Here is a 288,358-nt window from a genome sequence, read left to right as displayed (position 1 = left end):
TGGCTGAAACATTCTTTTTATTAATTTTAACAATGTTTGATCTTATTTCTCAATGCTTGATTATACGAACTGCTTCAAAGTCTCTGGCAATTCCAACATCTGTGCCTTCTTAAGTTTGGACTCCGTTAATTATCTTTCTTCTTCAATGTTCAATTTTTCCTTACTCTTAAATGCTGAGTAAATTTGGATTTTATCCTGGACATCTGAATATTTTGTTATAAGATTCCAGTTCTTATATAAATCCTAAAAAGAATGTTGATTGTGTTTTAGGAAGCAATCACCTAGGTTAGGTTTCACCTGCAAGTTCTAATCGGCCTTCCATGAGCTACGATTACAGTATCAGTTAAAGTTTCAAAGTGTTGTGCTATCTAAATCTATCATACTTATATGCCAGAGTAGCCAGTCTGGGAACATGGTGATTATCTAGACTGTAACTCAGTTCTCAAAGTCTGTGGCATGCTCTTTAGGCCCAAATTCATACATGCTTAGCTGAGAAGTCAACCCAAAAATTCATATACAATCTTATGAGATTATTCTCTTAACCTCCTTTCTCTCTGCGATCTCTCCAATACTTTCTGGGTTTTGTGGCCTCTCTTAGTCCTCCAACCAGAAAGCCAGTATTTTTGTTTCCCTGCTCTGCCATGAACTTCCCACAATTGTGTCTGAATATAGGGCCAAGCGGTGTGGGAGCACAGAGAGAAAAAAACACAATCAATGGAGATACACTCCATATTCTTAGGACCCCAGGTGTTCTGATGAGAAAGGATTCCTTCTCTTAAAATTTCAGGCACCTGTCTGGTCACCACTCTTTTCATGGTGTTACCTAGAGATAGGGCATGGAAGAAAAGGGGGAAATCCCAAAGATGCCTTCACTTCCTCTGACCTGAAGAAGCCCTTTCCCTGCTCTTCAGACAAGAAAGAGGTCCTCCAGGTTTGAGGCTGCATTTGAGTCCAAATCAGGTGACATCAGAGAAAAACAAAAAAGAAACTCCCTTGGGGCACCTGGCTAGCTCAGTCTGTTGAGCTTGCAACTCTTGATCTCAGGATTGTGAGTTTGAGCCCCACGTTGGCTGTAGAGATTGCTTAAAAATAAAGTCTTTAAAGAAAGAAAAGAGAGAGAGAGAAACTCTGTCACCATCAGTTTGGTAGAACTTCAAAATTCTCTAGTCTTCTTTCCCAAACTACCTGCTACCATTTACTTTTCAGAGTCTTCAAATAGACGTTTCATGTGTCCTGTCCAGGATTTCTTGTTGCTTTTAGTGGCAGAGAAGGGTAGAGCGTGTTGTCTCCATATGCCATGGCACCAGAACTTTCAATTATTTACCAAACTGTTGTAAAGCATGTTGACATGCAAATGTATTACCTCCTAAATTTTAACATAAAGGAAAATACCAGTGTGTTCATTGGAGCTTTCAGATGACTTGGTTTTTATTGGGCCCTCAAAATAAAGGCCAGAGCCTTTTCTCTTAACTGAAGAGTATTCTGAAATTATATGGGCAGCTTTTAAAAAACGTAGAACTTGTTATTACTAACCTATGTAAATCTAGCTTTTCTTGATATGGTACAACCTAAATATACAAAAAAGAAATAGGGGCGCCTAGGTGGCTCAGTCAGCTGAGTGTCCAACTCTTGATTTTGGGTCAGGTAATAATGTCACAGTTCAGGGGATCAAGCCCTGTATAGGGCTCTGTGCTGACAGCCAAAGCCTGCTTGGGATTCTCTTTCCTCCTCTCTCTGCCCCTCCTCCCCTCTCAATAATAAATATATATATATTTTTTTAAGAACAAAGTGGATACTGAAACTGATCAAGACTGCAAGTGTCATCAATCACTAAGACTTACAGCTTTCTCTGTTCCTCAAATACTTGCCTGTTTTCATCGTTTAACTGTGTATCAAGTATTCAACTTGATTTTGCTACTAAAATACCTACCAATTTATCTGTTAAATATGTAGGTTTCTTAGGAGATTTTGACAGTAGGTTTCGGCTATTTAAAAACAACAACTTAGGAAGCCATGACCTTACAACACAATCTTGTCAGGCTGAGAGTGTCCATCTCCCACCTCACAAGGGCACATGGCCTCTCATACAAATGCAGACAGACACCCAGAGAGCCAAGATTTCTGCAAACAAAATACACTTTTACCAGTCACTAACGTGATCGCTGAAAATCACCCTCTCTGAACTGAAACCAAATAACTCTTAAGTGTTTTCCTGAGCTGTACTGAACCCATCATTCCTTTCTGCTAGGACCCTGGCTCAAAAGCATGCACCCCAGGGGGATTCTGGGTTCACTGGAATGACAATGTTGTAAACAAACTACCTTCAAACCTGGGTGAATACGTCTATAAAAGATTAATTGTGTGCTTCCTAGAGGAACTCCTAAGGTAGGAACTTGATAGAAACTACTAGGCAGTATGGTGAGAAGAAAAATTAAAAGAAAAATGACAGTCAAGTCACATTACCGAAAAATGACATGAGATGCGGGTGTTGTACTTGACACAGATGAAGGTCATGGAATTGGATTTCCTTAATGCATCTCTGTTCAGGTTGTTTCCTCATCTCTATCTAAATGCTCGGCCATGTGCTCTGGAAATGCTCTCCTGTGGATTTAGACTTGAAATATGCCCAGTAGCTCTCAGAAGGACAGGGTCAAATATCTGGGAGGTAAATGCAGCCTCTTTCTTCACGTGTCACATGGCCACGTCCCCTTTGCTAGAAAATAAACAGGTTGACTATCACTCTATTCACTGGTGTGAAGTATGGACACAGAGGGAGCATTTATCTTCCCAATCGACCTTTATCCAGGACGAAGCCCTGTTCTTGCCTTGCATCAAAGTCACCTACTTACACGTGCATTTCCTCAGGAGTCAGAGGCTTTTGCCTATTAGGGAAGAAGTGGGTTGACTGTGGAAAAGAAAGCTGGGAAGTTAACTTGCAGGCTACTCAGTTAGCATTTCCCGAAGACATATGCACATTCTTTGCTTTACTTCTCTCCTTCAGGAAGGCACATGATCTGCAATAGCATTAATGGGGGTTGCTCACAGGCAATACATTTTGAAAATAGACCCCTTTATATGCTACCCTTCAAGTTAACATTTGGTATTGATCAAACTGTCAGATAATAAAAATACTCTATATTTGGAGTGGAATCAAGCTGTTTACCACCTTCCTATTGTTCCCTATTAAAATGTCCTGTTTAGAGGTGCCTGGGAGGCTCAGTCAGTTGAGTGTCCAATTCTTGATTTCGGCTCAGGTCATGATCTCACAGTTCGTGAGATAGAGCCTCATGTCAGGCTCAGCGCTGACAGCGTGGAGCCTGCTTGAGATTTTCTCTATCCGACTCTCTCTCTCTCTCTTTCTCTGCCTCTCCCCTGCTCACACTGGCCCTCTCTCAAAATAAATACAAAAACTTTAAAAAAAAAAATCCTGTTTATTCCTCTAATAAACCTCTTCAAGGAACTCTGCAATAGTTTGGGCCCATAATTTATGGACCACTGACCTGAAATAACTTGGGTCAGAGAAAATCCACGTGGGCCTGGATGTAGGGAAAGGCTTGGGAATTGCTTGGATGAACAGCACTGCTGGGTGTTAGAGGCAGGGAATGAGGTCCTAGGAGCCTGAGTGGAAACAAGAGGAGTACCAACACCAGGGAATCTAAAACTTCAAGTAAGGCCCTATCAGCCTAACAGCCCCATCACAAGAGGATTCCTTTATGTCCAGGAATTCTGTCTCATGGATATTTCTACTGAACATTTGCCCAACAAAATTTGGCTCAACTATGAAATGGGAACTATGCTGAGTTCTTGGCACACATGAATGAAAAATTACAGACCTGCATTCAATAAGCTCATTCTTACAATATACAATTCGGCAAGTTCTGTGTTCAAGGCATGCAGGGGGTGCAATGGAGACACACAGAAGGGTGTTTTGCCCAAACAGAGATTTCAAAGAAGACTTTCCAGAGTGATGGCATGCTTGAATGGAGTCTGGAAGGGTGACTGTGTTGGTCAGGTGAAGAGTAGAGTAAGGGAATTCCTGATGTATGTATGGAGCTTTAGCATAACCTACGCTGGAAACCACAGATTCTTCATGCAAACTGAGCAAGTACTGTGAGGTTAGAATGCACAGGGTATTTATGGGAGGGTGACTATAAATAAGAATAAAAAAATAAACAAGGGCCAGATGTGAATACAGTGTGGTATTAAACCTATATCCAATGAATGGGGAATACTGAACATTTCCAAGCAGGAGAATGCCACGAGGAAGTGTGCCTTTCCGATAGGTCCACTCAGCGGCAGTGGCAGGGGCAGTGCTGTGTCAGAGAGGACTACCAGAGCTATCACAGTAATCCAGGCAAGGGGAGAGAATGGTGTGGACAAATGAGAAACGGTGGGGATGCAGAGCTAAAGTGAGATTCAGGAGTTTTAAAGGAGAAACGATTTGTCTGACTTTGCCACTGCTTGCTTTGGTGAGGTGGGAGAGAAAAATACATTATAATACAGGTATCATCAGGGTTGGGGACCTTGCTGGCAGGTGGAACCAGTTCCTGAGGTAGAGTACACTGAAGGAGAAGCCATTTGGGAGAAGGATTTTTTTACATTCATCCATTTTACTATGCAGTTCTGAAGATGACAAACATATATAGCCATGTAACTTCCTCCACTGTAAAGACATACAATATGTAAAGACACACAATATTCCTGTCACCTACAAAGTTCTCTCACCTTTCTTTGAAGTCATTCCCTTCCCTTTACCCCAGATTAGCAACCACTCATCTCATTTTTATCCTTTATAGTTTTTTCTTGCCTTTCCAGAATTTCACATAAATTGAATCATATACTATGTAGTCTTTTGTGTGGCCTTTTCCCATTTAACATAATGCTTTTGAGATTTATCCATCTCATTTGTGTCAGTAGTTTGCTTCTTAACATCACGGAGTCATATGCCATTGTATGTACTAAGTTGTTTATCCATTCACTGGCTGACGGGACACTTGGACAATTCCTAGTTTGTAGCTATTTTATGAATAAAGCTGCTACAAACATTCAAGTGCAAGTATTTATGGGCACATTTGTTTTCATTTCTCATTTCCCACAAGGAAAGACCAAAGATTTCTCAGTAGTATGGGAAGTACTGACATAGCCTTATAAGAAATTGCTAAACTTTTCCACCACACCTGTACCATTTTAATGGTCACCAGCAATGCAAGTGGTATTGTCATTTATCTGCATTTAAGTGATCCCAATAGGTATGAACTGGAGTCTCATTATGGCTTTTGTATGCATTTGACCGATGAATAATGATGTTGAACAACTTTTCGTGTGCATATAAGACCATATCTTCAGTCAAATGTCTATTCGAATTATTTTTCCATTTTTATTGGGTCATTTGTTTTATTAATGAGTTCTTTGTGTATTTTGAATACAAGTCCTTTATCACATAATTTGCAAATATTTTCACCTAGTCTGTGATTTGTCTTTTCATAATTCTAATGACACTTTCAAAAAGCACTTAATTTTGATGAAGTCCAATATCAAACTTTTTTTATAGTTAGAGCTTTTTGTGTCTTGGCTAAGAAATCATTGCCTTGTCCAAGGTTTCAAAATTTTAAATCCTACATTCTATTCTAGAAGTTTTAACGATTTAGGTTTTATATTTTAGGTCTATGATCCATTTTGAGTTTATTTCTGTATGTGGTATGAGGTATGGGTTCATTTATTTATCTATGTATACCAAATTTTTCCAGCACCATTTGTTGAGAAGTTAAGAGGCAACTTCTAAGGGGGAACAAGATGAGTTCTTTTTGGTCATGTCGATTTTAAGATGTTCTGGTCTATCTATCCACATGGTGACATGCAGTAGGAAACGAGTCTGAAACTAAGAAAGAGATGGATATGAAGATCTAGGAATCAAGTCTTTCTGGTATTTGAACTTACTGAACTTGGTCAACTCTGCAATTAAAATGGATCTGACCAGCCAAGCCAGAATCTAGAGATGCAGCTCAGAGGAAAAGGACACAACTTTTTTCTGGCAAAACAGAATCAAGTTAGCTGTAATGATTTGGAAAAGGATTTTAGCCCCTAAATCCTACTATCCATACCTTCTAGTGAAGAAGAAATGAGAGGCAGGGCAATAGGCTAAGAGGCCATAGCAAAAGACAAGGACAACTGTGAGGTGCTAAATTAGGCCAATGGTGATGTTTAAAAACAAACAAACAAACAAACAAATGGCACGCTAGTGCACCCAGGTAGCTCAGTAGGTTGAGCATCTCATTTCAGTTCAGATCATGATCTCACTGTTGTGAGCCCCACATGGGGCTCTCTGCTGTCAGTGCAGAACCCGCTACAGATCCTCTGTCCCTCTCTCTCTGCTCCTCCCCTACTCGTGCTTTCTCTCTCAAAAAATAAACATTTTTTTAAAAGCCTAAGTAATACATATTTCATGGAATGTAACTTTCATGGGTACATACAAGGGGATACAGACATACAAGAAAACTTGAAGCCTTCATGAAAAAGAAAAACTGCTAAGCTTATTCTGGTAAATTTCCCTGTAAATAAGTTTTATGTTATTTACAGGCTTAGAGTCTTCACCATAAATGTTTAAACTTGAACTTCTATTCTTTATGATAGCCTACGGTCTAAATATAAAGTCTGCACAAGTCTGTTGCTTCTTACAACAGCTAACACACTTGTGTACAAATGTTCCCAGACCTGTTTTACCTCTCTCCTCCAGTTCAGAATATTTCATCTCCTTACCTACAGGAATTGATTAGAAAGAAAGATGTGGCAAAAAATGTTGAAAGGTCCTGCACTGAGTCAATTGTATCATTTGCTGTGTTACCAAGAGATTGTTTACTTTGTAAAATGGCGATACTAATATCTACTATTAAGCAAGATAATATATGAATCCTGGATTCCAGTATGTACTCAAAAATGTCTTTTGAGCAGAACCGACATAATTAGAAAAACATTACTGTGTCAGAAGCATAAAGTGCATGGCACAGTGACATAGCACTGGGAGGAAAAGAAGAGAAAGCCTCCAGGTACCTTGCATTGCCTGCTCCAGATTCACCCTTCCCTCCCCTTTACTCTGCTGTCTGTCCTTGCAGGGTGACTTCTATGAATATACTAAAAGTCTCCTTTGACCTGGCTTCTGGAGGGCTCAGAGAGTAAAGAACTTCAGCAAAGGATCAAGGGAGGAGGAATTCAGTAGCTATTTATTCCCTGACCAGCTCCCTCTCAGTGAGGACAACTTGGGTTGGTGCTGCATTCAGAATACGGCTTCTTAGCTTTTTTACATCCCTTGGTCCTCCTGGGTTATCTGGTGAGGTGTAGACATCTTTCCAAATTAATAGCTTTAAATGCATAAAACACATAAGACTATACAGGAAGCCAATCATGTTGAAACACAGGTATATGTATTTCATTATATATATATTGTGAGTTTATGTATACATACATATACAGTTATGTATTTGTAATATGGCAATACAATACATATACTTCTTTCTTATATTACATAACAAGATAGTATAATATAGGCAAGTTGAAGTTAAACTTATTTTTCAAAAGACAGGTCATTGTAAGGTCTCCCATTGTTAAGCATGTAAAATAACATTAAACCCTGGGGTGATCATTGACTGGCAACATACACACATAAAGTTGGACAACCAAATAATTTTGACTTTTTGTTTCAATGATTCCAAATGTTAAAAATTCTTGTTCACAAAGATGCGATGTTACAAGCAGAACTGAAGTTTCCATAGGTCACTTCATTAGATCAAGATGGGGTTCTCATAAGGAACATCAAACATTTTCAAGGCTGTTTTATTAAACTCCAATCGCAGGGAGTCCTTTGTCCTAAAACCAACATGTTCTTCTTTGGCTCACTCAGTCCACATCTTCAATATAGTTTATATCAGAGAAAGAGGGATTGTGAGTCCGTAATTCAACTTTAGTGCCATCAAGATAGAAATAAATTTTTAAAAAAACTTTTGAAGAGTCCCCAGGTGTTTTCTGTTTTATCTTTTCAGAAACTGACAGAATTTTGTATCTCACCTTCATCTTGGAAAAGCAACTCGTCTAGCAATTGAAAGTTTGTAAGGATGCTGGCCTCTACTTTTTTCTTCCCTATCAGTCGCTAAGTCAAGAAAAAAAAATTTTTTTTAATTTTTCAGTAGCATCCATAATGGTAGCTTCAAGTGCCTGAGTTGAAAGATTTATTATCTTATTCATATGGTTTAAAATATCTACAAGGTAGGCCAACTCATGAATAAACTGTTTCTTTCAGAAAGGTTCAAGAGTGGTGGGTTTTCTTTTTCTTTGTGAAAAGGTAAAATTCTGCCCTCAGTTTGTTAGCAGTGGCTAAAAGGTTCTCTGGCCAAAGGACCATTGTGTGGCAGGGAAGCTCCTCATACTCTACTCCTATTTCTTGATGAACCCTTTAAATACTATGATTCAGAGACTGTCTCCTGATAAAGTTGATGACTTTTGGCATTTATCAAATTCTCAGAATCGTTGACATAACGGAAACATAATGACAATTCATGTCCGTGTGAAAAGGAGTAAGTGACACAAATGTGAGGAGCTTCCAGTTTCACTACAGACCAAAAGCAGATGCATCATCAAGTCTTGTAGAAGCGCCATCTGTGCAGAGTCTGAAGCTTTTATTTCTAGGCAGAGTTTTGTTTGAGGAAAAAAAAAAAAAAACTTTTCTTATCATTTCCAAAATACGAAAGGGACTCAACAAAATAAGAATTTTTCAAATGCATCAGCATTCACACAGGGAGCAAAAGCAAGGATCTGGCTACAGTGAAAAATGTTGATCTCAGGGTTGTGAGTTCAAGCCCCACATTGGGCCCGTAGCATACTTAAAAAATATATACATTAAGAAAAATGTCTGTTTACATGCAGCCATACACTGAGGGGGATAGCAAAACTGCCAATTCTAAGTGACAGACTTCAGAATGGATTTTTTTAAAACAACTCTTCTAGATTCGATGTCACCATTTAAGAAGTGTTGCTATCAGCTTTCTCCTTCTGTTCCAGTCCACAAAGCAGCCCATTTTTGTCTAGTGTATATGGCTTTTCTCTCTTCTTTTACTTGGCAAATCCAAATCTGGAAATATCCCATACAGAATTAAAAATTCTCATTGAATCATCCATCCAGTTTTTCAAACCCTTAGAAAACTCTGAAGCCACCAAACTATTTCCCCAACTTTATCAACCAACAGTTGTAGACAGGGAATACTGAAGAGCATCACAGACATCTGGATTACCAAAGTGTACTCTTGCATAAACCTGAATATACGGGATGAGTGAAACCATGTTTCTTCTAGAAACATGTCCAAGAACCACCGTATTTTCAAAGTAGTGATGCAGATAACATTTCAAGGTATCTACAAACAACTGTACTGTATTATTAAAGATTGTGTGATGTCCATTCATGAAATGGCTAGCTAGTAGCTAGTACTACGAGCAATAACGCAGGTCATTAATTGCCATTCATAACTGAAATTTTAATTAGTTTAGATGTTTAATTCAGTTAGATGTTTGTGAAAATGGAGATATAAATTTTTTCCCATCCAAGTTCATGAACTTCCCGAAATCTATCCATATGCCAAGGTTAAGAACAAGTAACATGTGGGATGCCTGGGTGGCTCAGTCAGTCAGACATCTGGCTCTTAATTTTGGCTCAGGTCATGATCTCACGAGCCCTGCATCAGCCTCTTCACTGGGCATGGAACCTGCTTAAGATTCTCTCTGTCCCTCTGTCCCTCTCTCTGGTTCATTCTCTCTCTCTCTCTAACAAATAAATAAATAAAAGAACAAGTAACATGTAGGAGAAATGTCCCGAAGCTCCCTGTCTCACGAGAAGTAGGTAGGCTGGCTGGTGAAATTAGGTAAGTGAGTACAGAAAGAGAAGTAAGAGAACAAATCTCTCAGAATGGGTAAAGAATGTGAAGACACCTGTCCATTTAAATATCCACTAGAGACATCCACAGTGGAGGCAACTCCCAAAAATAAGGTACACAAGCTGACCGATCCAGTGGACATCAGGCAGTCCCTTTCCCCAGTCATCTGACACCTACCTGCTCAATGGGTACAATGCCGGCTAACCTACAAAGTGGCTATATCTGCAGGGATAAAGATTATGCACATTTTGAACAGTATGGACTTACTTTCATCAAGGCTGATCTAGTTACCTCCAGTACTGAGTGACCAGCATGCCATCCGTGGAGACCAATGCTGAGTGGCACCAGACCCTGAGTGGACAAGCCAGATACCTGGTAGCAAATTGCCTACATTAGATCCTTCTGATTATGAAGTGATCCATGCTCTATATTCACAGGATCAAACACATGTTTCAGGTATATGTTTGCCATTCTTCCCCAAACTCTGTCTGCTAAAGCCACTATTGAGAGACTTACAGAATACCTTATCCGAGACTACGATACCTCATACAATGCTCCTTCCAACCAGGGGACACATTTAATAACAAAGGAGAGTCAGGCATGCATTCACACTGAGGAATGAATTGTACCTACACTCAGATGCAGCTAGCTTGATGAAACAGTAGGAAAGCTTAAGGGTTTAGTTAAGGTCGAACTGGAGAATCACCTCATGAGGTTAGGCTACTTTTCCTGCAAGATGCAAAACACCCATTAAACCAGCCGCCTCTATATGGTTTCATCTTTCCCAGTCAGGATGCTGGGTTCAAGAAACTAATAGTAGAAATGTAAGTAGTTCCCTCAATTATTATTCCCAATAACTCACTTAGGGAATTTTTGCTTCCCATTCCCATAGCTTTGGGCTCAATAGGTTTTTAAGTGATGGTTCCAATAAACTGAAAGCTGAGATGACCCCTAACCTTTCTGGGCTTCTCATACCACTAAACAATAAGGAATTTAAAGGAGTTATTCCAATGGCTAATATAAATGTGCATGATCCCAATTGCTGGGTAGAAGAAAATGAACTGCTGATACTCAATAAAAACAAGTTAGGTTTGAAAACCAAAATAATTACTAGAATTCCTTGCAGTACTCCCTTGCCCAGTGGCCTTGATCAATGGGACACAATAAAACCAAGACCGTCAAGACTTCTGAGCTTACAGGAATAAACATTTCAGAATCCTCAGCAATAAAGAGAAAGAATCTCACCCAACCTATGGGTCTGGCAAAGGAAAGGAGAACGTGGAATTGGGGGTAAGAGAAAACAGCTGGGATTATCAACATGAGCCGCAAGATTAGCTACAGAATTAGGGACTATAATAACTATGTTTTATGTTTCTTAATTATTTATTTTCTCTCCAATTACACTAACATCAGTAGTGGTTAGTGGGCTAGGTTTCCCATATAAGTAAAATTGAATTGTTGGAATTTTTGCATTTGCTGTTTGGAGAATATGAACTTTTCACACAAAGAACAACAATGGAGTCTACAGGACAAAAGGGATGGACTGAGCTGAATATTTTCTATTTCTCCTTCAGATCCACTCTCCTTCCTTCTCTCCCTGCCCTATATCTGCCCAGAGGTTGATCCATTTGGATCTCAACAAATTCTCGTTGAGCAGCTAAAGGGGAACTTCAATAGGAGATCAGAGGAAGACAAGAGAGGGCACCCAGAATATTTATTTCATCAGCTGGGCCTGATTTTTGTCAAGATAGCCTTTTAAGTGAAATTCTGTCCTTCTGAGTTTGGATTCTGGTCATTTCTCTCTTTTCCCATCCCTTTGGATTTAGGGACACTGATAGGTCTAAACCTTGTCCATTCTTCTATGAATAGTATCTCTATTTTTTCTATTGGTAACTTTATTAAACACTCCTGGAATCACCCTAATGTGAGTACACTGTTTCCTTTTGGAGTCTTTTCTTATACAGAGATTCCCTGAGGGGATAAATGTCAAGTTGGATATTGCAGGATGTATGGAAGATTCCCAAGGCAAAGTGCATATAACAGAGAAAAGCATCTATTTCATCAACATTTCAGGACCCAGAGGACTGACAACCTAATATGTTCTAGAAACCACAAAGTTTGCTGTAGCATGATCTTGGCAGAAATGTGATGGAAAATAAATCTGGAAAATGCCCAGATCACAAAGATCCTCTTAAAAAGGAGACAGGAGGCCCAAAATCGATCACTTGTGCTAAGCCCACGTCACCTGAAACTTTATGCCTAACCTAACTGTGGTTTCAGCCTCTCCCAGGAATGGAATCTTAACCAGTCAGTCTGGATTCCTGGTCAACATTAGTGAGGTAATCCACTCAACAGACCCTTGCAGTCCCCTAAAGGTAGGTGACCTTGCCTGAAACAATCTACTCTTTGCTGGAGTAACTTCCTTGCCCTGCCTCCTCCTGCTTAAAAAGTCATCCACTTTGTACAGCAGCTCAGAGCTCTTTTCTATCTGGTAGATGGTACCCAATCATGATCAAGTCATCATTCTTTACACTTACTCAGGTGAATTTTTGTTTTTTTAACAAGCCTTAGTACCAAAGTATGGGATATCACCCTAGGAGTGGCAAGAAACAGAATCCAAAGCTGTTTACTGATTTTTGTCACTAGAATTTATTACCTTTCCCTTCTGAAAAATATTGCCTTATTGGAAATAAATCCACCTAACGATTTTTGCCTCCACTGGGTGAAAAAACAGTCACTTTAAAAAGGGCAATGACATCCTCTCTACATTGGGCTCAGAAATAACTCTCATCTTGTCAGATGCCAACATGGTACAGGGAATCACCTCAGCCCACTCCATTCTGCACCAAAAGAACAATTTCCTCTCTTTCATTTTCCTTTCTCCACTGAGCAGTTGAGCAGGCCCCTGAGAGAATCCCAACTCTCTCAATTTGGCAGGGTCTATGGACGTGTGTAGAATAGCATTTTTGCTTTGTTTAGAAACATCTGTGGGAAATCATGGGCATCAAGATGGCATATATGGCAAGAGCTGGGGCTTCTGATACAAAGCCCTTTCTTTGAGCTGAGTGGCAGCCCCTCTAATCCTCGGGGTTTCTCTGGTAAATTGTTGACTATCTCTAATACCAGCTTGCTTCAAAGTACTTAGCTGGCTTTTACGCAGTTCCTGGGCTGATGTGTCTTAAGTTCCCATTGTTCTTTCCATGCCAAGCATTTCTGGACCTTTGAATGTCACCAATATCCTTCAAAGTATAAGGACTGTTTAGGAGGCAGACTGTCCAAAATTGAATTAACTGAATAATCCCCTCCCTGGGTAAAATATTATTGTTTTTTGCAAATACATAAATGACTGTCTGCATTCCATTACCTTAGGCAAATCTACAGAATCCAAACCCTCCATATCACTCATGTTACTAATCAGCACGATCATTCTCTTTGAGATACTATGCCACAAGAATGGTGGGGCTTTCAGAGACATGGGAAGCCAAGGTTCTAATCTCTAATGCATCTTCAGCCTCCTCTGCTGCAGAGTGGGCTTCAGCACATTAACGGCCCTGCTTCTCAGCTGTCCAAGGACTTGATTTAATTACATTGCAAGTCTCTGTCTTCATTGGAAGTCTCCACACATGCTGTTTGCTCCATTATTATGGATTGCATTTCCTCTCTGCTGCAATGTCTCATTCTGCCCTTCCATGGGCTTTAGTGGCTAATAGACATTTGCATTAATTTTCATTTCTCCTGGTGCTTAATAAATATCCTCTTAGGCACACATCCTGGAAGTAGAAAAACCATTTAGCTCAACCACAAAGTTGAACTCCAGACCCCTCCTAGAACCAAAACTTGTCTTTCTATCGATATTGTCCACCCTACTTCTCACAGCATTTAAGGGATGACTCCAAGACCCAGCAGAGACCTTGCCCTTCTCTAGATTGCATATACATATCTGAGATTTTCTAGTAGCCATACCCTAGTGCATATTATAAAAGTGCCACATACAGACATATACAGACATGTGCATGCACATCCTTCATTAATAAAGTACATCACGGCATCCAGTGACCCAGGAATGGTTAAGTAAATGGTAATAGTCATTCAACAGAAGAAGGTACTGTCACTAATATGATGTGTGTAAAGACCAGATAAAAAATTGTGAGAAAATATTTACACTGTACTGTTAGTAAGAAATAAATGGTACATATAGCATTAGTACCATTATGTTTTAAAATACACATATTTATATCCCTATGCATAAGAAAAAGATAGGAAGCAGATATATCAAAATATTCATAATGGTCATTGTTAGGGCTGGAATGTCTTAGAAGAAATTTCTTTCATTTCAAAGAGAGAATATTCATTTTTTTAGGGCAGAAAATAACATAAATAAAAGAAAAAGCACATACATTTTCTCCTCATTGGAGATCCCAAATAACCAAGCTCAAATGAGTATAAAACACAGAAAAGAGATGTAAATTGGAACTGGATAGACAGGAAATTTAGGAGCAGTCTTAGGTCAGCAGGATTCCAAGAACTTTATTCAACCATTGGGTCTTTTTTGCAGACCCACTATGACTGTGTTAAAATTACGGGTGGAGGGAGCAGGAAGGTTGCTGACCTCACCATTATGTAGAGGAGAATGGTGGCAAGCCTGTGGAGAGCAGTCACTTGCACAGGCCAGGAGGGATGGACAGAATGGGACCAGAAACCAATCTGTATAACAGACATCCCCTCTCTGCTTGACTCTTGAGATTAAGAATACAAATTTAAGCACAAAAATGAACATTTAAATAAAATAAATCACCATAAATTACAAAGATAAGAAGTTGACAAATCTAATAATGTTTTTCTTACTTAACTGCTCTATATACCTCTATAAAGTTGTTTTTTTCCTACATGTTTCACAGCATACTCTGTCATTCCACTTCATGTAGCAATTATTTTATAATATTTCCTATCTAAAAATTAGAAAGATAATTCAGTCTTTCCTCTGGGTGGTTAATTGAAAACTTTTTTTTAAATTCTGAGATAATTTTAGACTCACAGAAGTGTTGCAAAAAGTAGTATAGAGTCCATCCAGCTTCCCCTAATGTTAACATTTTATGTAGCTATAGCACAATCATATGTGAAAAATTAACATTGACACAATCCTATGAACAAAACTACAGACTTCACTTGGATTTCACTAGTTTTTCCATTTAAGTCCTTAAATTCAATCCACACTGCATTTAGTTTTGTGTCCCCTTAGCCTCTTCCAGTCTGTGATAAGTTCCTTAGTCTCTCCTTGTCCTTCCTGATCTTGACCTTCTTCAACAACATTGGTCAGGTGTCTTGGAGAAGGTCCCTCAATTTGAATTTTCTGGTATTTTCTCATGATTAAACTGAGCTTATACATTACTGGAAAGAATTCCACAGTAGGGGGAGGCGCCTGGGTGGCTCAGTTGGTTAAGCATCCAACCCTTGATTTTGCCTCAGGTCATGATTTCATGGTTTGTGAGTTCGAGCCCCACATCGGGCTCTGCACTGACAATGTGGAGCCTGGTTGGGATTCTCTCTTTCTCCCTCTCTCTCTGCATGCTCTCTCTCTCTCAAAATAAGTTTGTGTTTCAAGTTAAAAAAAAAAAAAAAAAAAAAAAGAATTCCACAGAGAGGTGTGCCCCAGTGCATCAGGTCAGGTGAAAGTGATGGTGCAGGCTTTTTACTGCTGGCATTAACCCTGATCACTTGATACAGGTGGCATGTGCCAGGTGTCTCCACTGGAAAGTTACTGTTTCTCTTTTTGTATTTAGCAAATATTTAGAACGAGATATTTTAAGATTATGCAAAAATCCTGGTTCTCCTTAAACTTTCATCTTCTAATTTTATGATCCATTAGTGGAGCTTGCTTACAGAGATTATTATTGTGGTAACACCATGATTTCAAGGGTAATTTTCTATCTCTCACATACCTTCTACATTTATTAAGTGGAATTCTTTCACATGTTCCTTCTACCACATTTATTCATTTGTCAGCTATTTTTCACCTGGCTGTAGACTCATGGCTACTTCTTTTATTCTTGGAGTTATAATCCAATACTATCCTAATTGACTTTCTTGCTCAAATTCTTCTAGATTTAACCATTAAGAGTTATTTCAGATTGATTCCTATGTCCTTCAACATGCCCCCCTCCTTTTTAAGAAGTTCCTTACTTTTTTGCACCACAAGATGCTCCAGGATCATCTTGTCTTTTCTCTACATCGGCCCTGGAATCGGCTACTTATCCTTTTAATGGAGAGCAGTATTTAGAAAGCAAGATATGAGTATTAGGTATGCTGGTTGCCCCTGAGTTTCATTGCATCTCAGCACTCTCACGGGCAGAAGAAGAATGGTTTTGCATGTACATTAGCCCATGTATGCACACACATCCATATTTATTTTTGTATCTATCTGTATGTGTTACATACACTAAGAGCTCCTATTAATTCTCTGAGTCCAGTCCAGCACAACAAGACTCCTTCTACACTTTCCTCTTTCCTTAGTTGTAACTTGTTTCTCTCACAGTAAGAAACCTCCTCTATCTACAATACATTTTCTTACTTGCTCAAGTCTAATATACACAGAAAGCAGTTTCAGAATTGCTAACCCATATCTCTGGAGGAAAAGTGTGTGTGTGCACTACTTTTTATCTCTACCCTTAACTGTATAAGGTCAAAATACAAATTTCCAAAAGTACCTAAGTCAGATCCTTTCTTCTCCACCCTTTCAGTGTCACCTCTGTGGTTCTCAGAAAGAGCTATTGTGCCCCCAGGGCACATGTGGCAAATCTGCAAACTTAGGTTGTCACAACTGGGGAGGCAGTACTGACACACTGTGAATAGGGGCCAATGATGCTGCTAAACATACCACAATGCCCAGACTAGCTACAGATAAGAAGTACCTGGCCCTAAAGAAGTACCTGTGAATTCCAAAATGTATCTCTTTTTTGTATAGATTTTCTCCTTTTAATAGAACCTGAAACTGTTTATTGCACTTCTGACATCAGGAAGTGAAGAATTTGTATTGATTTCATCATGCATCTTTTCACTTTCATTTCAGAGTCTATTAATCTTCATCTGAATTTTCTCATAGTTCTTCAATAAATGAAGATGACAAAAGGAGGTATTCTTCACATAGGTCCAAATCAGGAATCTGTCAATTCTTACTTATTTTATGGATATGTTCCCAATGATCTTTGCAAACTGCAGTCAAACTGGCATTATTTCCAACAACTTTCCTTTAGCAGAATTCCAGAAATGTCCGTGGTCACTCCACACCACCTGAACACAAAGAGAAATGTGATGGAGAAGCAGCTAAATGGGAAGAAGCTGTGTTCTTAGCTGATTGTTGTCAAAATATCTTACTTTTGCAGACTTCACAAAAACATGTGAAGGCATTGCTTGGGCTTCTTTTATGATCTTGGATGAAATTTGAGATGAAGGACCCTAAAACCTCGAACTCTTCAAACAATTATTTTCTGCTCAGGGGCCAAAAGTGACTGCACAAAATCCAAGCCCTCGAGAACCTTGTGATTTAGGAAAGAAGGTAGATCTATGTTCAGAGGTGTCTCAAGACACAGTAACAACCAGAGATGTAGACCAAATCTCCTACAGCCCTGCTAACGCCCACCAGGAAAGTAAACATCCAGGAAGTCTTTGTTTCTGAGTAGCCACCCCTCTTCATCATCTGTCAGCCTCCTGACATTGACCCCTGGAGGCCAAGGCAAGGCTTGGCCCTTTCATTTTTACACAGGGGTAGGGAGTAGAGTAAGAGCTTGAAAAAGGAGAAAGCACATCAAAAATATCATCATCCTAAATACTGTGATTTGAAGTCATTTTTCACTGCCAAGAAAGAAAAAAAATAGTAGTCAAGCCTCTGAAGGCAATGTTTACTCTTCACGGGAGAGGACATATGGGAGAGCTTCTGACAAGACTGTCAAAAGTGTGTTCAGCAATTTAACTAGTAATAATAGTGAAAAACAACAAATAACGCTTTGAATTAATCCAGCATCTTTCATCTCCATATATCAAAGAGTGTTGCCAATGTCCCTGATAACAACATATCTGTGAAACACAGAGGTGGCAGGCAACCGTCATTCTTCAGTGACAGATGAAAGAACAGAGAAGCTAAGAAACTCTCCCCTAGTGATTCAGCCAAGGACCTGCGAGGGCAGATCAGCCTCTCTCCACATCAGCACCTTCCAGGGGCTGTTGGAGCACATACTCTAAGGGAATTGGGCTTAAGGACTGCCTGAATGTGAACAACACAGGGATAGAGACTCCGCTCTCCCAAAATGTGGTGACGAAATGCACCCACCAAGAGATTCCTGCATCTATGCAGGTGAATCAGCAGGATGCTTTTTAAAGGTCAGCTGACAGACCCTACTGGATATGCTCTAGGGAAAGTACCGCCTACTTTGGGGAGTTCATAATACATGGGGTGGAAAAAAGGAAAAATACACACATCCCCTCCAACCACAGGAAGATGCCTACAGGTTCCCCAAGTGCAAAAGCATAGGCCTCTATGCCTTTGTCCCTCTGTTCTCTGTGCTGTTCCCTCTTCGGTGCTTGTCCCCCTTCATGACACTACGGAAGTATCACCTACTGTGTTAAGTCTCACACACACACACACACACACACACACACACACACCTTTCCTTCCTTTTTATACTTTCCAGGCTCTATATAGATTTCTGTCTCAGGCCTTGTAGCTTCATTGCATATACTTGTTTACACATCTGTCTTAGCTACCAAACTCTCAGCTGTTTTGTCAGGGGGAACGTATTATAGTTTTCTCTGTTTGTCCAAAGCTCAGCACAGTGTCAAGCTCATACCAGATGTTCAGCAATTGTTTCCAGAAAGAGGGAGGTATGGAGGGAGGGAGGGAGGGAGGGAGGGAGGGAGGGAGGGAGGGAGGGAGTCAGAGAGGGAGGGAAAGAGGGAGAAGAACCGGTATCTACTGCACAGCTACCATCTGTATACCAGGCACTGTGCTAGGGCATCATATTCCTGTTCAGCATTTAGCAAGTGTTTCTCATCTGAGGGCTCGTGTCTTTTTTCAAGTTCAGAATCTTTTCATGTTTATCTTTTTGAAAGCTGCTTTCTCCAATTCCTTCAATTATCTATTTCTAGAAGCCCAGGTGTTGAAGAGTCTCAGTCCTCCATGTCCCTTCAGTTTTCTTTTCTGTTTTCTATCTCTTTATCTCTGCAACATATGGGATGAACTCCCCAGTGTTATATCCCAAATCACTGGTACTCTCTTGCACACATTGAGTCCAGAATTGATCTTGTCTCCTGAATGTATTTTTATTCTAGTTACTTGATTTTTCATTTCCAGGGTCTAATTAGTTCATCTTCATACACACCTGTTCTTCATTTCTACCTGCCTGATTCTGTTTCATAACATCTTGCTCTTTTTACATAGTATTCCTTTCTTTATACCATCTTTGATAATCTCAAACATACTCGTTTTAAAGTCATTTTCAGATTACTCTATTATACTTTCAATGGGAGTGAATTCTACTGATTGTTGAGCTGACTGGTGGTATTTCTCAGTATTAGTTTTTTTCATGTGCTTTGCAACTTTGGTTAGCAAATTCCCTCTCTCTCCTCTTACCCCTCCCTGTCTGGGAGTTGTTCAGTTTCCTTCCTAAAGACTCCTAGCCTAGACTCAGATCTGATCATGGCGACTCAGGTTTCTTATTTTGAGGTGATCTTGGGGGATATCACAGATCTCGTCACTGGATCAACAGTGGATAGGTGAGGTCCTATGGTATAGCTTCCTCTGCTCCTTCCCTTCACCTGGGAATTCAGCTCTAGAATATGCTGCATCTCCAAGCAGTAACTGAAAAGCTGGCAGTAAGCCCTTAGTTTCACCCAGTGAGCTAGGATCCAGTCCCCAATTATAAGCCCAGAACGTCTGGTCCTTATCATCTCATGGCCGCCATATTCCAAGCCCTATCTGCCCATTCCCAAGTCCAAGAGCCCAGCAAGTCTTTAACCTCAATTGCCATCTTCAACTGTGCTGTTTCTTATTGAATGTAACTATGTTGAAGTTATTTTTTAAATATTTCATCCAATATTGCAATGCATTTCAAATCAAGGGACTTTCAAAGCATGAACAAATCTTGACCTAAAGTCCCAGTCTGGGCATTTTCACAACATCAGTCTGCAAACAATGATCCCCAGATGCCCAGAGCGTACCCTGTTACCTGAAGGCTCAGAACTCCAGGCCTTGGTCCTGGGCCAGTGATAGGCAGGCCTGGGAACATGCATAGCCCTGCCTGTGAGCCAGCAGTGTCTGCAGATAGTCTCTAGCTCGCATGCCCGTGCAGTGCAGGGTGGAGCAAGCTCCAGAGTTCTCACGAGGGGACTAAGCTGCAGTTCCCTGTAAAGCAAGCACCTGCCATTTGAGCTCACACTGCCCAAGTCTGCCTAGAAGACTCGCCCTTTGGAACCTATTAACCTAGCCTTGTCTGGATTTATGTTTCAGAGCCTCACTAAAAACCAAACAAACAAATAAACCCGACTCCCACCTAATACTATCATTTCAGTCCCAAAGTATTCTCGGACCTCTCAGATGAAACCCACCCACGTTAAACTTGAATCTAATGTTCTCAGATTTGGTTCAGACTCCAGGTGCCTCTTAAGCACACACCACACTACTCCTGGCCTGGTCCCAGCTCCTAAGACATGAGCTCCTAAGACACAGCAAAAGCTCTCACCCCTACTAAGCACTGTGCTCCCCAATCACACTGTGTGTGTGTATGTTTCTGACGGGGTTCCCATGTGTCCAGGCAATGCTTCAACATCAGCTGGGTGTCCTACAATCCAACTCAATGCTGACACTACCTATCTGGAGATAACATCAGATTCCACCGGTTAAGGGCTCAGCCCCACAAGACTGAGCCCACACCCCAACTTCATATACCAACCACCAACCCAGACTGTCTTCTGTACTTCTAACAAACTGGCTACATATCAGAGGTTTCAGTGACCCCCCCTCCTTGGGTGCAATTCATTTGGTAGAGCAGCTCACATAACTCAGAGAACCATTTTACTTACTAGATTACTGGTTTACTAGAAAAGGATCTAACTCGGAACAGCCAGATGGAAGAGACGCACAGAGCAGTGTACGGGGAGCCTCTCCAGGCGTGCAGCTCTTACTCAGTCCCCGTGTGCTCACCAGCCCAGAAGCTCTCCAAACTCTGTCCTCTGGGGTTTTGAGGGAGGCCTCCTTACACAGGGCTGGCTGATTAAATCATTGGCCTACAGCTATTGAACTCAATCTCCAGCCTCTTGGCCCTAACCAGAGGTGGAGGATGGAACTGAAAGTTCCAACCCTCTAATCACATGGTTGGTTTCCGTGGCAACAAAGCCCCTTTCATAGGTGCTTTCCAGAAGTCATCTCATTGACATAACAAAAGACAACTTTATGGTTCTTACTTTGGAAACCGCAAGGATTTTAGATCTATGCCAGGAAAGGGGACAAAGACTAAATATATATTTCTTATTATAAATCATAATATCATACCCACACACCCAAGACTGAACAAGAGTCATGGCATTCATGCATATTCTCATGTAATTCTGTCACAGTTTGTAAAAAATATTGTTACCATTTTTATCTACCTTAACTGTAATAGTAATATTTATCGTCTGCTCACAATGTTGCCAGGATCTGTGCTAAGTACCTTCCCTGCCATACCCGAACTAATACTTAACAACAACTCTATCAAGTGGCTACTACTACCGTCTCCCCCTTTTATAGATATAGAAGTTGAGGCTCGGGTTAATTGACATCTCTAGGACCCGACAGATACTAAGTGCTAGAGCCAGGTTTTAAGCCCAGGTTCATCTCAGCTTAATGCCCATGCCCTTAGCTGAATGCTACAGTGCCAAATCCATCTTAACACTGACCTCACCCAACTTCTTTGCAGCATGTGACAATACCACGGGTTCTTTCCTTCCGGGAAGTGCCTCCTCTTCAGGCTTCCCAGAAACTGACCTGGAGGGAATTTCCTCTACCCTCTCTCTCTCACAGGTACTCCTTGTTCCACATGTGGTGTTCCCCAAACCCCCAGCTTCTTACATGTACCACAGACTCTTCCATTTCAACATTTCAATGTGTTCCATTGTGAACTCATTACTTACACACCCTGTCTCAATTCCTGGCAACACCATCCAGCCAGGCTCCCAAACCAGAAGCCAGAGTAAGCTCTCCCATCCCCTCAGCCCATCAATAGACAAGGGCAGCAGATTCCCTCTTCTGAGCACTCTGATGCTGTCCCACCTATACATCCCCATCACCCAAAGGCCTCTTCCAAGCCACACCCACTTTTCATCCTCATCAGTCATCTCTACCATCCACGCCCAAAGCCCTAAAGCCCTAGTCATCTCAATCGGCTGCCGCTTCCCACATGTCAAGGTCTTTAGTGACATCAGACCTTTGCCCCAGCTGTCCCCTCCTCCTAGGGCATGGTCATCCTTTGTCCACCCACTTTCTGTCCAAGCATCTCCAGCTCTGTGAAGCCATCCACAAAGCCTTTCTCTTGGGTTCTGAGAAAAGACAAGGTGCTTACTTCTCAGCTCACCCTGGACTCAACATCAGGACCTAGTACAACTTTTTATCTCAGTATCCTGCTCCAATACCACATTCTAGGCATCATCAACTCTCCCAGGGGCAAGTGAACACATGGAGTCCTTTCTGCCTTTGTGTCTCCAGCCCCAGCCCAGCTTCTAGCTTTCATCAGCAATTAACTGGCAATTGGCAACAGATACAAAAAAGCAGTTTCTCACCCCAACAGGGATGTGTAATGTTCAACTCTGTTTTTCCAAGGGACGTGATCAGAAGCCTGTGCACACCTAAGAGACATTTTGACAGAGGCGTCAACATATGAAGTCAGCAAAGAAGCTTAAATGAAAGAATTAAGAGAAACAGATTTCAGCCATAGCTCTATGCAGAAGGCTACAGTGCTAAAATCTGCATTTAATAGGGACCACATGGCATAAACGTGCCACCATGACTTACAGTGACACAGAATGAAGTCAGTGATGAATCTCTAGGTCTCTCAGGCACCTCACCCACCCTCACACGCCCACAGTGAGCCAGTTCCAAACTTTTGACTTATCAGCCCCTAACAAGCTGTTGAACTCTATCTCCTACTAGTTACCAGTCTATTCCTTGCCAGTTCAAATCCAAATGGTGAAATACTTCAGCTGGAAAGGGTAATCAAAACACAAGTACAAATGGCTAATAAATACATGAAAAAAATCAACTCCAGCAGTAATGCAAGAAGTACAAATCAAGACATGATACTATATTCCATCTGTCCAATTGGCAAAATTAAAAGCAACTCCTCCCTACTGGAGAGGGTGCTGGCTGCCTGCCAGCTGTGCCAGACGTGTGCGATGAAGTGAGCAGAACAAGAAGCCAGAAGAAATCTCTATAGCCTTCAGTGGTCTTCAAGAGTCAACTCACCTCTGTCCTTCAGCATTTCACTGTTAGCAGAGTCTCCTCGCGCATGAGGCAGGGAGCATGTGCTTGGGGAGGATTGGGGGAAAAGTGCAGGAAAATGACCCCTCGACACACACATACACAGTGTCTAAACATAAACACAGCCATGCTTTATCCAGCCTTGTCACAATGATATTTCAAGGAAGACATGGCTGAAACCTGCTGCTATTGGCTTACAATTTAGAAGTCGAGTCAAGATACTCAAATCTGTAGAAAACTGGCAAACAGAATCAGATGTTGTTGGAGAAGAAAAAGTGTCAGGTGTGTTCAGAAAAGAGAAGATTACTTCCAACTGGGCTACCAGGGTGGGTACAATTTTGGCAAAGATATAAGGAAAAAATGATTCTAGGGGCAGGGGAAAGATTAAGGTCGCAGATGATGACATTTAAATGTGTTAATTTATTCACTGAGGTCCTTTCCAGCCTTTACATTTTTCTAACCTGGTGCTTTCCCTCCTGTTAGCTGGGTGAGTTCCAGTGGCCCCAGGAAATGGATGGACACTTCAGTTACGTGCCAAGCACTGGCCTTACACCCTGCATAGGTGAACTCATTTAATCCTCAAAACACTTTAGAATGAACATCCTTGGGTCTGTTTTACAGGTGAGGAATCTGAGGCCCAAAGAAGAAGACTTAATTTGCCCAAGCTCACAAACCAAGTCAGAGGGAGAAATCAGACATGAACTGATGCCTGCCTGACTGACACTCATCCATAACCTCTTCTATACCACATTGCCTCACTTCGAGATCACTTCTTTCATTCAAAGTAAAACCCCCAAATTGATCTACACATTCAATGAAATCTGTATCAAAACCCCAGAAGGCCTCTTTGATGAAATTGACAAGCTGATCTTAAAATTCATATAATAATTCAAGGGACCCAGAAAAGCCAAAATAATCCTTAAAAAGAATAAAGTTAAAGGACTCATACTACAACTTCGAAAGTTACTACATCGCTACAGTAATCAAAACTGTGTGGCATAAAATGCTGGCATAAAGACACACACATAGATCAATGGAATACACCTGAGAGTCCTCAAATAAATCTGTACCTTTAATGGCAACTGATTTTTGACAAGAGTGTCAAGAAAATTCAATAGACTGGGAAAAAACAGTCTCTTCAACAAATGGTGCTGGGACAATGGGATACTCACATACAAAGAATGAAATTAGAACCTTATGCCATATATAAAAATTAACTCAAAACGTATCAGAGACCCAAATGTAAGAGCCAAAACTATAAAACTATTAGAAGAGAGGCACCTGGGTGGCTCAGTCGGTTAAGTGTCCAACTCTTCATTTTGGCTCAGGTCATGATCTCACAGTTTGTGAGATCAAGTCCTGCATCAGGCTCCGCACTGCCCCCCCTCTGCCCCTGCCCCACTTGCTCTCTCTCCTGCACACATGCACTGTATTTCTCTCTCTCAAAATAAATAAGTACAAAAATAAATAGATAAAACTCTAAGAAAAAAGAAACATAGGGGTGAATCGCTGTGACCCTGGATTAGACCATAGTTTCCTAGTACCTAAAGAACAAGCAACTACAAAAAACCAGATAAGTTAAGATTTTGTAAAAATAAAAAGTCTTTGTGCTTCAAAAGACATTGTCAAGAAAGTGAAAAGACAACTCACAGAATTTGAGAAATTATTTGCAAACCACGTATCTAATAAAGGTGTCATCACCAGAATATATAAAGAACTCTTATAATTCAACAAAGAAAGACAAAAACCTCAATTTGAAAATGGACAATGGCTTTGAACAGATATTTCTCCAAAGAACATATATAAATGGCCAATGTGCACATCAAAAGGTATTCAGCATTATGAGTCATTAGGGAAATGCAAGTTGAAACCACAATGAGACACTACTCCATACCCACCAGGATGGCTAAAATAAAAAATAGTAATAATAACAATAAGTACTAAAGAAGATAGGGAGAAACTGGAATGCTCAGACACTGCCAGCAGAAATGTAAGTGGTGGAGCTGCTTTGGAAAACAGTTCCTCAAAAATTTAAATATATAGTTTCCATGTGACCCAGCAATTCCACTCTCAGGTCCATATACCCAAGACAGTTGAAACCTGTGTTCACATAAAAATTTGCAAATGAATGCTCACAGAAACATTATTCATAATAGCCAGATCATAGAAACAGTGCAAATGTCCATTTAAACTAACATGGATAAACAAAAAGGTTATAATGGAGTATCATTCAGCCATAAAAAGGAATGAAATACCAACTCATGCTATAACATGGATGAGCCCTAGAAATATGATTTCAAGAAAGAAAAGCCAGTCACAAAAGATCACATATTGTATGATTCCACTTTCATGAAATTTCCAGAAGAGACAATTTTATAGATAGAAAGCAGGAGTGGGAATGAATGGAGAAAATAGAGAACGGCTACTAATGGTTACAGGGCTTCTTTTGGGGGTAATGAAAATATTATAAAAGTAATTGTGATGATGATTGCATAACTCTGTGAACCTATTACAAATATTGATTTGTATACTTTAAATGAGTGAATTATATGGTATGTGAGTTATAACTCAACAAAGCTATTTAAAAATAAATAGGTCAAGGGACGCCTGAGTGCCTCAGTCAGTTAAGCATCCAACTTCGGCCCAGGTCATGATCTCGCAGTTTGTGGACCCAAGTCCCACGTATGACTCTCTGCTGACAGCTCAGAGCCTAGAGCCTGCTTCAGATTCTGTGTCTCCCTCTCTCTCTGTCCCTTCCCTACTCGTGCTCTCTCTCTCCCAAAAATAAATAAGCATTAAAAAAAATTTATGGGACCTCATCAAAATAAAAAGCTTCTGCACAGCAAAGAAAACAATCGGCAAAAACTAAAAGGCAAACTGACGGAATGGGAGAAGATATTTGCACATGACATATCAGATTAAGGGTTAGTATCCAAAATCTATAAAGAACTTATCAAACTCAACACCCACAAAACAAACAATCCAGTGAAGAAATGGGCAAAAGACATGAATAGACACTTCTCCAAAGAAGACATCCAGATGGCCAAACGACACATGAAAAAATGCTCCACATCACTCATCATCAGGGAAATACAAATCAAAACCACAATGAGATACCAACTTACACCTGTCAGAATGGCTAACATGAACAACTCAGGCAACAACAGATGTTGGCGAGGATGCAGATAAAGAGGATCTCTATTGCATGCTGGTGGGAATACAAGCTGGGGCAGCCACATTGGAAAACAGTATGGGGGTTCCTCAAAAAATTAAAAATAGGTCAAAAAATTAAAAAGTAAAGTAGCACATGCTCATTGACAGAGGGAATGTGTGGGAAAGTATAACAAAGGACAAAAATGTCACTTGTGACGACCAGAGATAAACACTGCTAACATTTTGGCTTCTATCCTTCTGAAATTTATTTTCAACAGTTACTTTCATGATTGAAATTATAAGCACACACTATTTTATATGAATTCATTTCTTGCCTCAGAATAACCCCCCAGCGCCACAGTCCCTGGACACTTGGCCCACCCTTTGTCCCCACCTCCCACCATCCTCCCTCGAAACCTCTGCCCAGCCAACTCCAGAGGACCCTTGTCCTCACCTGGATGGTATTCTATGATTCGAATGCCCCTCCTCTGATTTGCTTGGCTGGAAAACCCCTACTTCTCCCCTCATCATCTGCCCAAATGCCTCCTCCTGCTCAGTGAAACTTCCCCAGAGGCCTCAGCAATGGCTTCTACTGACACTTCTCACCCTTTGCTCCTGTGAGAGGTTCTTACTCCTAAACTGGCTGCTCAGTTGCAAATTCAGTATTCAGCCCCCTTTAGGAGAAAAGGATTAGGGGGAAGGAGAACATTTCGGGTTAGGATATGGAGTAGGGAGGTTGAACCTTCTTTCTTCAAGTGCCTCAGCTTCCCCCCTGGAATCCCCTCAGGCAAACTGGCAGTCTTAGTCTATCCACAAAAAAAGAGTGGAGGTTGGCCTCCCTTTGCACCCACTGGATTTGCTGCCCTCACCCACGTCCCAACCCACCTGGGTGTTGTAGCCATTGGCTGACGGTCCCTCCTCTCACCCTGGCTTCTCCCTTTGCCTTTATCCTCTCTCTAGGGCAGATGCACACCACTGATCCCTGGTGAGGACTGATTTGGGGTGACGTAGGAGGAACCAGGGTCCCAGGCTTGGTAACCCCACTGATCTCTGAGGGTCCAGGAAAGGGGCCAGATCAGTTGGCCTGAGTTTCCTCATGTGTCTGCTAGACCACAAAAATTTGGGTACAGTACATTACAACTAACAAAAAGATCGATCTCTCTTGCAAGATGGACTTATTCTGAGATTGCAGAACTCAGGAAATGGAACCCATCTCCTTGTTATCAATGTAAAAACTGAGCTGAGCTATTTGTGATCTAAATCAAAATAGAACTGTGTCTGGCAAACTCATTTTTCTCAGGCCCCGGCAGCTCCCCAAGATACATTGTCTACTGATGGGGGTGGGGGGGATAGACAATGGCAACTGCCAGGAGCCATTGATCACTTGTTTTATGTGCAGAATGAATCCTTAATCACTGTCGCTTCAGAAAGAAAGGGGAAATTGAGATGGATTCTCAAGTGCCAAAGGCAGAGAGCTTGGTAATTGTAGCTCTTTCATTAAAACTTTGGAGCGTAATAAGTTAGCCAGTGGTTGTTCATCTCTGCCTTGGCGTCCACATCTTGGCTCATCGCTAAGGGGTGCAATGAAGAGTCCTAAGAGCCATGGGTAATCTCTCCTCAACGTGAGCTGAGGGCTCAAGAATCTCATCAAATGGAATCGGACATCTCAGTCCGGCATCTGAGGACCTACAAAATGGACCCAACTTACCTCTCCGACCCTATCACTTACTCCTCCCTGAGCCTTGGTTTCATAATTTGTAAATAGAAGCAAAACCCTACATTGCCTCATTAGCCTATGCTGTTTCATTCTTCTGATCCACTTCTTGCACTAGTTCTTTGTATTGGCCGGTGACATTTATTTATGTATTCATTCACTTTGCAAATACTCACTAACTGTTTATTGTGTGCTCATTGGTTAGCAAGAAGAGTCATGGTTTCTAACCACCCACCGCCTTGGGGCTTTTCACCTGGAGCATGCATTTTCAACAGGGGGCACTACTGCCCTTTAGTTCAAGGGGAGCAAAAAAATTCTTACTCTTCTAATACGTAAAACACAAATATTCATGCAGTATATAAACAGATACGCAGCATATTTTAAAATCTCATGAGGGAAGGGAGGAATGATTAGGGAAAAAATGTCTGAAAAGGATCCTGAGGGGAGCAATAATGAAAACAAAGTCTCTTGTCTACACCGGTTGAAAGTGACTTTCTGCCCTTTTTATCTACCTCAGGCTACACAACTCAGTACATGTCCCCTCCTCCAAAAAAAAAAACAAAAAAAACAACTCTGAAAAAAACCTATTTCTCTCTGCCCCTCCTCTTTGCTCCCATGACGAGCCCTACACAGCTAGTTCACAGCACGAGTCCCTGAGCTCCTGTCCAGGCTCTGCCTGACCCCTGGCTCTGTCTCCCACACTAGTCTGTAAGATGCTTGCAGGCAAGACTCTTGTCATTGTGTTTAACCCTGAGGGCCTAGCAGGTTAACTAACCCTTCTTTGCAGGTGTTCAATAAATATCAAATAAATGAATGATCAGCATGACATTGATCACTTTGTCATTCTAAGCATGGAGAGAAAAGGGGTTAAAGGAACCAACATTTATTGAGACCCTCCTGTATGCCACACACTATGACAGACCATGGTACAGTCTGCCTTACTTCCACTGTCACCACAGCCATGCAGGTAGCAGGGCAGAAACTGTTATCCATGGAGAAAGGAGGATCCATGCAGGGGTGTGCTGAAGGCAGGTTCTGTGGCTGAGCAGAGCCTATTCAGTTTTCAGCAAGTTTTCAAGCCAGGCATTAAAAACTATTGCTAGCTTGAAATCAGCTATCACAGGAGTATTTACACCATGGAAATGGGCAAACATTACAAATCAGAGCTTTTTTCTTCCCTGCTCTGAGACCTGGTTTACCAGCATATCACTGGCTCCATGCCCGGCAAGTGGCAGCCAGGAGAGGGGATAGAGTTTTTCCATTCAACCACACTGCCTCCCTACCAGTTGTGGGCACAGGGCTGGGGGGTAAAGGGAGATATCTACCTGTGCACATTAAGACTTCATCCAGGATCTCACCTGCTACCACTTTTCTTTCATGGAACTGCCTTTCCTTGCTCTTTGGTTAATTACTGTCTGGAAGTGAATAAAGAGGACCCCTGAAAATCACCCTCTTGGCACTTGGGAGTCACCTCTGCTTCCCAGGAGGCAGAGGTCAGGGAGGAGACTCCAGAAATCCTCCTCAGAATCAATACCCCAAGGCCAGAGGCCAACAGGCTCCCAGTTACCCTCACAGGGAGTCTTGCAGAAGCCTTTTCTAGATATGGCAACGATTTGTTTGCCCATCTCTCAAGAGTACAGGTTAGTTAGGGCAGGGACCAAGGGCTTTGCCCTCTGTATCCACCTGCAGCATGCAGCCCAGGCCCGGCACACATTTGGCACTCGGTAGATGTGCCTGTGGGAATAACACCCACCTGACCCAGATACAGCTCATCGGGGGACCCGTCCTGTTCCATACCCGGGTATGGCAGTGGATTTTCACAAACTGAGTCAACCTCGAAATTCTTTAAACAACTCTTCTAATTCCTTGACCCTTTTGCATTTCCCAGAAGACTCAAAAAAATTTCAAAATGCCCTGAGGGTGCTCTGGCTGTAAGTTTGAAATGCTAAATGTCTTATTAGACACAGGACTTTGGGTTTGACTCCTCTAGAATGCAGATCTGCTCACAGCAGCATCAGCAATAGCTGGAGTTTCGCCACATCACAGTATCATTAGCAACCAGACAGAGTTATTCTGCACATACCTTTTAATGTCGAGTCTCCGTTTTCTGACTGCTTGACAAGCCAGAGAGGATAAATAAAGGAGGCTCCTGGAGCATCTGGCTTTCTTTCACATTAGGTTCTGTGATGGGATCCCTGATTTAAGACCAGGATCCAACTGAGAGCTATACTCATGGCACAATAAATAATAGGGAAACATCAAGCCTGAAGTGGTGCAGTGTGTTAGTCCAGGACCATGCACTGTGACATTATTTATCATCAAGCAAATCCTTATTTTGGTTTCTAGAGAAGGCTATCATACAATTAATACTGAAAATGGAAAGAAAATGGCATTCAGGGAGGAAGTGTTTGTCCTTGTTGGGGAATAAGGGTCAACAGGTAAAAAAAAAAAAAAAAAAAAAAAAAAAAAAAAAATCAGTGGATGTGTTCAAAATAGTTACAGGAAACGGAGAACATTTTGTTTTTCTTGGCTGCTTTTGTCATGATTTCTCCCAAGCTCCTCTTGCAATTGACATTAGGAAAAAGGAGTAAAAAGGATTCCTTATCAACAGTGATTAAGTAGCCTAGATTTTTAACCATAATTCCAAAGTTCTGTGAGTCTTCGAAACAAAGATTATTCATTAAAGTACACTAAAACACAGTTTAATTCTGTCCATTTGTCAGACTTTTTTATATCCGTAAGTTCACAAATCAGAAAAAAATATTCCATGTTAACCCGGCAACCCAGATTTTTAGAAACTGTGTATCCTCAATATTGTTATTCTCCGTCCAGCCTCCTTTCCTTTTTTAAATCCGTATAATGACTTGTGGGGTACACAGAATCACAGATGCAGGGACTGGGGTGCAGAGAAGTTGAGTAAATTGCACAAAGTCACCCAGCCAGCAGGTGCTGGGCCTGGGCTTCAATCATGGGGACGCCGTCTCCCAATATGTGGTTTCTACTAGCCTCACCTCTACCCCACCCCCATCCCCTGAGTCCTTCCAGCCCCACTTCCTAAAAACACTAAGGCAGCCCCACAAAGGCGAGGCAAAACGGTGTCCTGCAGTTGTCCCTCTCCTCTTCCTCCCCTAGTAGTCTCCTCTCTCCCAGGGAAGCCTACAGTCTGTATTCCCCTGACTCTTTGCCCCCATCCCCTCCCCCGACAACCAAGGCTTGCCCTGAAGGATCAGCCATGGGCCTGGGTGGACAGAACAAACCCCAGGTGGAAAGCACAAGTGCAGCTAACGATGGAAGAAGCGCTCAGCTCATCCACCACACCCTCCAAAAAATCCCCACCAAGGATGAGAGTGACAAGGATTAGCATTTGTATTTTCCCAGCTATTCCTCACAAGGTCATACAGTTAAGTGGAGTGGCCCCCATTTTACAAATAAGGCAAATGAAGCTCACAAATGTAAAGTCCCGTGCCAAATTCACACAGTAAATGGCGGAGCCATGGCTCAAACCTGCATCCTGGAAGCCAAGATTTTTCCATAACAATGAGATAAAGTCCCAGTATGGGTAACGTGGGGTGCCCAGGGTCTGCTACTCTACGCCTGTGTGGTTGGAAAGACCACAGAGCATGGAGTCGAGGAGCCCGGGTGGGAATACGGGCTCAGGTTCCTCAACCTGTCTGGGCCTCGACGCCCTCATTTCTCAAGGGAAGAGGATAACAGGCGCCTGCTGGGGTTGCTGGGAGGCCCTGGGACAACATCCCGGCAGAGCACAGGGCGCACAGAGTGGGGGGGCTCACTCCGCGTGAGCCACCGCCCCGCTCGGGTCCCCTCCTCCTTCAGGGGTGTTGGCTCTGTTTCAAGCCGCAGCCGGTGAGAAAGCCTAGTGGAGGCGGCAGCAGACACACACCGGCCCCCCTACCTGCGCAAGGTTCCTTCAGAAGGGAGTCGTGTCCAGCTCTGATAAGGCGCTGATCTGGCGGGAAGATCACAGCCAGCAGCCATCTCTCCAACCGAGGAGAGAAAATGACGGGGCAGCCACGGTACTAAGGGGCTGGAGATGTAGCCAGCCGTCGCTTGGGGCCTAATTATCCGGCAGTCAAAGCCCTGGTGACATTTGAGATCCCTATCAACCCTGAAATACCCTCAGATGTCTTCTGAGTTTGAGTTATCTACCCAGGCATCCAAATTAAGCGAGACACGAGGGGGGCTACGGTGGCCTCTGGGGGTCATTTCTAGCAAGCGCCCAGTAATTCTCTGGCACCGAAAAAAGTCGCGGGCTGGGGCCTGCAATAGAGAAGTGCTATCAAGGAGGAGAGACCAGGAAACTTAAAACAGCATCCCAGAACACATCCAATTAAACCCCCTAAATTAACAGGTGAAGAAAGAGCGCCAGGAGAGGGTAGCGCCTGGTAATTAGCACGCAGCTAAAACGTGGCAGAAACGGTGCTTGAGCCCTCAGCCCAGCCTTTCTGCTAGGACTCCGCCTCTTAACCACATTGCCTCTAACCTTTAGCCCTTACATCCTGTCCTTGGCGGGGACCCGTCCCCCTCCACCGACCCTGGAGAGCCATTGCCAGATTTGCCGTTACCAAGATTCACTTTTACCCTATCATTCGCTATCTACCACTTCCAGCAACACTACTGGAAGAACACTCGGTAGAGAGTAAAATGTTTCCACCAGCATTCAGGGATCTCCTTTGGTGCGGCTTGATACAGCCTTTTTAGCCTTGTTCATCCTTCCTATTCTTTCATTCATTCAACAAATATTTATTGTGTCCTGAACAGAAGCAGGCACGGAAATAAAGTAATCAAGAGCAAAACTGTTTCTGTCCTTTAAAACTTCTGATTTACTGTAAGAAACATCCACATAAACAGAAAATTATACACAATGTACTGGGGGCAGACATTTGCTAGGAAATATAGGTACCCAGAGAAGGACTCCCATATGAAGCCAGTATGAAGAGGGAGGGTACATTTAGGAGAGTCTTCCAGAAGGAAAGATGCCTGAGTTGAATTTTAAAGTGGGCTATGGCCACTTAATGGGAAGGACCAGAGAAGCAGCAGGAGAAAGTAAACCCTCAGTGAGAAAATGGCATGGAATGTGAAGCCCCTGTGACATTCTTTTTTACCCCTTTACTTCTGGTGACTTGGAATTTAAAAAGTAAGTTTTTTAATAACTAATGTGAGGAACTTCAGGAAGTTCCAGGTCTCTGTGACGTCGAACAGAGTGAGACAGGTGGACACTATACCAGGCCAGTGGCAGGGCCGGGAGAGGGGCTTATAGATCACACCATGGAGGGCCATGTATATTATTCAAATGGGCTTGAACTTGATAGTACAGGTCAAGGATACTTTTTTTTTTAATTCTTTTAAATGTTTATTTTTGAGAGAGAGAGAGTGAGTGAGCAGGGAAGGGGCAGAGAGAGAGGCAGACACAGAATCCGAAGCAGGCTCCAGGCTCTGAGCTGTCCAGGCTCTGAGCTGTCAGCACAGAGCCCCATGGTGGGTTCACACCCACGAACCATGAGATCATGACCTGAGCGGAAGTCAGACGTTTAGCTGACTGAGCCACCCAGGCGCCCCAGGTCAAGGATTCTTGACGTCTGGCCTTTAGGGTCCAGTGCCCTCTCCCCTGAAGTTTAAAATTTATAAGTAAGCAACTTAAAAAATCTAGTAAGCAAAAAAGAAAAAAGATCTAGTAAGCAAAATTGTATGCATGAATTCAACTTTTATCACATTCTAAAAGGAATTCATGACCCCAGACATGCAAAGGATAACTGGGAGAAGGATTGAACCACGTTTGAAGTTTGTAAGCCAGAGAGGGCCTGTGTAAGATTTATTATATATGTGGATCCCACTGATGTGATGAGAATAGGGCCTTTGTCTTTTTCACTGCTGTGTCTCTAACACAGATCACCATGTTTTATACAGGATAAGCATTAAATAGGCAAAGAATGACAGCTGTGTGGAGTGGAGGATGGGCTTGAGGGGACAAGACCAGAGGCAAGGAATCAGTTAGGAGGCTGTTGGAGTAACTCTGTATGGGGGGTGGTTGTTGCTATAGAATAAAAGTGACATATTGAAAAATGTTTTGGAAATAAAATTAATAGGATTTGATGGTTTGCTGAACATGGGAGGTGAGAGGAAAAGAGAAGTTAAGGACAACTCCCACTTTTCTAAATGGCAGTGCCACGGACAGAAATGAAGGAACCAGGAAGCAGAGCATGCTAGGAGGGACTGGTGGTTACTTCTGTTGGGATGCAGCACAAGGGGCCTGAATGACATCCAAGGGAAGATGCTAAGTAGGCAGGGCGCATGACGCCGAAGTTTGGAGGTAGGATTTGAGCTGGAAACAGACACGTATGTGGGGATCAGGAATATAAAAGGATTGAAACCCTAAGAGTGAGCGACACCACCTGGGAGAGAATAGAGGGAGCAGGAGCAGGCCAAAGACAGAACTCTCAGGAAACCAGCATTTAGGAAGTATTCAGAGGGATCCAAACCTGCAAAACAAACGTTGAATTCCACAAAATCTAGGGAAGGGAGAATTTAATGGAAGAGGAAACGTCTAGCGCAGGCAGATGTGACTGAGAGTTCGGTAAGTTAAGGACCTACAGCTAGTCACTGATTTGACAATAAAGAGGTTATGGATGGCCTTAAGGGAGAGGATTTCATTGAAGTATGAGAAGTGAAAGTCACGTGGTACAGGATATGATGGACATTGAAGAAATAGGTGCATTAAAAGAATCCTGTCTTGGGACGCCTGGGTGGCTCGGTCAGTTAAGCGTCCAGCTCTTGATTTCAGCTCAGGTCATGATCTCACAGTTCATGAGATCGAGTCCCAGGCTGGGCTCTGCATTGACAACACGAAGACTGCTTGGGGTTCTCTGTTTACCTTCCTCCCTGCCCCTCCCCCGCTTGTGTGTGTGTGTGTGTGTGTGTGTGTGTGTGCATGTGCACTCTCAAAATAAATAAATAAACTTGAAAAAAATAGGGGAGTTTCAGAGAGGTGAAGTATTATAATGACTGTTAGGCAAACATCTTTCACAGCAACTTCATCACATTGTCCCCACCCCAGCCTGCCAGTCAACAGCAACACCCCCATCCCACCCCCATGGGTTGCACACGCCAGCTGCTGCCTCCTTAATGAGACTGCTGTCCATCCTTTCATTAGCTCCCAGGGGCAACGTCCTGAGCATCACAGCCAGCCCAACCCAGAGACGCTGCCTGTCACAAATCCATATTCGTATGGCCCCCACTTCCCACCCCACCCAACAGACTCCAGGCTGCCATGTTACTTTGTCCTTCTGGAGAGATAATGGCTTCCTCCAAGGGGCCTCCAGACACTAGGTGACCCGTTAAGATGGCAATGAGGATGGTTCCTTCTGAAGTTTTCAGGATTTCAAATAGGCCACCGAAATGATGGCCACCAATTCTCTTCCATTTTATGAAATATAAAGATGCATATACGGAACCGATTCCTAATTAATTAATGAAGTTTGCTTCTTTCAGAAACACCTCATAGAACGTGGGGCTGGGTGGGAGAAAGACAGTGAGGGGGCTCCCTAGTGTCAAGAGATTAGGGAATGCTGAGTTAAAACTTCAGCTAAAATGAACGTGTGTTATCTGAGAAAAGCAAACGCATTAAGCTATCATCATTTATTAACACTTGAGTGTGAATGAGCTGGTGAGATTAGCTGTCCAACAGTCAAAGATTCCAGTGGTACTAGGAAGAGAGAAGGAGGATGACAGGACACTGGGAGGAGCCGGGACAGTCCTACACACAGAACTGGAAAGAGGCATGGACCCAGGGTCCAGAGAATCTGGTGTAAAACATAATCACAGGCCACAGAACAGTGTGACATTCTCTTCTTCGTTTGCCTTTCACAGCCCAGGACAGTGAGTTCTAACTGTCCTGCAAAAGCCAGCACAACGTGGCAGAGCCTGACACCCCGGGTGGAAAGCCCAGCTCTGCCATTCAACTAGCTGTGTGATCTGGGGGACTTGTTTAACCTGTGAGTGTCTCCTCGTCCTAAATATGGAGATAATTATACTGCCAGCTTCCTAGGGCTGTGGTGAGGATTAGATGAGCTAAATCATGGAACTCTCTTAGAACATACTTGACACATGGTAAGATGTCAGCTGTTCTTTTATAAATGAGGATACGAGGCATAATGAAGTAAAGATCTTTGGCCAAGGTCATCAGCAACAAAGTAGCAAAGCCTAGATGAGGAGGCCTCATTTTCCCTGAAAACATAAATCATCTGGGAAACTGAGTTAGCATCACTCCGTCCGGGATTTCTGATTGGATGGGGCAGGGGGACTGTGCCGTAGGAGAGTAAGAATCCGTTTGGAATGGCGCTGCCCAGATGATTCTGATGTGGGGGATCTGCAGGCAACAGTTTGATGAACACTGACTTGCCCTTGGCACTGTCCAGGAGATCATGGGACAGACCGCTTGTTCCCAACCCCTTGACCAACAGCGTAGTGCTCCTGCTCCTGACTCACTGTGCATTTTTCTTTCTCTAGTTTCCAGGGGAAACGTACTGCACAACCAATGTCAGAGAGGGGGAGTTTTCTTCAAGACCAAGAGTTTTAAAACCAAGCTTCACTTCAGAGTGGATTTTACCACTGGGTTCTGTAATGGAAATGCTGACATAATCTTAATTATGAGAGAGAATTTCTCTCGGATGGAAATGCGGTGACCCAGAAGACTCCATTTGCAAGTCCTCCTGACCTGTAAGAGAAGATGCCTGGTGGAATATTTTGGGTAATATATTATGCATCTACTTATCCTATGATCCCCATCTGTGGGCTTAGCAAGGCAGTATTTTGAAGAAAGGAAGAAAAAAATATGAACACCAGGCTTGAGAACACTCGCCTGGATCAGAGACCAGGGTGAGCTTTCTACTCTGCAGTGTTTTGCATTTCATATGAAGTGAAATCTATTTCAGGTGTTGCTGAAAATGCAGGAGAAGTACCAGTGACGGGAGTCCTAGGAATTAAACTGGCCTCAGTTCAGAGACACAGAGTGGTCTCACACCATCGGTCCTGCATATTCATAATTCGCCAATGTGAAGAGGTCTTTGTTACCAAAAAAAAAAAAAAGAAAAGAAAGAAAGAAAGCAAAAAAGAAAGAAAATTAAAAGAAAGAAAGAGAAAGAAAAGAAAAAGTTCTTTGGGAAGGATCCTTTCATACAAATGAGGGGTTCCCATCACCCCAGCCCTGGGAAGCATGTGCGTGTTACCCTTATCTGCCCTCTAACATTTGACTTTGTGCTAGTGCTGCTCGTGGCTGCCTTGCTGAGATAGGGATGTCATGGGCTCTAGGTTGAATATATATTACTCTGAAAGCCAAGCTGCTTCCCCAGAGTCGGGCAGCATTCAAGTACTGGGCTCCTGTCTAGGATAACAGGGCAGATCCCTAAGCAGGACTGGGCAGCCACTGCAACTCTATTTCTCAACAGAAACCAAAGAAATGGAGCCTTCCTTGAGAGAGCCGAGTGACAGGGGAGTGTCTGGAGAGTGTCTGTTGTGGAGGCTGTAAGCCTCTGTCTATATTCATCTAAGTGGTACTGAGTCACCACAATATGTTGTTTGAATGTACAGTTCCATGTTGACAAACTTATATACTCATGTGACAACAAGCTAATCTGGACAGAGAATGTCCCTCCTGCCTCTTTCCAGTCCGTCTCTCCAGGGGCACCACCGTTCTGACATCTATTATCATAGATGAGCTTCAAGTGTCCAGGAACAACGATATTGATGGACTCATAAAGCATGTGCCCATTGTTGTTTGGCTTTTTCTCTTTTGCTTAACATAATGTTTTTGAGATTCAAGATGCCTTTGTGTGCCAGTGACTTGCTCCAGATCACTCTTTAAATGTTGGGAACTCACAGGGTGCCTGGATGGCTCAGTGAGTTAAGTGTCTGACTTTGGCTCAGGTCATGGGCTCATGGTTCATGGGTTCAAGCCCTGTGTTGGGATCTGTGCTGACAGCTCAGAGCCTGGAGCCTGCTTCAGATTCTGCGTCTCCCTCTCGCTCTGCCCCTCCCCTGCTCGTACTCTGTCTCTCTCTCAAAAAATAAACATTATGAATTTTTTTTAATGTTGGGAACTCACTCAATAGTCCCACCGCCCACAGAGGCATCCGTGTTCCTGAGCCAAGAGAGCCTCAGCTCTACAGGACGTCCAGGATCTATAGCAGCTCTTCTGGTCGTGGAGCTCAGGGAATCGGAGGAAGCCCTGGGGTTCTCACGTCTTCTTCATCCTTCCTTCCAGCTGCTCCATGGTTCTGATGTAGGGTGGAAGTTTCCCAGCAGCCCCTTCCAATTCCCCAAAAGTTCACCCTCTTGGCCAGTGTGCCGTGAGTGAGGTGGGCAGAAGAGTCTGGAGGCCCTGACAGTGAAAAGTTTCCTTAGCTGTGGTAAGAAGGAAGCAGTGGGGATGAGGAAGGGCATGTTTCCAAGGCCTCCAGAGTCTGTGCAAATTTATCCTTCCTCTCAAATTGCCTCCAAACTTCAGTAATAAGCACACTCGTAGTTCACTGATGAAATATATTCTTCCAAAGCAATTTTAAAATAATCGTGGTGTATGCTAAACCTTAAAAAAAAGAAAGAAAGAAAGAAAGAAAGAAGGAAGGAAAGAAAAAGAAAACCCTGCAGCCAAGTCATCCTAGACTGAGCCGCCACGACAGAATTTCATAATTAGGAAATGCAGTGTCATTTCTGAACATTATTGCACCTTTGAAAAACGGTATCAAACTGAGGACTGCATATTTGATACCCGATTGATTTCAGATTTCAAGTCAACTGCAGCAAACTAATGAGCTGCCTCCTTCGTGAACGGCTGACTCCGGCTCAGAGGGTCTGGGAGGGAAGGCATGGAGAGGTTCTGAGCCCCAGGGCCCTGAGTCCCCTGAAATAAAGCTGAGGGGCCACTGGGCTGGTGGGCATGGAGGACCCCCACTGCCTCTTGCATTAAAACTTTTGCCCAAGGGACTGTTTTTGAACTCAGGCTTTATTTCAAGTGCCCTTCAATTTTGCTCACCCACGCGGACACTGGGGATCAGGACGATCAAAGCCCTGGACTGAAGCAGGCTTGTGGTTCCCCCCAACGCTTCTCCACGGCTGGCCCCGACCCTGGAGCCGGGGCCGGGCCCTAGGAACATGTGCACCGTGTGATTTCACCAACCGCCAGCCCTTTGCCACCACCACCAAGTACTCTCACCTGCTCCCCGGTGTGCTCCAGGGTCCATTAGAATTTCATTCACAGAATCTTGCACCTGGAAAGGGATGGGCCTGTCGTTGTCAATATGGCCTTCAAAGCCAGAATGCGTCCGAGGCATTTCCGGCATGGGGCCCCTCAGGCCCTGCTGCTGGGGTTGCACTGCCCTGTGATGTCACCAACTCATAGAGTTGGAACTGTTAGACAGGGCTTCTTGCCCTACATCACAGATCAGCTTCCTGTAACTCTCACCCACCACAGCTCCTCAAACATCGGAGGACAGCTCTGAAGCCCATAGCACATGCGTTAGTACCAGGCCCACAGAGCCTCCCACTACCAGTGAGGCTCTCCGAGTCTCGGTGCTCTCCCTGAAGCCTTGGGTAGACCCCTGGGCCCAGCCCGCAGTCAGTGCCCAGCATCCCTCACCGCGTGGGTGGGTTCACTGAGACATGTGCCCTACACCATTTCCCGGGGCTTTTCTGAAGCCTGAAGCCCAGTTACCCACTGTGGGAGCTGGCTGGATAACACACCCTTTTCCTGGCTGCCTTTCCTTCCCTGTCTCCCTTCCTCGTTCTCCTTCCAGTGTTTTCCGTACTTCCCGAATAAAACTCATACCTCGCTCCTTGTCTCAGGTCTGTCTCCGGGGAAGTCAACTAAGGCAATGCGCTACTTGAGTTCTCTTCCCCGAGCCGAATATTCCTGGTGCCCTTCTCCTATTCCTCCTGCAACACCGTTTGCAGACCCATCACCACCTGGCCAGGTTCTCACTGGTCATCTGGTTTGCAAAGGTTTCTCCCATGAGGTGGTGGACATGGACCGGACAGGACATGATGCTCCCAGCACATCTACTCAATGTATTGCATGTCCTGAGGCTTCTCTTGATCTGTGCACTAGACTTCTCTTCTTGGCCTTAAAACTGCATTTGCTTTATCATGATATCGTATTCTTCGTGTATGCTCTCCTTGTTAGTAAAAACTCCTAGTCTTCTGATTTAAACTACTAGTGCACCAGACTTATTTTACTTTGGACTGGGTAAGCCTCCTCTGTGTCTTTATCCAAACATTTGATGTAACTGTGAGATAGGACAGGCTCAGAGATGTAGTTGCACCACATATTACTAGAGGCCTTAGGTTGGGAGCAATTTGTTAATCACATCCTGTTGGAACAGTTGACCAGCCCATGACACATATATCTACTTACTGTCATCAGATCCAAATTTTCTGTATTAGATCTACAGCTGTCAGGAGAGACTTTGCAAAGGCTCTACTGAAAGCCAGGCCCATGTCTAAAAGACTAGAATAAATCCCAGAATCCTTCACCAGGCTGTCTTGTCCCGTCTCCACATCCCTTCCCATGCCCCATGGTGCCATCCCACCCAGGCTAGGCCAACGTGAAAAACATTTCTCATCATTTTGGCTCCTAGGTTCTGACATGTTTCTACAGACGTTCTCTGGTAGGACAGTAACTGTTAACACAGGAGCTGCCCAAGACGCTGGAGGGCAGGGTCAGCAAACTTACTTGAAAGGGACAGAGAGTAAATATTTTAGGCATTGCAGGTCAGACAATCTCTATCACAACTACCTGACTCTGCTGTTCTCCTGCAAAAGCAGTCATGGAATATAAACAAAGGGCATGGCTGTATCCCAATAAAACTTTATCTTTGGGCACTGAAATTTGAATTTCATATCATTTTCACATGTCAAAAATATAATCCCCTTTTTTTGTTTGTCTTTTTTTTTTCTCAACTGCTTAAAAAATCCATTCTTAGCTCACCGAACATATAAAAACAGCTGGAGTGCCATATTCAGCCCATGGCCATAGTTTGCTGCCCTGCTGTAGAGAAAGAGAAAAAGCACAAGATCTACCAATGCTCTGAGTCCCATATATCCAGCAGTGGGATCTTGGGCAAACCCCTTACCCTCTGACTCTGCTCAGCTCCCAGAAGGGCTACTATAGGGAATGAGTGAAAGCAAGCCTGTGCTCAGGTTGCATATGCACAGAGGCGAGGTAGGTCTCAAACCTGACACCCCAGGCTGGCTGTCGCTCTGCAAACCCTTCATTTCTAAACGCTTAGACCACGGGCTTGTAATTTATTTTAGAAATTGACTAGCATTTTCTATCCAGTATGCTCCCTGGATGAAAGCTGAATACTAGCCTGCAACCCTCTGGTTCCCTCTGGCTCTCAGTGATCTCTCTCAAATCCTGACAGGAGTCCAACATCTCTAGAAAGTTGCAGCACCCTGAGCTGAACTGGTCTCAGCTTCCGTGCTTGTCCATTTAAAGATGCCTGGGTCTCTTCTTGTCTCCAGTCTCAGATCTCTCTTATACACTTAAGTTTTATCTGCCCCAGGTTGGAGATATTTCTGCTTGGCAAAGAGAGAAGGTAGGTGATCTGTACCCTGCTATACTCCTTGCCTCATCCGTCTGCTGCACACTAATTTTCAGTGTCTCCACCATGGTCTTTAGTTGGCTGTACAGCCATTTCCCACCTTAGCCTTCCTGGGATTCATCCTGCAGCATGACAGTGCTCTCATTTGCCCTTGGCCATATGCTCCCTATGATGGTTACTTATGTGTCAACTTGGCTAAGCTACAGGGCCCCATTGTTTGGTCCAATACCAGTCTTGATGTCACCAGGAAGGTATTCTTTTTAAGATGAAATTAACATTTAAATCAGTAGACTGAGTAAAGCAGATATGCTTCCATAATATATGTGGGCCTCATCTAATCAGTTGAAGGCCTTAAGGGTTCCCCAAAGTAGAAGGAATTCTCAAGACTGCAACATAGGAACCCAGTCTGAATTTCCAACTGCAGGCCCGCAGAATTTGGACTGAAGCTTGTGAAATCAACAACTCTTACCTGAACTTCCAATCTGCCAGCTTGCATTATGGATTCTGGACTTTCATGTGACCCAATTCCTTAAAAAAAAAATGTGTATGTGTGGTATGTGTGTGTGTGCGCGTGTGTGTGCGTGTTTGTGTGTATGTTCATTCCATTGGTTCTCTTTCTTTGGAGAAGGCACACTTCTCCCTTCTTTGGTGTGGGTATACTAATTCCTTTACAAGCTTTTCCACCTCTTTCTTGTGGGTCCCTTATGATGTTATAGGCAGAAGAGCATTGGGAGCCTCCTATCTTGTAACCAGTGTCATCTTTAAGGTTGTGGTGGGTAAGAGTCACCCCTCCACTCTCCGACAATTTTGGGGTTATGCGGGGATGATGTTACCCATTCTACCCTCAGCTTCTTTCCTCTTCTAGAAAGATTCCACAACTGGGATCACAGTCTTCCTGGGGCGTTGTCTTCTCCTACCTCAGATAGGAGGTAGATTCCTTTGGGTCCCAATTAACCAGTATTCCTCTTTGCTCTCTCTCCCTTTGGAGATGAAATTGTCAGTAAGGCAAGACAAGAAGTTATCCGTTTTTAGCTGCCTGAGACTCAGGCTGATGGCCAGATGGTTGAAGTCTTCCTTCACTCCTGGATCTTGCCTCCATGCCAGCTTTGTGTTAGGTCTTTAAAAAGTACTATCCACACACTCCTAAAATAGGACTCCTGTTGCCCTCTCCGCCAGCACCCTCCCTCCCTGTTGGGATTTGCACTCCAGTGAAAACTTAGTATACCCACATCCCCTTCTAAGATTTCCAGTTCTACTACTGTTAAACACATCATAAGATATTCCTTCCCATTAATACATTCCATTGCTGGGTCCCGGAATCAGAGAATCTCAGGGTGAGAAACGGGTTACCACTCACTAGAACTAGGACCACCTTTTCTATATAAATACACCATCAAGAGGTTTAAACACCTTCAGTGACTAAAGACTCACTTTCTGTCACCCTAGGTAGTCCATTCCACCTTTTCTTTGTTTTTTGTTTTTTGGGGTTTTTTGACAGCTTCATCTCTTCAGGGTGTGGCATTGGTGGCCCAGCCAGGGAAGCCTGCTGGAGGGTGGGCAGGGAGCTCACAACTACAACAATTAAGGCATATTTTCTAAAATGAGTGTTTTAAAACTGAAAAATGAACAGAGAAGAAAAGGATGGGAGGGCTTTTTGTATGCTAACTTCCCCCATAACAAAATTTTTTGGCCTGGTTTCTACCTGGCAACATCTATGACATCTTTGTTCTATGTTACATTTTTTTCCACTTGGTCACTCAATTTCCTGAGGTCCCACAAATGTTTCCAGGCCCTTTGCACCATTTATTTTTTTAATTGTTTTAAATGTGTATTTACGTTTTGAGAGAGAGAGAGAGAGCACAAGCGAGGGAAGGGGCATAGAGAGAGAGGGAGACACAGAATCCAAAGCAGGCTCCAGGCTCTGAGCTGTCAGCACATAGCCCAATGTAGAGCTTGAACCCATGAACCATGAGATCATGACCTGAGCTGAAGTCAGATGCTTAACTGATTGAGCCTCCCATTTAAATGGAAGAATATGGGCAAAGAATTTAGCAAGGATGGTATCATCATATAAAATCTAAGGAAGAGGGAGAAAACTGCAATGAATGAACAGATTTTACCAAATTGAAATTAAAACCTTCTTGGAAAAACAAAAACTATAGAAAAATAAGTAAGATACAATGCTCAAAATGTGCGTCTTATGCAAAAATATCTGTAATGCATTTGTAGAAAAATCACAAGCACTTTATAGAAGAACTAGGTAGAGGATATAACCAGAAGAGGAAATTTAAATGGCCAGTAAACAAACGAGAAGCTGCTCAGATTCTTGCCAAAAAGATGATCAACAAAAAGCATGTTCAACAAAATATCACATTGTACTCATAGGTGCATAGGCAAATGGTTTTTTTGAAAATGAAAACGTCCAGTAATGGCAAGGTTGTAGAGACATGGAGTTGGAAATATAAACTGGATTTTGGATTTTTCTGGATGTTAATTGTACAGTATTTATGAAGGTCACAATGTAGATGAGTTCTGGTCCAGACACCCCCACTTATATGACTATGATCAACAGAAAGATTTGTACACACATGTAAAATATGTAAAACATGTTTAATTGTTTTATAATAATATAATAGAATATAATTAACATAATATAATAATACTTGAAATAAGTAAATTACCAATAAAAGAGAGGTAGAAAAACTATGTTGGATTCATACACTGAATGTTACGCAGAAGTTAAAAGAACAAAGAAGATCAATAGCCAATGACCTGGAAGGAAGGTTGTCTATATATGCTAAAAACAATACAAAAACAGTTGCAGACCAAACGTACCTATTCATTCCACCTGTAAAAACACGTCTGCAAGATACGGACATAAATACGTCTGCGTCACCTGGAGAAAGTCAAGAAGGACGCACTCCAAAACTGTGTTCACGCTCGATGGCCCAAGAGAAGGCAGAAGTGTTCTCCTGTCTAACTTTATCCAATCGCAACTACCATCTCAGAACTGGGATTAGAGGACGGTTTAATTTTTTATGTTTTCCTATATTTATCAAATAAATGTTTAAAAAATGTCTTACTACAGCATCTAGCGCAAAGTAAGTGTTCAAAGAGAGTAACCACTATTTTGATAATTATTATGTAATGTGCGTGGTACATTTCCATTCTCAGGCACCATTCGTGTAGCCAGGTGTTGTTTTCCAAACATTCCTCTCTTCTCAGTTAGAAGCAGAGGTAAGTTTCCCATCTAAATCTGAAGACTCTTGGTCTCTGATTTAAGATGTTGTTTCCCCTACTTCCTCCTCCAGCATCCATATAGTTGGTATCACTTATTTTCCACGTGTCAGAAGAAATAGGAAATAATTGGTGAGATCAGTGACCTTGGTAGAGTCTTCATGCCATGTCAGAGACATCCTTTGTGAAGACAGCTGCTCTCCAGATGGGCTATGCCAACACTATCCAAGGCAGCTTTGAAGGCTTAGAACTCACCAGTTTGGGGTCTTGCTTTTGAGGTGTCAGTGGGCACTAAAGTGATCAACCCATCCCAGTTTGCCAAGGCTCTCTCCATGTTGACATTAAAAGTTCCATCTCTGGACATCCCTTCAGTCTCACGCAAGCTAGGGTAGTTAGTCATCCTTTTGGACAACTATTATGTCTGGGCTTTGCATTAAGCACTGGGGTTGCAGTCACTGCAGTCACATGAGGAGTGTTCTAAACACACCCAAGTACACAGATGAACAAGATATACTCCTGAACTGTCAGGTGCACTTACAGTGCTGATGAAGACAGAATGGGGAACAACCAACCTTGGCCTGTTGGGATTCATCTAGTGGAGGCATGGGCAGCATGCCCTGGGCGGGAAACCACAGAGAGACTAACTCTAACTCCTGAGACCTGGACCCAATGCTCCATGCTATGGAAGGATTCTCATGCTGGTGGCACAATTCCAGGTGTTCATATTCTCTTTCCCTGGTCTTCCCTATGCCATGTTCTTTCCCCTCCCAGGGTCCTCCTCGATGGCACCTCAGTGCTCATGGCAAATGGCTCTTCCAGTCAAACCAGCCACTATGTGGTGGTGGTGGGGGGTGGGGTGGTGGAAGAAAAACAAAGATCGGGCCCTGAGGGCTGCTGGAATAGTCCCAAATTTCTGGTCTCTCTGAACTAAATACCTTTCAGGGCTACCCTCTGAGTCAGCCATTCCATACCCTCTCTTCCCTGAGAGCAGAGTTAATTCATTTGTACTACTTCCCAGAACTCAAGATCAAGTTTCTTTAATAAGCACAGTCACAGCCACCACCCTTTCAGTCCTTGGAGAAAATCTTCCTGAAAGCTTCCCTCACCTCTTCCCCTATGTCTGCTGCCCTTCTCTCTGGCCTTCCTCATTAGCAGGGGTTCTCAATTCTGCTTTCTCATGGCAGTCACATGGGGAGTGTTCTAAACACACTCAATCCTGTTCCTTCTCTCCCACCAAACCAATTAAATGTGGATCTCAGGAAAGGGACCCAGTCATTGGTATGGTTTAAAAGCACCCTCCCCACTAAACAAAGGACTCTAATATTCAGCTAGGGCTGAACCCACTGGCCATGGGAAACCATCCCAAGTGTGGTACATATAATGATACAGAGTAATGGTTAAGCACCTTGGCCCCTCTTACCTATTAATTAGATTTTATTTTATTTTATTTTATTTTATTTTAGAGAGAGAAAGAGCAAGTGGGGAGGGGGAGGAGCAGCGAGAGAAAATCTTAAGCAGGCTCCACATTCAGCATGGAGCCCAACGTGGGGCTTGATCCCACAATGCTGCGGTCATGACTTGAGCGAAATTCAAGTCAGACACTTAACATATGAGCCACCCAGGCACTCCTAGATATCTTTGAATCAATTAAATAGAATTCTTTGATAAATTAATTTAGCAATATAATCTGGAGGTAGAAAAATATCACACATTTATGACATATAAATATGGAGACACATAAATCTACAGACAGACACAAACAGAGATGCAGATTTCGTTCTGAAGTTCTGGCAATGAATCAGGTAAACTAATACAAAGAGCACTGGTTACAAAAGAAGTTAGATCCCAGTTGTGTTTCTGGCAGAAGGAATAATTTAAGTTTCCCTGTTCAGTGGCTATAGCACAGTTAAGAGTTTTCATTCACCAAAGTTGCAAATCACCTTTCCCCTCTTTGTTTTCCTTCCATTGAGAGTTTCCTCCCTGAAATTCCATTTCAAAGAGGTGACTTAGATAAGAGTTTCTGGAGAAGACCAGGTAGAACACTTACATCTCAAAGGCATGGGAAAAGAATGCCAGTAGCTTCAAGAAGGGATTTTGTCTCCTAAGGTCAGAATTTTTACAATACTTACAAGCTTTTTGAGATAAATAGGGGAATTTCTGGACTGGCCAAAAAAATAAGTGGATTTTAAATTGTTTCTAGAGCTGTATTTCTTGTTTTGCAAAGATTTGTAAGATAATGCCAGTTGCTTTTAATTACTCAGAGTTAAGCTGCAGCCAAAATTACATCAAGGAGCTGATCTGCCTATCAAACCACATTATTTCTATGTTCTGGATTTATAGCTGTGCTTTGGAATCTCTTAGTAAATCCCTTCAAAAAGGTTTCAGAAGGTGCTCCTCCCTCCTGGCCCCAGGTACATTTAGTTTAGGAGAGAAGACCTAAAAAAATTTCTATCGGGCTCTGAAAATCAGCTTCCAATTTGGCCAACCTTTGACCACAGAGGTACTTAAAAAAAATCCTTTCAAACACCTTAGATTTCAGTCAAGACAAACAGTAAATATTCCTGGAAATACTAAATAACCTGCCGTGGATGTAATAGGCAAGCCCAAAGAGGGTGTAAAAGATACTACTCCTAGGATCCAGAGCCACTCCCAAAGATAACCAGAAGAAAGCAAGACTTTGACAATTCCCATGAGGGCTGGGAGGTAGGACCCCAGCCACACATGGAGTTCAACCCATATTTCTGTCTACACATAGACTGCCACAAATGGGGTGCAAACCACATTTCTGTCTGGCCATATTTTGGGGCTTCCAATCTGACCATTACAAAGCCAAATTATCAGGACACAAAACAAGACAAATGAGAAGGTAATGGCTGTCCCTGGGAAAGAAAGGATTAATAGCCAACAGGTCTGGATTTGGAAAGGAAGGAATCACAGGAAATTTTATTTTCTTGCCTTGAGTAGAAACTACAGGCAGAGATTATGGTAAGAACACTTACCCTTTCCTGGTTTGGGCCAGTTTTCCCAGGACCCCATCTGTAGGCTCTGTTATCTGCCAGAACATTTTCCCGTAATTTTAATTGTAGTTTCCCTTGGCTGTTTAAGGGAATAACACAGAGGTTTACCAGAAAATCCCTCAAGAGTCCCAGAGCACATCCTGGGAGTGCTTCTTCAAAGGTAAATACCAGGGATGTCTGTAAGGTCATTAACTTGGTAGACTTCTGTTTATGGTTGTGTAATCTGTTCAGAATGGAAAGACAATTCATACAGAGGATAACTGGAATGAGGACACAGGTAAAAGAGGAGAGAGAGAAGCAGTAGGAGTCATGTCAGCCTTGTAGTCTTTTGTTTTAGGTACCTCTTGTGTCTTTAATTTTTCATTAGCTTTTGCAATGAATCTTTCAGAAAGAGCTATTTTGAAATCTTGAAGCCTTTTGGAAGCTTGTGAATGCCAATTAAAATAGGTATCTTATTCTGTCTGTTTAACCCAGCAATCCTTGCTTTCAAGTGCATGTCTTAAAAGAATGATCTTGTCTGATTGGAACACTCCCCATAATGGTCACTGTATTTTAAGTTGTTTTTAGTTAAGATTTTGCCTTTTTGTCAATACTTTTAGTTTCTAGGACCACAGTTCTTGGACATAAAATAAGCAAGTATAACAGAAAATAGCACACTCAAGTCTTCAGGACTTAAGGATCACATTGCTTTCACTAGGCCCTGGGTACCTTGGAGCCAAATAATACCTAAGAGGGATGTGCCATTGGCTTGGGGATTGTGTGGTGTTTTACAGTTTACCTTGTATCATGGACACTTTCATGAGGTTGGTGGGTAGCCTAGTGTCATTCCAACCCAATTTGTGCAGGCAGAAGAGAGTGGGAGAAGGAAGTATTACCGGTAAAGAGTGAACTGGTTGTGGCAAGATCACTTTCCTCCAGGGAGCTTCAGGGGTGTCTCAGGAAGATTACCTCACTAGTGCAGACCAGGTAATTCCAGACTGACTGGTTTAAGATTCCTAGGGGGAGACTGAAACTGTAATTAAATGCAGTGTTAAGTCTCAGCTTGGTGACATGGGGCTTAGCATAAGTGACTCCATTTTTGGCCTATTCGCTCTCTCTCTCTCTTTAACATTCTTTAGTTCAAATGAGCATACATAATCAATTCCTGGCAGGTGGTCTTGAGGCAGGAGGAGTAAGAGGAGTCCACATGTCTTACAGAGGCAGCATCCAAACCAGGGGAAAGGGGAGAAAACTGAAGCCCAGCTTTGCTGATGTTGTAGATTTGGCTCAAAGATGTCATTCACACTGATTTGCTTTGCCACTTTTTTGGGTCACCTTACATCCCTGGATCTTTCATGCTTGAAGGTAACCATAGCATCACCCCTTCTGTAACCCAAGGCAGGAAAGATTATAGGAATTCATGCCTTTTTAAAGGAGAATTATCAGCAGGGCTATGGTGGTGGTGGCTTCCCATTCCTGGTTGGTTGAGGTCATTCTTGTGGACAAGCAGAAGAAACCAGAACTTGGCCTGCCAGACCTGGAGGCAGCAGGCCAGTTCTGAGCTCAGTTTAATTTTACCCACCACAAATCTTTTTCAATGTCGTCCAACACATTACAAGCATTTGATGAATATTAAACAGTAACAATAACAAATCATTGTCTTCAACCTGCAAGGCCTTCTTTCAGAATCAAAGTCACAGCTGGGCTGGGCACTTTTAGGAGGAAGTCCTACTTTTCTCCTTGTCCTCCAAGTGCTCCACCCAGGGTTAGAGAGACCCCAGACCGCAGTGAATAGGGACCACAGCCTCTGTCCACACTGAATGGGGTTCATGCCCTTGAAAAAAGGAGCCAGGGGTCTAGGGAAGAGACAGGAGGAAAACGATATAACAGTGGCCCCAGGGACTCCTGCTCATAACCAGAGCCTCTTATTCTCGCACTCAGTCTGCAAATCCCACCACCATCAGCAGAGTACCTCCTTCTGTCCAGCTTCTCATTTGCCCTGTTTTCCCCCTAATCCAGGAGAACCCTATTCTATTAGCAAAGTCAGCTGCTGTGGAGGGAGGAGCATGAAATGAGTGGATTTCATTTTTTTTCTTAATGGTTAACCTGAAAAAAGTCCTGTTTGGCTACCTATGGCAGGCAACAATTTTTGTCTTAGATCCCACCCCTCTGCGTGTAGATTTTCAAATCAAGAACCATCACCCATCACTAATGAAAGTACCTCTGCTCCGTATTTCTGTTTCTTCCTCTGTGTTCAGGAGGATAAAGGATAGAGGAAATAATCCAAGAAGGGGGGTTAAAAAACAAAAGTTTCAGAAGAGGCAGGAAGCGAGAGAAACCAATGTTCAGAGGATGAAAAATGGAAAACTTGTCACAAAGAAGCGGAGGGGGGAATAAAAGCCCAGTGCCCTAAGACATCCATTGTATGTAGTGAATTTGCTCCTCTCGTCTGCATCCAGAGTGGTCCTAGTTCTGAACAATCCTTGGCAGAGCTGAGAAAATTGTCACTAAGATCATGTTCTGTGTTCTGTGGTTTCCATGAGGAACTCTGGCGGAGAAGGACTGCATGAAAACATCAGAATAAGCAAATGAGGTCTCATCCACAGCAGACGATCTAGATCTTTCCCAGAAGTAGCAGCACCTGGCATGCCAAGGGCAGAAGCAAAGGTAACAATTAAGTAATTATCACCACTTTGATAGACATAACAATTTATGTTGTTTTACGTTTCCTCTGTTTCTCCACAAAACCAGAAGCTCCATGAGGCAAATAGCTTTGTTCACTAAAAGTTCCCCCCAGCACCCCAGGCAGTACTGGGAACCTAGGAAGTGCTCAGTATATGCTTGTCAATGGGGACACATGACGGCCTGGCATCAGCGGATGTGAGGAACACCCAGGATGGTTGGTATTGCTCAGCTGAGGCACCTGCCTGAATCCATCTTACAGATGCAAGAATGAGGCCAGATCTAAAGCCAGGCTGTCTCCCCCACTCAGCCTATGAGCATCTTGTGAATGGCAACATATCTTAGTCATGCTGCAAACCCCGAACCCTCCCGGATCTACTGTACTGTCCATGTCAGTGGGGACTGCAGGGGGACCAGCAGTTTGGGTGCTGGGGGCATGGGGGTGTGGGGAGGAGTGCAGGGAGAGGGGACACTGTAAGTGTCCTTGCCACAAGCTCAAATGGAGGTGGATGAGGGGGAATCATAGCAGCAAAACTGACACTAGGGCAAAGCTGCCCAAACAGCCTAGGATAAGAGGAATTTCCAGCCCCTTGGCCCTGCCATGGGGCTCAAATATTGTTCTTTATGCCAACTTCGAGGCACTGCAGAGAGAGCACTTTGGATTGAGGGTGGGAGGGGGTGGGAGGTTATGGTGTTAGCACCATGAAGCCTGTGTTGCCCCGTCGGCTGAACGGCAACCAGTACTGGAGACTGAGGAACCTGAGGGTTTGGGTGAAGGAAAGGGTGTCAGCAAAGGTGAGGCGCCCCACAGGGACCTCAGCGTGAGGGAGCACAGCACACGTGGAAGGCAGAGTGAGGAAGGAGGAAGTTTGGTGAGGTCAGAGCTTGAGGACTTCGAGCCTGACCTGGACCTGGCTCCTGGAAGGGCATGTGTTGGCCGTGTGACAAGGACAGACGGGCTGCGGACAGCCCAAGTGCTCCTCACCTGGGACAGACGGAGCCGGAGGCAGGCAGGGGGCACCCCAGGAATGCCTGGATGGGTACTGCAGACAGGCCAGTCCCAGAGCAGAAGCCTCTGTTCAAGGAGCACGGCCACCTGCACACAGCAGCTGGACTCGTGTTGATTCAGCCTAGTGATGGAGGCAACATTTTTTCTTCCTGTTTTATAGGTTTGAAAAGTGAGGCCCCACAAGGTGAAATAGCCTACTCAAGGTCACCTGCCTAGCAAAGAACCTGAGATCCCCAGCTTCACCCCTCCTATGGTATCTCTTCGCCCCTCTGGGGCCTGCTGTTGGGCCTTCTTGCTCTCATGCCCTCTCCCCATCGCTCTCCTAGAAGACGCTTACAAAGCAACCCCTTGAGTGGCACCGAGGTGTCACCGAGCTACCCACAATTCCACCACACCTGCCCATTAGCCACTGCGGGCCTGGTTTTAGGGCAGCCTGAAGCCCCCCAGTGGATCTCAGCTCACAGCCTTTTGGAGCCTCCCTGACAGGAGCTGCCCCCCTGCTCCTGAGAGCTTGGGGTCACTCATTCTTGATCCAGGGGACTCAAGGCTTGGGGACGAATGCACATGGCTCCTTCCCACACATCTTCAGGAATGAGGTTGGAAGAACCAGGGTGAAGCCACAACTCTAGAAAGACCAGACTAAAATATGTAGACACTACCTTGTCAGGGGTGCCTTGCCCCATGGGCACCATCATGGATGGAGCTGTGCCGTGATCACTGAGCCCTAAAAGGTGACACGGGGGCTCCATGACCTGGGGGATCCCTCAGAAACCAGAGCTTGGACTGTCTCTAAAGGTGATCTCCTGATGCCCTAGAATCCTCTTGACCAAAGAAGGGTCTTTCTTTGTTTCTGAGGGTCACAGTCTCCTTAAGGGACTTCAGTTTGTGTAAAGACCGGCAAGTGATGTCTCAGGAGGATGGTGACTCCCAGGCAGTCACCTCGATCAGAGTCCGGGCCACAGCAGGGGTCGCCCGTCTTCACCCCCCTGCCCCAATGGCCAGAGTGATGGCTCATCACTGAGCTCATTCCGTCACCACCTGCTTCTTCCCTGCTGGCCGCGATGACAGGCCTCCTCAGCTGCTCCCAGCTCCCAAAACAGAAACAGCCGGGTCCAGTTCATCCTCAGTCTCCATGTTAGCTGGTCCATAAGCACAGGAGAGATCTCAGCCTAACGAGGATCCTGGGGAACTTTAGTTCACAAGGAGAAAAGAAGAAGAGTAAGGGCTCTGTGTGTATTGTGTTCTTTCCACGTGCATGGTACGGAGCCCTTCTTACTCGTTCGTTTGCTCCTGACAACAACAGAGTGATGTGGGTCCTACCATTACCCACATACGAGGATGAGGAAACTGAGCGAACAACACACAGACAGGGAGCACCTGCGCCAGGATTCCCGCCCAGGCGGCAGCTCCAGACCCGCATTCTCAGCCACACGGCTCAGCCCTGCCTTTTCCCTACCAAAAAAAAAGGATGGATTCCCTGGGGTCTGTCTTTTTCTAAAAATAAGCTTGACTCTGACTCATTTTAATTTGCCTGGCACACAGTAGGTGTTCTGAGAATACCTGTAAAAGATTAATAAGTGAATGACATAAATATTGAAGCGAAACCAAATCCAGAAGGAGGAAAGAAGCTATTACACGCAGCCTCCGTCTTGAAACCTGAACGGCAATGCCTCCCCATTCCGAGGCATGTGTGTGTTATGTGTGCGTGTGTCTGATACACAAACACCCACCCGTGGGTCTCAAATTTGAGGAAAGGAATATTAATCACATGTACAGAAAAGTGTTAGAGGCTCCTGCATCCCTCAAGATGTGCTTGGAAACTTCCCACGTTGAAATTCAACATCGCTTCTGCCAGGCCGGCTAAGAAGACTAGAGCTAATGACACTAAAGCTCTGCTGTCTCCACACGGCGGCATCCAGGGCTTTGGCAGAAGTGCGGGAGGTGAAAGTTCACAGTTTCCATGTGGGCATCAGTAGGGTGGGTCAGGCTCCTGCCCAATCCTCCTACCATCGGCACCTAGTAGGGTCCGCATTGGCCCCACGGGAGCTCGCACCTGCATCATGATGCCCACAGTAGGCAAGCAGTAAACGCTCCCTCAAGTCTCTCCAGGCTTCCACCGTGTGTGGGTGGGAGGTGCCTGTACAACCCAGAATCCACATTTAAATGTCTCCTCACCGTTCCCCCAAAATACGGCCCCTCATGTCAGAAGCCTATGTCTCAATTTGAGGCTCAGAAAGGGGTTGTTGCCCATTGGAGGGTGCATCACCCCCCTCCCCAACTTATACAGCACGAAGCACCCCTTTAAGACATAACGAGTACATCCTGGGGACAATCTATAAAAGCAGAGCCCCAGGAAAGAAGGTTCCGAGACAGAGAAGGGGAACAGCAATAGTTTTGGAAGGCCCAACGGTGGGCTTCCGCAGGGCACAGCCCCCTCGGCCTCGGCCAGGTAACCGGGCCATGGGCTGCAGTAGACCTGGCCCTCCACACTACGAGCCTCTTCTACTGTCTCAGAACCCAGCATCCCCTCTCCTCACTACCTCCCATCGCTGACATTCTGGAAACAGAGCGCTTGCCGCTCCCTTTTTAAGGGGTTATAAACGTGAAGTGTATGTCACTCTGAACCCGCTCCGAGTTGCTCCATTTTGCTCATTTTGATGAGGGCTGCGTTTCCTGTCCAAAGGCGAGGAAGAAGCTTAAGGTCACCCCGCCACCCTGTGGCCACGGGGAGAACTGCATGCTTCAGGCGGGACAGCCGCCGTGCTCCAGAACAATGAGGTCTTAAGCCGGAGAGAATTTTTGAATCCATTACTGAGATGAGCACCTCCTAAAACGACTCTACGGTAGTTATGAATTAGACTGGAAATGGCCTGTTTTCATACAGTTAGCCACAAATGTTACTGGGGTAAAAGGGACCGATTCGTCTATTTCTGGATGCTTTGTTCCGCAGAACAGAACGGCTAGAAGCCACCTCCAGGGCTTGTCCAGTCCATCCCGCTGCCCTAAGAAAGGATGCCCTTCAACCAGTCCAGGAAAAATACGTGCTGCCATTTTCTGAAGAGTGTCTGGAGGGAATGTCTTAATTTCCTGATAATGCACACCCATGTGAAGCTCGCGGAGTCTGAAGGGTTTCCCTGGAGTCAAACCCAAATGAATTCTTAATACTGCCAAGACCCCCCCAAAATAGGAGCAATCCCTTTTGAATCACATGATGTGAGTTCAAGTCCCAGGGCCAGCGCTTACTCGTTCTGGACCTTGTTGTTCTCATCCGTGAGGTGGGAAGGAAAGGAGTCATGCCTTACGGTCGCGGAAGTATCCGATGGCACAGTAACCGCAAAAGTATGTTGTGAGGCACAAAGTACAGTGGAAATGCGGATCCTGGTTATTCTCAGCAGACGTTCCAAAGTGGCAGAAGTAATTTCAACAGGGGCAGGTCGCTCAAAATTAGGTCCTCAAACAACCTGGAGAAACAAAGAATGGGGCAGGCAGGACAGGGTTGGTAGACATTCATCATACCTTCCTGCTTACAGAGCATGCTGAGAGGGAGCCTACTTACAGCCCCAGGAAGCACTGACCTGTCCATTAGAATTTTAAGTCAGGCGTGATCCCCCTCACCCACACAATGCCAATGCAGGAGCGTGGCTGGCAGGGGGCAGGGAGACCCTGGGGGCTCGGTGATAGCCTGTGTCTTTCAGGGAAAACATCTGTTGTGGATTTTCTGGAGTTCTGGTTTCAAATATTCCAGTCTAGTGCTCCCATAAGCACATATGTGTTTGCAGGGGCCTGGCAATCGGGGTTCAGGAAGTAGAGTCCCCAGAGACCTGGGATCCAACATAATTCATCTCTGCCAGTGCCCTTTTGAAACAGAGAAGATCAAAAAAGAAAGCCTTCATTGGGGTTTCCGAAATCCCAGTCCTGAAGTATAAGGCTCTCACAGGTCCCCACCCTCTCCAGGGAGTCGAAGGATCACCTTTTGAGGGAACCCTGAACCCCAAACTGGATCCAGAATCCTCTGGAGTCTCTGCAGCAGGCCCCTGGGACCAGGATCAGAAAAGACCCCTACTTGGAGAGCCGGCACAGCTGGGGGCTCGGCGCCCTCTAGTGGAAATCGGGGAGAAGACAGTCTGGGGAGGCGCAAAGTGAAACCCAAGGAGGCAAACCAAATGAGTGTTTTCTCTCCGCCGCTGCACAATTGCCAGCTCACATCTGCTTCCACGTTGACCGTCGGGCGGACTCCGGTGCCTCCTACGAATCTGATCCAGGGAACGACCTTCAATTCATAACAAATCACAGAAACCTTGGAAATTTTTCTGAACAGCAGCTCTCTCCACCTCCAAGAAAAACAATGAAGTTGGGTTTTTGGGAAGCCTGAGTCCCTTGATGTGTTTCGCACATGCTTCTCTTGGTTCAGGGAACTTTCAAGTCTGGGCATCAAATCCACGCACAGCCCTTTCAAACAGGAGGTCTGAAAACCGAGACAAATAGTGGCTGTTCTTTTTAAATCGCCATCACTTCATTTGCAAAGCATTTTGGTCTTTTTATTAGTCCCTTTAAAGTATAAAATCCATTCTGCCGCGCACACGCGCGTGCAGGAACTAGATTCCAGTAATGCTTTGAGCAGATAGAGACGCTCTGCCCTACTCTGGGGGCATGTACGAGGGGCGCCTACATTTTCAGAGGAGTTAAAAAATGTCAGGAAAACAGAATTATTTAAGCACTAAATAAGAGTTATTAATATAGGGCCATCAATATACGTTTTGCACGGTTCATTTTTGTGTGATTTCAGGTATTGAGGCAATCTATTAAGTGTAATAACAGTATGTGAATATAGATATTTGGCAGGAATATTAGGCCAAAATTACAAAATCAAAGACCACCGGGATTTAATTATTATCGTTTACTTGGTCCCTGAGCACTGTGCATCCTGCAGACACTTTATGCATATAATCTTATGTAATCTCTCCAACACCTCCATGAAGCAGGTATTATGATTTCCGTGTTATTGTTAAGGAACTTAACAGAGCCTCTAAGTGACTGTGCTGGAAAAGGCTCTGCTCTCTCCTATCTGCTTTACTGCCTCCTGTGTACATGCTGTAAATGCTAGCGGGAATAACCTGCTTCTCAACTACCTTAAACCAGAGGATGCTGACTGGATGAAAAAAAAATGTAAGGCAAATAGGATTTCAAGTAAGAAAAGTCAAATGAAAGGAAATGCCTAAAAGGAAGGAGTTGTGGCACCTACAGCAAAAGGTCTTCATGGCCCTAAACAGTGTCTCTAATCCAAATTACACAAACACACCTGGAACCTTGGAAATCAAAATCAAACTGTGCACAAAACAGTGGTAAGTACTCCCAGGAAGACACAACATCCAAATTTACCGAAGGCACAGCTTCTGAATAACAGATTTGAAAGCACAAATAGACGCTCCTTGCAAAAAGAAGACTTTGGCTCTTCTTTGGAGCACTTACTAAAGCATTATAAATAATGTAAAAAAATAACTTAAAATGATTAATTAATCTTAAACTTCACCTCTCCTAAATTAAATGCCTCCAGTCTAAGGGCCTGGCTGCTTGGTCTGAAAGGAATTTAGTTAGCATTTATAACCTGTCATTGTAAATATCTTTTCAAGAGACACATATGATTATTTTAATTCAAGAAGCCAATTCAGCATTTATAAAAGGTAACTAAATCCGTCAGCATCCCCGTCCATTTTCTTTTTGCATTAATAAGACTGTGCTTTATAATTCAATTCTGAAGTGTGGAATTCAAGTGTGCTTAGATTAATAATAATTATGTACATATTAATATATAAGTTTACTTTATTGCAGAAGAATTAAAATAAGGAAACTTTATTCTAAAATTTAAGAGCAATGAAAATGATAAAGTTTAGTTAGACCTGATTGTTTCTTCCTTACCTCAGTGCCTCCCTAGGCACCTGCCTCCCCAAAGGGCCCAGACGGAGACTGGTTCTCTCTGTGTCCCCAGCTAGCACAGCGCTTTATACATGGTAGGTGCTAAGCGTTTCTTCAATTGGCCTGGGCTGACAAGTGAGTTGCAGGTTTGATCCCTAGAAAGGTTTCTAAATTTCACCAAGGACAAATGTACCTGCCATTCTTTAAAAGAATGCCAAGCTGAGGCTCCTACGTGGCTCAGTCAGTTGAGCATCCGACTTCAGCTCAGGTCGTGATCTTTGGTTCGTGAGTTCAAGCCCCCCATCAGGCTCACTGCTGTCAGCACAGACCCCACTTGAGATCCTCTGTCCCCCTCTCTCTCTGCCCCTTCCCTTCTTGCGCTCTCTCTCACTCTCTCAAAAATAAATGAACATGAAAAAAAAAAAAAAAAGAATGGGAAGCTTATTACAACTGGGGCTTTTTACTTACGGTTCAAACTACTCCACCCCCCTAAAGGACTAGAAGGGCTTTCAGAACCCACCTGTCCTGGTCCCAGTGAGGAGACAGGCTTCCAGAGGTGAGGGTAGTTCTGACACCCCCATGTAGGCCTTCCCACTACAAACCGGTGCTCCTCTCTTATCCTGTGAAGCGGGGCCTGGGGGTTGCCCACATCACAGAAAAGCAGCCTGTCAAGATAAGTGACAGTAGCTCTTCTCTGTCCACAATGGCCAACCAGCTGCCACATTCTCAGGGCAGGACAGGCACACCCAACAAGCAGCACAAAGGGCTTTGATTGTTGCCAGCACAGATGAGGTCAGAGTGTTTTCTCAGCAGCTGGGAATTAGGAAAGGGGGGAAGATTTTAAAAAAAAGGAATTTGGAAAAAAAGAAGGAAAAATCAAAAACTGGAATCCAATGCAGACGGTGGGGGATTCGTCTGAACTACTCCTTAACCACACGCTCCAACTTGGCCCTGCGTTGTACTGTATCTCCTGCTTAGATTATCAGCCCCATGAAGACAAGAGCCATTTTGGAAGTATGGTATTTCTCTGTGAAAAGACACTCCATGTATTTCTGACATGAGGAAAAAAATATATAGCAAGCTTCCTCGGAGAGAAAATGAGTGGAACATTGTCTTTCTCTAAGAAGCCGCATCATTTCTGTTTATCTTTTTGTCTTGCCAAAGATGTTAAATCAAAAACAAATGTTTCTAGAAGCAACTAACTGCCCAGAGCTCTGGTTTTCAAATGAATTAATCAAATCAGCTCTAAAATATGTTTGTTGCAAAGTGTGTGTTCCGCTTTATTAAGAGGGAGATTTCTATTTTAATTTTTTTAAATCTTTATTTATTTTTGAGAGAGAGAGAGAGAGCACAGGTGTGCCTGAGTTGGGGAGGGGCAGAGAGAATAAGACAGAGGATCCGAAGCAGGCTCTATGCTGACATCGAACCAACTCACCAAACATGAGCTCGGGATCTGAGCCGAAGTCAGACACTTAACTGACAGAGCCATCCAGGCGCCCCTAAGAGGGAGATTTCTTTTCTTTTTTTTTTTTTTTTTGTTAAAAAAAATTTTTTTTTAACGTTTATTTATTTTTGAGACAGAGACAGAGCATGAACAGGGGAGGAGCAGAGAGAGAGGGAGACACAGAATCTGAAACAGGCTCCAGGCTCCGAGCTGTCAGCACAGAGCCCGACGCGGGGCTCCAACCCACGGACCGTGAGATCATGACCTGAGCCGAAGTCGGACGCTTAACCGACCAAACCACCCAGGCGCCCCTAAGAGGGAGATTTCTGATCGAAATGTTTAATTAGTGGTTAAACAAGGTATGCATAAGGCTGGGCTGCCATAGGTAAACAGTAAACAAGTGCCATCAAAGGTCAACATCTCCTTAAATCCTAATCCGATTCCTGTCAAGGAATACTAGATCCAGAAACATCTCCTTACCCAGAAAACCCCATTTTGCTTAGATTGCTGAAGTAATTCAAGCCCAGCCTCTGCTCTATCAATGAAATAAAAAAGTTAGGTAGAGCTAATTAATAGTGTAAAGTGTCACTTAAATTACTCTCAAGCATTCTCAATTACCTTAGAAGCAGCAATTGACAATCATTTAGTATATGAGATATGAATCAACTTTATCTAATTCATTAAAGTGGGTCCCCCAGAGCCCTGGCCAGCCCATACTTTGATAGCCTAGTTTAACTTACAGAACCATTTGTACTTTGAAAGAAACAGAATTGACTCTCCTTAAAAATTCCCTTCCACAAAATAAATAGGTAAAGTTAAAAAAAAAAAAAAAAGGAGGGGGTGTTCCTGGGTGACTCAGTAGGTTAAGCATCTGACTCTTGACTTAGGCTCAGCTCATGATCTCAGTTTATGAGATCGAGCGGTGCTGGGAGCACAGAGCCTGCTCGGGATTCTCCCTCTTCCTCTCTCTTCCCCCCTGCCCCACTCGCGCGCACTCTCTCTCTCAAAATAAATAGGTAAACTTAAAAAAAAAGTTCCCTTCCACATAGTCTGAGTACATTTTTACTATACAGTATCTCTACCTTCAAGGAAAAGACACCTGCATTATATGTGGTAGTGTGGAGTCTGACTTCTTTTCATTGTTCTGTGCAGGCCCCTCGCCTCCCTAAGACTCCATTCCTGGCTCTGTAAGACAAGGGCTGTGGGTCCTAGCTTCCTTTGCACTCTGGGTTCATGCTTCCCCTTGTTGCAGCCACCATCATGTGCCAAAATCAAGCCCAACTGCTGTGTTGGGAGACCATCTAATCTCAAAAATCTCTAATGTCAAAATCTCAAAATGTCAAAAATTTTGGGGTGCCTGGATGGCTCCGTCAGTTAAGTGTCCAACTTCAGCTCAGGTCATGATCTCACAGTTTGTGAGTTCGAGCCCCACTCGGACTCTGTGCTGAGAGCTCAGAGCCTGGAACCTGCTTTAGATTCTGTGTCTCCCTCTCTCTCTGCCCACTCCCCCACTCATGCTGTGTCTCTCTCTTTCAAAAATAAACATTAAAAGTTTTTTTTTACAAATGTCAAAAATCTCTTGGGCAAATTAACACTCTAGAAGGAAAACATACCCGTGTTCCTGTCTGGGATTCTGATCCTAGGTGCCAGTGTTTTGGGAGTGTGAGGGAAGAAGGGGATGCTGGGGGATCTGCTTAATCAAATGTTAAAATTTCCTTAACTGCTCCCTGTTTTCAGTGTGACACCCCAAACTGCCCCCCACTGGGCCTGGTATCTCGAAATGCAGAAGCTCAATTTCCCCTGGGTACTAACTGTTGCTGCACTCATCACACCCTTGCACACGCCTCCTTCCTCCCACCTGTCTCCTTCAAAGTTAAGATAAGGGAGGTTAACAGGCTGTGGGGAGTTGGGGGAGATGTGGGGATCTAATTACTCATTTAAGACATTCAATGAATCCTCCTCTTTCCAGTTCTACCCAAAGCATGGCGTCCTTTATTTTCAAGGCTTTCCAGGGTTCCTCAGCATGATCCGCCCCCATCCCCACCAAATGCTCTAAGTGCCAGCTCTATCCAGTTTGCTAAGTCAAATACAAATTTGTGGACACCTCTCATCTGCTGCCCCCCCCCCCCCAGGGCCATACCTGTTTCATGGCTGTCATCTGGAGGGGGTGTGGGAAGAGAGCACATGCATGCGCAGGTTCCATCTGGCTTGGTTTACACAGACATCCTCAGGATGGGATTCATTCATTCGATTTGCCCCGGTCTCCTCTTTTCCCTCCTTGCCTTTTGCCAAGACCCACAGCTACTTCAACATCTGTCTTCTTCCTCACCGGGAGCCCCACTTGTGGGTCAACTCTTTCCATACAGAGTATTGTAGAGCTCTGGCCTTAGAGAAAGCCCTTGCTGCATTCTGGGTGCAGTTCATCTGGGGAGTTGGAGGGGTCAAATATTATGTCAGTTGAAATATTACCATGAGCATGAGGCCATGATCTTTTTCTCCTGCTTTCATTATGAAATGTTTTGTTTATATAAAATGTGAAAAATAATCTTATAAACACTCATGTACTACGTGGATTTAACAGACGTCAACATTTTGCCATTTTTGCTAGCAATCACTCTTTTACTGTTCATAAATCACTGTAGATATACAGTCATCCTGGTCCTATTCTTTTTCTCATTCTCCCTTCCCAGATATAATCAGTGTTCTACAGTTGGCATGTGTAATTTTCATGTGCCTTAAGTTTCTCTCAACTTGTTTTCACTCAACATTTTGCTTTTTAGCTTATATAGGTGCACACACACACAAAAACACTTTCATTTCTTACAGTTGCTATTTTCGTATTCTTTTTACAGGTTTTTTTTTTTTTAATCCACAACTGATAGACAGTTGTTTCCATATTTTTCTTTTTATTTAAAGTGTTGCAGCAAACATCCTTGTATATTTACTTATTTCCTCTTTGCTTGTTTGAGAGTTTCTCTAGGTCGGATGTCGACACTGGAATTGTTTTGTAAGCCTTTGTTCAGCTGTGTGGGTATTGCCAAATTGCTCTCTAAAGCGATTTTATATCGCATCAGCAATGTTTTACTGGGCCCACATTTCCACACCCTGTGAAGCATCGGATGTTCTCAAAGTTGGATTTTTTGTCAATCTGACATGGAAAATGGCAGGTCATTGTTTCGATTTGCATGTTCCCGGTTACTTTTCAGATTTCCTCTTCCGCGAATTGTTCATTGCCTTGGCCGATTTTTCTATCGGGTTGTCTTTTTTCTTCCTGAGATGAGGGAGTCCATCAAATATTATCATTAATAACCCTTGGTCAACTGTACTGGCTGCAAATATTCCCTCCTGGTCCATGGCTTATCACTTAGCTTTTCAATTTTTTTAAAGTTTATTTATTTTTGAGAGAGACAGAGAGAGACAGAGCGTGAGCAGGGGAGGGCAAAGAAAGGGAGACACAGAATCTGAAGGAAGCTCCAGGCTCTGAGCTGTCAGCACAGAACCCAATATGGGACTCAAACCCACAAACTGTGAGATCATGACCTGAGCTGAAGGCAGACACTTTACCAAGTAAGACACCCAGGCACTCCATTATCTTAATGGTCTTTTTCTTGCAGAAAATTCTAACTTATAAAGGATGACATATTCTCTTATTTTTCTTCCCTAAGTTTTATTTTTTAAAATATAATTTATTGTCAAATTTGCTTCCATACAACACCCAGTGCTCATCTCAGCAAGTTTTAAAGTCCTGCTTGTATTTAGGGCTTTAATATACCTGGTATTTATTTTAGTGTAATGTATGAAGAAGAAATCTAGTTTTATATTTCTCCATATGCATGAACCAATTTCCCAAGCACATTTATTGAATAGTCTATTCTTGATGACTGAAGTTTGTTTTTGTACTGAGGTGAAGTTCATATTAACAATGAACCATTTTAAAGTGGTTTAGTGAATTCACTAAATTCAGCGGCATCTAGTGCATTCACAATGTTGTGTGGCAACAACCTCTCTGTAGTTTTACATTTTCATCACTCCAGAAGAACATCCCATATTCTTCAAGTAATCACTCTCCATATTCTTTTTCCCTAGCCCCTAGCACCACTACATTGCTTTCTGTCTCTATGGATTTGCCTCTGGTATTTCATATACAAGGAACCACACAAAATGTGACCTTTTGTGTCTGGCTTCTTTCCCTTACCAGCATGCTATCAAGATTCATCCATTTTGTAGCATATTTCAATACTTCATTCTTTTTCACGGCTGAACAATATTGCATTGTATAGGTATGCCATAATTTATCCATTCATCCCTTGGTAGACATTTGTGTTGTTTCCACCATTTGGCCATTATGAGTAATGCTGCTGTGTTTGACTGAAATTTAATGCACCTTTGCAGATACAGGAGTTAGAATATGTAAAGCACTTACAATAGTGCCTGAAACTATATGGCAAAAATCATATGCTTTATTTACTCTCCTTAGTATTCTTATTATTACATATTACATGGGTCTGTAATTAGTCTTTTTTGTTATATCTACCTACGTATTACCTATGAGAATATGACGTTTTAATTAAAATTATGGGTTCTTTAATAAGCTTTAAAATTTGAAAGAAAAAAACACATCCTCTCTACTTGATCTTATTCTTCAAATTGACTTGCCAGTTCTTGGCCTTTCATTTTCCATGTGAATGCTTGGAACAGCCTTTTAAGCTACACACACACACACACACACACACACACACACAAAACCCAAAACAAAAAAACCCCACAATTAATGGAATGTTGATTAGAATCACACTGATTATATAGATAAGTTTGAACATTATTCTTTAATTAGCCTTATCATTCATGAGCATTGTATAACTTTTAAGAAAATTTAAGACTTATTTCAATAGGGTTTTATAATTTTCTCCATGTCTTGCAAAGTTCTGATGAATTTCTTACGCACCTTTGTTTCTATTTAAAGTGGTATTTTAAAGTTTACCTATTTCTTTATTTCCATTGCTTCTTATATTTTATTTCTTCTGAGCTCAACTTCCTTTCTTCTGAAGGTCATCCTTTAGTAATTTTTTTAAAAAGGACCTGAAAGTGAGAAATTCTTTTTCTTTGCTGAAGATGGTATTATTTAGTCCATACTCTTCAATGATAATAAAGCTAATTAAACACAACTAGGCAGCCAATTGGTTTTCTCTCAAAAATATGTAAATACCCTTTGTCTCCAGATGCTATTGAGAATTCTGTTGTCAGTCTAATTGTTGATCTCTTGTAATCTTTTTTTTTTTTTTTCTGTTTTTCTCTGTGTTTGCATGGCTATAGTTTCAATCCAGTGTATGTTAGGTTTGGATTTATTTTTATTTATCCTCCTCTGGGCTCACTTTGTTTCCTGCATCTATCGCATCTTATCTTTCATAAATTCTGGAACCTATCAACAATTTCTCTATTGTCTCCTTCTAGGACTTGGATTAGAAGTATGTTGGATTTTTCTTTCTATCCTCCATGTTGCCTATTTATATTTTCCATCTCTTTATTTCTATTGCATTCCAGGATATGAACTCAGTTCTATTTTCCAGTTCACCAATTCTTCAGCTATTTTTAATTTACTGTTGTGGCTGTTCATTGACTTTTTATTTCAATGGTATTTCTATCTCTAGAAGATCTATTTAGTTCTTATTCAAATTTGCCTCTTCTGTTTTTATAGCATCTCATTTTGAATCCTTTTAAAGTGTATCTATTTAACATTTTTTATTGGGTATTTCTTCTCCTAATTTCTTGGCAGTCTAATCCTGGCAGTAGCCTACTATCTTTCTGATATGGCAAATTAACCCATGCAAATTAACCCATATGGCTAACATTTATAATGCTTTACCCAAAGCAAGGTCTTCAGCAAAATTTCAAGTGACAGGGCTAGCCAGCAGGAGAATCTTCTGAGTGGGTGCCTGTCTTATTAGTGTATTTGGGTTGCTATAACAAAAATTCCATAAATTGGGTGGCTTATAAGCAACAGACATTTCTCACCGTTCTGGAGTCCGGTAAATTCAAGATCATGGTGCTAGTACATTGGGTGTCTGGGGAGAACCTATTTCTTCATAGACAAAACGGCGCCTTCTCTGTCCTTACGTGGTGGATGGGGATGAGGGCTCTCTCAGGGTCTCTTTTTTTAAATCAATTCTTTAAAAATTTTTTTAATTTAAGTAATCTCTTTACCCAGTGTGAGGCTCAAACTCACAACCCCAAGACCAAGAGTCGCATGCTCTTCTGAATGAGCCAGCCAGGCGTCTCAGGGTCTCTTTTATAGAGGCACTAATTTCCTTCCTGAGGGCCCTATCCTCATAACCTACTTACTTCCTAAAGACCCCACCCCCTAAGACCATCACTTCAGGGGTCAGAATGTTGGCACAGGAATTTTGGGGGACAGAAACGGTCAGTCCATGTAGTGCTATCTTACAGATGTTTGGTGTGGCATCGTGTGATCTATGACTGCATCAAATACAGCCTAGATCCTCAGACAACTAAAGGGCACTGCTAAGGGTGTGTCTCTGAGAAAGAAGAGCAGGACTCCATCTTCACAGCAATAGCCTGGCTCCAGACATGGCCATTCGCCTTCACAGGTCACGTAAGGCTCTCTTTTGGCACCCAGTTACCTGTACTTTCCGCATCCAGACTATTCTCACATACAAGTACTAGCAACAATATCTCGCCTACTTAAGTAGATTTTACTCTTTGTGGTTTAAAAAAAACCCCCAAACCTCACTGATTATTTAAAATATACATTTAATGTCTATGGGGATTTTGTAAGAAAGAGGCAATAAAATGTTCAAGTAACACAACTCCTGTCTCAAAAATAACAATTGTAAACTTAGTATTTTATCAATAACCAAATTCCTTAACAGTTAGAGAAAGCTAGTTCTGGTCCAAAGGTCTTGTTTTCAAACAAAGAAACTGAAGTTGAGAGAGGTAAAATAATCTTTTCAGGGTTATTCTGATTTTTAAAGTTATAGTACCATACAAATTCAATCTTGCTTTTTATTAAGAGCGATAAAAGGGATAATTCAACAATACTCTCGCATAAGTAAAAGTCATAAGATGAGGAACACCTGGGTGGCTCAGTTGGTTAAGTATCTGACTTCAGCTCAGGTCATGATCTCATGGTTTGTGAGTTCAAGCCCCTCATCGGGCTCTATGCTGACAGCACAGAGTCTGGAGCCTGCTTTGGATTCTGTGTCTCCTTTCTCTCTGCCCCTCCCCCGCTTGCACTCTGTCTCAAAAGTAAACATTAAAAAAAAGTTATGAGACGAATAAACTGTAATAATGGGGGAAAGTATTACAACAAGGGAGTAATTTTATTTTATGTAGGTAGTTAATAGGTTGGGATGCTTATTACTATTAGGAAATCAAAAGAAAATATATAATTGTGCAAGTTTCACTCTGCCTAGTTGGTTGCTTAACACTCATTCAGCTCAGTATACTGTTATCTGAGATGGGTACAGGTAAATCGTTTGTTGTATATAGGAGATCGCCATTGAGACTATGGAATGACATGAAGTTCTGTGTAATCAGGAATGGTAGAAAAAGATGAGAACTTGAAGGCTTACATGCTTTACTGAATGAATGGTAGGACATGTGGCCAGTCCTTAATTCCATTATGCAGTGCTCCCTTATATAGGCTTCCATATACAGAAAAAGAGTCATTCTTACTTTGATGGCCCCAAGTATTTGGGACTTAGTTCAACAGATGGAAGCCACAAGAAAACAGATTTATGCTGCATATAAGGACCTTCCAACTAGGGACTATTATAATTCTAGGAATTTAAGTACAACTAAAATAAAGGCCTCTAACTGAATGGCCTCCAAAAAAAAATGAGTGATATTAAAATTCATCAACTTTTATGCTTACATAAAAGTAAGCATTACTGGGGGCGCCTGGGTGGCTCAGTCGGTTAAGCGTCTGACTTCGGCTCAGGTCATGATCTCATGGTTCGTGGGTTTGAGCCCCGCCATCAGGCTCTGTGCTGACAGCTTAGAGTCTAGAGCCTACTTAGAATTCTGTGTCTCCCTCTCTCTCTGCTCCTCCCCCGCTCATGCTCTATCTCTCTCCTTCAAAAAAAAATTTTTTTAAATTAAAAACAACAGTAAGCATTATTGGTGCTTCTTAAAGAGCTGCATTATAATTCAACATTGATTGAGTCATTAATTTTAGGTAGAATGGGCAATATATTCTTATTCACCAGTCTAAGTCATGGGTAATCAGTCTTTATGGCCCTTACAAAACAGTGTTTTCAATACCACCCATTCACCATCTGGATTGTAATAATAGTCATGCAAGATTTCCACTCTATGCATTTGGGGTCAATCCAAAAGGAGCATTTTCTAGATCTCTAAGCTTTAACCATAGGAATCTTTAGCATGGGCAAGGAACTGTTTCCTGCAATGTATTTATGGTTAATAATTCCAGATGGATTAAAATGTCACAAAGACCTTACAACTATTTCAGAATTTCTCACGAGCATGGTTCCCTTAGCTTAGCTTAAAGAAACAAAAACTCTACTACTGCCATGACAGTTACTGATGTTCAAATAACCAGAGTCTACAAAATTTTTATTTAAAAAATAAAGAATTCTGTTAATCCTCTATTCATGCCACACACATACACCCTTTTTCTTAAAGTATTTTTGAAAGTGTGTGTGAATCAACCTGAATTGAATGAAATAGGGAAGATTGTATCAGAAGTGTCATAGTAGGTTAAGAATCTTTAACAGCACTCCTTGGGAAGGGAAATGGGCTCTGTTCAAGTGTGGCTTCTTAATTTAAACCATCAATAAGTGCTTGCCTAACTGATTTGCAGCAGCAGCCTCTGATGAAGCTAAAATGTTGTAGCTTCCATTCAAATTGCAATCTTCAAACACCTGCTCATTTGTTATGTTATTACTCTATAATATGACGTACTGTGCTTAAAAACATAATTTCCTCCTTGGTAAGGCCATCTGTTGTGATAAACTACGTATCTTGGGCATTTCTTTCTGCTTCAGATATCAGTAGAACTCTCTAATGGTTTGAATAGGGCAGAATAGCATGCATTTGATCTTTGTTCTGACTGTACATTAGAAAAGAGGCAAGTTTTATGTCCTATATCCAAAGTTTTTACTTCCTAATGTTTACACATCAAAAGCTATGTTTGCTAGCTAGTAAACTGCCACAATAATATTAGACCACATACAAGAATTCTCTAGGAAAAAATAAATTCAGACAAAGGGCCAACTTAGATTTTAAGTGTTACTATGGAAAATGCTTGTGTTACTACTGTTAGGCCTTAAACATAGATGAGGAGAAAATACATAGATAATCTTGGGATAAAGGTGTGAGGTTCTAAAAGAAACCTAAAAAGCTAACATTGGCCATGTTTATTCAAAATTGACACAGGCATCCGTGTTTCTAGGAAAAATGAAGAGGAAGAAGTAGAGATAAAAGAAGGAGAATGGTAGGTGCTGGAGCCTAATTTTAGCTCCTATCTCACCATAAGGTCGTGGGTAAATCATTTAGTGTCTCATTTCTATTCCACCTGTAGGATTCACTACATAGTATAATGTCAAGATTGATGGACTTGTTCTGTAAAGGGTCAGAGAGTAACTATTTTAGGTTTTGTCAGCCATACTGCCTCTGTCACAACTATCCAACTCTGTCACTGTAGAATGGGAACTGCCATAACCAAGACAAATGAATGCGTGTGGTTGTGTTCCAATAAAACTTTATTTGCAAGAACATACTGTTTGGCCCCTGGGTTGTAGTACACCAGATGTCAGTATAAAATCTACTTAATGAAGAGAGTTTGATAATAGAGAGGTACCATGAAAAGAAGTAAAATGATGTATAAAAAAAAGGGAAGAGGTATAAAGCTTAAACGATGGCCAAGGGGAAAAGTGGTTTGTCTGAGGGGAAAAAAAGAAAGGTGTAAAGTAAATGTTTTCTACAAAAACAAACCCAAAGACCAAGATCTGAAATCTATTTTTGATGAAAATTATCATGGAATTTAAACGACACCTGGGATGTTTTAAGCATTATAGTCAATCTCTAAGGAAGCCACTTGGTCATTCTTCAAGTTAAAAAACAAACAAAACACTGAAGAACTAAATCCTCTTTATGAAGTGTTTACTATTATCCTAGTGGATATTATCAAACTAGAGGATCATGTTAGCTTATTTCTTTACTATTTGAATTATTTTCCCACTAGAGCTCAATCCTAAAAACTATTCATCCACCGGATATTTAATTAATATACAAGGGGGACAGAAATCATGATGTGGTTCTAATCTGCATTTCTTCCTCCAGAGTTTTTATAAATCTTTATTTTTTAAAAAATATTTATTTATTTTGAGAGAGAGAGAGAGAGAGAGAGAAAATGCGCACGCACGTGAGCCACGGGTGGGGGTGGGGAGGTGGAGAGGGAGGGGCAGAGAGAGAGAAAAGAGACTGAAGCAGGGCTTTGGGCTGGATCTCAACACCATGAGATTATGACCTGAGCCGAAATAGAGAGTCCAACGTCTAACCAACTGAGCCACCCAGGTGCCCCTTCATAAATCTTTATGATGCACCACCCCATGGCAACATTTCAGTCTCCTGTATGTCAACATCGATTACTTTGAACATTGTATCAAAACAATTTTCTAGCGTAACTATAAAATGGAACAGTGGCATGGTCTGAAGTAGAAGAAAATTCAGTTGTTCCTCCTATGGTTTATTTCTAAAATTCAGAAAACAACTTTAATAAATAGATGATTTTGAGGGTATACAGATCTACATTGTCTTATCTGAAACTCTTTGGCCAGATGTGTTTCAGAATACAAAGGTTTTTAAATTTTAGAAAGACAATATGCTTCATATATCTCCAGTGAAATCTGGAGCCATACCCCATAATCAAATATATTAATTTTGCTACAGCCCAACTCATTTCTACCAAATATAATAAATGCCAAAATTAGTCTCCTGTCAGTTCAAGTTCAGAACTTTCTGTCAAATATCTTTACCTCGTATTTATGCAAACCTTTTTAGTTTCCAGAACTTTTTAAAAATTTGGTAAGGGATGGTGGGTCTGTTGTATATAAAAACCAACCAAACAAAAAGCCTTTCTAAGGGTTTTTTCAGCTCAAAAAGATCCACAATGTTAAGTATTTGAATGATATAGCCTTGTAACTCAAAATACTTTCAAGCATGAATCCGAGAATAAGCCTAAATTCTTCCTATAGGCACAATTACCAAGGAAAATGTGCTCCCTCTCTGCTCCAGTGAGTTTCCATTTCTTTTCAGAACCAACACATACATGCATTAAACCCAATTTCATCACTATTAGTGGACATTCTGGCAGTCATTTACAACCAAAAGGACCTGTACCTCAAGGATAGATGATCTGTGATATGAATAATCTCCTAGTCTTTAAGAATCTTTGGTTTTCTCCTCAGTAGAAAGATGGTTCTTATAGCTCTGGTAGTAACTACAGCTCTCTATTTTAATTGGCACTGATATTTGTAGAACTCTTCTTTAATTGTTTCCAGTCTAGAGCATTAATTTTTAGTCCTGGCTGTGCCTTAGAAATGCATGTGGAACACTTAAAAATACAGATGGAGGCAGCACCAGATCAATACACTTAGAGGCCTAAAGGGCCAATTAAAAAAAAAAAAAGTGTCCTCTCGCATACATAATTGAAAATCATGAAACACATGTAAGTAAATTCACCCTAGATCAGATGTTCACATGAAGCTTTGGTCTACACATCTACGCACTTTTTTCTTTCTTATTCTGATGCCCCCGCTTTGCGACAGTACATAATCATGCACCTGTTCTTCCTATTGACTAATTCAGTACCTGGATAGCCTTCAGATTTGTAGTCTCTCCCAGGAAGGGAGTAGAAGGAGGGTAGAGGAGAAGAACAGACTTGGTAGGAGCCTCCCAGACTATCATGCAACCTAAGAAAGGTTCTGCAAGGCCACTGAAAAGTCTTCAAGCCAGTCAGCTATCAGAGGAATTCCTGTCTCCCAGGAATGGACCTGCCCTAGTACCCTTGCCTTGCACCGTCAGTAACTAATAGAAACCACAGAAGGCACAGCCCCAGTGCCAAAGCAGCCCAGGATTGCAAAGTGGAGGAGCTGGGCCCTCGTCAAATACATTCTCTGTATTCTCTGCCCCCACCCCCAATTGAAGACCTGTGCCAGAGATCTCCAGGGTGGTAAAGGGGCTCAGTACCTTTCAGCAAAGCCTTTCCCTAACTAGCATTTTTTAAGTGCTCCATAACTATTAATTTAACTTCTCCCTATGACAGGACTGGAAGAGGAAAAGGGAAAGTAGAAGTAAATGTTATTTGAACATTTAACACAAACCCACAAAGTTTCACCCTTGTAAACAACGCACCAAATGTTTTATTTCTTTCAGTTCCTACACAAGTAAATGACTCTGAAAGCATTTTTAAAAATACAAAAGACATCACACTTTACCAATGAATTATTTCGGTCTCAGGGGATTAAATCAAATTAAAATGTTACATATATTTGACAGTTTATTTCTATGCCAACTGAGATGGTGAATTTATAATATTTCTATGAATTCTTTTAGTTCAATGTTTTTTGTACATGCCATCAGTACAATATGATTTACTTAAATATTTAGGACACTGTCAATAGCTGTGATTCATATGAGACATATAATCAGATATCTCAAATTCCTGATTAAGTCTGCTTTAAAGACACAGAATATGAGCACATTTGCTGTGAAATTCTGTTTATAATGCTCCATTTAATAAATTGCAATTAACCACTGATGCAGAAATTCTGTTTAAGGCTGGAAGTTTTATACATGACACTTTCCTTCACAGAAAAAAAAAAAAAGATGTTGAAAAGGCAAAGACCACCATTCTATATCAGAGATCAAATATTTAGGGCATTAGTTATTATATCCTCTTTCTGGAGCCTACAGTAAACAATAACTAAAAAGATTTAAGGCTGGTCTTTAAAAACATAAAGATAGTAGAAACTTTACCACACATCAACAAAAACAGAGCAAACCAAGTATATCCACATCTTCATTCCATCATGAATTTAGTGATTTGAAATAAATGCCATATAAAAACCAGAAGCAAATGTAACGATTCATTCAAGGAAATTAAATACTTCTAAGCATTAAAAAAATTTTTTTTAATGTTTATTTATTTGTGTGTGTATGTCAGAGAGAGAGAGAGAGAGAGAGAGAGAGAGAGAGAGAGAGAGAGCGAAAGTGCAAGCAGGGGAGGGGCAGAGAGAGAGGGAGACACAGAATCTAAAGCAGGTTCCAGGCTCCAGCTTTCAGCACAGAGCCTGACGCGTGGCTTGAACGCATGAGCTGCAAGATCATCACCAGAGCCGAAGTCAGATGTTTCTAAGCATTTTTTAAAGAGCTTTTGTAGGCAGTATATCTCTGGTCAGCGTAAGTGAGGTGTGGAAACGACAAAAATATTACTGTGCCGAACAGACTCTCACAGGCTTGCTCCCTCAAAGGACACCCTGACCAGTTATTTTCTACAGTGTTCTTATATATGCCTTATTTTACTTATATACACAATTAACTTTTTCATTCTTCCTGTAAGTATTTAAAATACATTTCAAGGTATGCATTAAGTATTAATTTATGATGCCCTTAAAAATCTTTCAATTTATTAAAAAACAATCTCTAAGAATATAGAAATATTGAGCTTTTCATATTTCTGAGTCTTGAAAAACTTAAAGTACAATATTTTCATGCATCAGCAAGTTATAATTGTGCCATTTAAGTTCCTCTTGAAAGAGCATGTAAATAATTTCAAAAGTTTCATGAATGCTACGTTACAGAGACCGGACCACAGGTATTTTAAGATTTGATTTTCCATATGCATTTATACTGTAATGCAAGGAAGAAAAATAAGCATCAAAGGAAAACATGTTTTATTAGGAGAAAAATAACATGAAAAGAAAATAGGAAACATGTCATTTCTTCCTTCAGTGGCTTTTCTTCAGTCAATTACCTGGTTGCCCCAAAATATTATCTCAGTTCAATTATTGAATAAATTACCCCTAAATAAAATACCCAGTATCTTTCCAAAGGTTTGTCCAAAACCTCCTAAAGAACAATAGTCATTCTAAGCTCTTTTCTTATTCTTCAACAAGAACTTTAATTAAAAACAAGCCCAATGCCCTTTGTTTCACAATTTAAACATTAATGGAAATTTCATCCTGGGTTTAAAGTGATATTTCTTTGAGGGTCTGACTCATTTGAGTGGCAGTGCAGAAAAGTGAATTGCTGACAACACAGAGTTACAAAATTAGAGTCAAAAGTAAAGGGAAAAAAATGGAAAATCCAACACTATCCTGGAAAATAATTCTAAAACTACAGTATAGCTTGAAAAATTCTCTTTAGCAAGATAAAAAAGAGTGATTTATAGTCAAGACTGATGGTTGGTTTTTCTCCCAGTAGCAGCCCCCTGGGATCTGTGACTAAAATGGTGTCTGGGGCCTGAGAAGTTTCAGTGATGACTGCTTCATCAATTTTTGCTGGTGTCTCATTGACTGTGCATCACCAATGGCATTACATACTCTCTGTAAAATAAAATATTTGTTATGAATGGTAAAGACAAGTACGGGCTCATGTGAAGGAGAAAGGTCTAAAAGCAAGAACTGAAGCTCTCCACACAGGTCCAACAGCAGAGGATAAGAATACACAATCCAAACAGGCAATGCAAAATAAGATGCTTCTGCTCCATTAAGCCTGCAATATATTATTTTAAGCTTACATATCCATCCAGAGTTATAACTGGAAGATCTTTTGAGAGAAATAATGGGTATTATTATAACAGATTAAAAAAATCTTTCAGCTAAAAAATTAAGGGTCATTCTTTAAAATAAATTGTTTACCTCTGCTGTGGCGTTGTCCTGCAGATAAATGTCCCGGCAGCCATGACTGGCACTGTCTTTTTTGTGGAACAGACTCTGCTCCTGTTTCAAAAGAAACAATGACAGAAGAAAAATTATTCTGGGGAAGAAAAAAAAATCCTAACTTTTAATTGAATGCTTAAATGTAAACTCTATTTTGTAACAAATAGACTAATGAAATATACCTATTCAGGTATGATAAGTACTAAATCATTTTGGTACAAGGCTGGTGGTTCCATATGTGTGAGCTGTTAGAATTTATGAAATCGGATGACTACACAACTATCTGTATAAAATAATGACTTTCTACAGGCTATGATAAACAGCCTACAGAAACAGCACTTGATAACTCACCACATCTGACAAATCAAAAAATCCTTCCTTCATTCCCTTGGCTGATAGATAAAATTCTTATATAATGTAAAACACACTGAGTCAATTTTCACCACGGATGTGAAAGAAGAGTGATAACCCAGGAGCCTGTAATATATATGCAGAGTGACACAGTCTTTCCTAGTCTGAAAACTATGTTTCATACACCAAGAGGCTCTTTCGACTTTGACACTCTACAATGAGGTAAGGCTGAAAAACAAAACGGTACTGTTTCGCAATTTCTTTTATTTGTGAGCTTCTATGAAAAGAAAACATAAATTAAAGGATAAAAGTACCTACATCTCTAACTACTAAATTTTATGACAAATAGGTTTTCAGATGGTTTTAATAATAGAGATAACATCATTACTGCTTAGAAGAAAATACATACTCTAGTAGTTACCATTCTTAGAATGATAATTTGTGGTGTTTTTTTAAGGGGTGAAAATAAATTTACAATATATCATATATAATAAAAATTATACATTTCAAAGTGAATCAGAACTAAGCAAAAGGTGAGGGCATCAATTCTGCTAATTACTTGCTATGTAATTAAAAAGTTCTTTCTTGGAAAATGATGGGACAGAAGGACATGAAAGTATTATATACTTAAATTGTATTAGTATTTTGTAAGTGCCAACTATGATAAAACATGAGTGTTTCAGATAAAATATTTATAATAATCTAATTTATAAAAACCTAAAAAAGGGAATTTTTCCAGAAGCATCTAAGATTACAGCAAAATAGTTATTCATATGACATTAGAAAAAATATTCTATTTACTAATGCTTTATTCTGCCAAAAAGGAAGTATCAACGTCCTAATTCTTGCATTGAACAGCATTGATATTTCACTCAACACAATCAAGGACTGTCAAAAAAATACAGTACACAAATAAGTGATTATAACACATCTTTCCTTATACTTCACCATATTATTATAATAGTATCATCATCATCATCCTCACCATGATCCTTCAAACACTCTGTGTTGTTAACTGTAAAAGAGAGCCAGAAAGCACTGGTTTCCACTCACTTAACAAATTCTTGGCTCTGAACATGCAATTCATTTATTCTTACCTTGACTGAAATTTTTAGCAGGTTTCCATGGACACTTGGAGGAGACACAAAATCTTCAAATGGATACTGCCAGTCTATGGACATATGGCCTAGGATTTCAACTTCCTTTATACACAACACTCGCCTGTTTTGCAAAAGGAAACAAAACATGCAAGTGGTGATAAAGACAATTAGTCTAATATTTTGCTCTGCTGGATGGCAGACATGGAACTAGCTCAGTAAACAATATAACCTGGCACTTAAAAAAAAAAAAGGTACGCTTCCTATTAAAAAAAAGTCTAGGTGCGCCTGGGTGGCTCAGTTGGTTAAGCGGCCGACTTTGGCTCAGGTCACGATCTCGCGGTCCGTGAGTTCGAGCCCCGCGTCGGGCTCTGTGCTGATGGCTCAGAGCCTGGAGCCTGTTTCAAATTCTGTGTCTCCCTCTCTCTGACCCTCCCCCATTCATGCTCTGTCTCTCTCTGTCTCAAAAATAAAATAAATGTTAAAAGAAAAAAAAAAAGTCTAGGTAGGTAGCTGTCAAATAAAGAGCAAATACGGCCCCTACCAACCAACATAGCAGACATTCAAAAATTCCCCTTCTGCCAATCTTGCAAAATTCAGAAAAGTGTCATTTTTTAAAAACTGACCGAAATACTAAAATCATCTTTAAAACACATAAGGAACAGGCTGTACTCTCATCCAGGAAGCAATAAAGGCAGAAGCTCCTGAAAAGGTTTCACTTGGAAAATTATTAATTGCTCTTTACTGTCAATCATCTATGCCTTCCAGTCAAGAAAGAATGTGCAGGAAATGTCAGAAACCTCAAATGTCAGCAAAGTTTCACTTTAGGCCTATTGATAAATATCAGGTTTGAACACTTTAACACTAATGTACTGTATCACAGAGTGAGTATCCCATTTTACTCAATAGCAAAAAAAAAAAAAAAATTTATAAAAAGAAAAAGAAAAAAAGAAAAATCATAGAGTCCTTAAAGGCCATCTACATTGATTTCCCAGTGTGTGATTCAGATTAATTACTGATATAACCATACTTGATTCTAAAGTTTCCATTACAGAGAGCATGATTAGGAAAGCAGAGGAACAGTTAATTCTACAAATATTCAGGGTGCTGGAAAAACAAGAAAGATACGGTTTCTGCCTGAGAGGTACTCATAGGTTAGAAGACAAATAAACACGTAAATATATATCTCAGCACAGTTAGATGAGTGCAATAGCAGTGTGGAAAATTCTTCTGGAGCACAAGAGAGAGGGACTGATTATGTGGGTAAAGTATGTGGCGTAAAAGCTGATTTTTATTTTATTTTTTTTAATGTTTATTCATTTTTGAAAGACAGAAAGAGACAGAGTACAAGCAGGGGTGGGGTGGAGAGAGAAGGGCACACAGAATCTGAAGCAGGCTCCAGGCTCGGAGCTGTCAGCACAGAGCCCGATGTGGGGCTGGAACTCATGAACCACGAGATCATGACCTGAGCCAAAGTTGGACGTTCAACTGACTGAGCCACCCAGGCGCCCCTAAAAGCTGATTTTTGAAAGAAAGGAGTTCTCTACGTGGAAAAGGAAAATGATAGTCTAGACAAATGGAACAGATCACTGACATAAATAGCAGTACAAGAAAGGGAAGGTTTATTTGAGGAATGTTGAGGTCTGTAGCTGGATGGATATACACAGAGGTGAGAAAATTAGTGCCAGATCTTAAAGAATTTTTTGTGTTTAAAATTTTTTTTTCCATTTAAATAAATTTTAACTTTAACCTACAGGCAAGGGGAACTTTCATGATAAAGTTTCCTATTTTAGAGTCATGGATCTAGTGGCCAAGGGAGGAGAGAGGTGGGGTAGACAAAGGAAAAAGTTACTACAATACTCCCACCAGGAAACAGAATGTCAGTGAAGGCAGCAGCTGTGAGAAGGGAAGAGAGCAAGCTAGATTCCAGATGTTTAGAAGGTAAAGATGAATGAACTAGGTAACCAATGGAGGGTAGGAATGAAAATCAACCCCCAGCACTGTATTTTTCAGCAGAGGAACTACTGTGATCTGGGTCTGACTTGGGACTGTGTTGTGCTTTGTAGGAAGTTCAGCATCCGAAGTCCCAGCCTTGGTAGGGCCATCCGATCATTGTGACATCCTTCCACACCCCTTCATATTCCAAACAGTCTCTAGAAAGTGGATTACACTTCCCCCCACCTCCTGCCCCAGAAGAGAATCACAAGAGCTAAGTGTTACAGATAACTATTACAAATCACTGTGTCAAATGCAAATTCATCATTCCCACTGTCTTTAAACTCCTTCCTCTCTTGACCAGGCCAATAACATTACTGTTCTCCTGCCACTCTGAATCTCCTTCATTCTCTTCCTCTTGCTCCAACCCCCTCGGTACCTAAGCCCCAAACCAGAAGGTCATCTTTTATTCCCTTCTCTTCTATATTTAATCAGTCACCAAGCTCTGGTCTCTCAAGGCTGCTCCTTCTATCTGTCTTGATTCTTTTAGTTTAGACCTCACCACCTCCTATCAGGGTAACTGCCACAGTCTCTATGGTACACAGAATTCTAAGATGGTCCCCACGATTCTGCATAGTGTATGTGGGTTTATCGACTGGTATAACCCTCACAACTATTAATATGATGGATTTCTCCCCCAAGATTAGGTTTTATTATTAGGCACAGGTGATTTTAAGAAAAAGTTTGATCTGCGTGGGTGTGACCTGACCACAAGGTTCCTTTAAATCTGGGTCAGAGACTGAGAATCCAGAGTGCAGTTGCTGGGCTGAAGATGCAGAAAGCCACATGGCCAAAATGAGGGTAGGCTCTAGATGGTGATAGCAGGTGCCTAGCTGACAGAGATCTAGGAAACTGGGGTATTAGTCCTACAAGTACAGGGAAGTGAATCCTGCCAACAACATTAAATGAGCTTAGCAGTGGATCCTTTCCACTTCCTTCCTTCAGGAAGGAAGCCTTATGCCTTGATTTCGGCCTGTGAGACCCTGAGCAGAGAGCCCAGACATGCCATCGCTGACTCCAGACCCAGGGAAATTGTGAGATAGTAAATTTGTGTTGTTTTAAGGTGCTAATTCTATGGTAATTTTCTGTGCAACAATAGAAAACTAACCAGTCTCTAACTGGTCTCCCTGTCTCCATTCTGATCCTTCTCCAATTCAGCATTCAAACTGCTGCCAGAGATTCTTCTAAACTGCAAACTTCATCATATTAGTCCTTGTGTACAAGTCGCAATGGGAATTTAAAAAAGACATGTGTGTACAATGTGCATATACCTTTATGTGAAAAGCTGGGTCAATGAGCAATAAAATGTCTATACTTTTTAAAAAATTAATACTCTTCCATCACATTAATGATAAAATCTATACCCTTCAGATGTCATGAGCAGACACCTATGGCTTATTTCATCTCCCAGTGATTCCCTACAAACATCCTACAATCCAGCCATTTCACATGATCTTATTATTCCAAGTGCCATATTTTCATGTTTTATGCTTCTGATTGCCTGCTGTTTACCTATATGAAAAATCCATACTCCACAAGACACAGCTCAAGTACCTTCTCCCTAACACCTTCCCCATAACACCTTGGTTCTCACCTTACTGGACTGAGAGGTTTTCCTGTCTTCAGAGTCTCTGTTTATCACTTTATCTTAGCCTCTAGCATACTGTGAGATCACTGATGTTTAGGTCCCTCTTTTAGAGGACGAACGGACAGAGATACAACTTTTATCTGTGTCCCTATTTCTGTTAGACACTGCTAGTGTAATGGTCTGAATGTTTACATCCTCACCCAAATCATACATGGAATCCTAACTCCACTGTGATGGTATTTAGAGTTGGAGCCTTTGGGAGGTGATTAGGTCATGAGGGCGGAGCCCTCAGCACTGGTATCAGTGCCATTATAAAAGAGGCCTGAGAAAACACCCTCACCCCTTTTGCCATGTGAGGACATAGCAAGAAGACAGCCATCTATGAACCAGGAAGTGAGCCCTCACCACACACAGAATCTGCTGGCACCTTGATCTTGGACTTCCAGCCTCCAGAATGGAGTGAAATAAATGTTTGTAGTTTAAGTCACCTATCTATGGTATTTTTGTTAAAGCAGCCAACACAGACTAACACAGATGGTTAAAAAAAAAAATGTCTGTTTGGAGAACAATTTCCTAATGAAGATTACTAAAATAAAATACTAAGCTGGAATTAGGATTAATTAGTGGAGATATAGCCTAATAAATGTGGATCATGAGAGCTCATATTTTTTCCTAAAAACTGATAAGAAAAAAAATGACACCAAATTTTGGATGAATTTCAATATGAAAAAATTAAAAGCCCTTTATATTGGAAAACTAAAAAATAATCATGAAAATATTAATAATACATTGGGTAAAAAGGGATAATATTAATTTACAAAATGCTATTTCAATTCAGTAAGAAAAAAAACAAAAAATGAGAAAGGCTATGAAAAGAAAATATACATAGATGATGAATATATTAAAATGTTCATATTCATTAGCAATCAAACAAGTGCTAATTAAAACAAAGAATTATTTTCTGCCCATTAAGTTAGCAAAACCCAAAAAGTTTAAATGAGAACACTAGTCTTAAGAAAACACACAAAATAAACTGCATTCTCTTGTACTGTTAGTTGTATGTAAAAAAAAAAATCAATTACAACTGTTCTGACAAAACAACTTGGCAATAGACAGGGCCTCAAAAACCTTCACAATTTTTAAATCAGCAATCCCACTGATTATAACTTATCCTAAGAAAATAATTATAGACTTAGCTGCAAGAAGACTCAGCTGCAAAGATGTGCTTATAATAATACAGTATTCGGAAGGAAAAAACTGATTATCAAATAGTAAGGTAGCATTTGAAAAACTTATAGTATAGCCATAAATACAATATTGTATAGTCATTAAAAATCATGCTGTCAAAGAATATCTAATGGTTTGGGAAGATGATCATAATACATTGTTAGGTGAACAACCTAAGTTAGTTACATATACATAATATATTTTTTGTACATAGTTTTTACAAAATATGTATAATGTAAAAATGAGATATACCAGCTGGCTGGTGGGATTGCTGGTAAAGGCTATTTTTAGGGGCTATCATAATTTATGATTCAAACCAGGACATTTTTAAGAATGAAAGGAATAGCTACTAATAATTTCATTGGGACAAAAGTACAGACCAGTTCTGTTCTAGACAAACCATAATTACGGTTCCTTTATTTCCATCCTTTAAATTATTGTCTTTATCAGGGGTGGCCAAACTATGCTGTGAGCCAAATCAAGGTGAAGCTAAGTACCTGGGAAATAGTATAGCCCTTAAAGCCTAAATATTTGCTATCTGTCCCTTAAAGAAATTCTGTTGATTCCTGATCTGTATCAAATACAATGAATAAACATAACCCTAGCAATAGAAGAGTTATTTTTTAAAACACCAATTTTAGACAAAATGCCATTTTTAAGTAAGCATTAAAGGTAAAACAGATCAGCATAATGATAATTACTTCAATCAAAGAAATTCCTGCTAGAGTCTTCTAAAGCTACAAGGAGACTAAGTCACTGTACTGGTCAGGAATATTTTACTAACTGCCTCCCAAAAAGTTCTGTAAGCGACCAGATTTAAAATTATTATGATTTTTCATTTTACTTGAAGAAAAACCAAGTATATAATGTGCACAGTAATATTCCCAAAAAATGCCTAAATCAAACAAGTTTTAAAGTATTAAGTATTACCAGAAACAACCCCTCAAAAAACCCCTGATTTCCATTACCTAGTATTGAATTACATAAAAGATACACAATTTTAAAATGAATTAACACACTGCCATTGAAGCTAAGTACAATATATGATACAAACAAACATTGTTTTTGGCCTAATAAAATGGACACACTATAAAATTGTGGGCATAAAAAATAAGTGATTACTTGTCCAATCAGTAAAAAATGCTTTTTAGATTGTTCTGTGAATATTTTTACTTTATGGACAAACCATACAACTAGTTGACTCACTGAAAATCTCATGGTTTAAGTCAAAATCCTGTCATGTTAGTCTTACTTTCTCTCCTTCCCATTCAAATATATTTCGGTGTAATAAAGAATCTAATTCAGATTTCTGTCTACTGTAACTACCCTAGCTTGGTCCTATGAAATACACAACTAAGAAAGTTTTGAAGATTATTAATATATACTAGCCATTTTGGAGTAAGTGATGTAGGATAAATCTTAGGAAAATAAACGTACTGTAGTCCAAGTTCTTACATTTGGAAAAATTATCTACCACTCCCAAAATACTTAGAAAAAATTGGAAAAAAACACACAGAAGTAATACCATCCTTAAAAAAGGTGTTCTCATCATCTAAAATAAAACCTACTAAGAAAAAATGATTCATGAATTCAGCTTCCATAGCTGGATTTACAATTCACATGTAACATATGACTACTATACGTATGGAGTCCATTCTAGACTCCGTCTCTCAGTAGTGGTGTAACTGGGATACATGCTGACCCTCAGTTTCAACATCTCCAAAATGAGAGGGTTGGAATAGACAACCTCAAAGGACCCATCTAGAGTGTATCTTTGTGATTCAATGACAATGAACATCTTGTAATTTAAGTATAGTTCTCCAAACCCTCTGCCACGATAGTTTTCAAAATTCTTATCATCTATATAGTTTGCATTTGAAAAAATATCACTTGAAGTTAATACCTATTTGTAACCATGAGGATTGTCTTCTTGCTTCCAGCAATAGCACAGTGGCATCGATAAGTCTCTCCTTCTAACCTTTTAACATGATTCTGAAAAGAAAACAAGACTCAAGATTTGCGTAGTACATGCATCCAAATAGTATTTCCAATACTGTGTATTAGTTTATTATAGTGACAGTGCTAGTTAGGAAAAAGAATTATTAGAAACAAAAACACAATAGTGGCACATGAAACTAGAAAAATATTCATTGCACATTTATAAATTAACTTCCACTGTGCCTTAAATGACAAATCTGTATTAAATACTTACTAAGTGATCTTCTGATAAAATATACCTCATTCTGTGATAACTCAGCAGTTTAAAAATATCTACCAGAAATAATCACACATTTTCATTAACGGAATATAATATATGCAAATATAAAAGTGTGACATTAACATTACAGGGGTTCTTAACCTTGGGTCCAAGGAAGGACCTGGAAGGTCTATGAACCCTCTAAAATAGACTATAAAGTTTTGAAAATGTGGTTTTGCAACTTTTTTCAAAGGATGGTTCATATTTTTCATCAAATTTTTTCAAGTGGTCTGTGATCCTTCTCAAAGGTGAAGAATCACTGATTTACAGAGAGATAAATATACCACAATAATACAATTCCAAGAGAACTGATATTTAATGTTTTTGAATTATGTGGTCTTATAGATTAAACATGCATGAAAAGCCAATGTATACACCAAATTATATTCTTGATAAAAAAGAAAATATTATGTCAATATTAACACAAACATGAAGAATTTCTAAGATTTCAAATAGCTGGCACAATTTATTGCTAAAGACAATTAACAAGCATAAATAATTCAAGTATAAATAGCACATTAAAATACATTTATTTTCATTTCAACTATCTCCAAACTATTGTGATTTGAATTGGCACACATTAAAAACAGTTATTTTTTATAGTTAATGCTAATGAAATATCATTGACATTATCTATAATGCACGATTAAAGATCAGATGATATAATGTATATGAAACTACAGAACATAAACATACCTAATAAACAAGACCATAACATTTATAACCAAGAATACAACATCAATATTATTAAAAGGATAACCTAATAATAATCACAAGCAGAGAAAGCACATTTGTTATTATTTCAATGCTTAAATACACATTTTTAGAAAATCCTTGGTTCAGTTATTACTTGACAGTTATGAAAAGCCATGAACAAAGATGAATCCCCAAAGAAACAGGATCTCATCTTCAGAATGAGTCTCAGAGACAAGTGGAATTTAAGTCACTTGTTTCACATCCTGCCTGTGAGAATTAGCCAAAATCTTTCAATATTTATACCTTAAATTCTATAATAAAGAAAAATGGGAAATGAATATAACAATTCAATACACTTATTTTCAGCTTTGAAATTTAAATGTTAAAATATTTAGATTTGAGATGCAATGTAAAAGAAATACTACCCACTTCCCATTTTGTATGCACTTTCATTAGTTTATCAGGGTATTGTGCTTTGAACCAGTGAAAGCCTTTAAAGGGCAATGTATCACCACACTACACTACCAGAAACTATTTTAAGCACTACTAAAATCCACTACACTCTGAGATTCAGATTAAGATATTCAGTCACTGATGGCAGCAGGAGAATAGATTTACAATATTTAGCAAAAGCATTCAAGATTTTCAAGTAAATTCTAAGGAAATAATATATGAAAAAACAATATTTATAAGGATGTTTATCACAGAATTATTAGTGTTGGTAAAATAACAGAAGCATCTTTAATGCCAACAACTTGGAATGATCAAATACACACTAGAAGGTTACCTCAATAGATGGTAATGCAAGAATTAAGAGTGAAGCATTTCTATGAATATGGAAAAACGTAATTAAAATAAAAAAGCAACAGACATCATTTTGAATATCATATAGTCACAAGTATGTGAACCAAGTGAATATTAAATAAAAACTGGCCATATATATATATGTGTGTGTGTGTGTGCATATATATATGTAAATATACATACATATATATATACATACATATATATATATGCATGTGTGAACAGTATCTTAGGAGAATAAGGGTGAAGCAGAAAAGTATATCCTATGAAAACACAGTGTATGATTTAGTAATTTTGAAAGCTTAGTGAAAAATACAGAGCAATACTCAAGAGAAAAAGAAAATGGGGTAAATGAAGAGATACCCAAATAAATTATTTAGAATGTATCCATATTATAGTAAGAGGGCTAGGAGGGAATAATTTTACACTCCAGTGTTCTTTAATATTTACCCCGATAACAAGTTTTGTTATACTTGGTCCCTGAAGGACTGAAGTTTTCATTTCTTTTGTATATCCAGCACAGTCTAGATAATCAATAAATACTTCATACCTAAGTGATTACAGCAAGATAGGCAAGGGATCAAACAGCCTAAATTTAACTATCCATGCCTACCCCTGTCACCTATGGAAAAAATTAGCAAGTCCTCTCATTAATGTACAATCATTTTATTTTTCCCAGTAACTACAATAATATATTAAACTTTAAAATGTTGTCTGATATAACAAAAACTAATAAATCAGAGATATATTTAGCTAAAATAATAAAAGCTACTTGAATTTTGTGCTTCTAGACATGCAGTTGAAAAAAGGGAAATCACAAGGTTACTAACGTAAAGAACTAAACAAAAGGTAAACAATAAGAAAAAATGTAAACAAGTTATACAATTTCCCAAAAGACTCATAAAATTGCAATATATCCAAGAAAATTAAAAATCGTTACTTTTACCTAAGAAGGAAGGGTAATTATTAGTGATGATTTAAGACAGCATCTTGATTAGTTATTGTGCTTGGTTCTCAGAAATTGTACATGTGGTGACATTTTTGCCAACCCTCAATTATCTAGGCACAAGAAGAGTCTGTCAGCTACAGTTTTAGGCTGATCTTTGGGTGTGATTTTTTCTTCTTTAAAGTGCTTGTATTAAATAAGCATTCAATTACTTCTTTTGGTAATGACAATTTAAAAAATATATAATCCAACTGAACAGTTATACGTTAGCAGTTTCACTCTCTTCAAATGTGTGACACATTAAATGTAAGTTTATACTTTGGTTTCAATTTTGGGGAGAAGGATGAAAGCTGCTAGATAAGATGCTGTTAAGTCAAATCAAACATTTCTATCATTTATCATAAGAAATCAAACCGCAATTTACTTTGAAAATTAACTATGAGGGTACTAATTTCAAAATGATAGTTTATAATTATTTTGTTCTAAGATAACAAATCCTCTTTAAAAACTTAGAAGCTTAAAAAGGATTGGTTTTTTAAAACTAAAGATAGCTATAAATTCAAGGGACACATAAATAATTTGCCTAATTACACGTTCAACTTTTATTTATGTTAAGTAAAACTAATAATTGTGAAATAAGCATAATCAACAAGAAGATTCAAGTTTTGAAAAGTAAAAATGCCAAGGGCTGATATTTATGTAACATCATTATAAAATGATTGCTATTTGTCCAGCAAGAGTACTGAGAGGTTAAAAAAAAGAAAAAAAGAGATTAAGGGCACATGTTCTCAAAATTCATGTCTCAATGCTTCTTTGAGGTCTAAGAACAGACCAACAGCAACTTGTATTTCAATTATTAAAACATAAGCCCCAGTTAACAGCCCCATAAATTGAGTAAATTGGGGTGCTGTGTGAAACATAGTTAGGTCATTCCATCATCAGGACTCACAGATAGAAAGAACACACAACAGATTGGACATAAGAATTGTTCTTATTTTTCTGATTTACATGAAAGTACATGAATGCCATAAAGAAAGATAAAACTTTCAAAATGATAGTAAAATTGTCTGCCTCTGAACTCAATATAAGTTTTTCACCAACTAAAAAAAGAAGGGAGTTAATTTCCTACATCCTTTAATATTTCATATTAATCTCTTATTCCTGTACAGTATTACCAGGGATACCACCATTCTAATTTGTAGTTGAGCCAGTACAAGAAGTTGAGAGAGAGGTGAGAGTTGTAAAGAAAACTTAATTAAAATGAACAATCAATCTAAATAAATCAAAGACAGTCAATTAATACCACAGTTTGTTTTGATTTTTAAGGATGAAATCAAGTAGTAGCATAGGAAACATTTACTCCTGTATTTCCAGTTCTTGCTGTGTAGGCAGAAAAAGAAAGAAAATAAAGTTAGAAGCATGCAGGAAGATAAAATGTATCAACATACAATAAAAACCAAAGGCTAAGAACAATGGAGAGTCATTTTACTTTGAAGTCAAAGTAGGAAAACATTAATAAATTTTTTTTTGCGGGGTGGGGGAATCCAGTCAAGGGAGAAAAGCAATTTATGTATGTATATATTATTTAAAAGCAGTAAAGTTAAAATTAAAATAAAAACCAAAAAAAAAATCCACCTTAAAACATTTTTAAGGTTTAAAAAGATTATAATTATACATAATCTTTTTTCTTCTTTCCTCCAGCTTCTGTTTACCTGAATAAATCTAGATTTACAGAGTAGTCCAAATAAATTAATTTGGCTGGGAGAAAAGGAAGCAGTGGGATTCCTATAATTAGCTATAAAGCAGGAGACCAAAGTTAACAGTGTTAACTAAATGAGCTACCACACAAACAGTAATAAAGCCTAAGACTTCTTTTAACGCTTTGCTTTCTGCACAAAAAAGCTTTGTTCCTGTGCAGAAAAAAAAAATGACGTTATTCCCATTTAAAACATTATGCTAAAACAAAAAAAATAAACAACAAAATTCTACTCTACAAACCATGTTCCCTGTATAATCCTTACAAGAAGTTCATGAATCAGGAACTTTAAGAACCACCCATGGAATCCTCGTCCTAGAAATCTTTAATATTAAATTTTACCCATGACCATGAAGAACAGAATTTATACCTCAAATAAATCGTAGCCCTCGGATTCCTGTCTTTCATATGGGCGAATGATGCCATCCTCGTGGATGAAACGAGGGGGTCGGAGCCTGGACACTTCCTCAGTTGACTCTGCTGCCCTGTAAAGGCAGCAGAATAAGCACAAAAAATATGTGAGAATCTTTCAAAATAATACAAATATATATGTATATTAAATACTGTACCACATTCCATATTGTACCAATATTTGATAAAAACAGAGTGATTTTAAATAACCGGTCCATTATTATGCGACAAGTATTATAAACAAGTCTGTCCGACTCCAATTCCCCGCCCCCCAACCTTTTCTTAAAGAAAAGAAAATATCAAAATAACAAAGGCAGGGACTAACTTGTCCACTCTTTGTATCCTCGACATCTAGAACAGGGCCTGGCATATAGTAGATACTAATAAACATTTGTTGAACACAAGAGAAACTGAACCATAAAAACTGTCTCCTCTTACTCCTCTCTGGCGGCACTCCACCTTGTGAATCTGTAAGCGCTTTCAGTCAGAATTTAACACTCCTAAGAGCAGGCAAAGTATTTAACTTATTTATGTATTCCTAGCAACAATAAGTCCATAGACACATGCCTTGTACATGGTATGTACTTAATTACCTCTGAATCCCTTGGAAGGTGCTGCTGGCCATATCTATGATTCCACCCGTTGGACGAGCCACAGCACCCACAAGTCCTTTTCCAATTCCTTTAAAGAATCCAGCAGCTCCTTCCTTTTTGGCACCTTCATAAAACCAAGGACAATGAATGTATAAAGATATTTTAAAATAAGCAAGTTTTGAACTCAAAAAATCCTGAGCCAAATACTGAACTGTTTTACCTAGAAATCTTCTACATTTTGGCTTTCTAAAGAAGTTGAATTTAATCATAAAATGTAAAAAACAGTGGTTTTCAAAGTGTGTTAAAAATACCAATTATTAGGCCCCACCCCAGACCTACTAAGTCAGAAAGTGAGGCCCAGTGATCAGTGTTTTAACACGCTGTCTGGGCCATCCTGAGTGGTGCTCAAGTTTTACAACCACTGCTTCTTAGACCCAAGAATCTAAGGTTTAAGAAATGACCAGAAATTTTTCTTTTTTGATTCTACCCTCAAGAGATTTTTCAAGCAGTGTTACTTTTTTTTTTCAAATAAAAGAACATACTGAATTATAATTCACTTACCATATAATTCACATACCCATTGCAGTATACAAATTAAATGCTTTTGGGTATAGGAGAGTTGTGCAACCATCGCCACAATCAATTTTAGAAAATTTGTATCATCTCGAACATAAACCCCATGACTATTAGCAATCATTCGCCATTTCCCACAACCTGTCCTCAACTGATCCTGTGCAATTTAACTCCTTCCTCCCTGCCCCCCAGACTTAGGCAATCACTAATCTACTTTCCATCTCTATGGATTTGCCTATTCTGGACATTTCCTACAAATGCAATCAAACAATATGTGGTCTTTTGTGACTGTTTTTTTTTTTCTTCATTTAGCAACATGTTTTCAGGGTTCATTCATCTACTTGTAACAGCACTTGATTTCCTTTCACAGCTGGATACCATCCCATTGTAGAGATATACCACATTTTCTTTAATTATGCAATTGCTGACAGACATTTAGGTTGCTACCACCTTCTGGCTATTATGTTCTATGAACACTTATACATAAGTTTTTGAGTGAACACATGTTTTCAATTCCCTTAGATATATACCTAGAAGTGGAGTTGCTGTCACACACATTAACGCTGTGTTTAAATAAATCCAGGTGTCCCAGCACCATTTGTTGAAATGGGTATTCTTTATGGAATTACCTTGGCACCCTTGTTGAAGATCAACTGGCCACAAATGTAAGGATTTATTTCTAGAATCTCAAGTCTATTCCATTGATCTATGTCTATCCATATGCCAGTACCACATTGTCTTAGTTACTGTACTTTTATGGTAAGTTTTTAAGTTGGATAGTGTAAGTTCTCCAACTCTGATCTTTTTCAAGATTGTTGGGGCTATATTGGGTCACCTGAATTCACATATACATTTTACGATCAGTTTGTCAATTTCTGCAAAGAAGCCAACTGGGATTTTGACTGGGACTGCAATTAACAAAGTACCTTTTTAATAGGATAAAAAAAGATCTACTGCTATTGAGGATCTAAAGGAACCCAGTTGAACTATGGTCCCGCTGAAAATAACATTCAAAGTCTGAATCATAATCTATTACTTCATCTACTTTCTGAAGAAAGTACATTCATTTAAAACCAATTTAAAACTATGAGCATAAAATCAGAAATTCTCTCAATTAAATAACTAGTAGCAATAACATCTGTTATGCTTATTATGTATCAATTCTTGAGACTTTGTACAGGAAGGAGACATTCTCAACCTACCTTCCACAGGTTTTGTTATTATCCCAGTCACTCCACCAACAACTCCCTGAAAGAGATATCAATCATAAAGTCAAACCTGAATGGAAGGTGCTTAAGCCAACCACTAGAGGTCTCCACCTACACACTAGAAATAACTTTTTTTCAAAAAAATGAGGACTTATTTGATAATGTGAACATGTGGCTAAGTGAGCACTACAATTTTTTAAATATTACATAACAGAAAATTTTAAATAAAAGCACCTTGTACAAGTAAAATTCTATAACAGGAAGAATTAGAAAAGCAGGCAAAAAGATCCTACATCTGGCTCTGGCACCAATTTAGCTCTATAACCATGGGCAATTGATTCAATCTCTTTAAGCCTCAGTTTCCACACCAGTAAAATGAATGAGTTGAGCCAAATAATCCCTAAGATATAATTACAAATTTTAATGAAATAACTTTTTAATTTAGTGGAAGTGTGGAAAACTGAAAATGAAAGGACCTGTGAAGGACAGCAGATAGCCTAAGAAGTAAAGTACTTTATCTTACACAGCACACAACACTATAAATCACTGGTACAAACACGTTACAATTACAAGTTAAAAACAGTAATACGTTTATACATTCTTAATACTTGTCAAGTAATGGTAGTAAATAAAACTACCTGTATGTTACACAAATGCAAAGAAAGAGAACTGAAGTATACCCACTGTTTAAAAAATCAGATACTTCTGGGAAGAGAGGAGGGTGATCAAACAGAACTTTACAGAGTTACCTATATTTCCATTATTTATTAAATAATGTTACCTGTATAATTAAGCAATATTCATAATTACCTGTATAATTTTTAAAGTGCTGAAAAACAGTGAAAAGCAGTCCCTGGTTTACAAAAACTTAACTTATATACTTCCCCTGCCACAAAAATGGTCAACTGATGATGACCTAAACAACTCCCCCTCCCTCTCGTTACCATCATTGACCATATTTCTCTCTGCTTTACTTCCTCCTCTTCCAGAAGAGAGCTAATCTGCCATCATCCTAGAGTTTTGACTTCAGCCCAAGTGCCAAACGAAGTCTGGGATTTGGGGGAAAGATGTGACGGTGGTATCAGCAAAGGAGAGCGCACAAGGAAACAGCAAAACCCACGGTTTTTCACTACTGCTGTTGTGACAGACTTTTACTCACAAGGAATATGCCAAGTTTCAAACAACCAGCTTCGAGTACATATTCTAAAGTGTATACAGAAGTTCAGGACTTCTTGAAGACTCAGTATGAGACTTACACGCAGGAAGCCCTTTCCTCCTCTGGCCAGGCTGTCTCCAAAATCTTTAGGCTGTCGACCCATCTCTTCTCTTCTTTTCTGCTGATATTCCTTGTCCATTGTAATTGCTGCCAAACCTTTCCCAACAGAACCAGTGATGCGAGATACAACTCCTGCTGCACCACCTATCAAAAGACCCGGACAAGTAAGTCACATTGCTTCTTTATTTTTTATTATTATTTATTATTTTTTTTAATTTTTTTTAATGTTTATTTATTTTTGGGACAGAGAGAGACAGAGCATGAACGGGGGAGGGGCAGAGAGAGAGGGAGACACAGAATCGGAAGCAGGCTCCAGGCTCTGAGCCATCAGCCCAGAGCCCGATGCGGGGCTCGAACTCACGGACCGCGAGATCATGACCTGAGCTGAAGTCGGCCGCTTAACCGACTGAGCCACCCAGGCGCCCCATCACATTGCTTCTTTAAAGAGCAGCTACCCCCAAAATCAAGAGCACACTGTATACACTGTACGTTAGCCAACTTGACAACAAATTATATTAAAATAAATAAATAAATAAATAAACAAACAAACAGCATTACCACAATACACAGCACACCTCTGCTTTAAACAGGTGCATCAAATTCTGTCTCAAATACAAACACACAGAAATGTATTTTTTATCATTTCTGCTATTTAAGAAAAGGAATCAAACTATTTAAAGTATACTGATTCTCCAGAATTTTTCTGTAAACCTAAAACTGTTCTAAAAGATACATTATTGTTTCTCTTCAAAAAAGGACATTGAATCAACACTACAAAGACATATAAACAAACCCAGGAAGTCTACAGTTAAACTGTGTTCCATTCAAGAATAAGGGAACACGTCTTTTAAACAGAATTATTAGAAAACTGTTCCCTCTTTTATTAAATATAATCATTTGTTTTTACAGACAATAAATATTAGAATAACTATTATAAAAAATACATATATTTACACACACAACTATGTGATACATACCTACAGTGTGTCCAAAGAGACTTCTGACTCCAATCACTAATCCCTCAGCAAATTCTTCAGGGCCTTGAACAGCACCCTGGCCAAAAAATAAATAAATGAACAGTTTGCTATTTAAAATTTAAATAATCTCAAGACTTGTGATCTAGTATTTCAGGGTTTCCATGAAGATACAGAATCTGTAAAGACCCATAAACACTGTGATGTCACAGTTTTCCCCCTCTAACGCAAATACTGACAGCACACCTACTGGGTATGAAGACACCTTCAGCCCACATGGTTTCAGTCAACTCTTCTGAGATAACAAAAACCAAACAAATAAATCATTTGCTTCAATCACAGTCTGAAGTTACCAGCTGCATTGGTAGCAAGACTAAGAGCCCACAGTTTTGATTCTTTTGTTTTCCCATGTATTCTCTCTGCTTTGTCCTGCAAAAACTCTTACTACTTTGGGCTCCTGGGTCCCTTAAATGGAGGTGAATAGGTTAGAGGAAAGCTTGAATACAAAACAAAGTGGGCTTTTCATAGCTCATGAGTCTTTCCATAGTGGCGAAACAGCCCTGAAATGATGTGAACCTACCTAGCAGTCTTCCTTGCAACTACATGAAATCTTGGAAGATGTGGGCACGTTTTAATGCCTAGACATCGGAAGCACTGAATTAATTCTGAAACAACCTTTTAATGTCATCTCAAGTAATTTGAAGTAAAAATATGACATTAACGTATTTTTTTTATTTAGATATGATTCAGTTTCCAGATACAATTAAAATACAAATTATCTGTCATAAAGAACAGAGTATCATTTTCTGTACCTATACTTAAATATAAGATCAATACCTGAAAGGGTTCATAGAATAAAGCTTCAACTCCTTCAGACAGGCCTCTAATTAATCCAAATGGGTTTCCAAGCACATCTAAGCCCAATACAAGGACATACATCTGTTTCAAGAACTAAAGAGAAAAAAGATAAATTAAGTCCTTTGCTACTGGTGTAAGAAACAGTATCACGATGCCTTGGGAAAAAAGGAGAGTGCTACCTAAATTAGGTTGTTAAAGGAAAGCTATGCAGAATAACCACCACTATATCCATTAACTGATCTTTCACTATGTGCCAGGCATTATGCTGGTACTTTACAACTGCTTTCAATTTGGATAGATTGGCTTAAGGCAGTCTGCCAGTTAGCAGCTATGTAACCTTGGACAAGTCAATTAGTCTCTATAGGCCTCAGTTTTCTCATCTAAAAAATGGAAGGAGGATGACACTGACCTTGCATGGCTGAGCATGCATATTAAATGAATATATAATTCAAAAATACTTATTTTTAATATGTTAGTATCACTGTTACTATGAAACTAGATTGGGAAATAATTAATAATCATAAGAAAAAACAAATTAAAGTATATCCTTATTTGAATAGGTAATAACCATAATGTCTATATACACCGTAGGAGAAAAGACGTTCTAGCAGAGGGAGGAAAGGGGAACTTCACCCCAGAATTCGATAGCACAGCAATGGTATCCCACTACCATGAAACAACAATTGCCCCTGCACCCAATTCAAACCATGGAATAACTGAGGCATGGAAAAGAGCCTGGCTTAGAATTCCTCTCCCATTTCTACTAGACTATGCTTAGAAACTTTAGACATTTATGAAATAAGTGAGATGTCTCCTACATTGGTATTCCTTCCCAAAGTGGTAAATGTATAATTGCAAAGGGAAAAAAGGCACTACAGGAAACTTTTAAAAACTTTTATTAAGAAGGGAAAGAGCTAAAGAAATAAAAACTAGTCATTCAAGAAAACTACTAAGAAATAAAACTACAAATTGAGGTAAATTAGATAAACAATGTTGCACACTGTGCAATCACATACAAATGTTTTGTTTGATATTTTATGAAGCATATTCTTTGTGAGCTACTATGATAGGAAATTACCTGTTCACTGTAATGTCTAACAACACTCCACATGAGCTGATCTCTCTTGTAAAACTGATACCGAATTTCATAATAAGCAAGTCTGGGAGGAGAAAGAAAGATTCAAAGGCATGATCATTACATTGGGAGAGAAAGAGACTTAAAATTTCAATGGTATGTTAATCATTGCTAATTGTTTTACAATTCTAATTGTAGATCTGCCACATATAATTTATGTTTGAGATCTTAATATTACGGTAACAAAATTACTATAAAATTAGTACATAAAGAGTAAAAAGATTGAAAAACTCAACCATAATCCCATTACACAGGGAATTTTTTAGGTTTTTTTTTTCATTTCCCACTTTGAATTCTTTCTTTTCTATACAATTCAAAAATATTTAAAACAGTTTGTATGCATTTTTACACTCAATATTGTGAATAAGGATCTCTCTATGTTATTCAAAAATTCTATGTAACCATTTTTAATGGATGCATAGCATTCCATCATGTGGAAATGTCATAAGAAAACAATTTTACCATAGTCAGACATTTCCAAATCTTGACCATAATAATTAGCGCTGCCATATGTAAATTTTGAATATAAGTCTTTAGTTGCATTTCAAGATTATTATTTTTTTTGGACTGAATTCCCAATAAAAGAATTACTGAATGATAAACTACAAAAACATTTGAGGCTTTGAGACATATATATATATATATATATATATATATATATATATGTGTGTGTGTATGTGTGTGTGTGTATACATATATCTTTCCACTCCTACAAATAGTTAAAAAAAAAAGTGCCCATTTGTTAGACCCAGCCCTTTTTCGTACTAGGATTACTCATATTTAAAAATCTTTGACAATTTACTTGAATTTGCATATATTATTTGCTATATGATAAAGCTGAACATTTCAAATATTTATCAGCCACTGTATCTTGCCTCTTGCAAATTATCTTATTGTCCTTTGGTGATTATGGCACTGGAATCTTTAGGTTTGTCTTATCAATGTTTGATATTAACACTATTAATCCTCTCCTTGTCATATTTGTCCTTCTATTTTCCCAGTTCGTTTTCTAATTGTTTTCACTGATTCTGTTGTATTTACTTTCTATGTAGTCAAATCTATCTTGTATTTTCTGCTGTGGGTTTTTCCATTGCTTTTAAACTGAGAACACTTTCTTTACTTAAGAGATTTGACAACAATTAACCTCATTGTTTTCCTCAGTCTTTCTCATTTGAATTTTATATTTAATCCTTCCATTCCTATGGAACTTGATAGTGTACAAGTACGGTGGAAATCGTATAAATGGATTTTTTTTTCCTCCAAGGTAACTACTTGTTCCAATACTGTTGTTGAATATTCAGTTCAACAAACACTCACTGAATTTATATGTGTCTAGCACACATAAATATTCTCAGATTAAATGTGGCATTATTATCTATACCTTTCCATATGATTATACTGAAATCTCATCATACTGCTACATATTTCTAAATATAAGTCTGTTCTAAAATGTGGTCAATTTATAACCTTCTAGTCAAACAATTCCATTTTTAATCTACATTGATGATTATCAACATATGAATAACTGAAGAAAATATAATACTTTTTATGAGTAAAATAAGCATATCTAAAAAGCATAATTAGAAAGAGGCCAAACTTTTCAAGTATAATGAGAATTACCATTTTTCTAAGCTAACACTGTAGCCCAAATGGGAAGAATTAATATCCATAAAATAACCTTGGTACAAAACCCTCCCCATCTACTTTAACATAAATCTTACTTGAATATTAAGTCATCCACATCAGTCAAAGTAGCACCTATGCTTTTCAACAGCAGATTGACAGAATGAATTGCAATCATTTCCTGTTTTTCTTTGTCTGACTCTCCACTTCCACTACCCAAGGACAGACTCAAATGCAACTAAAAGAAAAATAATGTTCAATAAATACAAGCTAAAAACAACCAAAAAATTTATATACATAGGAACCAAATCTTTCAGATACAAACAGATGTTGTATATTTCAGTCCTAAAGAAAGCTATTATTTGTTACTCTACACACAACACAGGGTAACTCACTAATATCTGATTTTCATATTTGCTTTTTGATAAAAGACAAAGCAGTCTGTTCCAAAAACAGAGCTATAATTTTATCCAAAGTGTATACATACCATGGTGTTTATATGGAGGGGGCTCAAAACACTTCACAAAAACAGTATAATCATTTCAAGAAGAGAAACAAGTCAAGTGGCACACAAGTAGTCTATCAGTCAAAATAACAATCATTTATTTTCATCCAACTAAAGTAAATAATTTATGGCAATAATTAACAATAACAATTATAATTATACAATAAGTAACAACAACATGACAATTACAGCAACAAACTGTTAGATAAATTTTTAAAAGAGTTAAGTGTTTCAGCTTCCACAGACTCCTTTAACTTAAACATGAGATCTTCACCTTACCATTTAATTTAATTTAGTTGTTTCTACTTTGGGCTATCGTCATTACTGCAACAGTGGCAAAGACACAGGCAGAAGGTAATTTTATCTGTACAAATAAAGTAGATGACTCTCCTTTCTGATTCTGCATTTTACCCAACCAATGTGTAGCTCAACAGAAGAGACTTGGGGTAAAACCAGAAAAGCCTGCGTGCTGTTTTTTTTGGTTTGTTTTTGTATTTTTGTTTGTTCGATGTCAGAGAATGTGGAGATCCGTGAAAGGTAAGCTTAGGTGGACAGACAGAGTTCCAGCCTTTCCCTTAAGGCAAAGTCACCATGGAATGAGAAAATAACTACTGTTTATGATCTTAATTATTCAATTTCATGACACAATTTCCAAAGTGCATAAAATCATGAATCGGTAATTAACAATCTTTAATACTACCCTAAGATTATAACCCATGAAGTCATTTTATACCTTCCAGAACAACTTTGATAGGAGGCATTCAGTAAGTATTTGTGGAAGGTATTATTCAATCTCATATATGATTTTTGCTTAATAATGGAAAAGAAACTGTGTTTAACCTACCACATAAAACGATATCAATTTTAAACTCAACACTATAAATAGGTCTAATACTACCAACCTAGTATACTAGTTTAAAATAATAATTCAATTCCATTTTATAAATTAATTTATTTAGCTGAATGGATTGGTGGATGAAACTGAAAATAATGTTCTGTAAATAGTTTGGGGGAATGTAAAGGATCATCAATATTTTAAAGAGTTACTTAATTGTAGATATGGCCCATTACACAAGTTCAGAGCGTTATGGTTGATAGCATTTGTGAATTTACTAAGCATTCACCTCTTCCTATAAAACCTAAAAAGAACAACAGAAAGAAAAAAGAAAATGGGTTCATAAAGTACAAAATCAGGCAAGTGAAAGGTATCCAATTTTCCACTCTCTTAGATACAATCAAATTTTGGAAGGGTGAAAAACACCACATCAACAGTATAATACCTACTTCAGCGTTTTCACATTCTGGTTAGGGCGCCCATTATAGCTTTCTGTTTAGACCGTGAGAGTAGTTAAAAAGTGCAACCAAAACATTAAATGTTGTGAGCACTTCTTCGCTTAATTAAGAAATGCTTTTGTCAGCTCCTTCCCTGAATAAAGGGGTTATTAATTCAAGACTAGAGAACATGCTCTGATGGTTTCTCTGTGGGAATTATGGTTGTACATATGTTACAGAAAATTGTCATAATTATTTCAATTAATCAAATAAAATTCCCACCAAATATTTGATACAAGTTATAACCCACATTTTGTATGCAGACCCCTAAAAAATTGTACAATTCTGCCTAACTTGCAAAATAATAATTACTACAAACCTTAACAGGAGAAATATGGAAATGTTCAAAGAAACTAAGAACTGACATATCAGTCACTGAAGTCTCCATTAATTCTGTGTTGAGAGCATCAGTATCTTGCTGGATTAACTTCGTCTGAAAAAAAAAATAAAACAAGAATGTCTATTTTATTTTTTTTCTCTAAGTAGTTGATGGCTAATTTAGTTAATTAATTAGTTAATTTAATTTAGTTTATAATTTTCCCAAGAAGTAAAAATTTTTACCCGTTTTCTTTCAGCTTCTGGGTCAGTTGTTGGGGTAAACAGTGCAATAATAGCTCCTAGAAACCCCTGATCAACTTTCAAGGCCATCTCCTGAATGAGGACCATAAAATACCTACAGAAAAATTTTTTTTAGAAGAATGAAAAAGGGTTTCTATCAAACCTTGTAATTATCAGTGTTAAAACTTTGATTTTTGCATCAAGTCCCAATAAGATCTTACTCCTTCATCTCTTCAAAAGTGTTAAGAAGATGAAAGTATCCTTAAACTGAAATTGTTTTTTTCTTTACAGGAAAGTTTTCACTAGAGGAAATACTTGTATTAATACTCAGCATTTAAATACCCAAATCCCATATTCATCATATTATGAGACAAATACAATTAGATGGTATATAGCATGTACTACTTCATTTTTAAAGTCCACAGCAACTGCTCTAAACACTTCGCAAATATATATGTCATTTATGTCACTGGCTATTTTATACTCTAATTGGAGTTACAAACAGGAAAAGGTGGTTAAGGAACTTTACACTTTAAAATTATAGAGGGGCTATATTTACTTGAAAATACTTGACCAAAGATGGACTGATATGCTCCGGTGGAAAATAATTTTTATATGGAAGTCATCCTCACAAGAGTGGAATTTATTTTCAAAGTAGATTCTCATTTTAAATTCCTTTATATAAACACAGGTATCTACTTACTTGAACTGTAATACTTTACTGTACTCATTAAATCTTGTGATGACACTCACATCAATGAAAGGTTTGGGCTCTAAAAGGAAGAAAGACAAAAAGAAAAAAACAGTCAAGCTTTATACTGGATCAAAAAAAAAGTCAGCCGGGGGGTGTGGGGGTCCTGGGTGACTCAGTCAGTTAAGCATCCAACTTTGGCTCAGGTCGTGATCTTGTGGTTCAGAAGTTTGGGCCCCACAACGGCTTTGGGCTGACAGCTCAGAGCTTGGAGCTTGCCTTGAGTTCTGTGTGTCCCTATCTCTCTGCCCCTCCCCAGTGTGTGCTCTGTCTCTGTCTCTCTCTCAAAAATAAATAAACATTTAAAAAAATTTTTTTAAGGGGCGCCTGGGTGGCTCAGTCGGTTAAGTGTCCCACCTTCGGCTCAGGTCATGATCTCACAGTTTGTGAGTTTGAACCCGCATTGGGCTCTGTGCTGACAGCTCAGAGCCTGGAGCCTGCTTTGGAATCTGTGTCTCCCTCTCTCTGCCCATCCCCTGCTCATGCTCTGTCTCTCTCTCTCTCTCAAAAATAAACATTAAAAAAATTTTTTTTTATTTATAAAAAGGCTATTTAACTTTTAAAATAAACTGTCTCCACTTCTTTTCTTTTCTTTTTTTTTTTTTTTTTTACCTGAATCCAAAGCAATAGATTTTGGAGGGGCCACGGGATGAAATACAACAGGAAACATTGTACCTGGTAACTGACTATCAACCTAAAAAAAAAAAAAAAAAAAGAAGAAGAAGAAAGAAAACTCAGCAAGATTTGAAATAATGTAAACTTTTAGTTTTTGAGATAATATTATAGAAGATGCTGCTAATTTCATCACAATTAAGTGTCTGCATTGTGTATATGGTGCTATTAGAAGTTTTACTTTATCTAAAATTCTTACATATCTCAGCAAGGGCAACCTTTTACATAAAGGAATATGTAATACCCTCCTAACTACATTAACACTGTGCAGCATACACACTATTAATCAAAATGTTTGTGCCTATGGATCATGTGATATTTTAACAGCTTATAATTTAAATAAAATGTAACTGGAGACTAAATACGAAATTAGATAGGTAGAAAGAAGAAAAAAAATTAAAATGTCCTTAATCATATTTAGGAGTTAAAAGGAAGAGAGTGAGAAGGGCAAGAAGGGAGCAAGGAAGCAAGAAGACAAAAGCATTCTCCAATAAAGCCCAGCTCAGCCCTGTGTAGACTGACAAAAGAAAATCTAATTTGGGGGTCCCATGACAAAATCAGAGGAATATTTAAAAAATAACAATTTCAGTGCAAGAAAACACTCTTGCAGGCTAACTGATGAAATTAAATGGTCTCAATAAGTCACAATGTCTTTGGACTTGGATGCTAAGTATACAGAATCCACAGAATATGTAGGAGAAGGGGAATAAAGATGCAAACAGAAAGCAAAATACTATTTACAACGTATGCTAGAGCCTTGCAGAAAAAACTTTATCCCCAAGTTTCCCAAAGTGATTAGATGTATTTATTGAATCGATAATAACAATGTTACCTGAAGCCAATACAACCTGGCCCTTAAACTTCTCTGGTGAGGAGACTGCTTAAATTCAATCTGAATCCCTGATAAAAAATCTCGCTTTATCGGGCACTGAACAGGGAAGCGCATTTCCATGGGAACTTTATCAAAATTGACCTGGGAAAAAAGCACATATGGGTACGATGAGTTGGTATTAGCAGTGTAGCCCATCTTACATATCCCTTTACTCACAATCTGAAAGGGAAAAGCATTTTAATGTGTATGTCTCACCAAAAGATCTGCCTTAAGGTCATCTACAGTTGGGATCATTGAAGCAGCATCATTACTTTTCCATCAAAGTTATTAGGAAAACAAGAAAACAACTGGGAAATTTTTCAATTAATTAAACTGCAGTTGAAGGAAATAAACCATGCTTTATATTGTTTAAAAACCTCAATAGTAGGGGCGCCTGGGTGGCTCAGTCGGTTAAGCGTCTGACTTCGGCTCAGGTCATGATCTCAGTTTGTGGTTCAAGCCCTGCGTCCGGCTCTGTGCTGACAGCTCAGAGCCTGGAACCTGCTTCAGATTCTGTGCCTCCCTCTCTGCCCCTCCCCTGCTCATGCTGTCTCTGTCTCAAAAATAAAAAAAAATAACATTTTTAAAAAAAATTTTTTAACGTTTATTTATTTTTGAGACAGAGAGAGAGCATGAACAGGGGAGGGTCAGAGAGAGGGAGACACAGAATCTGAAACAGGCTCCAGGTTCTGAGCTGTCAGCACTGAGACCGATGCGGGGCTCGAACTCACAGACCGCAATATCATGACCTGAGCCGAAGTCGGCCGCTTAACCAACTGAGCCATCCAGGTACCCCCCAAAAAAATAACATTTAAAAAATTTAAAAAAAATTTTTTTAATTAAAAAAAATTAAAAAAATAAAAATAAAAACCTCAATAGTAATGAATAAAGGTAACTCTTAAATTTTGTTTTAGCAAAGTTAAACAATGAATAGTTAATAGCTTATTTAGGTCTGCCAATTTGTTTTCATTTGAGCATGGCCAACATTTATGGGGATGAGAGTAGGGGTGGGGAGCATATCTGATAGCCAATGCAAACCCAACCATTAGATATCAAAGACAAAGAGTAACCAAAACTGTGGGACTGAACCACAGCAAATGAGAAATGGCAGTCAAGCTTCTTGGATCTTCTTGGAGCAAAAGTGGCCTTCAGCTGCAATACTGGCCTGCACAGAGTACACCTGCATTCATGATGTCCACCCATGTCCAACAATCTTTTACATTAATGAATCTAACTGAATAGATTTTCCATAGGTTTTTCACTACTGAAATATATAATTTTGCACAGACTTTATTTACCAATTATACTAGTATCATTAAAGATGCACCAAGAAGTTCCAATACGCAATATTAATTTCTGCATAATCTTACTGAAAACAAGTTCCATGAAACTGTCTTGTGAACAGAAGAAACTATAAAAATACAGGAGAGAAACATATTTAAATGTTATATAGTATATGATTTAATAATGTATTTTAATTTAAAATGTACTCATATTAGTCATGCCAATCCTATTAATAAATGAGTTTATTTACTAATCAATAGTTTCTGTACACATTTTACTTGGACAGTAAATTCTCCTTTCTTACTATCCACCAAAAAATACATATATAAAAAAAAAAAAATTTTTTGGTATACCTCAAAATTATTATCTAGTTTAATCCATCCATGGTCTCTGGATACTTGGTATTTTTTATACGACTGTTCCAGCAACATTATCTGCTTTTGACTAAAAGGCTTCCATTTCTGTTTTGGTTTCATCTCCCAAACAACACCAGAACTAAAACAATTCACAAAGAAAATTAAATTAGGAGTACATATTAGATTTTCCAGAATTGTTATTCAACTTTAAATTATTGCAATTATCAATCTCCAATGAAAATTATATTTACGCAAGAGACTTTTTTTAAACACCAAAATATACCTGTGGTAGAAAAGTACATGAGGAAAAGGGGTAGGGGAAAAAGTTATTCTATCATACACTGACATCAATCAATCAAAGGACTCACAAACTTTTTTGGTAAGGAGCCATATAGTAAATATTTTAGGCTTTGTGGCTGAGATAAAATTGAGGTTATTATTTAAGTGCTTAGATAACAAGAGAGAGGAAAAAAAACTTCCACAAATTTTTCTAATTGATGAAATTCAAAATATAAAAACAATTGAGTATACATTTTAAAAACACAAGTTTATTAATGAGAAAAAAGATTTTTAAATTTTTTATTACTTGTTTTTCATTAAAGTATAATTGCCATAAAACATATTAATTGAAATAAAACATAAAAAATAATTTAATATTTGAGTATATTGTAAAATGATCATCACAATAAATCTAGTTACTATCTGTCACCATATGTACTTGCAAAAAAATTTTTTTTACGGTTGTTTCTCAGGGGTGACAACTTAATGCTTCACTTAATTAGGGCTCAAAGTCAGTATTCATAGAGGCTAATTCTTTAGTCACTTCAAACTCAGCACTGGCTACTTGACTGTACAGTAACAGCAGTATTAGAAGTATCTAGTGACTCAAGAGCCAAAGAAAACGAGTCAAAATCATTTGTCTTATTTTTAGTTGACTACTGATGTTGTTGTAAAAGTCCTTAGTTGTTCAAGCAACTGTTCTCCCAAAATGACTAATGGTCCTAAGCTTATTTACTCTGGACACATTTCTTCAGGGTTACATTCAGATAATTCAATTAACTTACCACTAATAAAAGGCATTCCTTGCACGGCTAACAAATGAGTCATTCAGAAACTAACTTTGTTGCACCCTCATTTTTGGTTTTTTATTTTTGTGAAGAAATTATGCTAAGAGATAAATCAGTCAGTCAGAGAAAGACAAAAACCAAATGATTTGACTCATCTGTGGAGTTTAAGAAACAAAACAGATGAATATGGGGGAAGGGGAAAGAAAAGAGAGGGAAGCAAATCTTAAGAGACTCTTAAGGAGAGAGAACAAACTGAGGGCTGCTGGAAGGAGGTGGGTAGAGGGATGGGCTAGATGGGTGATGGGTATTAAGGAGGGCACTTGTAATGAGCACTGGGGGCTATACGTAAGTGATGAATCACTAAATTCTACTCCTGAAACCAATATTATACTGTATGTTAACTAACTAGAATTTAAATAAAAACTTGAAATCAAAAATACATACATACACACATACATACACATATACATAAATGAAATTTTGCTGTGATGAGATATTTTGTCTTAAATTTTCTAATCTTTCTGGCCATTCCTTTCCTGTGAGGTAGGCATATTGTGATATGTGCTTATTTGGAAATGTCAATATATCGTATATTCTTTTAGCACAGGTATAGGCTCATTACACAATAAAATAATGCTTTGCCATTTCATTCAATAACTCTGCCCTGTAAGAGAGACATTCAAAGTCCACTTTTCTCTACTTCTTTTGACATGGTGAGCATGCATTAGTAATAAAAAATAAGTAAAAGTTGCAGTATAGCTATACGTGTGGCACTCATACACTCTCAAGTTATTTGTCCTTTGTTGTGTGCTAAGCAGTAGCACAAAAGCAGCCACAGACATGTAAAAGAATAAGCCAGGCTGCGTTCTAATAAACTTTACTTAGGGGCAACAAACTTTGAATTTCATATCATTTTCATTCTGTTACAAAATACTATTTTCCTTTCAAATTTTTCTAACCTAAATTGTAAAAAATTCTTGACCAAGGTCTGTAAAAAAAATAAATAAAAATAAAAACAAGCCACCAGCTAGATTTAGCTGATAGGCCATACTTGGTTGATCCCTCATTACAGAATTTTGCATAATGATAAAATAAAGCCCCATATTATTCCAGCTTACATAGCTTGTTGGTATTAATCAATGATACCGTTAACAATGCCCTCACTGTATCATGTATTAGAGAACACCAGTTGATGAAGGTAATGAATAAAGTATCTACTATAAATTATATAAATCCAACACTGATTCATTATAAAAACTCTTCAACAAATTAGGAAGAGAGGAGAACTTCCTCAACTTGATAAGGAACATCAACAAAAAACCTACAGTTAACATCATACTTAATGGTGAGAAACTAGATGCTTTCTTGCCAAGATCAGAAACAAATCAAGGACGTCTACTCTCACCACTCCTTCCTATTCAACACTGGGAAATCCTAGATAATGCAATTAAGTCAAGAAAATAAAAGGTACACAGATTAGGAAAGATGGTGAAACAAAGCTGCCTTTGTTCTCAGATGACATGTCTATGTAGAAAATCCCAAAGATGCAACCAAAAAATTCCTGCAACTAATGTTTCAAGATACAGAGTTAATATACAAAAAGTCAGTTGTTTTCTTATATACTTGCAATGAATAATTGAAATTTGAAATTAAAAACACAATAACCTTTACAATGGCAACAAAGAAATGAAACACTTAGATATAAACAGAATCTAACAAATTTGTGTGAAGTCTGTAGACTCATGTATGAGGAAGACAACAAAAGTTTGATGAAAGAGGCTGAAGATCTGAATAAATAAAAGGATCTCTGTACATGGCTATGAAGATTCAATAATGTCAAGACATCGGTTCTTTCCATGTTGATCTATAAATGCAATCCCAACCAGTGTCCCAGCTAACTGAGAAACTAATTCTAAAGTTTATATGGAAAGGCAAAAGACTCAGAACAGCCAATACAATATAGAAGAAGAAAAAAGCTGGAGGATGGAGACTACATGACCTCAAGATTACCACAAAACTACAGACCTCAAGACAGTGTGGTATGGGTGAAAGAACTGACAAACAGATCAAGAAAACAGACGGTCCAGAAATAGACCCTAACACAGATAGTCGGCTAATTTTTGAAAAGGAGCAAAAACAATTCAATGGAAAAAGGACAATCTTTTCAACAGTGACAGAACTGGATATCCACATGCGAAAGAAAGAAAGAAAGAAATAAAGAAAGAAAGAAAGAAAGAAAGAAAGAAAGAAAGAAAGGAAGGAAGGAAGGAAGGAAGGAAGGAAGGAAGGAAGGAAGGAAGGAAGGAAGGAAGGAAGGAAGGAAGGAAAGAAATCTAGCCACAGAGCTTACACATTTCACAAAAACTAACTGAAAATGTATACAAACCTAAACATCAAACACAAAACTATAAAATCCAGAAAATAACATAGGAGAAAATGTAAGTAACTTTGCACTTGGTGATGACTTTCAAGATACAACACCAAAAGCGCAACTCATGAACCAAAGAATTCATGTTGGATCTCCTTCCTATGAAAGACAGTGTTAAAAGAATGAAAAGACAGGCAGAAACTGGAAGAAAATATCTGCAAAACACATAAAAGGCTGGCATCTAAAATATATGAGGAACTCTTAAAATTCAATGGTAAGGCCATGAAAAATTACAAAATGGGAAAAAGACCTGAATTTCACCACAGAAGATATTCTGATGGGAAATAAGCATTTGAAAATGCTCAACAGCATATGTAATTAGCAAATTGCAAATTAAAATAACAATGACATATCACTACATCCTATAAGAATGGCCAAAATCCAGAACACTGACAACAAATACTGGCATGGGTGTGGAACAATGAATGCTCATTCATTCATTCATTCCTGGTGGAAATGCAAAATGGCGCAGCCAGTTTGCAAGACAATTTGGCAACTGCTTACAAAACTAAACTAATCCTACCAAATAATCCGGCAATCACGCTTCTTGATACTTAACCCAAATGACTTAAAAACTTATGTCTACACAAAAAACTACCTATGAATGTTTATAGCAGCTTCATTCATAAATGCCAGAAGTCGGAAGCAACGAAGATGTCTTTCAACAGGTGAATAAACTGTGGTACACCCAAACATGGGATATTATTCAGTGATTTAAAAAAATGAGTTATCGAGCCACAAAAAGACATGAAGAAACCTAAAAAAAAATGTCGCTAAGTGAAAGAGGCCTATCTGAAAAGCTTACATAACCGTATGATTCCAGTGATAATGACATTCTGGAAGAGGCAAAAACTTCAGAGACAGTAAAAAGACCAGTGATTTCCAGAGGTTCAGGGGATGAATAGGCAGAAAGAGAGAAAGGGATGAATAGGCAGTTACAGGAGATTTTTACAGTAGTGAAACTATTCTATATGACACTGTAATGACAGATATGTGTTACTCATTTGCCAAAACCCATAGAATTATAACACAAAGAGCAAACTCTAACTTAAACAATACCAACACTGGACTTTAAGTAATAATAACAATAACAATAACAATAATAATAATAATGTATTAACATTAGTTTATCAATAGTAAAAAATGTACCACACTATTTCAAGATGTTAATAATAGGGGGAAAATGCAGGGTATACAGGAACTCTGTATAGTCAATTTTTCTGTACACCTAAAACTGTTCAAAAGAATAAAAGTCTATTGATTAAAATTACATAACTGATTTGCTTTTCCTCATACATATCTCTATTGAATGTGTATTAAATGTATAGTGTATCATAACAAAGATAATCAAGTTCTTTTCGGTGAATTTTTAAAAGTCCTGATAAAGGCCAATCTGATACAATATAATAGTATATATAATATTAAAGTAAAAATAAGTTAATCAAAGAACAGCAGAGTGGAAAAACTGAATTTATACGACTTAAAAATGATTTTTATATTAGGTTAAAAATACTATACGATACTGAAATGTATAACCAAGAGAATACATTACTCAGACATATACAAATATAGTAATATTATATTAGCGGCATGTATACCATTTATAGAATCCTTTATCTGTCAGGTGTTGTGTAAAGTACATTATATACATGACCTCTTAATTTTTACTTAGTTTTTATTTTTACTTCACTAAACACATGATTATTGATAAGTGCTATGAGGGTTATACATGGTAACATGTTAACCATTCCACCCAACAGCCTCCAAGAAAAGAAGGAGTCTTTTACCAAAGTCCGTGCAATTAAAAAAAAAAAAAACTAAATAAATTCGAATATTTTTCCTATACAGATACAAGCAGAGTCAGAGAAAATAACTGGTTCCATCACTATTAAAAAGGTCTAAGTAACCGCCCATTAAAGATTATGTACCCATGTCAAAGACTGCCTTCTCTGTGAACGTTTTTTCCGGTTTATCTGACCCATTGTTGTTGGTTTCCCTAACCCATGCCAGTATAGTAGGAGCAAAGACATTATCTTAGTCATCTTTCTATATTAGGGCATTTTCAACTAGCAGTGAAAAAAACTGTTCAAAAGTTATGCTGAAAGAATATATAGTATATCCAAATACAGAATATATTTATTCTCATTAAGCTTGACACTATGAGCTCAATGCTTCTGAAAGACTTCTGATGCCTTATCTTCCTTCTTCCCTACCTGGTTATCCCAATATATGAAACTTCCTGCTTGTTTTCATTGTTAACCAGTGAAAGCCCAAGACTGTGGAGAGAAAAGGTTATTTCATGATCGGCCTGCTCCATTTCTTCTGCCTGCAGTGCTTTGGAAACCAAGGCAACATCATCAGTGAAAAGCAACACTCGCTGACGCCCATCCAGGAATGATACCCAGTGTATCTGGATATTTGCATCATATGGAAACTGTCCACATTCATCCTGGGGAAAAATAGATTTAATATTAAACTCATAAGCAGCAAGTTGTCATTACATAAAGTTAAACTACAGTCACATTTAGAAAAGTTTGACAAGTATGTCTATAAATTGAAAACCATCAAAATGACATAAAGTTAAAACCTATTTTAAAACCTATTTTAAAACATAACTCACTGACTTTTTCAAACAATAACAAACATTAATAGTGCTTAATTTTTTTTTGTACCCTAGGTTTGACTGCTCAAAGGGCACTTGGCAGGAACAAGAGTTTCCTACAATGGCACTGGTGCAATAAGCTGCTTACTTGTCTCCAAGATGGTTCCTATATTTATTAGAATAGTAACCTCAGATAAAACTAACCTACTTATTTTTATGTTTTAATAACTTATAACACTGCAAATATTTATAACAGTGATTATATAAATAGTGACTACACAAATAGTGATTATATAAATCACACTATTCAACAATAAAACTATGGTTTGTACTCATACTTTTTCACAAAGCCTTCTTGGCTGAGGGTCTCACCATGGCCCTTAAAAATATAAGATTTGATTTGGTCAGTGTTTTCAGAGACTTAAATAATTATTCCCCTTCATTCTGGACTTAATATAAATATAACAGTCATTTCAACAAGCGTGACAAGTACCTACTATGTGCTTTCCATCTCATGCTTTCTTGGAAAAAAAAATGCAAATGGATAAAGGATTTACCAAAAGCATAGGTATAGATGAGTTCTGTTGCTGTTTAAAATCAAGTACTTTTTAAAAACTCAACTATAGTTGACACAGGATGTTTCATTAGTTTTAAGCGTACAAAATAATGTTCATCAGCTTCTATACGTTATCCTATGTTCACCACAAGAATAGCTACTATCTGTCACCATTCAACACTACTGAAATACCAATGACTGTATTCCCTATGCTGTACCTGTCAGCCCTGTGACTTATGGAAGTCTGTACCTCCCACTCCCCTTCACCCATTTCACCCACTGCTCCCTGCCTACCTCAACCTCTGGCAAGCACCAGTTTGTTCTCTATATTGATGGGTCTGTTTCTGTTTTTTTGTTTGTTTACTTTTTAATTAGGTTTATTTGTTTTTCAGAAAGAGAGCATGAGTGGGAGAGGGGCAGAGACAGAAAGAGACAGAGAATCTAAAGCAGGCTCCAGGCTCCGAGCTGTCAGCACAGAGCCCAATGCAGGGCTTCAACCCAAGAACCATGAGATCATGACCTGAGCCGAAGTAGGACGCTTAACCGACTGAGCAACCCAGGCGTCCTTGTTTGTTTTTTAGATTCCAATGTAAGTGAAATCACATGGTTGTTTTGTCTTTCTCTGTCTGACTTACTTCACATAGCATAATATCCTCAAGGTTTTTCCATGTTATTACTAATGACAAGAACTCATTATTTTTAAGGCTGAGCAATACTCTATGATATATATACATATATGTATGTATATCACATTCTGTTCTTTTAAATCTCTCAGTGGGGGGCATCCAAGTGGCTCAGTAGTTAAGTGTCTGCTTCAACTCAGGTCATGATCTCACTGTTCTGGAAATCCAACCCTGATCTAGCCCAACACAGGGCTGCAGAGCTGGATGGAGCCTGCTTGGGATTCTCTCTCTCTCTGCCACTCCCCTGCTCATATGCACGTGAGCGTGTTCTCTCTCCCTCAAAATAAATAAACTTAAAAAAATTTTTAAACATTTAAAAAAATCTTTCAGTGGACTCAAGCCAGGAGAGTTAAGAATAGGTAAATATGCAGGTATTATTTTATATAAAATAATTCTATATATAAAAATAACCTTATGTATATCCAAGATTTTATATACATATAAAATAATGCCTGGCAGATTTAGAGCAATAATTCTTGGCAAATATACAACATATATTTTCAGCGTTTAAAACTACCTGTTATATCATTATATAATGGCATCATCCAAGCCAAATGACAGGATAAGGACAAGACATTTACTGATGTACATAGGCTATTTGCATATCTTGGCTACTATAAATACTGTAGCAATAAACAGGGGTGCATATACCTTTTCAAATTATTGTTTTATTTTCTTTGTGTAAATACCCAGAAGTGGAAAAATTGGATCCTGTGGTACTTCCATTTTTAGTTTTTTGAGGAACCTCCATACTGTTTTCCCAGTGGCTGCACTAATTTATATTCCCACCAACAGTGCATAAGTGTTCTTTTTTCTCCACATCCTCGCCAACATACTGCTTTTTAAAAATTTATTGCTTTTAACATAGGTCAAAGTAGCCTACTCAGTTTTTAAAATTCTAATATGCAATCAAATTTTGCAAATGTTCCTTAAGTACCTATTAAGAAGGTGAATTCTCTCTGTAAAGTACAAAATTTGGTATGTGTCTTGGTTCAATCTTAGTTATTATGGAAATACTCTCTAATCATATTTAGTTTTCATCTATTTGGTCTGTTAAGAATTAAATGAGGTGTGTTAAAATATCCTCTGGTAACTGTGTTTTGGTCGACTTCCAGCATTTTAAGTTTTATATTTTTGATATGATGTTATTCTTTGCAGGAAAGTTTACGGCTATCATGCCTTTTTTGTCATAACATCATATTCTATTTAAAGGTTTCTGCTTTGAATTATAGTTGTTCAGAAATTAATACCAACAACTTCACTTTCTTTTTACTTCTGTCTGCCTGCTGTATCTTTACTGCCTCTTTATGCTTGTAACTTACACTTCCTTAGCTTTCCCTCCCTTACTCTAAAGGTAAAAAATTTTCTTTATGTTCTTTTTCTCATTTTAAAATTCTTTTATCAATGATTTTAGATCTACAAATTGACAAGTTTTTTTTTAAAAAACAAAATCTTTAATCTATGTTTCTCTAATTAAAATGTAAGATTAAATGATGTATTTATAGAATGAGCAAAATATATTCTGCTTCCCGACTCTGCTTTCACTTCATTTTGTTGTCTCTTTTTATTTCACCATTCATTCTTCTATTTCATAGCTGCCATCACTTTATAACTTAACTGAGGATGTGAGGAAATTTTCTTGTGGTCCTCTTACAGTAAAAAATTTTTCAGAGGTATAATGACCTCTGATTCTACAGAATAATGCTACATTTTTCTCCCAAACTATTTTTTTCATAAACCCCATGTTGTTGTTGTTGTTGTTTCCTTTTCATTCATACTTAATAAGGAAAGATCTGTTCAGACCTAAGGTTTAACCAATAATGTGTAGATTTCCTTTGAACTCCCTCTTCACGTCCACTGGGGCCTGAGCAGATCTCCCTTCCCAGATGAACCTAGCAGACCCGGGAATGAGCAAGTGCCTTGCTTCCAACTCAATTTCCAGAATCTGGCAGATTATGTGTTATTTTTGCTACGGCCTGGTTCTCTAACACCAAACAGAAGAGAAACATTAAAAACTACAACCCCTGTATACACCATTCCCAGATGCTTTCTGAATGTGCCTCAGTATACAAACCTGAATATCCTCCTCCAGAAGGTCCTTCCCATGTTCTCTCTAGTGTCCATACACTACCTTGGGGCATTGCAGTTGCTGAGCAGCATTAAATGTGAGGAGAGGGGAAGTAATACCAGCAAAGCACAGAAACCTCTGGCAAAGCTCCCATGCCTCTGAGCCAGGGAGCTAAGAGTATCAGGGAAGTGAAGCCTCGGTACCACTCATAAACCTTTCGTTTTGCTCTTATAAAAAGTAAAGCACAAGCAACCAGTAGAGCTCCATCAAATTGTCATAATGGAAATTATTGTAAGAATCTAGTAACAGAGGAACTATCATTCTGATTTTTCAAAAGTGGGTAAGTCTTTATCTCTTTTGTGGGTATTTCAGAGGAATTATGGGAGAGGATAATCCAGTCACTGTTGGCCAATTACCATTTTAAAGCAAAAGTCAAGAAAGCTTTTTTAACAAATGGCATTATCAGACAAAAGAGCAGGACACTGTTATGAACTCTTCATGATAGAACATATTACTACAGAAACTAGATGATCTATATCACTAATGCAGGAGCCAATTCTTACATTAGAGAAAGGCTGGTATATGAATTAAGAGCTTCCCAAAGTCTAAGACTCTCAGAATAACATATATGATTAAATTGGTTGCCTAAATACTGTTTCAATAAATATTTCATTAAATTTTTCATACGGGATAATTTGCATACTGTCAGATTCCTACGGCCTTGGGGCGACTCGGTGGCCCAGTCAGTTAGGTGTCCCACTCTTGATTTCAGCTCAGGTCATGAGCTCACAGTTGTGAGAATGAGCCCCACGTTAGGCTCCATGCTGATTGTGGAGCCTGGTTGGGACTCTCTCTCTCCTTATCTCTCTGCCCCTCCCTGGCTCACTCTCTCTCAAAATAAATATACATTAAAAAATAAAACTAAAAAAAAAAAAACATGGCCTTGATTGGGAAAACATGCCTAAAAACTTCATAGCCAACAGTGGTAAGCATATGTTCAAAATGAAATTGTTTTCACCTAGCTTTAAAGTTGCTTTCTTTAAAGCTTAAATGTATATTATTAACTGAAGGAAACCAATACTATATCATTCCAACTATATTACATTCTGGAAAAGGCAAAACTATGGACACAATAAAGTGATGAGTGCTTGCCAGGTGGGAAGGGTGAGTGGACTGGCAGGCCACAGCAGATTTTTAGGGCAGAGAAAATACTCTATATGATAGTATAATACTGGATATATGTCATCACATAATTGTTCAAACCCACAGAATGTACAAGAGAGAACCGTAACATAAACTAAGGACTCTGGATGATTATGGTATGTCAGTGTAAATTCATTTTTGGTAAATTATCAACTATTTTGATGAGTGGTGTTGATAAAGGGTGAGGCTCTGTATGTGTGGAGTCAGGGTATATGGAAAGTATATGTATATCTCTCTCACTGTTGTAAAATTCAAACTGCTCTAAAAAATAAAGTCTTAAAAATTTTTTAAAAATAAAGTTGCTTTCTTTAAAAAAAAAAGGCACATTAGAGGGTACTTGAATGGTCTTTACCGGGCAAGATGAAGCAGGACTATTTTTTACATTGTAAACACATTATTTTGACTAATCTAAAATATTGGTATGAACTACTTGCAATCTAAAGTCCAAAAGCAACTTATTTTGATAATGCTTCCAGGGGCGCCTGGGTGGCTCAGTCTGACTTCGACTCAGGGCATGATCTCACTGTTCGTGGGCTCGAGCCCCGTGTCGGGCTCTGTGCTGACAGCTCGGAGCCTGGACCCTGCCTCAGATTCTGTGTCTCCCTCTCACTCTGCTCCTCCCCCACTCATGCTCTGTGTCTCTCTCTCAAAAATAAATAAACATTAAAAAAAATTTTTTTTTAAAAAAGGAAAATACTTCCATCTGATCTTTCATTCAGTAAGGACAAAGAGGACTGTGTGAAGCTAGCTTGCCTGCTTCCTTTGCCATCAGGCAGCTCATACAGCACCCATTCACATCAAATGATACCTTTAACAGACTGTGCTCCCCAGTATTTGCTGCATACGTCCATGTAAGCTGTCTGGTACCAGTAGGATCCGCCCAGGCAAAGAGTCGAGCTTGTCCTGGCAGCAAGTGCACTTCTTCCTGTGAGCCACTGAAACACAACGGCCAGAGGGAAGATTAAAATATCCAAGCCTTGAGATACCCAGACCTGTGATTTACAGAGAGGGGACTGGCAGAAAAATCTTATAAAATCACCTTTGTTAATCAACAGAACCCTGCGTAACAATAAGTAACCTAAAATGTCCAACAAACTAATGGTTTTAAAGCTTGAGGGAATGGAATTTGCCTTTCTGAAGCTGCAGTACCCTCCAAATTGATCCAGGCAATATAACAGCAGTGGAATTCATTAAGGTAGACAGATTGGTACATCCAAGTCCACCTGTAGAAAAAAGCTATAAATAGTTCTTTGGCAGCAGCAGAACTCCACTCAGTGCTTAAATTTAAGTTTTTTAATCACACACAATTAGATAACAAACATGAGTCTCAGGAAAAAAGAAATTAGGTCCATACTGTTGCTACTCAAAGTGATCTGTGGATAAGCAGCATCAACATCAACTGGAGCTTCCTGAAAGTGCAAAATCCTGGGCCCCGCCTAAAACCTGCTAAATCAGAATCTGTACTTTAATAATGTTTAAGAGGTATTAGTCCATATTACAAAAAACTTTCCAGAGAACTAAAAAGAAAAAAAAAATTAACCCAATTAGGTTTCAACCCCATTCTGTGCTTTTAGATCTCTCAGTGAGGGGTGGGAGTGAGTAGCTCAGTAGTTAAGGGTCAGGTTCTTGGTTTTAGTTCAGGTCATGATCTCACTGTTCTGGAGATCCAGCCCTGATCCAGCCCTGCACAGGGCTGCAGAGCTCAATGGAGCCTGCTTGGGATTCTCTCTTTCTCTCTCTCTCTCTCTGCCCCTCTCCTGCTTGTGTGCACATGCATGTGTTTAAAAATTTTTTTTTAAATTAAAAAAATTCTCTCAGTGGATTCAAGCCAGAAGACTTAAAAATAGGTAAATCTGGGGGCGCTTGGGTGGCTCAGTGAGTTAAGCGTCAGCTGAGGTCATGATCTCACGGTTCATGACTTCAAGCCCCGCTTCGGACTCTGTGCTGACAGCTCAGAGCCTGGAGCCTGCTTCAGATTTTGTGTCTCCCTCTCTCTCTGCCCCTGCCCTGCTGACTCTCTGTCTCTCTCAAAAAGTGAATAAACATTAAAAAAAATATATTAAAAAAAAAAGAATATGTAAATCTGCAAGGCATTATTTTATATAAAATAATTCTCTATATAAAAATAACCTTATGTATATACAAGATTTTATACATATATAAAATAATGCCTTGCAGATTTATAGCAATAATTCCTGGCAAATATACAACATACATTGTCAGGGTGTAAAACTATCTGTTAAATCATTATATAACGGCATCATCCAAACCAAATGACAGGACAAGCAAGAACAACAAAATTCCTATCATCCCACACTTATATTCAACACCACTATCTACTTATTGTCCTCTCATTTAATCTACCACCTCTATTGGGAACAAAAGCAAACAAACAACAACAACAAAGCATTACCAGATTACAAAAGAATAATAATGCTCAAAGAGGTTCACAGTTCCTCATATGCAATTCTGAAATTGTAAAAGCTCTTATCAGTTTGGTGTCAAAAGTCATTTGGCTAAAAAAATGGCTCTGAATTGATGCGAGACTATTAATTTTTATTTATCCCACTTGGTATGAATATTTATAAGTTTTGCTGCAGGAATATTTTTTTTAATATGAAATTTATTGTCAAATTGGTTTCCATACAACACCCATTGCTCATCCCAACAGGTGCAGGAATATTAATGTATTGGACTACAGAGAACTGCTCCACACCTGCTGGGGGTATTATAATAAACAGCATGTGTTCCACATTACCTTTCTAAAATCAGAAAACATGTGGAATGTGAAACTCATCTACACTCCAAGTGTTTCCCAGAAAAGACTGTGGGCCAGTAAAAAGCAAACGAGATTTTCCATGTAGCTTTTTTTTCATACCTCTGTTTGTATGAGAGGACGTCCTGTGGTGTGTGGTTTATTATTAGAGCAGGCGCAGATCCTTCATGGTAATCAGAAAACGTTATGACAGTTGAATGTTCAGCAGTGTTTACATCCACCAAGATACCTCCATTCTATTGTAGAAAAAAAACTTGTTTGAAGTATTGGTTTAACTTGCAGTGACATTTGGAATTGCAGTCAGTTATGGAGACACAAAAAGGTTGTGTTCTTATATTCTTTTTTTTTTTTTTTTTTTTAATTTTTTTTCAACGTTTTTTTTATTTATTTTTGGGACAGAGAGAGACAGAGCATGAACAGGGGAGGGGCAGAGAGAGAGGGAGACACAGAATCGGAAACAGGCTCCAGGCTCCAAGCCATCAGCCCAGAGCCCGACGCGGGGCTCGAACTCACGGACCGCGAGATCGTGACCTGGCTGAAGTCGGACGCTTAACCGACTGCGCCACCCAGGCGCCCCGTGTTCTTATATTCTTAATGAAGAGCACACTGGCTCTCTGATCTCTTACAAATACATGTACAGCATGAGATATATATTAGCACCTTCACATAATTACCAGATTTTATAGCATGCTTCAATAAAATATTTTAAAGCAAAATTTCAAAACCAAAGATGTTTTATTATAAAACATGAAAACATACCAGCTCTTCCAAGCTCAATAAAGTGCCATTATCCTGTCGGTTATAAAAAAACGGTTTGGAGGAACCTTCACAGCCCACCACTCTCACACAAAGTTTGCCTGACAAATTTTCAGGCCAAAAGGGAAGGCACTAAAAATACAAAAGTTAGTATCAGTCTTAAAACAGTACTGTGGTATCAATAAGATAATGGCTACTTAAGTTTTTAATTCTAAATCTGACCATGATACAATTATTAGTACGTTTGTTTCTTAAAATATTTCCTCATCTCATGTTAAAGTTATTGACAATATAAGGACTATTTATGAAACCAAAGAAACTCCATGAGAATACAGATTTAGTAGTCTTCATGTACTTATGAAAAAATTACAAATGAGAAACTAAAGAGTTTACTGATTAAGAATGACTCAAGTATCTTGAATATTTAAAACCTATAATCTTAATAACATTTGCTTTTGTGCATACTCCATTTTAATTGCTTAATGCACTATGAATTCTTTCATAGCATATATTTTCCTAGATAAACTAGAAACACAGTTGAAGGCAGTGAAAAGAACACCACTGACCTCGTTGGAAGTCCTGACATTATCTTCATGTTTGATCTTAATAAAATTATATAGCTCATTGAGCCTTATCTGTGAAACTGAGGTTTTAGTTCCTAATATAATACAAAATGCCCTTCTGTTATAGAGTAGTAAGTGAATTCCATTTCTGAATAAAAATGATACTGTTATCAAACCCCCATCAATGATAATGAGCATTTATTTGTTGCCAAGTCTACAGAAATCATTCTAAGTGACTTGGAAAGCCCATGTCTCTCAGAACTCTAAATTTGTTTGCACTATAACTAGAATCCTTCCTCTTAAGCTTTTGCTAAGTTTTTAAAAATATATATAATTTTGTTTTTGAGACATACAGAAGAATGGTTCTATCCTTAAGGTCAACTGGTTTGGTTGAAAACTCACACAAATTCAAGCACTAAGGCTCATCTTTGCACCTGTCCTCTTCTACACTCTTTCCCTCACTCTGTTCATCTCCTAAAATCTTATTGAGCCTGTGAAGTTTAGTCTAACTCTCACCTCTTCTATGAAACATTCCTTTTGCTCTTGGCCACAATGATCGTGACTTCCAAAGACTTCACCAATCTTAGAAAAGTATGAGATTTTAACTTCCTTCTTGGTAAAGTGAGGGGGTCGAATTTTAGCAGAATTTTCAAGGAAACTTGAAATTTTACAGAAATTCTACAACCACCTATAACTTAGCATACACAATCTTTTTTTCCACATGTGAATTTATATGAGTCTTAAGCCCTCCAACAGCATTATATACTTCTTGAACACAGAGGCACTATCCTGACTACTGAGACAATTCATAGTACGTCATCTTAATGTACTTATCACAGTACACATCCACGTGCTATACATACAGGAAGAACTACAGCCTGAGTGTCAACCCTCTAGACTGGCTAGTGATAAATACTACCAGTAATTTTCTTCTTCTTTTTTTTAACGTGTTTATGAAAAAAAAAGTCAAAGCTGGCTGTCATGTTTTAATATACAAATACTGTAGCAAAGTGAGGGTAACACAAAAGTATATGCAATTCTTATTTATCTGTCTATATCTATTTGTACATTTCAGGAGCCAGTCATAGTGAAGGAAAACTTTACCTCTGAAGAAGCAATATAGTTCCACTTATTAGTTGGCATTGAGCCATCAGACGCAATTTCACCAACTTCCAGTTCTAATGACGACTTGTTTGCAATGGTACAAAAGGGAGTCAGGGTAACTATTCGTGTAAGATTAAAACTGCTCATTTTGATGCTAACACCAACCTGTGTAAAGGAACAAACTTCTTTGAAATGATACACACACCCCATTCACATAAAGATTTCTTAAGATATTTTAAAATAACGCCTGTAAATAAAGTAACTACTAAGCCATATTCAACTACTGATTATCTTCTCACTAAGAAAAATATTTGGCTCCTTAGTTTGGCTCCATCAGAAATCAATTCAAGAAATATCAAACGGGAATTTAACTAATGATGACTGTAATAACATATTTAGTTTAGCTGTATTCTTTATTTTTTTGACATTCCAAACATAAATTGTTTTATAATTAGTGTAGAGGCTCAAGTTTTGCTGCTTTATCATCTCTCTGTTAATAAATTAAGATAAAAATTTCAAAGTGGCAATTACAACACGTCAACTGACCTCAGGTTACTCAAATTTTCAGTCAAATCTAAGATTTAAGAAACATCTGGCAGGGAGTAGTGTGGAATGAGGATTCTTGTATACTCTGAATATTTACAAGTTGCTGACGTGGATGCATTCAACTCGCTTCTTAAACTTTGATAAACGTAGGTCTTGTCCTCATACTAGTAGTCAAAGAAATTTATAGAGATAACAGTCCTGTACATAATACTTTGAATTCAAATTTCTGTACCCCTTAGAACCTAGCTGGTTAACGGAGCTGAAGAAAATGTGAACGAAGTCAAGGGTGAATAAGCAAGCAAAATCTTACCAGGTATTCCATACTGTTGGCAGGACACTTCACACATCCGTAACTTCCCACTGTATCCAATGAAAAACCATTGGACCAGGCGCTAGTAGAAATTTTTAATTGTACCTACAACAGAGAACACATAACCATCATATAAGAAACCTAAAACACTACATTAATTTTATTTGAGGGAAAGATACTATTCTATTAGAAATTTATTTAGTATCATAGGACATAGAAAAAAATAATCAAAGCCATAATGCCAATGGGTCAGAGAACCACAGATATTCTAGAGGCCAATAAAATAAATGCAGAGCTCTGATCTTCCCATTCATCTATGCAGTGAGTTTAGTGAATTTAAAGATGTATGCCAATGAGACCCTCTGCTGTTTAAAAAGAAAAGCTTAACATAAAATAATATTTTCCAGTGTTAGACTTAAGATAATGAGCCAACAAATTCTTAAAAGTTTTAAAACATGAAAAATTTACTCCTTTAACATTACTTATCAAATGCTAAATGAAAGGCATCATGGTCAGCAGAATGGAAGACAGCAGGACACAGTTCCTGTCTTCAATGAGCTCCAACTAAACAGGGAGATGGGAAACACATACTAATAATTATGATACAAGAATGAATGGGATTAAGAGCTACCCGAGTAGTACAAAATGCTACCAAGGTGAGACGGTAAAAAGTTTACTTCTGGCTATGAGATTTAGATAAAGTTTTAGAGAAGAGATCTAACTGCTCTCCTCCATCGAGATTATAAAAAACCTGAGGACAACCACAGGTAAGACACATAAACAGGTAAATAAATGCTATGGATTAATCAACACTTTAAGACAATGGTTCTTGAAATGTGGTCCCTGGACCAGCACTGTCAGCATCACTGACATTGCATCACCTAAATGCAATGTTCAGACCTTACCCAGACCTACTGAATCAAACATCAGGGGCACAACCCAGAAATGTATTTTAGAAAGCCCTCTAGGTGATTCTAACATGCTCTGAAATTTGAGAACCAATGCTCTAAGAGAACAAGGTTGTACTATCTAGCTCTACTTAGGCAGTTAGAAATCCTTCACACATGTTAGGCCTGAGCACAATGACAGCCAAAAGATAAACAGCAGGGAACCAGAAAAGATGTGGCAGGCAGGAAAAAGCATAGGGGAAGAGACATTTTAGGCAGAAACTGTAACACAAAGGCCTAGCAGTGAGCACTTAGGATAATGTGTGAGAAGCAATTCCATGATAGGAGTCTACAAAGGAATGAAGGGACCAGAGCAGAAAAGACCAGGCTTAGGCACTAGGTTTCTCTCTCAAAGGCTTGGTTTTAGGGCTTCATACATAGAAGGGCTCAGTTAATATAAGCTAAATCCAACTGTTCCACATTTTGAAATGCAATTACTGGTAAAGTACATAAAGTCAAGCTTTCTACCTGACACTACTAAAATAACAGAAGTAATTTTTTTCCAATGTTTGTTTATTTTTGAGAGAGAGAGAGAGAGAGGGCAAGCGCACAGGTAGGGGGTGGGGGGGGTAGGGGCAGAGAGAGAGGGAGACACAGAATCTGAAGCAGGCTCCAGGTTCCGAGCTGTCAGCACAGAGCCCGACACAGGGCTTGAACTCACGAACTGTGAGATCACGACCTGAGCCGAATTCAAATGCTTAACCGAGCCACCATGGTGCCCCAGAACAGAAGCAATTCTAAAGGCAATGGAGAAAAGGGCAATTCAGCCTTGGGAAACTCTTGCTAATCCTAACATCCCACTTGACTATGCATTCCTTAAAAGTCTCCTTGGACTTAATTCATACCAATGGCACTTAGCAAACTGGTAAGCATGGATTGAGGGAAGGCTAATGACTCAAAAATTTCCAAACTAGGAATTTATCTATTTTAACGTGTTATATCAACCAAAACACACCTTATTTTTACTAAAAATATTCTTCTTCTTGAAAGAGAATAAAATAATATCTCTGAAATCAGCTGGATGTTTCACGTGAATATCTTCTGCACGATACTGGAGAACCCGAGAAGTCTTGTTGATTAGCCAATAGGGACTAAAAACAGATAGCACCATCCGGCTGCCAATTCGTCTGACATGTACTGACAAGTCAACTGTCATCATTTCTGCAGAGTCAGGAGAAAAACACACAAGGAAGAATTCGGGAAGCGTATCACATATACGGAAATGTCCGTTCCAGTTTCTGCCCTGGTATTTCATCAGAACTAATTCCATTACTTCTCCACTGATTCTCGAATGGAGAACATCAGCAGCACTGCCTTCTGCTAGCTCATGAGTTTCTGCTGTTCCCTAAAAACAAACAAACAAAAACTAAATTTGCTTAGTGATATTTTAAAAAAACTGCGGTAACAACATCCATATTTTATGCAAATGCTAATAAATAACGTACCATATTCAGATTAACTGACAAGACTTCAGTGGAGTCCCAGGCTTACATATTATGAATGTTCAATAACCACTAAGGACTACAATGAAAAATATTATATCACAGCCAAAGGGAGAAACTGTCATTTGGCTATTAGTAAGTCAATGGCCACAGATTTTGAAAAAATAAAGAAATAAATAAAGTCAGATCTAGGCTTAGGATCCAAGGATGGATTCAGGAATGCTGGCTGTTATCTGTGTCATTAATGAGCCACTTAACCACCTGGCTTCAGCTTCACCCTCTGTTCAAATGCTATGCCTCGTGGTTCCCATATAACTAAAAGAAGGAAAGTGAGAGCAAACTTCTGACAAACTATCTAAGGGATGTGGAATTGTTTTTAGAATGATTAATAGCCACATAATAAATCAGGCTTCCTTTTTGAAAGCTTCTTTTACATAAATACTTTTTAGTTCATTTAATTCATTTTAGCCTTTACAACCTGAGGGGTGGCTCATTGTCAGATAAAGAAAAGAAATAATTTAAGCTCCAACACTTTCCAGACTTTTGTATTTTAAAATGTTGTGGAATGTAGAATCTAAAAATACTTACCATATGTCATTACTAAAAATGTTGCCCATTATTTATCAGACTAATTATTTTAAGTTCAAGAGAAACCTGGATCAAATAAGACTATTAACTTTACAATAAAAACTTTAAAATTAACTTTAGAATAAAGTAAGATGAGTGCTTCCTCACTGGCTTTTTTCTATCCATCAGCTAATGGCAGAGATTAATATGGTTCTTATTTCATAGCAGGTGCAGCAGAGCTCAGTGGAAGGGAGCAAGGAGCCAAATTACCTAGGTTCAAATCCCAGCTCTACAACTTATTAGCTGTGGGATCTTGGGCCTGTCACTTAATTCCTATGTGACTCAGTTTGTTCCTCTGTAAAATGGGTCTAATAATAGTACCTACACCAGAAGGTTATTGCAAGGATTAAATGTGTTAATACAGGTAAAGCACATGGTATAGTGTTTGCCACATACTAACTGCTGTATCAGTTTTTGCTATTATTAATATTATTAAAGCATTACAATTATGCTATGTAAAAATACCTCAACTAAAAACATAGTGAAAAAACTAGAAATCACTCTGCAATAATAAAGGTCAAACAAAATACAAGAGACATACCTCAAGTAAATATCTTAGAGAGTATGGGAGAAGGTTCCGCAAAGTGAGGGTAGGATAAAGATGGATAATGTAAGCTGGATCCCAATCTTCCTCGTGGCTACATATATAGCTTAATTCATCAGGCAGAGCAACTGTATTGACAATGAGAGGTAAGAAGTTGACTTCTACTGACGGACACTGAAGCATGCATCTGACTTCCCTGCTCCTGTGAAGTTCTTCCTTCCAAGAAATGTAAGTGGTGGATTCTTTGTACCGATTCTCTAAGATACCAGCTGGCTGAATAAATAATTGACATCTAGAGAAAAAAGAAAACAGAGTTGGGGAAAAAAAGCTTTTATCAAGAACTTAAGAATCTCATTAAATCTTCTTGGTAACTCTACAAGGTAAATACTTATTCCTATTTTTACAGAGGAGGAAAACAAGGCTACGAAAGGTTAAGAAACCCGCCCAAAGTCACATAGCTAACTCAGGGAGGAACTTTCTGGGAAAAAAACAAAAACAAAAACAAAAACAAAACGCTGTGTAAGCAATGACAAGTCAAAAAAAAAAAATAGTCACTTCAATTATAAAGGCAACCTAGTAAAAATAAATTTCAGAAAGTGCTAAAACATCAACTATACAGTAAGAAATTTTTCATCTGGTAAATCAATGATTAAATAAATGTATTTCTCTAGATGTCTTAAAACTGGCTTTTACACATCTTTAGATAATAAAAATATAAGTTTTTTTCCTGGAATATAGATCCCAATTCATATTTAAAAATATATATTGTGAACCTTTTAAAACTTTGTATTAGTTTTCAAGCATTAGTTTCAAGGAAATAGGTACCTATATGAATCTAAAGGAACATGGAACTCCTCTTCAGGGCTGGCTACTCCAATGGGCTCCAGCAGCTTAACGTTCTTAACAGATTTATAGATGATGAATGCAATAGAGAAATGATTTTTAATCTGTTGGATAAAAAAGACATACAAGTTGTTTAAAAAGATAACACATGGCCAAAAGAAAAATGTGAGCTGCACACAGTTACTTTTAGATCTAAAAGTTTCAAGCCCAGTATTAGAAGATATTTTATGGATAATTGAAAAATTTTAGGATATTTAAGTGCTTTACATGAGAAACTTGATGTTTAAGTGGCAGTTGAAAAGTTCTGAGAGAGTCACACGTTCTACACTGATGTTCACTGTTGTGTATAATATGTATTACTCTTTGGAGTTCAGCCATAATATTTTCCCCATTATAACCTCTTTTCTTTTTTTTTTTTTTTTTTTTTTTTTAATTTTTTTTTTTTCCAACGTTTTTTATTTATTTTTTGGGGACAGAGAGAGACAGAGCATGAACGGGGGAGGGGCAGAGAGAGAGGGAGACACAGAATCGGAAACAGGCTCCAGGCTCCGAGCCATCGGCCCAGAGCCTGACGCGGGGCTCGAACTCACGGACCGCGAGATCGTGACCTGGCTGAAGTCGGACGCTTAACCGACTGCGCCACCCAGGCGCCCCTATAACCTCTTTTCAATGCACCATGTGAAAACAGAAAAGGATAGCAAAGGAAATATAAGGAAAAGGACTACAACTCTCTCTCCTGGACTATAATGTGATATAGGCTAGAACAGCAAACTAAGAGATAGCAATGGCCAAAAGTTGAAATCCTTTATTTTTTTTATCTGATGTTCTAAGTAGGAAGAAATGTTCTTTTGATGACCATATAATGAAACCTGTAATAATGCACAGGAAAAGAAAAATGGATAAAGGCTTAAACATAGAAAAGATTAAGATGCTAAAATCTTTTTCTGGGAGATCATTCCTGTATTCCCTCAGATATACTTGAAACATACAATCCCAAGTGATATACAAAGAGAATGGAATGTTATTTTATTTGGCAACCACTTATAATTATTAACACTCCCAGTTCTAAATCTTTAAAGAAAGAGGTGAAAATCTTCCTTAATTTTCAACCTAGACCATAACAAAAATGGCCTTTCAAATAACAAAACTGTTTAATCAGACATTTAAAATGAAGACTAGAACAAAAACAAGTTAGATTGGAAATAGCAGCCAATTCAATCTATTATGTATTTCTGAATAGTCAGTATTAGCTCCATGTTTTATCATATTCCTATATTCACCCAAATGATTGAAGATTTCTTGCTATACTTCAAGGGACACAATTCACTTTAATGGATTACCTGCAGAGGAGAACGAAGAGTGATTACTTTATTCCCTTCAGTTGCATCAATATGTACCAAGACTGAGTCAGAATGACTGGCATTGGGATTCCGTACGTTATACAATCGCCGTCCGGATCTGGCAACAGGGACTTTTGCAACTTCTGTATATCCATGAGGTACTAAGGCAGAGCATAAGTGAGAAGCATTCCAAATACCAATTTACCTATATTTCTCTCAGACAGAGTACTCATCAGCACCTTAAAATAATACAAGGGAATTCTTCTTCATGACTGAACATGATGACTACTCAAAATGCTTTTCTAAGACGTAGGAACCAACAAAGAAAGGAAACTAAAGAAACTAAAATAAAAAAAAGAATAAAATAAAAAAAGAAAGGAAACTAGTTATAAAATGTTTTGACCCAAAACAATTTCTCTTCGGGTTTTAAATCAAGAAACAGACCCTTACCTATGGAGAACAAACTGATGGTTACCAGAGGGAGGTGGGTGGGGGGATGGGTGAAATAGGTGATGGGGAGTAAGGAGGCTATTTGTGATGAACAGCAGGTGCTATATGGAAGTAATGAATCACTATATTGCATGCCTGGAACTAATATCACACTGTATGTTAACTTGGAATCTACATAAAAATAAAAAAAATTTCTTGAATCACACAAATTTCAGCTTGTTCCTTTCCTTTCAACTATAGAGCAATAATCACCTTTTCTGTGTAATGGTGATAATTACTGTCAACATTTTATGACTTCTGAATATAGTTCATTTTCCTCTCCTCAATGGACTCACATCCATTTTGAAGCATGCTAGAGACGGCATTATTTAAGGGCACAGAAATAATCTAATTTTCTAAGGTAATTCTTAAATTTAATTGTCTCAAGTTTAGAGGAAGAAAATAAGAGCTTATCAACTATTTGTTTCAAGCCTTTAGAAATGTTGTCTCCCAAGGTATCTGCAGCAATATCTTTACATTTTAAGAAAAATAAGCCACACAGCTACAATTCCAAAGATGAATATAAAATAAATATAGCATACCAAAGGTTAGAGTGAAGAAAGAGCTTTCCTGACGGCTCAACATAGATAATTTTCCTTGACGTGAAGGTTCCATGCTGGCATATTCCAATTCCAAATGCTGACCAGCATCAACATCATAAACACCACTTTTCTCAAGGGAGCCTATTACTCTGAGATTATGATTGGGCTGCACCTTAATGGGAATGCCTACAGCATTTTTCACTGTAAAAGGAGCCCTATCTTTTAAAGAGTAGTCAAAAGTAGAAGCAGTGCCCTCTGAAAAACCCTGAAAAGGAACATAACATCACAATAAAATTTTTGCAAAATCCAATTTTTTTCCAAAATTAAACATTTTTAAGAAAGTAATTGTGATGACAAGCATAAATAATCCGTACATGCTTCATTTTAAAATCCCATTTGAAATATACCAAGAAAAAACCAAACATACTTTGGCTAAATTGTTGAAAACATTCAGGCAACTTTTGGATATGGTTATATTCATTGTGTCTCCTGAAGAAATATGAACTGCTGTTTGTGGCTCAGGAAGAAAAACAAAATCATCTCCTGGAATTAAACTTTTATCTTGGACTGGATTCTTCTTTACCTAGGAGGATAAATAATGTGACACATTTAAGTTATTAGCCATTTAATAACAAAAATTTAAAACTCTCAAAGTGTTAAACTCTCCTAAACTGGTCCCTTCATATTAAGGCTAGTCAAAAGTCTCAGTTTCAAAAACAACCAGTGCTTCGCTTAGACACAGCACAGATCAGCAGTCTTTTTTGCAGTGTGTGGTCAGTGCACGGGGTAATGTTTCGGACTGTGTCACAAAAGCTCTCCAGGTCAGTTACAGTATTTGTTTCTTGTGCATTCCCCAGAGGAAGCTATTTACCCAGTGTCGTCTGAATAATTGGTCCTTATGTGTTGAGGCATAATGGAAGATGACCCTCAAGTCTAAACCGATCCTCACTGGAGGTAATGTGGAATTCTGTTAACACCTACACATAATACGATAGGCTTTTGCCAGCCATCAGATTCCACCACAGTTTTTGTTCTAATAGAGCTCAAAGGCCATATACAAAACTATTTGTTAGCCTGTCTATGCCAGAGACAGGTAGAGCAGAAATATTACTTCTACTTTACTGGGAAGAATTTGGGACACAGGTTAAGTGGCTTCGCAGTTTTAAAATAGGAATCTGCTGAGTCAATTTCAGCGCCTCACACTTCAGGCTACACCAGAGAACTGTAGTGTAGTCACTTGTTAGGGGTATATAATTCATGTTCCTTTTAGTCAAGAAAAATGTGCTTTGGTATCCAGGATTCTGAAGTGCTCTCAAGAAATACCATCAAGAGATAACACACAAAGAATTCATGAACTATAATTCAAGTTTTCTCAAATGTTTTGGTCTCCTAAAATCACTGATGATCTCAAAGAGCTTCATTTATATGGATCAGATCTATGACTATGAAATCTATTAGAAACCCAAACTGAGAAAATTTTAAATATTCATTTAAAAACAATTATATGTTGAATTATATTTTAATGAAATATAACTATTAAAGTTATCTTTAATAGTAAAAAGAGGGGCATTTGCAAATCTCTCTAGTGACTGCCTTAAGACGAGCGGATTCTCATTTCTGTTTCAGTATTCATTCTGATGCAATATCACACAGTCTCTGGAAAATTCCACTGTATGCTCACAAGAGAATGAGAATAAAAATGATATATAATGTCTATTATTATGAAAATAGTTCTGACCCCACAAACCCCCTAAAAGGGCCTCCAGAATCCTAGATCACAAATCTTGAGAATCACTGAACTAAAAAATATAAATGAATGTGCTGAGTGCCATCAATATAAAGATATCGTATGGTTTCCTTACATCAAGCCTTAAATTCCATTGTCTCTTCCCCTCCACTCTCTCAATCAGTGGCTCCCAAACAGCATGGGTTTCATTATAGTAGTGAACCTGGAAAGGCACAGAATTGTAATAACAGAGTCTTTCAACTTTAACAACATATTTCTATAATCATTAGGAAAAAGTATTACACAATTAATGTTACATGCCAATCATTTTAACAACATACCTCAAGACACAAAGAATAGCTATAAAGAGGGTACATTTTCCTTTACTCTCTCACTTTACTGCCATAAATAAATTACTTAACAAAAAGTCTTTAAAAAACAGTAACCAACTAAATAATACTACGTTATGCATCAACAAGTTAAATGTTTGAATATATTATTCACACACACACACACACACACACACACGCACACACACACACTTGCTGTGGCCATGCACAAACAAGAAAAGTGCACATCTTAATTCTGCAGGTGTAATTTTGAGAAGTTGGCTCTGGAAGTATTAAATGATGTAGTCATACCTCTAATGTCATGTCAGCAGTAGCAGCCATTAGGGAAGTCCAATTTTTAATATTTCCTGAAAACTTAGACTCTGCCAGTAATAAAGGTACAGTTCGATGCCCAAGGCCACATTCTAAGGTAACCTGAACCGACTCTACAACAACAGCACAATTTTCCTCTATAGATAGACAGTGAATGTCTTTGAAATTTTCTGTTATTTCTGTTGCCATGTCAACACCAAGAAACCAAGAGTTATAATCACTAATAGATTTGATGCCCCAAAGATTTTCTGTTTCCTTAGATGTATCTTTGGATTCATCTTCTTTTGTCTTTGGAGACATAGCAGCCATGATCGTCATCACAGTATTCAGAATTATGGGTGAAATCTTTAAAAAAGAAAGCAGAAAAATTTTAAGAATAAATTATTTCTAAATGAGAAGAATATATAACACAAAACTTTAAAAAAAAGTTAAAAATTTAAACATATCACATTAATACCTAAGAAACAAAAGAGAATACACAAAGCCATATGTCAAGTCAGCTAACATCATACCCATGATTTCTGCCGAGGCTACATTGGAATTAAGTAATTAATATTATATGTTAATGTCAAAACCTAAAGTTAAATTGACCAATTCATAATAAAATAGGGTTATATGAAAAGAAAAATGTAGTATAACTGAATTTTTTATTTTTCAACCAGTTGCATTAACTAAACCAAAGGATATGATCCTCATCAAAATATACATACATGATTTTCATTTTTCTGACTGAAACAAAAAGCCTAAGAATCACCATGGATCCCCTTCCACTTACCCCAAGTTCTGCAAACTCTACCTCTTATTATCTTTGTATAGTATCTTTGCTCACCTCCTCATTCCTAGCCTTGCACCTTAGTTCTACACTGATAATGCCTACTATGTCCAGAGCTGACTGGACCCTCAGAGTCTACCCTCCACATTTCCACCAGCATTCTTTTCCTCAAACTCAAATCTGGGCATGCCATTCCTATGCCTAAAATCTTCAATTGCCCCTAACTTTAAGGATGCAGTTCAAACTTCTCTTTAGCTGAGGACACAAAAGTCTTTGTGATGTGATACCGGGGTTTCCCAAAGTGTAAGCAATACTGGGTTAAATAAGTGGATTCCTTTACTGTTCAGTTCTCACAACCTCTACTTATGTAATTCGCTAAAATGATATGATTACATCACCCAAAGAAGGAAGTAGTATGAGCCTCTTCCCAAACTTACCTGTCCACTAAGTCCCTTCTTTGTCCTTGCCTTATTAATGTCAACTTTAATTAGAGCTCTCAATCTTACAACTCCACCACACCATTCTCTCCAACCACGTGGAATCATCACTCTAAGTCCTTAAAAGGTTTTTCATACCTCTACTTTTGTGCATAATGTCAGTTCTGTCTTGATAACCCTCAGCCTCCCTCTGCTTCTAACCTCCATCAGATTTTCAAAACTCAGTTCAAGTAGCCTCACTTCCAGGCAGATTTCCCTGATGTCGTGGTCTGATCACAGGACCCTTACTTGTGCTCCCAAAAGCACCAGTACAGGCCTCCAGCTCTGAAAGCCAGAATCATTGATTTACTTCTTTCTCTCACATATATCAGTAAGTTCTTTGAAGATATGGACTATGTATCACCAATGCCTTGTATAGACATTTTTCGTACAAAGAGCTCAAACAATGCTTGCTGAATGAATAAACAAATAAACTGATATACAAAGAAAGGGAAAGACAATATTCCCAGTACCTTAACCTATTGTCTTAGACTAAGTGCATGCAAATTCAAGACCTTTCCCCCTGAATGACCACCTTAAGTTCTTCAAAAAGTAAATCTGTTAATAAAATTCAATCTAAAACTACTGAGCATTTTAAAATATTGAGAGAAAACTGCACTGTTATTTATATGGTAACTCAAATGACATTAGTTTGAGCCTTGGTTTAATCACTATCGGTTATGGTATAGTAAAACTGCTATCAACCACCTCAAATATTGCGTCCTTTGGACAGACAGAAAAAGAGATTTGGGGAAGTATTATTCTCTGTCTTTCATTTATAACCAATTATGAGGTTATACTTAAACAATACAAATGCTATTGGAGAACAGAGATTGTTTTTCCAATACTTCAAATATAAGAGATTAATAAAAAGCAAATCCTAATAACTTATTTCTAGCATACATCTGTCATTACAAAAATTTAAAAGCCAAATAAAACATTTAATTATGTAATTATTAAATTCACATTATACCTGAATAAAAGCCTAAAATAACTTACTACAAATAAAGGCAACTTCACTTTTCCATCCCAACTTTCTTCTCTTCCCATCCCATCTCTGCTGTCCCCTAAACCCAATCTCCCCAACACACAAAAAGCAAACATAATGGATAAAAACTATCTCAATCATTTATAGATATTTAAAAGTACTCTCGTTATAAAAAGATAGAAAAAAATTTGCTTTAAAGAAAAATGTCTTTTAATATTAGCAGTATTTACTGTTTGAATATGTAATGTAAGTAGCATAATGTTCTAGTTAGAAGAGACATCAAAAGATATTGCTAGAAACAAGAATTTTTACCCAAATAATATGATAGGCACTGACCTTAATTATAAATTCTTCAACCATAATGCTTATATTTTGTTTTCCTGAAGCCCACATACATTTTTCCATAAATAAAGAACAAGGCTGTAAGACCTAGTAACAAATAAATAAAATTCACATTTCCTTAGTTAAAATCTGTTATGTACACGTAGATAATACACACCAGAAATGTCTTACTTAACTGGACATCTTTTTTTAAAATACGTATTTATTTTTGTTAGAGAGTGTGTGTGTGTGTGTGTGTGAGGACGCATGAGCATCAGAGGGGGAGGAGCAGAAAGAGAGACAGAATCCCAAGCAGGTTCCACAAAGTCAGCTCAGAACCCAACTTGGGGCTCGAACTCACAAACCATGAGACTATAACCTGAGCCAAGCCCAAGAGATGGATGCTTAATGAACTAAGCAACTCAGGGGCCCTTAACTTGAGATCTTTAATGATACCTTACGCCAAAAGCAAAAGACAAACGAAATTAGGTGAGAACTTTTCTTGTGAGGGTTCTTAATTATGACAAATCCGTGTACATTGTCAAAGGACTGTAAGCAGTTCTGATCAATTCCTTTATGTCAATTCTTAAGTAAGGATGCACAGTTACTAGTACAAGTTTAAAATGTTTCCTTTCAGAACACCTGGGTGGCTCAGTTGGTCAAGCACCTGACTCTTGATTTTAGCTCAGGTCATGATCTTATGGTTCATGAGATCGAGCCCCCTGTCGGGCTCTGCTCTGACAGTGTGGAGCTTTCTTGGTATTCTCTCTTCTTCTCTCTCTGCCCCTCCCCTGCTCATTCTCTCTCTCTCTCTCTCTCTCTCTCTCTCTCTCTCTCAAAATAAATACATAAACATTAAAAAAAATAAAATGTCTGCTCTCACTAAAATATCTTTCAAACGATACCCTTTGTAAAATATGCCTTTAAAATATCTATAGAAATGAGGTGAAGACTATGGTAAAGTCTTACATTCACAAAGAAGTACATGAGGAAATGAAATTGTTAATTATTAGTTTTTATGACAACTAAATAACTTGAAATTGTTATTTTAAACAAAGAGTTCTGGGGTAGCTGGATGGCTCAGTCAGTTAAGTATCCAACTTCGACTCAGGTCATAATCTCAAAGGTCATGGGTTTGAGCCCTGCATCAGGCTCTGCGCTGACAGCTCAAAGCCTGGAGCCTGCCTCAGAGTCTGTGTCTCTCCCTCTCCCTTCCCCTCCCCCATATATGCATGCACATGCATTCTCTCTCTCTCTGTCCCTCCCTCTCAGTCTCTCTAAAATAAATAAACATTAAAAAAATAAAGTTTTGTTAACATATTAGAAAAAAACTGTGGTAAGGTACGTAAATGAACAGTTTCCCTATGATGAACATGAAGTCATTCTTGAATATCATATAAGGTGCTTATAAAAACAAATTTCCAATCTGTAAACCCAATGACTTACTTAAAACTATTAAGCTTATATTTGTAAATAAATTTACTTATACTATATATATATATAAAACATATATATATATATATATATATATATAAAAGAAATAAGTAAACTAACCTTACACCTCAACTGAATAAGTAAACTAACCTTACACCTCAAGTGAATGGAGGAATTAGTATTGTATTATTTACATTTAAAAAAAAAATTAGGAAAAGCTTTTCCTGGAGTAATCAATTAATTATAAGCTTTCTGTGACAGGCCAAAAGATGATCCTGCTCAAGAATGCTTCATGATGAAGTACAGACTAAGTCTAATGTTGCATTTCTTCATGTAAGCCACTTGGTCATAAATTTTCCTAATTTATGCAATTGAGTCATATAATACAATGAATCCTCTTTAATGTAAAATTCTCAATTTAACATTTAACACTTATTGGTATGGCAATCAATTAACTAAAATATTTTTCAACAATAACTTGAACACATAACTGAAGTTAACTTTTTTTTTAATGTTTGAGAGAGAGAGAGAGAGACAGACAGACAGAGCACAGCAGGGGAGGGGCAGAGAGAGAGGGAGACACAGAACCCGAAGCAGGCTCTAGGCTCCGAACTGTCAGCACAGAGCCCGATGCTGGGCTTGAACTCACTAACTGTGAGATCATGATCTGAGGTGAAGTCAGATGCTTAACTAACTGAGCCACCCAGGTGCCCATGAAGTTAACTTTTAATACAGCAAAACACAATCTCTTTGGTCACATGACTTCAATGCTGATTTGTACTAAAATTCAACTACTGTTCCACAAAAGATGGTACAATGAAAGGAAAAAGTTTAAAGGTAGCTCCCAGTTCTGCCAATGGCAGCATGGCTGAATCATTTAACATCTTCGGAACTCAACCTTAACTTTAAACCTCAAATTTGTAGTAAACAATCTCTGAAGTCTTACAGAGCTCTCACATTCTAGGATTCTATGAATCCACCATTTCTGCCAATCTTCAATCCGTGCTTAGAATATAAGGCAATTCTTACTGTAGTAATGTTTCTTCCTCTTTTTTCTCTGAGAAAAGGGCAAGCAAGGACTTTAAGATCTCTCACAGAAGCTTCCATCATCTGTTCAAGTTTGGAGGTTGACATAGACAGGTTACACTGGAATGAGGCTGTCAGAGCAGGAGCATCGGCCTTTGTCAGGTTGGCAACAAATACCACTTCTGGATCTGTGATCTTGGCCTTTAAAGTCATATTTGGTCTTACAGAGTCATCTGAAAAACAAAAAAAGCAACCAAAAAATATGTCACAAAACGTATCTTGTCACTTGAGTATATACTATCTATAACTTGCTAGGTTGTTTCTAATATCTTGCTATATGGGATATAGCAGAATTAACGGTAGTTGACTGATACTAATGATAAATTATTAACAAATGCTGATTGTGCGGGATAATGCAATCTGATCTCTGACACAACATCATTTCCACTTTGACCTAGCAAGAATAATCTCGTTTTGAAGTTGGTTTTGTCTGAATTAAGGTGTGTGCACATATGAACACATGAATGTGTTTTATGTTACATTGCAGAGACAGGAGGGGAAAACAGGAGAGGGTAATATCAGGAAGAAGATAAGAGACTCTGATAAAGTTGACTCTGACTTCACTATAAAACACATAATCAGTGTCCTACAATCTATAGGATTAATGCATTAACTATGTATATGAATATAGAGATATATAGTTACTGTTTAGGAAAGGTAAATGAAAAAATAAAATTCTGACCTTGCCAGTGAATGGTATTTTCCAATCTTGCTGAATTATGCATTAGAAAGATAAATGCCTGACCTGAGACAATTATAATTTAACAAAGAAAATCACTGATCTACTTGGTAATGCTAGAGTAATTTATAGAGCAGGGAAGTGACTTCGGTGTACATCAAGACCAGACATTTGCACACACTCCCCTTAGTTTAAGATGTTTACGGTGATGTCCAGGGGCATCATGCTGGGTGGTCCGATATCACCTTCTGCCTCTATCTGTTCAATTGCTTCAATGGATATAATTCTTCCATATATTTTCTCTGAATAAAAGACTGCCCTTCTATAAAACAGTCTCCCAACCAAAGACCAAGATTAACTCCCTCTATGTTTGGGTAAGTAAAGAAATGTTAATGGCAGAGTTGGAACCAGAACAGGGGTTTCCTAGCCCCTAATCCAATACATATTTCTATTCTACCTCTTAAAAATTTATGCTTACTAAAAGTTTTCCACAGCATATATTTAAATTGTAAAGAGTATTTTACTTTCTTGAATTGTCCATTCCTCTTTTTTCTTGTAATCTTTGTTAAAATATACGACAAGCTGTCATCTACAACAGATAAATTCTACTAACCTTTCTCCATCTTGATTTTTGCTGTGGCTGTCTGTCGTAGTGGAATCTGTGCTTCTTTTGCCATATTTTCTGAATTCTGAGACACAGCTTTGATAAAGAAATCTGCCACAGTCATCAGAAACTCCACGCTGGCACATACATATAGCTTGTCAAGAACAGCATCAACATGACTTCCATTTTTGCTTTGTTTGTAACTTATATCAATCATAGAACTGTTGTCATCTTGATCATTCCTTTTATCAATCATTCTAAAAAATATATACATTATTTCATTCTTGCAAAAATAATTTAAAAGATGAAAAATTTCCTATACACCTTAATAGTCTTTGTTTCACCTTTAAGTTTTTAATCTGAACAGAAAACAGGTCAATGTTAACTGGGGTCTAATTAGCTAATTAGCAACTAGGACACAGTCTCCTAATCTCTACAGCAAGACTCATGTTTTTAAGCAATTACAGATTATTTTATAATTATAATACAGTAGCAGAAAAATAAATGAATGACTACTAAAAGGAATTAACAAAACACATTAATGTGGTCCCACAAAATTTAAAGGACAACCTCTTTACATTAGTTTACAAAATAAAACCTCCCTGAACAAATTTATCTCCAAAGATCATCCTATATAATTTGAGTCCAAAAGTATTCAATCAAATTCAAATCAGCCAGTGTTTATCAAGTGTCTGCTGTGATAGCTGCCACATATCCTCACACATGCGGGGAAGAACAGGTTACCAAACAGATGATGGCCTTACCCTTGCCTATATAGCAGCGGACAGCTACCCCAAACACGAAATTTGCAAACTAGAAAAGCTGGTTGCATGATAGCACTCTTTCCTCATTTATTCATCTCTAGGAAACACAAAGAGCTCAGAAGTATCCAGTATGTATTCAATGGAGCCCCTGGTTAGGGAGCATCATAGTTTTTCTCCAAAGAACATCAAGGGCAAAAAGAGTATGTCTCAATATTTGAGAAAGGAATAAATATATAATTAGAATATTAAAGTCACATTATTTCCCACTTTACAGGAGGCTAATACAAACTAATGTTTAAGTACTGGCTTGATAATGTGAAAATGCTAGGGATTACATTTCTAGTAAAACTTGGAAAAAATTTCAGAATACTGGTTTAAAATATACAGACAAAACAAGTAAGATAAAGAAAAGATCAGAAACTTTCAGGCTTTTTTTTGGAAAAAAAAAAAAAAGAACCTGCCTTTTGGGGACAATTTAGAAAAATATGTTACCAAAAAACCACCCTATGTGAATTTCATTATTAAAATTCTTACATTCTCTTAGTTCCTGCTTTTAAGACAGTACTCCACTTTATTATTAAATTTCCCTTTAATTCAAATTTCACAGGAACTGAATCTGATATTAGCACTATTTAGTGATGCACTTCAAATTGAAGTATGACCAAAGATCTCTTTTGATAATCTCCAAGCCTAGCAACCGAATGTCAGGTATAATGTCAGCCTTAAATAACGTACAGCAAGTTCAGAGATGACAAACCTTGATGTTGCTCTCTCAATGCCTTCTCTGAGATCGTCAAGTGTGCATGTCTTAAGTTTAAGGCTAACATTCATTGAGCCATCCTTAAACATCTTCCCTACAGAGGCCATAAGATGTAGTCTGAGTTCACCAAGCCGGAAACTGTCATTGTGAAATGAAAGTTTGGATTCCTGTGGTGTATTTTCAAGCAAAAGAATCAGTATCTTTAAATATTATGTAATGACTTTTAAACACATTTCTTAACTCAGAGACAAAAGGCAAACTGATACAACAAAATTTAAAAGCATGGGTGTTAAAACACAAGAAGAAAACAGAATAATACATGTGTTTCTAAGTGTATATGTACATATAAAAAATACATGTGTTGATATTCAACAATGGTTAATATATAAAAATTTATCTCAGAGTTTAATGCAAATAAAGATATTCAGGAAATGTTTTTGTCAATCAGTCTAACTAATAAATATTTAATTAACTCTTCTGTCAAAACAAAAACAAAAACAAAAAACAAAAAACACCGTGAAAGGAACTATGGGGTTTATGAGAAAGGATAAAATATAGTAGGTGATCTCAGCGAGCTTATACCCTAATAAATATAGAAAACAGAAACATACTATAACAAACATGACAAGGAGATGCTGTAGACTGTAAATGATCAAAGACTGACATGTAGACACTTATTTATTCATATTTAATCTCCCCCATATTCCACAAAGAATATTAAGTGATTAGGTAAAGAGTACAAATAGCAAAACTCAGAAGGTCAGAGAGATCACTGGTGGGCTGAGAAAAATTCAGAAAGAAGATGATAACTGAGCTGAGCCTCAGAGACTAAGCGGGATCAGATGGGGTAAGAGGAGGGAGAAGACATTCCAGATGCGGAAAAAAACACGAGTAAACAATTCAGAGATGCTCTAAGGGTACAAGGTACTAGCTGCTTAAGTTTGAATATTTCAATTAAAGAATGGTAGGGAATGAGGGGTGGGAAGAAATACAGGGCCTAATGAGGTCCCACTTCCCAAACTAAAGATTTAAACTTTCATTAACAGGTAAAAGGATCTCAATCTTTAATTGTAACACATTCTGCAAATTCTAAAGGTATGCCCACATCCTGCAAATTCTACATCTAAAGATATGTAACACATCCTGCAAATTCTAAAGGTTAAATATACAACCACCCCCCAAAAAGAAGGAAAAAAACAAAACAAAACAACTAACAAAAATCTCTTTAGGAAAGTGAAGTCCTAATTGCTCACTATAGACAATGGCATTGATGTAAGAGGTAGTGGTGATGTGCAATTCCTGGTACATTGATTGTAACTACATCCATCACTCAAGACGGTACATTGTATGCATATGGGTCAGACATTGACATTATTAATGGCAAATTTGGAATGTAAGTTATAAAAATGTAAATAATTCACAAGATTCTGGTCTGTAACTACGAATAGAAATGACCCGTGACACACCTACTGATCACAATATACTAGTACAGCTACTAATGTAAACAATTTGGAGTCACTGAACTTTTTTTAATAAGGTACAATTCAGACAACCTAATACCGAATGTTTTTTAGTAGAGTAAAAAGTTATAAACGGCTACATGAAATTCATTTAGGAAAGTGAACTTGTGCCAATGTCTGGTATGGATGAGAGGAAAAAGAGCAATGAACAAGGAAGCCATTACAGTAAGGGTAAGCTAAGAAGTTTCAAATAAAGTAGCAGTGAGAAGTATCAGGAAAGAACAAAGAAAAAAATGGCAATCCTCAGTGTCGAATGAATAAAGGCCAATAAAGAAGGAAGTAAAAGAAAGTATCAACATTCTAAGGCTGGGGCACCAGTAGAATGATCGTACCTTAAGTGCAGTGAAGAATACATTTAACTATTCATTTCCCATAGGTCATGTTTTTTATTTTTTCATTAACATTAAACATTAGAAATGAAAGTAGTTTACTGCATAAATGACGGACACTAGCCCAAGGCTCAAGAGCAATATGAATAACTTAGAAAACAATTTGAAACATAAGATAACATGAGTGGACAATAACAACAGACATAATCAATGCAAATTATGGGTATTATAATGTATTTATTATGAGTATTATGATATGATGTAATTGATATAATAAAATTATTTATTGAAGATACTATCTACATAACAACAAATAGCTTTCTAAAATAGCACTGGTACATTAATTACTTCAAATCATAGCACTATACTTGGTTCTTGTATCCCTAATCGGTATCCTTAATACAAATCTATTACATATAAAATTTATTTAATAGAAACATAATTAATGCTTTTATATCCTGGATAATCATGAATTTTAAAAGAATCCTCCAAGGTTCCAAAGCCACTACTAAATTATTCTTATACAGCTATATATGTACACATATATAGCTATGTAACAAAATTACACATATAATTAATTACTCACATATAAAATTCTTCTACTAGAGATGGACCTAAGTAGTTCAGGGCTAATGTTACCAAAAGAAGTAAAAATTTTTCCTTACGTGAGTAAGATTAGAAATACTAACAAAGTGAAGACAGAGCAAGACCAATGTATATTCTGTAGGCCAAGTAAGAGTTTAATAGACATTTTAATTTTTTAATTAATTTTTTAATTCAAATGAAAAAATGCCAATGTTTTAACATTAAATATCAATAACTGAAGATGTATTTCTAAATAAATTTACTACATACCTGGTTTATATCATTGTTATAAAGGACAATGGAAAGAGATTCAAAGTGAAAGTCAAATTGGAGAGTGACATTTTGGTCCACAGAAAGCTTTGAGTCTGTCATATCTTGTTCTGATGGTTCAAACATAAGAATGAAAATTAAAAAGCTTTAAGTAGGTACATTATTTTACACTTATTTAAAAAGCAAAGATGATAACCTATTATTCTAAATATGTATCATACTTTCTAGGATTCTTTAAATCATATTATGAGAATTAATTAAAATGGCAATGATTTATTCTATATATATTTAGTGTAAGGAAAAATGACAGAGGGAGGCCATCTACATTTTAAAAGAAGCAACAAAAAAGAAGGGGTCTTGGAGAGTATCCAGACAACTATTTTTTAAAGCCCCCCAGAACAGGACTGTTCATCATAGAATAATTTACAATTATCAAAGCATTTAACCTAAATGGTTATAAGCCAGTGTTAAGAGATTTTGAAATTAGAGGCAGAGAAAAATAAAATATTTTGTCCTAGAACAGACTAGTCAATAATAGATCCTCTGCTAGCATAATGTAATTCTCACTATCTTTAATTACCTATACCACCCAGCTCATTACATTTACAAGAACAGAATATAATTCAAGAGCAGAGACAAACAGTGCTCAAATAAAATATGGGCCAGGGAGCCTTTGGAATTCTGGGGGGAAAAGAGATTTCAAGAAGTAATTTAGTCCTTTCCCTCATCTTTAGGCAAAAACGTTTTAGACAATAAAAACAGATACTGTTTTCAGTCACTCTTAGAAACTGATTTTATCAACTCTTTTGGAGATGGATTCTATCCTTTGATCATTTATAGGGAAATGTTCTTACAAGATACTGGAAGAGCAAACACTGCATAACTTTAACCACATAAAGGCTTCGCCATGTTGGAAAATGCTAGGGTTTTTTCCCTTCACTTTTCCTGAAAGTAATTCATATTCCAATCTCCACCATCTTTGCAGCTTTCTGAATTCACAACTTTTCCCAAGGACCACGTTAACCGTATAGCCAGAGCCAAAGACACAAATTGACCACAGCTGAACATAATGAGCTCCTGATTTAATCACATACAGTCTGCCTGCTGTTTTTAGTCATCTGCACATAGTTCCGGTCTAACCACAGCAATAGCCTGCTTATCTAGTGTTTGTCTGGACTGTACTGGAGCATACTCCCAGTCTGGGGAGAAGATGCTCACCTCACCAACCCCATGTAACACTAACTATCCACCTGAAACAAAAACCTTTTCTGCACACAACTCTAGTCATTTATTTTGCAATTTCAAAACACACTGGGCCTAAATACAGGAGAAGCAATGTTAATGATATTATTAACTGGCACTTTTATGTACTGCTTTCTTAAGTAACAGCTGATGATCTGAGCATTCATTATAAAAGCACAGCAGTCTGGGGCCACTCAACAGAAGGGGAAGCCATGGAAATATTAACCTAGTTACAGTCTAATAAAACATATGTTCAAGTAAATGACTTTAAATGATGAAAAACGTAAAATTATGTTTTATATAATATCTTGAGCAAGAATGACACTTTTCTTTTATAAAAATTATCCTTTAAAAATGGATGAATTTAAAAGGCTCAGTGCTTTTAAATGATTCCATTGTAATAATCCAGAAAATTCCCTTATGTATGTGACTATATCATTCTCTAATAAAGCCAGATTAGTAAAGCTGTTTTTGTACCACAAGACCTTCCTTTCTCTTGGGCCAGTCATTTGAGTAGGATACTGAGGCCCTTTTTTCTCTTGATAATTTTGGACCTTGCCATGCTACATGCCTAATTTGCTATTTCTCAAGGTACACCACCTCCATGGCTCCTAAACTCAGCAATTCAGCTGTTAGAAGTAAAGGGCAAACATGTATCCTGCAAACAGTAGGTGGCCCCTCCCCTTATGGAAGACAATGAGCATACCTCCTTCCCTTGGGAGCTCCAAGGCAGCCCCAGGCCCCGTACCAGCCAATTTTCCACAGTAAATACTGCAGTATTGAAACAGTTCATAACACATTGTGCTAGACAACTAAAAATACCACTATACATAAATACAGCATTAACACTAATTTTCCTCCATAATCAAAGCAAAAATCTTCATTAATTTATACCTTTGAGGTGGTCAGGCCCACCCAGAACATCTTTTCTTACTCTTATAGCCTCCTGGGTAGACTGTGTAGGGCTTGGCTGTGAAGAAGCTTCTCCAAGATTTTCCAGCAAAATTTTCATTAAAACTGTTAAGTCATCTTCACTGAGAGCAACCTAGAAAGCAACAATAAATTGTTAATATATAAGTAATAAAAAAGCAGAATATCATATCCATGTCTCAGTTTACAGTTCCTCAAATTCAATGTTCACCTAAGCAAAAAAAAAAAAAAAAAAAGAGTTGGGACAGTAAACACAGGAAACAAGTATTTCATTGCATAGTAGGAGACACTATTGTCGTGTAAAGCACCCTTCTGTCTGATCCCAAGCTCAAGCACCTGCCTATGTCATTCTTCTTCCGGCTCTGTTCCTATCTTTCTTCTACTGTTCCTGGACCTGTGCTTCTCTCTCCTCTCCTTCTCTCCCCATCGCCACTCTGACTCTCTCTCTTCTCACCCAGTATCAGCTCCCTCCTCCACTTCACTCCCATCCAAACTTAATACAGGAAGAGTGTTGTTCAGTTTCTAGTCTCTACCAAGAAGTAAAAAGATACTCTCCTTCAATGGAGCTCTTATTCCCTGTAAATATGCATCTGGACATACCTAAGATATTTGTGCAACTTATCAAGAATAATGCCACTTAGAACAGTAAGTAATGCATCACAAAGAATTTTTTAAAACAAAAACACAGAGCAGAAAAGGAGCATCTTGTTGATCTCCCACCTTTACAAAAGGGAATGTGTGACGAAGGAAGGAAGGAAGGAAGGAAGGAAGGAAGGAAGGAAGGAAGGGAGGAAGGAAAGAAGGAAGGAACAAACAAACAAAGTAAGTAAGTAATGGGGTGCCTGGGTGGCTAAGCCAGTTAAGCAGCTGACCTCGGCTCAGGTCATGATATCACAGTTGATGAGTTCGAGCCTTGCATCCGGTTCTGTGCTGACAGCTCAGAGCCTGGAGCCTGCTCCAGATTCTGTGTCTCCTTCTTTCTCTGCCCCTCTACCACTCACACTCTGTCTCTCTCTCTCTCAAAAGCAAATAAACATTAACAATTTTTAAAGAAAAAGAAAGCGAGAGAGAGAAAAAAAGAAAAAGAAATGAAGAAGCAAAGAGAGAGGGAGAGAGTTTTTGAATCAGGCAGCACTGTATCAACACTACCACTTTCTGGCTGTGCTATTTGCCAAGTTTCTGAGCCTCCTTAACTCAGGTTTCTTAATCTTTAAAAAAGAAATAATACCATCTTCCTTCTAGCTGCCTGCAGAACATGAAGTAGCTAGAACAAAGTTGCTACTGGCTGCCAAGAACCATTAAACCTTTTAATCTTTCTATCTTTTGTACATTTTCCCTACACATATAGCAGTCCAAAAGACTGTTCCAAATACTTAAACACAACTTCACACAGGCATGCATGCATTCACTGCACCTTCTCCTCCGAATACCACAGAATACTTTGTTCCCCAAATACAGGCCCTTATTGACAGAAAAAGTGCCTGACCCCAGCCTAAATGAAAATGGGGAGATACTTTAGCATGAGATAATAACCAAAGATTTCTTGTTTGCTCCAAGAGAATAGATGTCACTTTAACTCCCCAGAACTTCCCTGTGTATTCATTCCCACGTGTGATACCAACCAGGATATTACAACTACCTGGAAAGCAGTGAACTTCACCATCCCCTCTGGTTTGCTGTGGCTGAAACCCTTCCGTAAGCGTCAATGACAATTTGAGACATGGCCCCACAGTTGTTTAAGAACTGTCAAACTGATTTACTCAACTCACTGATGTCACCTACCTGATACCCTTTCTTAGCTACACCCAGAAAAAGTACGCAGACTCACACCAATGAGGGGGTGTTCTGAGAGGCCTGGATTGCTGACACATCAGGTAGTGGAAACTGCACCCACTAAGGCTGCATCTTGATTTAACAGGCGTCCTTTTAGTTAAAGTGATGATCACACGTTGATGTTAAAATGCTGGATCTGTTACTTTTTGTCTTTCTTTTGAAATACTTCCAGCATAAAGGAAAAGCAGAGAGAATACAATAATCCTCCCCAGTGTACCTATCATCTAGCTTTGTCAAATCTTAGTTTCCCACATTTCCTTTAGATCTTGTTTCTCCATTATAGATATGGTTGAAGACCTATGTTTACGTCTATGAGACTCCATCCCAGCCACACTCCTTTTCAGCGAAAGACACTATCCTGAATTAGAGAATTATTCTTCCCATGAATGTTTTCTTATATTTACCACTATTGAATTCCCTACAAACAATTCACACACACACACACACAACACAAACACAGCAATGTCTATTGTTATAAAATTCGAAATAATATAGAATTGTACTCTCATTTTGCAACTCAATTTTTTCCACTTTTACGTTTAAGGTATACCCATTTTGTTTCATATAGTTCTAGCTCACTCACCTTATCTGCTTTATACTGCCCATAATATGAATATACTATCCCTTAGTCCATATTCTCCTACTGACAGAAATACAGGTTTTACTTTTGCTTTCAGCAAACCTAGAACCACACAATCCTTGAAAGCAAGGGGAAAAGGTCAGATATTAGCCCTGAGATCTAATCTCTTAACAGCAAGGGAGAAGCTGAGAGTTGCATACTCTGAAATAGAGAAATCTTTATGAATAAATACCCTAAATAGACACTCTTCACTTATATTATATCCACTCATAACTACACAAAGGACCCTTCATCCCTACAACAAACTTCAGTTTTAACTTCTTCCTGAGTAGAACTCTTTGACCTTTCTGTTTTATCTTAGAACTAACTCTGAAGTAATCACAAGTGTCAAAAACTTCTAAACTACTAGATTTGTATTTGTTTTTCACACACTGGGTTTAGTCACTCTCGGTCCTCCCCTATCCCCTACTGCTTGTCTTCAGTGGTCTCACAAACATGCACAGGAGAACCACAGGACTCCTACACTTCCATTACCACCTTTGACCAATACCATCTCTCCCAGTGAGTCAACATGGAAACCGATAATCACACTATTATAAACAATGCTGTGTTTATAGGCTTACCAAATGTACACCTCCATCTATTTAAAATGTCCACTTTTCGGGGTGCCTGGGTGGCTTACTGGTTAAGCGTCTAACTCTTGGTTTTGGCTCGGGTCAGCATCTCACAGTTCATGGGTTTGAGCCCCATGCTTCAGTGCGGAGCCTGCTTAGGATTCTCTCTCCCTTTCTCTCTCTCTGCCTCTCCCCAACTCACACTTGCTCGCTCTCTCTCTCAAAAATAAATAAATAAACTTTTTTAAAAAGTTCATTTTTTTTAATGTTTATTTATTTATTTTTGAGAGAGAGAGTGAGCAAGTGTGAGTGGGGGAGAGGCAGAGGGAGAGAGAGAGAGGGAAATGCAGAATCTGAAGCAGGATCCAGGCTCTGAGGTGTCAGCACAGAGCCCAACATGGGGCTCAAACTCAAGAACCATGAGATGATACACTGAGCCGAAGTTGGATGCTTAACTGAGTCACCCATGTGCCACCTAAGTTCTATTTTCGAATTAAAAGAGTGCCTTTAAACATTAAGAATACTCCTATGGTATTTTGAATGTGGTATCTAAATCTTACTTTATACTGGCTTACAATTCAAGTGCCTTAAAACTGTAACAGACCTTTCCAAAATGACTAATAATATGTTCAGTAAACTCTAGTAGGTTTTATCTCGGACTTCTTGCTGGCTTTACCAGGTATGTGACTAAAGTGAAATAAAGAAAAGTCAGAAAATTAGGATGACTTCATTTTCAGTTAACAAAGTACTCCCATTTAAGGCATCACCACTTTTTTTTTTAATGTTTATTTATTTATTTTGAGAGAGAGAGAGAGAGAGAACGAGCGAGTGAGCAAGCAGGGGAGGGGCAGAGAGAGACATAGAATCTGAAGCAGCCTCCAGGTTCTGAGCTGTCAGCACAGAGCCTGACGCGGGAGGCTCAAACCCATGAACCATGAGATCATGACCTGAGCTGAAATCAGAGGCTTAACTGACTGAGCCACTCAGGCGTCCCAAGGTATTACCACTTCTGATGTACACTAGAACTAGACTGTGATCAATGCTAAAAGCCTACTCACAATTTTCACATAACGTATACATACACTTACCAACATAGGTTTTAGCTTTCCTTTTATCTCCATCCCTGGAATCTGCATATACCATGCTGCTGCTAAATTTCGTTGTATTGACAATAGCATGTTGACTGGTTTTAAAATTTCAATGTCATGTTGTGGCAAGCCAGACTGCAAAATAGTTCTGAAAGATAAACAAGAATTTGTTTTGTATTTTTAAATTTACATTTTAAAATGAAGCCTATCATATTGTGTAATAGTTTCCAGTTTTCCTGGATACTGAAGGCTGCTATCAGAATTCTTCTAGAACATGCTTCTTTTCACAGATCAATCCAAATCAGAAGAAATCAAGAGCTTTCTAAAATAAAATCTAGGCAAGGCTGATTCCAAAAACAAAGAGTATGACTATTAAACTATTTATTATCTTCCACAAAGACTATTCAATATTAGCAACTAGTACAATGTTATACAAACAAATGTTTAACATCCTCCTAAAAAAGGCAAAGAAACTCTACGTAATCCTTAGTTTTGTGTTATTGGTACTTCTCCAAACTCAAAGGGAAAAACTCACCAAACCTACACATTAAACAAACATATGGTTAATAGTCATTTCAAGCATGACTGCCAATAACCATTTGCACAACCAAATGAATGACTCTTGTCATTCAACAGACCCAAGACTTTCCCATTTGGATTCAATAATCCTTTAGATACCACACTGAGCATTCCCAAACGTGACAAGGTTTGGAAATGAGGAAAAAAAAATCTTAACTTTTAGTACATTTTAAGAAGTCTGCTTCTGTCTACAGAAAATAGCTATGTGCAAAGTGAAAAATAAGTAAAATAAATCGAAATTATTACTGAGTAAACTATAATTTTATAATAGTAAATTTTTATAAAATGGAAAAAGCCACATAATAAATGTAGTAACACAAAATGAAGATTCCATGAGGTGCACAACTATTACCAGTGACCAAAACCCAATGGTCATGGTTTTATAATTATAAAAAATAAAGAATGACAACCACAAAGAGTGAGAGTATTTTACCCCTTGAAAAGATTTTATGAGAATTATATTTCTAGAAGTAGTACACAATTGGATTATATATGTATACCTGGACAACTTCAACTGAGTTAGTTGAATGCTCATCTTCTCAATGACTGGAGGAAGAGAATCACGTTCCATAGGAACTAAGCTAAATTTGTTTTCAACTCTGATTAAACCCAGATCTGCTATAACAGCATTAGGCGATACTGAAGACTGAGGAATAATAATAACTGGTGCTTTCAAGTTGATATCCATCAAAAGGCGGAAACTCTTTTGAGCCAAGTCTTTCATGCTGGAAGCAGCCCTTTCTGCAGCCTGGACTGTGGCTGAGCTCAAAGCTTCTTTGGCAGTTTGGAAATTGTTGAGGAAGTTCTATTGGAAGAGACAGATATTAAGATTTCCTTTAAAAAAAAAACAGGATTAACTTTAAAAAGCATCTTCTTATTCCTAAACACCCACACTCTTCCAAAACTCAATCAGGAGGAAATAGAAAGCTTGAACAGACTCATAACCAGCGAAGAAATTGAATCGGTTATCAAAAATCTCCAAACAGGGGCGCCTGGGTGGCGCAGTCGGTTAAGCGTCCGACTTCAGCCAGGTCACGATCTCGCGGTCCGTGAGTTCGAGCCCCGCGTCAGGCTCTGGGCTGATGGCTCGGAGCCTGGAGCCTGTATCCGATTCTGTGTCTCCCTCTCTCTCTGCCCCTCCCCCGTTCATGCTCTGTCTCTCTCTGTCCCAAAAATAAATTAAAAAACGTTGAAAAAAAAAAAAATTAAAAAAAAAAAAAAAATCTCCAAACAAATAAGAGTCCAGGACCAGATGGCTTCCCAGGGGAGTTCTACCAGACGTTTAAAGCAGAGATAATACCTATCCTTCTCAAGCTATTCCAAGAAATAGAAAGGGAAGGAAAACTTCCAGACTCATTCTATGAAGCCAGTATTACTTTGATTCCTAAACCAGACAGAGACCCAGTAAAAAAAGAGAACTACAGGCCAATATCTCTGATGAATATGGATGCAAAAATTCTCAATAAGATATTAGCAAATCGAATTCAACAGCATATAAAAAGAACTATTCACCATGATCAAGTGGGATTCATTCCTGGGATGCAGGGCTGGTTCAACATTCGCAAATCGATCAACGTGATACATCACATTAACAAAAAAAAAGAGAACCATATGATCCTGTCAATCGATGCAGAAAAGGCCTTTGACAAAATCCAGCACCCTTTCCTAATAAAAACGCTTGAGAAAGTCGGGATAGAAGGAACATACTTAAAGATCATAAAAGCCATTTATGAAAAGCCCACAGCTAACATCATCCTCAACGGGGAAAAACTGAGAGCTTTTTCCCTGAGATCAGGAACACGACAGGGATGCCCACTCTCACCGCTATTGTTTAACATAGTGCTGGAAGTTCTAGCTTCAGCAATCAGACAACAAAAGGAAATCAAAGGCATCCAAATTGGCAAAGATGAAGTCAAGCTTTCGCTTTTTGCAGATGACATGATATTATACATGGAAAATCCAATAGACTCCACCAAAAGTCTGCTAGAACTGATACATGAATTCAGCAAAGTTGCAGGATACAAAATCAATGTACAGAAATCAGTTGCATTCTTATACACTAACAATGAAGCAACAGAAAGACAAATAAAGAAACTGATCCCATTCACAATTGCACCAAGAAGCATAAAATACCTAGGAATAAATCTAACCAAAGATGTAAAAGATCTGTATGCTGAAAACTATAGAAAGCTTATGCAGGTAATTGAAGAAGATATAAAGAAATGGAAAGATATTCCCTGCTCATGGATTGGAAGAATAAATATTGTCAAAATGTCAATACTACCCAAAGCTATCTACACATTCATGCAATCCCAATCAAAATTGCACCAGCATTCTTCTCGAAACTAGAACAAGCAATCCTAAAATTCATATGGAACCACAAAAGGCCCCGAATAGCCAAAGTAATTTTGAAGAAGAAGACCAAAGCAGGAGGCATCACAATCCCAGACTTTAGCCTCTACTACAAAGCTGTAATCATCAAGACAGCATGGTATTGGCATAAAAACAGACACATAGACCAATGGAATAGAATAGAAACCCCAGAACTAGACCCACAAACGTATGGCCAACTCATCTTTGACAAAGCAGGAAAGAACATCCAATGGAAAAAAGACAGTCTCTTTAACAAATGGTGCTGGGAGAACTGGACAGCAACATGCAGAAGGTTGAAACTAGACCACTTTCTCACACCGTTCACAAAAATAAACTCAAAATGGATAAAGGACCTGAATGTGAGACAGGAAACCATCAAAACCTTAGAGGAGAAAGCAGGAAAAGACCTCTCTGACCTCAGCCGTAGCAATCTCTTACTCGGCACATCCCCAAAGGCAAGGGAATTAAAAGCAAAAGTGAATTACTGGGACCTTATGAAGATAAAAAGCTTCTGCACAGCAAAGGAAACAACCAACAAAACTAAAAGGCAACCAACGGAATGGGAAAAGATAGTTGCAAATGACACATCGGACAAAGGGCTAGTATCCAAAATCTATAAAGAGCTCATCAAACTCCACACCCGAAAAACAAATAACCCAGTGAAGAAATGGGCAGAAAACATGAATAGACACTTCTCTAAAGAAGACATCTGGATGGCCAACAGGCACATGAAAAGATGTTCAACGTCGCTCCTCATCAGGGAAATACAAATCAAAACCACACTCAGATACCACCTCACGCCAGTCAGAGTGGCCAAAATGAAGAAATCAGGAGACTATAGATGCTGGAGAGGATGTGGAGAAACGGGAACCCTCTTGCACTGTTGGTGGGAATGCAAATTGGTGCAGCCGCTCTGGAAAGCAGTGTGGAGGTTCCTCAGAAAATTAAAAATAGACCTACCCTATGACCCAGCAATAGCACTGCTAGGAATTTATCCAAGGGATACAGGAGTACTGATGCATAGGGGCACTTGTACCCCAATGTTTATAGCAGCACTCTCAACAATAGCCAAATTATGGAAAGAGCCTAAATGTCCATCAACTGATGAATGGATAAAGAAATTGTGGTTTATATATACAATGGAATACTACGTGGCAATGAGAAAAAATGAAATATGGCCTTTTGTAGCAACGTGGATGGAACTGGAGAGTGTGATGCTAAGTGAAATAAGCCATACAGAGAAAGACAGATACCATATGGTTTCACTCTTATGTGGATCCTGAGAAACGTAACAGAAACCCATGGGGGAGGGGAAGGAAAAAAAAAAAAAGAGGTTAGAGTGGGAGAGAGCCAAAGCATAAGAGACTGTTAAAAAACTGAGAACAAACTGAGGGCTGATGGGGGGTGGGAGGGAGGGCAGGGTGGGTGATGGGTATTGAGGAGGGTACCTTTTGGGATGAGCACTGGGTGTTGTATGGAAACCAATTTGACAGTAAATTTCATATATTAAAAAATAAAAAAATAATAAAATATAAAAATTAAAAAAATTAAAAAAATAAAAAAATAAAAAGCATCTTCTTTAAAAAAGAAAAACTAAATAAAATAGTAAAACAAAAGAGAGGATATTTATGATTGTATATATGGAGACTGTCCAGAAAGACACACTCTAAAATATTAACAACTATTACCTATAGAAACAAGAGTCTTTTAACTTTCATTTTATGTATTTCAGAATTATCTGTTTTTTTATGAGAAATTTTTGTTGGCAATTCTTTTTTAAGTCTCCCTTTACTCATGAGTGTTTGTCACTTTAAATTCAAATGTAAATAGGGGTACCAGGGTGACTCAGTAGGTTAAACATCTGATGCTTGATTTCTGCTCAGGTCATGATCTCACAGTCAGTGAGACAGAGCCCTGCATAGAGCTCTGTGCTGACAGCACGGAGTCTGCTTGGGATTCTCTCTCCCTCTCTCTCTGCCCCTGCCCCCACTCAAAATAAATAAGTAAACTTAAAAAATAAATAAATAAAATAAATTCAAATGTAAGTAAAAGGACAGCAATTTACTTCTCCCACAGAGGTTCGATTTTGTACCTCTAGGGCACAGGAAAAAAAGTTTATTGTTAGAAACTAAGAAATGCCAGCTTATTTCTGAAGTTTTTTTTTCTGAGTGTACTCAGGCATAAGCAAAGATGCTTAAGGGTCTATAAACTTGCAATCATTAGCAAGAGTCCAAATTACTTCATTTAAAGTAAGATGCATTTCATCTCAATTTCAACTAAAAACATATTTTTCCCAATGAAGAAAAGATGACTTTTAGAAGCAATATTCTTGAAGCTAATAATATAAAGTGAATTAAATTGCCCCTTCTTTTTTAATTACCTTCCAGAAGAATAAAACATGATGGTGTAGGTAGAAATCCATGACTAAAAGCCCTAAATAATAGTCTTGCTAAGAGGCATAGGCAGATTTAAACTCTTCAGCCCATGACATTTACATGGAAATAATAATTAAAAGAAAATAATTTTATAGACTTTTTGATTACAATTATATTCAAAAGTTGTAAATTCCAATACTAGTCCTTCATAAGCCTGAGAAGCTCCTAAAAAAATTCTTGTAGCTAAATATCTTTAAGGGTGTTTCATAAAACAACACTGAAAATACCTAAAGTAAAACAACAAAAAGTACTTTTAAATTATAGAACTATGGAAATGTGAAAGAATGAGAATAACAAAAATTCATTTGGGTATCTATCACATAAAGGATTTCCTTCACTATAATATTCTGTTCAGCATTTCAGTATTTACCACATAGCCCTGTTAGTAAAGATTTTGACTACCTAGTTACAGATGTATAGGCAAAGATATTTAGACCTCAATGAGAAATAAATATATTTTAAAACAAACTTACCAAAAGAGACATGAAGAATTTATGAACGTAAACAATTTGAATACAACCCACTTTGAGACTAAGTTTCCCATCTACTTTCGACATATCAGCATAGGCCTTTCCTTCTGTGGCACCTGGATAAAGAGTCATTTGGAACCTAAAGACTTCGTCTCCCAAAATAGAGACAGCCTAAAAGTATTAAATTAACTGGTTATTACATCAAAAGAGCTATATTATTTCAAAAGAGCTATATTATAAATAGCTTCCTTATTAAAAAATCCTTGATATATAAAGAAGCACTATTTAAATTCAACCTTCAATACATTATTAGCTAAAAATATCTTAATAAAACTTTTTCCTATTTCTACAAAAGTTGTTTTAACCAGTGGAAATAATCAATCATTTAATTGGTCAGACATGACTTACAAATCATCTAATCTACTATACACAATGTGAAAGCATACAATAACCATATTCATGCTCAATCCTTAACAAAGTGCCTAACACATGACAATTAATAAACACATAATGAACAAATGAGTAAAGGCATACCATACATAAAAATCAAAACTAAATAAATATCAATGCAGAGATTATCTTTCATTAAAATAATTTTTGATATTTACTTTTTAGTTTCTATTAATCTGTACATTCTAGTTTTTTGTGAAATAATTTATTAATTTTTGGTATAATTTGCATATATAAAATGCACTCATCTGAAGTGCATACTCTGAAAAATTTTGACAAATTTATACTACCCATGTATGTAACACCAAAACAAGATACAGAACACCTCATCACTCCAAGTTCTTTTGAGCTCCTCCCCTTTAGCCAAAACCTGATCCCTCCCCAAAACCCAGATCCAAGCAACCACTGATCTTCTTTCTCAGTCTTTTCTAGAGCTTCATGTAAGTGGACTCATACTATATGTTCTCTTCTATATCTGCCTTCTTTCATTAATTATGATGTTGAGATTCACCCGCATTACATGTATCAGCATCTTTCCCCCCTTTAGTGTTTTTTTCTTCAGATAGATATTCAGAAGTGAAAATGCTGTATCATATGAAGGAAAGTTCTTTTGTTAATTTTTGAGCCACCTCCGTACTATTTTCCATAGTGGCTGTACCAATTTACATTCCCAACCACAGGGCATGAGAGTTCCCTTTCCTCCACATCTTCACCAAAACTTATTATTTCTTGTCTATTTAATAAATGCGATTCTGACAGGTGTAAAGTGATATTTCATTGTGTTTTTGATTTGCATTTCTCTGGTGATTAGTGATACTGAGCACCTTTTCATGTGCCTGTTGGCAACTGGTATGTCTTCTTTGCAAAAATGCCTATTCAGATCCTCTGCCCAATTTTTAACCAGATTGATTGTTGTGTGTGTGTTATTGAGTTGTAGGAGTTCTTCATATATTTTTGATATTAACCACATGTCAGATATATGATTTGCAAACTTTTCTCCCATTCAGTAGGCTACTTTTTGGTATGGTGATGGTTTCTTTACCATACAGCTTTTTAGTGCCATGTAGTCACATTTAAAAATGTTTGCTTTTGTTACTTTTGCCTTTGGAGTCAGATCCAAGAAAACATCTTAGCTAAGACCAATGTCAGGAACCTTACCACCTCTTTCCTTCTAGGAGTATTATGGCTGCAGGTCTTAGATTCAAGTCTTTCATTGATTTTGTGTTAAATTTGTTATATGGTATAAAATAGTGATCCAGGGTCATGCTTTTTTGGGTGAGGGGGGGTTTTGGGGGGGAAGGGTAAAGGGAGGGGGGAGAAAGTGTGAGCGGGCGTTGTGAGGGGGTGGGTTGAGGGGGAGGGAGAAAGAGAAAGAGAGAGAGAGAGAGAGAAGGCTCCATGCCCTGCACAGAGATCAACACAGGGCTCAATCTCATGACTGTGAGATCATGATCTAAGCTGATACCAAGAGTCAAGGCTTAATTGACTGAGCTACCCAGGCACCCCCACTTTTGTGCTTTTATATACAACTGTCAAGTTTTATTGACAATTACATTTTTTGCACTATAGTGGTCCAACATCACTTACTGAAGACACTGTCCTTTCCCCATTGTATATTCTTACCTCCTTTGTTGAAAATTCACTTTATGTACAGGAGTTTATTTCTGGGCTTTCTAGTCTGTTCCATTTATCTATGTGCCTGTTTTGAGGCCAATACCATACTGTTTTGATTAATATAGTCTTTTAGAATAGTTTGAAATCAGGGAGCATGAGACCTCTGGTTTTGTTCTTTCTCAAGACTGTTTTGGGGGGTGCCTGGGTGGTTCAGTTGGTTGGGTGTCCAACTTCAGTTCAGGTCATGATCTCGCAGTGTGAATTCGAGCCCTGCATCAGGCTCTGTGCTGACAGCACGGAGCCTGAAGCCCCCCTTTCACTTCTGTGTCTCCCTCTCTCTGCCCCTTCCCCGTTCATGCTCTCTCTCTCTCTCTCTCTGAAAAATAAACAAACATTTAAAAAATTTAAAGAAAAAAAAGATTGTTTTGGCTGTTCTTTTGTGTTTTGATACAAGTTGAGAATTGTCCTAGTCCATGAAAGATGCCAGTGGAATTTTGATAGGAATTGCACTGAATTTATAGAATGCTTTGAGCACTGTGGACAATTTAACAATATAAATTACTTCAATCCATGAGCGTAAAATATGTTTCCATTCACCTGTGTCTTCTTCAATTTCTTTCAACAATGTTTTATAGTTTACAGTGTACAGGTCTTTCACCTACTTGGTTAAATGTATTTCTAGGTGTTTTTTTTTCTTCTAGATATTTTATTCTTTATGATGCAATTGTAAATGGGATTGTTTTCCTAAATTCTTTCTGATAGTTCATTATTGCTATATAGAAATGCAACAGATTTTTGTATGTTAATTTTGTATCTTGCAACTTTACTGAATTCACTTATTAGCTGTTAACAGTTTTTTTCATGGTTTGAGGACTTTCTTTAGTATTATATTTACATTCCTTTCTTATTTTCTTTTGTGTCTTTTGTATATTTACTGTAAGTTTTACTTTGTGGTTACCATGAGGTTCACATAAAACATCCTATGCAGATAACAGTCTGTTTTAGTTGACAACAACTAAAATTAGAATACACTCCCAAACTCCACATTTTCACTGTCTCCCCACATTTTATATTTTTGAGTCACATTTTACCCCCTTTTATCCTTTGAATCCATAAACAAATTATTGTAACCATAGTTATTTTTACTACCTTTGTCTATTAACTTTCATTCTAGCTTTAATAAGTGGTTAATCCACTCTTTACTATAGATTTACCTCCTCCAGTAAGATTTTTATTTTCATATGCTTTCTTGTTATTAATTAGCGCCATTTCTTTTCAGCTTAAAAAGTCCTTTTAACATTGTTATAAGCCCAGATAATGGTTACAAACTTCTTTAGCTTCTTGAGCTTTTGTTGGTCTGAGAAATTCTTTATCTCTCTTTCTATTCTGAATGATAACCTTGCTTGGTAGAGCCTTCCTGGTTAAAAGTTTTTTCCTTTCTGTTCTTTGACTATGTCATGACACTCCCTTCTGGCTTGGCAAAGTTTCTGCTGAAAATCTGCTGACTGCCTCATGTGGTTTTCCTTGTACATTAAGAAGTTCTTTTTCTCCTATAGTTCTTAAGATTCTCTTTAATTCTTGACAATTTAGTTAAAATTGGTGTCTTGGTGTTGTACTCTTTGGGTTCATCTTATTTGGAACTTTCTGTGATATTTCCTTTCCCAGTCTAGGGAAGTTTTCAGCCATTATTCCTTCAAATAAGTTTTCTGTCCCTTTCTCTGTCTCTTCTCCTTTGGGGATTCCTAGAATATGGGTATTATTCCACTGCATGTTTCTCATAGGTCTCTTATGTTATCTTTTTTTTTTTTAATTCTCTTTTTTGTTAGGCTGCTCTGTGTGGGTAAATTCCATTGCTTTGTCTTTTAGCTCACTGATCTGTTCTGCTTCATCCAGTCTGTTGCTGAGCCCCTCTGGTGTATATTTTAACTTAGTATATCCTTAGGCTGTATGACTTCCATTTGGTACTTTGTATATTTTATATCTCTGTTGAAGTTGTCATTCTAATGATCCATTCTTCTCCTGAGTTTGGTGAGCATCTTTATGACTATTACTTTGAACTTATTATCAGGAAAATTACTTATGTCCAATTCATTAAGCATTTTTTTTTTTTTTTTAGGTTTTGTCTTTGTCTTCATTTGGACATTTTCCTCTGCCTTCTCATCTTGCCTCATTCTCTATGTTTCTTTGTATTATGTGAAAGAGCTACCTCTCCCACTGGAGGAGTGGCCTTGAATAGGACATGACCTATGGGGCCCAGAAGCCCAATCCCACCTGGCCACCAGAGCCAGGCATCTACGGGGTGTCCTCTGTGTAGGCTGTGGGTGCCTGCAAGCTATGGCAGCAAGAGCACATCTCTGCCTCTCCCCACCGCCCCCATCTCGATGTGGCCATTTTATCTTCTGCTGTGAAGGTGCTGTTCATCTAGTTTTCAAAACTGTTTCAGAGGAAATTATCCCATTTGTAGCTGTAGAATTGGTATTGCCATGGGACAAGGTGAGTTCAGTATCTTCCCACCCTGCCATCTTGCACAGCCTCCTTTTCCTGAAACCTGTTTTTTAATTACCTTTTTGTGAATAGACAGCAAATCAACATTCGTAACTATTATATCCTTAAGTCTGGCAAACATATCGGTCTGCTTTGGCTTCACAGAAATAGAGGCATCCATTCCTATGGGAAATGTAACATTTATAAACTTTTCACCCAATCCTAGTGAACCAGTTCAAGTGGCATTTAATTAAGTTAAAAGATATACTACCAAGATACAGAACGACTAAAATTACTATTAGACATATCAAAGGTATCAATTTCTATGTATGAGATGCCTAATAAAGATTACAGTATCTTTAAGTGCTATAGGTATCCCATACATAAAAGTTGTGGAAATTTTAAAGACAAAAAAAAAAAAAGAATTTCAAAGAGAAATAATCACAGGTCTCCAAACAAATATCCTGTGCATTTTCAAGATCACAAGTGGTCATTTAGGAAGACACACAGTATTTCTTCAATAGCTACCTCACAAGCATTTATTATGAATACTAATGCTCTGATAACTAAGTATATATGAATATAATTTGATGAATAAATACTGTCATAAAATCTATCTAAAACATAATCTAAGATTTCTCTCCAAAAAAATTTTGTTATTCTGATAATTTCTAACGGCACGATGATTTCCTAAACAGCTCCTCAGTAAAAGAGAAAGTCTGCAGCTAAGACCCAGTAATAAGCTCAAACTATTACCATGCTACCCATGAAATAGATACTTGGTAATATTTGTTGAATAGTACTTATTTTTTAATCTTTTCTCTAGTGTTTACTACGTACCACTTTTCTAACTATATACATATATAATCCTACAAATAATTATTATAACTATCACAACAATCCCATGAATAACTATTATAACTATCTCCATTTTACAGAAGAGAGAACTAAGATACAGAAAGGTTAATTTTCTCAAGGTCAGCCAATAAGTGTTACAGCCAAAATTTGAATGTTGGCAGACTGGTCTAAGAACCCATGGTATAATATCAATCTATCCTTTTATCAAGCTGATGATGGGTAAAGCCTACAAAATTTCTTTTAGATACTTCTATTTTGATGCTATATATGCACAAAGACAAGGGAAATAAAGACAATAACATTTTCTCAGTGAGGTGTTGTGATATTAATTTCTCAGTTTAAATTAACATTATATTATGCTGAAAATACAAACAGAACATAAGCAATTAAGCCTTAGATTTATTCTAAAATTTTAAAAATACACAAGAAATGTTTCATGTCAGCTATGAAGCATAACAAATTCACATCCAACATTTCAAAGCACATCTCTAAAAAGGTTGCAAAAATCTTCACTATAAGTAAACAAAACTATGACTCATGAGAAATCTACCATGCACAAGCTTACTCTTCCTGATGTGATGGTGCTGTTTCTATTTCTGAAGAAACAGAAATACCTACACCAAGGAATATCACGTACTTACCACGTACTCTAATATCTGCAATGTTACACTTCTGATCACAGATAAAGACATTAAATGCATTTAATTCAGCTATGACCTTTAAATCAAACACATCATCTTGAGAAGTATTGCTGGATGCTGAAAAGTAATACAAACCTTGTGATTAGCCAAGTGCACAGATGATATAACAGATAAAATAATGTAAAACTCAAAAAAAGTACATTATGAACTATGAAGAATCAAAAAGGCCTCCATTAAGATTCCATATAATTAACATGGATTTGACTCAATTTTCAAATGCCAATCAGACAAAAAGTAGCATGTTCCCTCGCAACTTAAGAATAAAGGCAACCTTTAAAGCACCTCAGAAGTACAATTTGCTAGAGGGAAATTTTCCCATAATTTTTCCTCTTAGAAAAAAGATAGTCCCTCTATATTAGAATTCTAGAATTCTATTGCTCCCAAATTTTTATTTTGTACTTGTTTTTACATCATATATTAGATCAAAGAACATTTCATAAAAATGCTGAAATAAAGAATAGTTAATAAAATACATATTAACTATAACACAATCCGTGTTCTTAACTATAGAACCAATTTCTCTAGATTGTATCCTATTTCTCCATGAAAAATCCTGAAATAAAATCTATGAGACATAAACATAAAAGGTTAAAGTTTAAAAAATAAAACATATAATATATGTGTGTGCATGTGTATAAGAATCATAAACAAATGAGTTCCCTTCATCTACTTTGGTCCAGGTCTTCACTGATAAATTTAGGAGATGTTTTTCTAGAGATGTGTCTTGCCTGAGGAAAATAGACCTTTTCCTATAATACTGTAAAAGTACAGACATCAGTCTTTAATCACCAAAGTGATAACAGGAATTTTTGTCCCGTAAGATGTAAATCAAACCACAAAAACTATATTCGAACCATAAAAATCAACTATAAAACTATAAAACATACTGGAAGACTGTTATTTTGGGCGAATAACTTTTGTAGTTTATTGAAATTAAACACTGCTTTTTCATTTATTCAACTGTGTGTGTATATGTATGCATTTATATAAATAAGTATTTCCACGGACATTAATATGACAAGTATATTAAAGACAAACTTTAACTCTAGTTTATAGCAAAAGTATTGCTCTGATGCCTGATTAAAAAAAAATCTGATCCTTATATTAGGTCCAATATTACTAAGAATTTAACACTTTAAAGATGTCAGTAATACAGATACTACTCAAACAGGTAATGGTCTGAAAATTAAATTACCAGATATCAGATACTCACATCATGTAATATGAAAGCAAAAATCATTAAAATGATACTTGGCTTAAAAACAGGCACATGTTCACTCTGGATATTTCATATTTAACTTATAGCACAAGCCATATGCTTGAGCAACATGTGTCCATATATGTATGTCATTTAAACTCAGTTTTTGTTAGAAACCAAAGTGAGTCTGTCTCTTCTGTAACATTCTTCCTCCTTTTGTGTCCTGCAAATCATTTAAAATTGTTCAGCGTCAGGTAGATTTATATGACTGATTGAAATGGGCCTTTGTACTTTGCATGATTGTATCACATTTTAATTTCTTCTGTTCTCACTTGCACTGAAGGCTACAGAAACATCAATACAAAGTACATACAACTTTATTTTATGTAAAAGATGGTGAAATCAAATATAAATACATGATTAATACTAAACATTTATTTTAAATCCCTTACTAAATTATTCTATACTACTGCAAGGATAAAATTTGCTTTTTCTTTTGAAACTATCCTAATCCGTCAGAGCAGCTATCACATTAAGTTGCTAAATATTAGTCTTAGCTTGAAAATATAAGTTATCACATGATTATTAAAAGTTCAGACAGAAAGAATCAGACCATGCTAAAAAGTTAATACCAGCTTTGACAACGATACTTCTGGACTCCCCCACAAGTGGTTTCAGCTCAGATTCCTTCTCAGTAGAGGAAGGTTCAGAGGATGGAACAGCAGATGATAAAAAATCCATGAAGGACAGTAAAGCTTCCAAATGAAGTACTAAGTCTAAGGATGAAAATGAAACCTAAGATAATGAACAATTAGAGAGGCAGATTTCAGATGTGGTGACATTTTTATGTTAAGCTTCAACATATACAAATAAGTATAGGTTGCAGAAGAGCTGATTTTAGAATAGTTCAATTAAGATCCTTTTTTTTTTAAGAAAAAACTCACTATTATAATGTTAATCTTAACCAGACAATAAACTAATACTTTGCCCCCTCTCATGCCCAACTGTAATTCTGACCTCAATTGGTGGGTTTAAAGTAAAGATACAGACCTTAATTCAATCACATTTCAGATGGGTCCAAGACAGACTATATAAGCACAAATGGACTGTAGGCAGTGTTTGCACTGAGTCATGCTTTAGCTTAGTCGTTAATTTTATTCTAATCATAAAGCCAATATATAATTCAAATGTTTAATGCTTCCATCAACACTAGGCCAAATAACCATGAAGAAAATTCCCTTAAAAAGTATATTATTGGGGCGCCTGGGTGGCTCAATCGGTGAAGTGTCCGACTTCAGCTTAAGTCATGATCTCACAGTCCATGGGTTAGAGCCCTGCGTCAGGCCCTGTGCTGGTAGTTCTGTGCCAGCAGTTTGGGGCCTGGAGCCTGCTTTAGATTCTGTGTGTGTGTGTGTGTGTGTGTGTGTGTGTCTCTCTCTGCCCCCTCCCCCATTCACACTCTCTCTCAAAAATAAACATTAAAAAATTTTTTTATAAAAAAAAAAGTATATTATTTGTTGGCAAGGATGTGGAGAAAGGGGAACCCTCTTACACTGTTGGTGGGAATGCAAACTGGTGCAGACACACTGGAAGGGAGTATGGAGCTTCTTCAAAAAATTAAAAATAGAACTACCCTACGATACAGCAATTGCACTACTAGGTATTTACCCAAAGGATACAAAAATACTGATTCAAAGGGATACATGCATCCCGATGTTTACAACAGCATTATCAACAATAGCCAAATTATGGAAAGAGACGAAATGTCCATCCACTGATAAATGGATAAAGAAGATGTGGTGTATATATATATACAATGGAATATTAACTCATCCATAAAAAAGAATGAAATCTTACCTTTGCCATGACACAGATGGAGCTAGAGAGTATTATGTTAAGTGAAGTAAGTCAGTAAGAGAAAGACAAATACCATATGATTTCACTCAGATGTAGAATTTAAGAAACAAAACAGATGAACATATGGGAAGAAAAAAAAAAGGAAAGCCAAGAAAGAGATTATTAAATATAGAGAACACACTGATGGTTACCAGAAGGGAGGTGACTGGGGGATGCGTTAAATGGATGATGGGGATTAAGGAAGTCAGGTGTGATGAGCACTGGGTGTTGTATGTAAGTGATGAATCACTAAACTCTGTACCTAAAACTAATATTACACTGTATGTTAAATGACCGTAATTTAAATAAAAACTTGAAAGAAAAATCGGGAAAAAGCATACTATTTTTGTACTCAACAAGTAATCATTAATTCATATCTGGAAAATAATATTTTAGGAAATTAAATCAACTTTTGTAAAAATTTTGTTTCAACTCTTTACCCATTTCTTTCATCTACAAGATTAGATCTATTATTATTGTCACCCTTGTTTTAATTTTAGACCTCACCATCTCACAAATGAAGACAGCTATAAAGCTAGATTTAATCATTAATATAAAAAGCCTTATAGTGAATTACAAAATATTTACCTTCAGTCTCTGTTTGGTATTTTCATGAATGGTTTTAAATTCTGGTCCATCACTGTCTGCCTAGAAAAGGTGGAAGATTAAACCACTGGGCCGAAAATACTAATAATTCAAACATTGAAATATATATACACACACACATACACACACATTGTACATACATACACATATATACATACATACATATATATATACATATATATATATTCTTCACTTTTCAAAGTATGCTATGAAAACACTATAAACATATTTCTTAATGGCAAATAGGTATGTGTGAAAAAACTTGACCACATAAACATTTCTCAAATTCTATAGAAGCAAAAACTCAAAATCCTTTTCCTACTTAGAGGCAAATGCTAAAAGTAGGGGAAATTCTAGCATATCTAGATTATAACAAACTTTGCTTTGGATAACCACAGAACTTTGTATACACTCACTTACTCAACAATATAAGGTTAACTCAAAAGGTTATTGATATCACCAGGACTGTCAGGTGCTTTTGCAAATTCACTATAATCAATGAGCTTTAGAATGAAAAAATTTAAGGGAGAAAACTGAAATATTAAATATGGGAGAACTACATAATTTCATGTATTTAAATATTTAAGAATCCTAGAAGGAAGCCAGGTACCTTGGTCAGTGACATTTTCAGCAGAGGTTCCTCAGTTACATTAGAAGAGTTAATAACATGAAGTGGCTCTCCTGCAGAGTCTAACAGAAAAAAAACCAAGGGCAGCTCCAGTCAGTCTTTCAAACATTTCAAATGTATTTTAAAACGGAGTACCCAGTTACACATATGTAAGTTTGTCAAAATTCATGGAATCATATACTAAAAAGTATACTGTATACTGATCATACCTCAATAAAAGTGCCTTTGAAACAAAAAAGACAAACACCATTAAAAAAAGTTAGAAACAAAACAAAACAGTAGCAGCCAATTACAGCTTTTGTAACATTTGGTAGTACTGGTATTATTCATTTGATCAAATCAGACTAAATTGAAGAACAAAGCTATAAAATACATAAACTATTCTCAATATGTTTGCTCTATTTAAAGTTACCCCATAGAGTGCCTATAAACTTTAAACACCTTTAGCAACTTTCAAAGTTGGCTTGATGCAATTTAAAAAGTGGATCTGAAAGGCTGAGGAAACTCACTGAACAACAACTTACTATTTACATGGGGGTAAGAAGTGAAACTAGAAAGTGATGTTAAATTTTTCCTCTATAATATTTCTGTATTGTTTAATTTGTTTTTTCAAAAGTATAGGTTAATGTCATTGAAAACAAAAAACACTGATGTAATTTAAAAAAAAATAAAAAGCAAACAGATTATTTTCTAGTAAATTAACTCACTTTTCATAAAGGGTCCCTGGGCTTTTACACATGGGTACTCTAACTGGGCTCTGATTTCCTAATACATCAGTTCTCACAGCAGAGTTGTAATGAAATGTTGCTTTTACAAGTATTAAAATGTTATGTATAGACATAGAAGATACACTTCATTTTTCTTTTTAGATATAATTCAACTTCATTCTAAATATATATATACACACACATACATATAAATGTATTTAGATACATTCTTACCTACTGGTAAACAACTACACAAAAAATAAATTTTTAAATATCAAATTCTTTTTTATCCATGTAATAAATTTAATCTAACTAAATAATCATGATGACATTAATAAATGTGCTTACTACTCACACAGAGGTAGAGGCCACTGCCTGTAACATGAATAATTTACACAGACTATACTTCACACTTACCAGTGAACTCAAAGCATCGCATACTAATTTTTTTTAGATAAGCTTTAGCAGTCAGGTCATAGGTTCTAACTTTAGCTTCCATTCCAAGCTGCAGGACATTTAGTTCATGTAAAGGTCTTCCTTTCTTTTCTGCTTTTTTCATCAGAGTAATCACAACCTAGAAAAGTCCCCAGTATCACCATTAACAAGCTCACTCATATATAATGAAGGTAAGTCAACAATTTCATAACCACTCAGAGTGGCATAATGAAAAAATTCACACGATGTAAATACGAGTACTTCCATTTGTGCCTAGAAACTGCCTCATGTGATTGACTTTGAAGGTACATTTACTTGTTCAGACTTCTGAAGCACTGCCACTATATTCTAGTGATTATCAAGGTAAAATTAACAACAACAAAAACAAAAAAAGTAGTTCTGCCTAATTCCCAGAAGTTCTATCTAGTCTGATGGATGGCCTTTCATCTGAAAGTCTGTAAGAAAAATGGCCAATTGTTACACTAATGCTAATGCAAGATTTCTCAAGCTTGACACCACTGACATTTTGGGCTGGATAATCCTTAGTAGTGAGGGAGGAGACCTGTGCACTGTAGGATGTTTAGCGATAACACTGGCCTCTCTCACTGGTTGTCAGTAGCTCCCTTTCCACCGATAGTGACAATCAAAAATGTCTTAAGACACTGTCAAGTATTGGCCTAGGGGAATGCAAATTGCCTCCCCCACTCTCCACGTCCTAAAGTGATGGAACTATAATAACATTTACTACAAATGATATTAAAGATGGTGTATGGGTTTTCTATCCACATTGTTAATGAGGCCCATTTGCAAAAAGAATGATTCATCTATCCATGTCTCAATTATTAAAGCTTCTATATCTTTAATAACACCAACATTAACCAGAAAACAGTAAAGTTTTAATAAGAAATTAGTTTCAAAGCATACATTTCAGATAAATATATAGAACTAATTTTTTTAAGTTTATTGTATTTAAGCCAGAAGAACATAGCCTCTACTATTAATGATGAAGGGATTTGGGAGGAACTTCTTGCAAGTCCCCCTGCCCCAGGGTAAGAGAAAGACTCTAATCTTCCTTAAAAGCTCATCTCAAATGTCACTTTCTCCAAAAATCTTCCCTGATACTCCAGACTACTTAGATGCCCCCTCCTTATTATCCACAGCCACAAGCCCCTCCTGCACATTTTTAATGGGAGCACTTAGAAAACTTTTAGTTGTTTTTTGTTTGTTTTTTTCATTAGAGTCTATGCCTTCTAACTCTATCCTCAGCACTTAGCACATGAAATGACTATTTGTTGAATGTGTGAATACAGAAGAGGAAAATCCGTTTCATCTCTCCTCAAGAATCTGCAGATGAAGCAGACAGTGGTAATACAACACTTAAAAAACGTAGACATACTGTGTTTTATTCTATTAAGGGTTTCTTAAATTTGCAAAGGATCTGTCTGTCACTACTTCCCTTTCCTGACTTTCTCATATGAAATCCAAAGTGAGCTACATTCCTAATGTCCTAAAATCATTTGAAAAGCATGTTATAGGACATGCTACCATTTTCTCTATGAAACATTATATACCCCAAATATAACTCATCTTTTATATACTCTCAAATTTGCTAAAAATTACGAATGCTACATACAAATGATAAATAGCCTACATAAAATTTTTTTATCCCTATCAGTAATTTACAAGTTTGTTTTAGTAGAGGGAATTCCAAATATCTATTATTTATTCACTTTACAAAAACAGATGAGGGGCACCTGGGCGGCTCAGTCGGTCAGGTGTCCGACTTCGGCCCAGGTCACACGCTTCATGGGTTTGAGCCCCACGACAGGCTCTATGCTGACAGTTTGGAGTCTGGAGCCTCCTTCACATTCTGTGTCTCCCTCTCTCTCTCTCTCTCTCTGCCCCTCCCCTGCTTGCACTCTGTCTCTCTGTCTCCCCCAAATAAATAAATATTTAAAAAAAAATTTAAATAAAAACAGATGAAAATCAGATACCTCTTTGATTTCAAAATTCAGCAGCATATTAATGATGTCTACAGATCTCACTTCTTCAGCTCCAGCTATTAAAGTACCTTGGAAAGCATGTACATCTTGTTTTGATGTATAGATTTCAAGTGGCCCTTTAATTTCACCTAAAGATGTTTAAAAGAAATTTTTTCACTTCTATTCACACATTTTTTTTCCCACAAATGCTCATTGAGGACATGTATGAGAACTCTGGACCTGTGCAAGCAATGAAAACCCACAAGTCAGTAATACATAGCTCTTGCTCTCAAAAACCTTACAGTTTAGGAGAAGAGACATATACATTTAAAATGCAAAAAAACAAAATAAGCAGGCTACGCCTAGTCACAGTGAGTAGACAAATGTTAATAGACTAGGAAAAACGTGCAGAAAACAGAGACTAAGACATTGTTATGGGGAGGCCAGGAAAGGTTTAATAAAGGAGTTATCAGAGCTTAAGGACCTCCTCACACAGAGAGGACAGCCAAGTATAAGACAAGAGATTGTGGAAACTCATAGAGAGTACACCATGAGAGGTTAGGGAAACAGAACAGAATATGATATGATTAAATCATGGAGAGGGTAACAAAAGTTATGGCTAGAAAAGGAAAAAAGTGTGAGGGATGATAAGAACCTCTTATGCCATACAGAAAAGCAAAAGCAAAGCTATATGATCTGATGTTCTTGTGCTGAAATTCATATACTCTGACATGCAATAAAACTGCTTTCTAAACTGTAATACATAAAACTTCCCCAACATCACACTGATGGCAAATGGTAGAATCCAAACTCATCAGTCCCGTGAAAGTCTTTACTCTCAACTAACCCTCAATATCATTATATTAATTCTTAATATTACTTCAGTTAACATTATCTATGATCATGAACACAACACATAAGAATTCTGTAAACCATACCAGAAAGGCATATGGAAAACGATTGCTGTCAATTATTATCTTTGAGAAACACATAGGGTGAGGTTTCTTAACTATCACCTTACTCCAGCACTGTTCCAAACAGAGTGTGATCCAGGGGAATAATTCTAGCAAATGATTTGCTTTTACAAAATAACTCCTGGAATAGGCAAAGATTTTTTAAATAGAAAAAGCACTCATCATTTTTAAAAATAGTATACTGGAATTCACTACAATTAACTAATTCTATTAATAAAAGACCCATTAAAAGAATGAAAAGCAAATCACAGATAGGGTATATATATAGCATATATATATATATCAACACATAAATATAATACATATAACCAATAAAGGACTCATATCCAGAATGAACAAAGAACTCCAATATATCACTAAGAAAAAAACACAAACATCTCAATAAAAATAATGCTCAATAGACTTGAATAGTCATGTCATAAAAAAGGATATCCAAATGGCCATTATGCATATGAAAAGGTTTTAATTTCAGTAGTAATCAGGGAACAAGTAAGATCCATAAAAATAACACTGTGTATCAGCCAGGATGGTGAAATTTAAAAATACTGACAATACCAAGGACCAGTGAGAATGTGAAACAACTAAAACTCTCATACATTGCTGGTAAACTGGTACAACCACTTGGAAAATCGTGTTCAGCATGTTACTGAAGCTAATCGTAAGCCTAACAAGTGAGCCTATCACGTGAAGCCTAGCTATACAACCAAAAGAAAACAGGACATAAGTATGACAAAAGAAATGTATAACAACATTCACAGCAACTCTATTCAAGACCATCAAAGAATGGAAACAACCTAAATGTTCTCCATCAAAGGTAGAATGGATAAAATCAATATTAATCAATTCATATGATGAATACTGCACAGATTTAAAAAGAACAAACTACCGCCACACACAACAACATGCAGGAATCTCATGAACAAAATGATGACTGAGACAAGCCAAAAACCAAAGAGTAAGTTCTATGATTCCATTTATGTGAAATTCAAGAAAAAGCAAAATTAATCTACCTGTGGTATTACAAATTAGGATGACAGTCAATTCTAGGTTGATCTGAGGGCAGAGTGGGTGTATTGAGTGGGAAGGAACATAGGAAGGCCTTCAAGGGGAGGCCGGATATGTTCTATATATTAACCATGGTGATTGACAGCTATACGGTATAGCTATATATAAAAATTCACTGAACTGTACACTTAAGACTTGCATTCTTTACTATTTGTGCTCTGTAATACAGATTAACATATAATAAAAAAGTTTTTTAAATGAAAAAAATATACTGAGATACCATTTTTTACTTAGCAATTTGTCAAAAACTTTAAAATCTAATAATATGCTGTGTTAGAAAAGGCACAGAAAAACAAACCGGCAGGAGTGCAAAATTAGTACAAGTTCTAAGGGGAGCAATTGGCAAGATGTCAAAAATGTTAAATTCATTAACTTAATATATATTAAGTAAATAAAAATTAAATATCCTTTAATCCAGTAGCCCTGGTATTTCCCCTACAGATACACATACACTTGTAAAAGTGTATGGACAAGGACGTTCAATGCAATGTGGGAAGAGTGGAACACTGAAAACAATCTGAAATGTCCATCAGTATGGACTTGCTAAATAAATTATAATACGTCAAGAGAATTTAATACCAGGTGGCCATTAGAAAGAATGAGACATATCTATACATATTATATTTAAAGATATAGGGGCGCCTGGGTGGCTCAGTCGGTTAAGTGGTCGACCTCGGCTCAGGTCATGATCTCATGGTCCGTGAGTTCGAGCCCCGCGTCGGGCTCTGTGCTGACAGCTCAGAGCCTGGAGACTGTTTCAGATTCTGTGTCTCCCTCTCTCTGACCCTCCCCCGTTCATGCTCTGTCTCTCTCTGTCTCAAAAATAAATAAACATTAAAAAAAATTAAAAAAAAAAAGATATAAACACCAAGATAAACTGTTACTTAAAAGAAAAAAGCAAAATGCATAAACACACACACACACACACACACACACACACACACACACACTTTTAGGATAGTACCATTCAATGGAAAAAATAATTATATATATCTGTGTGTGTAATACACATATATAACAGTTTTAAAAATTAAGTCCAGGGGCACTGGGTGGCTCAGTCACTTAAGCATCCGACTTCAGCTCAGGTCATAATCTCATGGTTTGTGAGTTCAAGCCCCATGTCAGGCTCTGTGCTAACAGCTCAGAGCCTAGAGCCTGCTTTGGATTCTGTGTCTCCTCTGTCTCTGCCCATCCCCTGCTCATGCTCTGTCTCTCTCTCTCTCTCTCTCTCTCTCAAAAATAAACATTTTTTAAAAATTAAGTCTAGGGGCGCCTAGGTAGCTCAGTCAGTTAAGCATCCAACTTTGGTCAGGTCATGATCTCAGAGCTCGTGGGTTGGAAACCTGCACTGCGCTCTGTGCGGACAGCTCACAGTCTGGAGCCTGCTTCAGATTCATCTCCATCTCTCTCTACCCCTCCCCTGCTCTTGCTCTGTCTCTCCTCAAATATAAATAAACATTTAAATTTTTTTTTTTTTTTTTTTTTTTTTTTTAACGTTTATTATTTTTGAGACAGAGAGAGACAGAGCATGAACGGGGCAGGGTCACAGAGAGAGGGAGACACAGAATCTGAAACAGGCTCCAGGCTCTGAGCTGTCAGCACAGAGCCCGACGCGGGGCTCGAACCCACGGACCGTGAGATCATGACCTGAGCCGAAGTCGGACGCTTAACCGACTGAGCCACCCAGGCGCCCCAATAAACATTTAAAAAAATGTAAAAATTAAGTCCAGTAGTTACTTTGCCTTTAAGTAAGTCAAAGGGCCATTGCAACTAATAATTTAAATTCTCTAAAGTTTTACCGTAGTACAATTTGTCAGCATTTTCTTTGCTGAGTTATTTACCAAATGTTTCAATTCTTAAAGATATTTTACTACAAAACCTCACTTAAAAATCGGGGACCCCTGGCTGGCTCAGTCAGTTCAGCATCTGACTTTTGATTTCAGCTCAGGTAATAATCTCATAGTTCATGGGATTGAGCCCTGCATCAGGCTCTGCGCTGACAGCGCACAGAGCCTGCTTAGGATTCTCTCTCTCAGCCCCTCCTTCACTCTCTCTCTCTCTCTCAAAATAAATAAACTTAAGAAAATAAGATTAAGTATGTTACCATAGCCCACTGCAAACTTTGAAATTTTTTTTGTATACATGCAAATTCAAAAATTATTCCAGGAATCCACCAGATTTGCAGTGCTTGTTATGGGGTGCGTGGATGGCTCGGTTAAATATCGGACTTTGACTCGGGTCATGATCTCCAGTTTGTGGGTTTGAGGCCTGCATCTGGCACTGCGCTAACAGCTCAGAGCCCAGAGCCGCTTCATATTCTATGTTTCCCTTTCTCTGCTCATCCCTAGCCCATGCTGTCTCTCTCCGTCTCTAACAAATAAATGAATGTTAAAAAAATTTAAAAAAAAAAAGAAATACTTTTTATGGCTTCCTCCTAACTTACACAACTTAGAAAAAGTTCTGAATCGGTAACTGACTATTGGGATAACTAAATGACAGTCCATCATCTCTAACTATGGTCTTATTCAATATGTATTCAACAAATAAATATCTTCCTTCTTTTCATGGCAATACAAATCACAATGTGTACATATATATTTATGTCATTTTTATGGTTTGACTCCCGTGCTAAAGTGTAAAATAAGGAGATACGTGTATTATGCCACCTTCTGTCAGTCTCTTACCTGTCTTTTGTTCTCTTGGCTTCATTTTATTTAAGTCTTCAGTAGCCTCACCAAGATTTTCTGCTAGTATTCTAAATAAAAGGTTAAGATCTTCTTGATTTAGATTAACCTGTGAAATATCATTAAAAGAAAAGATAAAGGTACTTCATTTTAAAATAAAACAATTTTAATATAGAAATAAATTACTATTTATAAAACATGAAGGACACAATAACCTTCACAGTGACTGAAAATTAGATCTTCACTACCCATTCAATTATTCCACTACTTATTTCATTTAAATACTTTTATTTTCAATGGTAATACAACGTTTGGAGGAAAAAATGTGATTTATCAGTCAGGATTAGTTACACTACTTAACTTATATAATCTTTAGTGAAAAATAATAATGATTAAAGAAATCAGATCATTTAAAAAAATGACAAACTCAGGGACGCCTGGGTGGCTCAGTCATCCGACTTCAGCTCAGTTCATGATCTCACAGTTTGTGAGTTCGAGCCCTTCATTGGGCTCTGTGCTGACAGCTCGGAGCCTGGAGCCTGCTTCAGATTCAGTGTCTCATTCTCCCTCTGCCTCACCCCAACCTGTGCTCTGCCTCTCTCTGTCTCTCAAAAATAAATAAATGTAAAAAAAAATTAAAAAATAATTTTAAAAAATGACAAATTCAGAAAAAACAAAAATTGTACTTCTTTAAAATTAACAACTCCAATGAAATAAAAAGGCTATCTTCGATACAAAAAATAATCATTTCTCTCAATGCTATAAGGGTACTCAGATACCCCTGAAATTAAAAGTATGTGTATATAACACATAGAATGAGATATACTATACTAATAAATAACTTACACACAGATCTTTGCTAATGTGTACGTATACGGCTGTGGGAGATGCAGGAGAGAAGCATCAAAGGAAAAGGCTTCAAAAGGGAAGGGCTGGAAAAGGTGCAAGGCCTTAGGACATGTTTACACAGCTGAACACAGCTATGGCTGGTAAGGAACGCCTAGAGCCATTAACATTGTCTAAGGCTGGATGCTCCTTAATACCTGACCCTTCCTAGTGTTACAGAAACCAATTAACTCAAAATTAACCTTGAAAAGCTAAACCATTAGATTGATTAACACCCTTGCTGAGCTGACTTTATGCACCTAGTCTTTAGCAATTATCCTAATAAAAAGAAGCTTCATTCTGGAGTCAGGGCCTCATTCCCACCCGTATGAGGACCTTCACTTAACTGCACTTTGCGGACTCATCTTTTGTGACTCCAGTCATACTCCCTGCAACATATAGCAAATTTAAAAATTAAGTAATGAAGAGGGAGACCAAGATGGTGACATAGGAAGATCCTGAGCTCACCTCCCATGTATGTACACACCAAATCTAAACTACATATGGATCATTTCCCTCTGAGAAAGACCTAAAACCTGGTAAACTGCTCTTCAAAACAAAAGATAAAAGGACCATACTGAAATGAGCTGGAAAGACAGAGACACGTCTCACAAAAAAAACTACCCCCAGTGTGGTGTCACACAACAGGGAGGGATCTCACCACAGATGCTTCTCTTGGAGGAGTGATGACTTGGTACTCCCCATGGGCCACCTCTGCCCCTGGGATCTGCACTAGAGAGAGGAGCCCCCAGAAGGTCTGGCTTGGAAAACCAACAGTGCTGACCTCCAGAGGCCCCAAAGTGCTGTAGGAAACTGAGATTCCCCTCTTAAAGGGCTTGCCCCAAGATCCAGTGAAAAAACTGGCAGTGTGAAAAACACCTAGACTACACAGGAGGGGAATTCACTTGATGATCTGGGTACACTGGCTGAAGGAGCAAGGGACATCTGAAACACTCCTGGGAGGCTGACATGCTGGCAGCTACCACGGTTGCACTTTCCACATAGCCTACTAGCATAGACAGGGGAGTCCGGATATGGCACTCTCCCAGAGCCTTGCTGGGATGAGCGGGGGAACAGTCAAGGCACTTGCTGAAGCTGCAGTGCACTGGCAATTGCAGTGCTCCCTTGCATCCTGGCTGGACCAGAGAGCAGAACTGTGGTGGAGTTCTCCCACTCCCTGGCTCACGTGCGCAAGCACAGGCAGTTGCAACACACCCGTGGCTGGAACTAGTGAGTGATCCTGGCATTTTCCCACTCCCAGCCTAAAGTTGATACACAGACACACAAGACACTAGCCTATTTCACTGTTGAAGTCCATGGGCACACACGGTCAAGACATTTTCCCACTGCCATTCTGAAGCCAGTGAGTCTGCTCTGCCTCCTACACTCACCAACTGTCTTCCTAAAGCCAGCAGCCATGTGCAATCCAGAAAGAGAACATCCCTTGATGCGCTGGCCCTGCTAGTCAAGAGAGTTGGTGTTCCAGAGCTCCAGAGGACCATAACAAGCAGAAAAACAGTTCTTGGCAGGTCAACACCCCCAGGGCACTGCACAGACAGCAGACTGAAGCACAACCTCAGTCTTCCTATGACAAAGGCCTATTTACTCAGCCTTGAGTATCAGCCTGAGGGACAGGATTAAAGTTTCCCACATATCTAGAGACTAAGAAGGTGCTTTCAGGGTACAAAAGCAGGGAGACACCATCCTTGCACATCCCCGTTGGCCTCATTACAGCTAAACAAGACTTGTGAGAAAGGAGTTCATACATTCATTTACACACCAATACAATATGCCAATTTCTGCAGCTGGTGCTCAGATCTCCTAGAGCCCTGAGCAGGGATTATGATTGCAGTCCCATAGGACTATATACATTTGCATACTTTAAAAGCAGTTGCCTGAGGGTCTGGCTTCTAATCAGCCTGAAACTAGGTGCTGAATAATATTCCTCCCCTTGGATCACTGACAGATCTTGGCACACCCTCAACAATGGGGGCATACCAATAATAAATCAGGTGTTTTAGACAACCACAAAGGTTCAGAAGACAACCACAAGCTAGGACAAGGTTGAACAAGAAGAATCATCACCTAAACAAGGTTACCATTCAAGACTAAAAAGACTGCCTGTTTCACCAAATAGAAACAAACACAGAAAATCAAATAAAATGAGGAAACAAATACATTCAAACAAGAGAATAAGACAAAACCTGAGAAAAACACCTTAATGATATGGAGTTAAGCAATCTACCTGATAAAGAATTAAAGTTATGATCATAAAGATACTCACGGAAACTCAGGAAAAGAATGGATAAGGACAGTGAGAATTTCAACAAGGAGATATAAAATATAAGACAGTACAAACAGAAGCCAGAGAACTGAAGATACGATAGCTGAAATGAAAAATACACTGGAGGGGTTCTACAGCAGACTGGATGAAGGAGAACAGATTGGTGAGCAGGAAAATAAAGCAACAGAACTTACCAAGACAGAGCAAAAACAACATTAAAAATTTTTTTTAAATGAAGGTATCTTAAGGGACAAAGACAAACAGAAGAACATTAAAATTACAGAGGTCTTAGAAGAGAAGAGAGAGGAAAGTAGCAGACAACATTTTGAAGAAATAATGCCTGAAAACTTCCCTAACCTCGAGAAGGAAACAGACATCCAGGTCGAGGAGGCATGAAAATTACCAAAAAGGATGAACACAAGGAGCACTACACCAAGCCTTATTATAATTAAAATGTCAATATTAAAGAGAAAATCTTAAAAGCAGCAAGACAAAAACAACTTGCTACATTCAAGGGAAACCTCATAAAGCTATTGGCAGATTTCTCAGAAGAAACTTTACTAGCCAGAAGGGAGTAGCATGACACATTCAAAGTACTAAAAAAATTTTCCAACCCAGAATACTCTACCCAGCAAGATTATCATTCAAATAGAGAAAGTGTTTTTCAAACAAGCAAAAACTAAAGGAGTTCATAACCACTAAATCAGCTTTATGAGAATACTAAAAAGCCTTCTTTAAGATGAATAAAGGGGCGCCTGGGTGGTGCAGTCGGTTAAGCGTCCGACTTCAGCCAGGTCACGATCTCACAGTCCGTGAGTTCGAGCCCCGCGTCAGGCTCTGGGCTGATGACTCGGAGCCTGGAGCCTGTTTCCGATTCTGTGTCTCCCTCTCTCTCTGCCCCTCCCCCGTTCATGCTCTGTCTCTCTCTGTCCCAAAAATAAAATAAAAAACGTTGAAAAAAAAAATTAAAAAAAAAAAAGATGAATAAAAAAGGCACTAATAAAAAGAAAACATATGAGAGTAAAAATCTCATTGGAAAAGGTAAACATATAGTAGAGGTAGTGGATTAATCACTTATAAAACTACTAAAAACGTCAAAAAACAAAAGTAGTAAAATTAACTGAAACTACAATAATTACTTAAAAGATACATTAAAAAAAAAGATGTAAAAGGTGACATCAAAAACATAAATTCTGTTCGGGGGGGGGGAATGTAGAGTTTTGGATACATTCAAAGTAAGTGGTTATCTATTTAAAATAGACTCTTACATACAAAGGATAGGGTATGTAAACCTCACAGTAAGCACAAAGCAAAAACATATAGTAAATACACAAAAGGAAGGAATCTAGACATAACATGAAAGAAAATCATCTAATACAAAGGAATTGAGAAGAAAATGAAGGAACAGAGAAACTACAAAACAACCTGAAAACAATTAATAAAAGAAAAATAAAGTATATACCTATCTATCAATAATTTCTTTAAATTCATGGACTAAATTCTCCATTTAAAAGACAGAGTAGCTGAATGGATAAAAAAACAAGACCTAGAAGAGACTCACTTCTGAAGTAAGGACACAAAGAAAGAAAGTAAAGGGATGAAAAAAGATGTTCCATGCAAATGGAAACGAAAAGAACACTGGAACAGTTATATCCTACAAAATTGACCTTAAAACAAAACTGTAATAAAAGACAAAAAAGACAACTATATAATGATAAAAGGATCAATAAAGCAAGGTAGGATGTTTATAAAGATATATGCACCCAACATAAGAGCACCTAAATATAGATAGCAAATATTAACAGACCTCAAAGAAGAAGTTGACTATTATACAGTAATAGTAGGAGACTTTAACACTCAACTTACACCAATGGATAGATCACCTAGACAAAAAAATCAAGAAGGAAACACTGCTCTTAACACATTAGATCTGATGGACTTAACAGATACATACAGAACATTCCACCCAAAAGCAAAAGAATGCACATTCTTCTCCAGTGACCATGGAACATTCTCCAGGATAGATGACATATTAGGTCAAAAAAAACAACTCTCAAAAAATTTAAGAAGACTGAAATCAGGGGCACGTGGGTGGCTCAGCCGATTAAGCATCTGATTCTTGATTTCAGCTCAGGTCATGATCTCGAAGTTCATCAGTTCAAGCCCCGCATCAGGGTCTGTACTGATGGTGTGGGAATCCCTGCTTGGGATTCTTTCTCCCTCACTCTCTCTCTCTGCCCCTCCCCTGCTCACACTCTTTCTCTCAAAATAAATAAATAAACTTAAAAAAAAAAGAAGATTGAAATCATATCAAGCATCTTTTCCAACCACAATGGTACAAAACTAGAAATAATTATAAGAAAACTAGAAAAACCATAGAAATGTGAAGATTAAATAGCATGCTACTGAAAAACCAATGGGTCATCAAAAAATCAAAAGAAACAAAAACAAAATACCCAGAGACAAGCGAAAACAGAAATACAACATACCAAAATCTAAAGAATGCAGCAAAATCAATTCTAAGAGGGAAGCTCATAACAATACAAGCCTACCTCAAGAAACAAGAGAAATCTTAAATAAACACCTTAACTGTATACCTAAAGGAACGAGAAAAAGAACAAACAAAATCCAAAGTTAGTAGAAAACGGGAATGATAAAAATCAGAGAGTAAATAAATGAAACAGAGACTTAAAAATGAATTAAAAAGATCAATGAGGGGTGCATGGGTGACTCAGTCGGTTGAGCATCCAACTTTGGCTCAGGTCATGATCTCACAGTTGACAAGTTCGAGCCCCACATCAGGCTCTGTGCTGACAGCTCAGAGCCTGGAGTCTGCTTCTGATTCTGTGTATCCCTCTCTCTTTGCCTCTCCCCCACTCATGTTGTGTCTCTCTCTGTCTCAAAAAGAAATAAACAGAAAAAAAAAAGATCAATGAAACTATAAGATTGTTTTTTGAAAAGATAAAAAAAAGTGATAAAACTCTATCCAGACGTATCAAGAAAAAAAGACAGGGTCCAAATAAACTAGCAGTGAAAGAGAAGCTATAACTGACACAATAGAAATACAAAGGTTCATAAGAGACTACTATAAATAATTACAGGCCAACAAATCAGGCAATCTAGAAAAAAATGGAACAATTCCTAGAAATACACAACCTTTGAAGAATGAATCACAAAGAAATAGAAAATTTGAATACACTGACTACAAGTAATGAAAATGAATCAATAACTTAAAAATTCCCCCCAAACCAAAAGCCCATGGCCAGATGGCTTCACAGGTTAATTCTACCAAACATTTAAAGAAGAATTAGAATTTCATTTCTTGAATTATTCCAAGAAATGAAAAAGGAAGGAACACTTCCAAACTCATTTCACAAGGGCAGCATTACCCTAATAGCAAAACCAGAAAAGTACACTACAAAAATTAATAAAAAAACCTACAAGCAATATCCCTGATGAACATAGATACAAATCCCTAACAAAATATTAGCAAACCAAATTCAACAATACATTAAAGGCTCATAAACCATGTTTAAGTGGAATATATTCCAGGGATGCAAGGATGGTTCAACATCCACAAATCAATCAATATCATATATCACATTAAGAAAATGATGGATAAAAATCACAATCATCTCAACAGATGCAGAAAAAAGCATTTGACAAAATTCAACATCCATTTATGATAAAAACTCACAAACCAGATATACAGGGAACATACTTCAACATAATAAAGATCATATAGGACAGACCCGCAGGTAATATCATACTCATTGGTAAAAAGCTAAAAGCTTTTTCTCCAAATCAGACACAAGACAAGGACGCTCACTGTCTCCACTTCTATTCAATATAATACTGGAAGTCCCAGCCATAGCATTTAGGCAAGAGAAAGAAATAAAAGTAATCCAAATTGAAAAGGAAGAAGTAAAACTGTCACACTATTTGCAGATGACATGATACTATATATAGAAAACTCTAAAGATTCTACAAAAACATTGTTAGAAATAATATGTGAATTCAGTAAAGCTTCAGGATACAAAATTAATGTACAAAAAAATCTGTTGTGTTTCCTTACAATAATAACATACCATCAGAAAGCCAAATCAAGGAAACAATCCTATTTACAATCACATCAAAAAGAACAAAATACTTGTCCACTGATAAAACAAATTGAAGGAGACACAAATAAATAGAAAGATATTTGATGCCCATGAATGGGAATAATTAACATTACTACTCAAAGCAATCTACAGATTCAATGCAATCCCTACCTAAATTCCAATGGCATTTTTCAGAGGTCCAGAACAAATAATTCTAAAATTTCTATGGGATCACAAAAGATCCCAAATAGCCATAACAATCTTAAGAAAGAGCAAAGCCAAAGGTGTCATGATGCCTGTTTTCAAACTATACTATAAAGCTATAGTAATCAAAACAGTATGATATTGGACGTAAAACCAGACACATAAATCATAAACCAGCAATAAGCCCATGCATATATGATCAACTAATATTACAAAAAAGATGCAAGAATATACAATGGGGAAAGGACAGCCTCTTCAATAAATGGTGCTGGGAAAACTGGACAGCTACATGTAAAAGAATGAAAGTCAACCACTACCTTGCATTATATACAAAAATGAACTCAAAATGGATGAAAGTCTTGAATATGAGATGAATATGAGACCCAAAACCATAAGGCTCCTAAAAAAAACCCATAGGCATTAAGCTCCTTAACATCAGTCTTAAAGGCGTTTCCGTAGATCTGACTCTAAAAGCCAAGACAACAGAAGGAAAAATAAACAAATGAAACTATATCAACTAAAAAGCTTCTGCATAGAAAAAAAAAAAAACCATCATTAAAATGAAAAAGTGGGGCGTCTGGGTGGCTCAGTCAGTTAAACATCCGACTTTGACTCAGGTCATGATTTCATGGTTCATGGGTTTGAGCCCTGCCTCGGGCTCTGTGCTGACAGCTCAGAGCCTAGAGCCTGCTTCAGCCTGTGTGTCTCCCTCTCTCTCTGCTCCTGCCCAGCTTGTACTCTGTCACTCTCTCTTTCTCTCTCTCTCAAAAATAAATAAAATATTTTGAAAAAATTTAATGAAAAAGCAAACTACTGAATGGAAAAAGATATTTGCAAATCCTATAACTGATAAGCAGTTAATATCAAAATATATACAGAACTCATAGAACCCAGTAACAAAAAAACAATCTGGTTAAAAAACAGGAAGAGGATATGAATAAACATTCTTTCAGTGAAGACACAGAAATGACCAACAAGCACAGGAAAAGATGCTCAACATCACTAATCATCAGGGAAATGCAAATCAAAATCACAGTTAGGTATCACTTCACACCTCTCAGAATGGCTATTACCCAAAAGACTAGAAACAACTAATATTGGCAAGGATGTGGAGAAAAGGGAACCCTTGGGCCCTACTGGTAGGAATATAAACTAGCCACTATGGAAAATAGTATGGAGGTTCCTAAAAATATATAGAGCTAACATATGATTAGCTACTGCTTATCCCCTACTGCTTATCTATCCAAAGAAAACAAAAACACTTATGCTAAATGATATAAGTCAGAGAAAGACAAACACAGCATGATTTTACTGATATGTAGACTCTAAAAAGCCAAACAGAACAAAACTAAAAACCAGGCTCATAGAAACAGAGAGCAGATTGGTGGTTCCCAGACGGGAAGGGGGATTAGGGATGTGAAATGGGTGTAAGGGATTAATAAATTCAAACTTGTAGTTATAAGTAAGTCATGGAGATACAATGTACAGTATGGAAAATACAGTCAATAATACTATATTAACTTTGTAAAGTGACAGATGAGAACTATACTTATTGTAGTGACTATTTCTGCAATGTAAATAAATGTTGAATTACTATGTTATATACCCTAAACTAATAATGTATATCATATATATATATATATATATATACACACACACACATATATGGTGTATATATATATGTATATATATATGTATATGCATATATGTATATATGTGTGTGTATAAATATATATATTTTTTGTATACACACACACACACACACACAATAACACTTAACTGAAGATTAAATTCTGCTAAATAATGAACATATTTTTGGACATCTCATTGAAATTGTTCTTACACCAACCACTCAAAAATTTCACGTATCTTATTGATTTATCCTAAGAAAGTCTTCAGAGTCTAAAATTTCAATAACGAGTATTTTTCACTCACACACTTACATTCATTGATTCAAGGTGTCCTTTAATTTCTACAACAGGTACTTTGTGATACCAAGATGCAGCTAGATTCCGGTTTACAAAAAATTCCAAGTTAATTGGGTGTAAGAGCTGAACATCAGGATGGGAGATGCCTGGCTGGATCACTGTCCTAATGAAAAATATAACTGATATAAATGCATAAACACAGGAGGGAAATGCAACATATCATTAAAAAGACACTGAAATCAAAAGTCACTGCTCTCAATAGTGATTTGAACCCATGCTAGTTTTTTCTAATCTCAATCTATAATTCACTTTAGGGAAAGAGTCAAATACATGATATACAATGACCCATTAAGAAAACCTTTTTCTTCAAACATTAGGTCACACATGGATTAAATTTTAAAAAGATATTCATAATGTTGAATACATGGAGTAGTCATCAAATATAGTTGTACAAAGACTAATATATGCATTGGTACAGAGATTAAAGAAAAAAATGGCAAGATGAACAATTAGCATTTTCTGAAGAGTTTGATAAAGCTCTTCTCCAGGATTATTTTCTGGACTTGCCTTGTAATTTTCCTTTTTTATTAAGTTAATTAAATCTCCTTGGATAGGGTAGAAATTATTTTAAAATGTATTATATATAGATTTTCATGGGTCATCTGGTGGGAGCTCTACAGATACATCATTATGTATGCAGTATTCTGCCAAAAATACATAAGTTCAATTAAATCATGAAGAATCACTCAGACAAAACCAAATTAAAAGACTTTCCATGAAACAACTAGATTGTACTCTTCAAAAGTGTCTCATCATGAAACACTAAGAAAGACTAAAGAACTATTCCAGAGCAAGTAAGTACTAGTAATATAGAAATCCCCCTCAGTAGTACAGGATACAATTAAATGCCATCCATACGTGACCCTTGATCGAGGGGAAAAATTACTATAATGGACACTATTGGAACAACTAGTAAGATTTGAATACTGACTCCATATTAGACGTTATTGCTGTATCCGTGTTAAATTTCCAGAATTTGAAAACTGTATTATGTAAAAGGATGTGTGTCCTTGTTCTTAGGGGACACATGCTAAAGCATTTAGAGCAAGGGGTTAAGAGCAAAGTCTATACTCATGGTTCAGCAAAAAATGTTTTAACTTCCCATTATAAAGTCAGTCAGTCCTGGGAATGTAATGTATAGCAAGGTGACTAGTTAAAAATACTGTATTGTATATTTGAAAGTGGTTAAGAAAGTAGATCTTAAAAGTTCTCATCACAAGAAAAAAAAATTTTAAGTATGTGTGGTGACAAATGTTAGACTTATTGTGATGATCATTTCACAATATACACAAATACTGAATCATGTTATATACCTGAAAGCAAGACAATATGTCAATTTTATCTCAACTTAAAAATTAAATTAAAAAGAGGTTTTAGGGGTGCCTGGGTGGCTCAGTCTGCTAAGCGGCAGACTTTGGCTCAAGTCATGATTTCATGGTTCATGGGTTCAAGTCCTGCATCAAGCTCTGTGCTAACAGCTCAGAGCTGTCAGCTTCAGATTCTGTGTCTCCCTCTCTCTCTGCCCCTCCCCCACTTGCACTCTGTCCGTCCATCTCTCTCTCTCTCCCACTCTCTCAAAAATAAACATTAAACAAATTTTTTAAACATGTTTTAAATAATAATATGCAGACATACATAGTTAAAGCAAATGTAAACAACTGGTAAACCCAGGTAAAGGATAATATTGGTATCATCATGGTAATATTTTTGGAATTTTTCTGTAACTGTGGAATTTTTCAAAATAAAAAGTTGATTAATAATTAAAGTATTCTGGGGGCGCCTGGGTGGCTCAGTCAACTGAGCTTCCAACTTCAGCTCAGGTCATGATCTCTCAGTTTGTGGGTTCAAGCCCCACGTCAGGCTCTTTGCTGACGCTCGGAACCTGGAGCCTGCTTCGGATTCTGTGTCTCCCCTTCTCTCTGCCCCTCACCCACTTGCACTCTGTCTCTCTCTCACTCTCTCAAAAATAAATAAATATTAAAAACCTTTTTAAAAAGTAAATAAAAGTAAAGTATTCTGTGCAACCGAAGCATGTTGGGTATGAATTTCAATGGCCACAAAATTCATGGAAAACATTAAATAACTCTTCAATCCATAATTATTCAAAGAGAGTATACCTAGAAAGCTTAAGCTCTGTTAGCTGCACATCCATTCTATCAATTACTGGAGGGTTTAAATAGTCTTCCCCAGACACCAGACTAAACTGGTTTTGAACTCTGATGAGCCCAAGATCTACCACCACTGCATTAGTGGAAATAGAAGACTGTGGGATGACTATAACTGGTGCTTTCAGATCAATATTGAGAGAAACACGAAAACTCCTCTGGGCAAGATCTTTCACACTTCTGGCAGCCTTTTCTGCAGCCTGAACAGTGGCAGCACTCAGAGCCTCTTTGGCTGTCTGGAAATTGTTGAGGAAGTTCTGTGGACACCAAGTATAAAAGGAGAAAAACAGAGGACAAGCACATCATTAATAACACCATCTTCTTTATTTCTGTGCTATTTATTTCCTATACATTTCTCAATTGAGTCTCATTTATCTAGAATTAGGAAAAAAATCACTGATCATCCATCCATATTTATGAGCTACCTGATAAGGGCTAATGTTATATGACTGAAGAACAGAGTGGGGCGGGGGCGGAGGATATTTTTAGTATTTTTTTACTTGAAAATTTGGTTTCAAGTAAAATTCATGTTCTAGCAAAAATAATTCCAGTTCTAGACAAATTAAATGACTCAGATTTCAACTATTAAAGAGAGGTTTTAACCTCTATCTTAATATATAAATACCATCTATAATCAAAACAATGTACATCCTAAAATCCAAAATTTATAAGATCTGAAATCAAAACTATCAGACTTAAGTATTTCTAAGTTGAAAATCAACATATAAATAGTGACTTTTACCAGAAATGACATGAGGAATTTATGAAGATAAACAATCTGAATACAGCCAACATTCAGTGATACCACACCATCCACTTTGGACATGTCAGTATAGGAATCTCCCTCAGTGGCATCAGGATACAAATCCAAGTTAAAATGAAAAACTTCATTTCCCATTATTGACACAGCCTGAAAAGCAGAGATTAGAATGTATTCTGTTCAAGAGGGTAATGACAAAGTCTCATTTAAAAAAGGGCTTATATTTGGAGGGTATTTGTTGGGATGAGCACTGGGTATTATATGTAAGTGACAAATGACTGGATTCTACTCCTAAACCCAAGACTACACTGTATGTTAACTCGGTTGAGACTAAAAATAAATAAATAAACAAACAAACAAACAAAAGGGCTTATATTTATAATCATTAGAGAAACAAACATTTGTGTATCAAAATATATTTCATTAATATTTCTTAAAATATATTTAAAAATAAAATCTCATACTCAATTATCAAAACATACTAGCTATCTATTTACTACACCTACTTTTTTATGAACTGTCTTAGGATCAACATCTGTGACAATAATATTTTCCAGTCTGGCAAACAGTGACTGTTTTCTTGACTGAAGACAAAGAGAAGAATCAAGGCCTGGAAAAAAAAATTATATTATTATAATTTCTAAAGACCTACCATAAGAAGACCTCAAGATGTTTCTTTTTATTGCATAATTTCATTTTGGGGTGATTTTTAAAAACTTAACATTTATTTATTATTGAGAGACAGAGAGAGACAGAGCATAAGCATGCTAGGGGCAGAGAGGTGGGGGAGACACAGAATCTGAAGCAGGCTCCAGGCTCTGAGCTGTCAGCACAGAGCCTGACGCGGGGCTCAAACTCACGAACTGTGAGATCATGACCTGAGCCGAAGTCGGTCGCTTAACCGACTGAGACACCCAGGCGCCCCTGGGGTGATTTTTTTTTTTAATTAACTATGCTTGAACTCCCAAGTGATAAATTAGTTAGTTGCAATGTTATATATTTTCAGTGTTATAAACAATGAAACCAATACATTCATTATAAATCAATTATCTGAATTTTCAACCTTCTGAAAAAAACTACACCTAGAGCAAACAGATTATCTTGGGATTTTAGGAAATCTTTTATATCTTATATCCAGTCATTCATATGGAAGCTATAAGTTTCATGAATCAAATGTAGACTAAAGGTAATTGTCAGCTTGGAAAGGCCAAAGAAAAAAACTAATTTTTTTCATTTTTAAGTTATTCAAGAATTTCATTAAACATTCTTTACCGTTATCAGATCATAGTGAGCTGGTAAAAACAGAGTCTTATCAATTTCAGCAGCTTTTGCCTAAAAGAACATAATGGACTCATAGATAGGCTTTCTCTTCATCATAAGGTTCTTTTGCATTTGTACCAAGATAAAGCATATTCATAGACCTTGACCTGAAAATTGGACCCACATCCCAGCCCATTGATAGCATCTCTACATGGACATTAGGATCCCTTTTCACCTCTAAGACAACTCCGAGAGATTCAAAACACCAGTATTGTCATTCAATTTGATGGTCAGATTCTAACCAAGATCTACATCCCAAAGAGCTAAGAAAATATACAATTCAATTATGTCATAAAAAAATTATCCAGTTTTCACAGCTCAGAGCCCTCCATTTGTATACTCTTTACCATTAAAAAAAGCTTCTCTTTTAAAAAATTCTTAATAGTATGTGAACTTTTACCTTGAATCTTGATTTCAGCAATATTGTTCTTCTCATCACAAACAATGACACAGAAAGCATTCAACTTGGCAAATAGTCTGAAGTCAATAATGTCCCTGTCTTTAGAAGATACAATCACTAAAAACAAAACAAAGCATTCTATCACATGGAATTCGAGTAATTCAAACTCTATTAAGGTTTCTTGCTTGTATTAAGTGAACCATATTTCTGTTTTAAAAAATTATAAAATTCTCAAGCTCTTAAAGATTTCAAATACTCTTTTTGCTTTACATCTTCTGTACAGTTTGTATTTCTCATACTGAGATGTTACTTTCATAATGTACAAGCAAAAAAAAACATAAAATAAATAAGGACACTGAAACTGAGAGAAATTAAATAATGTGCCTATGGTCATATAATTTAAGTAGCAGAGGCAGGATTTTGAACTGAGTTGTTTCTGATTTAAAATCTGGGCTCTTAACCAACTACATGCTATCCCTGTACTGTTATCCCCAAGACTCTGGGTCTTACTACCTTATTTGTAAAATGGGAAGGGAAGACTAACCCTTTGTGGAGCTCATTCAGGAGCCACTGAGAAGGGAGGAAAAGTTCAATGTAAATACAGGTCTTCTTCCCTATTATCTACCTACAGCATTCACCACTACCACCAAAATAAGAAGAAAAACAGGTATTTTTTTAAAAGCATCAGTATTAGTTACATTTGCCTTACACAGCAGTTACTCACATATGATTTTGTTTGAAGAAAAGCACAGAAGTGGGGAAAATGGCATGCAAATGACCGAACTTGATGATCTCTACGATTCCCATTTACCTCTAGAATTCTAATATGCTTGTTGACAACAATAAGTGTTTTTCATACCTTTCTGCACACCTGAATTTTTTTGTTGCTTTTCAGCTGAAATTTGTACTTCTTTGGTATCACTTCTTTGGTCATCTGATGGGATAATGGTTGTCAGGTAATTAATAGAAGACAGAAGAGCTTGTGTTTGCAGCAACAGATTTAAAGATGAAAAAGCCACCTAGAAATTTTTTAAAAAGAAAGTTAGTTTTCCAGGCCAATTATAACCTTAATTTCCATGATGGAACTGAAAGGCTTCTAGCTAGATTTACATCACTGATTCCATAGCTTAGAAGGAACAGAGAGGAGATAAAGATTCACGACTCAGACTCCTTAAAGAGGAAATATATGGACAGTAAATTATACTCACACACATTGTGAGTTCCCATGAGTAACGTAATTATTCTGTTTCCCAAATATAATTAACAAGAAACCCATAATCTGCTTGTCATGGCCATCTTGATACTCATCACGTATAGGACTTTTGGATCTTCAACGGACTTTTTATTTTGATTACATAAAACTTTAAAGTTAGATCATGAAACTCCAAAATCACCATGTGTTAATACTATGTCGAGAAATGATTTCAAATGTGAAATTCAGAGATTTAAAAGTACAATTATTAAGTAAGTTCTCAGTTACTAAATTATCTTCCAAAACCACAATGCTCCTATCATTTAAATATATATATATATGAATGTGTATAAATGTCTATGTGTATATGTGTATGTGTATAAATGTGTATGTGTGTGTATATACGAATGTACATAAAACTTTTGGGAAAAAAAGGGTTACATTTTTTAAAACAATGAATCCAGAAAGCTAAGATACCAACAAAAATTGCTTCAGTAATAATGTGGTTTTCTAACAGCAAATTAAAATTCTTTAAAAATCTTTGCTTATATAAAAGAATTTCCTTTTATTGCCTCAAAGCACTAAGTGGATATAAAAATTATAAAAAGGAAGGCTCAAGAGGGTACAAAAATGCTGATTCGAAGGGGCACATGCACCCCAATGTTTACAGCAGCACTATCAACAATTGTCAAATTATGGAAAGAATCCAATGTCCATCAACTGATGAATGGATAAAGAAGATGTGGTACACATACACAATGGAATACTACTCAGTGATGAAAAAAGAATGAAATCTTGCCATGTGCAACAACATGGATATAAACAGAGGGTATTATACTAAGCAAAATAAGTCAGAGAAAGATATATGATTTTACTCATGTGGAATTTGATAAAGACAACAGATGAACATAGGGGAAGGGTAGGAAAAGTAAGATAAAAACACAGAGGGAGGTAAGCCATAGAGACTCTTAAATACAGAGAATTAACTGAGGATTGTTGAGGGGAAGCAGGTAGGGGATAGGTTAAATGGGTGATGGGTATCAAGAAGGGCACTTGTTGGGAGGAGGACTGGGTGTCATATGCAAGAGATGAATTACTAGGGTTCTAGTCCTAAAGCCATGACAACACTGTACGTTAACTTGAATTTAAATTAAAAGTAAATAAATAGATAATTTTTAAAAAGGAAGGTTCACAATATTCCACAAATTCTCCCAACTCTCAAAAGTGTAACTTCAAATTCCTATCTCTGATTTTCTTTTTAAAATAATCCACAATTGGGGTGCCTGGGTGGCTCAGTCGGTTGAGCGTCCAACTTGGGCTCAGGTCATGATCTCACAGTTCGTGAGTTCGAGCCCCGCGTCGGGCTCTGTGCTGACAGCTCAGAGCCTGGAGCCTGCTTCACATTCTGTGTCTCCCTCTCTCTCTGCCCCTTCCCTGCTCATGCTGTGTCTCTCTCTATCTCAAAAATAAATAAACATTAAAAAAAAATTTTTTTTAAATAATCCACAACTACATCGTCTCCTCTTCCTCCATGTGACTACCTTAGTATGGCTTCAGATGTACTCAACACCTTCTTGTATTTCCCATACTTTCTCAGGTTTGCATTAAACAACAGTATCTAGTTTAATTTGTTGAAAACCTTGTTGGTTCTTTATAAATCAAAGTTCCACTGTCTATCGCATTCCCTGTTTTTAGAAATAATTAGGATGTGCTACAGGAAGTCAAAACACCAGCTCTATTATAATTAATGACAAACACAGAACATGGTAGGTATCTAGGAGATTTATAACTTTTACTGACTCTTATTTCATCAAATTACCGACCCAGTCATTATTCCTCAAAGGATACTGAAGCCTTCCACAATAAGTTGTTTTCAAATAAGATATACCCTTTTAATAAAATTTCTTACCTTAAGTGTTTGTTCAGTTTTTTCAAACGTAGTTTGAAAACTAGGTCCATTCTTATCAGCCTAAAAAAAAGAATAGAAGTTCTGAAAAAAGATTTAAGACCAAAGTAAATAACTTATTTATGATCTCTAGTTTATTTTTTACATTTATTCAGAACTATAATTTTGTATATATTTAATTTTACTGTCATTGTTTTAAAGTGACATCCAAGTTATTTATTATAATCATGCAATTTTGTTCTCCTCTTCAAATATGAGAAACATGGCAACATGTACTTCTAGGAAACTACAACTAGAGACCAGAATTATAAACTCTGAAAGCTGTAAGGTTTAAAGGTCATCTAGTCCATCCATCACTTAATCTATCCCTTTATATCTTTGGAAGACTATTTTAGGTTATCTCCACTGAAAGAAACCTCATTTTCTTAGAAATTTAATCTTCAGAGGGGCGCCTGGGTGGCGCAGTCGGTTAAGCGGCCGACTTCAGCCAGGTCACGATCTCGCGGTCTGTGAGTTCGAGCCCCGCGTCGGGCTCTGTGCTGACAGCTCGGAGCCTGGAGCCTGTTTCCAAATCTGTGTCTCCCTTTCTCTCTGCCCCTCCCCCGTTCATGCTCTGTGTCTCTCTGTCCCAAAAATAAATAAAAAACGTTGAAAAAAAAAATTTAAAAAAAAAAAAAAGAAATTTAATCTTCAGAGAACTTGTGATTTAATTAGGCCTTGGTACTGAGTCAAAATTCTACCTCCCAACACAATTATCTATTGGTTCAAGTTCTGTCTCTTGGGCACATCCATAGGAAATTCAGTTTTTCATCTTGTGAGAAGACTTCTGCCTAGACTAGCTTCTCTGCCTCCCTGATGCCACAAAGTCTTATGTTCTTTATGAGAGAATCAATCACATTATATTTTAATTGTTATCTAACTTGTCTGTCTGCCTGCTAGTCCATAAGTTCCTTGAAAACAGGGCATGTTTTTCATCTCTGTATCCCAAGTGCCTAACAGAACCTGACAAAGGCATTCAATAAATGCTTGTTAAATGATTAAACAAATCAACTAATCTTGAATAAAGCTAAATACTCTTTACTTCCTTCAGCATTTCTCATACGATATCTTTTTGAATCCCTTCCTAATCCTGGTAGTTTTCTTCTGAACCCAATCAAATTTGACTCTATCCCTTGTGATATAGGATACTCAGCCAAATGTCACCTACATTTACAATGAACTTAGGTAGGTAAATATGCCCCAAGAGGTACAAGTTCATGCTACTTCATCCCAAGCTTCCATCTTTGGGGATAGGGAGTCTGGTGTCTTTTTCTTTTTTAAAAAAAATTTTTTTTAAGTTTATTAATTTTTGCAGAGAGAGAGAGACAGAGCATGGGCAGGGGAAGGGGCAGAGAGAGAGGGAGACACAGAATCAGAAGCAGGCTCCAGGCTCTGAGCTGTCAGCACAGAGCCCAAGGCAGGGCTCAAACCCACAAACTGTGAGATCATGACCTGAGCTGAAGTTGGATGCTTAACTGACTGAGCCACCCAGGCACCCCGAGTTGGGTGTCTTTTTACTGGTCCTATTCTTCTAGTTAAGTAAAAGAGAAAGTGTATAAATGAAAAGAGGAAAAATGGATATTCTTATGATTAAAATCTATGACACACATCTAGAGAATTTAGTAATCTGCTGTCATCTTTTTCCTTCCAGAGGACAATTTAGAGTATACAATAAATATGTAAACATTCTAGGGCCCTTACCTTAATATATTCTACTTTTAAGAGATCTAATCCAGGTTTATCAGAAGAGCTAATCAAGTGAAGGGGCTTCTTTTTGGATCCTAGATTAAAGAAAAAGAAGAAAAGTGTTTCAAATAAATTGTTCTTTTTAAGACTGGAATTTTATTTATTTATTTACTTACTTATTTATTCATTTATTCATTTATTTAGTGCACTCCCCCACATGAGCACAAGTGGGGGAGGCACAGAAAGAGGGAGAGAGAGAATCCCTAATAAGTACCGTGCTGTCAGCACAGAGCCCAACTTGGAGCTCAATCTCACAAACCGTTAAATCATGACCTAAGCCCAAATCAAAAGTCAGACACTTAACCAAGTGAGCCAGCCAGGCACCCCTAAGCTTGGAATTTTCTAGATCATTTTCTTAAAAAATATATATTACTTAAGCTTTAAAAGCCTACCTGCACATATTTTTATGATTATTTAATATTAATATCACTGGTGTATAAATAGACCAATCCAAATACTTATCTTACCTTTAGCATCCAACCTACTTAAAAACATGCATATTTATTTTTATTTGATTTTACATCTATATTCAAAAATAATAAATATTTCTCTAGATATTTTTGAGGACATATGTGCATTTGTATGGCAGTAGAATGCTTACAAATTAAGAAATGAATTCTAGTTCATCTCAACTCTTACCAAAAGCTATTTAACTTCAGCTTTCTCAACTATATTGTAAGAATGAACTATAAAAATATGTAATATCCTATTGAGCTATAAAATTCAAAGAGCAAATATTTCATTCATATTAAAGAAACAAATAATTTTTCTCTGTTTATGGTAAGAGAGAAGGCTTATTTTACATAGAAAATTAAAGTACGTTGTAAGGGAGGGGAATTGCCAAATTTCTTTTAATTAAAAAACTACAGATATACTACCAGATGTCCTTTATATCCTGAGGTAGATATACCAAGGAAGTGTGTCAAAAAGCTGTGGAAGGAGAAGTGACTTATGCACCATTTTATCCATCTTTTATTATTTTCAGTTCTATAAGTCCTGCTCCTTCTAAATAATCTTAGAATTTTCCCTTCACCTTAAAGGTCATAACCTTCCCTGAAGGAAAAAAATAGCCTAGCAAATTTTTTACATTCTCCCCCTCAAGAAAGTAAATTCCATCTTAACACCATGTTTACAGAACATTACTAACATACAAAACATTTTTCCTCTAAACCGAGGTGTGTTTTAATTTCATCTATTAAAAAATAACAAAAATAGGACTTTATATTTGGCTAAAATACTAGTCAAATATAAAATGTAGATTCACCCAATCATTCCTCAAATATTACTGAGCACATAAACTGTACACTGAAGTAAACAAACGATAAGAGCTTCTAAAAGAATGAATTTTATGCCCCATTCTAATTTTTATAACCTACTGAGCTTCTGATATGTAAACACTATTCAATACAAAGAACAACAACTTAAAGTTATAAGATCAGAGATAAATTCTAGGTTTTGCCATTCATAAGATGCATGGTCTTGAATAAGCCACTTAATCCCTTTATTTAAACTTTCTTTGTAAAATGGGAAGAATATTCCTTATACAATGGAGATTTATATGGACTCTCTGAGGCAGTAGTAGATCACAGAAGTTAAGAATACAGACCCTAGGGCCAGACTTCCAGGGTTTAAACATGGTTCAGCGACTAACCAGCAGTGTGACCTTGGTTAAATTATATAACCGATTTACAGCTTAGTTTCCTTTTATGTAAATTGGAGATAACATTGTTATGAGAATTAAATGAGTTATTATTTGTAAAATCCTTAGAACAGTGCTAGCTATTATTTATTTAAAAATATTGTTATATACACAAAAGTGTCTCAAATACTCAAAGTGAGACTATATTTACTATTAACCATTATTTCTATTTGTGTGGCTGTTACCTTGAATTTCATGGTAATCCAAGCTGATTTTCTTTAAATAAGATACCACAGTTACATCAAAAGTTCTCAATGTAGCCTCTGTTCCCAAATGAGTAACATTAAATACTAGAATTGTATCTTCTTCTTTCTGTTGTTTAGTAAATTCCAAAACAACCTAAAAGAATCAAGACACCCATTAAAAGCATGATAAATATTCTGAATCATGTTTAAAAAACAAAATTTTTCTTCATACATTTTATCATGAGAACAATAGCTCATACTTCTCTAATACCATAAAATTGTTTACTATGATTGGAAATTATACCTTAAATTCTATTATTCAGAATAAAACTACATCTATATAAAAATCATGATAAAATTTTACATCAATTATTGATTTACTTTTTAAATTTCCTTTTTTTAAACAGGAATATATGCATTCTTACTTAATATGATTTTCTTAAACCTCTATCTCAAAACAAAAATCATGTTTGTTGATTTAAAAAAAAAAAGGCATTTCCATTAAAGTAAAAAGTAGGACAGTCTAGCTATTTACTACTACAGTACTGTTTAAATTTATTCTGGATATAACAGCCAGTATATTTAGCCAATCAAAACCAAAACACATATGTGACAATTTTTAAAACATAACAGTACTTTGGTACTCCATCAAGAGATGGAGAGCTTTGTCCACTATCTTTGCATTTCAATCAACAGACTACAGAAGCCACACTTTAATGACTGCCAATGATAAAAAAAAAAAAAAAATGCCCATAAATGTTTCACCTGGGAATGCACACTGAGGGGAAGCTAATTGGCATGTAAAAAGTTCAACTACCCTGAAACTGCCATGCTCAGGAGGCTATGAGTTGGTATTTCAGTCAACAGTCCCACCTGAGCTCCCAGCCACCAGCCAGTGGCAAGAGCCAGCCTCATGAGTGAGGCACTTCTGAGACCCTCTGAGACTTCAGGTCACTGTAGCTCCAAAAAATATGACTGCACCACATGAAAAACTATACACAAAAATTACCAATCTGGGCCCTTCCACAATTCCTAACCCATAATACTCTGAGCAAAATTAAACAGTTGTTTTGAACTACTATGTTTTAGGATACCCTGTTAGGCAGAAATAATAACAGAACAACATAAATGATGAATAAAAGCAAAAATTAATATTATTGGCAGTGGTATCATTACACATTTAAGAAAAAACAGGGGTGTCAACTAAAGAGTAGAAACAATAAGAGACTATAGTAAGATACTCAGGGCAGAGTTGATACACAAAAGTAAATTTCAAATAAATAAATGATTTAAATGAAAGCAATAAAAACATAAAATAATATATTAAATTGTGGGTAAATATTTTTGTTAATAGAATTTTCTAAACATACACTAATACTAAGATATAAAGAAAAAATTTAATATATTTCAGTACAGCAACATTTAAAACTTCAGAATGACAAAAATATCAACTTGAGAAAAATATTTCTAACAGCATTATTTTTTCTTAGATGATGCTGATTGTTGATAATTTCAGTTCATTCATTCAATATTCAACAAAATACTTATTGCGCATCATCTACCATGTATGAGGCCGTCCCAGCAACTAGGGACATAGAACTGACCAGAACACACAAGGTTCTTGTCCCGATGGAGCTTATATCCTAGGAAGAGTGGGGAAAAGTCAGGGCTGCTATCTCGTAGTGGGTGATCAGACCTTCCCAATAAGATAGCACTTGAGCAAATATCTAATGGAAATAAAGAATCAAGTCATATAGAAAAACAGTGTTCCAGGCAGAAAGAAACCCCAGCAAGCACAAAGAATGTGCTCTGGTATACATAAGGAAGAACAAAAGCCAAGTGTAAGTTCCATAAGGCAAGAACTTTGCGTTCGCTGCTGTAACTGCAGTATGTTAAACAATGCACTTCCTGATGGCACTTGATGAATACTTATTGAAGGGATGAATGAAATATGGCTGGAGCAGAGTAAGCAAGGCAGAAGAGAACTGAAAATGAATCTAAAGTCACATGGGGTGACCTATATGCTATATAGCAAGGTGTTGTAGGCCATGGGAATGACTTAGCCCTTTAATCAATAGAGAAGCCAGGGGACAGTTGTGAGCAAAGACATGACATCATCTTTCACTTTTTTTAATGTTTACTTATTTTTGAGAAAGAGAGAATGAGCAGGGGAGGGGCAGAGAGAGAGGGAGACAGAGCCCCAAGGCGGGCTCAAACCCATGAGTCGTGAGCCAAAGTTGGTTGCTTAACTGACTGAGCCACCCAGGCATCCCTGATCTTTCACTTTAAAAAGATCACTCTGGAGGCACTCTGGGTGGCTCAGTGGGTTGAGCTTCTGACTCCTGATTTCAGCTAAGGTCATGATCTCAGGGACATGGAAACAAGCTCCACATCTGGCTCCGCACTTGGAGACTGCTTGAGATTCTCTCTCTCTCTCGCTCTCGCTCTCTCACTCTCTCTCCTTCTGCCCCTCTTCCCTGCCTGCACTCTCTCTCTAAAATAAAAATAAATAAAAATTAAAAAATAAAAGGATCACTCTGGTTATCGTGTGGAGAACAGAGTACCTTACAGAAGCAGAGAAAGAATTATGAGGCTACTGCACTAGTCCAGGGAATATGGTGACTTGGACAGTGCAGTAGCAATAGAAGAGAAGACCAATCATTTGAATGTATTCTCAAGTTAGAGTCAAGGGATTTTTGGTATTTTAAATGGGTATATGAAAAAAAGGGAGCAAAGAAGGCTAAAGATAAATGACATATATTTCTTTTAAACAAATACCAAGCTTTGCGCAGTGGCAGTATCGTAGCCAATGAGGTTTATCCGAGGCGCGATTATTGCTAATTGAAAACTTTAACAAATACCAGTAATACTTAGAGGGATTTATATACACAATTAAAATCTGGTATTTCTGACTTTATATTTTAGGACATCACCTCACATTGGGATAAAAAGCAGTCAATAAGAAACATCTTTTTATACCTCTGTGTTTTATTATTAAAGAAATGCATATTTACTATTAAGTATATTTAGAATATAGGGAAAAGCAAACAGGCAAAAATAAGAAATTATAATTCCTCCACACAGAGATGAACACTATCAAGTATGATCAAAGAAAAAAATTATGTGTATGTATAATTTCTAAATAGAATCATAATGTCCTCAGTATTTTAATCTATTTTTGTTCCAAAATAATGATATTTTGTGAACATCTTTCCATGTCAATGTTTTATTACATGACTTTTAATGGCTGTAAAGACATGCTAAAAATCTAGGTTGTTTACACTTTTTCAAATTATAAACATCACAATGAGCAATATTATTTAGCCTAAAAGTAAAAAAACATTAATGTAAACATGTCATAGAAATTTCCTATGGAAAAGAAAATCCCACTTAGGAATCTTTGAGCTTTTCCAGAATAGATTAAATATGGTATAGATCATTCTCATAACACTATTTACAAAATAACATTTCATTTTCCTGGAACCATGCATGTGCGTGTGTGTGTCTGTGTGTGTGTGTGTGTTGGGAAGGAGGGAAGACAGAGTACCAAAATTTTAATATATTTTATGTTCAGATCTAGCATGAAATACTTTAAGGATAGTGATAATAGCAATATATTTATTAATGGATGAAACAAATATACATACCTCTTTAATTTCAAACTTCAGTAAAAGATTAATGAGTTCCTCATTTGGGGCTTCTGCAGCTTTTTTTAGTTCTGAACCTCTCAAACTTTTACCAGTCTGTGTCTCTCCATCTTCAGCATCAAAATATTCATCATCAGACTCTAAAGAAGACATTCACTTGACTTGAGAGAATGTCCACATAAAACTGCATAAAACACTCAAACTTAAATCTCTCAAAGGTAAAACTCATTTATGAGATATAATCTTCATATTCAGAATCAGAATATATGTCCAATCTTATTTCTAAGTCCCACAAAGTGACTCAACCTGATATATGATAATCATACATAAAGACCAAACCACCCTACTATGTTTTTCTTCAAAAGCTCTGTTTTTCACTTTAGTTCACTCATTCAATATTCAATAAATAATCACTGGGCATCACCCATCATATATCAGTCTGTATCAGCCACCAAGGGCACCAAGGTAAAGAGGGCAGACATGATCCTTGTCCTCATGACACTTATACTCTACTTCAAAATTAAACAAGATCAGTTAGGCTAGTGCTAGGAAAAAAGATCAGGTAGAAATTGGGGCCAAAAAAAAAAAAAAATCTTATATAGAATCTTAAGCACTATCACAAAAATCCTATCATTCAAATGAAGAAACTTGGGCTTAAAAAAAGGTGACTCAAAATGACACTGTTGGTTAGTAGCACAGCCAGAACTAAAACTAGTGAATTGTTGTAACACTTTCTAAATTCCTTTGTTTTCTGAAAATTTTATCTCTATATACAAATGTATAGGTTTGGTTTAATAAAAAACATTTACTTTCCTTACCTGATTCTACTCCATCCAGCAAGAGTGAAGTACTAAGTAGGTCTTTTGTCCTATCTGAAATAACAGGAATTGAGGATACCTGTCAAATACAAAACATTTTTTAAATTTTTTTTCAATATTTGTTTATTTTTGAGAAACAGAGAGAGAGCAAGCACAAGCAGGGGAGGGGCAGACAGAGAGGGGGAGAGAGAAACTGAAGCGGGCTCTGCGCTGACAGCAGTGAGTCCAACGTGGGGCTCAAACTCAACAGTGAGATTATGACCTGAGCCAAAGTCAGATGCTTAACTGACTAAGTCACCCAGGTACCCCAAAAAAGTTTAACATACTGATTTAACAGGATCAAATGTACATAAATGAGAAAAATACTGAAAAATTATAGAGCAGAGAGAGAGAGATGGAAAGACACATACACACATAAGACACAAATCTTCCAACAAAGCACATTATGCAATCAACTAGCTAGTGTTTACTAATTATTAAGACTACTACCTGTATTTACAAGGGCAGACTATTTACTACTCTAGTAGATAAGTCTATCATAGTGTGTCATTTGCTATGACAATATTAACGGTTCATCTATATTACAGATTCCTAGAGAATGATAACATTAGTTGGCTAAAATTTCATTTCAAAGTGGAAATCTAACATATATTTTATATTGTAAATGTCAATTCCAAATAAAGTTATCTAGAATTTTTAAGTTTAATGGGTAATAAAATTATATACAAATTATATTTTGCAACATTTTAAAGAAGATTTATTTATCTATCTATCGATTTATTTATTTATTTTTGAGAGAGCGTGTGTGAGCAGGGGAGGGACACAGAAAGACAATCTTAAGTAGGCTCCATGCCCAGCACAGACTTTTTATCACCACTCTAAACTGCAGTGAAAATAGGTTTCAACTTTTATCTATTCAATGCCATATGCACTCTTGAACAGAATCGACAACATTAAACTTTAGGAGTGTATCAAATAAATGAAACCGGTCCTAAAAAATATTCAAAAACAAATTAGCACAAAGAAAGATGGAAAAACTCACCATATACACAAATGTAAAGATTCACCATTTTTATTATATCCAGTTACCTGTCTCTCTGGAGACTGTTCAGAGGATTTCTGTGGCAAGGGTATACTGTCAATCAAACACAGTACATCTTTCATCTTCTGGTCAGAAATTCTCACATGCATCAAAGGAAGTCCCCCGGATACTTTCAATCTAAAAATACAATTCAACTGTAAGGTTTTAAGGTCCAGCTTCTTTCTATTATGGAGTGGAGAATGGATTGGAGAAGAGACTACACTGTGGAGTCAAAATGACTTTGCACATGTTGTAATCTAATCAATGCCTCATTTAGTCAACACTGTCAGAGAATGAGAAATTCTGTATAAACCAGGTTTTCAGATAATTTCAATATATCCGTCTTAAGCAGCCAAACATTTTCATGGTAACTAATTTTTATGAACATATTTTCAAACACAATTATCTAATTTTTAAAACCACTATACATACTCTACTTCCTGGCATCAAAGATTTTGCATTACATAAATCTAAGAGTATCTACTCCATCGCTCCCTATTGCCCTGCCTTGCTTTACTTCCTTTTCTAGTACTTGTCAGCCCTAACATATCATATATATACTTGCTTATTTTATGTCTGATTAAAATAAAAGCACCCTGAGGACATCTGTTTTACTCACTGGTGAATCACTGCTGTGCTTTCATTAGTTGCCTACTTTTCGGCACCTGCTTCTACACTGCTTCCTTACTCAGCATAAAGGCCTAGGTTTATTTGTCTAATAGCTTTGTGGCAGCTGTTTGCTGCTCAGGAAGTTCTTTTTGGTTACTGTTTATCTTTGACTTGCTAACTAAGCTGTGAACAGCTCAAGTGGACAGATGCCTAACCACTATATGAAGAATGATTTTCTGTATAATGCACAAGCCACTAATGTTCAAAAGAAGCCAGTTGGCTGTTGCTATCTCAAAATGCTGAACTTTCTGCAAAAGTACTCTGTAAGCTGAAAGCATCATAAATATGTAAGATGCTTCTTTATCATTTGTGAAACAGTACATAAAACTAAAAGTATCTCAAATAGAGGGACTGGATTACCTTCTCACCTAGAATAACTACAAAGTTAGACAAAGTAAATGAAGCAATGGTTTAAAAGGCACTGGAAATCAGTCAACAAAAGAAAGATGAAAGATGAAAAACAAATGAGGGAAGACCTAGGAATACTCCAGCTTAGTCACTTAAGAGTTTCAAAATGTAAAGGGTCCAGTAAAAGTGTTTCAAGAGAAATTTGTAACATTAAATGCCTATATTAGAAAAGAAGAAAGGTTTTAAATCAATGTTTTCCATTTCCACCTTAAATAATAAGAGAAGTAGGAGCACTTGGGTGGCTCAGTTGGTTAAGCATTGACTTCAGCTCAGGTTATGATCTCGCGGTTCATGAATTTGAGTCCCGCATCGGGCTCTGTGCTGACAGCTCAAAGGCTGGAACCTGCTTCAGATTCTGTCTCCCTCTCTCTCTGCCCCTCCCCTGCTCACACGCTTGTGTCTCCCTCTCTCAAAAATAAATAAACATTAAAAAAAATTAAAAAAAAAAAAAAAGAATGAGGAAAGTAAAGTAAATGAAACCCAAAGGAAGCAGAAGGGAAAAAAGCAATAATAAACACAAGAATGGAAATCAGTGGGAAAAAACAAACAAACAAAAACAAAAACAAAAACCAGAAGGACAATAGAGAAAATAATCGATGCCAAAAGCTGATTCTTTCAGATGATCAACAAAACTTATAAACTAATCAGGAAAAAAGAGAAAAGGTACAAACCACTAACACCAGGAGGGAGAGAGATAGTATCACTACAAATTCTACATGTATTAAAAAGGCAACACAAAAATATTATGAACAATCCTGTGACAATACACTCAAAAACTAAGATGGACAAATTCCTTCCCTGAAAGACAAACTACCCAAGATCACTCCATCTATGAGATAAACTGAATTTGTAGTCAAAAACCCTCACCCCCATAAGAAAACGCAGGCCCAGATAGCTTCACTAGTGAATTCTACGAAAGAAAGAAGAAATAATTCTATGCAACTTCCTCCAACAAACTCACTTCATAAGGCCAACAATACCCTGATACTTTGATTCCAAAATAATAAAAGCACAACCATCCCTCATAAATAGAGATGTATAACTTCATAACAAAATTTTAGCAAAACACATCCAACAGTATTTTAAAAGAATAATGTATCACTACCAAATGAGGTTTATCTAGTAATGCATGGTTGGTTTAACTTCCACCTGATAAAAAGTATCAACGAACTAACGATACACACAACATGAACGAATTTCAAATTAATTATGCTGAATGAAACCAGCCACACACAAAAAAACTGAAACTGTATGACTGTATTTGTAGAAAATTCCAGAAAATTCTAACAAATCTATAGTGTTAGAAAGAAAATCAATGTTATCTGAGGATTGAAGGGAGAGGAGTTAGCAGGTAAGGATGGGAGGGAGGTAAAACAGCTGACCCTTGAACAACTTGGGTTTGAACTCTGTGGTCCACTTATACGCAGATTTTTTTTTCAAAATTACAGTATATTACCGTAACTGTATTTTCTCTCCCTTATGATTTTCTTCATAACATTTTCTTTTCTCCAGCTTACTTTTTGGTAAAAACAGAGTACAGTATATAATACATATGCAAAATATGTGTTAATCAACTGTTCATATTATTGGTAAGGCTTCTGGCTAAAGGGAGGCTTTTAGTAGTTAAATTTAGCAGGAGTCAAAAGTTATACATAGATTTTCAAATGAGGGAGGGTAGGGTTGGGGTGGGGGCTGGTGCCCCTAACGCTCACATTGTTTAAAGGTCAAGAGTATAAAAGTATACAAGGACTCTGGAAGATGATGAATGTGTTCATTATCTTGACGTGATGATGGTTTCATAGATATATCTATATCTATATATCTGTATATCTATATGTCAAATTGTATACTTTAAATAGATGTAGCTTATTGAATACCAATAATATTTCCATAAGGCTGTTTTTAAGAAGGCAGCATAAATATTTCATAATTATCTACTTAAATTCAAAATTCAGTTTCTACTTTCACTCCCTTGAATTATTCTCATGATTTTACATGGTTTCATAATCATTAAGAGCCTCTAATTTTTTCTTCTACTTTCAAGTTTTTATTTAAATTCCATTAGTTAACATACAGTGTAGTATTAGTTTCAGGAATAGAATTTAGTGATTTATCACTTACATACAACACCCAGTGTTCACCACAACAAGTGCCCTATATAATACCCATCACCAATGTAACCCATATTCCTGCCCATCTCCCTTCTGGCATCTCTCAGTTTGTTATCTTTAGTTAAGAATCAGTTTTCTAGTTTGCCTATCTGTATGTTTATCTGTTTTGTTTCTTAAATTCCACATCTGAATGAAATCATACGGTATTTGTATTTCTCTGACTGACTTATACTCTGCTCCATCCACGTTGCTAATTTTTGAAACCTTTATATTATTGATATTAAACCATGGGTTTGATCCACTCAACAACAGATAACCAACTTTTACACAATGTGAAGATCCAAACACTTCTAAAATAAGAGAGGTGATATATAATTCAAACAAATATATATTTTTTTAATATTTATTTTTGAGAGAGAGAGAGACAGACCGTGAGTGGGAAAGGGGCAGAGAGAGAGCAAGACACAGAATCCAAAGCAGGCTCCAGGGTCCGATCTGTCAGCACAGAGCCCGAATCAGGGTTCAAACCCATGAACCATGAGATAATGACCTGAGTCAAAGTCGGCCACTTAACCAACTGAGCCACCCAGGCACCCCATATAAATATTTTCTTAAAAGCATGTTTGTGCTATATGATAATCTTTTTTTCTGTCCCCCAGAAATCTAGTTTTGCTTTCCTGAAATCCAGTAACTGATACAGATATATTTCACCTTGTTAACTTTATAATATAAAGGAAACTCATACATTACCTGGCCATTCTAACGTCTTTTTCTACCATTGCCTTGGCCAACTCAACATGAATATCCATGGGTTGTAATATATGCATAGTTGATGGCTGCTGAAATCGACACTTTTTCCAGTTTTCCTCTTTAAAAATTTTTTTAAATTAAACAACTGTTAATCAGATGTTCTGTAGAAAATTACTCTAACTTATTAGAAAAGTTAGCAAACATATTCAACAAATACCAATTTTTACTTCTTTCAGCATACAAGTTATGTAACCTATATGTTTAAAGTAAGATTGACAGCTAATAATGTGACCACTTAATTTAAAATGTTTTGGAGTTAGAAGTAACACTTCATAATAAATGGGCATCTGTATTCACTTAAATTACTAAATAATTCTCAGTGAATTACTACTGCTGTATGAATACTAAAATAATTTGCTATAATAAATGATTATACAATTAATATTAAATAAAATAATTAAAATTTTATTTTAATGCTCTAAAAGTGAGGGTTATTAATGACATGGTATTTCAGGATTTGTTCTTTCATTTGCCTACTCTAACATCATTTGATATCCTTTAGCCTCATCCTAGGTCTGTCATTTCTAGGCTATCAATCTGGCTTATCTGTTTAAAGGCTATAAAGGAACTCACAAATACTGATGAAGTACAGTCTACTGTGGGGAATAAAAACATAAAGGAAAAAATCAGTGGGAAAGAAACAGTTTTATATATAAATATGTTTATGAGCATTAGTGCATATGTGATGGGGGAACAGAGCAATCAAATGGCTGACAATTGATTAAAATAAGTAATGACACAAAAACAAAAAATAAAGATGGAAAGAAGTCAAAGACTGTGATATAAAAATAATTGTAAATATTTATTTGGAAAATGTTTATAAAACGTCTTGCATTTTAAAGCCAATAGGGAAAAAAGCTAGGAATTTTTTGCCTTGATTCCAGAATTAGTGATCAAGGTAGGTGGTTGCAGTGAAAAAGGGAAAAAAATAGAAAATAACAGAGGGAAAAAAGTTTTCTGGAATTCCTTAGAGAAATTACACTAGTTTAGCCCATAATTCTGAAACAAAAATGAGTTTTATCAAGCAAGATTTTCTGATAAAAAAGTATAACTTTTCACCAAATAAAAGGTCCCAAAGACAGAATTTCCAATTATCTTAACTAAATGTATTTTATCACTTATAACTCAATTATTATTAAGTACACACAAAAGAAAAGGCCGTTTTAATGATCTCTGTAAAAGTACTTCCCTTCAAGGAATTAATAGACTCATAATAAACAAAAACTAAGTGTATTTATGTTTTAATAAATCTCTCCATTCCTACTAGAGTATACACTCTGCACACAGAGATTATGTTCTTTCTTCCAATGACCTACCACAAAGTGATACATTCAAGGATATTTAGCAATTATTTACTGCTTCAAGAAACTAAAGAAGTATGGAGAACCAGCGATCTTTACCTAAGCAGTAGAAAACACCACAGCTTTTGGTGTTTGTAATTAATTACCTTTAGGGTTTTAAAACTATATCCGTACCTGTCAGTAGCTACAAAAGTATAAGATGTGATACTACTAAAATAAAGACTAGGCTAATAGAGTTAAAATATTTTAAAATAAAGCACCAAAGGAATACAACATTGAGACATCCCAAAAGCACGAAGACAGAAAAACATAAGCCAATGGCAACTTTTATGCTCGTGTTCTGGGTAGTTTCAGCATCAAATCACAAAAAAAAAAAAAAAAAAAAAGCAATGACTGGATTTAGATCCAAATGGTGCTAAGTACCTGAAAATGAATAGGCAAAAGTTTATCTCTATTTATATCTGTGGCAATGATTTGTACTGATGGGCTCCTACTTAGTTTTCTTAAGTGACCAAGAAGATATGTGTTAAAAATATTGTCAGTGTTGATATACATGCACACATAGACATATATTTACCTAAGCTACTCAACATAATTTTAAGATCCTTCCTAAAAATTGAGCAATAGCTTACCTGCTTTTGCAAAGAGTAACTGCACACTTTTTATTTCAACATCAAATTTGTCATATGCTTTATCCATTATTTCTTCCAGAGATGAATTACTAGTCTTCTGCAAACCTTGATCTTTACTGTTAAGCTAAAAGGGACAAAAAAACCCTCAATTTTCTTAACAGAAAAGTATATACATACTTTTGTTGTGTCTTCTTAAAACATAACTAAAATGAAAATAGTGTCTTTAAAGAATTCACATTTTGCTTAATTTTCTGACAATTATTTGCAAATATTTTATTAGGAATATAGTACTTCAGTATACAGCTTTAATATGTTTAGATAATAGGTGGTCAGCATATTTGCATTTATTAGAAGATCAGTTACACAGTTGTGTACCTCAAATAACCTGTCTGGACATTCAACTCTCCCTGGCTCTCAGCAGTTACTGCCTCTTACAGCTCAGTACCCCTACTACCTACCCAAACATCTTCACCAACACATCGCAGGTTTTTGTTCCTCCTTCTTCACATTACATCACCAGAAATAATTAGGCCATTAGAATTCAGCTCCAATCTCTACCTCCTTTTCCCTCTCCCCAAAGGAAGCAAAGATCAATTCTGGACTGTTTTTTTTTTTGAAATCTCCACTCTTTCTCAGATGCTTACATTTCTAATGGGTTCAACACCCAAAACCTTAGAGTTCCCTTTCACTACTTAATTGCTGATAGTGGCTTACCTGCATAATTTCCTACTATCAATATGTAAATAAACAAATAACACTGTGTAATTAAACTCCGGAAATCTAGTAGTGCCTGGAAACTAGGAGTACCTCTGTCCAATTAGAAAAATACAGCAGTAATCCACTCCTCAAGATCAAATCATCTACCATTACAGAAAATTTTACAGGCTTTCTTTTTATTTAATAGCCATAAAGTACATATTAAATACTCAGTCTAAGCTAGGCTTGACAAAATGCTAAGAAGAAATAAGTCTAATTTCAGTAAACTCTGAGGGGAAAAACAGCCAACTATCAGACAGCTAGCTTCCAACCTGAGCAAAAAATTGGCAGAAAGAAATGGATATACACCTACCTGAAATGTACCAAAATCTAAAATGAGAAGGTCTGACTTTTCATGATGGAAACCGGTCTGTGGAAGTATTAGATAAGAAGGCTTCAGATTTATCCTTAAATCAAGGACTTTTCGAGTTTCAATAATATGTGTAAGTCCTAAAAGAAATGAAAGACTACATGCTCAAGTTGAAATATGTAATCATATTATTAACAATAAAACAAGCATCACTTGAAAAGTATTATGGAGGAGTGCCAGTTCTCACCTATTAGAGTATGTAAGGTGAAACTCCATATGGTCGATGGCAAACAATCTTACCATCACACTATACAGTAAACCTATCATAGCTAGTATTTTATCCAGAGTGAATAATACATCATTTCTTTAGTTAAGCAACCACAGAAAGTAGTGGCTTGAGTTTAAAGACCATGCTGTACAAAAGTATGTATCTTTAGAACCAGTTTCACACGCAGTACACAGAATGATGAACTATTTCTTAAGAACTAAAGTGCAGGGATGTTTTCCCTCTCAGTTTCACTGTGAGGCACAGGTTCTTAAAGGTAATGACAGAATCATCTGTGCCCCATCTTCTTCTCATTCAGTCTAGCAGGTATATTTGACTTTGGGTAACTCACGTACACGATGCAACTTCATGGAATTTACAAAAAGAAAAAAACAGCCTACACTTTTAACTATGATATTTACATTAGAAAAGACAACATTTTGAATGTAGCTGATGTTTTTATGTAGATAAATTCTTTACCTGTAGCTGTTCTCTCTTTAATTTCTTCCAGCTTCATTAATGTAGCTGATGTTATTTGCTCAAGATCTAATCCTCTATTTGATTGAAAGAATTCAACCACTGCATTGATGGTTTTCTGTAAAATAGTTTAAAATATAAGCAAGCTATTATACACAGTGCTTTCCATATTGTAAATTTTAAAATTTCAGTTTAATTTAAAACAACTGTGGCTCTGAACTTAGAGGATATCTCCAAAGATACTCTGCCATATTGCATTTCTATCTGGAGTTTAAAGGAAAAAAAAAAAAACTAACTAAAAAAGGGAATAGCACAAGTAAGCTAACTAGAAAGTCAACAAATGTGCATGTATCATTAAGATGACCTTAAGTATGTTCTAAAGTGTCATACTGATGTAACAATGGACATTACTACTAAATTATACACTTAAAAATTGCCAAGATGGTCAATTATATGTATGTTACCACAACTTAAAATTTTTAAAAATCAGAGAATACAATGAGTCCGCAGTCTCAATATAATGCCTCCCATCCTCACTGTAAATACACTTCTAAACTAGAAAGTTAAAAAAAAATCAAAGAATTCAACAAGAGCATAGGGCCAACTTACAAGTGATGCAATGGGTAGTGATCCTAATCACTAGCCTGAGATGAGTTAAGAGCCTCTGAATAAAACATGCAACCACAGACAGAAACTTGAGCCAGCATTTTCAATAACATCTAAGTGCCAATGCTTTTTTCTCATGTGAACAGTATTTAAAATTCTTTTAATTACTCCTAAAGCAATTTGAATTGGTCCAGATATTTGGGGAAAGGGAAAAAGCAAAACCGAAGTGGAACAGGAAGTCCACGTATAACTATCTGAGAGAAGATGGTACAATAAACACAGACTTTTTGAATAGTATTTTAGATTATTTTTACTTTAACATAAGCATAGATTAACATAGTAGGAAAAAACGGTAGCATATGAAAAGGTAAAATTCACTGCTAACCATGTACTGCTTTTAAAACAAGAAAAAGCAGTAAACTTAGCTAATAAGTGTTAAATATGAAAGAGGAAAAATAAGAAAACCCTATGTCAGAAGTATAAAACAGGTTTGATAAAGACTGTCTCCTTGCACTTACAGCATCATAGATGACCTCCACAGGTTGAGACTGAACAATCAGAGTCTGGTCAGCGGTACTATTCTCTGGATTGGTTTCAAACTCAATTTTAAGCAAGGATGATGTAGTATCACCAATGGAAGCCACAAGTGATGGTACAATACCCTGCTGTCTCAGACCTGTTATATACCAGTGTTCTAATTTTGCTTCCACCCTATAATCCAGTGAAGAAAAAAAAAAAAAGGTATATAAGTAAGATGCTGTAAAACATAATGACTTAAAATATAAATTTCCCTTTTAAAAAAGTTCTTTCAGAGCCAGAACCGCACCCATTACCAAGAGATAAAGCACAAACTCCTTGGCCTGGCATTTAATTACCCATACAATCTGGGGTTTTATTTTGATTGTTTGCTCTTAACCCCTTCTCATCCACATGAGAAGCCGACCTTGGCCAACTCCCAAACACTGAGGGAGTTCTGATCGCTGCTACATGAATATAAGCTACACTTCACTCAGGCAACTCTTCTCCCTATTTCATGCCACCCAGAATACTATCAAAAGCTTCTCCTAGCCCTTTCTACTCAGATAGCCGAAGCCCCACTTCTCCTAGCCCAAGTTATTCTCTTCTGCAACTGAGCTGACATAGCCATTAACTATAAGGATTTGCAACACCTTCTCACCTATGAGCTCTCTGTTATTTAGTTCTAAATTATTAACTTTTTAGTTATCCTCTCTTAACAGCTACAGCATAAGCTTCTTGAAAACAGAAATTTATTGTTCCTATGCTAGCCTTCACAGTATCAACTTGATAAACTAAACATTCACTATCCAAAAAATATTTGTGAAGGAACAAGAGGGGATAAATAAATGGTGAACTCCTCATATGGCTTCATAACAAAACAAATTCAAATACAAAAACACCATCTGACACACAAAAGGAAAAGAAACTGGAGAACTACTATTAATCAGTTGTTCAATGCTAAATAACAATATTTTTCAGTCAAGTCTTATCTAGAAATAAAAACTGAAATAAAAAGTTTTTTTTTTTTAACTTACTTAAGTGCTTGTGCTCCTGGTCGCTGAGATACTTGGGTGCCCAGGCCAATTATCTGAATTTTTAGTATTTCTGGAATATTTTTGTTTTCTCTTATTGTAATAGAGGTACTTACTAACTTCAGTGTCACTATATGGGCAACATACTGAACAAAAAGAATGAATGAAGATTGTTACAGTTTAAGTAATTATTATTTTCTTTAATAATTTCTTATTTAAATTTGTTGAAATATAAAGTGATCTAAATATAGTATGTTCAAAAAGAACATTAAAAAGTTCAATAAAGAATTATAAAATTGTTGAAATAGGACAATTACAAGAGATCCAAAATGTATTTCTCTTAGTTTTAGAATAAAAATGAAACTTGATAAAATATTTTGTCACATCAAGATTTAATTCACCAGCTCTCACTAAAGCAACCTAATTCAGACCAATTCTCTGGCTCAAAAACAACAAAATATAAAGCACATCTTCTTGATGTCTTTGGAGGGTTAAAAATACATTGAGAAAAAAAAATCATGACCAAAAAATTCATAGGTCAAGAATGGATGTAGGACAGAGAATCAGGGAGATGATTCTCATAAAACCATATAGGAAGACACTGAGAGGAAGCAAGGAACAGAAGATTCACAAAACAGAAAACAATTAGCAAAATGACAATAGTAAGTCCTTACCTAAATAAAAAGTAAACAAATTCTCCAATAAAAAGACATAGAATGGCAAAATGGATTAAAAAATAGTAAAATCCAATAATATGCTGCCTACAAGAAAGACACTCATTTTAGCTTTAAGGACACACATAGACTAAAAGTGAGGGAATGGAAAAAGGTATTTTAAGCAAATAGTAACCCTCCCCCGCGCAAGAAAAAAAAAAAAGAGTAGTGACACTTATATCAGAAAATAAACTTTAAGTTAAATGCTGTCAAAAGAGACAAAGAACGTCATTATATAATGATAAAAGGATCTATCAATCAAGAAAATGTAACAATTGTAAATACTTAGGCACCCAACACTGGAGCATCTAAGTATATAAAGCAAATACTAACAGAACTAAAAAGAGAAATAAACAGCAATATAATATTATTTGGGGACTTCAATAGCCCACTCTCAACAACATATACATCATGCTGAGTGTCAATAAAGAAACAATGGGTTTAAACAACACTATAAGCCAAAGGGACCTAAAAGATACACATAAAACATTCCACCCAACAGCAGAAGAATAAACATTCTTTTCAAGCCCACATGGAACATTTTCTAGCATAGAACACATATTAGGCAATGAAACAAGTCTCAAAAAATTCAAGAAGATACCAATTATATCAAGTATCTTTCCCAACCACAATAGAATTAAATCTTAATAAGAGGAAAGCTACAATATTCACAAATACATAGAACAACCAATGGATCAAAGAAGAGATCAAAAGGAAAAAAAAAAAAAAAAAAACAGCCCGAGACAAACAAAAATGGAAACAAAACACAAAACTTATGGGATGCAGCAAAAGCAGTTCTAAGAGGGACGTTTATAGTGATAAATTTCTATGTCAAGAAAATGGAAGATCTCAAATACAACCTAACTTTACAACTCAAGGAACCAGAAAAAGAACAAACTGAGCCCAATGTTATAATGAAGGAAAAAAGAAATAATAGAGATAAGAGAAATAAATGAAATAGAGAAAAAAAAAAAAACAGAAAAGATTAACAAAACCAAGGGTTGGTTCTTTGAAAAGAACAAAATTGACAAAACTTTAGCGAGGCTAAGCAAGAAAAAAAGAGAGACAACACAAAAAATTATAAATAAAAGAGGAGATATACTAAAACCAATACCAGAGAAATACAAAAGATCATAAAAGATTACTACAAACAACTATACACCAACAAATTAGACAATCTAAGAAAAATGGACAAATTCTAGAAATGTACAATCTACCAAGACTGAATCATGAAGAAAGAGAAAATCTGAACAGACCAATTATGAGTAAGGAGTTTGAGTCAATTATCAGGTAAAGGTGGTCAAAAGGTACAAACTTCCAGTTATACAGTAAAACCTTGAATTGAGACTAACTTGTTCTATGAGTATTCTGTAAGATGAGCAAACATCTTTTTTTTTAATTTTTTTAAGTTTATTTATTCATTTGAGAGAGACGCAGACAGCATGAGTGGGGGAGGGGCAGAGAGAGAGGGAGAAGAGAGAGAATCCCAAGCAGGCTCTGCACCACCAGCACAGAGACCAACACAGGGCTCAAACCCACAAAACCATGAGATCATGACCTGAGCTGAAACCAAGAGTTGGACGCTTAACTGACTGAGGCATCCAGGTTCCCCAAGACAAGCAACTATTTCTAATAAATTTTAACTTGATAAATGAGCGATGTCTTGTAATACAAGTAGTATGTGACACCAAATGTCATATGATCACAACTGAGCCCATGGTTCTTCTCTCTCTCGCTGCGGGAGTATGGGTGACTGTCAATGCAATTTCCATGAAATACTCAAAAGGAGGCAAAAGCAACTGTCATTGGATACATTCCTTGTTTGTCTGTTTACTTATTTGTTTATTTATTTACTTAACATTTTACTTATCTTTGCATGACAGAGAGAGACAGAGCATGAACAGGGGAGGGGCAGAGAAAGAGGGAGACACAGAATCTGAAGCAGGCTCCAGACCCTGAGCTATCAGCACAGAGCTCAATGCGGGGCTCCAAGTCCCAAACCATGAGGTCATGACCTGAGCCCAAGTCGCACATTTAACCGACTGAGCCACCCAGGTGCCCCAAATAGATTCCTTGTTAAAGCTGCCCGAAAAGAAAAAGATTCCATCAAGCCAACAGAGAGCAGTGATTCCATTAGTGAGAGTGAAAGTCATCCCACACAATAACCCTCCTCTTTCTAGTCTCCCTCACACCAGCCACAAAGGTTTTCAAAGGTAAGTACAAGTTAATTTATTTTTCTTTATATTTTGTATTTTCTTTATTATTTCTATTATATTACAGTACTATAATCATTTTTATATGAATATTTGGGGGTTATGGAACCAATCAACTGAGTGTCCATTATTTCTTATGGGGAAATTCACTTTGATATGCAAGTGCTTTGGATTACAAGCATGTTTCCAGAACAAATTATGCTCACAAACCAATGTTTTACATATAATGAAAGGTTCTGTGGACATGAAGTACAGCTTGGTGAATACAGGTAACAATACTAATACAAAGAGAGTAGATTTCTAAAGTTCTCACCATAAACTGAGAAAGAGAAAGAATATTTCCATCCTCCCCCCCAAAAATAATTGTAACTATGTGAGGTGACAGACGTGTTAACTAACCTTACTGTGGTAATCATTTTGCAATATACACATATATGAAATCACTACACTGTACACCTTGACTTACACTAAGTTATATGTCAATTCCATCTCAATAAAGCTGGAAAAAGTTTTTAAATAAATAAAAAAATGACAAATGGATTAAATTATTTTTCATAATATTTTTCACCTTTAATAAAATCAATAGGCAAGCCACAGATGAAGGAAAAATACCACATAAACATTTTTGTCTTGTATGAAGAATATAGAAAGACTTCTACAAACAAAAGTAAAAGGACAAATAACATAAGTTTAAAATGGGGAAAAAAATACTTTAACATAAGATACTGCATAAATGAATATATACAGATGGCCAACAAGATATGAAAACTCATTAGTCAAGACTATCATTAGTCATCAGGAAAATACATTCTAAAACATAGTGGAATAGTGTACCATACCCACTAGACTTGCTAAAATTAAAAACCCTGACAATATGACACCCGGCAGGGATGTGGAATAACTGGAATCAGTGTATGGGAATAGAAAATATCACAATCATTTTCAAGAACTGTTTGTCAGTTTTTAAAAAGGTAAATATACATCTGCCTTATAACCCAGCCATTATACTCCCAGGTATTTACCCAAGAGAAATAAAAACATATGTCCACAAAAGACTTGTATAAGAATGTTCAAAGAAGCTTTATCAATAACCAAAACTTGAAATAACAGATATACCATGAGATAAAAAACATGATAACAATAAAAAGAAATCTATATTGACACAGTCATAATATGGCTGCTTTTGTAAGGCAGGAGAGGAAAAATGACTAGAAAAGATTATGAGGGAATTGTTTGGGGCGGATGAAAATGTTCTGTTTTGGGCAGGTCATTATATAGGCGTATTCAACTACTCAAATTTATCAGTATGAACCTTAAGATCTATTCCTATTATCATATATAAATTCTACCTCGACAAAATTTTAAAGCCACCATTTATAACAAATCCAACAAGAGACGTTGAACTCTAAATAGAAAGTTCAAAACATTACTGAGAGGAATTAAAGATGTCAATACACAGAAGCATATGCTCTATTTATAGATTACAAAATTCAAGATTATAAAGATGTCAATTATCTCCCAATTTAATTTATATACTCAATAAATCCCAAAGTCTCACAGTTTTTTTGTAGAAACTGAATAGCTGGTTCTACAATTTGTATAAAAATGTAAAGGGCCAAGAATAGATAAGACAGTCTTAAAGAAGAACAGTGTTGAAGGATTTACACAGCTAGATCTTAGGACTGATTACAAAGTTAGAGTAACTAAGACAGCATGCCTTTAAAGACAAATAACCAATATAACCAAGATTCCATAAGCACAGACACTTGACTGATGATAAAGGGTAACTGGAAAGCAGTGGGGAAAGCATGGTCCTTTCACTAGTCAATGAGAAGTCAAGTATACAGCCATCTAGAGAAAAAATTTATCTTAAATTTTTTAAGACCTCCCACCATATACAAGAATTCAATTCTAAATGGACCTTAGATCTAAATATATAAAGTAAAATATTATAAAGCTTCTGGAAAGAAAATACTGTTATGACATTATAGTGAGTTAAGACTTTTTAAACAAAACACAAAAAAGGCACGACCCATAAATGAAAAGATTAACAAATCAGGTAACATTAAATAAAGAACATCTATCCATCAAAAGACACCATTTAAAAGTGAAAATACACATTACCTTACATTGTCGGAGAAGATATTTGCAACACACCAAAAATGAAAAGGCAAGCCACACTGTGGGGAAAGATATTAACAACACGCCTAACTAGCAAAGGCCTCATACCCAGAACATATAAAGAATGCCTACAGACCAGTGAGAAAAAGACAACACAATAATAAATAAGAGACTCAAAAGCTACTTCACAAAAGAAGTAGCCTAATAGGCTTATAATTACTTAAAAAGTAAAAAACTTCTTTAGCCATTCAGGAAATGCAAATTAAAACCACAATGAAATTCTACTACATACCATTTAGAATGGTTAACTTGAAGAAAGTGTCAATGCCAAGAATAGACAAGTATGTGGAGAAACAAGAATCCTCATCTACTGCTGATGGAAATGTTTTCACTTTGGAAAACTATTGACTAGCAAAATCTATTAAAGTAAAAATATACTTACATCCTATGACACAGAAATTCCACTCCTAAGAATATACAGAGTGGAAATTCTCACATATGCACATTCAAGAGCATTTACAAGAAGTTAATAGCAGCATAACAGGCAAAAAATAGAAATAAGCCAAATGTCCGTCAACAAAAGAAAGAATAGTTGTTGTATTTTGAAATAATCGAATCCTATACAGCAATGAAAATGAGCAAAATCCATCTAGTGAAAGAAAGGAATGAATCTCACAACAGTGCCAAATCTATAGCAAGGTCTGTATCTTAACCCTGACAGTGACGACACCACTGTTCCCCGTGTGATAAATGCAATACATTTTGGTTTGTTCAGCCTTTACACACATATCGTAATACAATAATTATTTTAAAGATAAAATTTTTAAAGATTCAATTGAACTCGATAATAAGTACTTGTTTAAATCAGGTTATTCATACATTCACTAAAGTGAGCAAATTTAAAAGTGAAGACAGTTTTAACTGGTAGGGTCTGACTAGAAACATTTAACAAATAAAATAGTAAAACAGAAACAAATGATAACATTTTTATAAAAATCAGTAGCTCATTTAACACAATTCAAGATAATACAGTAAGATGAAACAAAATACCTCTTAAACCACCTAAAAATAATTACCTGCTTGGGTAAAGTTAAGTTATGGGTGCTCTCACTATAACCAATAGCAGTAAAAAGCTTATCTTTCTCCTCTGGAGTCATAATGTCATCAATACCTACAAAGAAATGACAGAATTTAAGAAATCAATTGCTTCAGTTTTACAGGTATAATAAAAAAATCAAACCAAACTAACAGGTGCCCTAAAATAAACAGACATAAATGCTAAAAGCAAAAGCAGCCAGGCAATATCCTCAAATATACTACTTTGCCTAGTTAAAACAAACATCATGTATTTGCTTGCTTAGGTCAAGAAAAGGCAAAAAAAAAAAAAAAAAAAGACACCATTAAGGGAATACCAGTCTGTCATAAGGATTTTAGAATTCCCTAAGTATGTTAAAAATTAAGTGAAACTTTTAATACCCATGGAAAAAGTAACAATAAGAAATGGCAGATGTTGACGCTTTTGAATTTAAACTTATAAAATTTCACACAAATAATTTTTCTCAAAAATAGCAAAGTTTTAATTTAGCTAGATAAATCCAGAACTATTCTAGCCTGAAGGATCTGCTCACACGTTTACTAATAATAAACATAGTAAAATTCAACTAACTGGCTAAAATAGAACTTATATTTTTTTCTTATCTGTGTAAAATAAAATATCTGACTTGAAACTTACTTTCAGGAATCAAAGATTCTTCATCTTTTTTCTTAGACTCCTTCTTACCCCAAAACCCACTAAACCAGCCTCCACGTTTCTCGCCTGTGTCAGTAGACTTTTTCCTTAATTTTTGCCCAGATCGAATCACCTAAAAAAGTAAAAATTTTAAATTTAAATTTAAAAGTAAAAATGTTTAATTTAATTAAAGAATGAATGCCCTCTTCATATTCAGGTATAGCCAGGTAAGAATAATGGTTAATTTTTTTAACATGACATTAGGTTCAAAACAGTCAAGAAAGCCTTCTGAAATGGTATTCAACATGATTTGGTTAATAGTCCCACTGCTAATTTACTTTCCTACTGATAAAATTTTGATGGGGTTGCATATTGTCAGAAATACAGTAAATGTCTCAATATAAATACAAATAAGTCAGGCAGAGAAAGACAGATACCATATGCTTTCACTCATATGTAGATCCTGAGAAACTCAACAGAAGACCAGGGGGGAAAGGAAGGGGGAGAGAGAGAAGGAGGTAAACCATAGAGATTCTTAAATACTGAGGACAAACTGAGGGTTGATGGGGGTCGGGGGGAGGGGAAAGTGGGTGATGGGCATTGAGGAGGGCACCTGTTGGGATGAGCACTGGGTGTTGTATGGAAACCAATTTGACAATAAATTTCATATAAGAAACAATAAAGATTAAAAAAAGAAATATAGTAAGGGTTTCAATATAAATATAGATATATAATATAAATATATACAAATATATAAATAAAAGTAAATATATATAATTATAAATACCTAGAAAAATATAAAAAAATATATAAATATAAATGAATAAAAATAAATAAATATATATAAATATAAATAAAAACATAAATAAAAACAGATAGCCTTTGAATCTCATTTTATTCTCTTCTCAGTAAATCCTGGCTTGATTTTCTGCTGCTCCTTTCAAATAGTAAAATATAGATGAATAACCAAAAAGTACACAACAGAAGGATAAATAGATTTAAGGGGATAAGTAATTTAGACTCTATCTTCTCATTCCCTGAATAAGTAAACTTTAATAATTTTCCCACCTTAGGGGGCACCCGGGTGACTCAGTCAGTTGAGTGTCTGACTCTTGATTTAGGCTGAAGTCACGATCTCATGGTTCCTGGGATAGAGCCCCACGTCAGGCTCAAAGCTGACAGCACAGAGCCTGGTTGGGATTCTCTCCCTCCCTCTCTCTCTGACCCCTCCCCTGCTTGCATGCACACATATGCATCCTCTCTATCTCTCTCTCTCGAAATAAACTTAAAATAAAATCTCTAAAAAATAGTAATAATTTTACCACTTAAAATATATAAAATTTGAAATTGGTAGTGACATGTTTCAAGTCTCCCTGTGTAACAAAAAGATGAAAAAAAAAAGAAGATGAAAAAAAGAGAAGATGAAAAAAAAAAAGGTGAATTAGTAAAGACAAGATGAAACTAAGTTAAGTAAGTTCTCTTTAATAACCAGACATTAAATAAATAAGGGAATACGTCTACGTCTGTGCACAAAACTGTCAAAGTTTCATCACTGACAGCTGAGCCATAACTATCTTTTGTCAAGCTTACCAATCCATTTTCAGCATTCGGAAATGTAATAAGTAAAAATATATACATTTGATTATTTTATATCCCATAGGATATAACATTTGACTTCTCTTGTCATAGAAGATTAATGTGCTATTTTATTTTTCATGACAATTAGAACTTTGACAAGTTATTTAACCTCTCTATACCTTAATTTGCTAATATAAATTGAAGACAGTAATAGTACTTTCCTCAGAATAGATACCCAGCAAACTGTATCAACAAAACGGTAGCTATTATTTTCGTTTCTATTACTAAACTTTCTACTTTAAAACTTTTCATCACCACAAAGCTTCAGCAAAAGCAAATCAATTCTTAGCCACCAATATCTTGAGTTCACCTCAGACTTTGAAACAATATTATTAATTCAAGCGCGTGCTGTGTTTGTCTTTAACTATGAGATATTTTTTGAGTGGAACTAACTCCATCGTGTCCATAACAACATAAGTCCTAAGTGTTGAAATGTTAGTGAGAAGAGGCACTTGAAATAAAAAACAAGAAATAATAAAACTTGAAAGTGGTTTCAAAAAATTTCAAATGTAGCATTTAGATGCAGGCTACATAGTTAACAGTAAGTATGAATCTTTAAGACAAAGAAATCGTGCAACCTATGAATAGGGCTCTTCCTTTCAACAAAGAGCAGTGACAGAAGAGCACTATGACACCAGTGGTAATTCAGGAGACTAGGATAGTGCCTGAGAATGTAAAGACTAAGTAGGGGAGAAATGTAACATTTTTGTCACAAACCAGAGAGAAATGCGTATGTTCAGGCCCTGTTTGAATCTGCAAAATGAAAGTAAATGGCAAATCAGCTACTGTGGATATTATCATAGCTCAGTGGTATCCAATCTTTGCTGTACTTAAGAATCACCAGGAAACAGGGGCGCCTGGGTGGCTCAGTTAACCAACTGAGTGTCCAATTTATGGCTCAGGTAACGATCTCGTTGTTCATGGATTCATGCCCCGCGTCAGGCTCTGTGCTGACAGGTCAGAGCCTGGAGCCTGCTTAGGATTCTGTGCCTCCCTCTCTCTGCCCCTCCCCCCACTTGCACTCTGTCTCTTGCTCTCAAATATAAATAAAAACACTAAAATAAAAAAAAAGAATCATCAGGAAACTTTAACAAAAACAAAAACAGCAACAACAATGTCCGAGCCTCACCACAAACCAATTAAATCAAATCCTGAGGAAGTGGACTCCAGGCATTATTTGTTTTAATTCGCTAGGGATTCTAATGTGCAGCAGGATTCAGAACCACTGAGATAACCAGACAAGAGTTCCTCAACAACAGCAGAGATCATCAAGCTGGAAGTAGATGAAACTGGGCTATTTTCAGAAAAGACATCCAATTAAATGTATATCATCTAGATTTACGAACAGTTCTCTATAAATCTAAATAGAGGAATGGCTATACAATATTTGATATTTTATTAGAGTCTTTTTAAACTAAACTGGGGCACCTGACTGGCTTAGTCAGTAGAATGGGCGACTCCTGATCTGGGGGTCATGAGTTCAAGACCCATGTTGAGTGTAGAGATTACTTTAAAAAAAAATGTTTTTTAATCTTTTTAATAACTAAACTAATTCAAAAAAGGGCAGGCACTAAATTTTTTTGTTACCTTATTTTTTATCACTCATTAAAATTTTACTTTTTTTTTTTTTTAATTTTTTTTTTCAACGTTTTTTATTTATTTTTGGGACAGAGAGAGACAGAGCATGAACGGGGGAGGGGCAGAGAGAGAGGGAGACACAGAATCGGAAACAGGCTCCAGGCTCCGAGCCATCGGCCCAGAGCCTGACGCGGGGCTCGAACTCACGGACCGCGAGATCGTGACCTGGCTGAAGTCGGACGCTTAACCGACTGCGCCACCCAGGCGCCCCTAAAATTTTACTTTTTGATAAGAGAAAACATATTTTTCAGCTTTAAGGGAAAACATTTTTATTTTGAAAAATAAGTTAATCATTAAGGAATTTAAAAAATAAAATGTTGATACGGGACATTAAAATAATGTAGTGACCAACCCCAACATTCAACTTTTGCCCTCTCAAATCTCTATTTAAATCCCTAACTAAAAAAAAAAAAAAAAAAAAAAAAAAAAAAAAGATACAGCCACTATTAGCACTGAAATCTTTGTAAAGCTGTGATCAGCATGTCACAGATTTTGAGGAATTTCAAAATAAACTGAAAATTTTAGACAATAAAGAGAAGACAGAAGTTAATTAATTAGAAAGCAGTAAAAATACTAATTTCAGGGGAACCTGTGTGGCTCAGTCTTTTTTTTTTTTTTTATAAATTTCTTTTTATTTATTTATTTTTGAGAGAGAGAGAGAGAGAGAGAGAACAAGTAAGGGAAGGGCAGACAGAAAGAGGAACAGAGGATCTGAAGTGGGCTCTGCACGGACAGCAGAAAGCCCAATGTGGAGGTTGGACCCAAGAACCATGAGATCACGACCTGAGCTGAAGGCAGCCGCTTAACTGACTGAACCACTCAGGTGCCCCTGGGTGGCTCAGTCTTAAGGTTAAGCATCCAACTTTGGCTCAGGTCATGATCTCACGGTTCAGGGGTTCAAGCCCCACGTCGTAGTCTGTGCTGACAGTTCAGAGCCTGGAGCCTGCTTCAGATTCTGTATCTCCCTCTCTCTCTGCCCCTCCCCTGTGTATTCTTTCTTTCTCTCTCTCTCTCTCTCGCTCTCAAAAATAAATAATAAACATTAAAAAAATTTTAAAGATACTAATTTCAAACAGTGATAATGATTATGAAGAAAACAGCAAAATAAAAAATAGTGAAAAAAAAACCTTCCTACATGTTGATGATTATCATTTAAAAAATACTTTCAAAAATGAGAGTTGACCTAGAAATACGTACATAGCATATACCAGTGTCTAATCTTTGGTCTTAATATTATATTATAATCACAACAGACATAACCACTAAGGCAAACTGAGGGAAGGGTACACAGGACCTCTGTGAAATATCTTTGCTTTACTTCTTGTGAATCTACAATTATTTCAAAGTAAAAAATCTCCTATCTATATGAGACCAAAAATGAATTGTAAAACGTATATGACCTAACATAAGGAGGGGTGCAGGGCCCTTTCACTTTAATACCCCTCTGCTGTCTTCCCTTCCTGCCCTATGCAGTTAAGGGTCCATGGTAAGTAACTTCAGCCAATTCTCTGCCTCTTTTTTAAATTCTGTGACCCTGTGGATTTTCCTTTACAATGAAAAAACTTTAGCCTTGGATGAAGCTACTTGCCTTTTCTTCATCTATTTCCATCCCTTTATCCATGGCACTGAACAATAAACCCTTCCTTTGATTTTTAAGGAACTAGTAACTGATGTTCAGTACACCCACTTAAAGGTCAAGCAACTTAATGTAGAAAGGATTGAAATGATCTGTTGCTTTTGGCAAATCATTCCTTTAATTCATAGGAACAAGCCCAAGCACTATCAAATACCTTCTAACATACTCATACTCAAGGCGACGGCATGGCTCAGACAGTTAAGCATCAACTCTTGATTTTAGCTCAGGTCATGATGTCATGGCTGTGAGTTCCAGATCCACGTTGGGCTCCACGCTGAACGTGGAGTCGGCTTGGGATTCTCCCGCTTCGTCTTTCTCTGCCCTTCCCCTGCTTTCACTTGCTCTTTCAAAAGAAATAAACTTAAAAAAAAATACTCCTACTCCGGGACCCCAAAACTGCACCTTGGGGAACCTGCCCTTAAGAAAATAAGAAATGTGGGGCACCTGGGTGGCTCAGTTGGATAAACATCTGACTTAGGCTCAGGTCACAATCTTACGGTTCATGGGTTCAAGCCCCGCGTCGGTCTCTGTGCTAACAGCTCAGAGCCTGGAGCCTGCCTGGGAATCTGTGCCTTCCTCCCTCTCTCTCTGACCCTCGCCCGCTCACACTCGATCTCTCTCAGTCTCTCAAAAACAAACAAACAAACATTAAAAAAAAAAAAAAAAAAAAAGTAAGAAATTTTTGAGAAAGCATGTAGACAAGGCTGTTCATTGTAGTGTCATTTATAATTAAATATAATCAGTGGGAAATAGTGAAGCAAATTCTGATATATGCACAGAATGGAATACTATTCAGTTGTTTAAAATTATGTTGGAGAAATTATTCTACGGGCATAAAAATGGAATGCTATAGTAAATTTTTTAAAAGAAAGAAAAGCAAGTTACAAAACCTTTTCTTAACTCCACATTCCCCACCAGTTACCATTCCATTGACCTGTTCTCTCCTTACAGTAAGGTATCACACTGTCAACACTAATGTTTCCAATTCCTAGACATCCACTCTCTCTCATTCCTATTGTCTCTACCCACATTTTTTCTATAAAAACTGCTCTTTAATTGATTTCTTTATTGCTAAATCCAACAATAAACTTTCAGTTCCATGGTGGCATAAGTCCTATATAGCCCATCCTTCACATTAATGAGTAAAAATTCTGAACAAAATATAAAAATCATCTACAACAGACTCTAAAAACTAAGCAAAGTAGGCAGATGCTAGATAGGAGTCAAAATTTGGAGAAATCATCTCCACCAGAATGAGCTACCCATGTTTTGTTGTTGTTGTTGTTTTTGCATTTTCCCTCACATGTTGTGCCTATCCTCTTTCCCCCCTTAACTTTTCCCTCCTGAGGATGTTATTGCCTTTGGGCAGTCCCCTTCCCTTTAGTGCAGACATGACCTATGACCTGTTTCTAACCAACAGAATATGACAAAGGTGACAAGATGTATGTGACTATGTGCATGAAACTGTACCAGCTTTCTTGCTGGAATCTCTCTCTCTCCCTTTGAAAAAGCAAGCTGACGGGGCACCTGGGTGGCTCAGTCGGTCAGGCATCCAACTTTAGCTCAGGTCATGATTTTGTGGTTTGTGGGTTGGAGCCCCATGTCAGGCTCTGTGCTGATAACTCAGAGCCTGGAGCCTGCTTCGGATTCTGGGTCTCCCTCTCTCTCTGCCCCTCCCCTGCTCACACTCTGTCTCTCTCTCAAAAATAATAAATAAACATTTAAAAAATTAAAAAGAAAAAAAGGAAAAGCAAGCTGCCATCTTGTGGGCCATGTTAAGAAGCCCATCTGGCAAGGAAATGAAATGAAATGATGAGCTAAGGAGCACCCTCTACCCAACAGCCAACAAGAAACTGGAGTCCTACATCCCACAGGCATAAGGAACTAAAATCTGCCAACAAAAGCAGATCCTTCATCAGTGACACCCCAGATGAAACCAGTTTCAGCCAACATCTTCATGGAAATATTTTGAGACCATAAGCAGAGATCTCAGGTAACAAGCTATACCTGAACTTCTGACTCACAGAAACTCTGAGATAATTGTGCATTGCTTTAAGTCACCGGGTTTAAGCCACAGAAAACTACTTCACACGGCTGTACCCTGAGTAAGGGCCTCAGCCATGGAGCACTGAAGAGGCACAGGTAGCTAAACCCCTGAAAGAAACTCCATAGGCTGGCCAAGGAATGAGAAAATGAAGTCCATGAAAACCAGAGAAGATGAGGGAAATACCAGGGGCAGAAGAGCCAGGGAATGGATTATCTCTTAATTCTGTGTATGAACCTGCACAAATTTCAGTCTAACCCAAGCTCCCCGTGTATGAAAGTGACCTAAACAAAAGGGGCAAAGATATAAAGACCTGCCCAAGTCTCCAACTAACTCCTCTACTATTCATGTACAAAATGGACCCAAACCAATGACATACCCAGCATGGAGCCTGACACAGGGCTCAGTCTCATGGCATTGAGATCATGACCTGAGCCAAAAGCAAGAGTTGGACACTTCAGTGACTGAGCCACCCAGGTGCTGGGTATGGATCCAATGGTCAGATAACCTCAATGCTGAAACCAGCAGAGAACCGCTATAGTTTCTGCCAGATGATATGAAAGGAAAGACACTTGAAATGACTAAAAAGATTAGAACTTTCAGTAGAGAAATGGGACCTATAAAAAGGAACTCAATATGAGTTTTAGACCTGAAAAACATATTATTTGAAGGAAAAACTCCTAGGATGGGCTCAACAGTAAAATAGGGATGATAGAGAAAAATATAATCTTGACGTACCAAGAGAAATAATCCAATTCAAAGAACAGAGAGTAAAAAGATTGATTAAAAAAATGAACAAAGCCTCAGAGATTTGTGGCGTATCAAAAGGTCTCATATATATGTATATATGTATATATGTACACATTTGTGTGTATGTGTATAAAACTTGAATCCACGAAGGAAAGAAGAAATCTAGACCAAAAATTATTTCAACACAGGTTTGAATTACACAGCTCCACTTATACATAGATTTTTTTCTATATATGTACAGTGCCATAAATATATTGTCCTTATGATTTTCTTAAGAACATTTTCTTTTCCCTAGCTTACTTTGAGAGTACAGTATAGAATACATATAACATAAAAAATATGTGTTAACCAACTGTTGATGTTATCAATTAGGCTTCTGGTCAACAGCAGACTATTAGTGGTTACCTTCTGGGGGAGTCTAAAGTTAATGAAGATTTTTTACAGTGTAGGGGGTCCCTAACTCCTGTATTGTTCAAGGGTCGGCTGTGTGTGAGTGTGTGTGTGTGTGTGTGTGTATAAAACTGGGAGTCCTAGACAGAAAAAAGAAAGGAATGTGATCAAAAATTATTTGAGGAAATGATGGCTGAAACATCTCATATTTTGGTAAATCTAATGGTCAATTCTCAGTCCTCAGCTCAGTTGACCAATCAGATGCATCTGTCACATATGATCACTCCCTCTTGCTTGCAATTCTTTCTTCACTTGACTTTGAGGATATTGGTCATAGAGCTTCCCAACTACATCCCTGGCAACTCCTCCATGATCAACTTTGTTGATTCTCATCTCTCTGACCTATAACAATAGAATGCTTTGGGTCTTTGGAGTACTCCCCTAGCTACTCTAATTTCCGAGGTGATCTCATCTGATGTCACGGCTTTAAATACCATCTATGTACTGACAACTCCGAAATGTATATACCTAGCACAGATTTCTCTTCTCAACTATAAATTTATGTATCCAACTGTCTACTCCATACATCCACAACTTTATTTAAAAGATAGCTAAACTTAATAGGTCCCAAACTGAATTCTTGATCTCTCCCACCTCACCCAAGCTTATTCTATCCAGACTTCCCGATCTCATTTCATGGAAACTTCATCTTTCCAACTGCGATAGGCCAAAACCTCTAAAGTCATCTCAATTTCTCTGTTATAACCCATATCTAATCAGTTGGGAAATATTAGCTCTATGTTCAAATTCTATCCAGAATCTGACCTTTTCTCATCACCTCCATTGCAACCACTCTCAGCCATTATCTCTCACCTCAAATATTTCAACAGCATCCTAACTGATCTCCCTATTTTCACCCTTGTTCTCCTTTTTACACAAAAGAGCAGACTGAGTGAATTTTAAAACATAAGTTAGACTGTATCATTCCATTCTCAAAATGGCTCCCTAATTCAGAGTAAAGGTCAAATTCACACAATTACTTATAAGACCCTAACAATCTGGCACCCTCTCCAACTCCCATAAGCACCCCTCCTACTCCTCCACTATGTTCCACTCTGACCTTGCTAACAACCACTCTCCTCTCTCTCACCACTCAGTTAGTTCCGTGAGTGAACCAGATAGTCACCTCAAAACTTTTCAGCTTGCTATATTCTTTCTGTCTGGTACACTTTTCCCTCAGAAAGCATTCTGGTTGATTCCCTCACATTCTTCAGGTGTTTGCTTAAATGTTTCCTTCTTAGTGAGGCTTTCTGTGACCACCCTATTTAAAATTGCAACCCTCATCATCATTACTGCCTGGCCCCAGTGATATATTCCTTTTCTGTATGCCCTTCAACTTTATTTTTATTTATGTTTTTATTATCTTTCTTTCTACTAGAATGTAAGTAAGGGATTTTTGTTCTGTTAATTTCTGTATGCTAATACAGATGATGATGATGATGATGATGAATGAAAAAAATCACTTATTTACTAATTACTATGTGCCAAGCACTCAGTAGTCTAAGTGCTTTACATGGATTATCATGTACTCCTCAAAGTAACCCTGTGATGTACATACTATGAATTAATCCTATTTTACAAATCAGGAAACTGAGGCACTGAGAGATGAAAGAGCTAGCCCAAGATCATACAAGTAGGCAAAGCTGGGATTAGAATCTAGACCATCTGACTCCAGAGTCCACACTCTTAACCATGATGCTAGTAAAATAGGCACTCAATGAGTACTTACTAAGTAAATGAATGAATAGGCGTGTGCTTTAATCCCATTTAAAAATGTGGGGCACCAGGGTGACTCAGTCAGTTAAGCGTCCAACTTCGGCGCAGGTCACGATCTCATGGCTTGTGGGCTTGTGGGTTCAAGCACTGCGTTGGGCTCTGTGCTGACAGCTCAGAGCCTGGAGCCTGCTTCAGATTCTGTGTGTGTGTGTGTCTCTCCCTGCCCCTCCCCCAATCTCTCTCTCTCTCTCTCAAAAATAAACGTAAAAAAATTTTTTTTGAATATGAGTATGTGTACAGAGATCTATAAATATCAAAAAGACTAAAAAATACACAAAAAATTATCAACTGTAGGTATATTCAGTGTGAGATAATAGCTGTTTCTATTTTATTTCTTTGTATATCTTTATTTCCTAACTTTCCTACAGTGAGTTGTATTGTACTTGCAATTTATTTTTTTTTAATTATCAAAAATGTCATGTTACAGAATAGGATTGACATGGAACAATGGAGACATGCCATTATTGGTAGGATATGCCAAGTGGGATAAGTCGGCATGAATTGTGAAATATAAACAGACTGATTCCAATTATGGTAAAAAAAGAAAAGAAGTAAGAGAAGGAGAGAAGGAGGAAGGGAAAGAAGAAGGAAGGAAGGGAGGGAGGGAAAAGGAAACAAGGCAAAGACAAAGTGAAGGGACGGGGGATAAAGAACAAACTTAAGTCAGCACTTAGGCATGGGAGAAAAACTGCAAGACTGTGTGTCAAAATGTTAACAGCAGCATTCTGTGTTGCTAGGATTACAGACAACTTTTATTTACTTTCTTTTGGGGAGTTTCAAATTTTTTGTCATAAAATTAAAATTTTGGGGCACCTGGGTAGCTCAGTCGGTTAGGTGTCCAACTTGGGCTCAGGCCATGATCTCACTGTCTGTGAGTTTGAGCCCCACGTCAGGCTCCGTGCTGACAGCTCAGAGCCTGGAGCCTACGTTGGATTCTGTGTCTCTCTCATTCTCTCTGCACCTCCCCCACTTGCGCTCTGTCTCTCTCTCAAAAATAAAATAAAAACATTAAAAAAAATTTTTTAGAAATTAAAACTTTTTGCCCTTTCATGTTAATGTGTTCTTTCCAATGTTCCAATTTTTTCTCCTGAGACCAAATGAAGGCACGAAAACTCAACCTTTATACTTGAATAAATCCCCTGAAACTTAAGACCTCCTGATCTTAAGTTTACAGGAGTAATAGTAACATGTTTAAAACACAAAATGAGCAAATAAAAATTATTACCTCAACTTGTGCTTGTTGCCTTGCTAAAATTATGTTAAAAACATCTAGAGTCTTCTCCAAATCCTATAAAATACAAAGAGACACTTGTAAACAAGAAAAATGGCATTAGATTAAAAAAATTTTTATTCTAAGATTTCTAGGCTTATCCAGTCCATGAATAAACAGTAATTGTGATCTCATGTAAGTGTAAGTATAAAAATACAATACGAGGGGCGCCTGGGTGGCGCAGTCGGTTAAGCGTCCGACTTCAGCCAGGTCACGATCTCGCGGTCCGTGAGTTCGAGCCCCGCGTCAGGCTCTGGGCTGATGGCTCGGAGCCTGGAGCCTGTTTCCGATTCTGTGTCTCCCTCTCTCTCTGCCCCTCCCCCGTTCATGCTCTGTCTCTCTCTGTCCCAAAAATAAATTAAAAATGTTGAAAAAAAAAAAAAAAATTAAAAAAAAAAAATAAATAAAAAAAAAAAAATAAAAATACAATACGAAAGTAAGAATTTTAATAAGATCATTACAGATACAAGAATAGTTAGGAGAGAGGCTTCTTTTAGGTATTATCCTTATGGTTCTTACTTCTGACTCACTCTAGTCTATAGTATTTTATAACGATTGTACTATAAAACACAAAATTTAAGAATGCAAAATTCTATAAATCCACAAGAAGCTAAAGTAGAAAATGACTTGGGGAATTTAAATAAAAGTATGTAAGAATCTAATATGTATTGGTGACCTGTGTATTAGGTATTCTATGTGCTATTTCATGCAATTCTCAGAACTCTGTAAGACAGATCCTGTTTCCATTTTATACATGAGAACATCAGACCTCAGATTCTGAGAAACTTGATCCTTTTTCTAATATATAATATTAATGATTCTCATGTATTTCAGAATAATGGGAACTCAATTAATTCTTTACATTATGAATTTGTGGCAGAAGTAGTCATATAATCAAGACCAGATGATATTAAGCAACTTATATACTCAGAGTCGTGTTTCTCTATTTTTCCAAAGGGATTCCTATTTTAAGCAATAAGAGCTATTTTTTTTTTTATAAATAATATTTTGAGCTCCTAAAAAAAGCCAGCAACAAAACTAATAACATATATCTAGCTAATAATAAATATATATTTGAACAGCTCTGCTACTAATTTTCTAAACATTATTATAAAAAAACCAAGCCATTTCTCCCAATAGTTTCTAGTAACCACATTTCATCTGATATTAGGATGGAAAAGAAAGATTTGTTTAAAGAAGAAAAAACTGAAAAAAAAAACTCTGCATTTTTTCAAAAAAAGATCAGTCCTATTCTTCCTAAAATTATATTTTATATTTATAATTTAGAAAAATTAACACTGAAGGATGATTTAACAAGTAATAGCTTTCACTAATACATGCAAAATATACCTGAATTTGTTTCTGTATTTCTTCTGGGACTTTAGTCTGGGTTAGCTTACTTTTGTAGGCACTTTTATAACTCTTGAGCAACTGCCTGTGTTTTTTTATGTTATTCCATGACCACATCTGTGTGTACCTTCTTATATGAACTTCAAGAACAGAATCAATTGCATATTTCCACCTGCAAATCAAATTTTAATGTACATTTGAATACAAAGGTTTAAGAAAAAAAGCAGGAAAATGGCTTTGACTTTTGGATCTACACTGTTACATTTTTGTGTTCTTATTAACCATTCTCCTATAAGAGCTCAGCAATAACATTTCAATTGTCCAGTACAATTCTCTGACATAAACAGATTATAAAATGAGCAAACAACTCCAAGAAGAGGGTATGTCAAAGCAAAATCATAAAGACACAAAATGTCATGTTATGCAAAATGAATACTATCCCAATATGGTTCTAACATTGAGCCCATGGACAATAAGACCAAAAAATGATTAAAGTCTTAATGCTAAGTGGAAAATTCAGTAATACTCTAAAAGCAAGAGTACAAGAGAATGTGTTTACAAAAAATTAACAAAGACATAATACAAAAGATATCCTTTTCATGTCTAATAAAGAAAAAAAGTGGTTTCATCACATGGCTTTAAAGGTCTCTTAAATCTGAGAGTTCCTAACTCTATTATATATTTCTCAAAAAAAAAAAAAAATTCTAACTTACCATTGTCGACCATTGGTATGAAGTGGTAAATAAGGCTTATATTTTCTGTAAGGGGCATTTCTAGCCATATAATCCAATGACTCCAAAAGGTCAATCATACTTAAGTACTATTAAAACAAAAATACAGTTATAATTATTACATTTCACACATGGATAAACACCATATTTTATTATATTTTCAGTCTCGTAAGACTCCAACTTCCTTGAAATAATGACGATCATGGTTGCTTGTTAATATATTTCATCAAATTGGGGCACCTGGGTGGCTCAGTCGGTTAAGCGTCCGACTCTTGATTTTGGCTCAGATCATGATATTACATTTCATGGGTTCCAGTCACTGAACCAGCTACACGCTGACAGCATGGAGCCTGCTTGGGATCCTCTCTCTCTTCCTCTCTCTCTGCCCCTGCCCTGCTCATGCTCTCTCTCAAGATAAACTTTAAAATATACACTATATATATGTGTGTGTGTATATATATGTACATATATATGTATATACGTATATACACATACACACACATATACATATATATTATATATATATATAAAATATATATATTTCATCAAATTTAAGACACCATCAATTGTAAGTTGTAACATAATTTTTAAGTTCCACTATAAAAAGAAAAAAAAAAACCAATGCTGCCAATTAAAACTGGCATACCATCCATAATAATAATACATCCTATTTTCAAATATGCTAAAGTGTAAGATAAAGGCACATCTTAGAAACAACCAAACACACTATCTATAACTAGTGACCTGGAACATGATTGTTCCTAAAACTACATATTTTCCTCTGGACCATCATTTCAGCATTGACTATCTATGAGCTGATTTGAAAATGGCTCCAGAAAATCATTATATAACTAAAGCAAGATAAACGTATTTAATTGTCCATCTTATCACCAATACAACTCTGCAAGTACCAGGTAAGCAATTCAAATGAAGGGAAACACACACACACAACATGACTGTAGATAAGATAAAGAAAGGGGCAAATCTAGCTGTTTCTTCTGTTTTTCTTAACACATTTTTACCAATTGGTTACCACATGGTTATTCACCACTTACAGTATGGATAGTCCGAACTTACATGTATTGTAAGTTTAAAATACACCCTAGATTTCAAAGACTTAGGAAAAACAAAAGGATGTAAAATATCTTAATGTTTTATACTGATTAAAATACACCCTAGATTTCAAAGACTTAGGAAAAACAAAAGGATGTAAAATATCTTAACAATGTTTTATACTGATTACATGCAGAAATGATAATATTTCAGGTATGCTAGCTTAAATGGAATGTTACTAATTTTACTAACTAATTTCATCTTTTCTTTTTACTTTGCTAATGTAACAACTAGAAAATCTTAAACTAATTTTAAATTACATTAAAATTTTAAATTAAATTTTAAATTACATATACAACCTGAATGACAGTAATCCCCTCCTTATCCACAGGAAACATGTTCTAAGATCCCAAGCGGATGCCTGAAACCATGGATAGTACTGAACCCTACATATGCTATGCTTTTCCTTTACACATATACTTCTAATAAAGTTTAATTTATAAATTAGGCACAACAAGAGATTAACAACAATAATAGAAGAGAATAATTATAACAAGATGCTGTAATAAAAGTTAAGTGAATGTGGTGTGTGTTTCTCTCTCAAAATATCCTTTTGTTCTGCATTCACTCTTCCTCTTATGATAAAATGCCTAATGATGATACAAAGTGAGGTGAATGATACCGGCACTGTGACATAGAACTGGGACACTAGTGACCTTCTGATGATACATCAGAAGAAAGGTCATCTGCTTGGAGACCACAGTTGACCCGTGTAAGCAAAACCAAGGAGAAGGAAACCGTGGAGAAGGGGAGACTACTGTACATTCTTATTGGACTGCACTGAGCTAAAAGTCATTTAGCTAAATAAATCCCTGGTCCTCCCTTCATTTTCAGTTCTCCAGGTCTGCTACCCAAACTCCCCGTGCATGTAACCAAATGAGAAACAAATGATGGAAGAAAAAGCTGCCAACATAAGCTATTCTAAAAATTAAGTAGACAATATTTAATACGAATATGTCTATTAAAATTTGAGGAAGAAAAAACACATTAAAATCTTCCATCAACAATTGAGAATTAAATAGGAATAACGTCATTTTCTATAACTTGGTAAGATACTCTACCAAGAAGGAAAAGATCACATAAAATGAAGGAAATATTTTTTTAAATTTGATATTTATTTTCTTAAAAAAAAAATACACACACACACACGTGTAAATATATACAAGAACCACCAGAGCATTGGAGAGGAGCATCAGAGAAGGAATAATCACAAAGGACAAATGAAGTTGAGATTCAAAGCTTATCAAAGCTAGAAATGTGCACCTGAATCCTACCTGAGGTTTAGTCAATTCAACAGCAATATTCTGTACTTCTATGTTCCCGTCAAGTTTGGGTGTTTTCAGCTCTGTTTCCGCATAAGGATTCATGAAGAGCTTTGCAGAAGCTGATATTGGCTGGAAAACTTTCATCACATGGGAAGACATAAGATATGTTTATAAGCCTTTACAAATGAACAACTATAAATAATTATGAAAACACTATTCTGAAAGTACAGAAAAATGACTAAAATATGTAAAAAATGTAACAAAAAACACTACCAAAAAATATTTAAGCATCTACTTATCTGCATAACATCGACTATAAGTTAAATGGGGATCTCTAAGGAGGAAATTGTACTCCTATGCTTCTAAGTAAAAATGAACAAAATAGTAGACCATCTACTCTTGGTTATTCTGGCTATATAAAATTAGACTTCTCTTCCTTACTATGAGACATTTAATGATTTTATTATTCATTAAAAATATTATACAAGGTAGGAAACAAAATTTGATTATTTGTCTTAATCAATGGCAGAATTTAGAATAGAATCATGAATGAAATTCATATTACCAAGAAAAAAATTGCTTACCACTTTACAATTTTCAAAATTATCATCACATATACAATCTTAGAATCAAATAAAGAAAATATTCCTGAAGTTAAGAACCAGCATGAAAAGGCATATTAGGGAAGATGACAGGGCAAAGTAATATATTTAACTGTGAACAGTATCGAAGTTAGATAAATTGTGATATCGTACAGCATTTACAATTGCATAAGATTGTATAAAATTTTTAACTTATTTAAAGGTTATTTACAAGTAGAGGATACCACTTATGAGGTTGTAGATTTCTCTAAAATAGTTCTTTCACGTATGAAACTAAACACTTTCATCTGAAAACATCATTATCATTAAATGGAGAGGTCTATGAACATAAAGAGAAAGTGCCAACTCTTACATCATGGCAGTCAGCTATAAAATATGAAGGAAACGAGAGTAAACCACAGTAATATAGAATATGCAAGAAGATGAGCATGAAAGCTCAGCACAAACACAAAGGGGTGTACTAAATTTAACACAAAACAAAACAAAAGCCTCTTTAGAATGAAACTAAAATGGAGAAAACAGCATAAATAAATAAACAGGCTCGTTTGTTATAGGGCTATTGAAAAATAAGTAAAGGTGAGGGTGCCGAGAATTAGAAAAGCCCAGTTAGAAAATCTCTATGGGGGCACCTGGAGGACTCAGTAGGTTAAGTGTCTGACTCTTAGTTTTGGCTCAGGTCATGACCTCACGGTTCATGGGATCAAGCCCCATGTTGGGCTCTGTACTGACAGTGCAGAGCCTGCTTGGGATTCTCTCTCTCTCGCTCTCTCTCTTTCTGTCCTTCCCCTGCTCACACACACACTGTCTCTGTCTTTCTCTTTCTCTCAAAATAAACAAACAAATAAATAACTCTAGAATCATTGGTTTGTCCTAACACTGCAATAGTGACATGGTAGGGTTGACCATGAGAATACCAAAATCTCAGAAACTGAGTTATTAAACAAAGAAAACCTAATGCCCCAAACAAACGTGATAACAAGGTAAAAAGAAAACAGGGAGGTCAAGGGTGTTTAGTCATTGGGAATGAACTACAGATGTACTTCCCTCCTCTCTCTTACTCTCCCGTGGTATGTATATGTCATAACCTATTCCTAAACACTTAGGTATAATCCAAATAGGCTATATTATAAAAGTAAAATATAAAATCCATACTTTTGTCTTGTCCAAGTAACTTTACCACAAAAAGTATATTATGGCAGAGTATTTAAATCTACGCTTTCTATAAAATGAAGTAAAACTTTTACCATTACTTACTATATTGATGATTTGCAGGTATATTGCTACTTGTAAGAATTCCACTTTTCAGCTGATCCTAAACAAAAATTTGAGGATGAGAATGAAAAGAAATACACACATATTCATCTACACATGGGGGGGAAATGTTGTTCTTAAATCAGTATCTTTATTTTCCTCTTTTTAATTAGTAGTCCACAAGAAAAGCACACTGAGCATTATTTATGGGTATATTTCTTAGAAAAAAATATAAAAGTAGATAATTTTTTAAAATTCTAAGTATCTAGGTTGCCTGGGTGGCTCAGTCGCTGAAGCATCTGATTTCAGCTCACGTCATGATCTGGCAGTTCATGGGTTCCAGCCCCGCATCAGGCTCTGTGCTGACAGCCTGCTTTGGATTCTGTGTCTCCCTCTTTCTCTGCCCCTCCCCCACTCACGCTCTGCCTCTCTCTCTCAAAAATAAATACCATTAAATCAATGAAAAATAAAATAAAATTCTAAATATTTAAAAATGTTATAGTATTATGTTCCCCTCTGACTAAAAAAGAAACAACAACTGGGGCGGGGGGGTGGGGGGGGTGGGGGGTGCGGGGAGGTGCCTGGATGGCCCAGTTGGTTAAGCATCAGACTTGGGCTCAGGTCATGATCTCACGGTTCATGGGTTCTGGAGCCGCATCGGGCTCTGTGCTGACAGCTCAGAGCCTGGAGCCTGCTTCCGATTCTGTGTCTCCCTCTCCCTCTGCCCCTCCCCATTCATGCTCTGTCTCTCTCTCTCTCAAAAATAAATAAACATTAAAAAAAATTTTTTTTTAAAAACAAAAAACTAAACATCCATGAACTGAGATCTTAAACACTTTCTAGACAAAGGCAAATTATTTGCTACAATATCTTTCTGAGAAATAAGAGAATCTTGTAATTAAAGTTCAGAAAATTCAACTGTTCTTCCTTTTCCCTCTTAGTAAATAAAAATGGCTAAGACTAACTTAGCACACTGAAGTTTTGAATTGACCTTTCACTGTTCAGGAAATCATCATCACAAATGTTTACAACATTTGCTAAGGTCAACTACACTTTAATTAAAAAAAAGTGCTAAGAAGATGTTCTTTAGCTCTGAAAGGTATCATCTTTCCTTACAATACTCTTCAAGTAATCGTTCTGACGTGAAACACCACAATGTAACCAGAATGCCATCAAAATGTGAGTGTAAAAAACCGGAAATGAAGTTTTAATGTAATAGTATAGGTTATTATTTCACTGTGTAGTGAATGGTTTCACAAAGATCTTCAAAAATACCAGTTTATTTTTTGAAGTTTATTTATTTTAAATAAAAATTTTTTAAAAAAAGAGTGGATTCCAAAAACTGTGTTTCACAATTCTGGTATAGTTAAATACAACTTAAACAAAAGACTATATCCTGTTCTCCTTCAGCACTTCTTATGTTAAAAAAAGTTTAGGGAGTGTAGTGAGCTCTTCAGGCATAAACTGAAATTACCAAAATCTGTTCCTTCGATCCCTGGTAAGACATGCCGCAGTTTACATTCCAGTAGGCACTAAGACTATCAAGTCGTACAAGCTGTAAAAGAAAAATCAAAGAGGTCAAGCAACTAACACATTAAAATTATGAAGCAATATTAAAAGATTATTCTCATATTCACCCTAACATTATCCAACTGCCATTTTGAGCTTTTCAAGAAAAAACTTAACCAAATATGGGGAAAACATAATCATGTTATTCATGGACTTTATTATTAACCTTAGCATTTGGTAAATTGTGCTTCCGGCAACACTATTTCCAAGGAAATTCGTTCATTCAGTTATCAAATATTAATTGATAATTTACTATTTAACAGGCCTTGTACATGTTTTGTTGAATAAGAAAGACATGATTCCTCCAATGGACAGGAATGGCTGTTTAGAGGGAGGGGTGAGGGGAGGAGAATCTAGAACAACAAGGTGGGGAAAGCTACAAATTCACAATGTTTATTAGCATATTTAAAGTATTGTGAAGTCCTGTGGTTTAAAACAAAATGAAACATACTGTTTAATTATGTACAGCTTAGTACTTCCATCAGTAATCTTGACCAGAGAATATTTTTTCTATAAATCTAATATCTCAATTACCTAATGCTCCACAAAATACATTTGGAAAATATTAATTTTTCTGATTCCTTTTGCTAGGGGAAGAACCTAAACCTCAGAAAAGGTAAGTGATCACAGAAGGTCACACAGTAAGCAGAGCCAAAACCAGGCCCTACACTTCAGTCACTCTTCAATGGCACATTGGGCTCCATCAAGGTTTCAAAAAAAATATGTTAAGTGTGTGTTCCTACAAAAATAACAAATTCTTAATCCAGTCTAATACCTTGTATATAATTTTTTCTGCTTCATTTAATATGCATGGAGTCCAATGTTCATTTGCAGTCTAAAAGAAATAAAGAATAACTGTGAAACATAGTATATATATCATAAAACATTTATATGTATAAACTATTAAATATTTAATATTATTAAATAATTATTAAAAATATTTATATATTTATATATTTTAAATATTTAATGTTTAAATATTAAATAATTATTTTTAATAATTATTATTAAAATATTTATAAACTATGTCAAAATAACTTAGACAAAAGAAAAGACATCTGGCTAATGTTCACTACTGTTACCTGTTCCCTTACATATCTATTTGACAAAATCAAAGAAATGGTGAAAATAGAATTGAGGAGGTTCTAATTTAACCGAGTTCATTCATCCAGAAAATTAGAGTTGCTATTTGTCTAAACTATGTGTCTGTGTGGAAGGAATTGGATATGAATAAATGACTAAAAAAAAAAAAAAAAAAAAGCTAGCCTATGAGATAGTGAATAAGAAGGCCCATATTCTTTTAAAAGATCAAATAAATAGTTCTTGCAAAATAGGAAGAAAACCACGAGAATATGGAAATCACAGCATGACGGTGTTTCTAGAAAGTCAGCATAGTCAGTTAAGGCCAAATGCCACCATGAGATAAACTAAAACTAATTTATTCAGCAGTCAGGGCATTACTGATGGACTTGTCAAGAACAATTTCAGAGGCACAGCAGAGTCAGTACGTTGGGTAGTGAGTCAGCAGGCAGTAAGGAAACAAAGATGGTAAAGGTAGAGAATTCTCTCAGAAAGTTAGAAAGAGGCAAAAGAGAAGGCAGCGGTTAGATGGGGCCTAAGTGGGGTTGGAGAAGGTTCAGGAGGCCCTTTTAATTTTATTGTAAAAGACCTGAGGGGCACCTGGCTGGCTCAGTCCGAAGAGTGTGTGACTCTTAAACTCTGGGTCATGAGTTCAAGCCCCATGTTGGGGGTAGAGATTACTTAAAAAAAAAAAAAAAAAATTAAAAAAAATCTAAAAGGGGCGCCTGGGTGGCTCAGTCAGTTAAGCCGCCAACTTCGGCTCAGCTCATGATCTCACGGTCCGTGAGTTCGAGCCCCACGTCGGGCTCTGTGCTGACAGCTCAGAGCCTGAAGCCTGTTTCAGATTCTGTGTCTCCCTCTCTCTGACCCTCCCCCGTTCATGCTCTGTGTCTCTCTGTCTCAAAAATAAATAAACGTTAAAAAAAAAAAATTTTTTTTAATCTTAAAAAAAAAAAATTTCCACAGTGTTGCAAATGGCAAGATTTCATTTTCTTCATTGCCATGCAGTACTGCATTGTATATGTATATACCACATCTTCTTTATCCATTCAATCAAGTGATGGACATTTGGGCTCTGGGTGCTTTATGTAAGTAATGAATCACGGGGAATCTACTCCCAAAGCCAAGAGCACACCGTATACACTGTATGTTAGCTAACTTGACAATAAATTATATTAAAAAATGTTTTTTAATTTTAAAAACTGCAAAATTAAAGAAACAAAACAAAAAAACCCCAGACTTGAATGTGTTTAAATGCTTACAGGAAGGAGTGGAAGGAGGGGAAAGGGTGGGGAAGAAGAGAGTTGAAGATTTAGGAAAAAGAAAATTTATGGAAAGAAAAGAAAAGAAAAGAAAAGAAAAGAAAAGAAAAGAAAAGAAAAGAAAAGAAAAGAAAAGAAAAGAAAAGAAAAGAAAAGAAAAGAAAAGAAAAGAAAGAAAGAAGTGATGAAAGGAGGCAGAGAGAGAGGAAGGAAAAAAAGCTCCTAAGGACATGGAGAAGATGGGATCCAGATCAGAGGTGGGAAGATCACCTTAAATATAAGAGTTCAATTGTAACTGGAAAGATGGAAAAAAGGATTGGTATGGATACAGAAAGAGCTAAGTTTGGGATTATTGTTGTTATTAAAGTCAGTGTAATAGTTGAAGCAAAAAATTACTGAGCCAGACATGTCCCAAATGCTTTACACAAACTATTTCCTTTAATCATCACAAAAACTCTAAAATAAAAGTACTATTTTATCAGTGAATGAATGAAGGTTAGACAGAAGGAGACCATCATGGTAACCGGTAAAATAATGTTTCAGGTGTTCTAATAAAATATAATAGGGGGCGTAAAAGAAGAACAATAAATTCTAAGAGGAAACTGAGAAAGGAATTGGAAACACAAGGTAATATCTAACATAAGAATTAAAACCTGAACAGGATCGTCAAGGAGACAAAGAGAAGAAAGTAATACAGGCAAAGAAAACGGTATGAAGAGTCTGAGCAAAGATATAGAGAATCAAACAACAGTATACACTAAGGAAACTACATATCATTTGTATGCACTAGTGGGCCTCTTTATCAGTCAATGGGAAGTACGACTAAATTGTATTTTGTGTTTTGTCGGTTAGAAGCTCAACGTAAAATACTGTGCTCATTTATGACTAATATTGTTAGTCTAGTTTTTCTGGAGCAATTATCTCTAGTCTCTGTTATTGTAGATTTCATTTTTCATCAAGAGCTACTTAAAATTCATCTTGGAAAGAAGCAGAGGTAAACAGTATAATAAACAGTAGCTTCCTTGGTTCCCTTAAATTTGTTCATCCAGGTTTCGTTTTGTTTTTTTTCCCCCAATGTTTCTGCTTTGGTCTTCAATTTGATGTATATCTCTGTTTCTCCATATGGAAATATTATTCTTAAGGCCTCAATGGAACCATGTCCTTTTTCTGTTTCTCCCCTTCTCTTTCATTTTGCTTCCTCTTCTTTCTTCACTAAGGCCCTCTCCATATAACTAATGAGAAGACAAATATGTACCCAGCATGATTTACTCACTGTCCTTAACTTTAAACCATTTTTCCTATCATATAGTTGTCCAAAGAAAATAGAGGGAAAAATGTCCAACGTGAATACACACACTATTTACCTTTCAAGATCTTTAGAAGAAAAGCAAACTGCATTATAAAATACTTAACCAAAATAAACTACCTTATATACATCTCAATGTAATACACTTGTACATATACACATTTCTAAGCTATTTGGAAATTCTACCTGCCTATACCAAGGATGAGAACATGACTCTATAAAAATTTGCCTTCCCCTATCTTCCCACGTTTAAGATACAGCTTTTAATTCTTTAACAATGTTTGATATCGGTATCTTGATATTCATTAAATTCAAAGACAAATCGAAATAGAGAATGTGATAACAGCATCACTAAATTTTGAACTTCTAGAAAAGTTGTAAAAAAAATTACACATAAAAACAAAATAGCTGTTTGTATCAACAGTTGGGTTTAGCAATTCACCCTGTGACATGGCAATATTTTACATGTAATTGTAAACTGTAAATTGTAAATAAGGCCAACATTACCAATAGACTGAGTTCTCCCAGTGTGACACCAAATGAAAGAGGCTGCTTTGGATCAGTGACCTATCAAAAAAGAAAAGATGACATGAAAATATACTGATGGTAAAAGTGAAGCCATGCTCCAGTCTGTACAGTAGGCAACATAGGGCAATTAGTATGCAAGTAAGTCACACAATCCAAATGGATCTGTGGGAAAAAAAGAAGAGAAAAAGACAGTAACATGGCTAGGATTACCCATATTTTGTAGGCATGATATGAATACGATACTTTCCCAGTGAAACTCTTTTCTTATGAAGTGAACTCTTTTCTCACTAACTAGATTCTTGTCTAAATAGTGAAAAAGAGACAGTCTCTTTAGGTCTACTATTAAAGATGTTCTTCAAAGATAAAGAAAACAAGATGTCATGGATAATAACCGCGCCACTAAACTACTTTTAACACTTAGAAATGTGAACTGTCTCGTTAAGCCTTTAACATTCTTAACTTTTCAAAACTGCTTTGTTAGGAAATGCCCAAGACTCTTAACATACTCTCTTAACCTGTTAAACTTTTGTTCTATTCCTGATCTTCGATACATAAGTTATATTGACACACCATGCTCACGCTGTACCACAATGTGTACAATGTCATTGTCTTAGACATCACAGGGATGTCCAAAAGTCATACAGGGTGGTTGGCCATGAAAGAAACTATGGAAACTAGAGAGAGAAGAAAAAACATACTGTTTTAAGTCATCCAACAGGGACTCCAGAGTGTAGTCACATAGACCCTTCGCAAATGCAGGAAAAATGCATGCTCTGGAATAACTAAGAAGCACAAATCGCTCTGGGAGCTTAGTTTTTTATTATCTTCCTTTATTTCCACGCTCATCCTTATACCTCAGACAACCAGCTCAAGATAGCTTGCAGCTATTTCAGAATAAAACATAACTCCTCACTTGCTAAAGCACCACCCACAAACTACTATCATCCAGTGAGCATCTTTATGATACATTATTATACTTTCCCTACTCCCCACTTCCTAAACTCTATTTTTCATTATCCTAAATACAATAATTAAGGTAATAACACTGAAAGAGGAATGATACAAGGAAGATCCCTTTGCACTTTTTAGTTCTTTTCCTCTTAGACCTTTTTAATCTATCTTGTCAGTGACACCAACTTAAACATTATTGATCTTACTTATCCCACTCCTGTGCATCTCTGTATTTTTTTTTATTAAAAAGAGAGAAATAATGTGCCTTTCTAATTGTACTTGCACAGTAAAAAAGCTTAGTTAAAGCTCAAACTGAGGTTCACATTCATCAATACGCCATTAGTTTCAATAATAACTCTCACTTTCATGATGTGTTGAGGTGATTTATATTCCTAAGTTTGTTTAAACAAGGGCACTGATGACTTAGGTTTTTTAGACATTTGTTAACAAAATTCAGTTTAATGACTACCTAAAACCAAAAGGTAAAGTCAAAATAAGATGGAGATAGTGTATCTTGCAAAACTACAAGTACGTATTACTAAAACTGAAGTTCTATAAGGAATCTGTGAGAAAAAGAAAAGTTCTATATACGTCAGTACTGCTTTAATTAAATCCAAACCTTAAGTTATTAAAAACAAAAAAGAATACAAACTCATTTTTAGAAGAGACGGAATAGCATTTCCATCATCTTAGGTAAATGAAAAAATTCAAGGTTATTTTACATAATTTTCAAACTTTAAAACAAAGCAATGTATATTTAGTTTAAGTAAAATTAATCAGTAAACAGTCTTCAATCAACTAATGTTAAACTTTGTTTATAAGTGAAGTATGGTTTCTCAATATACTGTTGCACATGTATGTGAGTAGTTGTGCATATTTAATCCCTTCTGAAGGAATGTAAAGAGCATGGGACTAGCAGTCTATTGGTGTGTGATTTAGTCCACTCTCTACTACCATTATAGTTGATTATTTCTACCACCACTTGGACCTAATTTTTTTTATCAATATAGTTCTTTAAAGTTATAATAAGTCTTAAGGCATTAAACAAAATTTAAAATAAATAACAGAGGACAAGTGAAAAATCTCTCATATTACTTTTAGAAAGGGGTATACAGTGGTTTTATATTTATACACATAAGTGCCTAATGAAAGAAGTGTAACACAGGAAAGATATGGTAGTATATTCATCAGAAAAAAAAATCATGGATTTAGAATCTGGTATGGATAACCCATATCTAAACAAATCAATAATTAGTATCATAAAATACACAATTATTAGCTTCACCTCAATAAGTTTAAATTACTTACATCATCTTCATATTTAATGTGAATGTCTGTGATTTTTACTTGTACGTTTTTAATTACTTGGGTTGCCAATTTTTCCAAAAATGTATCCTTTTTGGCTTCTTTTGCCTTATCTATAAAAAACAGAAAAAAACAAGGTCAAGAGTTGAAATTCTCACATACTTCACCATCAAATGACCAAAGCATAGCAAAGGCACTACTCAAAAGAAAGGACAGCCTATTCTGGTGTCCTTGTTTTATTTTAGATTTATTTTAGACTTTAATATGTGTTTCCAAGTTAAAACTTATTTTTGAAGTTATGGAGTATCTAACATTCATTTTACCTTTGAAGACAGAAATCAAGTGGCGATGTGTACAAATAACACATGGCATAAAAACTACTTTTACCTACCTTTCGAGCGATCAAGACTTTTAAAAGGTTTCTTAAAATGTTTTTTGTGCTTTTTACGTTTACGTCCTTCTCATTGGAAGCATTTTAGTGAGAAAAGGATAAAATTCAAGTTAGGAGACTAGAGGACAGAAAGAAAAACAAGAGAATTCTTCCTAACAGCAAATTCTGGTACAGTTCGCTTTATTTCTATTCTAAACTGACCTGCTATTTCAATACAAACAGAAATTCATAAACCTCCTTAGTCTAGAATAACCTCCTTTAATCTAACAAATAACTTGGCAATTACAATTATACAAAAATTAGGCAAATATCCATACACAAAGTGCTTTAAATATTTTTGACTCTTCAATTAAAGTTTAACTTTAATTTCAAGGTTATCAAAATACTGGAAATGTAATAATGACCGAATATAAAACTTTCAGGGAAAGGTTTTCACAAATATATGGTAGGGACACAGGAACACAAATGAAATGAATGGTTAGGTTGATGACAGGCAACTTCCTCTGGATGATACACCTCACAAGCAAAACCCTTGAACGAGTTAAGGATACAAAGAACCCCCAAAGAGAAGAATGTACATTGAACTGTACTTTGAAACTGGCTTAGTAATTAATTCCTTTAAAACCTCATCCTCTTTGGGGCGCCTGGGTGGCGCAGTCGGTTAAGCGTCCGACTTCAGCCAGGTCACGATCTCGCGGTCTGTGAGTTCGAGCCCCACGTCAGGCTCTGGGCTGATGGCTCGGAGCCTAGAGCCTGTTTCCGATTCTGTGTCTCCCTCTCTCTCTGCCCCTCCCCCGTTCATGCTCTGTCTCTCTCTGTCCCAAAAGTAAATAAAAAACGTTGAAAAAAAAAAAATAAATCCTAAGCGATTCTTTAAAAAATTAAAAAATTAAAAAAAATAAAACCTCATCCTCTTTAACTGGCACTGCTTCACTTTTATGGCATTAAGCAACACCCATCTGATCCAAGTTACACATCTTGACACTCAACTTCCTACTAGACATCATCTCTAGTCTGCACTCTTAAAGTGGTCTCCGTATGGTCTCGCTTGCCTCTAGTCTCCACACTACCTCCAAAATAAACATCCTCGTAGGGTGCCACTAGACTAATACCTTCTACAATGCCATTCACAGCCTGTTAATCCCCTACTCAAAATTATTTTTTAAGGCTCTCTGCAGCCCGGCAGACAAAATGAAAAAGTGTTTGCATGACACAAAGGTCCTTTCAAGATCTGACCCCTAGCTCCTTGTGCTGTTCTATCTCCTCTACTCATGCTTGTGCTGGATACTTCAGAAACACTATTCTTACCTAACAAAACAAGCCTAACTTTCTAACGGCTAATGCTTCTCTCTTATATGAATCATTCCCAGAACTTCCCTGAAGTTCTTCACCAGGCAAACTCCTGGGAGGCTCCCAAATCCCAGATCCCCTAAGGCCTTCTTCAACTATTCCAAGCAGCTCCAGGGCCATCTACCTCTGCACCTTTACATAGACTTCCACTAAGCAGTGATTATACTGTAATTGAAATGTTTACGCAACTGTCTTGCCACTAGGCAGGAATCTTCATTAGGACAGGAATTATCCTAATATGTAGGCACACAGCACATGACAGGCATCTGTTCAAATGAGTCAAAAAATCCACATCTGAACATTGTAATAAAATATATAAACCCAGCTCAGGTTATATATATAGCATTTGAGAAAATACACATGAAATTTAGCTTGAAATCTTAAAACTGTTCTTCCTTGGGGTGCCTGGGTGGCTCAGTGAGTTAAGTGTCTTGACTTTGGCTCAGGTCATGATCTCACAGTTAGTTGAGTTTAAGCCCCGCATCAGGCTCTGTGCTGACAGACACATCAGAGCCTGGAGCCCACTACGGATTGTGTATGTCTCCCTCTCTCTCTCTGCTCCTCCCCTACTCACACACTCTCTCTGTCTCTCTCTCTCTCTCTCTCTCTCAAAAATAAATAAACATTAAAAAAATTAATAACTAAATAAAATTGTTCTTGATATTTTAGAGCAAATTGTCCTGCCACTATAAAAACAAAGAACCAGGGGCGCCTGGGTGGCTCAGTTGGTTGGGCGTCCGACTTCGGCTCAGGTCATGATCTTACAGTTCTTGAGTTCGAGCCCCGCGTCATGCTCTGTGCGGACAGCTCAGAGCCTGGAGCCTGCCTCGGATTCTGTGTCTCCCTCTCCCTCTCTGCCCCTACACAGCTTGCACTCTGTCTGTCCCTCTCTCAAAAATAAACAAACATTTAAAAAAATTAAAAAAACAAAAAACCCCCAAAGAACCAAATCCTGGATTCCAAGAATAAAACCCTAAGTTTCAAGACGAAAATATTTAATAAATACATAAACAATCTGGACCTTGTTATTACCAGTATTTCTTGCCATAATGATGGTCCCTAAGTCTTTTTCATTCATAAATTAAACACCTAGAAACAGACTGAGTTCTCAAAGAAGTATTACTTAAAAAGAAACAAGAAAGACAAAACTACCCCCACTTGACTAGAACAGCTTTCAGAGACAGTTTCAGCTTCTGGGTTTAGATACTACTGTAACTCACTCTTCTTACCTTACCTTATTATCTTTCTGGCTTCACAACTGTTTTAGCCTCTTGTTTCATCTTTATTTGATCCCAGTGTTAGAAAGTTTCTATTTAATCTGATGAATACTAAATTTATGATTCTCAATCACTCTCTAAATTGGTCCTCAAATATTTTGGTCTTGGGGCACCTTTTACACACTTACTTGAGAACCTTTCAAAGCTTTTTATTAGTGTGGGTTACAACTACTGATATTTGCCAGAGTGGAAATCAAAACTGAGCAATTTTTTAAAAATGTTTAATTCACTTTTTAAAAACTACTATGCGATAGCATTGATAACACATGTTTATGAAAAATAACCATATTTTCCAAACAAAAAATTGTAGTGAAAAGAGTAGCATTGTTTTACAATCTTACAAATCTCTTAATGTCTGGCTTGGCAGAAGACAGATAGATTCACATACCTCCTTCTGCCTTTGATCCGCTGAAATATGTTGTTTAAATTGAAGCATAAGAAGAAAATCTGAACTAACCACATACACGTGCAACAAAAACAAACAAACAAAAAAGGGTGGAACATCTTCATGGTCTTTTCATGTAAATACGGATACTATACCCAAACTCAACAAGTGGTAGTTTCTTAAAGGTTAATTCCATTTTGGAATCTGAAACTCTATCAATAATTTTTTCATCCAAATTAAATTAAATTGGTTACCTTCCACTTTAAATGGATCTTTTACATATACCTGAATTGTTTTATCACTCATTGATAATAAGGAAATATTGCTTCATTGAATTATACAGATCTTCTCAATGTTGAGTGATTTCATTATTTACCATCAAAAATCCCATTTGTTAGTACCCCTGCCAATCTCATCAAAAAGTCTTTAAGTACTGGGAAGCTGCCAAACTCCAGGTGGCAAATACAAGTTTTCCAAAATTCTAATTTTTGCTCAAAAGCTAAAATCTTATTATTAGCAACAAATATCATGAGTTGATTTTTGTTGAAGTGTCTACCAAACACCCAAATCTGAATAATAACAGTCTGCCAATCACTCTTCCACGTAAAATGATTTTCCAGGAAAAAAGCAACTAGTTCAGCTGACAATTTAAACAATGCGCAAGTATTTTTCCTTAAGACAATTATTCTACGTTAAGTGCTTCATACATACTTCTCCCTTTGTCACACAAAAAATTAAAGACACATAGTCAAGAGCTTAAGTTGATTCAAATTAAATTTTTTCTATTCCATCAATAACAGTTTTAAGTAATACTGGGGCTCTCTTTCTTTTGTTTCATCTTATTTTTTACTGTGAGTACATGGTAGTGAACAATAGAATGGCAACCAGTCAAGTTTGGTGCCACTGCCTTGATTCATGCTGAGGCAGCCGCAATTTTACACAACACTGCTTCTTCATCATCAGCACCAGTGTTGGCACAGTAAAAAATCAAATATTGTTTTAGTATTATTATGAAAACAGTTTTGATGGTTTGGGAACTATTGCTCTGGAATAACTTTTTAAATGACATCAAATGGGGAAGGAATATACACTCAGAAAGTAGAAAGATGAAATGATCATGAAGTATACATTAAGTCCCACCCAAATGAATGAAGATATCATCACCAAATTAACTATTCTCATTTCAGAATCATCAATATTCTAGGACTAGTTTTTTATCCAGGTTAATGTAGTGTTTTTGAAAAGTAAACTCTGAATCAATTACATTTTCCTTTATAGTGATTGATCACTGTCTGGTTTTTTGGGGGGAGGTGGTGTTTTGTTTGTTTGTTTGTTTGTTTGATCACCAATATTGTCCAATGATTTTGTTATGACTTGAACGGGCCACTGGAATTCATTTGTACCTTGGAGGCAGATAACTCCTAGTAGGATCAGAAAACACTGCTCCGAGAGACTGTAGAAAGCTGGTCTAATCATAACAAAATTAAAAAGTGAGCCATGAGTACTTCCTGACTATCTTTTATATTAAACAAAGTAACTGCAAGGCAAATTAGCATAGTCAGTCACATTTGCTAAAGGGGCAAATTTTATTAAAAGAGAAATGCCTTTCAAGACCATTTCACTCAATGCTGTGATATCTGCAATGCAAATTCTTCTTCCATTTGCCAAATGAACCCAAATATTAAACAAGTTTCTAGCTGTAGAATTCTAACCTAATGCTTATTGTTTATGTTTTGAGTACACACCTCACTTGCCATTCAATCGATACAAATTTTAAGTGTGACTAAGTTAATATAATAAACTCCTATAAAATTACAGAAAATATAATTAAACATGTCAAATTAATTTGTAAATTGTCAGAATTATTATTTTAACATACTTGATCAATTCCCTACCAAATAAAAGAATCCTATTGTAAATGCTAAAGCAGTCAGCCTTCAAATCTGCCTTTTGTGGAGCCTCAAATTTCAGTATGCTGTGTAAGACAATGGTCTACATTTGTCTCTAGAGCCCCTACGGAGGTAAAGCAAATCAGGGAGGATATGAAGGACGCCAGATGGACACCTCTTATCAAGGCTCTAAATAAAGTCCCACACAGTAAAATAGGTTCCATTTTCTTGCTTTTTACAAATCTGAAAACTACTACTATAGGAGAGAACTTGCCCAGCTGAGAAACTACTATATGACAGAGTCCACAAGGCAATCCAGATGTGAAAGTTGTCTACAGACCAAACTGTAAGCTCCACAAGGACAGTTCATGTTTGTTTTACCCCATGAACATTCAGGCATCCAGCACGGTGCCTGCCATGTGAATACACTAAATATTTAGTGAATGAACAAATGGCTACAGAAGGTTGGGAAATGGAAATGATGGTAAAGGAGAAAGACGTGAATTACATTTCCATATTTTCTTTAAAAAAAAAAAAAAAGGCATGTCATCAAATGGGCTCCATTAAATGTTCAAGAGTAGATAAGAATATAATTTTTTATATAACTAAATAAAATTAACCATGCATACCCACCAGGCTTGATGTCCTTGTAAACAAAGTTTTCCAAGCCATATATGAACTCCCCTGAATGTGCCCCTGCATCCGCATGGCAGCAATAACCAGAATGCAAAGCATTTAAAAGACACTTTAATTTCACATGTAAAATATGTCTAAACTTAATTCAAAGAATTAGAAATCATGTGACAGAAGAAGTGAAATGCAGTGACACCAAAACAATCTATTTCTAAGGAAGTATTCACAGTGACACCATTTCCATTATTTCACCATACAAACTTTATTATCATAATACTGTAACAAAATTTCTTAGTAATTAAAATTGTAAGAATTAACCATTTCAAATTAAGCAAAGCAGACAAATTAGCACTAATATCTCACTGAATTGTTTGAAATTTTCCAACAGAGCAAAAATCAGATATTTTGGTTCCCTTTTTGCTGTTTTTGCCCATTTGCAGAACGCAATATTGAGAGATATTTACACTAACTTCAGAGTCAACTAAAATGAACCCATCTTACTTTAGTTTACTCTCATCTGTCCCTTTTTAGATACAATGACTCCTTTCTACCCATTCTTGTTAGTGATGGCCAGATAGCACCATCCTCCCATTCCCTACTCACATACAGCATAGACACGACGGCAAGCTTAACCTTTCTAAAACACAGCTCTTATGACATCCCTCCCTGGATTTTTAAAGGAAGTAAAAGGGAAACTTACTGACTCTCTTCGTGGTTATAGATTAAAGTTTGTTATAACACGAAACTAAAAATAAAGGCTCTAGAGCCAGAGAAGGTTCAAATTACAGCTCTATCATTTTCTAGCTCTGTGACTTAGGATGACTTATTTAACTTGCAGCTTTCTCCACTGGAGAAATGGGAACAATAGCCTTAAGTCATAGAGTTGTAACTATTAAATGAGTCAATAAATAGAAAGCGTTTTGAAAAGTGACCTGGCAAATAGTAGATACTCATTAAATGTTAGCTGCTACTATTGTCATTACCGTCACCATTATCACCATCACGGCATTCAAATCTCTTAAAATTGACCTAAACTCAGCTTTTTAACTTACATTTAACTAGATTCTATCAAACTCCCAAATTCTTAGCTGTTCCCCATACATACTCCATACTTGTCTCTCTTCACTGTCCCCTCCACCTAGAAGACCCTGTCTTCTTTTCTGCAAACTCATCTTTTAGACACAGCTTAAATATGTGTCTAAACAATGTCTGCCCTGATCTCTTTGGCTGAACATGACACGTTCATTCTGAACTTCCTTACCACTCTTATCTTTACCTCTCTGATGAGACTCAACACTTTTCTCCTGTTTATTATTATGCGTATGTCTTATTTTCTCAACTAAAATGTAAGGTTTTTGACAGCACGATTCACGGATTCTCTAACTTTTATGTTTCCATCAGCATGTTGAGCAGATGGGCATAAGACTTCTCAAAAGTACCTAGAAACTAACGATATTGCCTTCAAAATTCTAGTTTTAAACCTAGCATTCTATCCCCAGTCAAATCAAACAAGTATGTAAGTAAACAAAGACTTTCAGACTTGAAAGGATTTTAAAAAATTATATCCAATGTATCCTTTCTTAAAAGCTACAGATATGCTTCAGCATAACTAACAAAGAACAAAAGGCAAGGGACCCAGAAAACACTGAACTAAACACAGAAGAGTAATGAAGACCAATCCCAGGATGACAGCTGTGCAGCAGGACTGAAAAAACAACCATTTCAAAGGGAGATCTTCAAGAGAAAATGGGGATGGGGTGTGGGTGGGGAACCAATAGGTGGGTATGACAACAGTAAAGTAACACTGAGAGTCATATAACATTTCATGTGGCCAGTGAAAAGAATTAAAGGTAAATTTACACAGAAAAGAAAGCAAATAAAAAAGAAGCATTTACAAGTTCAAGAAAAACAAAAGGTTGTAAAGAAAGGAAATATAGGGGCGCCTGGGTGGCGCAGTCGGTTAAGCGTCCGACTTCAGCCAGGTCACGATCTCGCGGTCCGTGAGTTCGAGCCCCGCGTCAGGCTCTGGGCTGACGGCTCGGAGCCTGGAGCCTGTTTCCGATTCTGTGTCTCCCTCGCTCTCTGCCCCTCCCCCGTTCATGCTCTGCCTCTCTCTGTCCCAAAAATAAATAAAAAACGTTGAAAAAAAAAAATTTTTTTAAATAAAAAAAATAAAAAAAATAAAAAAAGAAAGGAAATATAATCACAGTACATCATTTGACCTACACAGTGAACAATTACACTGTCAGAGTAATGTAAATTTGACCTGTAATTGGCCATAAATTATTATATACCATATTCTGAGACGAGAAAGAGGGCAATTTAGAGTGAAAGATGATGCTAAGAGAAGTAAACTCCGTGACTACCATAAGAGGATATCCTAGGTAAGACCTTATGCTAATAAGTTAGATAATGGCAGAACATCAGTATTTCTAAAACCACGGTTCCCTCTAAGGAATGGGTCTAAAGGGTAGAGAAGAGCAGAACAGGGGATTGACATTTTCCCTCAGAAGTCTTTTTGGGAAAACTATTTGATTTTAAAGTGTGTGTGTATACTACTTAGATAAAATTAACATTTTAAATACAGAATCTACAGCGTTTGGGAATCTTTGGCCTTCATAGGAATTTAATCTTTCCCTTTACTTTATAAAAGCCTTTCTAGGAAAATAAACTCACTATAATAAAATAAAAGGAGAAAAATATCAAGAAGTTTATTTTAGGTGGCTCAGTCGGCTAAGCGTTTGACCCTTGATTTCGGCTCAGGTCATGATCTCACAGCTCATGGGTTCGAGCCCTGCATCAGGCTCTGTGCTGACAGCGTGGAGCCTGGTTGGGATTCTCTGTCTTCCTCTCTCTCTGCCCCTCCCCCACTCACATGCTGTCTCTCTCTCTCTCTCTCTCAAAAAATAAAATAAAATATACATATTTATATTTATTTATATATTATATATGATATATATTATGTATTTTTAATATTTATATTTATATTTTTAAAAGTTTATAGGGGGGCGCCTGGGTGGCTCAGTTGTTAAAGTGTGAAACTTCGGTTCAGGTCATGATCTCACAGTTAATGAGTTCAAGCCCCACGTCAGGCTTTGTGCTGACAGCTCAGAGTCTGGAGCCTGCTTCAGATTCGGTGTCTCCTTCTCTCTGACCTTTTCCCGACTGCACTCTGTCTCCCTCTCTCTCAAGAGAAAATAAACATTTAAAAAATTTTTTTTCATAAAAAGTTTATTTTTACAGTTGAGCAAATTGTTTAGAAATGAACTATTATATTTCAATTTTATTTTTTCCCACAAGACTGTGGGCAGCACTCTATTTTACCAAATAGAACAAATTAAGTAAAAATACATCTTTAAAGCCGATTAGCATGATTATTTTGTTTTCAATTTTATCATCTGCGGCTTTGAGTTAAACTACTTCCTCTTCTCACCTCTCTTAGTCTCTATACATGTGACATGGTGCTTTTGTGCTTTTAAAACCAAGAAATAAGTGGAAAAATAATAAGTCTCCAAAATAAAGTACAATATTAATATTAATAATGGCAAAATGCAAAGCATCTAAAGACTAGGGTGTTTTTTATCATTTGCATGAATAATACTATATAAAAATATGACCTATATTCATGGAAACTTGAAAAAATTTATATGCAGTCAAGATAATTAAATGTATTTTTTAAAAAACAGTATCAACATATATCCCAATTCTTGAATTCATCTCTTTTATTTTAAGATTTATTTTGAAGTAATTTCTACACCCAACATGGGGCTAAACCCACAACCCCTAATCAAGAGTCACATGCTCTACCAATTGAACCAGCCAGCCACCCTGAATTCATTTCTTTCATACTCAGAATATTTTTCTGAAAAATCTAAGATAATAACATTAAAACTGAATTTTACATTCTAAATTTTAGTTCTATCCCCCCAAAATGTAAATTTTACTATTCAGGAAGTTACAACGTAATTATTGTACATTATATAAGCATAATAGTCCTATCGACACAAACTGAGGGCCACAGATGTTCAGCCCCTATAAATACATCAAATCATCCTAAACATATAAATTAAGCATTTATATGGCAGGCAGCATTCAAAATTTCATAGGTGCTCAATACAAAATGTACAGCAGGTTATGATTTTGCCAATTAAGCTGTCAACTACTAAAACAGGAGAGACTATACACACTTCTTACAGTTCACTGGAAACACTCAAATATGTTTTAAACAATCACAGCTAATTCCATCCAAAAATAAAAAAGCAAGAGGAGTTTGGAGTTTATTTCTAAAAAGGAAAAATATAACTTAATTTTATACATACATAATGAGTTATGCATATAATTATGCTATATTATATATTATGATACATATTTTATATATCATTTTATCTAAACATGTATCACTATGCCTACTGATAAATATATGTCATTAAATACGGTGTGTTAACAAAATATACTTAATATGACCTGTATCAAGAAAGAAATGAAATTCTAACGCTCTCCAAGTCCTTCTCCTCATTTTTAGGGTACAATTTCCACATATACTAATTAACCAAAAGTGAATAAAAGTAAATAATCGCACTGAATTGTCATAAACAAAACCATTCTCACTTTGCTTTATTTGGCACACAAAAGTAACAGAAATAAAGAACACTGTTTTCATAAAAACAAAGATTCTTAAACTTCAGGGGAAAGACAAAATATGCTCAAGTATGAAAAGAGAAAGGTAAAACACATTTAAGTTTTTAAAAAATTTCTTTCATTTAGACAGCCTCAATACTTAAAGTATTTTAGTAATTTTCTGTAAAAGAATAATTCTGCTTAAGAGCAAGCACTTGGGGCAAAAAAAAAATGATAAGGAATTTTAATGAACAAGCTATTTTTAAGAGATTTCTTACTGATTACACTAGGAAACAAAATCATTTCTGTCATTTCTAACTCACGGTTTGCCCTACCTTTTAAGAAAAACCAAAGAAAAATGCATTAGCATTTGTGGTATCGTCTTCTCCCGTCACAGACATGCATAAACATGCCAACCAAATGATAGAAAAATGATGTAAACTGCTAGTAATTCTCACACCCCAAACAGCAAATGGGGTGTGATTTGACTTGAAAGAGAAAAACTGGAGGCCTGGAGGAATCCTTCAACTCATCACTCTATAGACTACTTTTTCATCTCATCCTTATTCTTTCTCCATAAACCAAATCAAAATAGTCATCATATTTTTAGGTAAAAACAAAAAATTAAAACTTAAGGCAAGAAGTTAAAATGCTGAAATCTGAAAAATCAAGTTTTTAAAAATATCCTATACGATATAAGGAGACATAGCTAGAAACAGAATTACAGCACTACTTCCTCTAAACATTATTTCACTACACTGATATGGTGAACCTCATTATCTTCCATGGATACACCTAAAAATGTAGAGATAGAACCTATTAGCATTTGGCAAAAACAAACAGGCTTGCAAGAACTCACAGAAAGGTCTCCATAAAGCATCACAGAAAAACAAGTGGTTAAAGACATTGGGAAAATTAAACCGGCAGTGAGATAAAACAATCGTGTGGCAATGATTCCTAAATGTGGGCCATGAAAATATAATTAATATTGTGACATGTGATTTTAAAAGAATATTCTTTCTTTGGAACTACAATTTATGAAAGCTTACGAAAGTATCCTCTTTAAAGTGCATTAAAGATATCTAAAATATAGGTATATATATCTAAAACATAAACATATTGTACCTTTCTCTGCTGCTTTCTGAAGAGCTTCTTCAATTCGGGATAGCTCTTTCTGTTTAATATCTTGCAAGGATTTTTCTTCTTTTTCAGCATCATATTTAATACCTAAAAATATATATTTAGTTCACATATTAAAAAATGCAATTATCAGATAAATAGGAAACGTTCAACCTCATTATGATTGGGAGTGTATGTGTACTCTAAGTCTTGTAAGCCACTTTTTAATTCAAAAGATCCGCAATCTTTAAATTAATCTTTAAATTAATTTCACAAAAGTTTAAACATAAATAAACGATCCTTCTTTATTTACAAAGCTTTTATCAAAAGGGAAAGGAGGGAAAGAAAGTAATTAAAGAGAGAAAGAATGGGGCACAGAGGTGGCTCAGTCAGGTAAGCATCTGACTCTTGGTTTGGGCTCAGGACATAATCTTCCTGTTTATGGGATCAAGCCCCACTCTGCTGGCAGTGCAGAGCCTACTTGGGATTCTCTCTGCCCCTCTTGCTCTCTCTCTCAAAATAAACAAATTAAGAAAAACAAAAAATAAAGGGAGAAAGAAAGAGAGAAAACCAAAAAGAGAGGAAAAGAGTGAGGAGAAGGTAAAAAGGAGAAACAGAGGCAGGCAGAAAATTTCCAGTCATCTTATCTGAGGAGTAAAATTTTGAGTAACTATAAAAAACACATAATATCCAATACTAGATGGTACCAATATAGACTGACAAAAAGACTCTTAGAAAATAATTCATGGAAACCAATTTGACAATAAATTTCATATATTAAAAAAAAAGAAAGAAAATAATTCAAGAATATGTATCAACAATCAGAAAATAGGTATTTCCTTTTTATCCAGTAATCTCATTGCTGATAATGTATCCTAAGGAAATAACACCAAAGAATAAAAAAGATATCTTTAAGAACAAGGTGTTTATAAGGTTCAATGTAATAGTCCAAAACAGCAGGCAGCCCACAATGGAATATCCTATAGACTTTCAAAATTATCACTATCCCATATCAAAAATACATACATTAAGTAAAAAAGCCAGATCCATGTTGTATATATAAAATGTGATAAATACTCTATCAAATTGAGTATGTATATAGTAAAGAACAGAAAGCAAAATATAAAAATAAAAATTGTGTTTGCTTTCTGGTTGGGAAAACAAGTAATTTTTCCCTAAAATATCCAAACTTTTCTTAACATTCTATTGTTCTTATAACTGAAAAAGAAACAATCATAACAAAAGGTATAACTTAAGTAAATAATGCTTTACAACATTCATTAAAAATTAAAATACTATTATTTACGATGAAAAATAATCTACCTTTTTCACATGCATTTTTGAATGAACACTCACTCAAAACCAGAAGCAACAAAATAGGGGGGAAAATTTCCCATTCTTGAAATCTGTAGCTTAATACATCAGTACATTTTTAAAAACTTACTTCATTTCATTCTCCAAAAGTAAATTATTCAATGCATCTGAACTTAAAATGAAGCCTTAGTTGCAAAATAATTATTCAGAGAAGAGATTAAAATTATCAAATGGTTGGAATTATTCTTTCCATCAGTAACACAAAAATATTTTATATAAAATGTGGCAATATATATGTGTGTATATGTAAAATGTACATATACATGTGTGTATATGCATATATATAATCAGTTTAAAGTATCTTCTATTTTATTAAACATATTAAAATATTTAGCCAAGGTAATAATTTAATTTCACTGTGCTGTTACTGAGTGGTTATAATCTTAAACAACATACTTGCTCCAGGGACAACAAGCAGGTAGAGTCCCTCTAGGGTCGCAACAACTGCTTCTCCATAAAGGTTTTTCCAAGGAATCTTCAAAGTTAATTTATCTAAAAAAAATAATAATAATTTCAACCTTAAATTCTTATTTGAGCTACTCCAGAAGATACACATTTCCCACTTTCCTTTTAGAGAAAAAGTGTAACACAATGCTCACGCATATAGTATATGTACCACTCAGAAAAAAATGAAAAAACTCCAAAAATGAAATTTACAAAAATCTCTTCCATATTTGTAACTATTCACAATGTATTTTATACTTTTCAAACTTTCTGATAATTATAATTTCATTTAATATTTCCCAACTGTACGTAGAATGAGGCAGCTATTATTTCAACTTTGAAAAAAATGAAACTCAGTCCCAAAGAAGTTAAAAGAATTACCTAAGTCTACCCAAGTCATCAGTGTGGTGGTATATATACCACCAGAATCACTGGTACTTTTAAATCAAGATGCCCAAAGTTTGGGGCGCCTGGGTGGCTCAGGTGGTTGAGCATCCAACTTCAGCTGAGGTCATGATCTCATAGTTCACAAGTTCAAGGCCCACATCGGGCTCTGTACTCACAGCTCAGAGCCTGGAGCCTGCTTCAAATTCTGTCTCCCTTTCTCTCTGCCCCTCCCCCACTTACACTCTGCCTCTCACACTCTCTCTCTCAAACAAAAAAAGAAAACAAAACTTCTTTTAAATAAAAAAAAGATGCCCAAAGTTCAAAGAACTGTTAAACAGGATAATAAAGTGAAGAGGAAATAAAATAATGCAACGTAAGGGAGGATATTTTGATTCACTCTCATGGCTTATGTAGGTAGGGCAGTTTTACCTGGGAATCTATTCCCAGGGTTAAAATCTCAAATTACTTCTCCATTTAAATTGTATTATTCTTCAGTTTGTAAACCTGTTGAGTTTCCTAAATGGCTCCCATGGGAGGGGAGTCTAGAAGCAATAATGCCAGTATACTTCTGGGCCATTTCTAAGTCTGATGACTTTATAGTGAGAACCACCTATTTATAACAGATACTCTTACATATGTAATTAACTCATAAATTCCTAAAAAGTTGATCTGATTGCCTTTAGGGTGAGCATGAGTCTGAAAAAGTGAGAAATGATGCACAAGAATGAACCTGGACCACTTTCTTACACCATACACAAAAATAAACTCAAAGTGGATGAAAGACCTCAATGTAAGACAGGAAGCCATCAAAATCCTTGAGGAGAAAGCAGGCAAAAACCTCTTTGATCTTGCCTGCAGCAATTTCTTATTCAACACATCTCCGGAGGCAAAGGAAACAAAAGGAAAAATGAACTACTGGGACCTCATCAAAATAAAAAGCTTCTGCACAGTGAAGGAAACAATCAGCAAAACTAAAAGGCAACCCGACAGAATAGGAGAAGATATTTGCAAACGACATATCAGATAAAGGGTTAGTATCCAAAATCTATAAAGAACTTATCAAACTCAACACCCAAAAAACAAACAATCCAGTGAAGAAATGGGCAAAAGACATGAATAGACACTTCTCCAAAGAAGACATCCAGATGGCCACCCAACACATGAAAAAATGCTCCACATCACTCATCATCAGGGAAATACAAATCAAAACCACAATGAGACACCACCTTACACCTGTCAGAATGGCTAACATTAACAACTCAGGCAACAACAGATGTTGGCGAGGATGCAGAGAAAGAGGATCTCTTTTGTAGTGCTGGTGGGAATGCAAGCTGGTGCAGCCACTCTGGAAAACAGTATGGAGGTTCCTCAAAAAACTAAACATAGAACTACCCTACGACGCAGCAACTGCACTACTAGGCATTTATCCAAGGGACACAGGTGTGCTGTTTCAAAGAGACACATGCACCCCCATGTTTATAGCAGCACTATTGAAATAGCCAAAGTATGGAAAGAGCCCAAATGTCCATCGATGGATGAATGGATAAAGAAAATGTGATATAAATATATATATATATATATATATATATATATATATATATATATGTACACACACACACACATACATATACACACATATATATACAATGGAGTATTACTCGGCAATCAAAAAGAATGAAATCTTGCCATTTGCAACTACATGGATGGGACTGAGGGTATTACGCTAAGTGACATTAGTCAGAGAAAGACAAAAATCATATGACTTCACTCATATGAGGACTTTGAGAGACAAAACAGATGAACATAAGGGAAGGGAAACAAAAATAATATAAAAACAGGGAGGGGGACAAAACAAAAGAGACTCATAAAGATGGAGAACGAACTGAGGGTTGCTGGGGGGTTGTGGGAGGGGGGATGGGCTAAATGGGTAAGGGGCATTAAGGAATCTACTCCTGAAATCATTGCTTCACTATATACTAACTAATTTGGATGTAAATTTTAAAAAATAAAAAAAGAAAGTTAAAAAAAAAAAAAAAGAAAAAAGAAAAAGTGAGAAATGCCCCTGAGCATAACAAAAAGGGATTGTCTGTTCCCTACACTTTTTCTTCTTTCCACTTACCCTAACTCATTATCCTCTCATCATTTATTATCCGAAATTCCATTGGAATTGAGTTATATTACTGCTTCCCACTGATAGAACAGAAAAGGTTTAAATTTTTAAGTAAAAGGATAACCAACGAGCACCACAAATATTTGAATACCAAAACTTAGAATACCAAACTCTTAAGAATACCAAAACTTTATTAAGCTTACAAAGTCACACTGATTTTATAGGTTAGGTGTAATATTTAAACTTAAAAGAAATTTAATAACTAATATAAGTACTCCATAAACCAAAACAGGGATAAATATAAAAAAATATGCTTTGTATCCCTATATGTTGGGATAGGGTCAATAAGAAACCCTGAAGGGAGCCATTAAATGATTATAATACTTTAAAAGCATAAAAAGCCAAGTCTGAAAGATTAGCAAACCTCTTTCAAAATATAAATCTAGTTCTAATAACATAATGAATAATGTAAAAGTTCTTTAGTCAAATATAACTCATCCATACCCTGGAAATGCAATTTTAATACTATGTCCTAATTTTAGATCTAACTTCCTTAAAGACAAACCTATATTCATCCTTGTCTCTCCCACACATACTTTCATAGTCTCATATATAGCAATGTGTGTATAAATATCTCAAAGGTAAAAGAATGAATGAAAGGCTGTAACTTCACTCTAGGATGTCAATTAAGCATGCAGGACCACAATACTCCTGGGTATCATCACAGATAAATATCACCACTTCACACAACATAGGGCTCTGTGTAACCAACAACAACAAAAAGATAATGCATGCCCTATGGATGCTTGCAATCTGGGGAGTGTCTCCTGTTTGAAGAGACAGAAACATAAAAATGCTACTTTATATTAAAAGGAACACATGTAGGTGATATAAAGTAGACTCAAAGAGAAGTATTCAAGTAATTGCTAAGAGATGACAGAACAGCGAAAGACAAAAGCTTCCCTGAATACAAAATAAATGAAGAAGGAAAGCGATGTGGTGAAGCAGAAGGGTGACAGAGGGGGAAGGAAGGATGGATGGTGGCGTAAATGAAAATTCTTAAAGTAACAGCCAGTTGTCTAGGGTTGTAACATACATTTAAAAAAAGTAAAAATTGGCTAATATGGGACAGTTGAGAGGACTTCACAAGGGACCTTCAGAGGACCTACTAAAACATTTCTTCAACAAAGATGTATGCTTAGTTATGGATGATCTTATAAGCCTTTAGCTGCAAAGACTTTCTACTTACCAAGACATATCCTCTATACCACATTGCTGCATAATATATCAAGTGAAATGGATGAACAAAACATGAGGTAAATAAGCTATACTTAAACTTTATTGACTAGAGTTTGCAAATTATACTACTTTCACATATAAAGAAAAAGCATACAAAACTTAGGTATCAATTTGGAAAATCAAGATATATTTTGTGTAGTAGAACCAAAGCCCAAAAACTATCATTGCAGTTCAAATGTCCTTCCTTTTTAGAGGGTAATATTCTACCCTTTTGCCAAACACTTTGAAGTATTTACGTATTACATATAACATATATTAGGTCCAGAACTCCAAAAGTTTTAACCAACATAAGCCAAAAACTTCTCACATTTTTGTTCAAGCTAAAAAATTTTAGATTAAATAACACAGGAAAAATAAAAACCTAAAAGGACTAAGAATAATTCAAACGAAGACTACTTACCAATTTGGCCAGCTTTAACTTTAAAAGGAACATCCAATTCACTCTTCAAAAGGAAGAAAAAAATTAAAAGACAAATTATTAAGCTCTCCTCTCATTTAAATACACAATCATCTCGAAGGAAAAACATGAAACAATTTTCTGTATGTGAGTAACTCATAAAGGACATCCTGAAAAAAAGAGTTTCTATAGACTTAAATTTTACTTTGAGGAAAGAATTCATAAGAGAAACAAAACTATAAATAGGAACAAAAGAAAAAGAGTTTGTAGTTAAAGAAAGTAATTGGGTAAAATGGTTACTTGTTTTAATAAACCAAACCGAAACAGATAAAATTCTATTAACTTTTAAAATAATAGATGGACGCTGCTTATCTGAAATATTAGAACAGAAAGAGTCCTTTCACAAAAATTAGCTGAAAACAACAACTGAACAACTAGTTTCTCTCAAATAAAACTTTCAGTAAATAAACAAAAGAATCTTTTTTAAAATTTTTTTAACATTTATTCATTTTTGAGAGACAGAAAGAGATAGCATGAGCAGGGGAGGGGCAGAGAGAAAGAGGGAGACACAGAATCTGAAGCAGGCTCCAGGCTCTGAGCTGTCAGAACAGAGCCCGATGAGGGGCTCAAACTCACAAACTGCGAGATCATGACCTGAGCTGAAGTCAGACGCTCAACTGAATGAGGCACCCAGGCACCCCTAAACAAAAGAATCTTAAAAGAGAGATGCCTGGGTGGCTCAGTCAGTTAAGCAGCTGACTCTTGGTTTTGACTTAGGTCATGATCTCCTGGTTTGTGACTTCGGGCCCGCATTTGGCTCTATACTGAAAATGTGGAGCATGCTTGGGATTCTCTCTCTCCATCTCTCTCTCCTCCTCCCCTACTCTTGTTCTGTCACTCTCAAAATAAATAAACTTAAAAAAAAAATCTTAAAAAGTAGATACCCAACTTATGATTTGCCAAATTAGAATTTATTTTAGACAAGTTACTGACAAGTAACATCAATAATATAAATAAACTTCCAGGTATCTGGATTCCAAACCACTAAAAAGTACAAATAACTTTTTTTTTCACAGAGTACTGAACAGTAACTGATATTCACAACAATTACTGGAGTCTTTAGAATTGTTAAAAATTAACCCAATCAGAATAGCCTTTCTGTTAGATATATACCTTAGTACATACAAATACTATCACTCTGGCGACCGAAATACAGTATTAGGTAACAATTAACTAAAATAATCAATTTACCCAATCATTTGATTACTCAAGAATTCTAGGTAAACAGGAATCGAAGACAACACTGATGTTTTTCTACACCAGAACAGGAAATTCCTCACTGGTGCTAACAGAGCAGCTCTACACCCAAGGCAGCAGCAGGCGGTAGGAGGGGATACATTCATATTATATCTTATATTATACCTGATACAACCTCTAAGCTATATACTTCTAAAATACCCCTATATTTTGATGAGCACTGGGTGTTGTATGGAAACCAATCTGACGATAAATTTCATATTAAAAAAATAATAAAAATAAAATAAACTGTAAAAAATAAAGTAAAATAAAATAAAATACCCCTATATGTTAGGGGTGCCTGGGTGGCTCAGTCAGTTGAGCACTGGACTTTGACTCAGGTCATTATCTCGCGATTTGTTGGTTTGAGCCCTGCATTGGGCTCTGTGCTGACAGCTCAGAGCCTGGAGCCTGCTTCAGATTCTGTGTTTCCCTCTCTCTCTCTGCCCCTCCCCCAACTTGTGCACTCGCAGGCTCTCTCTCTCTCAATAAGAAAACATTAAAAAAAGTGCATATTTTATATATACAGGATACCACCTCTAAACTACACACTTCTAAAAGTTTGGTCTCATGGTCATTTTGATCCTCATGAAATAATTTTTCACAAAAAAATAAATGTAAAGAACTCCTATTCGAAGTAAAACCAATCCAATTTAATTGGGGAAAGGAGGCTACTTTGAATTAATGGAGAATATTAATTACAAAATAATTTATTATATTTAATTATAACCAAAATTCAAACTAGGCTAACAGAGAGTTCAAACAATTTATCTTTTAAGTATGTTAGATATATATCCTGTCACCACAATTCTATTTATACTTCTTTCCTTCTAAAATATTTTCCTAAATAGGGAAAAAATAACCTTTATTGCAATCTCCAGAAACAGTGTATTAAGTTCTAAATTTTGTGGTAAAGTTTAAAAAGTTGTAGCATCTTATATAAAGGAAGGAAAGAAAATTTAAATATTTTGAGTGCCCTCTACTTTCCAGGCTCTCAGACATTGAGAAACTTGTCAAAAGTGACAGAGCTGACAGAAGGGCAGAGCAAGCACTGAAACCCAGGTCAGCCAGACTACAAGGTCCACGCCCTTCCCACTATGCCAAGTTCTTTTCAGTTTAACAAAAGAAATTGTTACTCCTCATGACAAAATTCTATTCCTAGGATCTTCAATATCCAAAATTGGTTCCCTGAGACCAATCATGTAAGCACTTTGGGTATAAGACCCTTCTTAATTACATAGTTCATCATGTAGAAATCCAACCAGAAGTCAAAACTAGGGTTATAAAACATATTATAGGCTGTTAGAAATCTAACCTATTAATTAATGAATAAACTCATTCTCAAGTAACTTAGTAAAATCAAGTTAAGTCCAATAGGCTAAAAGCCTAACAGGGAGGGAGGGGAAGTAGAAAATGGAAAGTTAGAATCCAAAAAAAATCTACTCTGACATCTTTGTATTACCATAATATTATAAGACTGGACTGTCAATGTATTTCAAAAAGACAATTATTCATTCGGTAAACTGTGAAAATCAAGCCCTTATTTACCAAAAAATTATGTAAAGACAATTCTGAAGAAAACTATTTCATATAAGACAAATGTTTTCAGTCAACTTAAGTCAAGGAAAAACATTCCACTTTCCAAAAGATACTATTTTGATCATTATGAAAAAAATTTTTTAATTTAATCTCAGAATTTCCTATAGGGAACAGTTAAACAAGCAATCCTTTTCTGAATGACTCAATCACTTTATCTGGTACCTGGTATCAGACACCAAGAGTTTCTGAGAGTTTACCCAAATTAACTCAAGTAATCAATATAGTTTAAAAACTTACCAGAGCATTTTCTTTTATCTGTAGGTTATCTAAAGCCACATTACCTTTAAAAAAAAAAGAAAAAGAGGAAAAATATGAAATTACAATACCAATTAGTATAACCTGTCATAATATAGTAGCAAACACTATGATACTACAGTAAGTACTAATAAGACAGTACGTAAACAAAGCAAACTTCAACAATTGAAGAAGCTACTAACACAAAGCGTTGCTATATATGAACAATTATTAATGATAGCATTTTTTAGGTTAGCCAAATGCAAAAGAAATTACAAAATATTTAAACTGGCCAACATTCAGGGGCGCCTGGGTGGCTCAGTCGGTTGGGCAGCCGACTTCGGCTCAGGTCATGATCTCGCCATCCGTGAGTTCGAGCCCCGCATCAGGCTCTGTGCTGACTGCGCAGAGCCTGGAGCCTGTTTCGGATTCTGTGTCTCCCTCTCTCTCTGACCCTCCCCCATTCATGCTCTGTCTCTCTCTGTCTCAAAAATAAAAATAAACGTTAAAAAAAAAATTTTTTTTTAAATAAATAAAAAATAAATAAATAAACTGGCCAACATTCAAATGGACAATGAGAAAGAATCTGGAGACTTTCAGACTGAAGAAATTTAGAACCAAAGAAAATATCTATCATTTTGAATGATTAAGCCAAAAACCTAAAAAAAAAAAAAAAAAAAAAAAAGACATAAGAAATGACTCTAAGGACAGATCAATTATCCTGTAACTTGGGATTCTTTTCTTAATTATGGTATTAATGAACATTTTCTACAGGTATATAATGTTGATCTTTTAAAACTCCAAACATCCTACCCTCCCAATGATTATCATTTACGGTCCTAATGTTAACTTTTTTTTTTTTTTTATGGGCAACTCTACACCTAACATGAGACTCAAACTCGGGACCCCATGATCAAGAATCACATGCTCTACTGACTGAGCCAGCCAAGCGCCTTTATGGTTCCAATGTTTAACTAGTCCAACTCTTCTTAAACCTACTCAGATATTACATTATAAAACTAAAGCCATAATGATACTGTTACATTACTCTAGTTTTGAACCCTGTACCTATATTTGTTGATAAAGGATACTTAAATATTCTTGCTTACATAAAAAAAATCCACTAAACTGCATGATTTTCTGCAGATATATATATGCATGAGTTTAAGAGTCTACATCCTCAGAATGTCAGAAATTCCATTTACATAAAAAATAATTATAAGACTAAGATTAAAGCCCCTCCTAAATATCAACCATTTTACATTTAACTGAATACTGAGGAAAAAGATTTAATTTCTTGTTTCTACTTCAAGATCACATAATAATTCCATTTCACTTAAATTCTCTAAAGGTTCATAAAACTATCATTTCAATATTAAATACAAGCATGAGTTATTCAGCTACACATTTTCTTAATCACTCATGACACATTTATATTTTTAAAAATACTATTCTTTCTATGCTATCCAAAAATATTTTTCAGTCAAGTAATTTTTACCCCACAGTACTGTGAAGCAAATTAAAAAGAATATTCAATTCCATTATGCCATTGTTAGAGATGTACTTTTCCCCAGATCTCAAGTTTTTTTCAAACAGACATTTATTAACCACCTACTACTAAGAGGTAGTACCTCTTAGGAACTACCTAAGAGAGTACTTCTTCTTAGGTACTGAATAGAGAAATGACAAAAATGACATCCCTGCTACTGAGGAGCTCACAGTCTAGCAAAGGAGACTACATTTCTAAAATTTTGTAAAAACTCTATGGCATTCCAGGAGAAGAGTATACAAGATGCAAAGAAAGAGACACCTAACTGCCCAAAGAGATCAAGAACTTCCCATGAAAGTCAAGGCTAGAAGGCCAAAGAAATATTTCCTGAGTGGATAAGAAAACAGGACAAACGTGAGTGCATGAGTAAGACACATTTTAGAAACCACATGTGATTTAGTGTGCCTGGAGGGTGTGATAAAACAAGAGGAGATAAAGTCAGAAAGTTTGGCAGGAGCCAGACTAACGAAGAGTTTTTAGGATGAAAATGAAAAGTTCAGACTGGTCACAACACAGAGATGAAATACATATAAGAGGAATGACAAAATCAGAGCTATATTTTAGAACCATTACTCTACTCTCCTAAGAAAGAACCATGGATCTGTCCAAACAATTTAGCTGCAAGGATTTTGCAGCATTGGTTGTAACAGCAGAAAGAAATGGATGAATGGGAGAGAGGAAGTACCTAAAGAACTAAATGTCCAAGAAGGCATAAATCATAATACAGCTACAATATAGAGCAAAAAATGGAGACAGACATGGGAAAATGTTCACAAAATATTAAGTTTTTAAAAAGGTCAAAGAATGTTCAGATTGATCTAAACTGATGTAATTTAAAAAGTATATATATGCACACATACAAAGAAAACAACTGTAAGACGAGAGACCATAATGATCACAGTGGTTATTTCCATATAATAAAGTTCATTTGCTACACATGTATTTTACATTTTCTAAAATTACCCAATGAAAGCTGCAAAAAAGGAGAGAAGGTAAGAAGTCTCACAAATGGGAATAAATAAAATATTATCAGCATTATAATAGAAGGAAAGGGAAAGAATACAGGCAGTCAAGCAGCTTCTACAACACTACAGAGAAATTAAAACCTGAAACGGTAACTTCAGGATCAAAGAGGTAGAGTCAGAATAAGAAGTTATTTTATAGGTAGAAACGACAAGAGGACATCACAGACCAAATGCAGGGATAATAAAGTAGTCAAGGAAAAGTGACATATGGTTCTGGAATTGGAAAAAAAAAAAAATCCTTAAGAAGTTGTATGTGGGGCACCGGGGTGGCTCAGTCTGTCAAGCATCCTACCTCAGGGCATGATCTCATAGTTTGTGAGTTTGAGTCCTGCGTTGGGCTCTGTGCTGACAGCTCAGAGCCTGGAGCCTGCTTCAGATTCTGTTTCTCTCTCTCTCTCTCTCTCTCTCTCTCTCAAAAATAATAAACAAACAAAAAAGAAGTCTTATATGTACAAAAATTACATAGAGTAGAAACATATCTTTGGATTTAATTCTGTCAGATGATGAATTATAAATAATTACAACTGGGAACTCTATTCAAACCAAAAGAAGTGAACTGCACAGATGCTAGTACATATTTGAAGCAATCCAAACTAGTTTAACAAGATCTAAGGACCACAGAGAGACCTGCAAACTTGCTTATGAATCTGGATTGCTCTACCCAGTGACTCTCACTAGTGGGTCAAGTGTCACCAGAAGTGCTCAGAAATAATCTGCATTAGATATAAAGTATTTCTTTAACAATTATTAAAGACGCTAACTTTATGAATGTAAAAATATAAATGCACTTTTAAAAAGTGTGCTGTTTCTATTACAGTGGCACTTTGGTTCTTTAAAGAAGAGATGATATTTAAATGTGAAATACTGAAAACTACCAATATGGCTAACAGACTTAGACAAGTATACTTAGAAAGTCTGACAAAAAGAGATAATAGTGATAACTGCTAACAGGATAGGATTAAGGATTTTAATTAATATTTTTTAGTATTTTCCAGTTTTTATAATAATCAGATAACAATTTTATGTTAAAATTATACAAACTAGAATAAGAAATGAAAAACAAAACAAAGGTAAATTCTTTTTATTTATTGTTTTTTTTAAGTAATCTCTACACCCAATGTGGGGCTTGAACTCACAACCCTGAGATCAAGAGTCGCATGCTCTAGGGGGCCTGGGTGGCTCAGTTGGTTAAACGTCTGACTTTGGCCCGGTCTTGAGTTGGAGCTCAGTGTCAGGCTCTGTGCTGAGCTCTGTCATGACAGTTCAGAGCCTGAAGCCTGCTTCAGATTCTGTGTCTGTTTCCCTCTCTTTCTCTCTCTCTCTCTCTCTCTCTCAAAAAATGAATAAACATTTAAAAAATAAATAAAGAGTTGCATGCTCTACCGACTGAGCCAGCCAGGTGCCCTTGTAAGTTCTAAGGTCAATAGGAACACAGTATATTTTATGCACATTCCTCCTACATCTAATAGCTACCTTACTTACAAGACGTGGTTTTTTTTTTTTTTTAAATAAATTTCTAGGGGCAGCTGGGTGGCTCAGTCAGTTGAGCATTGGACTTTGGCTCAGGTCATGATCTCACGGTGTGTGGGTTTGAGCCCCACATGGGGCTCTGTGTTGACAGCTCAGAGCCTGGAGCCTGTTTCAGATTCTGTGTCTCCCTCTTTGCCCCACCCCTGCTCTGGCTCTGTCTCTCTCAAAAATGAATAAATGTTTAAAAAAAAAAAAACTTTTTAAATCTATTTCCGCTATGTAGAGTCTAGCAAACAAATGCATACTTCCTCTCTGAAAAATGTGAATGCTATCTAACAGTAAATATAACAATGAAATAAGAATGACACATTCAATAAATTAGTTGCACTGAAGGAGGAGCCACTGGTCCTAGTACAAAGAAAATGGGAAGAACAGCAGCATATTGCAGATAAACACCAGGTCATAAGTGCATTCATTCATTCAACCAGTGGATGAGTGTTTTATCTAGGTAAGGCACTGTGCTAATATGTACTCTTCCACTAAATCTATGTACGTATCAGTTTAATAGTCTATATTCTCAGAATGCCAGAAATCCCATTTACATAAAAAATAATTTATAAGACTAAGATCAAAGCCCTTCCTACATATCAACCATTTTATATTTGACTGAATACTGAGGAAAAAGATTTAATTTCTTGTCTCTACTTCAAGATAACATAATAATTCCATCTACATGCAAATAATTTTACTGCTATAGCCAGATCAAGGGCTGAAACACAGGCCGTATCTGTGCCAAAACCTTAAATTATTTTTTAATGTTTATTTATTTTTGAGAGAGAGAGACAGAGCATGAATGGGAGAGAGGCAGAGAGAGAGGGAGACACAGAATCTGAAGCAGGCTCCAGGCTCTGAACTGTCAGCACAAAGCCCAATGCAGGGCTCGAACTCATGAGCCGTGAGATCATGACCTGAGCTGAAGTCAGGTGCTTAACCAACTGAGCCACCCAGGCACCCTTGTGTCAAATCTTTAAAATAAACAAAAAAAGAGAAAAAGAATGAATAATAATTGGAGGAGGGACAGACAAACAACACCGCCAGAAAGGAAGGCACTAAAGCCAATCCCACAATCAGGTGTCTCTAATCCCATGAAGTTCCAAAAAGACCACAGTGACAGACAAGTAAGGAAGTTCTATGAAGTGATTTCCTTTTACGATGGACTGACAGGCCTAAAGGATGACAGTAAGCAGGAAATGTAGTCTGCGTCAGAAGAGAAGGCTTCTCATTCTCATCCTATGTGATTCTCATCAATAAACCATCACATTTTAGATGAGCATACACAGCTGGGGAGTCACACGTAAAATTTCAAAGTTAATCCCTAAGTGTATTTTCAGAGGTACGTTAAAGGGTAAATCCTGGACCAGAATCCATCTAATAATCCTTACTAAAGAACCAGAAGATGAAAATGACAGTGAATCTATTAAATTAGCAAATGACACCAAGGTAAGCAGAGGTGGAGTCATCACAAGAAAGTAAAACAGAAATAGAAATGGTAGCTAAATTATAGAAAACAACCAAATTAGTATATTTATGAATAAAAATGAAATGGGGGTGGAACATGGGTGGTTCAGTCGATTAAGTGTCTGACTTCGGCTCAGGTCATGATCTCGCACTTTGTAAGTTCGAGCCCCGCATTGGGCTCTGTGCTGACAGCTCAGAGCCTGGAGCCCGCTTCAGATTCTGTGTCTCCCTCTCTCTCTGCCCCTCCCTCGCTCACTTGCACACTCTATCAAAAATAAATAAACATTAAAAAAATTTTTTTAATGAAATGGTACTGGCATAATATGGAACAAACCTAAGTCCAGGAATGGCTTATTCATTGCATAAAGCCTACAAAATAAATGAAGAAATACAGTACTGACATTAAATACCTTTAGGCAGAAATAATTCACCTGAACTTTCACAGAAGTTTAGCTGTACCTTTCTTATGTGGCACTTAACTATATAAATATTTCCCCAACCTGCTTATAAATTCCTTACTGATTCTCCCCACAGTAAGTGCACAATGAACATTGACCTGATTCATTTAGAATGCATATTATGCTGGGGTAGGACAACTACAACAAGAACATAAAATCGTTCTACTTTAGAAAACACTCTCTGATCTATAACATTTGTTGATCCTCACAGTCTCCCAATGAAGGAGACAGGACACAGACATCAAACAAAAGAAAACTGAGGCTTAGGGAGGTTAAATGGCTGGCGTAAGGATACTATGTCAACCTAATAAATGATAGAGCCAGGGCTCAAACTTTCTGATGCCCAATGTTTTGCTCAGAACATCACACTATCTTTCAAAGAGCAGAAGAGAATGGGCAGACAATTCTAATTCAGAAGATAATTCTATCTCTCTTGTGCTTACACAAACACTGAGATGCGTGTATAGATGGTGGATCCATTTTTGGTCTCTGCATTTTAAGAGTATGAAAAATCCAAAACCAAAAAGGGAAAATAAAATCGGACAACTAATGAGGACATAACCACAAAGGAAGGACAGAGTCAGAAGAGGGCATTGCAAAATGGTTATTTTAGAACTTTTTAAAAAGCTGTGTTTGCAAAAACAAAAGACAGAAATTCATAAGGTGTAACTATTCAGAACCATAAAGATCTTTAAACCTAATTCCCTCTCACTTTACATGAAAAAACTGAAGGCTAAAGAGATTAGGTAATGTATCTAAGATTATACAGTTAATGTGTAGCAGTGCTAAGAATAGAACCTATGTCTCCTGACTCCCTGGTCGATGTTCTTAATATAAAACACAGATATTAAATCAAACTGTGATTAAAAACAAACAAAAAACCCCAACAAACAAAAATGCCATGCCTTACTCCATGAAACTATCTTTGCATACTGTAAAATAATGAAAAAAGAATATGCAGTGCTATATGTTTGGTTTTTATTTCCTTTATGTATCTATCACAGACTCACTATTTATTTGATAGTATATCAAAATATTCAGACACTTTCATTCTCCAAGAAAGTGAGCTAAACTAAATGACTGAACAATCTTTCAAGTATGAAACAAATTATTTTAATAACCATTGTTTCAGTAAAGAATACTGAAGAAACTATGGTAGCAATTCATTCCTATTGAATCTTTCGATTCAACCCGCATTAACTTAGTTAATGCAGACTTTTTTTTTTCAGTTTTATTTATTTATGTACTCTCTACATCCCATGTGGCGCTTGAACTCACAACCCCGAGACCAAGAGTCACATGCCATTCTGACTGAGCCAGCCAGACGCCCCAGCAGATTCCTTTTAATCGTCCACAGAGACTTTGTCTTGAGAGAGAGGGGAAAAGGAAAAAGTTAACTCTTATTCTTTCCATTTCCCTATTAAAACAGAAAGTCTTGGCAATGAAAGGCAGAAAGCTGCCAGATTAAGGCTAAACTTTCTCCCTTTCAGGAAGGCAGACCTTCCTAGCAAAACGGTTGCCAAAGTACTAACTTCCTGTTTTATTTCTGGTAAAGGGGTGTATTTTTAATTTATGATGTTATTTAAATGTGTGGTAAGGTTATTTTCAATTTAAGTGTTTTAAGCATTGCTTTAATTGATAATAACTGAGCATAAATATATTATAATTCAACTATGTGTTACTTTATATGCTATAGGACAGGCTACTGAGAAATGGCCTTCACTGTACCAAATGCTGGCTGGGAAGAAAGGGCTAAAAAAAACTCCTCTACAAGTTTAGAAATATCTAGATACTGTTACGTTATATCAAGGTACAAAAGAACCAAAGAGACCTTGGATTTCTTGCATTCCACAGCTACCTGTCAAGACAGTGTAACATACTAGATAGATTTGCAAATATCAGCATGAGGCTGGAACTTCATTTATCTTGTCACATTTTGTGACTGTGACTCTTTGCTCACTATTTTGAGTAAAAAACGAAGAGGAAAGATACCGTGATTAAGATATTCATTATCCAATGAAGGAGATCTCTCAGCTCTGGCTTTGTTCAAATCACAAAAGTTGAAAGCCAGAAGAGATGACCTTGTCTAACCCTCTCATTTGCAGATAAGAAAATAGTGGCGACCGGTTAGTGACTTGCCAAAAGCCACACAACTAGGCAGTACCACAGATGGAATTATATCCCCAGGTTTCCTTCTTCCTTGTGCTGCTCTGCTCCAACAGTATCTGGCAGCTGATGGAAAAGTGTCAGGCATGAGGTGAAGGACAGTACGGTAATCAGCACAGACTCAGCCTGGTTTGCAGAACCACAAACTGTGGGCACTCCACCTGGCTTCTTCCTCTGATCACCATAGCCACCCCTTGCATCCAACACATCATAGCCTCTATATATACTCTGCATGCCAAATGGGAGTGAGAATTCTGAATGAAGGATTTTCCTGCTGACTTTCCACAGTAAATCAGCTTTGAAAAATCAAATTAACAAAGGTTCTACACTGCAACAATACTCCTTAAAGCAAGTTGCAAAAGATATGGTATTTCAACATACCTTTTCAAATACATGTTACTCTTAAAACAATTACATCCTGGACACAGCTCAAATAGCTAAGGGCTGTGCAATTTATCTTCAGGTACCAGATTGTGGAGAACAAAAACCCAGACAAACCTTCACTATTTGCATAGGCAGCAACATGCCCACCACACACTTTTCTGAACCTTTGAAAACCTGACTTACAAACCACCTGGCAGATAATATTAGTATTTAAGTGTAACTTCAAATGCAAATGGATTTTTTATTCTTTTAAGAAGTTTGGAAAATAAGAAATGTTTACATGTGTTGTGCTACCTCTATACCAAATGGTCACACTACTGTCATACTACTGTCACACATAATCACACAGATTATGAAAACCCTGAAGTCTGAAGCCTAGAGGGAACATACTTATGAAAATAAAGCAGGCTATTTTCCATAACTCAGCTAGGTTTATCACTATCAATATTAACATTTTAACTATTAGAATTACAAACGGTTTTCACATCATTTACATCACATAGTGTTATTTACCCCATTTTGCAGATAAGGAAACTGAGGCTTAAAGAATTAAAACGTTTTGCCCATGGATCCCACAACTAGTAAATAAGCAGGGCCTAATTTTCCTGTAACAGCTAGAATTTTTAAAGATCATTCTCCTTAAATCCCTATATAAAAACATAGGAATTTCTTGGCATTAAAAAAAATAAGAGGAAAAGAATAAGAAAAAAAGCTTTTAATAAAAACAGGAAAAAAGCTTTTTTTGGCAGGGGGAAGGGGAGGCAGTCATCTCTAATTTAAAGACAATATCCACAATAAACTTCCTGATTCTAGACTTTCAAATAAAATTTCCCCATCCTTCTTACTCTACATTTTATTTATTGTGTATTTCACTGTGTCTATGCATGTACGAATATATGCATGCTACAATCCTTCGCAAATTGTTTATACAATATTTTAATTTTTAAAACTACTTCCTGGTATCATGGAAAGATTTTTCATTTTTACCAACATGATACCTCTCAATCACTTAAGACCTCTGTTTCTGTCTTAAGTTACAAATTTTATAAGGCATATACATCCTCTAAGTAATTTTTCACTTCTTACTACAACTTGTTCAGCATCCAGAAGTTCTCTTTAAAAATGGAGAAGGTAATTTCAATATTCTCCTTAGACCAGTTACTCAAAAAACATTTTGGGCTGGATCATTCTTCGTTGTGGGGAGCTGTCCTGTGCATTGTACAATGTAGCGGTATGCCTGCGGTCTACCCACTAGATCTCAGTAGCATACCTCCAGCCCTCAGTGTAACAATCAAAAATGTCTCGGACATTGCCAAATATTCCTTCAGGGCAAACTCATTTCCAGCTGAAAAATCACTGCTTTCACCTGGTCAAATACTCCAGTTAAGAAGTATCAATTTAGTTTCCCATTTATGTCTAAAGAAAATTAAGATCAGCCCTGTGAAATTGTTACAGGTTGAATTCTTTTCTCAGGATGTGAAAATATAACAATAAAAAAAAAATGCAAACAGCCAAACTCTATGACACATAAACCTTATTTATAAAGCAGTCTCCAAATAAGATTATATACAATAAAACTTGTCAGTATCATGGATGTCATAAATATCAGCTTATTTCATTAATATACCAACCTGTTTACCACAAAAAGTTAAATTAAATTAAAATATTATTTTAAAAAATTAATTAAATTATTTCTTTAGGAATATTTTCAGAAGATAGAAATACTCAACATATATTTTGCCTTTAAGAGGACAATTAGTGTTATAAAAAATATATTGAATAATAACCGTAAAAGCTTCCTTTATAAACCACAGAAATAAAAGGTGGCAAAATTTTATAGAAGCAGAGATGTGGGTTGATAAGGCTAAGGGAATTACTGAGTGGACTTCAAGTGGATACAGTTTATTTTCTCAGGCCTATTATAAAAGGGATATTGGCCACTGACAGCATACCTCATCTAAAAGAAACAAAATGATATCTCAGAAAAAAAATTTATTTTTCTACATTCCATCAAAAAAGAGAGGAATAGGGGTGCCTGGGTGGCTCAGTCAGTTAAGCGTCTGACTCTTGTTATTGGCTCAGGTCATGATCTCACAGTTTTTGAATCTGAGTCCCACATCCGGTTCTGCGTGGACCCCGCGGAGCCTCTTTGGGACTCTCTCCCCACCCCCACCTCCACCCCATCCCACTCTCACTCTCTCTCTCTCTCTCTCTCAAAATAAATAAGCTTTTTAAAAAAGGAGTAAATGACATAATATTGTGGCATTTTAATTTCAGATGAGAAGTTCAAAATCCCCAGCCAGCCCAGATCACAATTTCATAGTAAAAACACTTGCAACCAGAATCACAGAGTATTGGCACTGGAAGGCCCCTTAGTTGTTATCTATCCCAACTTCCAATTTTTAAGTAAAAGAAAAGTAAGATTTGGTAGAGAAGAAATCTTTCATTCATCTATAAACTTTATTGCTTTAAAAATAATCTGAGGTAAATAGGACGCAATGTTACATACTGGTAGATGATTCTGAGTAGTGACCGCAAAGGACTATTACATTATCTGGTGTCATTATTTTTTTCTTTTAAACTTAAAATAAAGGGGCGCCTGGGTGGCTCAGTCAGTTAAATGTCCGAATTTGGCTCAGGTCATTATCTCACAGCTCATGAGTTCAAGCCCCGCGTCAGGCTCTGTGTTCAGAGCCTAGAGCCTACTTTGGATTCTGTGTCTCCTTCCCTCTCTGCCCCTTCCCCCCCAAAAAAAAAACAAACATTAAAAAAATTTTTTTTACATTTAAATTAAGATGAGGCCGAGTAAGGTTAGTGGCTTGTCCAACACAACACCCTAGAATCCAGGTTTCTAAATGCTTTCCTAAATCCTAAATTCCTAAATAAAGTTTAGACTAGAAGCAATAATTTGTATTTGACAGTATTAAGAAAGAGTTGATTCCTGCAGAAGGCACTGGATATTTAATTCCTTACATGTCTCTTTCTCTCCTTCTCTTGCATTATATTAATGTTGCAGGAGGGCATGTAAACGAAGGGGGTAGTGTTGGGCAACCACAACTGAACCAGTCAAAGGATCAACAACCTATTCAAAGGAGGCTCCTCCACAACCTAGGGCAGCACTCATGGTTCTGTAACACTGCCCATTATAAATATATGGTTCACATACATAATTATATGCTTTAGGAAACAAGTTTTTTTTTTTGGTTTTTTGTTTTTTGTTTTTTTTTTTTTTTAAAGAGGGGACACCTGGGTGGCTTAGTTGCTTGAGCATCTGACTTCAGCTCAGGTCATGCATGGTTTTAGGGTTTTTGAGTTCGAGCCCCACATCAGGCATCAGGCTCCTTGCTGTCCACAAAGACCCTGCTTCAGACCCTCTGTCCCCTTCTCTCTGGCCCTCCCCTGCTTGTGCGCTCTCACTCTCTCCCAAAAACGCCAAAACATTAAAACATTTGGGGGGAGGGCACCTGGGTGGATCAGTCAGATAAGCATCTGACTTATGCTCAAGTCATGATCTTGGGGTTCAAGAGTTCGAGCCCTGCGTGGGGTTCTGTGCTGACACCTCAAAGCCTGAAACCTGTTTCAGATTCTGTGTCTCCCTCTCTCTCTGCTCCTCCCCCACTTACTCTGTCTGTCCCTCGCTTCCAAAATTAAACATCAAAAAATAATAATTTAAATTTTTTTTAATTTTATTTTAAAAAAGGAAAAAGGAAGGGGGAAATGAACTTTGATAATGTATTTAAGCCAATATAATCAAATATTATTTCAACGTATAATCAACATAAAAGATTGAGGTATTACACTCTTTCTCCTACTATTTTCAAAACTCCATGTTGTATTTACAGCAAGTCTCAGCTGGCAGTAACTACACTTCAAGGGCCTAACAGCCAGAGCGGCTAGTGGTTACCCCATCCGACAGCGTGGGTCTTTCACTCTAGGTTGACTCAATGAAAAGGCAGTTCCATCCATTTGAGTGGTTCTTTAGATCTCCTTCCCAAGCTGACAAAATTCTCAAAAGTCTTTCGTAGAGTGAAAAGTATTCCCAAGAGCCCCAAAGCTTAATATGCATAATCAGGGCAAATGACTAATCTCTCCGAAGAGTGTGCAAGCATACTACTTACTGTCTACTTCTACGCACTCAAGGTTGAGGAGAGAAACGCTGGGGTACATTTTGGGGCACGCACCTAATTAATGATGATACCAGATGTCGCCTGAATTATTTTTTTCCGTCGTCCAAAATAAAACTGAAAGTCATCTTACTGACGTGAAGTAAATATTAAGGGAAGAAGTCGTTTTCTCAAAAGCTGAAAGTATTAATAGTAGGAAGCCATACGAACAGGCCTTTCCTAAGGATGTTCCGGGGTCGATGGACTCCCTCCCAAATCCTGCAATCCTAAAGAGAAGAAACCCAGTTCCTGCTCATCAACAACTGCCAAGAGAAGGCAACTGTGAAACGCAATTTCCTTTTTCTTCTTCCTTGGTGCCACTTTATTAGAGCGTGTGTAACCACGCAGCAGTCTCCACTGCACAGGGTGCGGGAGCAGAAAGGTTTCTTAAGGAAGGCAGCGAGAGGACCCTGCGAGGTGGGCAGAGGGCGGGACAGGGCAGGGGGACCGCCTCGGGGACGCGAAGGCTGGGAACGCGGGCAGCGCGAGCGCGACCCTGCCGCTTCTCCCCACCCCAGGTGGGTACCCCGGCCCCCGTGGCGGTGGCACAGGCCTCCCGGCACCCCGCACCCCGCACCTGCCGTCCGGGGAGGGGGGCCCGGCCGAGCGCCCTCCCCGGAGGCGGAGTCTCGGGCGGCGAAGGGAGCCCGGCCCGGGATGGAGCAGGGCGGTAAGAGCCCGCGACGTAGGCCCCTCCGCCAGCGCGGGCAGCCTGCCATGCACGCCCTCTCGCTTACCGCCCCAGATCCCCAGCTTCAGCTGGGACTTGTTCAGGTTCTCCACATAGTCCCCCAAGAAGCGGTTTAGCAGGTCCGCGACCACCGACTCCAGCACCATCGTGCGACCGAGGCACCGGGAGAGGGAGGAGCCGGAACCGCCCGGCGCAGCTGAGGGCGGCGACCCGCGCCGCGAACCACAGCCCCGCGGGCGCCGGCCCGCCCTCGCGCCGCGCGCGTGACCCGGCTTGTGCGCATGCGCGCCGCCGCCGCTGCCGCCTGGACCCGAAGGATGCGGGAGCCCAGCAGCAAGCTGGCTGCTTCTCGGCAGCCGCGGCCCCGGCCACCCGAGGGAGGGCGGAGGAGAGACGGGGAGGCCGCCTTTGGGCCTGCCTCTGCTGCCGTGCCGGAGGCCCCAGAGGAGGAAGATGTTAGCGAAAAGGAAAGGCAGGAGTTACTGAGCACAGCGACATCTTTGTGGCCGCTGTTGGCCTGCCCTCGCCTCCCGTGGACCTCAGGTCCGCAGAGCTCTACGTCCTGGGCGAAAGCAGCTCCCCAGCGCCTCGCCTCCAGCCGAACCGACCCTCTCAGGCCCCGTATCCACCCTGAGCTCCTCCTGTGTAACCACATGTTCACCTGTGGGTCAGGTGGGGAAAAGGAGACGCTGCACTCTTGTCCTGCTACATTAACCCCACCTGGGGCAACATCTGCGTTTCTTTCTGCTTCTTGAAACTTTTAAATATTTTTTGTTATTGGGGCGCCTGGGTGGCTCGGTCGGTTAGGCCTCCGACTTCGCTTCAGTCTGGATCTCATAGTTTTGCTTGGAGTTTGGGCCCCGCATTGGGCTCTGTGCTGACAGTGGGGAGCCTGGAGCCTGCTTCGGATTCTGTGTCTCCCTCTCTCTCTCTCTCTCCCTCCCCTGCTCACGTTCTGTCTCTCTCTCAAAAATAAAATGAAGATTAAAAAAACCTGTTTTTATTTATTTATTTATTTATTTATTTTTTTTTTTTTTTTTTTTTTTTTTTTTTTTTGAGTGTGTGCGAGCCGGGAATAGGGCAGAAGAGAAAGGGAAACAGGATCCGAAGGGGGCTCTACGCTGACAGCAGAGAGCCCTATGCGGGGCTTAAACTCACCAACAAGGACATCATGACCTGAGCAGAAGGTGGAAGCTCAACTGACTGAGCCACCCAGGCCCGTGGAAATTTTTAATTATTTAAAAGTGGAAGGAGGGTGAACAGAACGCCATCGTAGGATGAAAGATAAAATGGCTACCGAACATGCATTTTGTTCTTATCTTTCTCGTTTTCAGTAAGCATGGGTTAGCTATGGGTTAGTATGTCATTTGCTTCCATACTACCATTGAACTGTTTCTAGTGTGGTCAAGACATGCAAAGTGGGGCTTTTATAATGCAAGGACTCTGTACCTTAATAAAATTTGGGGCGCCTGGGTGGCTCATTCCGTTAAGCGTCCGACTTTGGCTCAGGACATGATCTCGAGCCCCAAATCCAGCTCTGTGCTGACAGCTCAGAGCCTGGAGCCTGTTTCAGATTCTGTGTCTCCCTCTTTCTCTCTCCTCCCCCGCTCATGCTCTGTGTCTCCCTTCTCAAAAATAAATAAATGTTAAAAAAAAAAATTCTTTTAAATAAAATTTAACCACCCATTGACAAACCAGTTCTCTTTAGGAACCTGGGCATTTTCTGAAATATATTTCAAAAAGCTGTTGAGATACAGTGAACAGAAATAAACCTAAGAAATGCTAAGATTATTTGTAGTCACAAGCATTTATTAACTGTTTTGCCATGCATAATGTTTGAAAAACTATGTATGAATTGTTCCTAAACAACTGTCAACTGAATACTTGTGTCCCCACTCTAAATTCATGTTGAAATCCTAACCCCCAATGTGATGGTATTGAGAGGTGGGGCCTTAGGGTGGTGATTAGGTCATTATGTAATTAAGAAGACTCCTCATGAGTGGAATTAGTACCCTTATAAAAAAGACACAGCCCCCACCCAGCCACATGGGGCACCTGGGGGTAGCTCAGTCGATTAAGCGTCTGAGTCTTGATTTCGACTCAGGTCATGATCTCACGGTTCGTGGGTTTGAGCCCTGCTTCGGGCTCTGTGCTGATAGGAGCCTGCTTGGGATTCTTTCCCTCCCTCTCTCTCTCTCTGTCCCTCCCCCATCTTCTCTCTCTCTCTCTCTCTCTCTCTCAAAATAAAAAAAGACATCCCCCCCCAAAAAAAAGACCCCAGAGAGCTCCCACACCCCTTCCGCCATGTGAAGACACAGCAAAAAGATGGCCGCCTATAAACCAGGAACTGGTCCACACCAGAGTTTTAATCTCCTGGCACCTTGATCTTAGACTTCCATTCTTCAGAACTGTGAGGAATAAATTTGCATTGTCTTTAAACCACACAGTCTATATGGTATTTTATTATAGCAGCCTGAATGGACTAAGACAGGATCAAAAAGAAAAATCACTTATTAAATTCAAAATCCATTGGAGAAGAAAACCAAAATCAAAATGACTACAATTAGTATTATGTAAAATGGATGTAAAAGGAAGAACCAATACTAACCAGTACTAACCCACTTCCATTCTCCACTCCTACACACAGAAAATTCATCCTCAACCATTTAGTTCTCCTTGCTCAGTCACCCTTACCAAATACCTAGGAGGCACTTTGCACTTCTTTCCTTCACCATCTGCAACCAATTAAAAGCCAAACCGCTCTATTCTGCCTTTGCCACATTTCCTAAATTCTTCAATCTCACCTGGAACACGCAATCACCTTCTAACTGGCCTCCGTTTTATCCCCCTCTCCATCTACACACTGCCACCAGAGCGAGTTTCCCAAAGCACAGGTGAACTCAAGTTAGTAACCTGCTCAAAAATACCCGATAAGTTTCCAGTGTTCAGAACGCCCTCCTCAGGCTGTCCCCAAGATATTTCTAGTCCACACAACTTCCTCCAACAATCCCTCTCCCCTTGTACACTCGCACCAACTATGCACTGAGGGGAAAACAAATAAACAATATTATGTTCCGGTTAGAATAGGTATGCACCATAAAATGGTTAAGAAGCAAACAATGTAATCATTTATAAATAACAGTGCAAGATGACAGGGAAGATACTAATCCTTGTATAATAATAATTCCTTGCACTTCTATGGTACTTTACACTTTTGAAAGAATGTGTGTGCTTTTATATCTCTTATTCCATTTTATTAATAATCAGTGATAATTCATGAACTATCATGAATTATAAGGAAGTTTTCATGTAACCTTAAGAAAAAAATCTGTGAGGTAAGTAAAATGCAGGTAGTAGTTTTGGCCCCCTTTTACAAGAAAATTAAAGTCAGGGATATTAAACAATTTACCCCAAATTACACAGCAGGTATTAATTTCCTTTAGCTCCCCGAACATTGCCACCCTTTTGTCTTTCAATAATTATAGTTAAATAACTGCTAGGCTGGTAGTAATTCTCAGAGATCTTACTTTGAAACGTTAATGAAAGAATAGAAAACCTCAGAGTGGAAAATTCAGCTCAAAATTGGCAGTATAAATAATGCTATTACCATATAATATAAAAAGCCTTTAAATTTTAATATTTTCCTTTTAAAATGTTTTGAAGGTTTGGTTATGTGCATACAGTAATGTCCCAAATCATACATACTTCTTGAAGAAATCAGATATTTACAGTCCTAATCCAAAACAAACAAATGTAAAGAAACACCATTAGCACTCTGATGTATAGCACTCCACCCAAAGGAATTTGGATACAGAGGTTTAAAGATAACGAACACTGTAGTAATTACAGTTCTTACCTTCATTCTGGTTTAAGAATAACGCAGACAACAAAGGCAATTGCAAAAGTAAATGGCAATGTGGGATTGAGCTATAAAAACAGGTGAGCAAAATGACAGGTGAGTAATTTCTGTTAAAAATGAAAGTCAGACTTTTCTAAGGAAGACATCCAGATGGCCAACAGGCACATGATAAGATGCTCAACGTCACTCCTCATCAGGGAAATACAAATCAAAACCACACTCAGATACCACCTCACGCCAGTCAGAGTGGCTAAAATGAACAAATCAGGAGACTACAGATGCTGGCGAGGATGTGGAGAAACGGGAACCCTCTTGCACTGTTGGTGGGAATGCAAACTGTGCAGCTGCTCTGGAAAACAGTGTGGAGGTTCCTCAAAAAATTAAAAATAAATCTACCCCATGACCCAGCAATAGCACGGCTAGGAATTTACCCAAGGGATACAGGAGTGCTGATGCATAGGGGCACTTGTACCCCAATGTTTATAGCAGCACTTTCAACAACAGCCAAATTATGGAAAGAGCCTAAATATCAACTGACGAATGGATAAAAATGATGTGGTTTATATATACAATGGAATACTACTTGGCAATGAGAAAGAATGAAATCTGGCCTTTTGTAGCAACATGGATGGAACTGAAGGGTATCATGCTAAGTGAAATAAGGCAGAGTAAGACAGATACCATATGTTTTCATTCATATGTGGATCCTGAGAAATTTAATAGAAGACCATGGGGGAGGGGAAGGAGAAAAAAAAAGTTACAGAGAGGGAGGGAGGCAAACCATAAGAGACTCTTAAATACTTAGAACAAACTGAGGGTTGATGGGGGGTGAGGGGAAAGTGGGTGATGGGCATTGAGGAGGGCACCTGTTGGGATAAGCACTGGGTGTTGTATAGGAACCAATATGACAATAAATTATATTTAATTAAAAAATAAATTAAAAAAAAATGAAAGTCAGGGGTGGGGTGCCTAGGTGGCTCAGTTGGTTAAGTGTCCCACTCTTGATCTCGGCTCACGGTTTGTGAGATGGAGCCTCATGGTGGGTTCCTGGCTGACTGCATGGAGCTTGCTTGGGATTTTCTCTCTCTCTCTCTCTCTCTCTCTCTCTCTCTCTCTCTCTGTCTCTCTGTCTCTCTGTCTCCCACTGGCTGTCATGTGCTCTTTCATTCTCTCTCTCAAAATAAATAAGTAAACTTAAAAAAAATTAAAGTCAGGGGCGCCTGGGTGGCTCAGTAGGTTGAGCATCTTACTCTTGATTTCGACTCAGGTCATGATCTGAGGGTCATGGGATCAAGCCCCCAGTGGGGATCCATGCTGAGCATGGAGCCTACTTAAGGTTCTCTCTCTCTCCCTCTCCCCTCTCCCCGGCTCACTCTAGAACTCTCTCTCTCTCTTAAAAAAACAAAAACAAAAAACGGAAGTCAAAATCAGGAATACTTGTGAAAATTAACAATTCTTGCTTAAAAACTGAAAAATAAATTCTCACTTCACATTGCCTCATACCCACATACTATTTGCTAACCTTTCATTGAGAGAAGCAAAAAGGATTTGGGGGGGAAAGATGGAGGAGAAAGCTAGAGAATAACTTAACACCATGGACTGTCAGAAAAGTTAGGAAGATTAGCTGTCAGAAAGCACTGGAGTGAATTGGAGAAATTTGAGAGCCAGAGGAAAACAAAACAAATATGGCTAACCCAAACCCCTCATTTGACAGCCTCGTATGGTAGATATTGTTACCCTCACTTTACAACTTAGACTCAAAGAGGTTAATTAACTTGCCCACTGTCCCATAACTAAAAAGTTGCAGAACAGATTTCAACCTAGGACAGATTTACTCCAAAGTCTGTATTTCTTCGCCTCTAAATCATTTCTCATTCTCTGGTGCTTTTTTCCTTTCTCCCACTACAACATAGCTTTGCTTAACTTCTCAGATTGGGAGCCTTACCATTTTAACCAAGGACTCTCTGGGCTCTCACTTGCAGAGCTAACAGCCTCTTGTCTCCTGGGAAAAGTTGAATCCAAACATATGCATGTGACCCTCAAGTATATAATTCAGCAATCATTCTCCCATAGATTTAGCACTGCCCCCCAAAATTTTGGCCAGGCATCGAGAGGATACAAAGACAAAGAGTAGCTAGTCAAGGGCATGGCAAGGCCAGGGACCCACCAACACTGCCCCCCTACCAAGATTAAGTATATAAATCCTGTTGAATAGTTTCTTCTCACTCCTGCCTCAGCTAGACAGAATTCAATATTTCATCATTGCTCCTCTGATGTCTATAGCTGATGTGATCTTGTACAGCCTGGATCCACCTGCCTCGCATGGTGGCCTAAATCCAAGAAGCATTCAGTAAATATTGCTTTGAATGAATAAATGAATTAACGAGCATTTGTTCTCTTCTATAATAACAACAAATATAAAATCAGACATCATATAGGTCAGGCTGCAAGCTAACCTCTTCGTATGCATGATCTTATTATGCATGACATATTATGACAACCCTACAGGTACAAACTATTATCAGAAAGGGTGAGGGAGCTCTCCTGGGTCTCTTTTATGCCGTAATTAATTTCATTACCTCTCAAAGTTTCCACCTACTATTGTACATTTGATACCGGCTTAGAAAGGCTAAATAACTTGCTCAGTTGACATAATAAGGAGCTGTTCTATAATCAAAACAAGATCTGACTTCAGACCCAGTTTTCTCAACCATAGCACTCAACCTCTCTTCTATTTAAAAAAAAATGTTTAATGTTTATCTATTTTTGAGAGAGAGAGAGAGACCAAGTGCAAGTGGGGGACGGGCAGACAGAGAAGGAGACACAGAACTTGAAGCAGGCTCCAGGCTCTGAGCTCTCAGCACAGAGCCTTACGCTGAGCTCGAACTGCAAGATTATGACCTGTGCTGAAGTCAGACACTTAACCAACTGAGCCACCCAGGCGCCCCGCCTCTCTTCTATTTTTATTATCTTTAATAATCACCACTTCTTTTAAAAATTTTTAAATGTTTAGGGGCGCCTGGGTGGCGCAGTCGGTTAAGCGTCCGACTTCAGCCAGGTCACGATCTCGCGGTCCGTGAGTTCGAGCCCCGCGTCAGGCTCTGGGCTGATGGCTCGGAGCCTGGAGCCTGTTTCCGATTCTGTGTCTCCCTCTCTCTCTGCCCCTCCCCCGTTCATGCTCTGTCTCTCTCTGTCCCAAAAATAAATAAAAAACGTTGAAAAAAAAAATTAAAAAAAAAAAAAAAACGTTGAAAAAAAAAAAGTTTAAAAAAAAAATAAAAAATTTTTAAATGTTTATTTATAGTTGAGAGAGAGAGCGAGAGAGAGACAGTGCGTGAGCAAGGAAGGGGCAGAGAGAGAGAGAGGGAGACACAGAATCCGAAGTAGGCTCCAGGCTCTGAGCTATCAGCACAGAGCCTGACTCAGGGCTTGAACTCACGAGCCACAAGATCATTCATGACCTGGGCCAAAGTCAGTTGCTCAACCAGTTGAACCACCCAGGCACCCCTAATAATCACCACTTCTGTGCATTTAGCACTTACCATGTTCTAGGCACAATGCTAAATATTTTACATTATTACATTCATTTAATTCCCAAAGCAACTCATTTATGCCCACTAATGTGTATTATTTCCTCAATTTCCCATCACTATGCTAACTTGATAAGTTACTAGGAATAATCAGCAATTTACAGGTTTATGTGACAATTCTAGAGACTATATGTAAATCATCAAGCACAGTGTTGTGCATGTATATGCTGGAAACAAAATGCACATGCCCCATCCTACTACCGCCTTTGGATGGATTCAATTCACTGAACAATATTTTGTTTAATTTTTTAACATTATTTGTAAAAGCTATTAACTACCAAGGCAGTGTCTTAAGTAGAAATAGCATACACTCAAATGCTGAACAAAATACTTCAGATCTCTTTTAATCTGAGCTAGTTGGAAGCAGTTCTCTTACAGAATGAACATAGGTCAGTTTTCAAAAGGAAGAAAAAGAGTATCCCAGGTGGGTACAGCCTGGAAAAGCCAGAGGTGGTTGGGTGCCTTCAAAGGAATGTTCCAACAGCACAATTATATGTAGGAGTATATTTTCCCAAGCAAAAATCAGCACCCATGGCTTAAGAAGTGAGTCGTGATTTTTTTTGTAATTAAGGTATAAGATACACACAATCTTATAAGCAAGCTTAATTGTATTCCAAGAGGTTTTTTTTTTTTTTTAACATATGTAAACACCTATGTAACCTCACCCAGATCAAGATAGGAATTATTTTCAGCATCCCATAAGGTTCCTGTGCCCAGAGTGGCTTATAATTAACAGAGGAAATACTTTTAAGATCAAGACCGAAAACCAGAAAGCAGGTAAGAAATTCCGAAGGCTGGCTTTGGGGGATGGGATGATATTAGGTAAGAACAAGAAAAACACGACTCTTATCTTCTTTTAGTGATGGGTGCATTCACATTCACATGTGGGCCAATCCTCCCAATGACTCTCTATATAGTAAACATGCATTCCTTTCTGCACATGAGGAAACAGAAACCTGTTTAGGGTTCCTGAGAATAACACCCCCACCAGACGCAGGGAAGGGAAGGAACTCAAGTCTTGAAATTTGCGCAGTCGACCTATCCTCCTGGCGGAGCTGAAGGCCTGGCGTCAGGTTACAGAGCAGGACCTCTCGCGCCCGCCCATTGGCCAGCGCTCAGGGCCCCCGGGTATAAAAGCTCAGACCGGCTGTCCTAGAACCGCGGTGCTGAATCCCGCCTCGCACGCTTTGAGCCTACCGGAGGTGGCGCTCCTCTCTGGCTCGGTGCCTCTCGCAGAACCGTGCAGACAACCGTCAGACACCGGACTCCAGCTACGCTAAGAGGGTTCCACGCATCCTTGTTTAACTCGCCTAGGCGCAAGCCGTGAGTCCTAGAGGGGATAATAATTGTTTTAATTCTCGCTGAGGACTAGAGTGCAATAATCCAAGGATTCGGGAGGCGATTGCACAAGCAAAGCGCCTCTTGGCATTGACGACAGCGCGACCAAAGTTGGAAGCCAACATTTTGATAATCTCCGCCTTAGGCCAGCGAAGGAGGATCGAGATTAAATCAACAAGCCCCGAACTGTACAAGACTACTAGAGACGAGAGAAGAACGATTGTTTTGCAGTCATTGAAACACAGCTTGCAATAGCCTGAGTGGCAGTTTGCCTTGTCCCACGGAGGCAGGAGAAAGCACCCCTAAAGTAGGAAACAAGACACGGGAATTGGTGCGCCTCGCAGGGCTCCCTCTGACTAGGGTACCCTTGCGAAGTGCAAGCCGACCAGCACCAGCAGAAGGTTGCTCGGGTTCCCGTACCCGCGTCCTTATGTGGTGCCTGGAGAGGCTCCGCTTTGGTCCTGAGCGCAGGCACGGGATTCTTCAAGGTCGGGCGCACCAAGTCCCGGCCCTCACTCCCGCCGCGTGTGCAAACGTGCTCACCCCGGACCGCATCCCCGAGTTCTGCATCCCCCCACGACTCGCGTCCTGCACGGCCCTGGCTGCACTTCGGGTTTCCTGGAGCGAAGCAGCAGAAATAGACTACAGCGCGGCGCACACAGACTGGGACCCGCGCTCGCAGGCAGCCCTATCGCTGCCGCACCTGCCCCGCGCGCTCACCGCCTACGGCTTCTGCGCGCTGCTCGAGAGCCCGCACACCCGCCGCAAGGAGTCACTCTTCCTCGGGGACCCTGCAGCCGCCCCGCTCGTGCCACGGGACTCGGCTCCAGCCTCCGCCCCCGCGCTCCCCGCGCTCCCCGCGGGCCCGCGCACCACCCCGGACGCGCCCGCCCCGCCGGCCCGTGCCCGCCGCCTCCTGCGCGCCCCCGAACGGCTGCTGAGCCGCGCGCTGCGGGCCCGGACGAGCCGAGGCCTGGTCCGCGCCCGCTCCGTGTCCAGCGGGGACGGCGACGAGGACGAGGACGAGGAGCGCGGCGCGGTCGCGGGGCCCCCTTCCCAGTCCCCCTCCGCGTCCCCGCCGCCGCCGCCGCCCTGCCCCGGCCCGCGTCCCGAGCGCCTGGAGGCCGAGGGCACCGTGGCCCTGGGCCGCGCCGGGGGCGCCCTGCGCCTGGCCGCCGAGTACAGTCGGGCCAGCGGGCGGCTCCGCGTCCGGCTGCTGGGCACCGAGGGCCTGGCCGCGGGAGCCGCCGAGCTCCCCGCCGTCGGCTGCCGCGTCAGCTTCGTCCTGCGGCCTCCGGGCCCGCCGCGCTCGCAGCGCAGCGCCGTGGTCCGGCGGAGCCGCAAGGCCGCCTTCCACCAGGACTTGTGCTTGGACGGGCTCTCGGAGGAGCAGGTGCGCCGCCTGGCCGTGCGCGTCAAGGCCGAGCAGCGGGGTCGCGGCCTGGAGCGGGGCCGCCCGCTGGGCCAGGGCGAGCTGCTGCTGGGCTCCCTGCTGCTGCCCTGAGGGCGCCCGGGGCTCAGACCGCCCCCTCGGGGCGCCCTCGGACCGCTGGCAACTCGGACACCGACAGTCGCTTCGGACAAAATGAAAGTGTATTTATTCTTCTACTCACGCCTTTGGTCAGTCCAATAGTGGCACATATGTTGCTGGATTAGTTATAATAAAGGATGTAGTAGTTTGGGTAAATACCTTCAAAATTCGCTTCAGCAAGTGGTATGGCGTTCTGCAGTAGCGTTTCCCTATATGGACACACAATTGCATTTCATGTTCCCCACGGACCTATTGGGAGATAGTGAATCACAGGAAGTCTTAAAACTAGAGGGTGTCCTGGTGGTCTATTTGCTCCAACCTCCTCATATTGAAGTTTATTTCACAACATCCACTGAGACCATCTTAGAGCGTGTATTACTTTTGCAGCATTGTTTAAGACCCTGGTGAAAAATTGGGGCCAAGAGAGGTGAAGTAACTTGCTCAAGGTCAACAGTGAATTATTAATAAAAAACTCCAACCTGATACTTTTAGCTACATCTTGCTGGAAAAGCACTGGAAAAAAATGAAGCCATTTTAATTTTCCAAGTTAAAATAATAATAGTTTTGCAAGTATTAAGTTGTTTAATTCTTAAAACAAAACCTAAAAGACAGGCACATTTGTCCCCATTTTACAGATGAAGATACTGAGGCACAAAAAATAGAGCAGAGCCAGGATTTGCACTGAGGCAATCAGTGTTTTACTTACTACTTTCTGGAAATAATACCAGCATCTGAAGGGTTCATCGCATTACTATTGTGGGACTGCAACTTACATCTGAAATCTTTGATTCTGAGTCTGGGGTCTCTTCACATTCTCACCCCCTAGTGGAAAAGCAAATTGGTTGAAATGAGTAATTTATTATCTCATGCTAATGGCCAAGGCTCTGTCTGAGAAAGATGCTAACTAGCCTCAGAGTCATAGAAAAGCCGGGGGGGGGGGGGGGCACTAGCCTAATTGGCCCCAGCTGAGCTAATGTGCTAGGGGAAGGAGTCTAGAATATACCTGTAATAGTGTTCTACCTCTGGCTTCTGATAATCATAATAGGTTTGTTATGTATTAAGGATGATTTTCCTCCCTTGCTCATATTCACTGCCAAACGAGCATATTTCTTTCTTTCTTATGCATACATCCAAATATATCATTGTGGGACTTTATTTTGTTGCTTAAAAAAAAATGTTTATTTACTTTTGAGAGAGAGAGAGAGAGAGAGAGAGAGCAAGAGCAGGGAGGGGCAGGGAGAGAGGGAGACATAGAATCCGAAGCAGGATCCAGGCTCTGAGCTCTAAGCACAGAGCGCCACGTGGGGCTCAAACTCGCAAACTGCAAGATCGAGATCTGAGCCAAAGTTGGACGCTCAACCAACTGAGCCACCCAGGTGCCCCTGCCTTTTTTAAAAATATAAACAAGGCAGCTGGGTGAAACAGTTGGTTAATCATCCAACCCTTGGTATCAGCTCAGGTTTCATTGGGCTCCATGATGACAGCGTGGAGCCTGCTTGGGATTCTCTCTCTCCCCCTCTCTCTGCCCCTCCCCTGCTCTTTCTCTCAAAATAAATAAATAAACTTAACAAAAAACAAAACCCAGATTGCACTGATGGTTTAAATAGCAAAACCTTATTCCAGAAAACATTGCTATCACTATTGTCACTAGATTATATACAAGTAAGAATTTGGGGCAGAAGTGTCATTTTATTAAGGTAACATCAACATACTTCAGGAATGTAAATTTTCCATGATATAATGATGAGTATTTCCAAGCAGAATCTCCACTAATATAAAGTTATGATGGTCAAACAATGTTAAGAGCCTAATCAGCAAAGACTTTTAAATGACTAAAATATAATCATAAATCATAAAACCATGAGATTTTAGAGTTGAAAAGAATTTTAAGAATAATTTTGTGCAAACGCAGGTATTACAGAATAGGACCAGAAAGGCAAACTGTAATTGTCCCAAATCACATAATTAGTGCAAGAGGTGGGACTAGGACCACTTCTATTCTCATTTTGCTTTTCAACCTAATGAGTTTTTGGACCACTACTTCCAAGGAAGGAGACACATTTGCATATAAATTATTTTACCACGCTGAACTAATTTAATTTTTTTGCATGTGCGAAATGTTATTTGCAACACAATTTTTTTTTATGCATCAGCCTTTCTGTTGGCAAATTTTAATTTGGTTTGCACTTTGCTGCCCTCTAGTGGATCCTTCATAAGTTTTGTCAATGGGTCTACTTAGTATTAGAACATCTCTACTACATACTAAAGACCAGTGTAATGTCAGAACCCAGTGATCTTGAAGATGTGCGCTCATATAGTATAGTGAAGATTCACATCTCAAAATAACTAAATACAGCTGTCTGAATGTAGAAGATGCCCCCCAAATTTTCAGATTTAAAATGAAAACAGAAGAAAAACTTCCCAGTAATTATGAAGCTGGGAGTATGCGTCAATGGCATGTTGGTTGCAGAAAACTGTTTTTAGAGTTTTATGCTTCTCGTTGGGTTTAGGTATGCACATCTTCACACAAATGATAGCATAATCTTGCTTCTTTGTGGTTTAAATATCTGAACATATTCAAAGAAATATCCCACACAACAGACTGCAACATGCCAGTTTAAAAAGCTTTAGTTAAGTGCAAATTTAAAAATCAAATCAACAGCTTGGTCACTTGGTTTTAATTTTTTTTTTAACGTTTTATTTATTTTTGAGACAGGGAAAGACAGAGCATGAACGGGGGAGGGTCAGAGAGAGAGGGAGACACAGAATCTGAAACAGGCTCCAGGCTCTGAGCTGTCAGCACAGAGCCCGACGTGGGGCTCGAACTCACGGACAGTGAGATCGTGACTTGAGCCGAAGTCGGACGCTTAACCGACTGAGCCACCCAGGCGCCCCGGTCACTTGGTTTTAAAAAGGTAATGCATTCTATACCTAAAACACTAGCTTTAATATGGATCAAACATGCCTAGATGATTATTTCTTTAAAATGTAATTTTCTTTTGCACACACTTCAACAATTCACAAAACTTCCCCCATATTCATTCCCAGGACTTAGGTCAAAATACTAATTTCGATATTTGGTAAAGATTTGAAAGACAGAGCAAAAAGTGGGTACCATGTGATCCATATGATATTAAAGCAACAATATATGGTATATGGTATAACATATGGTAAAAGGGCACAAATTGTCAGCTCTAAGATGAAAAAGGTTTGAGGATCTAATGTATAACATGGTGACAATAGTGAGTAACACACCATATTGTATACTGATATTTACAAAGAGTGTAGAATTTAAATGTTCTCACAAAGAAGAAGAAAAATAGGTGAGGTGATGAGAGTTAATTAACTAGGTGGGGGAGGATAACTATATATAGGTGGATGAAAGGACATTCAAGGAGCACCTGGATGGCTCAGTTGGTTAAGCATGTGACTTTCACTCAGGTCATGATTTTGTAGCCTGTGAGTTCAAGCCTGGCATCGGGCTCTGTGCAGACAGCTCAGAGCCTGGAGCCTGCTTCAGGTTCTGTGTCACCCTCTCTCTGTGCCCCTCCCCCCACTCACACTCTGTCTCTCTCTCTCTCTCTCAAAAATAAACATTTTTTTTTTTAAAGGGGGCATTCAAAAGGTTTATTTCGAATACCGATATGGGGCAAATACTTTTCAAGAATCTAGATGTATAGCTGTGAATAGGACACAAAATGTCCTTGCTCTTACGGAGTTAAGTTTTCAAAGTTGGAGAAGGAGACAGACCATAAAAAACTAATTTCAGGAGCGCTTCAGAAAATAAAATGTGATAATGAAAAAGAGCACTACTGTGGTAAAAAGGGACAGCTCACATTGAATGGTTCATAAAGGCCTGTATGAAGACGTGATATTGAGCCTTTTCTCTAGGTTCATATACATATTGCTATCATAGTTCAATCCAATTTGCTGATGTTGGGATTCCTTGTCTCCTAGGGTGACCTGACAAACGCTTTCCTAGGAATTCTGCTAATACCTTACCACCCGTGGGAAGTACTTCCTGTGTGGTTCACCTCTAGTGTGTAGAAGCTCTTTTGCCTCCAGGCCTATGAGTTTAACAGATGGAAAAAACCTGGGACAGCGCATGGTGTTAACAAACACAGTTTCTACTATTTTGCATATTAACATGGCAAGATCCCATTAGCTAAGAATTTTGGTATGGCATTATAACGGCACTTGCATTAGAGACGATTGACAAACTCTGGTCAGATTAGACTTTCTGGGGCATTAGAAAGCAAATAGCAACATGATTCTTCTTGTTTGTATTTTATGTTTTTCACAGATAATTTTTATCCTTTATGTTTGTAGCTTTTCAACAACTGTTTGTGGTAGGTACTCTTATTGTACCTGGGGTTGATGCTATAGGTGGTCCCTTCAACACCCAGTCCAACCCCTTATTGCTCTCCCTTATGTGCTATAGGGTCTCAAGAACAAACATTAGCCTTCTCAGGCCCTTTCTCAGCTATGGAGAGCTATGAGAATCAGCTATGAATCATAGCAAGAGGCCAGCTAATGGAGCCTTGTCCCCTTCCTCCCTCATCCTGCTGGAACATACAAGTTGAGATGGCAGCTGTCACTAAGGAAGCTAAAGGAGGTTTGTTTCTCAGTGACATCACTGATCTTCCATGCCAGCTCTGGACAGCCTACACCCAAAGTTCTTGTCCAGAAGACAGATACATTCCTAAATTGCTTCAGCCTTTGTTGAGTTTCCAGATATATATGAACACAATCTGAACTGATACAATATCCATTTTACAGAGAAGGACACTTTGATTCAGAGGACTTAAGTCAGTTGCCTACGTCCATGCATCAAATAAACGGTTAATTTAATGGCAGACCTCTCAGACCTCCATGCTTTTTTTCAATTCTCACTGTCTTTCCTCACATAATCTATTTTTTTAACTTTTTTTGAGATGCAATTGACATACAATAAATTGCACTTAAAGCATACAATTTCATAAGTTTTGATGTACAATATATGACCATGAAACTATCACTTCAATCAGGATAATGAATACATGCATCGGTCCTAATAGTTACTTTTTTTTTCTTTTCTTTTTTTTTTTAATATGAAATTTATTGTCAAATTGGTTTCCATACAATACCCAGTGCTCATCCCAACAGGTGCCCTCCTCAATACCCATCACCTACCCTCCCCTCCGTCCAACCCCCCATCAACCCTCAGTTTGTTTTCAGTTTTTAAAAGTCTCATGGTTTGGCTCCCTCGCTCTCTAATCTTTTTTTTTTTTTTTCTTACCCTCCCCCTTGGTCTTCTGTTAAGTTTCTCAGGATCCACCTAAGAGTGAAAACATATGGTATCTGTCTTTCTCTGTATGACTTATTTCACTTACCTAATAGTTTCTTCATGCTCCTTTATGATCCCTTTCTCCTGACTTCCCTCACCCACCCACCCTGCTCCCCAGGGAGGTACTCATCTGCTTTCTGTCACTATAGATCAGTTTGTACTTTATAGAATTTCATATAAATAGAAGAATACACATATTCTTTTTTTGGAGTGGGGTGGTCTAGCTTCTTTCACTCAGCATCATTATTCTGAGATGTGCCCATGATGTTGTCTATGTCAATGGTTTGTTCCTTTTTTTTTTTTTTATTTTTTTTTTCATTTAAAAAAATTTTTTTTAACGTTTATTTATTTTTTTCAATGATTTTTTTTTAATTTTTTTAACGTTTATTTATTTTTGAGACAGAGAGAGACAGAGCATGAACGGGGGAGGGGCAGAGAGAGAGGGAGACACAGAATCGGAAGCAGGCTCCAGGCTCCGAGCCATCAGCCCAGAGCCCGACGCGGGGCTCGAACTCACGGACCGCGAGATCGTGACCTGAGCTGAAGTCGGACACTTAACTGACTGAGCCACCCAGGCACCCCTGGTTTGTTCCTTTATATTGGTGAATGAATATTGAATGGATAAACCCCAATTCTTTTATCCATTCACTTGTTTGTAACTTGTTTTTGTTCCTTGAACTTGGTATTCGATTATTTTTTCCTTTTCTCCTCTTTTCATCTTTTTCTGTCTTGTCTGGTCTTAACTGAGCATGTTATTGGATTTCATTTTCTCTTTTCTCTTAGCATATCAATTATACTTCTTTAAAAAATTCCTTTGGTGGTTTCCCCGAGTGCTTGCAGGATACATTGACAACTAATCTAAATTTACTTTCAAATAACAGTAAATTACTTCATGGGCACTTCAGGTATATTATAAAACAGTATTTCCAAATTTTCCTTCTCATCTCTTATAATGTTGTTTTCATTTTACTTACCCGTATACTATAATTATTAATATGACTATTATTACTATATTACCACTATATTCCTATTGTTACTTTGAACAGTTATCCATCAAATCAAATAAGAGTAAGAAAAATATTTCATTTTGCCTGCATTTATTCCTTCTCTGACATGCTCTCTTTCTTTATGTAAAGCTGAATTTCTGACCTATGTCATTTTTCTTCTCCTTTAAGAACTTATTTTAACATTTCTTTTAGGGCAGATTTGCTAACAATGGATTCTCTTACTTTTTCTTTGCCTGAGAAGCCTTTAT

General features: G+C 37.4%; 2 protein-coding genes, 1 long non-coding RNA gene and 1 other non-coding gene across 8 annotated transcripts; 2 read left to right on the top strand and 2 right to left on the bottom strand.

Moving 5' to 3' along the window:
• Positions 1 to 44,483: 44,483 nt before the first annotated feature.
• LOC131516473 (uncharacterized) lies at positions 44,484 to 59,233 on the bottom strand. Its single transcript, XR_009264102.1, has 3 exons — positions 58,250 to 59,233; positions 55,787 to 56,281; positions 44,484 to 55,277 (listed from the first exon to the last, which is right to left on the bottom strand). It is a non-coding gene; the product is annotated as an uncharacterized LOC131516473 (long non-coding RNA).
• A 12,310-nt stretch (positions 59,234 to 71,543) lies between these two features.
• On the bottom strand, positions 71,544 to 271,693 carry VPS13C (vacuolar protein sorting 13 homolog C). 5 transcript variants are annotated; one of them, XM_058737530.1, is made up of 85 exons: positions 271,506 to 271,692; positions 258,039 to 258,082; positions 254,910 to 254,952; positions 250,666 to 250,761; positions 248,902 to 249,003; positions 243,160 to 243,222; positions 237,626 to 237,691; positions 237,238 to 237,347; positions 234,958 to 235,017; positions 231,578 to 231,637; positions 230,708 to 230,788; positions 229,237 to 229,294; positions 227,390 to 227,517; positions 224,985 to 225,091; positions 224,272 to 224,443; positions 222,877 to 222,939; positions 211,723 to 211,852; positions 211,067 to 211,161; positions 204,947 to 205,089; positions 203,912 to 204,104; positions 202,791 to 202,905; positions 202,049 to 202,185; positions 200,980 to 201,103; positions 198,987 to 199,104; positions 195,057 to 195,186; positions 193,968 to 194,046; positions 193,150 to 193,289; positions 189,503 to 189,656; positions 187,574 to 187,653; positions 185,837 to 185,896; positions 183,595 to 183,754; positions 182,736 to 182,852; positions 181,522 to 181,625; positions 180,998 to 181,165; positions 180,208 to 180,512; positions 178,046 to 178,193; positions 168,630 to 168,738; positions 163,919 to 164,055; positions 161,907 to 162,063; positions 160,765 to 160,844; positions 160,137 to 160,196; positions 158,285 to 158,447; positions 156,395 to 156,511; positions 154,975 to 155,078; positions 150,351 to 150,518; positions 145,570 to 145,874; positions 144,491 to 144,638; positions 140,340 to 140,490; positions 138,204 to 138,313; positions 135,497 to 135,666; positions 133,985 to 134,232; positions 132,636 to 132,865; positions 130,188 to 130,280; positions 127,595 to 127,960; positions 127,090 to 127,176; positions 125,655 to 125,810; positions 125,228 to 125,492; positions 124,197 to 124,357; positions 122,839 to 122,960; positions 122,011 to 122,305; positions 120,356 to 120,745; positions 118,454 to 118,558; positions 117,598 to 117,762; positions 115,934 to 116,062; positions 115,277 to 115,410; positions 113,207 to 113,333; positions 107,500 to 107,735; positions 101,789 to 101,930; positions 100,113 to 100,253; positions 99,221 to 99,302; positions 98,561 to 98,630; positions 97,861 to 97,972; positions 97,619 to 97,732; positions 95,561 to 95,700; positions 93,783 to 93,864; positions 92,684 to 92,797; positions 91,850 to 91,925; positions 90,853 to 91,016; positions 89,591 to 89,636; positions 87,816 to 87,939; positions 87,182 to 87,296; positions 82,256 to 82,344; positions 75,543 to 75,666; positions 74,074 to 74,154; positions 71,544 to 73,758 (listed from the first exon to the last, which is right to left on the bottom strand). In XM_058737530.1, the coding sequence occupies exons 1-85, from the start codon at positions 271,603 to 271,605 to the stop codon at positions 73,657 to 73,659; spliced, it is 11,259 nt and encodes a 3,752-aa protein (XP_058593513.1). In that variant the 5' UTR covers positions 271,606 to 271,692; the 3' UTR covers positions 71,544 to 73,656. The 5 variants fall into 5 exon arrangements, 2 of the variants coding, with proteins under 2 accessions (XP_058593513.1, XP_058593514.1); XR_009264100.1 differs by lacking the exons at positions 71,544 to 73,758; positions 74,074 to 74,154; positions 75,543 to 75,666 and adding exons at positions 85,056 to 85,168; positions 86,359 to 86,435 and having other exon boundaries at positions 271,506 to 271,693; XM_058737531.1 differs by lacking the exons at positions 237,626 to 237,691; positions 243,160 to 243,222.
• LOC131518293 (U4 spliceosomal RNA) lies at positions 192,283 to 192,429 on the top strand. The gene has a single exon (XR_009264997.1). It is a non-coding gene; the product is annotated as a U4 spliceosomal RNA (small nuclear RNA).
• Positions 271,694 to 280,065: 8,372 nt separating the features above from the next.
• On the top strand, positions 280,066 to 281,868 carry LOC131516471 (C2 calcium-dependent domain-containing protein 4A-like). The gene has a single exon (XM_058737529.1). It carries the CDS (start codon positions 280,677 to 280,679, stop codon positions 281,748 to 281,750), a length of 1,074 nt encoding a protein of 357 aa, XP_058593512.1. The 5' UTR covers positions 280,066 to 280,676; the 3' UTR covers positions 281,751 to 281,868.
• Positions 281,869 to 288,358: the final 6,490 nt, after the last annotated feature.

This window comes from Neofelis nebulosa, chromosome 7 (assembly GCF_028018385.1).
Source record: "Neofelis nebulosa isolate mNeoNeb1 chromosome 7, mNeoNeb1.pri, whole genome shotgun sequence".
NCBI lineage: Eukaryota > Metazoa > Chordata > Mammalia > Carnivora > Felidae > Neofelis > Neofelis nebulosa.
Note: the sequence above shows the minus strand (reverse complement) of the source record. Positions and strands in the feature narration are given on the sequence as shown.

What these genes read in the sequence shown, in the direction of transcription:
- LOC131516471 (XM_058737529.1), top strand. Translation starts at nt 280,677, where the DNA reads ATGTGGTGCCTGGAGAGGCTCCGCTTTGGTCCTGAGCGCAGGCACGGG.
- VPS13C (XM_058737530.1), bottom strand. Translation starts at nt 271,605, where the DNA reads ATGGTGCTGGAGTCGGTGGTCGCGGACCTGCTAAACCGCTTCTTGGGG. An exon ending in TCAGAAAGCAGCAGAGAAAG is followed by an intron (nt 243,223 to 248,901) that starts GTACAATATGTT and finishes ATGCGGATGCAG; the next exon opens with GGGCACATTCAGGGGAGTTC. An exon ending in TGAAGTTTGAAATTAAAGAG is followed by an intron (nt 189,657 to 193,149) that starts GTATGTATATTT and finishes TGATTCTTTTAG; the next exon opens with GTTGTTTTGGAATTTACTAA.